This window comes from Lissotriton vulgaris, chromosome 7 (assembly GCF_964263255.1).
Source record: "Lissotriton vulgaris chromosome 7, aLisVul1.2, whole genome shotgun sequence".
Classification (NCBI taxonomy): Eukaryota; Metazoa; Chordata; class Amphibia; order Caudata; family Salamandridae; genus Lissotriton; species Lissotriton vulgaris.
The window spans coordinates 1140469712-1140758069 of record NC_141695.1 but is presented as its reverse complement, the minus strand read 5'-3'; the positions used below and the strand labels follow the sequence as shown (position 1 = coordinate 1140758069).

At 45.6% G+C, this 288358-nt stretch overlaps 1 protein-coding gene across 1 annotated transcript; it reads left to right on the top strand.

Annotated features, from left to right (window-relative positions):
• The first annotated feature begins 106946 nt into the window (after window positions 1-106946).
• On the top strand, window positions 106947-246969 carry ATP6V0E1 (ATPase H+ transporting V0 subunit e1). Its single transcript, XM_086931578.1, has 4 exons — window positions 106947-107262; window positions 119722-119769; window positions 216876-217000; window positions 246694-246969. The coding sequence occupies exons 1-3, from the start codon at window positions 106973-106975 to the stop codon at window positions 216967-216969; spliced, it is 432 nt and encodes a 143-aa protein (XP_086787704.1). The 5' UTR covers window positions 106947-106972; the 3' UTR covers window positions 216970-217000; window positions 246694-246969.
• The last annotated feature ends 41389 nt before the right edge of the window (window positions 246970-288358 follow it).

Genomic DNA, 288358 nt, shown 5'->3' with positions numbered 1-288358 from the left:
ACCTCTTCCACCAAAAAAACGTTAATGCAAGCTTTGGTACTAAGTAGACTAGATTATTGTAACGCTCTGTTATTTTCGGCAAACAAAGCCTCCCTTAAGAAGCTACAAGTGGTGCAGAACACAGCCGCCCGTCTCGTAGCTGACACTCCATCTGGAACACCCTCTGTTCCCCTCCTCAATAAACTCCATTTGCTCCCTGTGAGAAAGCGGGTAAAATTCAAAATAGGCTGCACCATCTTTAAGGCCCTTAATGAACAAGGTCCTTCCTATCTCTCTAACAAACTAATCATGTACACCCCTTCACATCCGCTTAGATCTGGCTCTAAACTTCTATTATGTACCCCTAGAATTAAAAAGGCGTGCAGCTGCGGCAAAGCTTCCTCTTACCTTGCTCCTGCCTTCTGGAATGAGCTACCCCCCCAGCTCCGTAACTGTCAGAACCTTTCCCAGTTCAGGAAGCTTCTGAAAACTCACCTTTTCTGAGCTCTTTGCTCTGGCTGAAATTTTCCATCCTAAGCGCAGAGATACCCCTTGGGGTGATTCAGCGCTATGCAAATCAATAAACTTCAAACTTCCAACCCTGTGTTTTTCAATGAGAGAGCCAGCCTTGCCACAGTGCAAAACGACTTTGAAGGTTTTTCACTGCGAGGACATGTAAAATATTAAATATACATCTCCTTCTTTTATATACTGTGCACCCTTCCCTATGGGCGTTTATGGCCTACATTAGGGGTGACATATACGTATTAAATAGAAAGGTTTAGACAAGAAAAAAAGGGTTATTATGCAAGGTTGAAACAGCAGTTTAAAATGCACATCTTCGCTGAAGGGGCAGGCCTGGGGCCATGTTTATAGTGCTACTTTACTGGATTGAACAATGCGTGCTGCAGCCCACTGGTAGCATTTACTACATATACTTACTTAAGTAAATTAAGTGTGCTAAATAGAAATATATACATTTTACCACGTTTTAAGGGAGGGCGCAAGCACTTTACTATTAGGGGCTATGGTGATAAATTAGTTACACATTGGTCTGTGTTGGATAAAACAAGGGAAATAATAGAATCACTTTGAAGAACAAAAATTGACAATGACTGCATAGGCTAATTCTGTATCCTTGTGCTGTCCGTGAATTCATAACCCAGTGCTATCTGTGTAATCCTAGCCCGCAGTGATTCATAAGTTATTAGACAAGTGCTGTTCATGAGTATACACCTCAGCGCTATTGATTAGGCTCATATCTCCATACTGTGCAGGAGTTTCTAGCTCAGACCTAGTTATGAGTTCACAGCTTTCAGCTATCCATCAGTTCATTCTCACGTGGTATTCGTGAGTGCATAGTCAAGCGCTAACCTTGAAATCCTAATGTAGAGCTGTCTCTCAAATCCTATTCTGTTGTGGCCCATGAGTTCACAACTCTGTGCTCAGAGAGGTAAAGTCTACATGCTTCAAATCAGTGCTGGATTAAACCCTGTGGAAGCCCCTATTCAGTCGAAATTTCGGGGTCCCCTTCTCAAATTATATCCTAACAGCCAATGCACTGGATATTTTTACAAACTGCCAGCTGCCAGGAGATGAGCTTTTAAGAGACAAACTGTTACGTGAATCTAATGTCTCTGGTTTATGTACTTTAAGTTGTTAATGGGTACATTGCATTAATACAGTTTTTTCTCTATAGCGTCTTTAATGTAAAGTTTTCATTTCTTTGAGTTGATTCATTTTTTTCTATCTTTTGGAAGCAATATTTAAGAAAGCTTCATTGTAATTTTCTTTCAAGATCAAATCAATATTATTTAGATTGGTTGTCGCAGGGCCCCTAATAAGAGTGGGGCCATAGGCCGATGCCTACTTTGCCTATTTGGTAATCCGGAACTGCTTCAAATGAGGCACATTTCATAAGGAACTGACATGTCCCAAGTAAACAATTTCAGAGCGTCTTTGCTGAGTATATGTGTACAGAAAATACTTTGGTTTGTGTAGCAAAAGAATATGCTGGTGCATGTGAATGTATGACACACGGCTTTGACATCTTGTGCTGTGGAAACGTTTCTGATTGGATGGTATGTCAGAATAGAATGCAGAGTGTGAATGCCTGTAGGAGGAACAGTTCAAATCTATAGCAGCTGAAATGGCAGTTGCTGTGGAAATGACAGCTAAAATTAAAGTCAGGGTTGTTGTGGGGTTGTTGGCACGTTAGAGTGGAGCTAGGAAGCATGAAAAGGGAGCAGCCGTTTGTCACTGGAATTTAGACACAGGCTACAACTGAATCAGGATAGGTGGACACACTTTCCTGCTTGTTTCCAACTGTGACCAAACAAAGGTCCCAGGATAAACTCAACATTTCAGAGTTTCCCTGTTGACTTCCTCTTATTACAGAAGAAGGTGACCCTAGGTACTACAAATGAGAGAGGGCTGTGTCACCCGACATATTCCTGGAAGGTGGATGTGAAGGAGACGTAGGTGTAGGGACAACAATCTGTTCACAGCGTAGGAAGTTGTGCTGACTGCCCGTCTTGAGTCTGCGCCCCCAAGGAGGGGACAAGGCTCTGGAGGACAGCAGGTACACACAAAGTACAACCCATCCATAGGAAGGGTGGAAACTGTATCCTTGTCTGTAATAGACAGAAGTTAGGTGGCAGCACCAATCTTTAATGTAAGAGCCCAGGCCTTTTCTCCTTTACCTTTGGGAGTTGGTCTCCAGGTGCCATCATGGCCATTCAGCTGTGTCTTTTAGAACTGGGATCATTCACGTATTACGGAGTGTAGATTGTGGTGTATAGCATGTGTGTGTTATGACTAGTCTTGTATGATACATGTTGAGGTTCAAAGTGCTGTGTGCTTCAAGGGTGATTTCAAAACTTACAATACAGGATAGCCCTGAAGTTTTACTCCAGTTTTTTAACCAAATATTTTGGATTTTTCTGCTAACAAATCTTATTGTAGCAAACTAGGGAAAAATATGTTTTTAAACAAAGAACAATCATAAATGTTTTGACATTATCAAAAAGACTGTCAATAATATATAATTTTAAAATGTACAATTGTATTTCATTTTACTACGACCATAAGAAAGGGTGGCACCAAAACAAAGCAACATAAATACACATCCCATAAATAAAATGATGAACCAAAATTGATAAAACATTGTTGGGCCCTCAAGCAGATGGTAAGGAGGGAAGTTCAGGAATTGAAAGAGAAAGGAGCTATAATGGAAGCAAAGGGTTATGTAAAGGGGTTTGTCAACAATATTTTTCTAGTAGAGAAAAGAGAAAAAGGGATGAGACTTGCGATAAACTTGAGAACGCTGAACAACTGAGTGGAGTACCACCATTTCAAAATGGAAGGAATACACTTAGTAAGGGACGTTTTGTAGACAGGGTATTGTTTGTTTGACGTGTCTAGATTTGAAGGATGAGTATCTGATGATTCCAGTTTGGAAGCCCTTTTAGAAATTTCTGCAATTCAAATGGGGTTGAAAGACGCAAGAGTGTGTTTGTCTCCCTTTCGGGTTGTCTTCAGCCCTCTGGTGTTTTATAAAGGTCCTTCGACCTGTAGCATCTTATCTGAGAAAAAAGGGAATAAGGCAAGTTTTTATTTGGACGGTATTTTGTTGATGGATCAGAGCAAGGCGAAATTGGTGCAGTACAGATATTTGGTGGTGGTTTGCGGGAGTATCTAGGATTTGTGGTGAACAGACAGAAGTCATGTCTTGTCCTGGAACAGGAAATGCAATTTCTAGGTTTTTTAGTGAATACAGTGGATGGGCAATTGAAATTGCCGAAGTGAAAGTTAAAGAGAATACGGAAAGAGATCCTCAAGGTATTGGTTTTAGAGAGGATTTCTTTAAGGATGCTAGAGCTGTAGGTATGCTATTTTCAACAATCCAAGCTATTTCCCCCAGATCTTTGAACATTCTAGCTCCCCAGAGATGAAAAGCCAAGCATTTAAGGAGTTGTCTAAAGTATTCAGAGGAGATTGTACTCACAGAGGAGGCAAAAGACAAACTGGATTAGTTGTTAAGGAATATGGAGGCGTGGAATTGAAGAGCTATTTTTTGAGAGTGTCTGAGATAGTTATAGAATCAGAGGAGAGTCTGGAAGGTTAGGGGGCACGCTGTGGTTCAGTCACAACAGGTGGAGTTTGGTCAGAAGAGGAGAGCAGGCTTAATAAAAAAAATCTGGAATTATTGGCAGTGTCCTTCACGATAAAGAGTTCCCCAAAGGACAAGGTGATTGCCTGATTTTCTTGAAGATGGACAATGTCTCAGCGGTAAGGCATGTGAACAAGTTGGGGGGTCTGCAGTCAAAGGATCTTGCGGACTTAGCAAATGTTTTCTGGGATTAGTGTCTTCATCAGAAGATGGTAGTACTAGCGGAGCACATTCACATTTCAGGGCTGAGCAGCGTGGAGGCAGAGTGGTGTTCAAGACATTACAGGGATTCCAGCAATTGGATGCTGAACAGGCAGGTAATTCATAGGTTAATGTTACACAGAGGGCCTTGCCAGGTAGATTTATTTGTGAAAAGGCTGAATGCTACCACAAATTTTCAGAAGGCATCTCAATCCGGAGTCAGCAGGGTTGGATGCATTTCATCAGTACTGGAGGGGTATCAGACCTTATGCTTTTCCTAGTTTTTCTATAACTAATCAGCTGACAGGATTGTTACACAAGCGGAAAGAGACTTTGGTGTTAGTGACACCTCTTTGGATGTCACAGGTCTGGTATCCGGTGCTACTGGATTTGTCTGTGGAGCTACTGATTTTGCTTCCAGTGTGTCAGGACATTCTTCTGAGTCCATGGGAAGAGAGACACAAGTTGGTGACTACAGGGCAGTTGACTTTAGTAGCATGGAAAAATTCAAGCATGTATGGGAGGTGCCTGGAATTTCACAGGAAGCTGTGAATCTTATTAAGGACTGCTGAGCTCCAGGAACTAGAAAAATGTATAGATTGGCATGGTAGAAATTGCATTGCTGGTGCGCGGAGAGGTAATTTGATTCAGTTTCAGTGGCTGCAGTGGAGATAGTGAATTATTTGACTATACCAGGTGACTGCGTGGTGGTTACATTTGAAGATCCACGTACCGTGCACCATTTGTGTTCCTGGAACCCACACGCATTTGATGGAAGCAATGCGATCCAAACTAGACCGCTGTCCTACTTTTACCCACCCAAAACGCACTTTAAGGGTGGTGAAGGGTGGACTGTGGTGAATCATAATGCTTCAGGCAGATTACGTGGTGGGAATCTGGTAAACCCAAGCCAATGGATGGGATTGCCAACATACAACACATTCAGCTGCTTAGAAGCAGTTGACTGACTGAATCCCTTGGCGGGATGCCCAACAAACACTAACGTTGGAGCATATAGGCTGAATCCCTCCACTAGGGAAAAACCAAGAGAAAGTAATATGGAAGTAAACTTAGTAGTCCTGAAGGGTATGGGAAACAAAAAGGACCATAGTCCATACACCAACATTAGACACCTAGATGTAGTCCATTCACCAACAGGCAATGAGGTAGTGGTGGGAGAATGTGACCAGGGAGAGAGCCAACAAGGTGTTTTGTCACCAGAACATAGGAACATAAATAATGCCATTATCCAGGGTGATAAAAGTTGGACGTGTGAAAACACGGTACTATTGGCAGAGGAACCGTCAATAGAGATGCTACCAAATACGGAAATCGCACTTCTGGAGTCATCCGATGTACCAAATATAAAGGGTGAGCCACTGAAACTAGTTTCATGGAACATAGCTGCAGTGTACAAGAATTTGAGGGACCCGGAATGGGCAAAGTTAATTGATTCCAGTGATTTCTGTCTGTTACAGGAATCTTGGGCGGTAGCCATACCACACATGGTAGGGTTCAAATCTTTTGGAATAGGTGCCATTCCATCTAAAAGGGGAAGGCCCCCAGGTGGTCTAATAACCTGGGTGAAGGTAACTTTGAGGATACAGATAGATGTAGTAGACACATATTCACTCGACATACTACCTTTAAAAATCACCACTTGTGAAGGGAAAAGATTTTATTTAATAAATGTCTACAATAGACCTGCCCCTGCATCTAAAGAATCTCCCACTTTAGCTAAACTAGACTCCCTTTTAGGTAGAATAGTTGGAAAAGAGGAATATGTAATTATAGCTGGTGACCTAAATTATAACTATGAACCGGTTCCAGGGCTCAGTGATATTTTTGAAGAAGAGGACCAAGCCAACAACATTCCAACATTGGAGAACATTAATCCTGTCAAATGCACAGTCTTGGCAGTTCAACTAATGAAATTGTCTGCGGAGCATGGCCTTAGGGCATGTAATGGGCGACTCCCGTCAGATAGCTCCAAAAAAACAACATTTTCTCGAAATAATTGTAAGAGTAATCTAGATTTTGTAATAATCTCTGTCTATTTGGCAGAGTATGATAGATTTTGAGGTAAAGGAGAGGTTAGAAAGTGATCACTACCCCCTGGGTCTATTGATAGAAGCTTCTTTGCTCCAGGGAGCTGCGTATGTGTCACCAGCTGATGTAAATAGTGGAATTAGTGATGAGAACAACATCAGCAACAATAGACGAGCACTCAAATGGTCACTTATATTGGACCATGGTGAGATTCTTGCCGAAATTCATGCACTTTTTGCAGGGACCTTTGGATCATTTGTAGGCTCCCCTACAGATGAAGAAAACCCTGTTTGGTTTATGTCACTTCACCCCAAAAAATTTTTTAGATCTGAGAATGTTAGTCACAAAAATGCCAAAGAAAAACCAACAAAAATTACAGAATCTGTCTCATAGTAAACCATGGTATGACAGAGTTTGCAGGGAATCCAAGGGGGCGCTTCTGCTTGCTATCAAATCTAAATCAGTGGAAGATGTAAAAATAGCAAGGATAAACTATAAGCAGGTACAAAATGCTTCAAGAAAAGCTTGGGAGGAAGAAAGCTGGGCAGATATGTTGACAACTGTCAAATCAAAGGATAGTGTAGGGTTCTGGAGGTTAGTCGCCAATAGTAACCACGTAGGGAGAGTGGTAAAAGATGTTTATCTTAACGAGCTAACATGGGTTAACCACTTCACAAACCTTTACAAAAAGTATGACACAATATCAAGAGTTCCCGGCGACGATGCCCTATGCCTCAAACACCCCATAGACTGCCTGGTATTTACACTAGGAGAAACTGAGGTGGCAATAAATTCAGTAAAAAATGGCAAAGCGCCAGGGCTAGATAAGATACCAGGGGACTTGTACAAGCTTGACCTAAAGGTATGGGTACCATACATAAATAACCTGTGTAATAAGCTATCCCACAGTCTAGATTTCCCAGAAAGTACGAGGGGAGCAGTAATTGTTTTAATTTTTAAAAAAGGGGATCCGCTGGACCCTTTTAATTATCGGCCAATCAGCCTGATGGACATTCTCCAGAAAATCTACTCGAGACACATCTTAACTCGTGTCAACGACTGGTTGGAGGAGAATGCAATCATAACAAAATATCAAGCCGGTTTTCGATGTAAAGTGAGCACAATCGATCAAGTATTCAGATTTTGCTGCCTATACTGGAAATATGTACATATTAAAAAGGGCCACTTATACATTGCTTTCGTTGATTTGAGAGCAGCGTTCGATCTAGTGGCACGTGACCTTCTATGGAGAACATTGAGCGAAGCAGGGCTTCCAAGCAGTCTGTTGGTACAGATGAAAGAGCTGCATGCTGGGAACTTTGCTAAAGTGCGATGGGGCCCAAACGGGGAATTGACCCAAAAAATACCTATTGAGCGTGGCGTTCGTCAAGGCTGCGTACTGGCCCCCACACTTTTCTCCCTTTTTGTGAATGACATCCCTGCACATCTAGAGGGATGCATAAATGATTCACCGAAATTGAATGGAGAAAAGGTAACATCACTACTATTCGCAGATGATACCATTCTGATCTCCCAAACCAAGAAAGGTCTCCAGGCACTACTCAATTCATTTAGCGACTACTGCAGTAAGAAAGGATTGGAAATCAATTGGAAAAAAACAATATGCATGGCCCTTAATCCATCAAAACCAGACAAAGGCTGTCTAACTCTGAATGGTGAGAAACTGGAATCGGTCCCAAATTTTTCATATCTAGGGGTCACGCTAGATTCTAATTTCTCCTGGCGGCCCCAAATTGAAAAAAGTAAGTTGATATTTACACAGAATGTAAAGCCTATTCTTAGGAAACAAAGCCTGAGTACTAGCAAAGCTGTGTCTCCAGTAGTTGAGTTATTTAAATTCAAGGTCCAACCAGCGGCCTTATATGGCGCTGAAATTTGGGGGCCCATGTCAAAGGACTCTTTCCTCATCATGGATAACAACTTTATGAGAAGTTTGGTTAGGGCTCCAAGAGGTACTCCTTTAGTACCACTCCAGCTGGACCTAAATGTTAAAAGGACAGACCACTACACAATTATTCGGCCATTAATGTTATGGGTTAGACTTTGGCGGGTACCTGAACTGTATGGTTATAGGGAAGGTTTAAAAGAGATAATGTGGCTGGACAATTCGAATACCATTCCCTGACTAAAACACGTTAAAACCTGGTTCATCAAAATAGGCCTTAATCATTTTTGGGAGAATCCAGAATGTTTACCGCCAAACTCAAAACTGGTTGTAAAAAGGGCTTTTTGGAGTTTTGTGTCTAACCTAGTAACAAATGTGAATAATGCTGGGACCCTAGTGACCAATTTTCTGAGTTTCAAGGATGAGCCTCTTTTTGAGGCTTTCCTTGACGAAATTGAGCCTACAACAACCCTCTTTATAAAACTAAGATATGGGAATCTTTTGACCAAAACAACTTTGGCACGCTGGACTAGGGTGTCTAATGGTCCAGCTCCAGTAGCAGATGAAACCTGTATTATGTGTGAATGCAACCAGAAAGAAGACAACCTTCATATCCTTTTCTTCTGCACAGCCTATGCATTGGCTAGAAGAAAATGGATTAAGCCCCTATGTTTACTACTAGGACTAAGATCCTGTAACCAGGCCTTAAGAATAATTAAAACAGACACAACTCAAACAATAGTATTCAGTGTTAGCCGATTTCTGCACTCAATTTACTTTCTGCGGAGGAAAAAAGGCCTAAAGCTGTAATGCAAAAGAAAGGAGTTTACACGATCAAATGTGCTCTAGTAATGCCATAAGGGCCTCTGGTATTTTATTGTGTCTAGAGAAAATTTTATCGGGAAAATTTACTTTTTTAAATTTTCTTTATACTTCTCTCTTTTTAACTCACACATGTTTTATTTATTCTAAATGTATTCAAAAATGTCACTCAATGTATATTATAATGAATTGTGTTGTGACTCTTTTATGGCATTTAAGCCGAAATAAAGAAAATTGAAATTGAATTATTTGACACAATTGTTTTAAAAAGGGTTTGTCATACAGAATGATTAATGTGTATAGGTAGGCTATTGCAGCAGGCCATGTTTTGCTTAATGGGTGTACGATTGGTCAGGATATGTTGGTAAGGAGATAGTTGAGAAGCATAAGGATTTCCAGACCCCAAGTGGCTAGGTACAATCAATTTGGGATGTGACAAGAGTTTTATAATATTTAGAAGGTTTAGGGGACCATGACACTTTAAGTTTGAAAGTGTTGTCGCAGAAGATCACTGTTTAATTGTGTATGGTTTCTTTTAGGAGCGCTTCAGACATAAGGGCTTTGGATGCGACAAGTAGAATTTTTTCTCCAGAGGGAGTTTGTTTTCATTTAAACAAGACGGCTAAGACTAAGCCTCATTCTATTCATTTTTTGACGTGCATGCCAATTTGGGTGTGGTGTAAAGGAGTATGAGAAGAGTATGGCTCTTTTAAGAGTTGGTTCTGAGAAGCAGCTGCTTATTTCATTTAAAAATTCATATAAAGCAGTGCCTACCCTCGCTTGCTCATTGGGTGAAAAGTGTTGAGGAGTTCTAGTGTGGATGTAAGTGTGTTTGGGGCTCATTCTGTGAGAGGTGCATCTGCTTCAAATGCCTTTATTTTACTGTGTGCAGATTGGTCGAATTACGAAGTTTTTCGAAAATGTAATTTTAAACCTGTGCTTACTGCGGCTACTTGTTTGTTGAGATAGCTGCAAACTTGCAATGATGTTAGCCCCCAGTCTTCATCAGCCCTAGTGGTCAGAAAATCTGGAATTTATTAAAGACAAGGAGGCTAACATGATCCCTCTCTGGGTCCCAGCCCAGATTTAATAGTGTTGTTTATGTTACAGCTCGATCACAGCAGTAAAGAAGAGGAGGAGCTACAGAGGATGTTGCAATTGTTAAAGAAGCACAATGTTTGTCCTGGAGGATTTCATGGTTATTCTGGAGTTTGGAGATTTTACTATGGACTTATTGCTTTGATGAAAAATGGACTAGTATTTTAGGTAGTTAAATCAGAATTCAAAAAGAAGAATGAGGATTCGGGGTTCTACTGTTTTATACAGTTGAAACTGTTTTGTGTTCCATGTTCTTGTGTTCTTAAAGGGCTGCTGTTTGTATTGGCATTAAAGGAGACTGCAATAATATTAGCCTCCATGTCATTAATAAAATCCAGATTTTCTGACCGTCCAGGGCTGATGAAAATCTAATTTTGTTTATTAGAACATTGGAATGTTGGGAGCCCCATTGAAGACAATGGAGTGCTCCGAGCTTCTATGTGCCAACATTAAGGCCCGCAGAGCAACATTCCAATGTTTTACAAAGGCCTCTCGGAGTGAGAAGCCTTTGTTTTATTTGTTAGAACATTCTTCCCTCTAGTGGCATAATGTTCTAATAGACTTATAGCCCATCGTAGCAGGGCTATAGTGGCTATTAAAGTCCTGGTCCTTTGTTAAAGTCCCTCGTCTTTGGCTCGGGCCTTTAGCTCGGGAGCGGGCCTTTAATAGCCGGTATAGCCTGCTACGGCGGGCTGTAAGGCTATATTAGATCATTGCAATGTTGGGAATTCCATTGAAGACAATGAAATGGCTCAGTGCTATTAATGGCTGGTATATGCCTTCTGCTCCAACATTCAGATGTTTGTCTTTCTGTCTCTCCCTTTTTAATTTAGAACCTTCTACCCTCAGTGAGTGGAATGTTCTAATTGCCTTAAGCCCATCTGCCTCGGGCTATACTGGTTGTTAAAGGACCTCTCCCTTGTTATATGCCCTTGTCTGCAACTCAGGTCTATAACTCGGTTTAGGCCCTTTAACCCCTCCCATGCTCATGACGAGCTGAGCTCGTCATGCCCGTTGGAACGCTCGCACACGGGCTAATTCCCTTGCTGTGCTGAGCGTTCCATGGAAACGGGTGTGGCCATGACGAGCTCAGCTCGTCGTGAGCACACAGGAACCGTGGCTCATGACGAGCTAAGCTCGTCATGAGCACCGGGGCGCGGTGCGCGCCCCCCCTCCCCCAGCATAGCGGGGGAATGTGCCCCGTAGCCAAGGGGTTATTAACTGGTATAGTCCTCGGCAGCAAACTATGACATTAACCTTTAACTTTCACATGACGTCATTCCTATATTTAGTTGATGGACTTATCATTCAAAAAACAATTCATTCTGTTGTATATCACACTGTTAACAAGGCCAATTACATATAAGACAAAACAAAAATGACTGACTCCAAGTTAATTTATTGCTGCATATTATACATATATTCATCAACGGAAGCACAAAGCAATTGTTAGTGCAATGTCAATCTGTGGAATGCCAGCTAGGATATAACAAAAAAATGGTCTTAGTTGATACAAAAGTTTTGTTTTAATAGTGAGACAAAAGAAGAGTCCTCCGAAAGAGCACATTTTACAGTTGCACTAAACAATCCAACAAAGCAATACTGTTTAGCTGTGTTAGAAACAGGCTATTTAAGGTTTCTAAAAATCAATATACCCTGTGTCTCTATGTAAGACAAGCATTGTGTGCTCCTTAAAGTACTTATATGGAGCATTTGATGTTCCCAATGCTCACTATAATATAGGTACATTTGCCAACTTTTGAGACTTCAACAATTATTTTAATTTCCACAAATCTTATCACCAAGACCGCAATCGTTTTCATACAAAAAAGTGTATGTACATGTAAGTGTTGCAGTCTATTACCACCCACTCTCCACTTAAGGCAAGGCCTGCTCTAGGGCGGTGCGATCGGTGCGACCGCAGCGGGAGTTGACTTGGGATGGGGCCGTCATTTTTGAAAATGTATATTATAATTTTAAAAGCACCTGCTGCCGCGTTCCTGGCCTCCAGCAATTTTCAGACATCAATTAAAATGTCAAGATAACTCAGGTGATTAATCGTCTTGCTGGAAAGAGACCGGAGGTTTGTCTAGTGGAAGTTTTAACTCATCCGAAGGTAGTGCAGAGGGTTAAAATGCCTGCTGCTAAGAACATGTACCATGCGGATAACGAAATGCATATAGTGTAAATAGGACAGTGGGTTACTGCTTCTGTAAGAGAACTCCTTTTGTTACTTGTCGTTTATAAGTCAAAATTGAGCTATTAACTGTCATCCTAGAAGGAGGGGCGTGGCTAACCGAGCAGCGAGATGGCCGCTCTTTGAGCGAGCTCCGCCGGCTGCACACGAATAAATCCTTGAGTATCCTTCACAGCGCTATCGAAGGGCCCGGCTTCTGGTTGTAATTGATGCGGCAGCCCTGGGGCACGATCGACTGAATCCTTGCCGCTCGCGGTGGGCTGCGCGACGAGATCTGGCGGCCGCGGGTGGCGCCGGCCCGCACACTAGAGCCCGCCTGCTGCTGTGGAGCCCGAGGCGGCGGTGACACCTGGCCGGACCCCGCGGATTGCTGGGCCAAGGAAGATCGGCGGAGAGGGGACTACTCTGGCGCCCTCGGCAAGGGGCCGGGAGCTGCCGGCGGCCGCTACGCGGAAGCACTTGTGGACGGCGAAAGGGAGCGGAGCGGCCATTGGACAGAGGTAACGGCTCGGGGGAAGGTCGGGGCTGCGGCAGAAGCGCGCCGCCGCCATTTCGCGGTGCGGCCGGGTCGATAGAGGAGAAGCTGCAGACCCGTGGCGCACTAAAGCCTACACTGCGAGTGCCCCATGCTTGGCATGCCCCTGAGCCCCTGCAGATCGCCGTTTGGCGAGAAGGTGTCGGTCTTGCCCTGATGGTAGGAGCTCCGCTCCCGGGCACAGAAACGTACTAAAAAACTCAGCCTGATCCTGCCAGAGCCATTCCGCGCTCTGTCCTCCACTCGGAGATCGTGGGGGGAACTTGGAAGGGTCACCGAAGGGCACTAGGCAGCTCACTGGGGTTGGGGGCTGCTAACCCCCCAGTTCTCTCTTGCGACGACTCGAGCTGTGCCTGTCAGTCCTACAGGGTGGCCTGCGCGGCGCACCGGTGAGTGCTTCACACCACAGCCTGCACACCACGTCCCACGCGTGTCCGAGATGGGGGGCACGAAAGATGCGAAACAGCCCAAACTGACATTTGACCAAAAGCAGAAGGCCAAGCAACAAACAGCGGGACACGGGAGCCGCGTCATCTCCTCCCAAGAGCCCTGCAGCTGAGATTGATTTCGGCGCTCTGATGCTGGAGGTCAGATCTAGCTTGAAGAGTATCGACGCTAAGCTGGATGCAATGGCCACACAGCTAGAGGCGGTCAAGTCCAAAGTGTACGTACACAAAACGAGGCTAGACTGCCTAGAAAACAGACATACCGAATGTGCCGAGTTTCAGCAGCAGGCGAAAAAACACATAACCAACATTGAGCGCGAACTGGAGTCCATGCGAGCCAAGGCGGACGACTTAGAAGCGCGCTCCAGGAGGTCCAACGTCAGAATTACGGGCATTCCGGAGACGGACAACACCGTAAAGATGGAGGTCTTTGTGACTGATCTTCTACATGAGCTGTTTGACCCGGACCTGTCCCAGGTATTCACGGTGGAGAGGGCGCACAGGACACTGGGCAAGAAACCGCCACCAGGCGCCACTCCTCGCCCTATATTGGCCAAGCTGCTCAATTTTCAGGACAGGGACCGCATCCTACAGATGGCCCGTGAAAAAGGCAAGATCATCCATAAAGGGAATCATATCTCGTTTTACCCTGATTTCACCCCCCTCGTCCAGACTGCCAGAAAAGAGTTCATACCTGCGAAGAAACTCCTGATGCAGGCCGGAGTCCAATACTCCTTGTTATACCCAGCCAAATTGAAAATCTTCCATGAACGGACTGCTCACTTCTTCACTAACGCGAAGTCAGCCTTGAAGTTTGCTAAACATATCAGTGGCCTCGGTGCCAGACGCAAATCGCCGAGGTTGGAGGAGGACGCGGCCCGCACGAGCGACAATGATTGAGGGACTGAGGGTAATGGGGTCTGTGCTGCCCCTTTCAACTAAAGCTGACATTTGCTGGATTGTTTGGTTCCCTCTAGACGTGGACTGGAGGACACTGCTGGATTTGTTGGAGCTGGCCTACTCATGCTGGGGGGGTCTTGGTTGTTGACTGTGTCACAGGTCTGAGGCGTATTGGACCGAAAACCACTCCAGTACTGCTTGGTCCATGCTGCTGGGCACCCCTCAGGTGTCGCGGATATCCTTCAGTGTGCAGCCACCCTGTGTATTCAGGGGTGTCAGCTAGGAGCACCTCGCCCCATGGGGTATCTCCCGTTGTTTTTGTTCTCAGTTGACTCAAGTGCGATTCAGAGCACGAATGGGATTCTAGCGCAACCTGATTGGGGGGTTGGCGTGGGTGGGGGTTGGGGGGGGGATGTTGAGTGTTTGGTTACCGGTGCTGATGGAGCGCGTTGCAATCTATCTTCTCACGACTGTACTGCGCGGGGGTGTGCGGCGATCTGGGCCTGTTTGTGTGATGGGGGGGGGGGGGCGGGGCGGCGGCCTGGTCACCCTGGATGCGCCACAGGCATGGGTGGAGTTAAACTGTGGACTTGGAACATTCGTGGCCTGGGGGACTATAAAAAAGCCAGATTGATGCATAATATGTTGACCAGACACAATGTGGACATTTGTTTGTTGCAAGAATCTCACATCAACTCGACCCCATCGCCCAGGCTGAAACATCACAGGTGGTCGCATGTATATTCAGCTATATACTCTAACTATGCCCGGGGGGTGGCTATCCTCATACGGAAAGGGTTGGATTGGAGAGAACATAATTGTGTACTGGATAAAGAGGGTCGTTATGTACTGGTGCATGGCTCATTGCAGGGTAGGCCGCTGGTTCTGGCCGCTATATATGGCCCAAATGTGGACGATCCTGATTTTTTTCGCAATGTTTGGGCGCAAATTGTGTTGCTTGATTGTAACCTGATAGTGGTGGGGGGGGGATTTCAATGTAGTGTTGGACGATGATTGGGACAGAAGGGGTGCTAGTAGACCTACGCATGCGAAAGCTAGGCAGGCGTTGCTAGATGTGATGGAAGAGGGGAGACTGACTGATGTGTGGAGACTTCGTCACCCTGGGGAGAGAACGGGGTCCTGTATCACGTATCATCATGACGCTTGGTCCCGCCTGGACTTTTGGCTGCTGTCTCCTGAGGTGGCTACATGGGTGGGGGAGGTGGATATTCAGGCTAGGTCGCTTTCGGACCACGCCCCTTGCATGTTAGAGCTGCGGATACCCAACGTAGCTCCTAGGGCTTTTTCATGGCGGCTGCCACCCCACGCCCTTACAGATCAGGTGTTCACTGAAGAAATCAGGGATGACATTGTCAAGTACTTTGCAGAAAACGAGGGTTCGGCCTCCTCTTTTAAAGCGGTAATACGGGGCCAGTGCATAGCTCGGCAGGCAGGGGTGCTACATACCATACGTCAGACACTGGCTCAGTTAGAGCGAGAACTTAAGGATCTGGACCTGGCCTTCTGCCGAGACCCGACGTTGGCTATTGCAGGTAGTCTTAAGGCAAAACTGTTGGACTTCAACGAGGAGGCGCAGAGGGAGGTGAAGTTCTTAGGGAAACAGGCCGAAGCCCGCAGATATGGGGAAGGTGATAGACCGAGCAGGACGCTAGCTAGATTGATTGCTCCCCAGGCTCAGGCACACTATATACACACTATCAATAATAGTGAGGGGACACGGGTCACGGGCCAAGAAGCAGTGCTGAAGGCCTTCGCCGATTTTTATGCTTCACTTTACACGTCCAAACACTCTGCTGCTCCACCTTCCCTGGACGGTTTTCTTGACTCTATAGCCCTTGTCTGGTTCAATGACAACCATAGACAATACATGGACCTGCCTGTCTCGGTCCAAGACATAGCTCAGGTTATCAAGAGCATGCCAGCTAATAAAGCTCCTGGCCCAGATGGCCTAACCACAATGTTTTACAAGACGTATGCTGAAGAACTGGCCCCGAAACTGCACTCAGTATTCGTTGAGGCGCTAGAGCTGAATTCCCTCCCAGACTCCATGCACGAGGCACTCATTGTCACCTTATTAAAACCCGACAAAGACGAATTATACCTGGACTCCTATCGTCCCCTTTCTCTCATAAATGTGGACGCTAAAATTTTTGCCAAGATCATTGCAGATAAATTACAGCCGATGCTGCCAATCATCGCTCTCCCGGACCAATCAGGGTTCATCCCTGGCCGTGCCACCTCGCACAACCTCAGAACACTTTTCTCCATCCTACATTATCTCCACCCCTCCGTCCAGGCCGCAGTCGTGTTCCTAGACGCGACTAAGGCGTTCGATTCGTTAGAGTGGCCGTACCTGTTTCGTGTCCTGGGCAGGATGGGCTTCAGTCGTAACGTTATTACTCTCCTCAAATTGCTATATGATAAACCTCGAGCTCGGGTACGAGTGAATGGCCTGGTGTCCGAGCCCTTTCCCATCTCCAGGGGGACTAGACAGGGGTGCCCACTGTCGCCCCTCCTCTTTGCTATTGCGATGGAGCCACTGGCGGCCAGGATACGCCAACACCACACGGCGAGAGGGATAGGCTTCAGCTCTCGTAGTCTGCTGATCTCTCTTTATGCAGACGACGTCACTCTGTATGTTAACAACCCCGCAGAGAATTTGAATCCACTGCTCCGGGAATTTGTACGTTTCGAGGGTCTGGCGGGCGTGTCTATAAATTGGTCCAAGTCGGTTGCATTCCCTCTAACTGACGAGACAGTTCAACCTCCTTCGGACTACCCCCTGCGTTGGGAGACTGACGCGGTCAAATACTTAGGTATCTGGATTAGTCGTGACACGCAGGGACTATGGTCTCTCAACTTCGGCAGAGCGGTCGACTGGCTGGAGCGGAGGGTGGAGGTCTGGAACAAACTTCCCCTGTCCCTGGTTGCGAGGGTTGCACTGGCGAAAATGGTAGTTCTCCCGAAATTCTTATATCTGTTCGTTAATCTTCCGTTGCCCATGACTGCATGCTTCCATGCACGAGTCCGCTCCTTACTTTTATCTCTGGTGTGGGCTGGGAGGCAGGCGAGGACCTCTTGGGCTCTGCTTACACTCCCGCTGCGACAAGGGGGCCTCGGGGCGCCTGACCTAAAGCTATACTCGCTGTGCGCTCAGGCTCAATTCTTGCATTTCTGGGTGTTCCCCACCCCCTACCAGCCACATGTGGCGGTGGAATTGGCCGCGGTTGCCCCGTTGCCACTTCGGGTGGCGTTGTATGGTAAGGTTTCTCGCCCCTCGAAGGAGGTAGACACCGTTGAGATGATCCGCTGGTCCTGGAAGGAGTTACGTCAGAGGGCGGGCCTTCCCTTGCTCTACGCGCCGGCTATTCCACTGCGGAGCAATCCGAAGCTGCCCTGCCTTTGCGCTAGGGGAGATACCATCACGCTCCAGGGGAGACGGGTGACCACTTTCGCAGACATCTACCCTGATGGGACGTTTGGAGCATTGGGTGTCCGTGAGGACGGCCAGCCTACCTCGTTCTCGGACGCGCTTCTGTATCACTCTCTCCGGGAGTCCTGCAAGAAGATGTGGCCTCAATTCCCCGAGGAACCTCCACAACTGGATGCCCTTCAGAACTTGCTGTCACGACCCTCCCCCGCGAAACTGGTCTCTAGACTGTACAACTGCATGCAAGAGCAGGCCCCGCTCACCGTGCCTGTGGCCAAACAAGCATGGGCCGCGGACCTGGACGGGACCCTGACAGATGATGTGTGGGAATACTGCTGTAAGCAACTCACGGCGCTGTCACCGAATTATAGGCTACGACTGGTCCATTTTAAATTCCTGCACCGGTACTATCGCACACCAGTGCTGCTACATCGCATGGGAATCCGCACTGACGCCTCATGCTGGAAGTGTGGTGGAGCTGACGCGTCCTTCCTCCATGTGGCGTGGAGCTGCCCAAAGCTAGCTGAGTACTGGTCGAGCATCTTTGAGGCCATCAATCACATATTACACAGGTCAGATGAACCCACTCCGCTTTTAGGGCTCCTGGGATACGTTAAAGACACCGAACCCGTTGACAGGAAACTGCACGCGATGCTGCTGCTTTACGCTAAACGCCAGGTGGCGATACACTGGGGCCGTGGTGCCTTGCCTACGTTCGCCGCATGGGTTCGAGACGTTACATATGGTCAGACACAACTCACACACTACTGGGAGACGATGCCCACCGCATCCAGGCCCAATGACATCTGGGAACCCTTCCTTCAGTGGACTAGAGAGCGGGCGGGTTCGGATGCCTCTGTGGACTCCCCTGGGACGGGTGTTTCGGATGACATGGGGTGAAACCTTTGAGCCCTGTGTGCCTTTTGCTGGGATGGATGGATACATGCTTGGTAGATGTGCCTGAGGGCTGTGGAATGAGTTGCTATTGTCGGATCCCATGCCTGCTGCGTGCCTGTCTGGTTTGACATGATGCCCCCCTTCCCGACCAGGCGCCCCGCTGTTTTGTCAGACCGCGTCCCCTCCCCCCCATCCGCCCCCGCCCCATAGCTGCTGCCTTGCGGTCCTCCTGCAGCCACCAATGCTGCTTGTAATCGTCCCTCTATGACGGACAGGTCCTTGTACGCGTGTCCCTGCGTATGTGAGATGTGATGTCTGTTGTTTTGAAATAGCTAATAGCTCTGCACCGAAGTTTGTTGTTTCCCTCCGATTGTTGCGGGGGGGTTGGGCGAAAAGGTGGTCGTGGACGATTTAACTATGCATTACCTTTTCCATGAGCTGCAGTCCTAGTACTCGCCGGAGTGACTGGACGAGACCGTGAGCCTGGGATTCGTTTACCAGTCCACGTCACCCAAAAATGTAAGACCATCCACTCTGCACTGGTTATACCTTTGTACTCCTCACCAGGGTTAAGGGTGTGTATCTCCCTGATTGGTAGCATACTGACATTGTTTTATGACTCCTAATATGGTACACCTTATTTGAAAACATTTGTTGACATCGCGGCCTGCCTCCGGGTTGTTGGCGTGACGCAGTGTAACCTTTCCTTGGCACAATAAATGTCTTACACCAAAAAAAAAAAAAAAAAAAAAACTGTCATCCTAGAGCTGCATGGAAACTGCAAACTGCAAGGTATATGTTAGAGATATATGTTTTTTGACCAGTCTTTCATCATCCTAATTTTGTGAACGGGTTCATTTGGGTAGAAAACAATACTTATTATGAAAGAGAACCCCTAACAATGATGTTACGTTTTAAATTCTGAATTTGTGCCATTCCTGAATAAGAACTTTAACTATATTGCCTATTAGTATCTCTGACATGTCACTCCTACACTACACCTTGTAGTCTTGTCAGATGTAATATTTCCTATACACTGATTTACACACATATGATTGTCTCTGTGCAATGTGTGTGTGGTGTAAAGTGCTCTGACACTTTACACTGTATGAGTGAGTGGAATCCGAGAGACAATAGTTATGGGGACTTGAGGGGCACTGTTAAAGGGTGCTAGTGAGGATTCCATGGCAGAGGTGGTCATTGGGGGGCGCCAACAGACATTGTCCCACAGGACGTCACCAGCGCTAAATCCGGCCCTGACTTAAGGTTGTTTTTCAGTACAAAAGAAACCTACCTAATTAGTAAAAAGCCCTTTTAAGCAGTGCAAAAAGGTCAATGCTAAAATGTCAAGAATTGTAACTGAAAGGGGGCGAATTAACTTCAGTAGACTACCTGATGAAGGCATCTGTTACTTTCACAAGTACAACACTGTACTCGTCAAACCAGGAAGACTGTTTAATGAAGAAGCGCAGCCAACTGCTCCCATCAACCAAAAACTATGGGCAACGCATGGCGTAAATTTTGTTCCAGTGTTACTAATTGCTCAGTAATTCAAGACATTTGGCTAATTACGACCACTCGCTGTCCACCTAAATTAGGTTAGTATAGACCTATTGAACTTCTCTATACAATGGGATGTCTGATCACAACTCCCATAATATACTATACTAGTTAATTAGATGATATGCAAACCATTGGCAAATCTCTGCTGCCATCAACACAACTGCATGTGGAAGAACATGAGTGATTACAATATGGACTGCATTACCTCATACCTAGCATTTCAGACTGTGGTGTTAGATCCATTCGTCCTGGAGATAGCCTACTACAGCTACCGAAAGACAGAGTATAAATATGGCAAGCTGTCCACCGATGAACTGATGTAAGTATGATACCAAAAAATACAAACAAGAAGTAGTATACAATGAAGCCAGGAAGCCCTGGGAGTTAAACTTAAGGAAAAATACACACAGCACCTGCTCAAATCCATGAAGCGACCACCCTCCCTTTGCTGCCGGTAGGGTAACCGTCCTTTGTTCAAGACCGACCCATCCCAGTTCGCTGTAGGCCTTTTTGAGGCATGTGCACTCTCTTACTTCCACAAAGACATGAGCAGACATGAAAAATACATTTGTATAAAGATCACTGCATAAATAAGTATATTATTATCATAACTATTTATCTACAATTGCTTCACTATTACATTTGTATTTAAGTTTTAATTTTAAAACCAAATAAATTAGATTAAAGGACAACAACACTTGAAAGTCTGAGTTTATTGAATGCAACTTAAGTCTAGTTATATCACCTTCATTATACATACATACCTTCCATGTACTTATGCATCATTATATTTATTACTCTACTCCTACTTCAGCACATCCAATGCACTACCCTACATCTCACCCTATACCCCTCTCAATATATCCTCTACCATCACTCTGACTCATCCCAAACCTCATTTTACTACTCTCTCCTCTACCGCCACTCTCTGACTCATCCCAAACCTCATTCTACTACTCTCTCCAATGCACTACTCTATTTCTCACCCCATGCCTCTCTGAATGTAGATCTACCTCCACTCTCTGACTCATCCCAAACCCCATTCTGCTTTGATGATCACCCAAACAATTATTTCTAGACTCTCCCCTCCTCTACTGCTCCTTGCATCATCTCAAACCTCTTTTACAATTCAGATTTCCCAAACATGTTGTTATAAACCCATCCCTCATGTATCCCTCCTAGACTCATCCAATACCTCATCTTACTCCCTAACCCACTTCTAGGGACTCTTTCCCCTTCATCTCCCTTTCACTCATCTCAAACCTCCTCCACTGCCATGATCTTCAAATAAACACTTTCTAGACCCTTCCCTCTTCTATCCCTCCACTATCCTTTTCAAGCCAACTAACAGACTCACATTTCCAGCGTTCAAATTAATTTCATATTTCCCTATACTAATTCACCATTAGTGCTTTTTGGGTTCCAAAGAAGCGTGCTACTCACCAAAAAGTGCTTTGACGCCTTGTTGGGGAAAATAAGTGCTATAAAAAAGGCAATTACAATTAAAATTACATAATATTAGAACACTGGAGTTTGCTCTAGGATTCTAATGTCCGATAGCAGCTTGGAGCTTCAACATTTAAATGTGGTCATTCTCAGCTGTTGTTGTTAACAGAGCCTAATGGAGCCCGAGGGGATTTGAAATCCCATTAGGCGCATGAGGTCTTTGCTTTATTTGTTAAAACATTTGGCCTTCTAGTGGTGAAATGTTCTAGTAGCCTTTATTGCCCTCCGTAATTGAGCTATACTGACATTAAATTCCTGCTCTCAATTCAATTCAATTCAAAATCTTTTATTCGATTAATCGTGTAGATAATCATAAAAAGTACATCATAAATTTAAATATATCATTATAAAGCAAGACACATTATTATTATTACGTTATACACTACAAATTTAAAAGATTGTTAAAGACCCTTGCCTTCGGCTCGAGCCTTTAACACTGGAGCAGGCCTTTAATGGCTGGAAGAGTCCGCTATGCAGGCTATAAGGCTATGTTAAAAAACATTGTTTCAAATATGTCACAAAGTAATAGGCTATTTTGAAACTATTTATACACTCATTCGTCCAAAATACTGCAACTTCCAACAAGTTAAGATGAAGGAAAAAGCGAATGCTATCCTTTCTCAACTATGTTTAGGTCTATAAGGATGCTCATTGCTAAGTATTTTCAAATAGTTAGCTTAATTAGTACAAAACAATTTTGACAAGAATATAGTTGAGTCACCAAGAATGGTGTTGGCATTTCTTCTAAACAAGTCACAATATAAAAATAAATACAATTCCATTAGGCTATAATAATTTTTACAAAGCAGAATGTACAATCATAACTTAGCAAGTATCTTCTACCAACCTACTCAATTGGAAAGTGTACAAATTATATACCCTAAGCGATCAATGTATCGTAAAAACAAGTCACCTTATGATGTTACTTGTGGCTCATATAATGTCTTATAAACCAGAACTAGTGTGGCATCAAAAGAAGATACATCCCAAGAATGAATTTTGCCAATGCCTCAAAAAACTATACTTAAAAAGGTGTCCAAAAGACAAGCCACGATAGAGCCAAATAACTAAACCGACTAATCTTATTGAATTGCATTTTATTGAAAAACCTTCATGAGAGGGAGAAGTAAAAAAATAGAATACACTTCATAGAGCAATTGCTGACATCCTAATTTTGGCAATTATTGAACACATCTTGTGACGATGTCTCGATGGCTGCCACACTTGATGCCATATATAGCCAAGGCACTAGTGGCCCACTGGTCATTTAAAGTTTTTTGTAAAAGAAGACAGGCACACAATTCTACAGCTGTATTAAGACCACAATTGACTGTATCAAGTTACCAGATCCAGTTATTTTCTTCAAATTATAACAATTTTCCAATGTTTGGCCTAGTCCAGAGAGTGCACAAAGTATCATTAACAAACCAAAAACATATCAATTTCCGCATGTTGTTTTTCTATAAAATATTCAACCATGGAAGGACTTGAAACTTTGCACCAAATGCTAGAGTGGTACTTCAAAATACATTTCCTTACTGCCTGTGTACAAATACCCCTCCCTCTCATGCCATGCTCGTTCCTATCCACACGCCATTCAGGAAGACACTGCCAGGAGGGAAAACTGCTATTGAGCATCTTGTTATCCCCGGTCTATCCCAGGTCTCTCCCAGCAGTCCGATGGAGTGAGCTTTTAACTTTTTAACCCTCTTTGGGCTCAGGGGCGTCAGTGTTAAGTCTCTCCCATGGACCTGCGACCCTTCTTGTAGTCTCAACAGTGTACGGTGTTTTGGAGTCCCTGCACGATTTTAAAAATGCTTTTTCAAAAATAGAAAATGAGCTGCCTGGCACCTTTGCTTTTGCCACTTTTTCTGCCACTGCTGCTCTTACAGCCCCCAAAACTGCGCCCGACCTGCTTGTGGAAATGTGAAGGTTCTGAAGATCTGAAGTTACGAGGGACTTGGCCCTCGTTACTTTTGGACTGGAACTCGTGCGCGCCCCACCATTTTGGGACCTCTCCTGTTGTCGCTCTTGCCCTGGGTGCATCTTGCCATGTTGAGATGGTTTCCATTGAAGCCCACGACCCGGGTCCGCCATTTTGTTGATTCCTGTCCTTTCCTTTGGTCCCTTGGATTCCATCCTGCTGACCTTCAGACATTTCACTTACGCTGGACTGCCTTATCTCTTTCTCCCCCTCAGGTCCCCCTCTCTCCTCTCACCAATCTCAGCCTGCAACTCTTCTGCCCCACATACCGCTCTCTACCCCTTTTTATTTAAAAAATGTTATTTTGTGAAGAAAAAAATTCTCTTTTCACTCTGTAAATATGTGATATATACTTGTCCAAGCCAAATCGCTGGTAAAATGGAATCCTGAGAAAATCTACTATTTGTATTTATATGTATATAGAGATAACTCTAACCACTAGTATATGTATTAGACCTTTGTACTCGCTACCATTCCTATGGGAACCTTAGACTTTATCCATTTGTATCTCTTCCTTGAGTGACTTTACAACTTGTACATTTGCAATTTTTTCTATTTGTATCTCTTCCCTGTGTGACTTTACAACGTGTACATTTGCATTTTTTTCCTGTTTGAATCTTTTATGTAACTCATGTAATCCTAAGTCCTTATGTATCGCAACTGGTTCTTTTGTAAAGCGCTATAGAAAATCGCATTAAATAAAATAAATAAATAAATAAAAAGGTTTGGATGTACGGCAGAGTGATAGGCTTGTGGTTCAGGTTGTGCAGCAGGTAGTCAGTGTTTTTGGCAAGTAGCCATGGGTTGTGCGCCAAATTGGTCAGAGGTGTGGTGCAGTACCTGTATATTAAAAAAACCAAAGATGAACCCTCTCCAAAATCTTCTGTGGCTTTAGTGGCTGTGAGGAGGGGAGCAGCAGCTACATACTGCCTGTAGTAATTGCTGGATCTGGCTATTGGTTGTCATTGGGTGACCAGATCAGACCAGACTGGGGGTCTGAGCTCATAGTTAAGGCTTCACCACTACCACAGACCAAACAAGAAACTTGGTCAATGACTGGGTGGTCTGTAGCAGTGAGGGAAGTGTCACCACAGTCCAGTTAATGTCTTCATTCCCACTCCTGCGACCATGGCCTGAGTGTGTGGGTGGAGGCAGCTGTTAGGAAGAACCATGGGAGGAGGAAAGTAAACGCCGTAAATGTTACTGCTACTCATAATGTTGGTGCTACTACACTCTACCGAAGCTTTTTGCTGCCCAAGTGCTCAAGTGACATTGCCTCTTCTGGACCTTTTCCTGCCTGTGCTTTGTTTATGCGAATAACATCTTCCTTGTACCTTGTATTGGGCTATCCGAGGCTCTCAACATTCTTTTGTGGACTTGCTGAAACCTTGGGTTGGAACTTGTCCCCCAACAAACGCCTTATAAGTGCAAAGGGGGCTCCCGCCACAGCTCATCTACACTCGCTAGAGCCCGAGGAGGAGCCTGGGCCGGGCCACCCCTCTTGGTCCCTTGATTTCCTATGCCTGAAACCTGTACATTGACCTAAATGGGACAAAGAGCGCTAAGATGGGTAAGAGGAAATTGGTAGGGGGTTTGAATATGGCACAACCTCCCCCCATACCCACATCGCTTGATAGGATGATTCAGCATGCCATGACAGTCATTAATAACTAAATAGACCACACAGAAAGAAGGCTGTCCCTCTCTGCTGTGGCTGGGTCAGGCCGTTTAGTTAATCCACCTGTCTGCCCTTGCTCTGTAGCTTCTACGCTAAATAACCATGAGCATTTCATTTAGCCCTTGTTTCACTGGTACAAGTAACAAGTGCTAGATCTTTGCCATTGAGTTCTTGCTCCCCGGACAGTCCGCATGCCCTAAGAAATTAACAAGACCCAAAGTCAATAAAAAGGTAAATCAGCGTACCCAGTCCTCAAAATACCCAGTTGCTGCTATTACTATAGCAGACGCCAACCCATCCCTGCCTTCAATCTGGAATTATGTGGTTAAGATTGGGCTTGATGGGGGGGCATGGTCTGTGGGTGAAGAGGTTTGGGCAAAGTAACGTCTCTTTTGCGGACAGAACTGTAGACAATATTTTCTAGACTGGATGCCATAGATTGTGTTTTACTTGACCTAAAAAAAAAAGATGGCAACTCATAGCGGGCATGTCCTCATCGAGATAAGGTGGTCCAAGATGAGGCTGCTACTTCAGGTACGCACATACAAAATCCCCAGGATCATCTCCCCCACCGACCATCACAAGTTCTTTGCCTGACGTTTCAATAGTGGGTGCAAATTGTTTGAATATTCTCACTAATACTCATGTTCAGAGGGGAGCTACAGCACTCAACAACAGAATCCAATCATCTCGAAAAACAGCTGGTCATTGGTCTACTCCCAGCCTCCTGCCCATGAGTAATTATCCTCACTGGTGTTCCCGGTCTAAGGAAAGGTCAAAAGGAGACTTCTGAACACTTATTTAACAAGCCTCTGCTGACTGGGCCGCTATGGAAGTTTTCCATTTAGTTTGGCTGCTAATATTTTGATGAAAAGGAGGTTAGGCTGGGTTGGTACCGGGCCAGTGGATCGCCAAGGGGACTGTATCATTATTAACTTTAACACGCCACATTTGGCCAAAAGTTCACTATTTGGAAATCTGAGCACCCAGCTGGAACCTAGCAATATTGCATTATTGCCTTTGGGTTATTTCACTAAGCCTGACCCTCAAGTCATTTAGGTCCCTGCGTCGGTTTTTAATTTACCAGGACGGGGTACGTTAGCGGTATCTACAATGCAGGATAGGGGTCATGTCAGCTGGGTTGACCCTCCCTGGAGTCCCTACACATACTCAATGTGATGCCCTTGCCAATATAGATTAATTTAACAGGGAGGAGATTGGCTCCTCTCGGGCTGACCCTGGAGAAGAGGCGAGAACGTGGGAAGTGAGCAAAAAAGAGGTGGCGAACGGGTATGGAGCAATTTTTTAACAACTCTAATAATAACTTGAGTATACTTAGTTGGAACATTGCTGGGTTAAGATCATTACTAGCAAATGAGCAGGGGCTGAAATTTTGTAAATTAAATGGAATAATGTGCTTTCAAGAGACCTGGGACATAGAGGGGATTTCCTTTATGGATGGTTCACTGACTTTAGGGCTAATGCAGTGGCTTCCCTACACGGTAGAGCTGAAGGGGGCCTGGTGACATTTATGAGCTTAAGGCTAGAGTGCGTCATGGAGCAGGTGGCTTTTGACTCTGGAATTATTCTGGGTGTTTTACTATTCTTCCCGCATAAGACCAGGGTCCTGATTATTAATATTTATAGCTTCCCGTCCTCAGAGGTACCATTGGAAGCTGAGCTAAGAAGATTCTGGGGAAAACAGCACTGCTAGAGTGATCTTTTTCACCTATAATCATGCTGGTGGGGACTTTAATCTACACCCATGCATTACATATATTAATAACAAGAGGGATCAAGGCCAGTGCGAGGTATCAGAGCAAGTTCATTTTAGCCACTCATGCCAAGGAGATATTTTTATGGTATCTGAAATTAATCTAATTAATCTTTTAACTAAAGAAGAGTATGATTCCCCTAGGACAGTAACAACTTTCAAGGGTAGAGGCTACAATTCAGCTATTGATTATATCTATGTGTCGGCATGACTGATTCCATTTGTAGTGGGGTTTAGATCAATGTGGAGCTTTTTAGTGCCCATAACCCAATTGTAGCTGAGTTTGGTTAGTATGATTTTATGGTCAAGGCTCCCAACACATATAAAGATCCTATTATAGCAAAGGAGCAAGGAAGACGCATTAGCTGGTATAAGATTATCCCGGCGGACATCTTGAGGAACTAGGCACAAGTGTGCAGCCATGATTTTGAGTTCTGTCTGAAAACTGATTCCCCTGATGAGGTCATTGTGGACTCATTCTCTAGTATCTGTAAAGATGGTCCAGTCTGGCCTTACTAGAAAAAACTTTAGACCCAACAGTCTTGGTCCCAAATGGTTCGATAAAAGCTGTACAAGGCCTTATAAAGAATTGAACGCAGCTATTAAACAAAAGCCAAGGTTGTCAGTGGTAGTTAAAGAGGCTAGAAGGAAAGATGTACAAGTGCACAGGAGTCAAAAGGGCGCCTTGAAGAGAGAAACATGGGAAGAGCTTAAGGAGGCCTGTAGCTTTAGAGATAGTTTGGTGTTTTGGAAAGTGGCAAATCCACAATTATTTAATGAGGTAGCAGAACTGGATATGAGTCAAACTATACCAGCTCAGAAATGGGTTGCTCATTTCGGACATATACATGCGAGCAGCAGTGACTCCAGCTCCATTGTAACCCCAATCTGAGATATTAACTTACAATTTGAATTGGAGGTGGTGAGGGAAGGAGTAGTGGAACTCACAGCTGGGATGGCGCCTGGTCCTGATGGGGTGCCTGGCAACTTTTTTATATCATGTATATATCTGTGGGGCCCATTAATTACCAAATATGTGAATGCTGTAGCCCAAAGACATATTCCTTTATGATGGAAACAATCAGTTATTTTCCCAATTTTCAAAAAAGGGAATCAAGCAGACCCAGCGTGCTATCATCCAAATTCTTTGATAGATGTTGAAGTAAAAGTTTTGGGTAGGGTCTTGATGAAACGATGATAGAACTGGGCAAATAATTAGGAAATGATGTCAGAAATACAATATGGTTTCAGACCAGGATGAGGAACAGTTGAACAAATCTGAATCTTTATATTTTGGTGAATAAATATGCAGTTGCTAAAAGGGAAAGCATACACCTAGCCTTCATGGACCTCAGCACAGCGGCCTCTGTAATATATGGTCCATTGGGGGAATGCACTGCGCACTTTTAGTTGGGGAGGGTGTGGGGGGGGATTGGCTGGGCTGCATATTGTCCCCCATGCTTGTTATCCTATTTACTAATGAATTAGATCAGCTTTTAGGAATTTATTCCAATGATGTTCCGAAGGTAGGAAATAGAATGGTGGTAGTTTTGTTGTATGCAGACAACTTTGTTCTCATTGAGCGTATAGCCAATGGTTTACAGTTATTATTGGAGTCATTTTATGATAATATGGAGAATTTGGGTCTGAACATTAATTACCCTAAGTCTTATACTTTGATTTTAGGAACAAAAAAGTTTAAAACAAAAACTTATAGAATCAAAGAACATTGTATTGGAAAGGTAAACAGGTTTTGTTCTTTAGGTATTTTATTGGACCACAAATTGAATTGTGACCCCTTTTTGAAATTACACATTCAATCTTTAAACAGTGTAGCCCATAGGATTGATGCTTTTTCTAGGTGCCACATAAAGTCCTTATTACATCTATATAAAGCGATAAGTGTCCCAACTGTATTTTTTGGGGCAGAAATTTGGAGATACAAATGTTGCCTTCCCATGCAAGTGGCAGAAAATACATTCTTTAGAAGAAAGTTGCAGTTTAACCAGAGTGTTGTGGCAGAGATAGTGCATGATGAGCTAGATGCAGGCTTTATTGCAAATTATTTACAATTGCGTCCCAGACTCCTTGATTTTCTATATGGTTCAAAAATAGAGTTTAACTGGGAGATCCTGAGGGATTGCCTGTATATGGAATATGGTCAGCATATACCTTGGTTGAGGTATATAAAAACTACCCTGGGTGTTCTGGGCAAGTCTCAGCTCTATAATTCCGCAGAGTTCATTTCTAAATCAGATATTGTGTGGGTTAAGAAAGCCTTTATGGCACATACACAAGAATCTAAATTTGCCTAGCTAAGTAACGGTAAGTTTCAATTCTATTAAGGACATGGAGGCGAGGATTATGCTATACTTTCTTCGCTCTTTATTCCATAACTTTTCACAGCAGCTCAGAAAAAAACTGTATAAATGCTTTATATATACCAGAAACTAGGTAAAGAAAGCATTAACCACAAAACAAATGGATCTTCAGTGTCAAACAAACTACAACTCCCATCATTCCATGAGAGCGGAGTCCCATAGTAGTCCTTCAACCATGTCCACAACATGTAGATAGGACTTCCATCTTAGATCCTCCTCCTCTTTCTTCGCGCGAGCCACGCTCCCATCTTACTGATCTTGTTTCGGACCATCATTCCCTACCGGGAAAAAACACAACAACGTAAGCGTTCGAAACGCAAATGTTGAAAGAACATAGAATAGCAGTACCATACTCTGAAGTTAACACAATAACAGATATCCAGTAATCGATTTACTTACTGCAGTACGGGTGGGAAAAAACTTCCGAAGGAGATTGGGTGGGATAATCCTCGCCTCCGCGTCCTTAATAGAATTGAAACTTACTGTTACTTAGCTAGGCAAATTTCGATTCTATGTCAGGACCGGAGGCTTCGGATTATGCTAGTTCAAAGCTTACTTACCACTAAATGTGCAATATCCACTACTGGTTTTAAGTAAAACCTCTTAAAGGTGGAGTCTGAAGACCAATCCGTCGCGCGCATCAGGTCTTCCAGACGCGCTCCCAGGGCAAATGCCTTAGACGCCATCGCTCCCCTAGCTGAATGTGCTCCAAACCGACTAGTGTCAAAGCCTGCTTCTTGCATAATCCCATCTTACCCATCGAGCAATGGTGGGTGAAGAGACAGCCTTGTGTGGCTTTCTTAATGCAATAAGTAATTGTCGCTTGCCCGGAGGGCGAATTTCCAAGGTCGCATCCTCATACGCCTTCAGGCACTGAACCACACACAGCTTAGGAGTATCTGCAAACACTGGGTAAGAGATTAACCTTGAGGCTGACTTCGTGCGGCGTCCCACTGTAAATGTGTCCCCATCCGGGGAGAAGACTCTTGCCGTAACATCCAAGGCCCGAACGTCTGACACCCAGCGGCAAGACACCAAACACAGAAGCATGGGCAACTTGGCCGACAACTCCTTCAAAGAGAGATACTTATTTGGTTGCCAGGATAGAAGTAAATTCAAAACAACATTCACGTCCCAAAGGACCGAATAGCGTGGTTCCGGGGGCAACGAGAGATGAATACCCCGCAGGAGCCAACAGACAAAGGGGTGCTCACCAACTGGAGAACCTTCCACCGGGTAATGAGCAGCCGAAATCGCTGAACGCACTGCATTAATAGTGCGATAAGCTAGTCCTTCCGAAGCCAATTCGGCCAAGAAGTTCAAGATGGGGAGCCGGTTTTGTTGCTGGGGGCTGAGTTTCAAGCAGTGTAGCAGTTTTTAAAACACTGGCTACAGTGGTCCTTGAATATTTAGTAGTTTTTAGCTAAAAATAACTCTGGTGAATAATGTACTTGCTGGAGAGAGATCCAGTTCTACCTAGTGGCAGTTTTAACTCATCTAAGGTAGCGCAGAGGGTTAATATGTCTGCTGCAAAGAACATGTACTATGCATTTTACAGACCATTGTTTTATTTGCATAGCTCAATGCCTTATTGCTTTGGTTACAGAGATCCCTTTGTTACTGTGTACTTAGTAAATTACAATCATAATAATCTAGCACAGTAAGCTATGAACTGCCATCAAAGAACTACATGCAAGCCCCATGGCACAGGTTAGAAAGTTATGTTCATCTCAAGTCTTTCATTATCCTAGTGTTGCTAAAAAGGGTGTGTTTCAGTGGAAATAAATTCTTATTAGTAAAGCCAACCCTAACCGCTGTGTTACATTCTGAATCTTGAGTTTCTGCTTCTCGAGGACCAAACACTCCCAAAAAACGCCTACCAGTATGGGTGACATGTTAATCCTACTCCTTGTAGTGCCCTTTGTTTCATGTAACATTTTCTATACACTGATTTACACTCATATGATTCATTGTCTCTGTATGTGTGATGTAAAGTTATCCCTACACAGGTATGAGAGGTGCTATAAAACAAATTAAATCCTTGTGAGAGAGGGGCTATGGAGAGATGAGAGGCACTGTTGGCAGGTGATAGTGAGAAAGTCCTTGTAGAGCCCCAAAAATGAATGTTGTATCCTGGTGCACTGTGAGGACATCATTTAATATATTTTAAAAACGAATACAATTGAATATATACTGAAATGTGTGCTGTAGAATGCACCATTTTTTCTATTTGCTCCCAATTGTTTTTGGGGGAAGAAACACCACAAATTGTATTTGTTAGCATCGCTCGCTATGCATCATACGGGGGCTGGTCTGACAAAATTTGCCAGGGCTGCTTTGGTTTCCCAGGCTGGCCTTGCTTGCCAGATACGTAATCACACATTGGATTGCAAATCTGAGTCAAATTCAACAAAAAGCCAAATGAAACCACTTACTGTGACTGCCATGCTATGATTCCTGGCAGGTTACAAAAAGGCCTTGTTCTGCAAAAGTGCAGGCAACATACCAGAAAGAAAGAAGCTTTGGTCCAGCAACAATGGTAAGTAATACTTGCCACTCTAGAAGCACACTAAAATCCACAGCCTGCAGACCAAGCCGACTCGTGCTTGGTGGAGGCTGGATGCCCCAAAAGATGTTGCTAAGCAACAACTTGGCTGTTCCCACAAGTGGAAACGTTTCAATGTTTCAATTTTGCTCTGTGCGCAGCTGCTTTCAGAAGCTGCTCCTTTCAAAAGAGAGGAATGAAAATGCTTGTTCCTCCAATTCCTGTTGCTTCCTTTGCAGCCTCTGAGGCCCAGGGGTCGCAAAGAAAGTGCTAAGGGTTGCAAGGGGCAAACGAAATGACGTCCATGTCTCCCCCCCCACACACACAATCTCCGCTGAAGTTCTTCCCTACACTGGTAATATAGATTTCAATCAAGGCATACTTTGTTATTGGCCATGGCTCCCTACCAGGGACCACCGTTTCCATAAATATTGTGCCCCAAAAGCCAGTGTTTTGGCTTTGTCTGAGCTTCAGGAGAAGTTAGGTGGGACATAGGACCAGAACCAGGACTTTGGTAACTGCATATCCCACAAGGCCAAGAGTAAGCATCTGACACTGAAAAGACTCTGCTTTTGTGTCCATGCCTGGAAGATCTGCTACTGAATGGCCATAAAGAGGTCAGGAGCTGCCCTTTCTGGAGTGCAAGCACAATGGCCCGTTGACTGAGATGTGCCTAGAGAAGGGCTCCATGAGAGAGTCGTCCTGCCCAGGAGTAAGGAGGATTTCTGTAGTAGTGGTATCTCTGTTATAGTCATAATCTAGTGAATAGTCCCGCTCATGTGCGTGGACCCCGGTGCAATAAAAAATAATCTCTTAGAGTGTCAAGAAATGCAGAAATGCATAGACACTTAAGAGAGAATTTAAAGACAGATAATGCAGCCTAAAAAGGCTACACTGTCCAGTACTTCAACTAGAAATTCCACCATAAAATCCACGAAACAGCAAAGCCTGTACAGATTTCCCTTGCTTTACCAGCAAAATCCCTCAGGAATGATAGAGAGAAGAATCTGGACAGACAAGCCCCATAGGCTGCCATTATGTGGCTCAAAACAGGATACTGTGCCTTTAAGAGAACTTTCCAGAACTTCACAGTATCCCAGAATGCCCTGCAGGTCCCAGTTACTTTCAGTTCTTTTTTCCGGCTCTTGCAAGCAGGACCCTGGAGCATTGAGCTCTCCCTTTTCAAGGGTTTTGTTGGTGTTTTTTCACTAAATTCGATTTTGTGTACTTTTAAAGTACTTTGGTGACTTCTTCTTGGTTTTTTGCACCCTTTTGTTGTCCATAATGCCTGCATTATTTGACAAATGCCCGGAGTGCTCCAGGAAGAAGGCCAAGTCAGACCCCCATGAGGTCTGTATCCTCTGCCTTCCCTCTTCCCACATCCCTGAGGAGTGTGAGATCTGCCAAGGCTTCTCTGGCAGGACCCTGAAGGACAGACTGAAGATCAGGCTTCAGGGACTCGAAGAAAGAAGACTGAAGGCGCAAGGTATGTCTGGAGGGGCTTCTTCTGCCCATGCTGAGGCCTCTGGGGGGCTCCCCAGGGGCAGGAAGTCCAGCACAAGTCCCCATTCTCCGTCGGGGTCGGTGGCACCCACCACGACGTCGAGAGGGAGGTCCAAGGCCGGCTCCCCGTCTCCCCAGGGCTCTGGGTCGAGCAAACGTCGAACGTCGATGTCCAGGGACTTTCATAGGCCGCCGTCGACCCCCGGGACGTTGTCTTCGTCGTTGTCTTCGACGTCGACGTCGAGCTTTCGGCGTCGACGGGTCCGGTGTCGGCGCTCGCCGTCGAGGCGACACCGTCGATAGCCGTCGAGAGACAAGACATCATCGTCGCCGAGGGGATCCTCATCGTCGAGACCGCCGTCGAATCGGAAGCGGTCACTGGCGAGACAGAAGCGCTCGCCGTCGCGGCGGAAGAGGTCGCCGCCGAGGCGGAAGAGATCGCCGTCGGGGCGGTCGAGGTCGACGTCGAGGCAGATGAAGTGGACGTCGAGACATTCGAAGGCGACGTTGAGGCGGTCGTGGTCGCCGTCGAGGCGCAAGAGATCGCCGTCGAGACACAGAGGATCGTCTTCAAGATGGTCCGGGTCGACGTCGAGACATGGCAGGCGTTCGGCGCCGAAGCAGAGCAGACGGTAGACGCCGAAGGGACGTTCGACGCCGAGGGACCGACGTTCGACGTCTGGTCACCGTTCGTCGGCGTCGAGGGATTGTGCTGCGCGGCCTAGGGCTGTGGGGGGCTCCCCTCAGTCCGGGAAGGATGGTGGGTCACCGGGATCGGTGCACTCGGAGGTGTATACTCCGAAGAAGTCTGTTACACCTCCACCTCCGTTACCAAGAGGTCCGCATCCGAGGGCTCCTACCCCTCCTCCGTTGCCTCCGCTGCCTGCACTTCCGACCGGGGCCACGGGCCCCTGCGCCTGAAAAGCCTCCGTCGGTTCCGCCGAGGTCGGTCTCGTTGCCCAGGCTCCCGACCCCACCCAAGAAGATTCCTAAATCTAAGGAACCGCATAAGCCCAAGTCGGCCGTCCCGGAGACTCCGGCTGACCGTCCGAGGCCCAGGAGATCGAGGTCGCGCTCCAGACGGAGAGAACGATCGAGGAGCAGACGCAGGTCCTCCACCCGTTCTAGACGGCGCCATAGGAGGCATAGGTCCAGGTCCAGTAGGACTTCTAGGACCCGCTCCTATTCACCTACTTTGTCCGATTCCCTGGAGACTAGGGTGTCTCCGATCGACGACATCGGTACATTCCAGGAGGTTCTCCTGAGGGGGGCTGCAAAGTTGGGTATCACGGTGACGGCTCCTACACCTACGACGTCCGTGTTATTCGTGACTTTGCACAAGAAGCACCTGTCTCGCCCTCTGTTGCCTTTGGTGCCAGGACTGGTTGAACCGGCACAAGAGCTGTTTCTTACACCTGCGGTGGTGAAGGCTGCATCGTCCATACTTTTGAAGAGTACCCGACTCAGTGATAGTGACGGCGGCCAGGAAACAACATTCTACCTCCCCGTCCTCCACCGTGCCTCCGGATAAGGAGAGCCGCTGGATTGATTCGGCGGGAAGGAAGGCATGTGGGACTTCCTCCACCACGATGAAGGCTTCCAGCGACTCGGCATTACTGGGATGATATGACCGTGCGCTTTGGGATTCCATGGAGCAGTTCGCGGAACTTGTGCCGCGTGACAGGAAGGAGGACTTCATGGAAATCGTCAAGGAGGGGATGCTGGTCTCGAACCAGGCCATCAGTGCCGCGGCGGATATCTCCTTGTTGGCTGCACATGGCTACTGCCACGGTATCAACCAACGCCGCCATGCCTGGCTCAGGCTTACGTCACTCAAGCCTGAGGCGCAACAGCGAGTGGCCAATTTTCCGTTTTCCGGGGACACGCTCTTCGGTAAACACGCAGATGACGAAATGGCCCGGATGAAGGCCGAGGCGGAAACCCTGACGGCTGTGGGCTTGGAGAAGCCCAAAGACAAGAAACCCTACCGCCAGTTCCAACGGCGGTTCGGCTCGCAAGGGAAAGGAAGAGGACAGTCTTCAGGACAACAGCAGCAGCAACAACAGCAGCAGTTCCGACAACCCTTCTAGAAACACCAGAGGGGTAGAGGTGGACAGCAGTCCTCTACAGCGAACAAGGGCCCGGCAGGGTCTCGACCCCGAGCGGTTACTTCCCCTTCGTCCGTTACCCGCTCCGGTGGGGGGAAGTGTTCAATTTTTTCTGGCAGAGTGGAGAAAATTTTACTCAGGACAAGTGGGTGCTGAACATTGTTTGCAATGGATACAGTCTTCGGTTCATCAGCCCACCTCCATCGATTCCGACGGTCAGCTCGCAGTACCAGCTGCGCGAGCTGCAGGCGGAGGCCGATATCCTGTTACGGAAAAGGGCGATAGAAGACGTGCCTCTTTCTCAAAGAGGAAGAGGTCTGTACTCCCGGTTCTTCTTGGTCCGCAAGAAGGACAAGAACGAGTTCAGGCCCATTCTGGACTTGCGGCAGGCAAACAAGTGGATTCGCAGAGAAAAGTTTTGTATGCTGTTGTTGCATCAGATTTATCCTCAGTTGCAACAGGGGGACTGGTTTTGTGCCATAGACCTACAGGATGCTTACTTCCACGTGCCCATCACGTACAAACACAGGAAGTTTCTGCGATTTCAAGGCGGCCCCAACCACTATCAATACACAGTACTGCCCTTCGGGCTGAAATCTGCGCCCAGGACTTTCTCGAAGTGCATGGCAGAGGTGGCGGCACACCTCAGGAAGAACAGGGTGTTTGTCTACCCGTACCTGGACGATTGGTTGATCAAGGCCTCCTCCTTCTCGGAAGCTCGAGCAGACTTCCGGAAGACATGCGTTCTCTTGAACAAGTTGGGGTTGCACATCAACATGTCCAAGTCTGTCCCGATCCCGGTCCAGTGCATTCAATACTTGGGAGCCACCATCGATACGCTGTCAGCAAGCATGTCTCCTTCGGAGGAGCGACGGCGATCGATCCTTCGGAAGGCTCAGGCTCTTATGACTGCTCCATCTACAACAGTGAGGATGGTGTCTTCTCTACTGGGGTCGATGGCCTCTTGTATCTTCCTCACGCGAGGCTGCACATGAGACCTCTACAGGAGTGCCTGGAGGACCAGTGGGACCAGAGGAACTGATCTTGGGACGACAAGATACGACTGTCTCTGCATGCTCTTCAGTCTCTGAAGTGGTGGTGTTCAGCAGAGAATCTCCTCAGAGGGGTTCCCTTCCACAAGGACATTCCGACTCAAACTTTCGTGACGGATGCTTCTCTCCTCGGCTGGGGAGCGCACTCCGGAGACCTGCAAATTCAAGGGACGTGCCCAGGACGGAGTCCACGTACCACATCAATTTCCTGGAACTCAGAGCGGTTCACTTGGCACTGAAGGCCTTTCATCCGTCTTTCCAGACCAACTCTCTGCTTGTTCAGACAGATAACACGACAACGATGTACTACCTCAACAAGCAGGGGGGCTCGAGATCACGCACTCTGTCGCAGGAGGCGCAGGCGATCTGGCACTGGCTTCTGGCTCGAGGACTACCGATATCGGCCACGCATCTGCCAGGTGTGCAGAATGCTCAGGCAGACGAACTGAGCAGACTGATTCAGGAAAACCATGAATGGGTCATAAACGACGAAGTACTAGGAGAAGTCTTCGCAAGGTGGGGAAAGCCAGACGTAGATCTGTTCGCCACCGCCGACAACAGCAAATGCCGAGACTTCGCCTCCAGGTACTACCAACAGGGAACGTTGGGGAATGCCCTATGGATCGACTGGTCGAACAGCTTTCTGTACGCTTTTCCACCCATTCCCCTGATTCCGGCGGTGCTCATCAAGCTGTCCCAGTCCAGGGCGCGGATGATTCTGATTGCCCCGGAATGGCCCAGACAGTGGTGGATCACGAACCTGCTTCACTTGTCTCTCCTTCCTCACATGAAGCTGCCGTGCAGGCCGGACCTTCTCACAAAGTCGGGGGGGGGGCGGATGGTGCACCCCAACCTCTCGTCTTTGAGTTTGGCGGCATGGCTCCTGAAATAGTGCAATATGGCCATCTGAATCTCCCTGAGGATTGTATGGACATACTGAAGGAGGCTAAGCGACCTTCCACTAGGACTTCTTATGCTTACAAGTGGAAAAGGTTTTGCATCTGGTGCAAGTCTAAGAACTATGATCCTACGACATGCAAGGAGGATGTCATCCTTCCATATCTGCTGCATCTGGCGCAGTCTGGCCTTAATGTTCATTCCATTAAGGTTCATCTGGCTGCTTTAACTGCCTACAGGAAATGCCCTTCACAGACTTCCTTCTTCCAGATCCCTGTGATCACAGATTTTTTAGAAGGCTTGAAGAAAGTGTTCCCTCCTGTCAGGCTTCCTTCGCCTTCGTGGGACTTGAATGTGGTGCTGTCCAGATTGATGAAGGAGCCTTTTGAACCTTTTCATAAGGCTTCGTTGCAGCACCTGTCCTGGAAGGCGGCGTTCCTCGTGGCCATTACATCGGCCCGCAGGGTGAGTGAAATTCAGGCCTTGTGTTGCCAAGAACCTTATACTGTATTTCATGCAGCTAAGGTTGTTATGCGTACTCACCCTAGGTTTCTTCCCAAGGTTGTTTCTGATTTTCATATCAACCAGACTATAACTCTACCTACGTTCTTTCAGAATCCTTCATCTCCAGCGGAAAGGTCTTTGCATTCCCTGGATGTTAGGAGGGTGCTGAAATTTTATCTGGATAAAACCAAAGAGATTCGTAGGTTAGACCAATTGGTCATCAATTATGGATCGGTCAGGACAGGTCTTGCTACCTCTAAACAGTCCATCTCTAGGTGGATTGTGTCCTGCATACAATTGTGTTACTGCAAAGCTAATAAGACCTTAGGGGGTGAACCTAAGGCTCATTCCACCAGGGGCAAAGCGGCCACGACAGCGTTGCTCCGTAATGTTCCCATTGCAGAGATCTGCAAGGCGGCCACTTGGAAGTCAGTTCATACCTTTGCTAACCATTACTGCCTGGACACTGATGCCAGGGCAGACGCGCAGGTTGGGCAGGCTTCGCTGCGGAATCTGTTCTCACAATAGTGGCGTAATTTTTGTTCTCCACCGCCGCTTGGTGTGGGGATGGGCTTGCCATTCTATTCACTAGATTATTACTATACACAGAGATCCCCTACTACAGAAGGAGTAGTTTCTGTCCTGTAACTCCAGTTCTGTAGTAGGGGTATCTCTGTTATAGTCATAAGCGCCCGCCCTCCTCCCTGGTGGAGAGAGGTATTCATGTAAGGAATGCTACAGGTCTGGCGTGTTCCGCCTGCAAAAAGAACTGAAAGTAACTGGGACCTGCAGGGCATTCTGGGATACTGTGAAGTTCTGGAAAGTTCTCTCAAAGGCACAGTATCCTGTTTTGAGCCACATAATGGCAGCCTATGGGGCTTGTCTGTCCAGATTCTTCTCTCTATCATTCCTGAGGGATTTTGCTGGTAAAGCAAGGGAAATCTGTACAGGCTTTGCTTTTTTGTGGATTTTATGGTGAAATTTCTAGTTGAAGTACCGGACAGTGTAGCCTTTTTAGGCTGCATTATCTGTCTTTAAATTCTCTCTTAAGTGTCTATGCATTTCTGCATTTTTTGACACTGTAAGAGATTATTTTTGATTGCTCCGGGGTCCACGCACATGGGCGGGACTATTCACTAGATTATGACTATAACAGAGATACCCCTACTACAGAACTGGAGTTACAGGAGAGAAACTACTCCTTGTTAGCCATCTTTGAACAAATGGATCGGCATCTCCAAAGAGTTGAGTGCATATGGGACAATCAAAGTACTATGCCTATTTGGGAACCTACGCACCCCCATGATGCACCTGACTCTATATGTGCCCCATCACCTTTTCCACAGCGCCACTGAGAAACATGGGCAAGACCACAAAATAAGAGTATTTTTGCTGGACTTCAAGATTTCTCGTGGTCCTCAGCGGCTACTGTGTAGACCAGGGGTCTTCAACCTTTTCTGTACTTACAACAACTTATGTTCAATTAAAATCTTCCCAAACTAATTACATTATTTGTGCTGTAACAGTTACCACATTCTACAAGAAGACGTTAGTGACCACCATAAGCAAGATGACCAGCAGTGATCACCTCTCTTCATTATCAGTAAAATAAATGATTAGTCAGTTTGAGATTTCTCTACTTGGGTGATACATAACAGCCACAACTGTAATTCCAATCACACCAAGGTAATAATGTTATTTATAAGCCCCCCATGTCACACGATTAAATATCACCTTGAAATATATTTGGAAATGTGGCCATTTCTCACCAAACAGAAGCTGGTGAGTCCTGAAAAACCAGTCCTTTTTGTCTCAAGTGCAATTTTGGTATAAATATATTATCTCAACCAAGTAAAAAGCTTAAAATTTAGTGGAAGCTTATAATTTAGTAGGATAGGCTAAACATAGGTGAGCTACCAGTGGCTCGTGAACTACTCATTGGAGAAGCCTGATGTAGACAAATTGAGGACTGCTTGAGATAAGATGGACATGGATGTGTGCCAAGGGGTTGGACAAGGTGTGTCCTCCACAGGAGCAGTTGATTCAGGTGAGAATGTGCTCAGTGATCCTTTGGAACGCCGACTCCTCACCACTTCAATGGGAGTTACTCCTGCATAATGTTAAGGGATTATGGGGTATTTTATTACACATAAGTAAAAAGAATTACAAGTGCCTGTTCACCTTTTGTAAATTCCTTGTAAATCTGGACAATCATGTTAAGCTGAAGTGTCTTTGTGAATCAGTTCCTTTGAATGTCCCCTGGTAAATCAACATTTATCAAGATTGTAAGGTAAAGGGATTATTGGATTATTGTAACTCTCTTTACCTAGATTCCACAATGAGCACCTAACACAAAATTCAAATGGTACAGAATGCGCTGCCAGTTTAACTCTTGACATTCCCAGGCGCTAGTTAGCTTCTAGGGGATTGTAGGCCTTACATTGGCTCCCCATCAGAAAGCGCATTATGTTTAAAGCACTCTGCATGGTGCATAAGGCCCTTTTTCTCCACAGTCCATCAAGAATTAAAGATATCTGACCAGACGGAGGAGACCACCGGAGGAGCGGAAGCACGGGAGTGATGGTTTTCAGTTTGACTTTCCGTTAGCTGGGTGACCGTATGGGACCTCAACTTCAGACATTGCTGCTATTGGTTTTGACTCTTTTTGTCTTTAATATGGGGGATGACGGGGGGCGATAGGATGTCTCCTTTCTCCTCTGTAGACTTCTTGTAGATTAGTTAAGGGGCGACAGGCACACTGCTAGTTGGGGTGGATTATAGTCTAATGCAGGGGTGCAAGGTGGGGGGTAGTTGGGGTGTGATGTTTCAACCTTTTTTTTCTGTCTTTTTCTTTGTTCTGGCTGAGGGTTCCTTGGATTGTTATGTCGTTGCGGTGGGCGCCATTGCGGGGGGTGGGGAGGGGGTGGAACCTCTTTGACGATGGGGGGTAAATCTCTAAACTTGCTGAGCTGGAATGTCAACGGGTTGGGGGACCGCATTAAGAGGGGTGTTGTGTTGCAGATGCTTAAACGTTATTCGCCTGATGTCATTTTCCTGCAGGAGACCCATCTAGTGGGACACACTTGTAAAGCACTGAGCAGACGCGGGTTCAAAATGGTGGCACACTCGGGGTTCTCTTCGGGATCACGAGGGGTGGGCATCATGGTGCGCATGTCCCTCCCGCTGGAGGTGGAGTCAGTGACTGCGGATGAGAGAGGCAGATACGTGGCTGTGGTGGGTAAATGGGAGGGCCGTACTTTGGTTTTGGTTTCAGTTTACATTCCCCCGGGGTTACAGGAAACTACTTTTAGGGACCTGGCTGCCGCCATTTTGGGTCTCCCCGAGGGCCTGTTGTTGGTGGGTGGGGACTTCAACTCTGTCGTGTCCGGGACCCTGGACCGCTTCCCATCCAGAGACCTGCGTCCTTCCCAGTCCTGGTTGCCTGACTTTCTGGGTTCAATGGGGATGGTCGATTGTTGGCGGTTGATGCACCCCTCCCAGCGGCAGTACACGTTTCTCTCCGGCGCCCATGGTAGCCTGTCCAGGATAGACTACGTTCTCACCCCGGCGGCCCAGGCGCAGTCCGTATCCACGGCGCGTCTTTTGGCTAGGGGTGTCTTGGATCATTCCCCAGTGTGGGTTTCCTTCGATTTCCAGATCCCCGCGTCCTCGCGAGTGGCTCCCATTAACCCGTGGTACTTCCGTGACCCGAAGTCCAGGTCGCTACTGACCAAAGCAATGGATCGGTACTTTGCCGAAAACACCGGCTCAGTTGACTCAGCAGTCTCCCTCTGGGAGGCTTTCAAGACCGTACTACGCGGCGAGGCCTTCTCCTTGATTGCGGAGGCCCGCCGCCGGCGGGATGAGGATGTTGTTCGGCTGGAATCCGACCTTGCTGAGCTAAACTCCCAATTGGAGCTAGATCCCTCTCCCGAACTGCTTCACGCGCTCTCCCTTAAACAGTCCGAGCTCCGCGCGACTGCCACGGATGCGGCGAAAGCCCTGAGTAGGGAGCAACAAGGTAGGATATACGACGCGGGGGACAAGGCTGGTAAGCTCTTGGCGTGGCTAGATAGAAGGGAACTCGCGTCCCGAGTGGTCCCGGAGTTGGTGGGAGAGGATGGTGTCACCTTGACCGACCCGGCCGCGATAGTTGGATCCTTCGCGGACTACTTCGAGGAGGTCTACGCCTCGGCGGACCCTCTTCCGGAGTCTGCGTCGGCCTCATTTTTGGACGGCATGGAGCTTCCCTGTCTCTCGGACCTTGAGCGAGACGACATGGATCGGACACTGACGGCGGACGAGGTGGCCCTGGCCATTAAATCCTTGCGTTCTGGCAAAGCGCCGGGGCCTAACGGCATCCCCGTTGAGCTCTACAAACTCAGGGCTGACTCGCTTGCCGGGCCTTTGTTGAACATGTTCCTTGAGGCCCGTGCTGTGGGGGAACTCCCCCCCGACCAGCGGTTGGCCACCATCGTGGTGATACACAAGGAGGGGAAACCACGCAATCTTTGCCGGTCTTACCGACCCATCTCCCTTTTGAACGCTGAGCCTAAGATATTGGCTAAGATACTGGCTAACCGGTTAGTGGGCGTGATCTCGGACTTGGTCCACCCTGACCAGTCCGGCTTCATTCCGCACCGGAACACGGCGCTCAACCTGAGACGGCTTCACGCAGTAATGGCACGTTCGCACCTGCTTCGTGAGCCTGCTGTCCTCGCTTCTCTCGACGCCACTATGGCCTTTGACTCGTTGGAGTGGAATTACCTGTGGGCGGTACTGGCCAAGCTGGGGTTTGGACCCGCATTCATTGGCTGGGTCCAACTACTATACTCTGCACCTCTGGCCAACGTGGCGGTTAACGGTCGGCTATCGGCCTCCTTCGCGCTACGCAGGGGCACTAGGCAGGGTTGTCCGCTTTCCCCGCTACTTTTCGCTCTGGCACTTGAGCCACTGGCGGCGTGGATCAGAGCGCACCCCGATATCTCTGGCATACCGTGGTCCCCGGGATTTGAGGACCGGGTGTCGCTCTATGCTGACGACATCCTTTTATACCTCACTTCTCCCTGTCACTCGCTCATAGTGGCTTTCGACCTCTTGGGGACTTTTGGGGCCCATTCGGGCCTGGTAATCAACTGGACTAAGTCCTCGCTGTATGTACTGTCCGGAGATACGCCGCGTCTCCCCCGGGGGTGCTCAATCCAGGTGGCCCAACAGGGCTTCCGGTATTTAGGCATCTATGTGTCGCGGGACTCCCGAGCCCGTTATTCGCACAACCTCCTTCCGCCGTTGGAGCGGCTGCGCCGGGACGTCGAGGGCTGGCGGAAGTTGCCGATATCCCTTATGGGCAGAGCGGCCCTTTTTAAAATGATGGCGTTACCTCGTTTCCTGTATGCCCTGCAGAACACCCAGGACCCTGTGCCAGCTAAATACTTTGAGCGAATCGAATCCCTCCAGCGGGCGTTACTGTGGGACGGCAGGCCGCGGATTGCGCTGGCCAAGCTGACTATACCGAGTTATGACGGGGGTATTGCGCAGCCTGACGTGCGGCGATATTACTGGGCGTCCCAACTTGTGGCAATCAATCACGGCCTCTACGGACCGGCGGTTAACCCAGGCTATGCTATGGATCGATGGCTCGTGGGAGACGGGAATTACTACAGAGCGTTATACTCCAGGTCTCTGGATCGGAAGCTTACGGGTCCCACTAAGACTATGGTTCATATCTGGCGGGCAGTTACTAAAACACTGGGCTGGCACAATAGGGTTACCATGGCCACCCCGCTGTTTGATTTGGACGTGTTGGGGAAGCTGTGGCACACGAAGGGCTTCGACAGGTGGGACACCATTGGGATATCCAAGGTTGGGGACATGGTGGCCAGGGGTAGGGTCAAGTCTTTCGAAGTGTTGCAATCAGAGTACCAATTGGCGGCAACGGAATATTTCCGACACGCCCAGCTTACCCATGCTCTTTCCCCTTATGTGTCGGGGGCGGAGGTGATCCCTGAATCATCTCCCCTGGAGGATCGGGTGTTGGACGGCCACATGCCGGACAGTGCTATCTCCCTGACCTACAGAAAACTTATTAATGTGCGAGTTGATTTGCTGGTACGATTGAGAGAGCTTTGGGTGCATGACGGAATTGAGGTGGATGACGAGGAGTGGCAATCGGCGATTTCCTCTCCCAGAGAAGTGGCAATTTCAGCGCGTCTCCGCCTGGTGCAACTGAAGATACTGCACAGGGTGTATGTCACCGGTCCCAGACTAATACACATGGGGCTGTCTACGGATGGCATGTGCCGAAGGGGATGTGGAATGCTTGGGACCTTCCTCCACATTATATGGGAATGCCCTTGTGTGACCAGTTATTGGACGCGTGTGCATGCCGTGATGGTAGAAGTGACTGGTGTGACCCTGCCGGCTGAGGCCCGGAGATGCCTCCTTAACATCTGGGGCCCGACTGACTATAGTGTTGCGCAGACCCGGTGGGTCACCCTGGGTAACATGGTGGCCAAAAGAGATATTGCCCAGAAGTGGGGTGCGTCGGCTCCCCCCTCGCTCAGCCTCTGGGAAGCGAATATGGACTGGTGCATGCTGCGTGAGAAGACGGTGTATGTGGCCAGGGGCAAGCCTAGAATGTGGATGTCTGTGTGGGGAGCCTGGAACTCCTATAGGGGAGACATCTGTGACCCCCCCGTGGAACTCGATACCGAAACCCTGCCTTCCCCGTAGTGCCCCATACCCGGGACTCCACTGTATGTCTCCTGCTGGGTTACCCCCCACGTACTTCACAGTTGCCATTCTTACTGTGCACAAGCTTGGGTGTTGAGCCTCCGACCCCCTCCCGCTATAATAGCCCGCTATATCTGTACTGTCCTCAGCCTCCCTCTCTTTCTTTTTCGCTGCCAATCGTGCTTCTTGCACACCTTTTTCTTTCGGCCCTCTCTGGGCCCTTCTATCTCATGGTTTATTTATTTTTGAGTTCACTCTTATTCAAAATTAAACCTGACTGCTTCTGCTTATGGTGTTGTGCACGACTTTTCCTGTTGATTCCATGCTGCCTGGCCTCCGGGATGTATGGCTGAATAGCGGTGTACTTTTTCTATCAATAAAGGTTTTCCAAAAAAAAAAAAAAAAAAAAAAAAGAATTAAAGATATGTTCCACTGGCACTCTCCAGGCAGAAACCTGCGACCAGCTCTTCAAAATCTGATCATAGTGTCTAGAACCAAAATGAGGAAATGGGGTGGCAAAGCATTATCAATTGTTTCAAGCACACTTTGGAACTCGCTCCCGCAAAGACTGAGGGCTATGCCTCAGTTGTTGCCCTTCAGGAAAGCAATCAAGACCTGGCTTGATACGCTATAGATAGTTCTTTCATGACTAATTTATAGGCAGGATATGGGGCTAGATGTAGGTAAATGTAAAGTACTGATTCGAAAATACCGAATTTTACCGATTCGGTATTTTCGAATCGGTAATTGCTATGTAGATAAAAAATCAGTAAAAATGACTGAATCATTAGGGTGGCAGGGTGACACTTTGACACCCTGTTGCACCCCTGAACAGTGCTTGTGTGCACATGTGGCACACATACATGCCCTAAGGGCATGTATGTCTGCCACATGGCACAGTTGAAAATGCATTGATTCGCATTTTCTAAGGTATTCCTTATTTACCACCAACTAATAGTTGATGGTAAATAACGAATCCTTAAAGCACATGAGCACTGTTTTAAGTGCTTCCTACATGTCATTTACCATTTTGGTAAATACCGAATCGGTAAATGATCATTCGGTAAATACCGATTCGGTATTTACCGAATCTGTAAAATGGCCCCCTACTTAACAAAAGCCTATTACCGGTCGGTAACAGCCGATTTCGGCCGTTACCGACCGGTAATGGCCTTCCTACATCTGGCCCTTAGTTTTCGGAACGGTCGGCTACTGCTGCGATGCCTTTGGGTATTGTGCTCTATAAATTTAAAATCAATCAATCAAGAGAGGCCCAGAGATAAAACTGGATTCCTGCCATTTGGAGGGCATGATAGATTTTTCTAGACAGGGTGGATTGCCTCATTGACTCGTGGCAGAAAAGAATGGGCAATTAGATTGCTTAAATTATCAGAAATTACTATTTTTGCAAAAACAGGCGTGATGAGAAAATACAGATCAATGTATATTATGAAGTGAACTAATTTAGCCTCGGTGGTTACTATGATGTGCCCACAAGTCATTTCTCTCATAATAAAAATGGTGAAACTAAAACCTGTGTAGGATCAACAAATATTGTAGAGTTGAATGTTCTTACTCATTGTTGCTTGTTATAAGGGGATCTCAACTGTTTTTTGGTACACTGTGGTTCACAGCTGAAAAGAAGAAGTTATGTTGCATCCTATTCCTGTTTTGTTTATCGTCTCTGAAGAATTTCCTGAGACTCATTTGTTGGAAAGAATAACAACAATTGGCAATAAACTCGTATAGCAGTCTGGAAAGACAAAGTGTTCTTTCAGCTCCCTCGTTCGCAATAAATATTTTCAAGTCTGACCGCACACTGCACAAGGCATCATTGTTCGTTACATGGGCCACATTCTAGGCAACACAAACAGAACAACACTGCAAAGCCACCACAATGTTGTTTATTTGTGATATGTTGTGAGGTAGGTAGCATTAATTAGCCAATGCAAATATTAGCATCGGTGGGCTTGATGAGATGCAAAGCCTGGGATTTGCAAAATCACTGGATTTCCACCCACAAAATACCTCTTAACACATTTTATATGAGTCAGAAAAGTATTTCTGACTTGTAAAAGTGCTTTTGCAAAACTCTCCAAATCACAAATATGTGAGTTGCAAAGGTTTATATCAGTGGTTTTTAAGACCCTCATTGAGGTTACAAATCATTGATCAGCAACCAATGCCCAGGCGGTCATGGTGAATGATTCACAATAGGGAAGCTAGGGACAACTTCCATTTTCTGAATCCATGTTGGGTGACCTTAGCTGGAGCAAACAGTGCTCAAAGGATTACTGCATGCTACCCCACCTCACCCATGATGTCTTCCCTGGATATGAACATTTTACGTTTTTTAAAGCAACACGCCCCTTTAAGTTGCACCGGCTACTTTTGAAAAACAAGTCACTTGAAGTGAACTTGAATAATGGGATGGAGGTCTCTGTCACCTGAAGCCCTCAACACCTGTGTTAATAGCCATTCACGAGGAGTCACAAATGATCCTGCCTTATTAATTTCACTTTGAATATCCATTTTGTGAAGTGACTAAGTTATACTTCAGTCGCATTGCTGTACTGCACATTCTAGAACACTTCACTCTTAGATGGGACAAAGTATAATTAACGCTAGATTTATCTATTTACGGAGAAAGTCATTGTTATCTTCCCTGTATATTCAGCATGCATGCCTATTAACATCTGAAGTCCCGGAAGAATAAGGTTTTCCAGCAGGAAGACAGAAAGTTGTATTTTCTTATCAGAAATGAATCGAGAGAGAGAAAGGAAAAAGTTGACCTATAAAAAGTGGAGTTACAATTCTCCAAGGGTTTTCTTTGATCAATGCCTTCAAAACAGGAATCAGAAAGACATCTTGGAATGTCAAATGTCCATCAATACAATATATTGCAGCCATTCTTAAATGACAACTGAAGAGTTTACAAGTGTTGCTACATTGTTCCAAATTCTTGTATTTCTATGCAAAGTGCTTAATACCAAATCATAGTAATTTCAAAGCTCTAAGCAAAGGCTCAACATGTGTGAACTGGGACAACAGTATAGGTTTCAGATGAATTGTCAGAGCATCATATTATGACAGACGTTTTAAGTCCATTTTGTGTGTAGATATATCCAAAGCCTTCAGGAAAAAGAACACTTTCTAACCTTTACGGTTTTTCAGAAACTTGTGTTCCAGTGCGAGTTGGAGGGATTCCATAAGGTGTAACCTTGATACATTTCCTGCAGAACTGCTTTTTATTGTGAGTCAGAAAATATGCACTTTCAGAGTTATTGACTACCTTTACCTAAGTGTCTTGTTCAGGATCTTGTGGACAATTTTCATGATATGAACTTCAAGCACTGTTTTACCAACAGCTAGTTAAGGGTTCCCCATGGGAAACAACACTTACAACACAACTTTTACAACGCACTACCTTTACAACGAAACTTTTACAACGCAACATCCATTACAACGCATGCCATTACAACGCAACCATTACAAAGAATGTCACTACAACGCATACCACTACAACGCATGTCATTACAACGCAGTCATTACAATACATACCATTACAACGCATACCTACACTATCCAACACTTACCCTACTGTTGCACCCCCTGGAGTTAGAATAGTAATGTTAACCCCTACACTATCCAATACTTACTCTACTGTTGCACCCCCTGGAGTTAGAATAGTAATTTTTACCCCTACACTATCCAACACTTAACCTACTGTTGCACCCCCTGGAGCTAGAATAGTAATTTTTACCCCTACACTATCCAATACTTACCATACATGCAATGTAATGGTATGCGTTGTAATGGTATGCGTTGTAAATGTAGTATGCGTTGTAGTGGAATGCGTTGTAAAGGTAGTTTCAAAGAATTCGTTGTAATGGCATGCGTTGTAATGGAATGCGTTGTAATGGATGTTGCGGTGTAAAAATGCGTAGTAAAGGTATGCATTGTAAAAGTATGCGTTGTAACGGCATACATCCGTTCCCCATGGATGGGCGATGTACAATAAAAAAGTGGGTCTGCAATAATCTCCTGAAGGTCAGGTGATCCTTCATAAGCTGAAGATGACTAGGAAGAGCATTCCATAAATTAGATACCGCTTTGGAAAATGCTCTTCTGAACCATTTATTTCTGATGATTCTCAGCAGTACAAGCATACAAGCAGTAGTTGACTGAAGATTCTGCATGGGAGTATACACCGTAAGTAGTTCCTTGATAAGCCTGAGGGTATTTACCATGAATTACTTTAATGTAAATAAAAAAAAGGAATTAAAGAGACATGTTTCTCAATCGGCAATCAATGAAGTTGGGCGAGCTGATGTGAAATCAGTACATAATGTGAATTCCCAGCATTACTCTGACAGCCACATTTGTAATAATCTGGAGTCTTTTCAATGTACCTTTTGTTAAAGCCAAATATAGGGTGTAGCAGTAAACAAGGTGAGAGTCCACTATTGCTCTGATGACTAAACCTTTACTCATCTGTTAAGAACTGTAGTATTTATGCACAGCTCATAAATACAGAAAACAGGATATGTACAATTTCACTATTTGGCTTACAGAATCCAATTTGTTGTCACAAATGAAGACCAAGTTCCTTACTTCTTTTGCTAGGTCTGGATATTTTTCCAGGGATGTTGGCCACCAACCTTGCAAGCATGTAGATCTCTCTCTTCCTAAGATAAGAACAGCTGCCTTATCAGCACTTAGCTTGAGACATTTGGTTGTCATCCAGGAGACTACTTCTTTCATGCATGTGTTAAAATGTAATCTTGCAGGGTCAGAGCCACAACTCAGATTTAAAATAGTTTCAGTGTCATCCGCATATGACATTAATCCTAGCTCATAAGATTGATTTTAAGAGTTGTCTATTTACCGGGCCCCAGCCAAATAGTACACAATCTCTGCTATTTACCCAGCAGCCAGTAAAATAGTATAAAATCTTTGCTGTTAAGCCGGCCGTAGACTAAATAGCAGAGATGATGTCGAATTTGACCGGCGGCCAGATAAATAGTGTGAATGAGGTATTTATTTAGCTGGCCATAAAGAAAAGAGGGACTCCAGGCCATGGCAGTTTTGTGGCCATCTTGTAATGGGGTTGCAACCTGTGTGACACATTTGAAAGTAAGTGCATATACAAATGTACATTTGTTTGTACAGTGGTAAGTGCATTAATTACATTAATGATATTTTAATATTCAAATAAGACATTTAGAAATCAAACAGAAGCTTCAGGATATGGCACACAGATATTTTTTTTGCCTCAGTCTGGGAGTATATGGCTGTCAGCAAAGAAAACTGAGAATGATTTTAAAGCATATTATTCACTCAGGGGATACATTGTGTTTGTAAATGTTTATGGTTCTCCTTTTGGTGGTTATTGAGAGATGGGCTCTTTTTGGGCTTTCTGTGGAAGGCCTTGTGCTAGCTTTAGGCTTCTGTTTAAGGGAGATTATGCTTGCTTAGTATTTCAAATCTGGCAACACAGCAGCAGCAAACAGAGGGAAGGACATGCACAGTAGGTAGTTGGTGTTTTGAGCACTTGTAGGAGATACATTGAGTGGAACTCCAATGGGGATTCTGTGGAATGGGGAAGTGAAAGCGGGAGACAGGTAAGTCATGCATCTGGGTAAGTCACAGGAGGGTTTCACTCTGCTGCCTGTGAATAATCACACTTTCTTCATGCTATTCACTAGGCATAATTGGTTTAGAGCATTGATGCTTATTGGTCCCATGTCATGAGTGGCCTTCAGGCACACTGACATTTTAATCACCTGCACAATGCATTTTGGGATAAATAGTTTTGATAATTTTATATGTTAAGCAGTGTTTTAGTGGGCAAGGTCCTGGCTTTACCGCACCCTCATTTCTCAGTTAGTCAGTCAAAATATAAGTTTATTTAGACCTTGGTCTTTTAAATATTTGTGCAATAACACCACCTCGTCACAGTTTTCGTATATTGTAAAAACATTTCTATTAAAAACCAATCAAATTCATAATATAAACATTAAAATACTCAATTATTGGAGACGCGCGAGCGCGTCAACCAAGATGGCCGCCGCCACCGGAGCTCCGTGAACACCACAGCCCATAACGTCTTGTTTACGACGAATTTGTGATAAAAAGTCGGCGAAAATACCGGCGCTTGCCTCCCAATGCTACTCCTTACCTGTGGAGCCTTTTCCTGACGAATTTCTTCGACGGAAGTGCATTTGCTGGCTTCATGGTTCCTGCTCCCAGCTTCACTTGCAGGTACAGCCGGCTTTGAATGCCTGGGGCGGAGTAAAATCTGTGACAGAGACTGGCTTGGGCCTAGCCACGCCTACAGCCTAGTTTAGCTGCTGCACCCATTGTTTTAGAGAGATTTTCGACGTTTTTATTCCTATTTACGTCATTTTTCCCACTTTTTGAGGTGGATTTTCCTTATTTTATTATTCCTACGTAGTAGTGAATATTTTTTCACCTCAGAATGGATTCCAAACAGTCAACTACTAATAAAAGGAAGCTGCAGGTTTCTCCTCCTCCAACTAAATCTAAGGTGGTGGAATCCTCAGAACCTTCTCTTGCGCTAATTTTGGAGGAAATTAAGGCATTACGTCTAAATACTGACACTATTGCCTCAGAAGTCAAAAATGTTCGGAAAGATATGGCTTCCATTTCAATGAAGGTTTCTGACAATGTCATTAAAATTCAAGATAATAAAAACAAGTTGGACGCTTTTACTCCTTTAATGGCCAAAATTGTTCCAATGCATACTCAGCTGTTGGACATGGAAAATCGCAATAGGCAATATAATCTTCGCATTTTTAATTTGCCTGAAGATGTTGAAGGGACCGATTGCCGACTCTATCTAGAATCTCTTCTACCAGGTCTTTTGAATATTAAATTCTCCTGAAAAATTTGAGATTGACAAAGCCCATAGAGTCCCATCTCACCGGAACCCTCGACATACTAAGCCACGGCAAATGATCTTTAAGGTGCTGCGCCATCATCATTTGGTTCTTATTCGAAAAGCTGCCAGAGAAATTCCATTGTTGTTGGTGAATGGCTGCCAGAGAAATTCCATTGTTGTTGGTGAATGGAACCAAAATCTTTATTCACCAGGATTTTTCTAAAGAAACTGTGGTTATTCGTAAAGAGTTTTCTTCCCTTCGTCCACAGCTGAGGAGCCTTGGTTTCAAATATGGACTTTTTGCTCCTTCTACAATGCGTGTGTGGAAAGACAATGTCTCCAAATCTTTTCAGCGCCCAGAAGATCTCCGGTTATTTCTTGATCAACAAGCTCCTCCATCCATGGATACTCAAGACCCTAATTCTTGAATTAATGTCGTCTGACTTCATGTGTCACATCTCTGCATAATTTTATTCATGGGCTCCAACGGTTACTGGCCATGCTTGAGGAACGTGTGTGCGTTGCTTTGTCTCTATTCATGTTTCTTGTTTGTTCCTTTCTCTCTCTTTTTTGTTTCTTCCCTTCCTATTTTCTGCATAGAGTTACTCTTTTAATAAGTCTTTTTCTCCCTTCTTCTTGTTCTGATTTCCTTCTTTCCTTCCTCTTAAATCTTAATGGCTAATATTCACAATATTAAGATTGTTTCTCTTAATGTAAAAGGTTTAAGACATCCAGTAAAACGTACAAAAAATTCTAGATTATTTAGGTAGTTGTAAAGCTGATATTTGTTTTGTTCAAGAAACGCATGTTGAAGATAAAGTTTTACAATATATGAACAAAAATGGGTTGATTATATTGTCTCCTCCCCTGCTAAAGGTAAAAAAAATGGGGTCACTATTTTCTTTGCTAAGAGATTGCATTGTCAAATTCTTAATAAGATTTCAGATTCTGAAGGCAGATATATTATAGTTAAAGTCAAAATACATGATTCTATTTTCTTTTTGTTTAATGTTTATGGCCCTACTGCAGATGATCGTGGTTTTTGGGCTACTGTTACAACTGAAGTTTTAAAGTTGGGAAAAGTTACCTTGATTTTTGGGGCAGATCTTAATGTATTTGCAGACCCCTTACTAGATAGATTATCTACCTCTAGGTTTCGACCGTCCAAGATTTTTCATGCCTTTAAGACTTTTCTTCATACCACTAGGTTAGCTGACATTTGGAGGTTACACTATCCCACTGGTAAGGAATTTTCTTTTTTCTCCAATCCTCATAATTCCCATTCCAGAATTGATTATTTTTTACTTTCCCCCCTCTCTCATTCAATTGGCAAATAATCCTACTATTGACGTATCTGACCATGCCCTGATTTCTTTTGTTCTAAATGTCTCGTCTTCTTTTGCTAAGCAATCTAGATGGCGTATGAATACTGATATTGTCCTTAATGACACTCATAAGCCCAAGTTGTTGCAAGCGATTCAAGATTATTTTACATTTAACCCGGAAAACTCTACCTCTGTTATTAATCGGTGGGATGCATTTAAAGCTTATATCAGAGGTTCTACAATTTCTATTATGGCACATGAGAATAAGAAATTTAATTCAAATATTAAATCCTTAGAGAAACAAATAGCTCATTTTTAACGTTTATTTATTACTTCTAGTGATCCTCAATATAAACTTAAACTACAAAAGCTTAGATATGAATTTAAGTATTCTTAGTACTAGGGCTGGAGTCCAGCTTTCTAAGTCTAATGCTAGATTCCGTTTTAATTCCAATAGGTCCGGTAAGCTCCTTGCTAATTAATTACGTATTAAAAGGGATAAAACGCAGATTACCTCCATTCAAGGTCCTCAAGGTAAAATTGCACTTTCCCACAATGATATTGTTCAAGAATTTTTACATTTTTACTTCACCTTGTATAATAAACCAGATTTTTGTGATGATTCTCTAATTGGTGCCTTTTTAAATTGCTCTAATTTACCTCATATTTCTTCCTCTGATAAACTTGCGTTGGATTCCCCTATTACTACTGATGAAATACTGGCTGTGATTAAATGCCTTCCAAAAAATAAGTCTCCTGGTCCTGATGGCATCCCTGCCGAATTTTAAAAAGAATTTCAAAATCATCTATTACCTTATTTGCACCAGATTTTTTCTCACTTTTGTTCCTCAGGTACCATTTTGGGCTCTTTTTCAGAAGCCTTAATTGTGGTACTCCCCAACCTGATAAAGACCCTACCCTTGTCTCTAATTACCGTTCCATTTCTCTGATTATTTTAGATTGTAAATTATATGCTAAAATCCTTGCCTCTAGATTAGCTCCTGTCCTCCATTCTATTATCCACCCTGATCAATCTGGTTTTATGAAAAATAGATATTCTGCTAACAATACTAGAACATTATTACATATCATTGAACAAAGCCCTGCTCTCCTTGTCCCTGCTGGTGTTATGGCATTAGATGCGGAAAAAGCTTTTGATAAAATCCATTGGCAATTTTTATTTAAAACTTTATTATCTTTTAATTTTGGTCCATCCTTTATTCGTATGATTTCTACTTTATACTATGCTCCCACTGCTCGATTGTTTATTAATGGTCAGATTTCTAACCAATTTTCCCTTTTTAGAGGTACACGTCAGGGTTGTCCCTTATCCCCTCTTTTATTTTTATTGGGAATTGAGCCTTTTCTTAATTTCATTCGTAAATCTGACAATATTCAGGGTATCACTATTAACAATGTTACTGTCAAAACTTTGGCATATGCTGATGATGTGTTATTATTTATTAGTAATCCTGCATCATCTGTTCCATTTTTGCTTGATATTATTTCTAAATATTCAGCTGTATCAGGGTATAAATTAAATGTTAGTAAAACTGATTTTTTTCCTTTAAATATGCTTTGTACTCCTGATATGTTACCTTCACAGGATATTGTTTGGCAAAAGAGTAAGTTGAAATATCTTGGTATATTATTTTCATCTTCGTTGCCTGCTACCTTGAAATTAAATTGTGACTTCATTTTTGATTATATTAAACAAAAAACCTCCAAGTGGTCTTCCCTTCATCTTTCCTGGTGGGGAAGAATGGAATCTATTAAAATGAATATTGCCCCGAAAATATTTTATTCTATTGCAATGATACCAACTCAATTCCCACTCAAAGTTTATAAAGATATTGATAAATTGTTATCTAAATTTCTTTGGAATAATAAACCTCCTCATATTGCTTATAAAAAATTGAAAATTCCTAAATGCCAAGTTGGTTTTGCCTTACCTGATTTCTATTTATATCATAAGGCTTTCATCTTAAAACAGAGCTCATTATGGTTCAATATTTCACCTATTGTTAATCCTCCTATTTGGTTTCATATTGAAACTTCTCTTGCAAAACCTTTTCCTTTGCCAGCCTTATTAACTATGTCTCCTACCTCTAAGATTATACATTCCTCGTCCATAATCAAATCTTCCAGATTAATTTTTAATGATTTAGACTCTAATTTTGAAATTCCTTTACTTTCTACGATACATTTGTCTTTATGACATAGTGCTTTAATAAAATTAAACAGAAATGTTTCTTTTTGGTCTTCATGGATTGCTAAGGGTATTTTCTTTCTTAAAGATGTTTTCTTAGATGGTGCATTTATTCCTTTTGCTCAACTCCAAGTAAAATTCAATCTGCCAATGTCCGATTTGTTAAAATTCCAATTTCTATGTAATTCCATTTTAGATTCATTCCAAGATGGTATCCCGTCTGTATCCTCAGCTGATTTTTTAATTTATATCAAAACTGTTTCTGTGTCTTCACAGGCAGTTTCTGTATTTTATAAAAAAACTTACTATTTCATTAGGCTCCAATGTTGATATAATTTCCACTTTTTGGAATGCTGAACTTTCCATTTCCCTTTCAACTGATTCATGGTCATTAATTTGGACTAATAGTATTTCTGGATGGTTACCTGTTTCACTTTATCAAACCAATGCTTATATTTTGTTTAATTCTTTATGGACTCCATTACGTTTATTTAAAGCTAAATTATTACCATCTAACCTATGTTGGCATTGTAATTTACATCCTGGTTCTTTACGTCACATGTTATTTGATTGTCCTATTATTATGACATTTTGGTCTGAAGTATGGAATGTGATATTGAAAATTTTGCCTATTTCTGATTTGCTTTCTTATAAATTGTTAATATGTAAATCTGTTGCCTTAATTACTCCTCTTGAAGATGCTGAAGCAAAGTTATTTAATTTTTTGGTTTCAGCTGCGTTCAAATCAATTACTTTTTGTTGGAAGGATGCTACCTCTCTTTCAGTTCATGCTTGGTGGTCTTGGATTATCTTTACAAGAAGAGGTGCTCAATTATCTTTACAAGGTGTTCGTCATAATTCCTTGCATTTTCAATCTTTTTGGTCACCTATAGATTCATATATACAGTTATGATTCCTGTTCTTTCAATGTTATTATGTTATTTATTGATTATCATACTGTTTTTGTAGCTATTTGTTGGTTACTCTATTTGGTTAATTTATTATGATATGCATTGTATATTTCCCTCTCCCCTTCCTTCCTCCCTTTCCTTCTTCCCTTCTGTTTTTAGTTATCCTTTCATTGACGTTGGTTTTATGCGATGTGATTTATTTCTGAATGCTTATTTATGATAGTTCTTATTCGCTTCCATGTAATTTAATGAATTATCTTATCAGTTTTCTGTATGTTTTTCTATGTTTTTCCTCTGTCAAAATTTCAATAAAATCATTTTGAACCAAAAACAAATACTCAATTATTCACAAAAACTTCATTTACAGACAATAAAACTTCTTGTACAGAAAGTAAAAATCATTTAAAAGCACAAGCCGCATCCAAATACCGCATATTAAAAAACAGATTAAATTCCTGCTCCATTTCTCTAAAACTATATTTTAAAAAATTGGCCTCAATAACATCTTTAGTTGAGCTAACTTGCTTATTGAGACCGCATCTACATATTCTATCCTTACCTAGGAGGGAGCATTGTCCTTAAAAAACATAAAACCAAAAATAATCCTGCAACTAATGTTTTACAGACACCTTTTTGGGAATACATTTGGAAAGTATGGGAATGTTTCCTCCTGGATCCACATATTTATCAAAGGGGTACAGATTTTTTATCCTTTAAGTATCTCAAATCATCTTCCCTAGCCATCTGTGTTGACACCTTATGAAACTCAGATTTACTAATATTTTAGCTCTGGCTGATCTTGACTCGTACTGAGCACTGTTTATAATTTCTTATTTACAGAGAGTGGATATTGTGGGGCATTCTTCACATTCTGTCCTTGCCCAGAATTTTAAGGTCTCCGCAGCTGCTAAATAGCTTCAGATTTTTTACATGTTAAGTAGTGTTTTAAGTGGGCAAGGTCCTGTCCCTCATTTCTGTACTTGACAGTGCTAACTCTTGGAAGCCTCCCAAAAAAACAATCTGTGTGACAGGCTTGGAAGCTGTACCTGACTAAAGTCACTGTGGAGGGGGTGCTAGTGAAGGAAGAAGTAGGGGGAGGAGGATGAAACGCAGGCATATAAGGGCAAGAGGTGGACCACTAGGAGGGCTAGGACGACCTGATCCTCAACCAGGACAAGAAAAACCAGGCCCAGGGAAACTTAATCTATGAAGACTAGGGTTACCAGTGCCAGAGAAGACCAGGACCAAATAGACGATGAGGAACAGGACAATGAAAAACAGCACTAGGGATATCAGGACAAGGGTGAAATGGACCTGGAGAACCAAGAGGATGTGGAACAGGGGGATCTGGACACTGTGGACAATGGCCCGAAGGAACATAAGGACCAAATATAGAAGGATCAGAAGGCCCTGGACCGTAACAACAGGAAGGGCGATGAGGGCCTGTGCGCCCTGATTAGTACCAGAAGGACAATTGGGGCCAGGAGTAGCAGACCCAAGTAGACAGATCTAAGAGAACCAGTACCAGGAGACCATTGGAGAGAAGGACTTGTGTCAGAAGGGCCAAGACCATAGAAATCAGACCAATGAGGACCAAGGAGCCAGAAGCAAAAGGACCAGGAAGACCACAACTAGAAAGGACCAGGGCTAGCGGGATCTGGAAATCCCAGATTAGAATGACCAGGGGGGTTTAAGGATGATAAGTTCTAGGCCAGTAAGAACAGGATTGGAAAGTCCAGGAGTTTCAGACTCAGGTCGATCCCAAACCAGGATGACAAGAACCACGTGAACCATGGTGACCCACACCATGGGTAGTAGGAGGTACCAGTGCCAGAGGGATGAGGACCAGTACCAGAGGGATGAGGACCAGACTCAATAGGAAGGTAAGGATGCCTTCAAGGGGATTTATTTTGAACGTATTTAGTAATTTAGAGTGATTTTGGAAGGATGAATTAATAATCCTTATCAGCAATCAATTGGGCACAGTGAAATTCCAATTCAATATAGAAACTCTGTTCAGTCAAGACATGTACACAACATATAAACAACAACACAAGGTGTATTAAAAAATATAGTTTTATCAAAAAATCATTTGGATGAATCGTTTCATATACAGATAAGTGAATAAACAAGGAAACTTAGGCCTGTAGGTACACACACAAGTAAATTAATATGTGACTCGACAGAACCTAAGAACACCTATCCCAAATCAAACTGAATAAAACAAGACAGGGATAAAATGACCTTTCATCTGAATAAAACAAGACAGGGATAAGATGACCTTTCATCTTATCCCTGTCTTGTTTTATTCAGTTTGATTTGGGATAGGTGTTCTTAGGTTCTGTCGAGTCACGTATTAATTTACTTGTGTGTGTACCTACAGGCCTAAGTTTCTTTGTTTGTTCACTTATCTGTATATGAAACGATTCATCCAAATGATTTTTTGATAAAACTATATTTTTTAATAGACCTTGTGTTGTTGTTTATATGTTGTGTACATGTCTTGACTGAACAGAGTTTCTATATTGAATTGAAATTTCACTGTGCCCAATTGATTGCTGATAAGGATTATTAATTCATCCTTCCAAAATCACTCTAAATTACTAAATACGTTCAAAATAAATCCCCTTGAAGGCATCCTTACCTTTCTATTTAACTACCCAAGCCCTTAAGGGTATTTTTGGGTCGCTCACTTTTTGTTAATCAGACTCAATAGGGCCAGTACTAGGTCTTACTAGTTATGATAGAGCGGCCCGTGGTCAGATGGGCAAGAACAAGGTAGAATAGGCAGACCAGGAGGACTGGTAGGAGTGTGATGGGGAAGAATGGGGACTAGGAGGGTTAGGAAAACCAAGGCCAGTAGAACTAGCATCAGACGACCCAATATATGAGGGCCAAACAAAGGAGTACCAGAACTGAGACCACGACTATATGGACCGAGGTGACCAGGATCCGAAGGATTTGGAACAGGCAAGCTAGCAAACTCGATACACATGGGGAGTTGGGCGTAGAGGACTGTTGGACAAATATTAGGGTGAGAAGAATGAAAAGGTCCAAGTTCGGAAGCCTAATAAATAGGAGACCGAAGATCAGAATGATTAGGGATAGAGGTACATGGGATTGATGACCAGGAAGTACAGGACCAGAAAGGTCTTAGACTAGCATGAACCAGGGGTCAAGGAACATCAGAACTAGGAAAGGCTAGGATGATCTGTGACAGGATATGTTATTTCAGAGCCATGCGGTTAAGGAGCAGGAGGACGAGGGCCAGGAGGATCAAGACAGATTGAAGAGGACAAAGGACCTGAAGGGCAATAGCCAGTATGTCCAGGATACTAGGAAACTCAAGACAGGGATTAGGAAGGCAGAGGGCGGCAGTACCAAGGGTACCGAGAAGACAATAGCAAGAAGACTAGGTAAACTAAAAGGATCATGGCCAGGAGGACCAGAAACAGGGCTGAAGATCATGAAGATCAGTAGCTAATGATCCAGGGATCGGACTACTAAGTGGGGCAGGGCAATCATTACAAGTAGCAGCACTAGGGTGAGGAGGATCTGAGGTAAAAGCCCAACAAGCATCTGTAAGACTAAGTGGGAGGAACAGTGGTGGGCAGGAGGATCAGGACCAAAATGACCAGGCTCCGGTTGACCTGGACATGGAAAACCTGGATCAAGAGGGCCTGGATCAATGGTTGCAGTACCAGTAGGACTAAATGGACAAGTAACAGTTCCAGGAGAACAAGGACATGACAACCAAACCAGGAGGACAAAGACTAAGAGTGCCAGGACACGAGACACAAGTTGGACCATGGCATGCAGTACCAGGGCTAGGAGGTTGATGGTGAGGAGAACCATGACAAGGTGACTAGGGCTAAGAGGACCACAAATGAACAGGGGCAGATGGGCCAAGACTGGGGGAACCAGGGAGGGCCATCATGGTCAAATGGCAAGGTTTATGACAATGAGCACAATTGGACAAGAAGGATCAAGGCAGCCAGGACCAAGGAGACCAAGACTAAGATAGCAGGTGGGTCAGGCCCAGGAGCACTAGGTCAAGGAGAACCCAAACTATAAGGAACAGGAACAAGAGAATCTTAAGATAGCCACAGACTATGAGAAACCGGAATAGCATGACCAGGGCCAGGAGTACCATGTAGCTGAGACCAGGGACCCACGCCGCTAGTCAGAAGGAAAAGTTCTAAGATGATAAGGAAACAACGGGCTAAGAAGACCGGGAAGATCTGGGCAAAGAGGATCAAGACCTTGAGTACCAGGACCATGAGGGCTAGGGTGATGAGGTAAAGGAGGATCAGGAAGATCAGTGCAAGGGACATCAGGACCAGAATGATCACAGCCTGGAGGTCCGGACCACGGTGCTAGGAACAGGATGCCAGAAAGAAGAGCAACAGGATTGCCAGGCCCAGGAGGACCAGATAAAGGACACTAGATAAATAATGAATTTGTGTAGCAGCATGAGGACAAGCATCAGGAAGACTTGGGCCAAGAGGAGGACTAGAGCAGCCAGAGCCACAAAGACTAAGGGGACTGGCCCAAATGTCCAGGAGGACCAGGACTAAAACTATGAGGCTTCGATGGACCCAAACAAAGAAAACCAGGACCAAGAAGAACCAGACCATTGAGTGCAATGCCAGAAGGACTATGAGGACAAGGCACAGGGTCAGGAGGATAATTGTGATCCAAAGAATGAAGACAAGAGCTAAGAGAGTAAGGTCTAAGAGGGCCAGACACAAGAGGCCAAGTGGACCGAGAGGACCACCAGGATCAAGAACTGGTGTACTGGAAATCAGCTGAGCAAGGTGAGAAGGATAAGAAAGGCCAGGTTAAATGGACGAGGGACAATAGGGTCAGGAAAGAAAAAAAAACAAGATGACCCAAAGAACTAGAACCAAGATGATTAGATCTACAGAGACCCAAACAAGGAGGGCCAGAATCAAAAAGATAAGGACTAATGGGTACAAAACAAGGAAGAGAACATGGCCTGAGAGGACCAAAAATAGGAAGACAATTGCTAGGCAAACTAGAATGAGAGTGAGGAAGACTAGGAGAACAGGACCTGGAAAATAAAGAGGAGATTGCCAGGAAACCAGAGCCAATAGAACAAGAGCTAAGAGGACCAGAGCAATGAGGAGTAGTGGCACCACAACCAAGGGGAATGGATAGACTTGTGGAGGCAGAGGCATCCAACCCAACTTGAGGCCACACACACACGACGACGGCACACCATAGCTGGTCTAGAATAGACTACTGGTTGAGCTCCCTAGAGATTTCATTATGGACGGAAGACATTGCTCATTTGCCCCGCACGCTGTTTGACCACAACCCGGTAGTACTCACCCTTAATGTACCGCAGTATGTCCCCCCACCGTTCAGTTGGAGGTTTAATGGGAAAGCGCTGCTAGACCCCTTATACACGGAAACGATAAGAAAAGCCATTATTGAATACTTTGAGCTGAATGAACCATCCACGGATGACCCAGGACTGTTGTGGGATGCCTTCAAGGCCTCCATCCGGGGATCTGCATTAGCACCACGGCGGGAATTTTGAAAGAATTGCGCCACCAGATAACACAACGGGAAAATAGAATAAGAGCCCTGGGAGTAGAATATGTGCAAGCACAGAATCCAGCTCTGTTGGGGGACATTAGAACGGCGATCTCTGAATATCAAGAGAGTCCAGACGAGGAACTCCGATACATTTCCAAACGCCATAATGACCGGTGCTATGGTGAGGTAGGCAGACCAGGAGCAGTCCTGGCAGACAAAATCTGTGCTAAAAAACCACCGCCAGTGGTGCAGGCAGTCCGGGACACTGGGGGCGCTTTGAGGCATGATACGCAGGGAATACTACAGGCCTTTATGCACACGTATGGGAAACTGTACACAAAGGAGGACACAGCGTCGGGTGAGGAAATTGCACACTATTGTGACGACATAGCACTAGCTTGGCAATCAGATGCACAGTGGTCGTACCTCTCCATGCCCGTAACAGTGGAGGAGGTCACAGAGATAGTTCGGACACTCCCAAACGGTAAAGCCCCTGGCCCAGACGGGTATACTGGAGAATTCTACAAAGTGTATGTGGATCAGTTAGCCCCCTACATAGTGAAAATGCTAGGAGATGCTCATGAAAAGATGATATTGCCGCAAACACTTCGAGAAGCAGTGATCCTAGCCCTACTTAAGCCAGACAAAGACCCAGAAGACTGTGACTCGGACAGGCCATTATCCCTTATGAACGTTGACACTAAAATTTTATCTAAATTATTAGCAAACAGACTGAAACACCTGATGACAAAACTGGTTCTTCCTGGCCAATCTGGATTTATTCCCACGCGTTCCACATCCCATAACACCAGGTCGCTATTTGCTCTATCACACTACCTGACCCCCACTACTAAAGCGGCCGCTGTCCTGTTGGATGCGGCTAAAGCATTTGACACCATAGCCTGGAACTATCTACATGCGATTCTGTATCGGATGGGATTTCCTCCGATATTCCTTCAGTGGGTGAAACTACTCTACACTGCGCCCATGGCCCAAATGCGCATCAATAAATACATTTCAGGAGAAATACATATAGAAAGGGGCACCAGGCAGGGATGCCCTCTGTCCACGCTACTGTTTGCCATTGCCCTTGAACCGTTAGCCTGCAAACTACGACAGGGACACCATTACTCGGCGCTACAATTTCCGCAGAGGCCGCTTCACATATTGTTATATGCGGACGACATGTTGCTATATGTAAGAGATCCGGACCGAACTAACCTGAACCCCTTGCTCCGAGAATACGTTAAGTTTGGGCGACAGTCAGGCCTTCGAATAAATTGTGCAAAGTCTACAATAATACCACTGACCGATACCACTCATCAGTTCCCCACAGACTATCCATTGGAGTGGCAAACAGACCCAGTAAGATACTTGGGGATTTGGTCTCACAGGGACCCCGAGGTAGTTATTCGCACAAACTATGGCAGGGTGGTCGCAGTGATTGAGGAGAAAATAGAAAGATGGATCCAATTACCTTTGTCCATGGCAGACCGGTTGGCAATAGTGAAAATGGTGATCCTCCCTAAACTACTATATTTATTTAATAACATCCCCATCAAACCTCCCACGGCAGTATTTCGTAAAATAACATCAGTGGCATTACGCCTGATTTGGGCTGGGAAGACGGCTCGAATTGACTTACACTCACTAGCCTTGCCGTTCTCGAGAGGCGGATTCAAGTCGCCTGATTTCTTCATGTACTACTTATGTGCCCAAGCCCAATATGTTCACTACTGGTTCCATAAAGTTCCATTCCTCACACATGTGGCGATTGAGGAGGGAGATGCTGCTCCAGTCACGCTGGATGCCATACTGACACACAATAGACCCCCATTACACAAATTGGACATTAATACAATAGATGCCACAAACCAAGCTTGGCGAATTATAGGTCAACAGACAAACAAGTTACCCTTATATGCCCCACGCATGCCACTGCACTATCACCCGAACATATCGGTGACGCAGGAACCAGTGGGTATGGAGTTACCAACGCAGGTGGGGATAGACACTATGGGTGACCTGTTTCAGGATGGGAGGTTTAGAACACTGGAGGATCTCACATACGTACAGAACCAAACAATGCTCTTTAAATTTACGTATTACCTTCTACAGAGAGCAGTGAAAGCCCTGTACTCCACGTACCCAGACGAACCCCAACTGTCAAACACACTCCAACTACTGCTCACATCTCCCACACCTACACATTTGGTATCCAAATTGTATGTAGAGCTGCAATCTGAAATATGGGACACGACTCACAAGGCGATACGCAAATGGAACGGCTTCCTAGATACTCCACTGACTGAGGAGGAGTGGCCACTGCGGGTACTATCACAGAGTTGTTAACGCCAAATGGGAACCTACACATGATACACATTAAATATTTACACCAGACTTACCATACCCCGGCACGTTTGCATAAATTTGGCTTACGAGAGGACTCCAAGTGTCAAAGGTGTGGTGTTGAACCAGCAGACTTTATACATGTCGCATGGTCCTGTCCGAGCGTAGCAGTTTATTGGGAAAAAGTGGTGAGTGCACTAGGAGTCATGGTGGGTGTTTCATTACACTGCAATGCCAAGACATGTCTATTGGGGTTGGTACAGGGGGTGCGGGCATTAAAACGAAAGTTTTGTGTGATAGCTCTCTTGATGGCAAAGCGAAGAATATTGATTACATGGGGAGGTAAAAGTGTACCACAGATAAGGCACTGGATACAAGACCTTGCTTATTGCAGAGACACATTGACAACGTACGAAGAAGAACTCGACCCAGGGACTATTGGATGTACCTCATTTCCTATCTCAAAGAGCACGATGCACAAGTGTAAGTTGTATCAGCTGTACTAGGGGTGAATCAAGGATGTGTTGCTTGTATAGTATCTATACATAGTGGACGTGAATTGTACTTTTGGAGGAGGAGTGTTGTAATGCAGTGGGGTAGTAAACAGTTATGTACTGTGCGTTTGATGCAAATTGTCATTGCTAAAGTTTGAAATGCCAATAAAAAAAACAAAAAAAAAACAAGGGGAATGGAAAGATAAATTCATAGAGGCCCAGAGTATCAGGACCTGGCATACCAGCACAAGTTGACCTTGATGTTGAGGAAAAGGAGGACCATGACAAAAAAGGCCAGGATGACAAGAGACACGATGACCAATCTGGGCGGCTAAGAACAGCTAAGAACAGGATGACCTGAACAAGGAGGATCAGAACTAAGTGGACAAGTTAGTCCAAAATGAAAATGAGCAGGAGTACAAGGGCCAAGAGTATCATGACATGTTGGGGAAGGGCCTGGAGAACTAGTCTGGTTAGGAGTAGATGACCCGGAGCCATTAAGACCAGCGACCAGATGGGGGAGGATTAGGTGTACCAGAATAATCTGAATAAGCAGGACCAGGAACAGAGCTAGGAGGACCAGATAGGAGGTCAGAACAAAGAGACCCAAGCCTTAAGTTCCAGTGGAATAGTAGTATAGGAACTGGAATATTAGGACCAGAATGGCGAGGATCAAGGGAACCAGGACAACCAGAGCATGAGGACCAATGGGAACAGACCAGGGTCAAAATCACTAGCCCCAGTCCTAGAGGCACGAATGAGGAGGACCAGGAAAAGTGGTGGTAGTACCAGGTGGACCACAAGAATCAGGGCAAGGAGAATCAGGATGAACCACATCAGAAAAACTTGGAGTACCAGCCCTATGAGAACCAGGACAACAGGGATAGATGGATAAAGACACAGCAGACCAGTAGGTTCAGGGTGAGGATCAGTAGTACCAAGATTGGGAAGCCCGGAAAGGCCTAATACCAGGATGAGCCAGGAGCACGAAGACCAGGGTCAGGAAGGATTACAACCAGGAACACCAGGGCCAGAAAAAACAGTACCAGGGTGGCCAAAACTAGTTAGAATAGGGCCAGGATGAGGATCAGAAGAACCAAAACAACTCAGAAAAGGAGGACTTGGAACAGGACTAGGAGGAGGACGACCAATGCCTAAACGTACAGAAAGACCTGGAAGTGACGTAAGAATATCAGGTGCAGGAGGACACTTATGTGAGTCTAGGCCGCATGTATTTGGATATCCCTTTTGTAAATGGTTCTTATTGTTGCTTCTTATTCTGCCAAACCCCAGAAACCCCACCTCTTCAGCCCACATATAGAACTGGTACTTATTTGCTTAAAAACAGGGCATGCAAAGTGACTAAAAAGCCAGGACTGTCACATACTGACCTTTGAGTGTAAAAGATGTGGTCTAATTCTCATACAGTAGTCTGACGGTGGATCTAAGGGGGTAAACAACACTTACAACGTAACTTTTACAACGCACTACCTTTACAACGAAACTTTTACACCGCAACATCCCTTACAACGCATGCCATTACCACGCAACCATTACAACGCATGTCACTACAACACATGCCACTACAACGCATACCTTTACAACGCAGTCATTACAACGCATACCATTACAACGCATACCTACACTATCCAACATTTACCCTACTGTTGCACCCTCTGGAGTTAGAATAGTAATTTGTACCCCTACACTATCCAATACTTACCCTACTGTTGCACCCCCTGGAGTTAGAATAGTAATTTTAACCCCTACACTTTCCAACACTTACCCTACTGTTGCACCCCCTGGAGTTAGAATAGTAATTTTTACCCCTACACTATCCAATACTTACCATACATGCAATGTAATGGTATGCGTTGTAATGGTATGCGTTGTAAATGTAGTATGCGTTGTAGTGGAATGCGTTGTAAAGGTAGTTTCAAAGATTTCGTTGTAATGGCATGCGTTGTTATGGAATGCGTTGTAATGGATGTTGCGGCGTAAAAAATGTGTTGTAAAGGTATGCGTTGTAAAAGTATGCGTTGTAACGACATACATCCATCTGAGGGTATAGGGACTGAAGCTTGGCAGGAGAATTTAAAGGTGGATGGCTGAACACGAGTGTGGTCTGTGAAGGATGGCAGAAAGTGTTTAAGAAACTCAGATGCTGAAGTCAGGAAAATGGTAAATGGCTAACAAATGAGTCAAAGGGTTATCGCAAATAAAGCAATAGATAACATTGTAGTACTTACCTTGTCAAGGAGCAGTGCATAAAAGAGGACTATGCTTAATGACATGGAGTTATATACTGTCCTGAAAGTTCTAAATTTGTTCATTATGTATTTTATGTTCTTTAAAGGGCTGCATGTTGGGGCAGCAATAAAAGGTTATTGCATAATGTTAGCCTGCTGTCTTAAAATGAAATCTCTATCATTTAGTGAGTAGACGGGTAAATAGTGAAGTTTCTCTGCTATTTTCAAGGCAGGCAATAATGGTAAGTAATTTCACTATTTAGCCAGTGACCAAGTAAATAGCAGAAAATCTCACTATTTACCCAGCGGACGGTTAAATGGACGCCACCAAGATCTTATTAAACAGCAAAGATGAGCAACATAAATGTCAAACAATCAATCAATCAAAAGATAAGTTTATTATGACCATTTGGCCTTTAAACTACATATTCCATCATATCACAGAATAAAAATACAATTGTTAAAATTCATAAAAATCCTAAAATCCAATTTCATTATGTTCTCATAAAAACATATTTTTGTACTTAACACACTATAGGGATAAAATACATAAAAACTTCAATACATAAAATGATTACAGACCTTCAATTTTCATCAATTTATCACACCTTAGACCACCCTATTTCATTTCAATGTTCCATAAGAAATTTTTTGGCTACTTGTATGAACTTCTCCAAGGCGATTGCACTCTCTAAGAACTGCATATCCGTAAGTAGCTCAATTGCTTGCAATCTTGTGCTTATTCCACATTTTAAAAAGAGTGGCCTTAAAATCATCCGCCGTACTGATATCAGTTTTGGGCAGTCCATTACGAAATGAACGCTAGTACATTTACCATAGTCATCCATTAGTATGTTTTTTTACTTTCTCATTTGCACGGGCGGGATTGATACCTATTCTCACTTTTAGTAATTCCAGTCTCATCCTATGATTTGGTACAGTATCTAAATATGGATACGAATTATCGTTACTCCAGGTTTTTATCATAAATTGCACAGACTTTTTTTGCTTCAAGTAATCCATGTCAATCTGTCTGGATTTTTCATTTCCCAAGGTTTTTAGGACACTCTTCCATTCTTCAATACACAATAATTCTGGGTCAATTTTTGCTTTTAAGGTTTCACAAATAGAGTACAGTTTATTTCTGTTAGATATTGCCCACTTCAATTCACTCTGTTGGATCTCCCTCCTACACCAACACAACACTTTCTCCTCTTCTCCAGATCCCAACCTTTTCCAAAATCTGCACACATTTACCTTAACTTGTATATTCCATGTTGGTCAGTCTAGTTCTAGCCTAATAGCCTGTACCATTGAGGAGCTAGGCAAGGAGAGAAGAGAGTTTAAACATGTTCCTTCCTCCTTCTCCCAGGCACATTTCCCCCCCAAGCACAGGATTTCCGCCCCATACTTCATTTGCGGGGGAATCATAGCCTTAAATGCTTTCAACACTGGTCTATGGAATATGTCTCCATAGATGCTATTACATTTTTTCAATCCACAAATGCCTGCTAAACCTTTTGTTTTTTGGGCCTGAAGGTGCATATGTCAGTTTAACGCTCTATCAAACCATACACCTAAATAACTTCCAATTTTGTATGGCCCAGAACCCAACTATATTCATCTTTTTTCTTTCCAAAACACAATATTTTTGTTTTTTCCATGTTTACTTTTAAGTGTTTGGATAAGCAATACGTCTCAAAAACATTTAGCTTCCTTTGCAACCCTATTTCCGTTTGGTCTAAGATAACTAAATCGTCTGCGTATAATAGGCAAGACATATGCTTTCCATCTACCCTTGGGCTTGCTCCTCTTTCAGTTATTAATAGTTTCAGTAAGTCAGCAAGAAAAATAGAAAATAACAATGGGGCCAAAACTCATCCCTGCCTTAGACCATTATTGATTCTTATCTCTTGGGTTAACCCTCCTGCTGTATCTTTAATAGCTTGTGCGCAATTTTCACTATGCAGACCTTGAATTACTTCTAAGATCTCTACGGGGACATTATATCTTTTTAGCGTCCCCCATAAGCATTCTCTATCTACTAAATCAAAGGCCGCCCGGAAATCGACAAAGCAGCAGTATAATCTACCCTGCTGTTCTACTGTCTTCCTTGCCACAGCCCATAGGCTGTGGCAAGGAGTGTTGAGTGTTGATTCAGTGTTGAGTGCCCCTCTTTGAAACCTCCTTGTTCTCCAGGGACAATTGCATTTAATTCGACCCATTCCTTCAGTTTACCCAGGATTATTTTGGAGAATACTTTAGCACCAATATCTAATAGTTTAATTAATCTATAATTCTTAGGGTCCTTTCTATCCCCTTTCTTGTGTAATGGCCTGATTATGGCTCACCTCCAAGATTTTGGAATTATACCTGTGGACAACACTGCTGTAAACATTTTTGAGAAAAATTGGGCCCACCATTTTAACTCTGTTTTTATTATTACTGCAGGTAAATTATCAGGCCCTGCCGCACGGGTTAAATTTAAATTCTTAATAGTATTCTTTACCTTTTCAAACGAGCATAAAGGAATTAGGTTATTTACTACTTGTCACCTCAAAGTTTTCTCCCCACTAATTTCTGCCTCGTTTTTAGATTTATATAATTGATTTAGATGCTCCTCCCAGGATGCCTCATCGACTTCACAGCTCATGGTTCCTGGGGATCGAACCGATGCATCTTGAATCAACCTCCAAAACCCTTTAGCATTTTTGGTTGCAATGATTACTAATAAGGAAATCCAGCATTTTTCTTTCAAGCGTCTTTTCTTACTTCTCACTAGCATTTTATATTCCTTCCTTAATTTCAATAGATTATTGTAGCCCTCCTGATTATATCTTAACTTCATCTTTCTTGCCTCTCTCCTTAGTAGCCTTTTTTTCTCCCTACATGCGGAGTCAAACCATGCAGTTTGCAGTCTGCCAACCCCTTGATGATTTTTACCCCCTATATTTGTTTTATTTATATTGACGGACAAACATAGAGCTGCCTGCTTGATTTTTTCTTCAAACCATGCCACCTTCTGGCTCCATGCTATCTCCGGGTCTAAATTTTGTTGGAAACTAGTCAATTTTCTAATATATTCCTCTGTCAATTTTGTAGTTAATCTTTTTGGGTAATCCATCGATTGAGGTAAAGCTTTTTCACATACTTTTGGGGGTGGTCTTACAATTTCACAGTATAAGGGATAGTGGTCACTTTCTTTACGTTGAATTACCTTGAACTTTTTTACTATCTCAAAATTCCAGGCATGTACGAACAAATAATCTATTGGGCAACGTTGATTCCCCCTTCTAAATGTTTGTTCTGCTGGTCTGTCAAGTTCCGATCTACCATTTAAACTAATAAATCCATGTGACCCTAGTAGTCTCCCTAACTCTTCATCTTGTTTATTCATTTTACCATTGCAAAAAAGGGCTGGCGCTATCTCATATGCGTCTAAGATTTCCTTCATCCAAAGATCCACCTTTTCTGGATCTAGCTTGTGGTTGAAATCTCCCATGATAATTAACAAATCCTTCCCATATTTATCATTTAAGGATTTCAAATCAGCTTTGAAGAACCCCATTTCTTTTGCATATTCTCCTGGGGTACCCCACTGCATGTATATATTAACCTCAATCACATATTAATTTAGCCTTCCCTGGTCCTGTAGACGTATCTCACTGGCTAGTACCTATTTACAAGAAGTATTTATCAAGGAGGCCTTGTTTATTGTTTTAGTAGAGACTAGAGTCATGATTCTGCCCGAACGGTGGCCGAGTCTGGCTTTTGTCGCCATTTTAGAAAACTGTGTAAAGCCGTCAACTATCAGGGTACTGTCGCATAGCCAAGTCTCTTGCAGACAGACAATGTCAGCCTTACGTGAAATATTTTTTACACATTCCATTTTTGTCAGTTCTTTTAATCCATTAATATTCCACGAAATTATTCCTAGGCTATGCGAAGACCCGCTTTCCTAATCTATTTCACTGAGATTGCCAGACTCATTTACTGCCCACCAAGAATCATTTAATTCTCTGTCCTCCATACTCCAATCTCCCCAATTCTTATTCAATTTGTAGTTTTCAACAATGATTTTAATTTCCTCTCTTTTCCCCAATCCTGCATGACAATTCAAGAAGTTACAGTCAGGATGGCATACACTTTCTATTTCTGCCTCTGTGATTAATCTTATCCCTTCTTTTAATATCTCCTTTTCAGCCTTTATTATTGCAGATTTAATAATCCCTGGTATACTTCAACTTTTGTCAATTCCTTCCCTTTACTATTAGTAAGAAATCCAACCTGTCGTAAATCTTTTGATTCGATTTTACATAAGCTTGGACATTTTGCAAAGGAAAAAAAAGTAGTTGTGAGCGATTTAAAGGTGTGATTTTCCTTAGTTTTTTTCTGCCCTTAGGTACCTCCTGGGGTTCAAAGTAGAACCACTTTTTTCCACTTACTTCTACGACTCCCCAATCACTCATTTTTTCTCCCCTTATATCTCTTTTTCTATTTGGGTCTAGTATCTTAACACCCACTTTCCCTAATCTTTCTGGGTTACTTTTCATATCTTTCAAGTTTACCCTTTTCTCAGACCATTTCTCATCCCTTATTTCCTCCCGGTAATTTCTTTGTTGGGGCCGTCTTTCCCTCGTTTCCCTCATGCTTATTTCCTGCCCACTTTTTTGGAAACTCTCTTTCCTCTGCTTCGTTTTCTCTTTCTTAGTAATTAGGGGAAGGACTCTTCTTTCAGTTTTTACCTTTGGTGCATATGGTTTGTCTTCACTACACTTTGCTTTTTTACTGTTCGTTTGCTTCCCTTTACACTTTCCTGAGTACTGGGTGTGTTTCCTTAAGGGGAGTCTAATCTTTTGCCACCTATACTAATTTCTTCTTCTAATCAACATAGGTTGTTTAGATATATACATATCCTGGACTTGATTCGATAGGTCCAATGCCTCCGAGACTCGTATGCCCCCTCCATTGGGTGTGTCTGACACCGGTCTAACCACCGATGGCATTAAACCCCTAATTCCCTGCAGCTCGCAAACCGTGAGCTTTAGGCATGTTTCTTGTGCCTTTAAAATTGTATTATTTGAGAGGGTGATTTCTAGCAGTTCCTGCAAGATCTTTTGTAACAATAAAATAATATCCAACAATGAAGCAGATGGAGTTGCCGACACGTCTAAGTTCTCAGTACTGTTACGTAACAATTCTTCCACAGACTTGGAAACACCCTTTGTCCATTGCCTCAGGCTTTTATCTGAATTAGTTCTTTCCTCCCGGGCACCACTGTCATTCTGACATAACACTCTTTTGAGGACTCCTCATCCTCTCTGTCACCAGTATCATAGTCTAGGAACATCCTGGGTGATGACGAAAGTTCAAAATTAATATTTATATTGCTTAGATCACAGTGGTTAGAAAATGAAGCTTCTATACATTCGGCACCTTTCTCACTTTTTTCCTGAGTTAGGTTTAAATCCATCTCTCCATCTTGAATTTTTGTTTGCGGTAAGTTTCTAGTAAAATGTTTTCCCCAAAAATCTTTTATTGATTTAGATTCTGGATTTCTTCCCTTCGTGCCCACATGTGGAGTATTCGGTGTATTCGGCGTTTTTTTCTTCAATAAATCTTTGGTTTGACCCCTCCTATCATTTACTTCTTCTGGGGTTTCCACTGGGGTTGACTCACTTGTCTCATTATTTGTATACTGTGGGTTTTTTCTGGTTTTGTTACTCTTCACTTTTTTGGGGGCCATTTTATAATAGGTAAAGTCCAATATATCTTTTGCTTTTTGGGCTAAATTTTCAGTTTCTATATGTGAGCCTCACATGGCTGCTAAAACTATCAGATAAGATACTTCGGTATAAAGTTATGACTTGCGGTTAAATAAAACTAAAATTTCCAAATTCGCTTAGACTAACTTCTGCTGTGCTGAAGTGGTAAGTCGGGCGTGCCGGGATAATTACCCCCTTTTTCCTGCGGGGGTGACCTTTCTTAAACTGGAGCTATCCTACTCCTGTTTCTCCTCCCCCTTTTTTCTGGATTTTTGTTTGACCTCTTTGGCCTCACCCCCCTCCTTTTGGGGTGTAAGGGTCTATAGTAACTCAGACGAAGGGGTGGAATCCAGTCACCGCTTCCCACTCATGCGCTCATGCGCTCACCTCTGCCTGTTCTTCGTTCTCTTTTTCAGGCACCGGCACTCGCTCCTCACTCCGTGCCTCGCTCTGTGCCTCTGCGGACCGTGACAACTGTTCTCGGCTTCAAGTACTACACATGGGAGCAGGCACCAATCTCCCGTACGGCCACGGGGCTCCCGGCACCCCTCGCTCTGTCCCGGCAACCGACGCCAGGCCACCGGCACCAACAAACTTCGATTTCACCACGGGACCGGAAATGACTCGTCTCCTCACGTCCTCATGTCCTCACGTCCTTGTGCGGCAGCCCAAAACCACAATCCACAGCAGAGTTCACAGCAGACAAATGTCAAACAATGTTAAAATTAAAGATGATCCTTGCAGGACTCCACACTGAATTTGAACAAACTTAGAAGGGTAGGGAGGGAGCATGACTGCCTGATAGGAACCTTGAAGGAAGGAAGCAAGTCATTCTAAGGATTATCATCTAAGATCACCCATGATAAATGTAATAATTTTTACTAGTGTTGCCGCTATCTTACTCAGGAATGGCAGCAAGAATATTGGTGGTTATATTTCGAAGGGTCAGCTGACAGTCTTTTTAACAGAGTTATTATAAAACAGGGGGTGACCCAATTATAGTCAAAGGACCTGGGTATCAAGTATTATAGTCAAAAGTTGGTCCTAGACATTGATTCAACATGCACAAAATAATTATATACTTCAATTGATTTCTTTAGTCACCGTTAGATTAAATCCACTATGGTTAATATAAAACAGAACATGAAAGATATAATAGCCCAAAATATCGATTGGTACAGGAAAACACACATACAACCAATATGTCTCACTAGAGTCCGAGAGACTTACTTATTTAATATATCCTTCGAAAAAGCAAATATAAAATACAACTATTTACAAATGGGGTTTCACTATCAATTGATGTGCACAGAAAAGAGTGAAAGTAAGTGCTTGTGTGAGTGATCAGGAAGATCTATGAAAGAAAATAGATTTATTAATATGAGAACACAGGTGAGCCTGCCTAGGTCAATAGCTGGCAAAAAAAGTAACTCTTTCTTGCTGGCACGTGGTTGGATAGTCCTCCGTATTCCTTAATTAGCACAAGAGACAAAACCCCCCAAAATGTATTTTGAGTCCATGACAGTTTTCTGTTTTGGGTTGAAACGTCGACATTTCTTCTTGGAGCCTGCACCTGCATGTTTCTGCCCCCCTCCCCCTTTCCCATTGTCTCTTGTGCCAATTAAGGAATACGGAGGACTATCCAACCACGTGCCAGCAAGAAAGAGTTACTTTTTTTGCCAGCTATTGACCTAGGGCAGGCTCACCTGTGTTCTCATATTAATAAATCTATTTTCTTTCATAGATCTTCCTGATCACTCACACGAGCACTTACTTTCACTCTTTTCTGTGCACATCAATTGATAGTGAAACCCCATTTGTAAATAGTTGTACTTTATATTTGCTTTTTTCGAAGGATATATTAAATAAGTAAGTCTCTCGGACTCTAGTGAGACATATTGGTTGTATGTGTGTTTTCCTGTACCAATTGATATTTTGGGTTATTATATCTATCATGTTCTGTTTTATATTAACCATAGGGGATTTAATCTAACGGTGACTAAAGAAATCAATCGAAGTATATCATTATTTTTGTGCATGTTGAATCAATGTCTAGGACCAACTGTTGACTATAAGTCTTTTGAACAGAGGCATGGTAATGGTCTTCTTATAATCATCTGGTACCATTCCAGAGCTAAATGAACAATTCATGATTTTAGACAGTACTGCGACCAATATTTCCATTCCCATCCTGTGAATTTTGGCTGGGCAGAGATTTAGAGGCTAATCTAATCTGATTGCTCCTGCGGTCCCATTGATATCTAATGATGTCATGGACTCAAAATACATTTTTTTGGGGGGGGGGGTTTACCTTAGCTCTTAAATAGGCAGACTGATGAGCAATTGCTGTAATAATCTTCGCAGCATTATTTTGAAACTTGCTTATGGGGTTTGCTCATTAACTTGAGTAGTTGGCATTGCTTTATTCGTTGTAGAAATTGCCACCACTACCATAAATAGGATGCAGTGTGAGAGGGTCTACAGGACACAAGTAAGTAATCTTAAATTTTTAAAACACATTAACCACATTGTTGATGTGAAAGAAGAATGACAGGTCAGAGTCCAACATAGTCAAGAGGCTACAAATATTGTCCAGTGGCAGAGGTGGCTTGCCGAGAGAGTTTTACCACAAGGAGCAACTAACTTTATCAACACAGCATGTTTTGGTTCATCCCATTTTTGTTTGTTATGACGCAAGGCCTGATCTTCTGTTGGTCACCAGCGCTTTCAAGTAGCTTTAAACTCCTCTGAGTTTAAAAAGCGCGCAAACAAAATTCAATGTTGAACAATTCTGTGATCTGCACCAAGGACGCTAAATGTGCAGGGAGAAAGGGCCAATCTCTGTGGCTTCCAACCTGTAAAACAAGCAGCGGTGTTAAGGAATGCTTCAAGCTTGACATGATCTACCAACAAGCACCAAGTGCTGCAGTGTGTTTCTCTGGACAATGTTCCAATACCAGATGATGTTTTGCTGGGTTCTTTGGAAATACGGAAACACTAAAGACCTCTAGCGGTGTCCTACCCTACTTCTCTGGCTGGCTGTCAAGCTAAATGTCAGATATCATTCCTATATTTTTAAAGCGTGTTTGCGCATTGTAGTGGGAATTAAGCTACTGGATGCTAAATAGTGCTAATACTTAGAACTTTATTTGTTTAGTATCAGCCCAGGTATATAAAAATGTATTTTAAGCAGTTCAGAATATTTTCAAAGAAAGTAGGCAGTCTTAATCCTAGACCATGTTCCACCTGCCTTACAGGCCACCCTTGAACCTGTGAGAATTTGGTTTATTTTGTCGTGTCCACCAACGTTTTGACCCACCTAGTTTCTTAACAGACTTAATTCACTCATTTTCCCCATCAATAACTTTAGGGACATTACCACTGCCCACTCTTGTTGATCCAAGGTGCAAAGGTGTTATAATCTGCCATCTTTGTTCAGACAGATTATTACCCTTCAATTTGTTGATCTAACATGTCATCAGTCAACCAATAATACCCAAAAGACTGGTAACTTAACCCTGTTTCATAATTAGGAAGTGAAGTCAATTTCCACTCTCTGTTGAGGTGTCATCGTTTTTCATCACTCGTGCGAAACAAAGTTATCCCCACATATACGACTTTGTAGGTATCACAGTAAGCGGTCTCTCCCTTACCTTGCTTGGAGGGTTTCTTAATTCTGACAAAATCACTGGGTTTCCTTTGAATTGGGCCACTTAACATCTTTCATCCTAAGGCTGCTTGTATTTCATGTGATTTTGTCTACCATGTCTTCCACAACAATCTTCCTCACACAGGTACTGCTTTGTGAATAATGCACTCATTTCAGCATTCAATTAGCTTGCATGTGTTTTCTTCTTCTCTTGATCGCATCATGCTGATTTTCCCCTTAAATACTTGGTCCATCCCCATACCTCTTCCTACACGCTCCTTTTCACTTCCTCCTCCCAACACCCCAGCTGGTCCATTCTATTCTACAGCTGAGATACTTAGCTTTTTTTCCCTTTCCCACAACCCCCTCCCACCTCAAGGTCAATTGCTCCCCTTCCCTTGGTTATTTCCCCCCCCCCCCAAGAAGACTTCTCACCTAGCACCCCTTCTCACCCCCTCCTCCACTGTCACCACCATCCCAACGTGTTTTTTTTTGTTAATTGTGTTTTTCAGGAGCTCAGCAGGTACTATTTGTTGCTGGGACTTTTTTTCTTTTTTTTAAAACAAACATTTTTACTCAAGTGAAAAGTCATGTTTTTTTAATTTTACTACTAGAAACATTTATTGTATAATTAATTAAAACCATAACAAATAGATATAAAATCATTAAAATCAAACAACATGAAACACTTCATCCCTAGAGACTTGTTAACAATATAATCAATGATAGTCCATTCTTCAAGTAACCTATGCAGTGCCCTTATTAAAATACTAAATGCCTCGTTCCAACCCAATCCGAATGGGTCATCACCATCATAAAAGTAGTACATCATCTCATTGTCACTAAAATTTATATACAATATTAAATATTCCTAAAACAAAGTCTGGAGTATATACACAGATCTAAATTATTAGAACATTAGCCAAATTAAATAATGCCTAAGTCCCTTATTTGGGGACCAGTAGGGCAATTCAATCTGCAAGGACAAAGTGCTTATTGCGTTCTAGTTTTGCCTAACTTAGGGGTCGATTAGGATGGCGGACAGAAGGACGACCGCCGGCCTGAAGTAGGTGGAAAATGCCTTTTTTCAGTCCGCCAGCCACGGCCAGTCCGTCCGCCATATTAGAATGGGAAGCACTGTCAAATTTCCGTACGCCGCGGAATTACAAGCACCGCCGCGTAAATACACCCGACCCCGCGGCAGACGTAACCAACCAGAGACACCGCCGTATGGAATGACGTCTCCGACCGTCCACGTAATCACGATGGCAGATAAGACACAGCAAATCGCAGCCGAAAAAACACCAGCCTGAATACGGCGGATTCACCACAGCGAAGAGGCAAAACATTGCAGAGCGAAACCCACCACAGGCAGATCGCCGTCATGGACCCAGCTCTGAATGCATTTCCGATCCTCTTCGTGCTCCACCACCAGCAAGTCATGGACCGTCGCCGACGACGACGCAGGTACGCAAACACACCAATCGCTGCTGGAAGGGGAGTACCTGCCGGGCTGTGACGTGGGGAGGGGGAGGTGCATGTTGGGGAAACAGCATTTACGATAGCACCAATATATCAACAATGCAAGGAGACAACCAGGAATGACACTGAGAAACCACTACACACGAATAACTTGTTTTATTGCACATATTAGTAAATGACTCCTAGAGTAGGCAGGAGTATGGGCACTGGATACAATAGAAAAGGTACATCTGAGGTAGCACATGAGAGGGCACAATGCAGTATCATAACAGCAACAGGGCAGTGTCCCTAACAGAGCAGGTACATCAGAGGCAGCACATGAGAGGGGCACAGAGCATCAACAGTCCATGACAAGGCACAGAGCATGTACATCAGAGGCAGCACATGAGAGGGGCTAATTGCATCAACAGTCCATGGCAAGGCACAGAGCAGGTACATCTGAGGCAGCACATGAGAGGGACACAGAGCATCAACAGTCCATGGCAAGGCACAGAGCAGGTACATCAGAGGAGGCACATGAGAGGGGCTAAGTGTATCAACAGTCCATGGCACAGAGCAGGTACATCTGAGGCAGCATATGAGAGGGGCACAGAGCATCAACAGTCCATGGCAAGGCACAGAGCAGGTACATATGAGGCAGCACATGAGAGGGCACAATGCAGCATCCTAACAGCAACAGGGCAGTGTTCATGACAGAGCAGGTACATCAGAGGCAGCACATGAGAGGGCACAATGCAGCATCCTAACAGCAACAGGGCAGTGTTCATGACAGAACAGGTACATCTGAGGCAGCACAAGGACGTGTGTCAAGCGCCCCGTCCCATGGACATTAATAATGCAAGGGTGGTTATAATGGACTATCTACACACCAAGTATAATGACATGTGAGTGATGGGAACTACACCTCACAGCACAGAATCTGGTGGACTGCTCGACCTATTAGCCTCGGACAGAGTGGCAGGATCTGATACCGGATTGGGGGACACAGCCATAGCTCTAGTGACTGACACATGAGCCATAGACCCAGACACACTGCCAGCACCTGAAACAGGAGTGTGAGACACAGCTCTAGTGACTGACACATGAGCCATAGACCCAGACACACTGCCAGCACCTGAAACAGGAGTGTGAGACCCAGCCACAGCTCTAGTGACTGACACATGAGCCATAGACCCAGACACCTGCCAGCACCTGAAACAGGAGTGTGAGACACAGCCACAGCTCTAGTGACTGACACATGAGCCATAGACCCAGACACTCTGCCAGCACCTGAAACAGGAGTGTGAGACACAGCCACAGCTCTAGTGACTGACACATGAGCCATAGACCCAGACACACTGCCAGTACCAGAAACAGGAGTGTGGGACCCAGCCACAGCTCTAGTGACTGACACATGAGCCATAGACCCAGACACACTGCCAGCACCAGAAACAGGAGTGTGGGACCCAGCCACAGCTTTAGTGACTGACACATGAGCCATAGACCCAGACACACTGCCAGCACCAGATACAGGAGTGTGAGACACAGCCACAACTCTAGTGACTGGCACATGAGCCATAGACCCAGACACACTGCCAGGACATGTCTGTTTACAGTGACCAACAAATACCATGCCAGCATCTGAGACATGACAGCGGCGGACACACACATTGGCAGTACCTGAAACAGGAGAGGGCTCAACTGACACAGTGCTACTACATGAGGCATGACAGCGAACAACAGACACAGTGCCACTATCTGACACATGAGAGTGAACTGCAGCTGACCCACTAGGACAACTGAAATGATGAGCCACAGGGCTGTATGGTCCAGGAGGCAGGGTGGCTCTGGGAGCTGGGGACAGCTGTACTGGAGCGACATTAGGGTGGGCAGGTGTCACTGGTGTGTGTCTCCGTTTCTTTGGGATATGGAAGGGCACTCTGGACATGACTGGACTGGTAAGTGGTGTGGCCTCATCAGAAACATCACCCATCAAAGGTGGATCATGTGCTTGTGTGGGTCTGCTCTCTGGGGACGTGCTGGATACTGCTTGACATTTTGCTGTGGCCCTGCCTTCTGCCCTCTGCATCATGTGTAATGGGGGATGCAACAACAGTGTACTCCTTCCTCTGCTTCAGCGGGGTGTGGATGGGAGTAGAGGTATGGGACTCCAGCGCTGACACATGTGTTTTACGTTCCTTCACCAACATCAGCCTCAGGGCATGCAGGGGTGATGTATGCCTGTCCTTGATTGAGCTCGTGTCCATGGGAGAACCCTTGGCCCTGGGAGGTGCCTTGGCCGTAGGAGGTGTCCTGTCTCTGGAATGTGCCTGATCCGTGGGCGGTGCTCTGTCCCTGGGAGTTGGCTTGCCCTTTGTAGTGTCCCTGTCCATTGTAGTGTCCCTTTCCTTTGTAGTGTCCCTATCCTTGGGAGTGTCCCTGGCCCTGGGAGGTGCCCTTTCCTTTGCAATGTCCTTGTCCTTGGGAGTGTCCCTGGCCTTGGGAGGTGCCCTTTCCTTTGCAGTGTCCTTGTCCTTGGGAGTGTCCCTGGCCTTGGGAGGTGCCCTTTCCTTTGCAGTGTCCTTGTCCTTGGGAGTGTCCCTGGCCTTGGGAGGTGCCCTTGCCTTGGGAGTACCTTTTGAGGGGGATGCCTGTGTTACATGTGAATTCCTGTCCCCCAACACCCCTTGAGGATCCTGTGTGTCAACTCCAGGGTAGCTGATGTTGTGTTCTGTGAAAGATTTCCCTGTCCTAGGGGATGGTGTCTGTGCCCTCCGTGCCCTGCCTTGCTGCCTGTGGCTGCTTCTAGTGCAATACCCCGAAAATGAGGCCTGGTCAGAAATGTCACTCTCCGCTGAGACATCAAGTGGTGTGGCTGGGGGAACTGAAGTAGAACATTGTCCATGCGACTTTTGAATGGCTGCAGACACTGTGTTGGATAATGACTGAACTGTTCTGTGAAGACCAGCAACATCGCCATGCATCCCCTCCATGAATGCTACCTCCTGCCCCAACTTCCTATTGTGGTCTAGGAATGCATTGATCATGTTGGTCTGCCCTACACACAGATGTCGCAGCAGATCAACTGCCTCAGCACAAAGGGCATTTTGTGTCACAGGGGCAGGGGCAGCGGTACCTGCACCGAAGGCCACTCTGCTCCCCCTACACTGGCGAGCACGAGCAGTACTTGTTGCAGTTGGTGGCAGTGTGGGCCCTGTGTGCTGTGTACCGAATGAAGGTGTAGATTGCCCACTCCCTGTGTCTACCAACAGTGCTGACTCACCAACACTGTCTGAAGATGAGGACGACGGTGTCTCCACATGCGAGTCCTCAGGGACAGTTCTGTCCCCTTCTCCGGGGCTGCTCTCTTCAGTCTCAGTCTGCGTGTGTGTGATCTCGGATCCGGATGCATTGCCACCACTGAGCTCTGTCATTTGTGGGTCAGTGCCCTCGGCCAAAGCTGAAAGGGAGAGAAAAGAGGTATACCTAAGTGCCACACTCAGGTACTGCAAATTACAAAACCAAAACTTCCTTGAGTGCTGACCAACATGTAGCACCCATCCTGCACACGAACCACCCCTACCAGATATCCTCATGTCAAAGAACCGGGGGTGCCTGTGAAACATGTACATCAAACAAACAGGGCAAGTGCATACAGACCACCACACATGTGGTGCCATGGAAACACAGACCTCAACGGCATGTCCTGGGACCCTGCACTACAATGCAACTGGTATGTCCACCTGTCTGACATGGATTCCAACGCTCACTCCGCTAATGGCACCAACATGCAATTGCAGCACAACATACACACCACGGATGTCACTACTGTGTCTGAGCAGCAATACATGCATGCACTCACAAGTCACAAACACATTCAGTGTGCTTACCGCTAGTTTGCTGCTGCTCCCCTCTCAACCGGGCGGACAGGTCAGGATGCGTCCCAGCAATGATACGGAGCATTAGAGGGGTCATGGTGCGTCGTGCAAGCCGGGATGATCGTGGAATCTGCCCCAGTGTCATCTCCACCACATTCTTGCTGAGCCTGGAGATGTCGTCCCAGCGCTTGTGGCAATGTGTGTGTCGTCTATTGCACAACCCCACTGCCCGTACATCACGTGCTATGGTCCTCCACGTGGCCTTCCGAAGGTGCAGATTGACCTACCATGATGGGAGACAAAGGGGGAAAGTCAGTGGACATTTGGCCATTCACACAGATAGGAGCAACACGTATCCTTCAGCAGCCATGCACAGTACAGCACATGTGAAGGTTTGGGTACCGCCAAGATTGCAGAAGCCAGGAGTCAGTGACCACCTCATGCACACCAACATGTCCCCCACTGCACTTACCACCTGTCCGGGGGCATCGTAGAGCCGTTCATAGTGGCGGAGCACACCGTCCACAAGGACATCCAGCTCCGCTGCGGTGAAGGGACGAGACCGGATCTCTCGCACTCTCTGCATGGCAAGGTCCAGGACTGTGGCACAACAGCAGAAGTTGGTGGATTGCTCAGCAGCAGCAGGTAAAGGTGATGGGTGCAGGCAGCAGTTGGTGGATTGCTCAGCAGCATCAGGTAGAGGTGATGGGTACAGACAGCAGTTGGTGGATTGCTTAGCAGCAGCAGGTAGAGGTGATGGGTGCAGGCAGCAGTTGGCGGATTGCTCAGCAGCAGCAGGTAGAGGTGATGGGTGCAGGCAGCAGTGGCTGGAAGCAGCGGATGTGTGCTGCAGAAATTCACACATTTATAGGGTCCTGAGCTGATATCAGTGGCACACGTCTGCAGCAATTGGTTTTCCCGGGCTGCCTCATTCAAAATGAGCCAATGACTGGCCCTGCTGTAGCGGTCCACCGCTTCCGCTATTTTTGAATTCGCTTACGCGCCCCGCGTTTCCTGTTTCCATTGGCTACATGTGCAAGGACCGTCACGGTCACACACCGGCAACCGCATGTGCGCGCTACCGCGATGGTGCATCATTTGAAATTCAACACTCACTGGCGTCGCAATGGCGGAGCACGCATTCTGCGGGGGCGGGGCAGGCTAACACATGCATTTGAATGTGCATGTGGGAATGGCAGTTGGTACCCCCCCTTTCAGTCACATTGCAGCACCCACCGCAGACCACCGGGCCTGGCCGGTCACCCACCGCCGGGCCTGGCTGGTCACTCACTGCCGGTTGCGGGCGGTGGGTGACCGCCCTGTGTATTGATGTCAGCCTGGCATGGTTGGCCCTCGCTGGTCACCCACCGCCGGGTGCGGGCGGTGGGTGACTGCCGGGTGCAGGCGGTGGGTGACCGGCCAGGCCCGGCGGTGGGTGATCGGCCAGGGCAAACCATGCCAGGTTGACATTAATACACAGGGCGGTCACCCACCGCCCGCACCTGGCGGTGGGTGACCGGCCAGGGCCTACCATGCCAGGCTGGCATCAATACACAGGCTGGTCACCCACCGCCCGCACCCGGCGGTCATCCACCGCCCGCACCCGGCGGTCACCCACCGCCCGCATCCGGCGGCGGGTGGGCGCCCGCACCCGGCGGTCTGTGGTGGGTGCTGCTATGTGACTGAAAGGGGGGATACTAACTGGCATTTAAACTTATACATTCAAATGTATGTGTTAGCCTGCCCCTCCCACGCGGAATGCGTGCTTCGCCATTGCGATGCCAGTGAGTGATGATTTTCAAAAGGTGCACCGTCGCGGTAGTGCGCACATGCGGTTTGCGGGGTGTGACCGTGATGGTCCTTGACCAGGCAGCAAATGTTATGCACTATTGCAGTATCAAGGATCATCTTATGTGTTGGGGGAAGGCGTACCCGGATGGCGTGTGTACACACACTGTATGTCTCCGCACACATGTAATGTTCATAGTTGTACATGTGTGTCAGGACATGTCTGGAATGCGTCAAGAATCATTATGTAATGTCAATGGCCCGTGTACACGTGTCTCATTTATGTCCATTGCTTACATGTGTGACCATACTATTGACCTTGTCAGTGGTGAACAAAGGCCAGTGATGTGAGCCCAAGTTAGTTCAGATGGGCATGGCTATGTGTTGCGTCTTGGTTTTGAGGTCACACGTTTCTATTGGTACACATCTACACAGTACATCAAGGCTGTGTACCCACATTCTGAAGCTGTCGTGAGTGTGTGGTTTGTGTGTGCAAGTTGCATTGATGGGGGTATACATGCATACTGTGTATGCGTATGTGTGTCGCCTGTTGTATGCCCATGCCTGTCATGTGAAGATGCAGAGCATTGTAGGTGGGGTCATGGGTGCATGATGACAAGGAGGGTGTGGTCCATGTTCGTGTTGTGTGTGCACCTCCATTTTTGTCTGTGGGGACGCTTGTCCACACTTGGGCACTCAGTCATGTGATGTTGGCTGTTCTTTCAACATGTGTGCACGTAACATTGGACATGTTTGCACACAGGATGTTGTTTGTGGGTGTACATTGTGTGTGTAGTCAGCTGTAGTGCCTTATATTTCGGTCACGTCACACATACAATCAGTGTCTGCAACATGTATTATTTGTATTGTGTTGGTCAAGATGTGATAGTGTGGCACAGCTGTGCGTTGTTGGTCATTTGACATCTGCTCCCGTCTACTCCCACACAGGAGGGCTCCAAATGTGCATCGACCATACACTGTGCTGGAAGACATGGTTGAAGAGGAGGTAATCCGCAAATTCTGGCTGGACAGACGGAGATTGCAGGACCTTGTAGCCCAATCGTCACCTCATCTGCAGCCACGCAGGCCATATTCAGGTGCAATTACACCCACAGCAAAGGTGATGGCGGCACTTCACTTCTTCGCAACAGGCACCTTCCAGTACACAGTTGGTCATGCCGGGGGGATGTCCCAATCCATGTTCAGCATGGTACTGCGGGATGTGCTGGATGCCATGATGCGTTAAAAGGGTGATTACATCCATTTCCCACGTCCGTCAGAGCTGGCTGCAGTGAAAGGTGACTTCTATGCCCTGGGCCAGATCCCACACGTAGTGGGTGCCATTGATGGGACACATATTGGTCTGATTCCACCCCAGGCACGTGAAGCCGTCTATCGCAATCGGAAGCACTACCATTCCATCTATGTGCAAGTGGTGTGCCTGGCTCACAACATCATCTCCCATGTGTGTGCAAGATTTCCTGGGTCCGCACATGACTCCCACATCATGCGGAGCAGCATTGTCCCCCAACTGATGGCTAATCTGCGTCAAGAACGTGCATGGCTTGTAGGTGAGTGTGCTGTGAGGACTACTGTGTTGTATGTGTGCCATGCTGTTCCCATCAATCCTGGTAATGATGCGTACCCAAACCGACCGTGGCTGCTGAGCCCCCTACGGAATCCGACTACCCAGGTGAAATGCGCTATAATGAGGCCCATGGGAGGACATGTCGGGTGGTGGAAAGTACATTTGGACTGCTGAAGTCTAGGTTTCGCTGCCTGGATAGAACCGGAGGGGCCCTACAATACTCACCAGGAAAAGTATGCAAAATCGTGATTGCCTGCTGCATGCTCCCCAACCTGGCCTTATGCAATAATATTGCACTGATCATGGACCCTGCAGACCAACAGGTTGCTCCGCCTCCCATACCACCCACGTCCAGTGATGAGGAGAGTGGGGAGGAAAAGGGTGTGGACCAGAGGCGTCAGCTCATTGCTCGCTACTTTCCTTGAATGTGAGTAACTACCTCTTGTGCTGGTGTTCAAAGCGTGATGTATGTTTGCTGGTGATGTGTGGATGTGGTGTGTGGATACTGCCTGTTCTGGTATGTTCTGTTCGCAAATAGGTGTGGGAGATGGTGTACATGCAATGCTCCCTGATGTGTGTCCTGTTGTCCGCTTAGTTAGTGATGAGTGTGGTTTGTGGGATGTTGCTGTACGGCAGAGTTCTTCAAACTTTTGTAAGTAGAGCCCCCCCAGCTGGATTTTTTGAAATGTCGGGCCCCCCACCACCTGACAGAAATTTCTGGAATCTGGTACACTACATAATTCCAAATTCACTCACTCATCCATCAATCCATCCATCCATGAGCCCGGTTCCTGCGCTCCCTAGGAGTCTATTTCCCATTCACTCACTCATCCATCCATGTGCCTGGTTTCTGCGCTCCCTGGTAGCCAGCTTCTCACAGTTGTTTCCAAGCCCAACCTGCCCGGAGGCTTTCCGTACCAGGGCTTGGAAGGGCTGCCGGTTGGGAGATCATTCACTCATCCACCAGTGCGCCTGGTTCTTGCGCTCCCTAGGAGCCGGTTTCCCAGTCACTCGCTCATCCACCCATCAATGCACCTGGTTCCTGCGCTCCCTAGGAGCCTGTTTCCCATTCACTCATCTATCCATGTGCCTGGTTTCTGCGCTCCCTGTGAGCCACCTTCCCAAGTTGCTTCTAAACCCTCCCTCCCCTGAGGCTCCCCCGCACCAGGCTTGGGAAGGGCTGCAGGTTGTGAGTTCATGTCGGCAACAAGTCCCTGCTCGACGGGGGAAAGCAGTTTCGATCAGGCCGCCCCCCAGGGGCGAAAGGGTGGGGAGGGGCGACGGGAAGACATGTGTTCCAGCCTGTCCCTTCTCAAGGGACATGGCCACAGATAAAGCTTCACTGAATTATGCCATCATGTGGCAGTAACAAAAAGACAAGCCTAGGAAAAAGCAACCGTTTTGTATACTGAATGGTTGAAGTGCCATGAACATCTCAGGACGATGCAGCAGAACAAGTCTCTCCCACAACAGCCGTGGCTGCAGACTTGTGGCAGACAGACAGACACACACATACACACACAGACACAGACACACCTTCCTTCCTCCTACAGGAGGGGAGATATATATGTTTTGAATTGAAGCACTCTGTTGTCGCCCCACTCAGCAGGGAATTATTCTAATATTTATGACTTCAAGATACCGAAGAAAAAGTCGGTCTCATACTGAAGAAAACCATCCTGCATTGTGAAGGCCCCAAGAGAAAGTGAACCACCAATAGCGCAAGAAACCTTAGGAGAAATATTATCCTACAGCAGAAAGCCAAGTCAGCAGAGTGGAAGGACTGCCACAGAAACAATGTCATCTTTAAGAACCCACAACCAGCCTGTGGGATAGAAGGCTCCTTTGAGAAACCCCCCTTGAGGTTAGACACAGACCAACCAAAGAGGAGGAAATGTGCATATACCCCACTAAAGAAACATGTATGTATGCTATTCACAGATCTACTATTTTTCATTGACCTTCCCATAGTTCATCAGTACTACCATTACCGTCCGTTGTATTTAGACACTCCTTTTTCCACAGTACCCACTCTAACCCAAGCGTTGCCACTTCTTCCCTCAGCACTGCCTTTTGTATTCCTTTACCTTAATTCTTCCACTTTTTGCTACACTACTATCCCCCCTTCCATCAGTGCTCTTTCAGCCGTCTGTGCTTCCATCCCTGCTCTTTGACACTGCTTAAGTTTCCTTCAGTGGCTTCGCTCAGAGTAGTCACCATCCTCCACCCTCCCCTCCTATCATCACTATCTGCACTTCCCGCAGCCACCATTATGCATTTATGTAGTCACACAGCGAAAAGGCCCGAGAGAGAAGGAGGGAGGTGGCAAAGTGGACCACCGCTCGAGATGTTAATTCCTATAGCTGAAATGCTCCAGCTGCACTGGGAGGCACGGACCGGTTGGGTTTTAGCAGAGGAGACTCCGTGCCTCCCAGTGCAGCTGGAGCATTTCAGCTGTAGGAATAAACCCTGTGAAACTCCAGAGCAGCGGCACGACCATTCCCCCTCCCTCCAAGCCTCCGTTATGGGGGCACGGACGAACATCAGCCCAACATCCACACCACCCTCTACCCCCACCCCCGGTCTTTGAAAAAGCCCTCTTACCTGTCTAGATTTGACTCACAGCGAGAAAGAAGATGCAACCAAAGTATAATGCAGGACCTTCATGCCCGCAAATTTTGCGGCACTTACTGCGATCTCAGCTGCTGCCCCCCTCATTGGTAGAACGTCACTGGTGATGTTCCTGTGCTGATTGGCTGCTGCTCCTGCTTTACCAATCAAAAATCGCCATTGGAAATGGGTGATAATTTGAAATGTAGAAGACAGGGAAAATAAAACAACAAACGTGAGCTTTTACGGTGGAGCCCTCGCGCCCCCCTGGAATGGCTCCGCGCCCCCCCTGGGGGGGCGCGCCCCACAGTTTGAAGAACTCTGCTGTACGGTGTGGTGTGATGGGTGTGATTCAGTTTCCTGACCTGTGCTTGTTGTTCTCTCATTATCCCTAGGTCACTCCCACAGAGGCATGATTCTCAAGAACATTGATCCCTGCACCTGGTAATAACAAGTACTGAGACAAACCTGTGATTGAAACATGGAGGTCACACAGCATTGAGTGTTTACGTGGTGTTTATTTACAGGGTGTGTATTACTATTTGTGCATATTTACAAATAGGTGTTGGGGGGGAAGTGAGAGTTGAAGGTCATGTCAGATGAAAACACCGTGGGGACACCACATTGTGTGATGTACACCTAGTCCAACAGACGTGTGCCAATGCTTGGCATTGTGTGGCAAGATAGTTCGCAGAGTGAATGCCAGGCTCAAGGAAGGGTGAAGTCAGTAGCGGCCCCTCTTCGAGCGGGTGGATGGTGCATTGCCACTGCTCTCAGCTAGATCCAGCCTCGGACGGCCCCTCCGTCTTGGAGCCAGAGCGGGACCAGCTGTGGGGGCAGGTTGTTCAGTGACGACATCCCTGTCAGTGGCCTCAGGTGATGGTGGCGGTGGTGTTGGTGCCCTGTCCCGCTGGCCACTTGGGGGAGGGGGAGGTGGTGTTGGTGCCCTGTCCCTCTGGCCACTTGGGGGAGGGGGAGGTGGTGTGGCTCGGGATAACCACTCCCTCCAAAGAGCTGTTTGCTGCCCCATGAGGTCAACAATTTGTCCCAATCGGGTGTTCACGGACCGCAACAGCTGGCAGGTCTGTAGCGAGTCTTGGTGTGCCCGATCCGCCTGTACCTGCGACCGCTCATAGGAGGCTTCCACTCTGGCAATGGCATCCAGGGTCTCGGTCCCAGGATGGGCTGGGTGTTGTTCCTGACCTCGCCTTGCACTTGCACTCTTGTGTGTGACCTGTGGCGTCACCTGTGTCCTCCCCCGTCCACTCTCCCTGCTAGCCTGAGATGTCGATGGCCCAACATGGGACGTGGGTCAGGCAGGGTGGCACAGGCAGGAGTGGTGGTGCTGGTGGTAGTGGTGGTGGTGGTAGCTGCACAGCTCACAATGGCAGGTGTTGGTGCTGTGACACTGGCCAAGGTGGTGGAGGCAGGGATGTCCTGGGAGTCTGATGGTCCTGGGAATGTGCTTGGGCCAGCATCGTCCTCTGCACCCAAGGTGTCCATGGATTCTTCTCCAGAGAGTCCTGGCTGTGAGGGGTGCGACTGGTGCTGGTGGTTGCTGGTTTCGCCTGTCAAGTTGCGATCACCTGAGGGACAAGAATTTAACAATCAATGCTGTGGACATGACAGGTTTGTTGTTGTTACATTACACATTACTATGGAATCAGGACATGGTTGTTGGTGTCATCATGTTGGTGTGGTAGACAGTACTGGGCATTATGGTTGTGTGGAGGTGGGGAGACAATACTTGGATATGTGTGGTCCGGTCCTGCTATTGAATGGTGCCCCTGTGAAGATGGCTATCTACCTGTAGGTTTGAAGAAGGAGATGCACTGGTCAGCAAATGGTGGGCGAACTCCATCTTGCTCTGGGATGGGACATGGGGGCCTGTTGGGGGTATTCACCTGTTACAACGCATTTTTTACTCCGCACTACCACTACAACGCAGGCATTACAACGCATACCGTTACAACGCATTGCGCTGGGGGGCACTCTAGGATAAGAGGTAAGTTTAATTTACTATCCAACACCTGCCCTAGGGTCCACGGGGACTGGAGTTAGAATAGTAAATTATACTTACCACTATCCAGCACCCCAAAGCGCTATGCGTTGTAGCGGTATGCGTTGTAAATACCGCGTTGTAGTGGTACGCGGAGTAAAAGTATGCGTTGTAACGACATACATCCCCTGTTGGGAGTTGTAGTGCTGAACCCACCCTCCCTGTAGACATGGGGGCCTGTTGGGAGTTGTAGTGCTGGACCCACCCTCCCTATAGACATGGGGGCCTGTTGGGAGTTGTAGTGCTTGACCTATCCACCCACCCACCCCCCACCCTCCCTGTAGACATGGGGGCCTGTTGGGAGTTGTAGTGCTGGACTCACCCCCCGCCCCACCCTCCCTGTAGACATGGGGGGCTGTTGGGAGTTGTAGTGCTGGTCTCTCATCCCCCCACCCTCCCTGTAGACATGAGGGCCTGTTGGGAGTTGTAGTGCTGGAATCCCTGTAGACATGGGGGTCTACCCAGGTATAGGCTCCGGGGGAGTGCCTCCGCCAGTGTGGTGTGCCCGCTGGTGGTTCTTGGCCCTGATGCCTTTCACCCTTGCCTTGAGGTCGTGCCACCGCCTCTGGATCTCGTGTTTGGTGCAAGGCACAGTCTCTGAAGCATTCACTCTGGTCACTATCCTGTTCCACATGTTGGTTTTGGTTGCCAAGGTGGTCTGCTGGACTAGGTTACCGAACTGATGTGATTCAACACAGATGATTTCATCCACCATGACCTTCAACTCAGTCTCTGTGAACTTGGGGTTTTTCTTGGGTGCCATGGTGTGTGATGTGCAAGGTGTTGGTGGGGTGGGGTAGGGTGTGCAGGTGTGTGGTATGTAGAGATGGTGTTGTGGGGGTTTGTGTGGTGGATGTGTTGGTGTGCAGGTTGTATGTGTGTTTGTGTGTGTCTGCTGTTTGTGCTATTCTGCCTCTTTCTTCCAGCTGTGCTGTGATGCAAAGAATTGTGGTAATGGGAGGGATTAATTTTATACTCTGTGTGGTTCTTGTGTCCCAATGGTTGTTGCCAGTCAGGTGTTCTGTGGGTGTGGTGACTTGGGTGCTCTTGTTTGTGCTGCGGGGGAGGTGTCATTGGGACCTGTAGTTGTTGGGGGTGGGTGTTTCAGGTGGATGTGTTTCCTGTTTTGTGTGTTTTCTATTTACTTCCGTCCGCCATTTTTTAATCGGTTTGACGGCAGGGGTGATGTTCGTTTGGTCCTCCCGCAGTCATGCTCCGTTTGTCGATGATTCCGCGTGGCGGTCGTGGGAGGTGGTGAGTTCCGTTGAGATGGGGGGGTTATCCTAATCGTGCGGCCGGACCCTCTGCAGGTCTTGCGGCGGTTGTGCCTGTTTCCGTGGTGAATGCGTCCGCGGCGGAGGGTCTTTCTGTGGTACCGTCCGCTTGCGGCGGTCTTTCATGTGATCCGTCCGCCGCGGTCGGTGTTTAATGTGATCCGTCCGCCGCGGTCGGTGTTTGCTGTCAGTAATATCCTAATCGCTACCGCGGATTATCCGCGGAGCGGTCGGGAGTATTTTTGCCGCGACCATGGCGGACGGAACCAGTTTCCGTCCGCCATCCTAAAGATCCCTTTAGAGTATCTGGAATACCAATTTAAGCTGAAAATCGACCAAGAATATACCGCCTTTTACCTCTGCACTACACTCCAGGTGGCTCCCCCACCTGCAAGGAATCCCCAAATACAAGGTATCCACCTCCGTGCGCTACCAGTTCTTCATTTGGGAGCCATAAATCCCAAGAGTTCAGTCTAAGAAGGATTCAACCTCACCACTGGGCCCATCCATCCTAGGTGTCCACTGTCCCCCAGATCGACTCTTACTTACACTCCTACAAAACAGATAGATTAATTGCAGACATTATTTCGGAGGAAAATCTATTGCCTGGGTGTTCAACAATAATTTATTTTAAATATTCACAAATTTAGCACTTCTCCCCAGCCCCCCAGGTGAGCTGCTGCTAAAGCAAAAGGCTGAAGCCTGTGCACAAGAACAAACTCCCTCAGCCAAAAAAAATGGTTTTAGCAGTAGTCTCCTTCGTTAGTTAAGGCAGGGCAGCAGCAGAGCAGATGAAACCATGATTCTTGATAATTGTTGCATAGCCTACACTTAAAGTCACTACTGCCGCCAGCCCAGCGTGGGTTGAAATCTCTTATTGGTAACGCAATCACTCTCATGTAAAGGATTTGGTCCTGAGTATTTGCGTTAATGATATCTGAGAAATATTTTTGTGGCTTCCTAACATGATAGGAATCCATTAGGGGTTGTGCCCAACATTGACTAACCCAGGAATGGGATAGCACCGTCCCCCAGAGCAGACTCCTTGATCTTGAATAACAGAATCGCCTCAGTAAGTTGACTAGACCATGGGTTCCCCAGTTTTTTGTAAATCGATTTCGAATATTTTTGAAGGAATTCTTGGGGCCCCCTACACCTGATAAAATATTTTAACAAGGAAGCCTTACAGTCAATTGATTAAATTATTAACCCTGCTTTTAATGTGTCAATATATGCAATGAACTGGTTGCTCAGTGTGATTAAATAACACTGTACAGCAAGAATAATATGTTTTGTTTAATTTTTGTTTAACTCATGGTAGCTTTATGGTTCTTTTATACATCCTTATACTGGGACCATTGTTCTAATGTACTGCTTTATACCCAGGTACCAGTGACGTTATTTGGGTTTACCCTTCTCGGTAACTGTAATCTATAAAACAGCACAGGAGAGGGTGTCTGTTTTTCTGAATGGCATAATGCCTGAGGACAGAGAGAGCGTGAATATTGTCTACAGTAGATGCTCCAGCCCTGAACCCTGTTTAGAAGAATGGCAATATTCCCTCCTCTGCCACCTAGGATTCTAAATGTTCTAGTAAAATTTGGGAATAGACGTTTCCTTCAATATCCAGAAATGCAACCAATCTATAGTTTGCGGTTGCGGTCCAATCTCCGCTCTTAAATGTACGGGATAAAATTGATCCTCTCCAACCATATGGTATGTCAGCGCTTAGAAAACAGTGGTTATAAAGAGCTGACAACATGAGAATCCTTTAACAGCTGAAAGATTGTGACGCATTCCCTATCCTTTTTTTCTTTATGAATCTCCCAAACGATTTTATTATGTGACCTTCTTGCCAGTTTTACTGCTGCAGCTGTTTTTTTAGAAGGATTGCACCGGTGTGCAAGACGTGCTTTACGCAGCATTCATCTGTAAACGATGATTGTCTTACAAAAATTGCCTGACCATACTGGGTTGTACCCCCAGTTTTGAAATTTGAGCCTGCCCCCCCTGAACCAATATATACTTTCGTAAGTTCTCCGTAAGCCTTCCCCACTCCTTTAGGGAACCTGCCAAATGATTGGTATTTATAATAGCCTCCAGATCTTTTAACCAGACATTATCGTTGAATTTGTATTCAGATACCCATTTAATTTTTCTAACCGGCATCACAGCCTCCTCTCCAGATGAGTTACCCACATCAATGGCTTTATCTGTTGATTTCAAGGCTAGACTCAGCATGCTCCTTAAAAGATTGTGGTAACTTTCTACTCTAATTGTATCTTCAAAGTGATCTAAACGTGCAGCCAGTCTTGTGGATAAAAACGTGTATCCAATGTTTGATACATTTTTATAGGTTGGCGGGAATATCAGCTCCTTATTTTTCAGCTCACATTCTGACTGAGTGGATACTAAATTGTGGTTGTCCATAAAACCATTGATTCCAAAATCTGCCTTTTCCTTAAGAACTCCATTAGTCTTCTCCCCCAACACCCTAATATTGAAATCATCAGTAGTAATAAATTCCCAATTCGAGTAATCAAGAAAGAGGTCCTCAAGGCATTCGAGAAACTGCTTTACAAGATTGACCTTGCATTCCTGGTAGCATTCAAATAACAGTTGACCATAATCATAACAATGTGTTTGGTGTTTGTTTTAAAACAGTGAATTCAAATCATTTGGCCTGCGGAACAGTTACTATCAAGCACCGTCACACGACAAGTTAGCAGTATGCTTGATGAAAATTGAAAGACACTCTGATGGACAACCAAAAGGGCTCATGGGCAAGGCAGCAGCAGAAATCTCGTAGAAGCCTGGTAGAGCAGTGGGAGCCAATGCCCAAGTTCCTTGAAGGCATAAAATGTCACCTGTACCCAAATACTGTGACCCCTCGTCGCTTCCCATAAGTTTTTTGAGCCCTGCTACATTCCATAAGATTATTGTAATCTCAGGATTTGACATCTGTGTCAACTGTTTTGGACGTCGAGAATTTATTAGAGCCTTCGACTGTGGTTTCCAGTTTATTTTACAAGTGTTCCCATCAGGAATGAGACATACGGCCAAAAGAACTGTTTGTGGCTGTTGCCCTTTGCACTGCCTCCTGCCCGGTGGATTTTTTTGGACTGAATCTCACCTCTCTCAGGTAACGCAAGCAAACTATCTTTAATGCTCTTGATCTTTTAGTTTCCTCTGGTTCCCAGTTTCTGCTTCCACCTGTTGAGCCTGTAGGAACGCTGTGGGTTAAATGACCTGTGGGCGGGCTTAATAAAACATACAGATATGTAGGGGGGTAGATTTCACAGGTTCGATCCCAAAAATCTGCAAACGTTTATTTTTCACCCGCACTCCATCTCTCAGAGATCCACTCCTCCATGCAGTTTGCAAGGCTTCTCCTGTACCGTACATCCTATCTGAGTCAAACTTTACCCATGACAAATCTTCAGAGGTAATATAGTTCAGAGCTGGAATGTGGGAAAACAGTTTCAGTAGATTTCCCTGATTAAGCCTATTCTGAGGGCCCCTTGGGCAAAACCTGGGAGTAGAAACCAGTTCCTGCTGCTTAATGGCCATCGCCCCTGTCTACCCCAAGTGATCAGGGCTTGTCACCCCCATTTTCATTGATGCAATGTATTCATACTCCGCTCTACTCTCTGCTATATTCCTTTTGTCTTTTGGCCCCTGAGTCAGGGCATTTTTGTCGGTAGCAAAAGCCTTGAATTCCACATAGGTTCCATGACTCCGGCATCCTGATCCCCGAAACTGTACTTTCCCCAGGTGCCTTTGGGGGTCTTAAGATGTTATTCTTATATGGCGGGTCCTGGTATCTGGGCCTGCCATCCTGCCCTGATGGTCCGAGTTGATTTAATCCGCCTGCTGTGCACCTATGGGGGTGTGTGCAACAGAATCATCCCCTACCTCGTTGACGCAGCACCATGTCACAAGATCTCCGACCTCAGAACCCAATCCTACAGCGTCCCTGACAACCCAGGCTCCACCCCTCTGTACTCCCTTACAAGAACGACCAATGGGGACAAGCTGAAGACCGGAAGCACCCTCCAGTGACCCCGGAAGTTCCTCCCTCCACCTGGGCCCGGAACCTGGAAAAGCCGACAGCCGAGAAGGAGGAGTGTTCGATGCGGTGGACTCGTGGCAGGAGACAGCGTGCGGAGAACCTGGGAAGGCAAACAAAGGAGACGAGAAGGAAGGAGAAGTCGAGCGGAAGATCGGAGGGGAAGAAGAGGACGTCTGGACCGAGGACTGGTGAAGTCCCCAGGAGGTGCCTGGAGAGCGGCCGCAACTCGCGGAAGAGTTGCGGCGGGGCATGTGAGTACTCTCTCTCTTTGTCCCTTGGCAGACGTGTATAATGTTATAAATAGTAAAGCACCCCACCTTGCCACCACTGTTTTTACTGTGTATATATCTTGTATAGCAATATCACTTCACACGCGCACTGTTGTATAGAGATTCCCGCACCTACCCCTCACCCCAACACCCCTCTTCCTTCCCACTCTTCGTGTCCCAGCCTATCCCCTACCATACCCTCCCCCCTCAGACTCGCTTTTACCCTCCACACCCTGGTGTTGGTAACAGGATTCAGTCAGTCCAGATCTCGAGGACTAACAGCCCTCTTTTTCTCTCTCATTCACCATACCTCCGAGGACACCAGCCGGACCGGCCTACGAGCGGGATCCTTCCCCGAGAAGACGACAAAGAGAATGAGAACAACCTCCGTTCCGGCATCCCGACAAACCAACACCCAGGACATTTACCCTTCTACTCCATCCTTTAGTTTCCTCCTTATCAGACACTATCTCTGTACCAACAATAAACAAAGCTATACCATAGCTCACTATATTCGGCCTCCACGCCTGTTATTCCGGTCTGCCCTAACCCCACGATCACAGTTGGTGTCAGAAGTGGGATTACCCGGAAGCATAGAGGCCGCGGTAAAGAAGCTGGCGGAGACCCAGGAACAGCTGGGAAAGCTGATGGAACAATTCCTTAAAACGGCTGAGGACGACCGAGGGCAGTTGCATGACGTCCTGAAGGGCCAGGGCACAGCACAAGATCAGGCAATGGGGAGGCTCATAGACATTTTGGGACAACAAAGACCAAGTGCATCCCTTCCCTCGGTTGTCCTACAGAAGTACGTCCCGGGAGAAGACCCGGACTTCTTCTTCACAAACTTTGAGAGACTGGCACAAGCCGCTTCCTGGCCCCCTGAACGCTGGAGCCACTATCTGGGTCCCCTGATGACCGGCGAACTACAGGCGGCCTATCAACAGGCCAATATACAGGGACAAACCCCTTATGAGGACATCAAAACATGCATCTTGGAGTGTCTGGGGATTGACGACGAGACCTATAGGATGAGGCTTAGACAAGCCAGAGAAGGATCACAGGAGACACCCCGGGCTCTGTCCTTCCGCATCAAGGACCTGGCTAATCGATGGCTGAAGCCTGCCACGTCCTCTAAGGATAATATCCTTTCTAAGATCCACTTGGAACAGTTTTTGGCTTCCCTACACCCCTCCAACCAAAAATGGGTTCGGCAACATGCCCGACTTACATTGGAAAGTGCAGTAGAAATCGCCAGCGCCTACAGTCGTGCCCAGGATTTCCAGAAGGTGAAAGAAGACCACCACCTTCCTCGTTCACAACACACTGGCTCAAAGACCATCCCTACCCAGGAAACCAGACCCTGTTCCTCTTCTGCCCTACCCCGTTATTCCCAGAGCACCCCCTTCCGGACCTCAATGCTACCATTGCGGAGGGTATGGTCACATTGCTCGTGTGTGCCCACAGAAGGAAGAACCAATGGAGGTAGGCCTGGGCCGGAACTTTGTTTGTGTCACCTCAGAAGCGACTCCTCCTCAGTTCCACTGTCCAGTAAAGATTGATGGACACCCAGTGCTAGCCCTCGCCGACACGGGGTGCAGACAGAGTGTCCTCCGGCTTCAGGAGTTGCCAACACCCGTAGGACCTGTGACCGGTACCGTGGCAATAAAGTGCTATCCAACCAATGCTATCCAACCGCCCGGGTGCGGGTGCAGCACCCTACAGACCAAGGAAGCCAGCTGACTGTGGGTCTGATACCCAATCTACTGGAACAAGTGATCCTCGGTAGCGACTATTGCGGTCTTTTTTTTTTTTTTGTATGTTCTTATATAGCGCTCGACTACCCGGAGGCATCTCGGCGCTTGCCTTGGGAACCCGTCCTGGCTTTTCCCTGTGAGATAGCCCCTAACGGGCATCCCCAAGGTGAAAGCCAGGCATCCCGCCGCGGGGGGCCGTTGTGGAGATTAAGCAAGCTTAATGCCCAGAGTTGCAGAGTGTGAACCCATGATTAGGTCAGGCACCGAAGCGAGAATTGTCGAGTCCGTGGACATTTGAGCTCAAGACCCTGCCGCGTCGGGAATTGAACCCTTCTCCATAAAACAACCGACTCCTTGGAGAAATGGTGGTCTGAAGCCCCGTTTCCACAAAACCATCCCTCTTCGGAGACACCAACCAAACCCCATAAAACAAAAAGCCAAAAGAAAAAGGAGAAGAGGAACTACGCGACTGTATATCCCGTGCGACTGGAAGAACATCCATGGGAAACGGATAGGGAATTCCGTGCCGCCCAACAAGAAGATTGCGTCCTGCAGGACGCCTGGGGTCGCGCCCTGGACCATGTAGATCCTCTGCAAGTAGGTCCTTACTTCTATAAACAGAGTGGGCTATTATACAGAAAGGGCGGCGCTCAGCAATCCCCTCAGTTGATAGTACCCGGGCCCTTTCATGATAAGGTGTTGTTTCTAGCCCATAGCCACTTATTTGGAGGACACTTCGGCGATGACAAAACAGGACAGGCCATCCTAGAGAAGTTCTATTGGCCGGGTGTTTATCAGCAGATAAAACAGTACTGCCGCGAATGCCCTATCTGCCAAAAAAATTGCCGATACCGACCTCCCAGAGTGCCTCTTCAACCGCTACCCCTCATACCCTTTAGCAGAGTAGGGATGGACATCATAGGCCCCATGTTGCCCTCCAGAAGTGGATGTAGGTATGCGCTAGTCCTGGTTGACTATGCCACCCGTTTCCCCGAAGCCATTTCCATGCGAAAACCCACCACCCAGAATATTGCCAAGGCCCTAATCTCGATCTTTCAAGAGTAAGATTCCCTAGGGAGATCCTAACGGATCAGGGAACCCCTTTTGTCTCCGCCCTTATGCGACAGGTTTGTTCACAACTAGGTATTAAACAAATAAGGACCTCTGCTTACCACCCCCAGACCGACGGGTTGGTCGAGCGCTACAATGCCACCTTAAAAGCCACCCTAAAGAAACTGTTAGCACTGGAGAGCAAAAGGTGGGAGGAGATGTTACCCCTGGCATTGTTTGCTATCCGATGCAAAGTACAGAGCAGCACGGGCTATTCTCCCTATGAGCTCTTATATGGGCGGGCCCCCCAAACCCTCCTAGACATGGCCCGGGAAGCCTGGGAGACCGAGCCGGACCGAACCATGCCCCTCCCCGAATACGTGGAGAACCTCAGAACCCACCTGGGACAGATATGAGAAATCGTTAGACAGAACATGTTGGCCGCACAAATCACCCAGAAACGCCAGTACGACAAAGGAACAAAACTCAGGACCTTTGTCCCCGGTGAACTGGTACTCCTTCTACTGCGATCCTCCGACCACAAACTGTTGGGTCAGTGGCAGGGTCCATATACAGTCCTACGACAGGTAACGCCCGTCACCTACGAAGTGGAAATGGACCCTGTTAGAGGAGTCACCCAAATATACCATATCAATCTCTTTAAAAAATGGGAGGGACCCCGACCTGTTCTGTCCACTGTAAAACTCCATACTCCCCTCTATTATGAGATCTGTATGGATCCAGACCTGAGAGAAAGGCAGAAACAAGACCTTCGAAATGCCCTGTTTACCCTACAACAGGTCTTCTCGTCCCAACCCGGCCATACCACTGTCATAGAACACTCCATCCAAACCGAACCCGGTAAGATAATGAGACAACGACCCTACAGGGTCCCTGAGGCTCGCAGATCCGTTATCAAGGAAGAAACGGATCAAATGCTGCGGATGGGCATCATAGAGCCGTCCATCAGCAGCTGGAACTCCCCTGTGGTCTTGGTACCTAAGCCGGACGGATCGATAAGATTTTGTATCGATTTCCGCGAGGTGAACAAAATCTCAAGCTTCGACACTTACCCTTTATCCCGCGTCGATGAGATGGTGGAGCACATAGGTAAAGCCAAGTACATCAGTACCCTTGACCTATGGAAAGGTTATTGGCAGATCCCCCTTAGAATAGAGGATAAAAAGAAAACAGCGTTCTCGACGCCAGACGGCTGTTTCAGTTTACCGTGCTGCCTTTTGTGCTTCATGGTGCCCCCGCCACTTTTCAAAGAGCGATGAACCAGGTCCTGCTACCTCACTCCCGGTATGCTGGGGCCTATTTGGATGACATTGTCATCTACAGCGATAATTGGGACCAACACTTACAACACTTGCAGGAAGTCATCTCTTCCCTTTGATCTTTTGGGTTCACCATTAATCCCTCCAAGACCACCCTGGCCGCACATACAGTGAAATACCTAGGCTACCTTTTAGGCGAGGGAGTTATACGACCCCAAAATAACAAGATCGCTGCTATTCAATCCATCCCTTTTCACCAGACTTGAAAAGAGCTCCATGCCTTCTTAGGCCTTTTGGGATATTATCGGAGGTTCATCCCCAACTTTTCCCAAGTAGCTGTTCCCCTGACTGATCTCCTAAAAAAAACCTCAAAAATAGAAGAATCACTGCAACATCCCACAAGCTTTCAACAAACTCAAAAGGTCCCTGGTATCCGAACCTGTGCTCATTAGCCCTGACTATTCACAGCCATTATCCTCCAGACCGATGCATCAGAACAGGGTTTGGGGGCAGTCCTATCCCAGAAGGACCAGAACGGGGAGGAAAAGCCTATCCTCTATCTCAGCAGGAAACTATTCCCTAGGGAAATGAACTATGCGGTTGTCGAAAAGGAGGCCCTTGCCATCAAATGGGCTGTGGATAGCCTCCGTTATTACTTGGAAGGTCGAGAGTTTGTCCTGTATACAGACCATGCCCCGTTGAAATGGATGGCCCGAAACAAGGGACACAATGATCGTGTCCTCCGCTGCTTTCTGTCTCTACAGCCCTACAGGTTCAGGACTTTACACCGAAAAGGGGTAGACCAGGGAAACGCAGATTATCTCTCCCGATACCCTCCCCCTCCATCCCCTACAAGAAGGACAGCTAGGGGAAGGGGATGTGAAACAGAATCATCCCCTACCTCGTTGACGCGGCACCATTTTGCAAGATCTCCGACCTCAGAACCCGATCCTACAGCGTCCCTGACAACCCAGGCTCCACCCCTCTGTCCTCCCTTACAGGAACCACCAATGGGGACAAGCAGAAGACCGGAAGCACCCTCCGCGACCCCGGAAGTCCTTCCCTCCACCTGGGCCCGAACCCGGAAAAGCCGACAGGTGAGAAGGAGGAGTGTTCGATGCAGTGGACTCGTGGCAGGAGACAGCGTGCGGAGAACCTGGGAAGGCGAACGAAGGAGACAAGAAGGAAGGAGAAGTCGAGCGGAAGATCGGAGGGGAAGAAGAGGACGTCTGTACGGAGGACTGGTGGAGTCCCCAGGAGGTGGCGTGAGAGCGGCCGCAACTCGCGGAAGAGTTGCGACGGGGCATGTGAGTACCCTCTCTCTTTGGCAGACGTGTATAATGTTGTAAATAGTAAAGCACCCCACCTTCCCACCACTGTTTTCACTGTGTATATATCTTGTATAGCAATATCACTTCACATGCACACTGCTGTATAGAGATTCCGCACCTACCCCTCACCCCTACACCCCTCTTCCTTCCCACTCTTCGTGTCCCAGCCTATCTCCTACCATACCCTCCCCCCTCAGACTCGCTTTTACCCTCCACACCCTGGTGTTGGTAACAGGATTCAGTCAGTCCAGATCTCGAGGACTAACAGCCCTCTTTTTCTCTCTCATTCACCATACCTCCGAGGACACCAGCCGGACCGGCCTACGAGCGGGATCCTTGCCCAAGAAGACGACAAGGAGAACGAGAACAACCTCCCTTCCGGCTTCCCGACAAACCAACACCCAGGACATTTACCCTTCTACTCCATCCTTTGGTTTCCTCCTTATCCGACACTACCTCCGTACCAACAATAAACAAAGCTATACCATAGCTCACTATATTCGGCCTCCACGCCTGTCATTCCGGTCTGCCATCACCCCATGATCACAGGGGGGTTCTCCCTTTAGAGGTTCTTGGCTATTATCCTGCCCTGACCTTAGAGCATACGTGTGAGGCCCCCCAAACTGCTTGTGTCCCTATGTCCTTGACGGTACAGACACCCTCTTGCTGCTGCACAAATTTTTTGACCTTACAGCCCATGTGGGAAACTGCATTCCCCAAAGACAAGTCAGTAGCCGGATTCACCTGTTTATGTATTCCAATATCACCTTATCCACTCAGTAGATCCAAGGCTTTTGATAACACCCACTGGTCCTTAGCCATCTTTATCTGCTAAAATATTGGGAATATTTTAGTAGGGTTCATTGACGATGATTTATAGATTCGCCTTTTTAACCCCTTCCACGCTGATGACGAGCTGGGCTCGTCATGGCGTAGCCTCCTCGCACGCTGATGACGAGCCCAGCTCGTCACGTAAAGTGCGTTTTCGCAAATCCCAGCGTGCGAGCGGAATTCCGCTAGCGCGCATGGTGTTAATACGCGTTGTTTTTTTCCATTGCTTTTTTAGCTTCTTTTTTGCTTTCCTTGAAACACCAGTCCCTACTATATTCTCTGCAGATTGCTGATTTGAGTGCCCGGAGCTAACCCAATTGTTATTCGTGGATCCCTTGGCATCTCTTTATCTTATTTGCTCTGACTGATCCAGTTGAGTAGCACAGTATGTCTCCTACTCTGCTCCCGCTATAGTAGATTGGGAAGTTAATATTTCAACCCCCTGACTCTCCATCATAACACTTTCCAGCTCCTCCGGCAATAAGCTTGTTACCTGGTGAGATAAATCCACCTTTCAATTCTTAATGCATTTCGCCAGTGCTCTCAATACTTCTGGGACAGCACTGAGCTTGTCTATAAGGGGAGAACATAAGCAAGGTTTACCCAAATCCAGAGCTCTTAGCTTCATGTCCAATTGTGTTAGTTTGATCTTTATTTCGGCCAGATGTGTTGCAAATGACTGAAGAAGGTTTATTTGAAGGTCCATTTTACTCGACTGCCAAAGAAGTGCCCTGGCCATTACATCCTGCCTGGCACGTATATCCTCCAACGGGTTCACTGACAACATCAATGTAAAAGATATTGATGTTAAAAATATCGAGTACAAAATATAGACAACAAAAATATCGATTCCTATACTTAAGCAGGTAAGTACAAAAATATTGACAAAAAAATCTTGATGTAAAAAATATAGGTATATTAAATATAAACTTTTATGAAAAAAAATATTGAATAAAATAATATATATTAAATATTGAACATAGTTTTAACAAAACTAAATAAATGTAATCTACATTTTAATAAAATATAACAAATAAACGTAATAAAAAAAGATAAACACCCACAAGTATTATTTATACATATATATTTACTTTAAAACAATTAGTAAACTTGTATTTTTATTTTATATTTAAAGTATAAAATAATTAAAAAAAATAAAAATATATATTAATGATTTCAAATATAAAAAAACAAAAATCTATAAAGTGTTAGATAGCGGAGGAGTAAAAATTACCATTGCCACTTCAGAGAGTGCAACAGTAGGGAAAGTGTTGGATAGCGGAGGGTTAAAAATTACTATTCCCACTCCAGTGAGTGCAACAGTAGGGAAAGTGCCTGATAGCGGAGGAGTAAACATTTTTATTCCCACTCCAGTGAGTGGGACAGTAGGGAAAGTGTTGGATAGCGTAGGAGTGAAACAGTCAGGGGCGGCTTCTCCACTGGGGCAGAGGGGTGACGCCCCACTGCTTCTTCGCAGTGCAAGAGAAGACACATAAAATGGTAAAACAACCATTTTATATTTCTGCTTCTTGCACTGCGTGAAAGCAGAAGTGCCTGGTTGTGGGCGGGCAGGTGGGCGGTCTTGCTCTAGGTCAGAAGGCAGTGGCTTGCCCACTGTTGTGGGCCCTGAATGGATAGCGGAGGGGTAAAACTTACTATTACCACTCCAAAGAGTGCAACACTAGGGAAAGTGTTGGATAGTGGAGGGGTAAAAATTACTATTTCAACTCCAGCAAGTGCAACAGTAGGGAAAGTGTTGGATAGCGGAGGGGTAAAAATTACTATTCCCACTCCAGTGAGTGCAACAGTTGGGAAAGTGCTTGATAGCGAAGGGGTAAAAAAATGTATTCCCACTCCAGTGAGTGCAACAGTAGGGAAAGTGTTGGATAGCGGAGGGGTAAAAATTACTATTCCCACTCCAAAGAGTTGCAACAGTAGGGAAAGTGTTGGATAGCAGAGGGGTAAAAATGTCTATTCCAGCTCCAGTGAGTGCAACAGTAGGGAAAGTGTTGGATAGTGGAGGGGTAAAATTAACTATTCCCACTCCAGTGAGTGCAACAGTAGAGAAAGTGCTTGATATCGGAGGGGTAAAAATTACTATTCCCACTCCAGTGAGTGCAACAGTAGGGAAAGTGCTGGACAGCAGAGGGGTAAAATTAACTATTCCCACTCCAGTGAGTGCAAGAGTAGGGAAAGTGTTGGATAGCGGAGGGGTAAAAATTACTATTCCCACTCCAGTGAGTGCAACAGTTGGGAAAGTGCTTGATAGCGAAGGGGTAAAAAAATGTATTCCCACTCCAGCGAGTGCAACAGTAGGGAAAGTGTTGGATAGTGGAGGGGTAAAAATTACTATTCCCACTCCAAAGAGTTGCAACAGTAGGGAAAGTGTTGGATAGCAGAGGGGTAAAAATGTCTATTCCAGCTCCAGTGAGTGCAACAGTAGGGAAAGTGTTGGATAGCGTAGGGGTAAAATTAACTATTCCCACTCCAGTGAGTGCAACAGTAGGGAAAGTGCTGGACAGCGGAGGGGTAAAATTAACAATTCCCACTCCAGTGAGTGCAACAGTAGGGAAAAAGAGTGCAATAGTAGGGAAAGTGTTGGATAGTGGAGGGGTAAAAATTACTATTCCAACTCCAGCAAGTGCAACAGTAGGGAAAGTGTTGGATAGCGGAGGGGTAAAAATTACTATTCCCACTCCAGTGAGTGCAACAGTTGGGAAAGTGCTTGATAGCGAAGGGGTAAAAAATGTATTCCCACTCCAGTGAGTGCAACAGTAGGGAAAGTGTTGGATAGCGGAGGGGTAAAAATTACTATTCCCACGCCAAAGAGTTGCAACAGTTGCAACAGTAGGGAAAGTGCTTGATAGTGGAGGGGTAAAAATTACAATTCCCACTCCAGTGAGTGCAACAGTAAGGAAAATGTTGGATAGCGGAGGGGTAAACATTATTATTCCAACTCCAGGGAGTGCAACAGTAGGGAAAGTGTTGGATAGCGGAAGGGTAAAAATTACTATTTCCACTCCAGTGATTGCGACAGTAGGGAAAGTGCTGGATAGCAGAGAGGCAAAAACTACTGTTCACACTCCAGTAAGTGCAACATTAGGGAAAGTGTTCGATAGTGGAGAGACACAAATTATTATTCACACTCAAACAGTAAAAAATATATAGATTAAAATTTAAAAAGAATATTAAAATAAATAAACAATATTTAAAAAATGAACAATAAAATATCATATATATATAAACATTATAATATTAATTACATATAACAAAAACCTACAAATATTAGATAAAATAAAATAAATAACATTTAAAAAAAAGAATTGTTTTAAACTAGAAATTATTTACAAACAAAAAAAATTAATCAATACAGAAATGTCTTTATTTTATTTCCTACCCTGTAACACCACTTAACGAATCTTGTTCCCAATTGGTCAAACCAAACAATAACAATATCATAGTAGTTACCCAAGTGCTGCAAAGCAAGGACTCAGGGAATTATTTCTTTTCATTCTTGGCCAGTGCTGCACAGTGTAAACAAAAAGCTTTTTGGACGATGGCAAAGAGTATTGGCAAAGTCAGTGTATCAAAAAGGTGAACCCTATCAGCTTTGACAGTGCTTCAAATTATTGCTACTATGTCAAACACTGGACCAGCAAGACATGTTATATGAAGGAAAGGTCCGCTTATTTTTTTAGGTCTTGCCTGAGTGAGTGCTTGCGCTGACGCACGCAAGACATTAAGTTAGCTTAAAGGGGGCTTACAGCAGGCCCATTACTTACCATTGATTGGCTTCATCATCTCTCTCGTTTCCTTGCTTCTCATTGGTCAGTCCGTGCTGGCTTCACTTTTTTTCGTGTTTGTTTTTTACCTGGAGCATGGACCAAGTACTGCTTCCTTTTGACACTCATTGTCCTTTCACTAGTCTGGTGCTTTTGGAGTTTTTTTAAATTTGGTTTCACAACTGCACAAGAGTGTGTGTGTTTGAAGGCTGACTTTCCACCACCCCATCCCACGCTGTTGCTTGTCCCATGCCTCCTATCCCATGCTGCATTCTGTTTGTCCCATCCATCACACGCCCTCCCATATTCTTATTTTCCGATCCCATCTTTCCCACCTCCTCCCACATTTCCTTGGTGTTGCTTGTTGAAGTGATGCAGTCAAACACCAAGGGGCACATTAGGATGGTGGGTGGACTTTGTACGCCCGCCATCACGACGTAAATGGGTGGTTTTATTAAAAAATCTTGGTATGTGGGCCCCACCTTTGACTCCTGGGCTTTTGTGAGAAATCTAAGTTCTAAATAGACTTGAGTAAAATGAATTGAACATGAAGAAAAAGCAATCGATTAAAATACGGTTAAATATGATGAAAAATTAGAGTAAAGTAGAAATAATTGATTCATTTGATTCAAAATTAACGTGTGGCAGTGCAGCCCGATGGAATCTGTACATGAGGTTCCCTTTGTAGAGATGTCACGTTGCAGTGCAATGGGATGAAGCGCGAAGCAGGTTTTTGCACGCCGTCAAAATCACAATGGTAAAAGAAGGATTAAAACAAGGATTAAAATAAGGAGGACGAGGAGTGCATCTCTTTCCACGTATTTCATGTCTAGCAGACACCGCCACCATATCGACCGGGCGGAAAAGCGGCGGACGGTCTTTCCGTCCGCCGGGGTCCCCCTCTTTAGTAATATGGCGAGGGGAAATGGGTAGCGAGCGGGGACGGATGTCGGGCGGATCGCCACCGCCATGCCTAATGACCCCCCAAGTATTTGAACATAGGCCTTTATTCTAAAGGCAAGGACTTACAGATGTGGTGCCCCCATCGCCAGTCAGCAGGTAACTGCCGGCGAATGGAACTCACACACACAAGCACCATCCCAGTGGTACACGGAATATAAGGAATAAGCATTCTTTGAAGAACAAGTAATAATATTACAACACTTGCTCCAGTCCCTCCTATACCTCCAGCATTCAGTTGTTTTCTTTGTCCCCTCCATTCTGCCACTCCTGCATTCTGTTGTTTTGCTAGCCCCTTACACATCCTTGTCCACCTCCTACAGTCTGGGGGAAAAAACACTTTTTCCCAACTTTTCATAGCTGAAACTTTACACGTCCATGTGTGAACGTGTGATGTGCTGTTCCAGTACAGGCGTTTTCCTTTGAATTCTGGGATGCGTAGCTCTGGTTTAAAATTGAATCAGCAAGACTGCAGAATAAAACAAAAACCTGGGCTGGAACAGCTCATGACGCATGTATCTGAGACACTTGGCAGAGGTGACATTTAGCCATGCTGCACAGCAGAGCTGCTGTACAACATGGCTAAAACAGAATTAACAACAAAGCCAATAGCTCTTGCTTATGCGAGAGTTCTTAGAATTGCCAGTGGCTGTCCTTTGAGCAGATGAGTTTTTCCTACACGTAACATGGCAGAGTATTACACTCAAGTTCCCGCTCTAGTGTTCTATGCATATCTTTTTTGTTCATCGTTCCGTCAGCTTGAGAGTCAGGTGACGGGACCTGGTCACGTGACTCCGGCTGCTCGCGCTGGTTCCGGTGTCAGTAAACCGGTGTGCGTCAGTTTCTGTGCGGTGTTCGTGAAGGCTGCAGACATGGCGTACCCGGGGCTGGCTGTGCCTATTATCGTCATGAGTGTCTTCTGGGGAGTGGTGGGGGCCGTGGTGCCCTGGTTCATCCCCAAGGGTCCTAACCGGGGGTGAGTGCGACAAAAGCGGAGTATTTTTTTTAATCAGTGTGACGTTTAAGGTGGGGAGAGCGCAGGACACGCAAGGGGATTGTGAGTATTGTGGGGAAAATCGGAGCCTTTAGGGGTTTGATGATACGAATGTTGAAGCAAGTATGGGTGCTTGAGGACGTTCAGTGAGGTTTACCTAAGCTGGGGACCCCGGATGATGGTATGCAGTCGTGTCCTCCTATAGAAGATTGAGGAACTGAGTGCTATATGTAAGCAGAAAGCTTGGGCTGCTAATGCTGAATGGGGGCACTGTGGCGGCGACTACATGCCGGCCTGGCATTGTTCAGACTGGGGCACACGGTGTGTATCGTATGTAGAGGCTGATCTATAGGAACTAATTAAGGTCTGAATGGCGACTGAAGTGATATAACCTGTAGAATCCGGAGGTTATTTACCTGGGGGGGGGGGGGGACTTTAGAGAGATAGATTATCACGCTGGATCGTGTACAGTGCTGGTGGTCGTATGATGTATTCTTGAATTGCTGGGGCGAAGTGGTCTGGAAATGCAAGCATATCTGCCTAAAATATTCCTGGGATTTAGAATAGTTTTTGAAACGCGTTCTGGGCCTTTGAGTGTCAATGACCCCGTACCAAGAGAGAGGAGGGCGGCATACTGTCAGCTGTTTTAAACATACTTTTTATTTCATTTGTATAGTTCTGGTGAAGCAATCTTAGACCATATATGGTTGAAAGCTTGTTATACAGGATGCTTAACATCTCAAGATTTACATAGTAGAGGTAAAGGTGATCGAGAAAGCTTGCATACGAAAATACATGATTGGCAAATAAGTGCATAATTGCGCGCAGATGTGCTATTATTCTATTCACAAAAAACGACTATCCTCCTTTTGCGAATGGGATCATATTTTGCGAACCGACCGAAACATTACTAGATCGGTTCGGGAAATAACTAATTGCTGGTTGCAGTTTAGATCCCTATGTGATTGATTGCAAACATACCTATAGTGGCCTGCCTCGCCTGTGGTAGGATTCCAATACGACTAACTTAAGTAGCATGTGTTCCATAAAGGAACTGGTGATGATTTTGGAATACTGCAGGAGGAGCAGACGGCGGTCTCTTGGACCACCAACTACTTCCTTTGTGTCTCGAACCCGGATTAGCGAAAGGCCTAGAGACCCTGTCTCCTTTGCAAATAAGTCACCGTCTCCTATGAGGTACATAAAAAATCCGCCTAATGCGGTCACAATTCGTGTGATATTGCGGAGTTTGTGATTCCCAAACGGCTAAGTGCATCTGTTCCCACACACATTAAAATAATAAATACAAACGTCTGAGTGTTGTCGGTCCTGCAACAAGCACATTCCCCAGCTGAGCTATCCTGCGTAGACTATAACCCCTGTGGAGTGGACTAGACGCAATGCTTTGCAGCAGGCTCATTAACCCTCTAAGTTATTGTTTGATGACCAATACTGTGACCTCACATTACATACTTTTTTGTAACCAGTAAGTTTACCTCAAAATCTTAGTTTCAGTTTTATGCTCTGACACAGGCTGGATTTACATATTTTCACAGATGGTGTAATAACTGTATTCGTCATTTGAAAATGTAATATATTTGTGACCAGAGCAGCGTTAGATAACTTTGGGGATAATAATGGCCGAATACCGGTAGGTCACCAGTAAACTGTTATTAGCTCTTCTCCAGACAACGTCCTTTCAGACCTCGTGTAGAGAACCCTGTTTTTAACTGTCTTGCATGCTTCAGTGCTGATTTCTCCTTCAGCATGCGACTCATTTCCGTGTAAAATTGGGGAAGTGACATTTTACATTCCAACAATGCTGTTATACACAGTCTCGCCTTGCCCGTAAAGTTTTAATTGTACAAAAAGGAAGAGAAAATACCCTCGAACGCCTTATGTGTTTATTACGCAATTCTGTGTTGCTGTATTGTTGGTTTAAACATGTTTACAGTTCGGAAAATAATTCAAGGTCATAGGATGTAAATAACGACCTTCAGCTTAATCCTTCTGCACTTCTTCTTTCCTTTGCTGGTTTATCGGTGATGTGATTCACGTTGTGACTGGACTTTTCCGGCAGTGCAGGTTTTTTTTCTATTTCACATGACACTTAGCTTTGCATGTTGCCTATTATCAGCATTCTTGTCTTCTTGCTAAAAACCTTTAAACGGTTTTCTCACATGGATGTTTTAATTTTTTGGCTGCTGCTGTTTAATTTTGATTGTTTTATTTAAGTGGCAGTCCGTTAAATGAAAATACACTTGACCTTCTTAATCTGCCAGGTAGAATAGTACTCGATCACACCCCGTATGCATCTGAATACGTACACGAGCCTTATGTGTAGCCGCTTCATATAGTTTCCAGAGCAATAGTAGAATCTATTATCTTTCAAGCTAATGTATAGGATGTGGAGATTCCATATGTTGCAGGCAGTCTAGATAAAAAGCATTGATTTTGAGAATGGGGAAGCTATTCACGCTTAATCAGCTTTACTGTAGTGCGTTGAATGTTAATATGCGTTCAGTACAGAGACCCATTCTGCCAATGAGATAGTGGAATACGTTTTGAGCAGCAATTTGTTTGTGGTCCCTCAGCAAAGGAAAAAAGTAGTAGTGGTCCGTATAAGGAAAGATGCCGCACAATCAATATTAATTATTATTATTATTATTATTATTATTATTATAATTACATTTGTTAAGCGCTCAGCTACCCGGAGATTTCCCGGCGCTAAAGCAAACAAAGGAGGTAAGCAAGGTGAGAGGAACACAGAGACAGAGGATTAGGTATTAAAAAGCCAGGTCTTAATTCCTTTACGGAATGACAGGTGACACATTTCAGAACGCAAGAATTGGGGTAAGGAATTCCATAAAGAAGGTGCTAACAAGGAAAACGAGCGTCCGCCCATTTTGGCTCTGTTAACACGAGGTATCCTGAACTTGTTCTGAGTGGAGGACCTTAGTGTGCGGGGGGGAACATATTGCTGCACCAAAGAGGATAGATAGTTCGGGGCTTTACTAGTCTTGATCCGGTGCATAAAGCAGAGTGCTTTGAATTTCACTCGGCTCTCAATTTGTAACCAATGCAGTTTACGGATATGAGAAGCGGCCGAGGATCTGGCAGGCAGGTTACATATAAGGCGAACTGCCATGTTCTGTACCACCTGATACTTCCTAGTTACCTCCTTACAGGCACCCAGGAGTAGAATGTTCCCATAGTCCATGCGTGAGGTGACAAGAGCCTGGACTACAGTCCTCAGGGTGTCAGCAGGCAGCATCCACGTGATTTTCCTCAGCCACCTGATGATGGTGGTACAGGTGGCGGAGACTTTTACAACGTGTTGCTTGAAAGATAGTTGATTATCAAGGAGGACCCCAAGATTGCGGGCTGTCACAGATGGAGTAGGTAAAGGGCCCATCTCCGGAGGCCAATGTTGCGGGCCCCAGAGTGAAGTATCAGGACCAAACAGGAGCAGTTCAGTTTTGTCCCCGTTTAATTTTAATTTATGTTTGAACATCCAGTCAGATATCTGTTTCAGTCCAGACTGAAGGGAGGACGTAGGAAGATGTTTATTGGTAGAAAGTGAGTAGACGACTTGAGTGTCGTCAGCATAAGAGTAAATTGTGAGACCAGCTTGTTCTGCCAAGAAAGCAAGGGGTCTCACATACAGATTAAAGAAAAGAGGGCTAAGAATAGATCCTTGGGGAACACCGTGAGGGGAGGGGAGTGTTGAAGAAACAGACGTAGAGGAGAAAACTTGAAAAGTGCGATCAGAAAGAAAATTAGCAATCCAGGCCAGGGCAGAACCATCGACACCCACAGATTTCAAGGTGGACAACAAGATGGAATGGGAGACAGTATCGAATGCGGCACTCAAATCAAGCAAGATGAGTGCCACTGTCTCCCCATTGTCCACCTGTCTTCTGATGGTTTCTGACACACCAAGAAGAGTGGTTTCAGTGGAGAAACCAGCCCTGAACCCGGATTGTGAGCCTTGAAGAAGATTAGAAGCTTCAACATAAGAGCTGAGCAAGGAATTGACATGCTTCTCAAGAATTTTAGAGAAACATGAAAGTAAAGAAATAGGGCGAAAATTGGAAGGGTTATTAGGATCAGCGTTGGCCTTTTTTAACAATGGACCACCATCGCGTGTTTCCATTCATTAGGAAAAATAGCTTCGGTTAATGAAGCATTCAAGACATCCAGAATAATATGGAGTAAGTCGGGGTCCAGGGTGCTCAGAATTTGAGGAGGCATCGGGTCAAGGGGAGAGCCAGATTTTATGTCTTGAAGATATTTTTTTAGAAGCAAAAGGGAGATAGGTTCCCAAGAATGGAGTGGGGAAGCAGCGGGCGTTGAACTGGCGACAACAACAGGAAGGGAAGTGAGTAAAACTAGATCAGGATGAGAGGATGCAGCAGGAGTAGCATTAAAAATATCATAGATCCTATCAATTTTCTCAAGAAAGAAATTTGCTAGGGCATTACTGTGCGGTGTCCAGGCAGGGGTCCAGGCAGGGGTCCTTAGGTGAAGAATTATTTTAATTATTTTAAACAAGGCCTTCGGCCTATTTTGAGCAGTGAGTATGGTGCGGTTAGCATATTTGGCTCTGGCGATATCGCAGGCAGAATGGTAAGCTTTAAGGGCAGCCTTATATTTTACTTTATGATCTATGCAGTAATTGGAACGCCAAATGCGTTCCAGTTTTTTACAGTTGGATTTTTCTTGGCGAAGAGAGTCATTGAACCAGGGTGCCGGCGGGTGATGGATCTGTGATTTATGTCTTTGAGTAGGAAGACAGGAGTCCAGGGCTGTTGTCAGCCATGATCTGACAGCGGGCAACTTTTTAGTAGTTACGCTGGAAAACGTAGGTTTCGAATTAGAAAGAAGAGTGTTTAATTTGTCTTTATCTAAACGTTTCCAGTTCCTACTGGCTTTATGAGGGTGAACAGTAGTAGAAGAGTTAACCACAGGTATCTTAATTGAAAAATAAACAATAAAATGATCAGACCAAGTAACCGGAAAGGAAGATTGATAGGAGATGCCAGTAAGGTTGGAAATAATGGGGTCTAATAGGTTGCCGGCCTTGTGCGTAGGGCCGGAGTTATGAAGGTGAAGATCTAAGGCTGCAAGATCCTGTAATAGACGAGTGGTGGTGGCACACGAAACGGAGTTAAAATGGATATTTAGGTCACCTACCACACTCGGTATCGTTGTGCTGCTTTTACCGTGATTTTTACCTAACTGCATTTACCTGCTGTGTGCCTGCCTGCTCAGCTGCTGTATTAGTTAATTAATTAATTAATCGTGCCGCTTTCACCGCACTCGGTAGCGTTGTACCGCTTTTGCCATTGTTTACTGCCTAATTGCATTAGCCTGCTGTGTGACTGCCTGCCGAGTTGTTCTCTTAACTATTTAAATAATTATAGTGCCGCTTTTCACTATATTTGCGCGCTCTGACTAGCGCGACGCTGTGCTCCCCCCCTCCGCCTCCATTTTGTTGTTGTTTGAGATCCCTGGAGCCCGCCCCGCCTCCCAGCTGAGCAGCCCTCGCCCCTCCCCCTCCACTACCCATATATGACAGTAGTTCCCGCGCCCAGCGTTCACGCGCAGCGACCGCGCCCAACCCGCGCCGAAGGTGCGCCAAAGGTAAGCCCGTCTACGCCCGTCCGCGCCTGGACCGCGCCCAGCGCCAGACCCCCTGCCCCTCCCGCTGCCCATCCCCCCCGCATTACCTACGATGCCGCCACCCTCCTAGCCCTCAACCCCGGTCGCGCCCCCAACTGCGTCCAAGCCGCTCCCGGACACACTCATGGACCTTTCTCCTGCCACTCCTGCAAATTCAGCGGCACCGACAACATCTCCGCCACGACTACACCACAGATCCCCGACCCCAACCACCTACAATGCATCCTTCTCAACACCCGATCGGTGCACAGGCACGCCATCGACCTATGGAACCTACTAGACACCCTCTCTCCAGACGTCGCCTTCCTTACAGAAACATGGATGAATGCTTCCTCCGCTCCAGACATCACCATTGCCATCCCTGAAGACTACAAGATCACTCGCAAAGACCGCACCGACCACACAGGAGGAGGAATCGCTATCGTCCACAAGAAATCAATCCGCATCTCAACCAGCTCTGACGCCAACCTCGCCAACTCCGAACACCTTCACTTCCAGATCCACACCGACCCCAAAACCACACTCAGAGGCACACTCCTCTACAGACCACCAGGACCCCGCGCTAAATTCAGTGAAGACATCACGGACTTCATCACTCCACACGCGCTCCCCTCCAAAGACTACATCCTTCTGGGAGACCTCAACTTTCACCTTGAGAAGATCAACGACCGCAACACCGCCACCCTCGTGGACAACCTCGCCAACCTCGGACTTAAACAACTAGTCACCTCCCCCACCCACATCGCAGGTCACACACTCGACCCCATCTTCACTTCCAGCAATCATGTCTCCTTCAGCCACACTACGGATCTCCTATGGACCGACCACAGCTGCGTCCACTTCACCTACAACAAGCCGAAACCCATCAACCACTCCCAACCTACCCTGCAAGGAAACTGGAACAAAATCACCACGGACCAAATCTCCGCTTCGCTCCTTCGAAACTCCCCAGCCCTCTCCTCTAACGCCAACGAAGCCGCCGCCAACCTCACCCAATGGCTATCCAACACCGCCGACACCTTAGCACCACTGAAAAAACGTCAAAGCAAACCTGGCAGCAAGAAGGCCTCATGGTTCAACGATGATCTTAAGAAATCCAAGAAACTCTGCCGCTCCCTTGAAAAAGCCTGGAAAAAAGACCCAACCACCAGCACCAAGGACGCCTTCAAAAGCGCCACCCGCACTCACCACCAACTGATCCGTAAAGCCAAGAAGACAGCATTCAAAGATCGACTTGACAACAACGCCCACAACAGCAAGGAACTTTTCAACATCGTCAAGGAATTTTCCAACCCCTCGGCCAACTCCAACGACATCACCCCCTCTCAAACCCTCTGCGACTCCCTAGCCTCTTTTTTCCACAACAAGATTGCAGACATCCACAACAGCTTTGACAACCAACCCGGAAACCAACCCACCCTACCAGCTGCTGACCATCTTCCCCCCGTAAACACCCTTAACGCCTGGAACTCAATCTCCACTGAGGACACCATCCACCTGATGAATTCCATCCACTCTGGATCCCCCACAGACCCATGCCCTCACCACATCTTCAACAAAGCAGACTCCGTCATAGCACCTCACCTCCGAGACGTCATCAACTGCTCCTTCAACTCCGCTACCTTCCCAGAAGACTGGAAACACGCTGAACTCACCGCCCTTCTGAAAAAACCAACAGCGGACCCCACCGAACTCAAAAACTACCGCCCCATCTCGCTCCTTCCATTCCCGGCAAAAGTCATCGAGAAAGCCGTCAACAACCAACTCGCTGCCTTCCTCGAAGCCAACAAATCCCTCGACCCCTCACAATCTGGCTTCCGAGCAAAACACAGCACCGAGACCGCCCTCATCGCAGCAACAGACGACATTCGAACTCTACTGGACAATGGAGACAGTCGCCCTCATCCTCCTCGACCTCTCCGCAGCATTCGACACAGTCTGCCACAGCACCCTTCTACAACGCCTCAATAACATCGGAATCCAAGGAAAAGCACTTGAATGGATCACCTCGTTCCTCACCGGAAGAACCCAAAGAGTCCGCCTTCCTCCATTCAAGTCCGAGGCCTCTGAAGTCATCTACGGCGTACCTCAAGGATCCTCACTCAGTCCCACCCTCTTCAACGTATACATGAGCCCCCTCGCGGCCATCGCCCGCCAACACAACCTCAACATCATCTCTTACGCGGATGACACTCAACTGATCCTTTCTCTCACCAAGGACCCCTGCACTGCCAAAACTAACCTACACGAAGGAATGAAAAAAGTCGCCGAATGGATGAAACAAAGCCGTCTGAAACTGAACTCAGACAAAACAGAAGTCCTCATCCTAGGTACATCCCCCTCTGCCTGGGACGACTCCTGGTGGCCGGAAGCCCTCGGAAAAGCACCCATCCCGACAGACCACGCACGGAACCTTGGCGTCATCCTGGATTCTTCACTCTCAATGAACAGACAAGTCAGCGCCGTATCCTCATCCTGCTTCAACGTTCTTCGCATGCTCAGAAAAACATTCCGCTGGATCCCCTCCGAAACAAGGAAAACAGTCACCCACGCTCTGGTCACGAGCCGACTGGACTACGGAAACACCCTCTACGCAGGTACCACCGCTAAACTCCAGAAGAAACTCCAACGAATCCAAAACGCCTCAGCCAGGCTCATATTAGACATCCCACGTAACGAACACATCTCTGGTCACCTTAAAGACCTCCACTGGCTACCCGTCAATAAGAGGATCACTTTCCGACTGCTTACCCACGCACACAAATCACTCTACGACATCGGACCAGATTGCCTCAACTCTCGACTGTCCTTCTACACCCCCTCCCGCCAACTACGTTCTTCCAGCCAAGCCCTCGCCACTGTACCTCGCATCAACAAGACCACCATGGGAGGCAGATCCTTTTCATACTTGGCTGCTAAAACATGGAACTCACTCCCCGCTTACCTTAGCCTCACCCAGAACCACCTAGCGTTCAGAAAGCAGCTTAAAACGTGGATATTTGACAAATAATCCTCCTCCCCTTCCTAAGCGCCTTGAAACCCTCTGGGTATGTAGTGCGCTATACAAATTTTTTGACTTGACTTGACTTGACTAAGTTCAGGAAAAGAGGAAGCCCATCCACCAGCCGAGCCCGGTGGGCGATAGATCAGCGTTCCAGTTAACGTAAAATGGGGGGAAAGAAGAAGTTTAAACAAACCAGCTTCGCAGTTTGGGAAATCAAGGTCTTCCCATTTACATGAAAATTCTCTCTTGAAGATTATGGCAATTCCCCCACCCTCTTTGAGAACCTGGTTTCGCCCCACATAGGTGTAATCATTGGGGAGAGCCATGGCGATGTCGGGGCCAGAATTTTCATTTAACCATGTTTCTGTAACAAACATGGCTGCTGGGCTAGCTGTATCTAGGAGGTCAAATATATCTCTCTTGTGTTTTGAGAGATCGACAGTTAATGCTAATAAAATTCAAGGAAGGACATGTTTTGTGCGAAAGAGAAGAGGTAGGGTGTATAGGAGGAGGAATAGTCCAGAAGGTAGAGGACATGCAGTCAGTGACCGAGGTGGAAGAGTCCAATGCAAGGGAGCAAGTCTAACAAATAGTGGGCGCGTCTTGACAGTTAAGGACAGTTTCCGAAGAGCAAGTCGGTCGCCGTAACCTCAGTAAGGCAGTGCGAGTGTATGTTATAGGATCACTGACAGGGGGAATGGTCCCTGGGCCCGTGCTGGCGCGGACGGACGCAGACGGGCAGGACTTTGGCACGACTTCGGCGCGAAGTCGGCGCTCCCGCTGCGCTTCCGCCATTGTGTCATTAAGTACTCAGGGGAAGAAACTCACTAGTCCGCTAACCTGCCAATTGGCCAGCAGGGCGGAAGTGATGATGTAGGGGCGGAAATGAGGTCGCGTTCGTGTGGCCACCGCCGCTGCAAACGGCACAAGCCGTGGCGGATCGGTGCCAGGAGCCAAATACAACGTAGTGCAAAATACAACGATTGTGTTGTACACCTTACCACAATTTGAGTGTAAGCAATTTTGTATTAAACTTTGTTCAAACTTTGTTCAGGTGCTAAAGTAGCCTAATACACCTACTTCCAAAAGGTGTTGTTAGCACATTAAGAATTTATATGAATCCAAATGAACCAAAAACAAAAGCTGTTACAGCACACCCATTAATACATATATCCATCCAATAAACAGTCTTAGATAAATGCTGAATAAATTCTAATTCCTGATACAGTCCTTGGCAGGATCTCACATGAACAATCTAATGAGAACACAGGTGTACTAAACATGATAGCAGCCCAAAGACGTCATCTGTTGATTTTCATGAACTCTTTATTATTTTTCTCAAAAAGTTCCCAGCACACAAGTTAGCCGACATGTGTTTCGTGTACTCTTAGATTTTTTTCAAGGCTGGAAAAGGTAAATATCATGTATTCAGTAGTGTAAAAGGATACAAAGATTAAAAGAAAGGACTTGTTACCAAAAGATAAAATCCTACTAATCATTAAATTAGTACAACTGATTACAAACTAACAATGGAAGATAAAACCTTTACAGTACATGTAATGTAACCATATACATTATCGGGATGGTTCTTCCAATATGTGAAAAACCAAGGAAAAAAATTGAAGACAAATCAGTTGTCAGATATACAAAAAGAGTAAGATCAAGAAGATCCTTAATGCCCAAATCATTTAGACACCAAAACAAGAGAAACCCAGTGATTCAGTGTGAAAAGAATGAATGTACAGAGATTTCTAGTGACAAAAGAGATATGTTATGTTATGTTAGGTGAAACTTCTTAAGCGCACTAACACCAGAGGTTTCTTGGCGCTAATATAGGGAAGCAAAGTGAATAAATCAAAGATGCACCCAAAATTGTGTATATATAAAAAAATATATATATCTATACACACACACACAACCCACCATTATGGGAATAGAAACTTGAAGTAATCCGATGTCAGTGCTTAGTAGGCCAACGTATGAGTCCTAAGCAGAAAATTAGAGTCAAGACCTAAATATGAACCGGGCAGTCAAACCAAAAGAGATAAAGACGGAGTTAATAATTGTTACGTGGTCCTGCACTTTTCAACAAGGAAGAACAGAATACACAAAATGATCCGGCCTAGTTAAATGGTGGCGTATTTTCTAAGGCATGAATACATAAGCCAAAGACTAATCCTCGGCAATCGAAGCTGGTCCAGAATTTCTGGCAAAGGCCGCACCACGTGTTTGTCCCCCCCCCCCCCCCCCCAAAAAAAACGGGACAGTTGGAAGGAAGTTAATTACTAGTTTGACGTTTATATCTACACTTGTCACTTACTGATTTCAATCAACATGGGGGGGGGGGGGAAGAAACAATATTAAAACTACTTTTATCTCAGGCTGGCACCTTGGTTCTCTAATGAAACATGATCATGGTGTGTTTAACCTAGGCACTTTGGCTTGCCTCCTTCACCAGTGTCATGAACCTCCTGTTTTCTTAGACGGGGTAAGAGCTGTGCTGCAGTATACTGTATTTGCAAACCTGGAAATGTGCACCACCCATTTCCACCGTCTCCCCACTTACATAGTCCACATCCTACTTGCCCTGCAAGGCCACACTTCCATCTTTAGGTAATCTGAGAACAAAGCCCTGACCCATTATTTAATGGCAACTGTTAGATTTTTGGTGGTATGAATGTAGTGGCATGGAAACCGAAGCCTATTAAAGGCCTCTGGAATTATCTGCCGTTCGCCTTCTCAGTGATGTTTAACCATTTTTCTAAAGGCACATTCAAAATTGGTAGGATGTTGTTTCCTTCCTCACTGGAGATACCTTTTAAAACCAAAAACGTTACTGTCTTACTACTGCGGCAGGCAATCTTCCATTTGTAACTCTGGTATTAGTTTTAATTTTTGCGCCGTGAAATTTACTAATTCATTTTTTTACCCTGGAGAAGGGAAATTCATGAGCATCAGATAGTCAAAGTAGGACCATAATAGAGCAGATGTTCGGACTCCAATTAAATATGACTTTTTATTGAGTATTTAGACATGAGGCTATCACACGGCTTCCCAATGCATTTCGTTTGTCTGCAAAACCAGAAGTTAAAGTTTTGGTGTTCTACATGTATTTGTATTTAGATGTTTAATAGTAAGCGTGTGTGTTGATTAAACAGACATTGCTTTCAGCTATATGAAAAGTAGTTTTGGTGTATAACAAACAAAAGGAACGTGCATTCACCGATCGACTGGAACAAGGCACTGTTTCGAGTTAAATCCCATAAACAGAACTGTATTTATAAAAGAAGCTGACATTTTAAACCCACAAGGGATAACCTCCTTGTTAACCTAGTAGTCGTTTTGATTGAACTTTTTTGGGGTGGGAGTTTTGTGAGTATTTTAGATGCCTGCTAGAAAATTCCCGTCCTCTCGGCTAAGCAAGCAAGGTCACATGAAGGATGTTTGCAGTAGAGCTACAGCTCATACAGTACATTGAGATGTAATGCGCCTCCTGCGTTCATTTTTCGTGGTGTGTGTTTGGAAAGTAATAGCTCTTTTTTCCCTTTACCCTAGTTTTTGGTTTGCTGTGCACCCTGATGGCAGAATTATATATTAAAACATTTTAGCATCGGGACCTATTGGCATTAAAAAGAATGTACCCACTGCTACCTTCCACATTAAAGCGTTCTTCACCTCTGTTTTGTGAACAAATCCTGGCATGCAGTACAGACACACCTGTTTATTTTGTATTTTCTTTTCCTTTGTTCCAGAGTCATCAATACAATGCTAGTGACGTGTGCCGTTTGCTGTTATCTCTTGTAAGTGCAAACTTTACTTCTACTGATTCGGACTGTACTGGTATCCTTGTCGTCCACTATTTCTGATGTCAGATGAGACTATTTGCTCACTTAAATGTCTTTTTTATTCTACCTCCTGGCAACACGTTTATACCGAGGAAACCTCATGCTGTCTCATGCCAGAAGTTAGTAGGCTCAGCAGTTCTGTTTTTCTTTGTTATGCTTCCTGCAACTAATAATCCTGGATTTATCATGTAAACAGGTAAACACAACAAGAACTGGAATGCAGAGAAACTAGAAGGACTGAATGAGTTAATGGCATTAACTTGAAGTCAGTTTTGAGATCTCAAGGCCTTGTGTTTCTTTTTATTTTTGTCGGATTACCTTCTTTGGATTGCAGTCTTCAGTGCAGTTACCTGATATAACACCAAATGAAGCGTGGCATTGCAAATCCAAGCTTTGAACTACAGTTACGGAAATAAAAAAACATTTAAAGTAATGTTTACCCACACAGTAGCTTCTCGTGCATGCAATTCTAGCTTCAAACCCTGCACACACTGCTCACACTGAATAGTGAGACCACAATGTATTCTGGTGAATGTGTCTATGCCGGGTTATTCCAAACAGAAAGATGTAAAGGCTAGATTAGGACAGAAGTCGTAACCGTATATATTTCGGTTTTATTTGGTCGCAGTACTATTAAATACGCTTCCTATGTACAAAACATTATGTTGGAGCAGGAGGGTGAAGGAGCCGTGAATATTTTCTTATAGTTTAATATGTATTTAGTGTCTTCTTGAACCACTGTTTCTCCCTCCTGTACTAGTATGATCTAAGTGGTATCATTCAGAACACCTTATTTAATGCCTAGAAAAAAATATTCTACCGAATTCATGTACAACAAGTGTGCTTTAAAAGAAATATATGTATGTGTATCTATCCCAGTGACTGTCACCACTGGGTAATTATAGTAAGGATCATGTTGCCATAGAAAACTATTTTTTTGTGTTGCTTATTAACTATCTTCACTAAATGTTCCATAAAAAAGTGCTACTGTTTCACTAGTTTGCTCATGGAAAGTTTGGAGTGATCTGTCAAACAGTGGGTGAGAAACAAGGGGATCCCAAAACGCATTTTCCAGTTGCACCAAAAACGTTGTATATCTAGGGAAGTGGAGCTTCTGCAGATCCCAACAGAGATGTGATTGGCTGTCACCACCTCAACCAGGAAGTGGTGGCAGCCTGAGCCCCATCTCCCATGGCGACTTATATGCTATGTCCCAGGGAGCCCACCTCCAGTTCATAGCTGTTTTCCTGTTGCACCCGCATTGAAAATGCTCTCACCAGCTGAGAGCAGACTTGAGATCTGTTTCCCTGCAGCTCTGATGTGGGCAGGGAAACCTATCAAAATATTGCTCCTGCCTGGGAGTGCAGCATTAGTAGCTGCTCCCTCACGACGGGAGCAATGCTGGCTCCCGCTGCATGCGGGCATCCGGCTGGGGTCGTGGGGGCCTTGGGGCTCCCCCCGGCCCCCATAGAGTATATATGTAAGTGTCCTGGGTGGGCACCCACCTTTAAAAAAGTCTGTGCCACCGGGGATTGGTTCCCCAGGGCAGATAACGGCTCAGGGAGGGAAGGTCCGCCTCCCCTTAATTTTAAGTAGTGGCCCTGAGGGATGGGTCCCCAGGGCCTAATGAGGCTCAGGCAGGGAGTTCTCCCCCTTAAAATGTATATAGCCCTGGTTGATGGTGTCCCCAGAGCCAGGCCCTGTGGCACACCCTCTGCCACGCACGGCCAAAGGCCATGTGGGGTTGGCTTCCTTTGGGGGGAGTGGGTGGGGCGGGGATTGGATTTATGTATGTCTTACTTAAATATTACTTTACGTTAAACACCCCTAGAAATTCACTGGACAAATCAAAGTTTTTAAAGTGACGTTACAGCTAGGTGAAATGATGAGTAACAACGTGACATTTGAAACTATTAAATACCACAGAAATTCACTTGTTAGTTCTCTCAAGTAACTGTAGCTCATGCCCTAAGGTAACTAGAACTCACACCCTGAAAACTGTGCATGGCTGGGCCGCGAGTTATAGTTATGTTAGGGCAAGAGCTATAGTTACTTGAAATAACTAGAACAGGTGAATTTCCATGTTTTGTAAAGATTAAAACGTTGTTACTAAACATGTCAGCTAAATTTAATGTTACTTTAATATTTTGCTTTTATTCAGGTAATATATATAATATATTACCTACTGGCTATAGCCAGTAGGTATATATAGTTAGGACCTAGCTACCATAGGAAATCCGCAACATTCTATTGGGAATAACTTTGGCGCCGGTTGAGGAATTTGCGTGTAATTGTCCAAGATTTAGGCCAGCTCCACTCCGCTCCTTCCCTGGAAATTTCGGGGGGATTTGTCATGCGGGGGCCGAGAAAAAAGGGGGGTCCCAAAACGTGTTTTCCCCATGTTAATTTCCATAGGACGAATAGACAAGGCTACAGCCCGAACCGCTGAACGGAATTACACCAAACTTTGCAAAATTGTAGGGACTGGTACGCAGAAGTGCCTTTTCTATATTTGGTGAAAATTGCTCCAGTGTATTTTACGAAAATTAGGTTCAAAAACTCATATATATCTATATGCGCGCTTCCAGCGCTTATGGGTACGCGTACCGGGGAGCGCACCCCGCGCTCCACAGAAGTGCGCGAGCGGAAAGCTGATTGGCTCTCGGGTGTCTGTCAACATTCTAAACAGTCCGGAGAGTCCACCATCTTGTGTCTCGGTAGAATCGAGACACAAGAGGTGAAAATAAAAAGGGGGAATTGATTATAAGGGGGCAGGGTAGACACCCCCTGACCCCCTAGGTTTTCTGAGAGGGGCTAGAAGGACCCTGTGGTGCAAAAAAAACGATATTTTTTTTGGGAAATTTTCACGGGGTAAGCGCTGGGTGCGTTCCCATGTACGCTTACAGGTACGCGTACCACGGGAAAAAAAAGAAAAATATATATTTTTGGGCCTGGGAGGTCCTTGTGGGACCCCCTGTGCAGGCCTAGGGGGTCAAGGGGCTTCTACCCTGCCCCCTTTGCATGTTTTGCACCTTTGTTTCACTGCTTTCTTGTGCCTTGGTTCTACCGAGGCACAAGATGGCTGCCAACACTTCCTCGTTTGGAGTGTTGACAGACAGTGGCAGCCAATCAGCATGCCTTTCACAGGAAAGCAGCAAGCTCATTGGCTGTCAATACTTCTAACCAGGAAGTGTTGGCATTCATCTTGTGCTAGGTAGACCGCGGCACAAAAGAAGCAGAAAAACAAACGTGTAGAATGCAAAAAGGGGGCAGGGTAGAAAGAACCTGACCCCCTAGGGACGCTCACGTGGTCCCACAAGGATATTAACATATTTAAACGTTATCCGCTAATAGAATTAGCATTTAAAAAAACCTTGCGAATTCACTGAAAAAACCATAGGTTTCAGGCCTTATATAGTTAGGAATTAGCATTAAAAAAAACTTGCAAATTCACTGAAAAAACCATAAGTTTCAGGCCGTGTATAGTTCGGAATTAGCATATAAAAAACCTTTGAAATTCACTGAAAAAAACCATAGGTTTCAGGCCTTATATAGTTAGGAATTAGCATTTAAAAAAAACATTGAAATTGCTCCTGTATAGTTAGTTGTACTAACTATATTTCGCGCACCCGCAATCCACTGCTGATGATGTCACATATTAGATCATTCATGACCCGGTCAGTGACAACACTGATGACATCTCAAATGACATCACTGTCACCGGTTTCGGCAGATTGCCTTTCTCAAATGCCACAGGCCAGTGGGAAACCAGACAATCCTCTCCTTACGAAAAGATGACAGCCCACACAGGTCGCTCTTCCAACCTCCTTTATTTCAGAAAATGACGAGCAGCATTATGCATTTCGGCACTCCGTGCCTTCCTCGGATGCCTTTGCTCGATTCTCATGCAATGTCCACTGTTTTAAATGAAGCGCCTCCCTCCAATTTGTAGAGACACTCCTTCCACCTCTCTGGAATGATTTACAAACTCGCTGCCCCGAGTTGCCTCGCTGTAGTCACGCATACGCATAATATATATATATATTATATACACACGTATGCGTGACTACAGCGAGGCAACTCGGGGCCTTTGTGTGAACATTATATCAGGACATTGGCAGTGTCCTTCATCCCTCGAATTCCTGGATAGCACACCGTTTTATTTTTTCCTTTCCAGTTTAGCCCAGGACTGTGATGGGGCATTCTGGGAATTGTGGTTTGCTGTGACACGGCAAACCAGTCCACTTGAGTTGCTTTTACCCCTTGGAGACACTGTGCAGGGGCGCAACCAATCAGCGGTGTGCAGGACTAATTTTATAGGGATACGGGACACGCCTCCTAAAACACTCACCTGGCACTGAAGAAGGCGACCATGCCGAAATGCATCTGCCGAGTGTACACAATAAAGCTGCCTCCAACCTGTTACCCCCGTTGTGGCTTCTCTTTTTCCGGAAAGAGTTTCTTCTGTATTGCTAATATGCGGTTGCCTGTGCCGCGTTTCAGAAGCCTCCGCATTTCAAAGACTCCATCTTCACTGGCGTGGGCGTCTGCCGCTGCTCCTGTTTCGTTTCCGAGGTATCGGATAGTTGGAGTCCACCTGCTCACCGGGAAGAAGACAACGCGATGTTGAGGAAATCTTTCTTCACTATGGGCCTGATGCATTGTCATACGGACCCTCGCGCATTTTGACTCCTGGCAGTATGGTTTATGCGGTGTGGGGACATAAGGGGGCCTTTGTGTGAACATTATATCAGGACAGTGGCAGTGTCCTTCATCCCTTGAATTCCTGGATAGCTCGCAGTTTATTTTTTCCTTTCCAGTTTAGCCCAGGACTGTGATGGGGCATTCTGGGTTTTGTGGTTTGCTGTGACACGGCAAACCAGTCCACCTGAGTTGCATTTACCCCTTGGAGAGACTGTGCAGGGGCGCAACCAATCAGCGGTGTGCAGGACTAATTTCAAAGGGATATGGGATACGCCACCTAAAACACTCACCTGGCACAGAAGAAGGCGACCATGCCGAAATTCATCTGCCGAGTGTACACAATAAAGCTGCCTCCAACCTGTTCCCCCGTTGTGGCTTCTCTCTTTTTCCAGAAAGAGTTTCTTCTGCATTTATATATATATAATATATATATATATATATATATATATATATACACACACACACTTCTACTTAGGACCTAGTTTCCATAGAAAAAGCTTTAAAACAATGATTATTTTTTTTAACTTGATTATAACTTTGGCGCCGTTTGACAAACCTTAACATTTCCCCCCAAAAATGTATTCCTGATTCTTGTTGTGCATAGAAAGTTTTGGGGTGATCCGAGTAAAAGGGGGAGGGTTTTAAAAAAAAAAAAAAAGTATTTCCCATGTTAATTCTTATAGGGATTTTGAACATGACTACAGCCTGTACTGCTGAATGGAATGACACCAAATTTTTCAGAAATCGAGATCTTGATCCAGAAAGAGGCCTTTTTAGGTAGAGACTGGGCAGTGCATGCACTGCTCTGCAAGGCATGCTATATAGGGGTATGGACTTGAAGCCCCGCCCATATTTGTAATTGGCTTGTCATTGTCCTTCGTAAATGCTGGCTTCTGATTTGTTAATAGGCTTGTTAGTCCCTCCTTAGTACTGCCTTGTATTCATTTGTAACATCCCATGAGGACTGGCCCTCTTACTTCGGTTGTTGCGCAGTACATCTTATTTAGTCTGTAAGCACTATTTTCTTTAATATTTCTCGTACTGCATGCTTTCCTGCAGCATTCAGCGAGCCAAGCGTATTTTCACTGGGTGCTTTTACAAAAAAAAGCATTTTTGTTAACTTGTACAGCGCTTTCACTTTAATAGCGGCCTCAGACCTTTGTATAGACACGGCTTGTCTAAAGAAAGGGGCGTGGCCTTATGGGGCTCTTGCAAACAAAAAGCATTTGCAATGCAATAGGTCTCGCATTTTAGAAACTTTTACCTATTGGTATTGTAAATGAGAATGCATTTTATTATTTCAGGTTTTTTTTACGCACATAAAAGACATTGTCATTTACAGTGCTAATACCTCAAAATCTCACAATTGCGAGACCTATTGCATTGCAAATGCTTGTTGTTTGCTGAAAAACTGTTCAGTAGTTTTTAATGTATTAAAGGAAAAAGAAATGTGTATATGTGGGCGGAGCCGAAGCACAGATCTCATGGTGAGATCCAATTGGCTGTCAACACTTCAACCAGGAAGTACTGGCAGCCATTTTGGGACTAATATAGATGATAGTACCCCATTGAAATGATTTGTAGTGAATGGAAGTTTTGGAGGGTTACAAAAAATAGAACGTATAAAGGGTGATAACAGATTTAAGTTGCAATATACATTATTTGTTGATGGTAACATACTAATTTCAGGGATTGTGGTGTGTTCTAAGATGATTTTACACTGTGAAAAATCCCTTCTCCTGGGATTTCGTTAATCATGTTTGAGAGGAAATTGCCTAACTAAAGGGTAATGGAAGGTGCCCCAGAAGCTAAAATTAGAGAATATTTGGACTTCCAAGAAGAGCGTCCTCTACAGTTGATTCCCTTGTGTTCTACAGCAGCCTCGCAGGGTGTTCTAAAGAACAACTAGAGTGTTAGCAGTGTTACTTATGACAAAACTATGGCACACTTGAAGCCATCTTAATAAAATCAAACTGGTAAAACTTAAAGCATTTAATTTAGAAAGGAACAAAAGGAGGGGTTTATTTTGTCATAGAAATTATGGTTAGTACTATTGAAAGAAAAATTAGTACACGTTTTAAGTGAGTTCTTAAATATCTTCCTCTTCTATTTCATTAAAACATTCTGACATGCAGACTGAAACATGCACTTTCAACACCATCAGCAGACTACCAGTTGACTTCCAGGTGAGCACAATGGGTATTTACTACAGTGCTCTGAGTAACTAGAGTGCTATTATTTTGAATTTATGCCAAAAGTGTGGCACATCTGAACACCATCTTTATGGAATCGAAGTGGAAAGATGAAAACATTTTCTACTGAGAATCCTGCAGTAAATGGGTAAATTAGGGAGCTTCATAACAAATAAGTCTCCCAAGATGTCTGCCAGAGAAAAAAGTGCCTAATGAGGCATGCCATGAGTGATGTATTCTGTGAGGTCATAAACAGTGCATTGCGGGGTAAAAGTTATAGTTTGCTCCGGTAACTAGAACTGCTGAATTTCACTGGTTTTGTACAAGTGAAATCTGAACCTAACTAGAACATTCCCGAAACCTTTGATTTTCCCAGTGGAAAAAAAAATATATAGACGTTGACGTGGGGTTTAGGTTTGGTTGTAGAGCTGGGGGGGGTAGTATATTTGGAATGATTTTTTGCTTTATTTTCAAATGTTACCTAGCTATGATTTTCAATGCTATGAAGTAGTTATCAGGCCATCAAACACCCCTTGCTCTAACATCTTACTGTAAAAGTCCTCCACATTTAACTAGGGCAAGCTCAAGAGGATTTGGCCGAACGGCTAGGGCGGTCGGCCTCAAATCTGGGGAACCGGGTTAGTCTTGGCAAGGACGCGCAACATCCTGTGATTCTGGGCATATCACTTAATCTCCTTGTGCCTAATACAAATGAATGTGTCCTCATGTAACGCAACTGGTGCTCTTGTAAAGTGCTCTGATACCAGATACCTTCAGGTCAAGTTCGCGCTATTTAAAACTCAATAGGAAAAAAAAAGCCATCTGTTTTTATCTACAGAGACTTGCACAATATTGAGCTTCCTTTCTTGCACCTACTTGTAAGACATTCTCATAAAGCCACCTGTCCTTTAGAGCAGTGTCCCTGGAACAAGGGCACTAGCCTGAGCTTGAACCTCCTCTGCTCCAAAGACAAACTCATCGAATCAGTAAGCATCTTGCTACATGGCTTTCCTTTCCTGGAAGAAGAATACTGTAAAGCAGGACCAGGTTGGCAACGGCCATGGATGGTGGCTGGTTACTCCATTCAAGGACAGCATCAAATAAATCCACTGCTAAACACAATTTCTTACAATTCCATTGCTACCTACCTACACTTCATCAAAAATAAATGATGCATTTCTGTTCTTTCTAACTTTTCTGCACCATTTATTCCTCTTATCACGCCTGCTTTGCTGCTACCCACCTCCGGATAATGCAAGTTGGCAGTTATGCCTTTTGTCTTTGTCATAACTGGATCTTACTTTCTCTTATATTTGATTGACCATACCTCTGATGCATGATCTCTTATGTGTCATTTGTATTCACAACAAATCTTTTTCGGTACCCCAGTTGGGCAAGTTTTCACCAAAAAAGGCTCCACAAAAAATTAATGAAAGTAACAAATTGACTGTGTGTAAATCTTAACTGGATAGTTCTAATGGATGGCAAGAAATGTTGGCTTACTACCGAGATTAATTAAGCAAGCTTCTGTTTAAAAAACAAAATAGAAATCAAACTCGGAAGCCCTTTGCTCCACTGCCTTGTCACAGTGGAGTAGTGTATGCCAGGAAAGCTCAATTGCGGTCTCCTGAGCATGTTAACAGCTGTTAATTGTCAACTCTGTCATAAGAGGAAAGGGCACTGGTATGACAGCCAATCGTGCTTGGTTGCTGTCGGCATAAAGGCTGCCACTTATTTTCTCTAGTTTGCAACCCCCAAACGCCCATGTCCACTTGCCTGCTCTGCTTCATGCCCATGCTCCACAAATTCAAGGAGCTTTAAATGCAAGCAGGCCAAAGGTAGTTCTCATGCTTTTAATCTTCTCAAGTTTAAGCACTGTGTACAGTGTCAATCCATCTCGAATGTTTTCCTTTGCTTTGTTATTATTTTTACTCCGTTCCAGATATAGGAACTTTTACTTTGTTCGATGCTGTGTATACATTATCACATGTACGGTTACAGAAGAAACCGTTCCGAACCACAAGATTCATACAGTCGGCAAAAGCAAAAAAAATAGGATTGCCTCATCTGAGCGTTTTCTCAGTTTGTCTGTGATAAAAGCGTTTGGCAATTCTACGTTCATAAACTGTAAGGGTCACAGATTCATTACAACACCTGGTATGATAGGCATTACAGCATAGTTGGCCTTTTATGCGGTCCACCATTACTGTTGTATGCTTGACTCCTATATATATATACACACACTCAGAGAGTCCTGTCACTCAAGGGAGGGTGGGGCCAGGAACGTTAGTTTTATTGAGATGCTGTATTTCACCAGAGACGCGTTTCAACAACTAAATGCCTTAGTCAGTCTGGTCTGGATTTTGAAGAGCGTGCAGTAAGTATTAAAATGTTCAGTTCATTTTTGTTAAAATGAGCACAGCATTCAACGCATTTCTTCCAACAAGCTGGCGTCCTGGTGGACTACATATACCAGCCTGCTCCGGGCGTGCTGTTAATGTTTGCAATCTTGTAGCACATGTTCTTTTGGTCTTTAAAACAGCAAAGTTCTCTGTTCCTGTTCAGTTCGGAATCGCCACACACCCTCTTCTTCACTGTCTCACAATGCCCTGCTCCGAAATCCTCCGCTCAGCAACACCACATAACCAGGGTCGCGGCTTCGATATGAGGAGCCTGCACATTTCGCGGTGAGCCCCTCCAGCCTTTCCCTTTGGCATGCAGCTGAGCAAGGTACGGGGGCTGAGAGTTTGCTACTCCGCTTTCCCTTCTCCAACACGGGCTGCCTCTCAGCGCCTGTACGCAGGCTGTTGACTTGATGGCGCTAGCGCGCCTATTTATACAAACAACCTCCTTCACATGGAAAGAGAGTCCGGTCACTCAAGGGATATATATTTTTTAAAGTAATCTGTAGTATTCATTTTGAGATTTTTCAGATACTAAATAGTTTCTATAGCACATAAATTGAGGTTAGTTGAATCGGGTTCTCTATCTGGTACAGGTGGAGAATGTGGTAAGATGGCTGAAATGTAGGAATTGAAGGAAATGCCTGAAACAGTAATCTATGGACTATGGTATCCGGAGCACATAGGTATGGTTGGTTACAGGCATGAGCTCAAATTGGATCTCGTTTTTTAGGTCTCGCCTCAGCGAAAGACCTATTGATGCCCGTATTTGGGAATGTGGACAGGAGAGGGGCACAGGAGCAGAGCGCAGATTTCACCTCGTGGGCGCGCACGGCGCCGTGCCCCTCTCGTGCCTCATATTCCCATGCGCAAACACAGCCACACTCACGCATGCGCACATACATAGCCATACACAGGCATACACACACTGCATACACACACGCACCCCCCCTTAAACAGACACACGCGCACACAGACAGACGCACGCACAGACATACTCAAACAAACACACAAGCGTACACCCCCACCCTCACCGGGCTCCTCTCCCCTTAGGCATGTTCGCCCCTTTCCGATGCTCTTCACGACGGGAGCTGTCGTACCTGGTAGAGCGGGGGCTGCCCGCCGATGTTGTTCACGACGGGAGCTGCCGGACCTGGTAGAGCGGGGGCTGCCTGCGCATGCGCGGCATTCCTAACCAGGGCCGGGGCTCTCAGAATGAAAGTTAGAAATGCTGCGCATGCGCGGGCCGCCCCCGCCCTCCCAGGTCTCGTCACAGAACACGTAATACACCCAGTGGATAACGCGTGTTATTCAATACAGGAACATATCGTGGGAAGGAGGCTGCGAACGGATGAACTCTTTATATGTATGGATGCTCGGTCTGTCTGCTTCAGTGACGAATGTGCAGCCACGGCTGTCTGCGACGCTTCCCAGCCAGGAAGCAGGATGACTAGCAACACGAAAGAAAGGCACTTCCGGTCATGCGCACTGCAGGGCCGCGGACCCCCTGCTCGCGCGGAGCTGCGGCGCCTCCTTTCTCTCTGCTGGGCTTATGGTCTTTGTTAGGCAGCGGGTGTGCGCCTGAAGCGGTCCGGGTGGAAACGATGGCGCGGGCAGGAAGGTTCCGCTCTGCTGCTGCTGCTGCTGCTGCTGTGCCATTCCCTCCCCCTCTCCCCGCTGCAAGCTGATGTGTAAGTTCCGTGCAATGGGGCAGACTGGCTGCCTGCTCGGGATGCCGCCCTGCTCCTGCCCTTCATTGTACAGAAGAAATTGTTCCTGTGCTGGCTGCTCGGCTATGTTTTGTCGCTGCTGGCCCTGAAAAGGTTGTGGACCGGCCAGCACCTGAGGAGCCCTGTAACCCGGTCCATGTACATAAATATGATGAACCACAGCGAAGCCACCTACTGGAAGGAGAACCAGGAGGTATTGAATTGCCAGCGACTAGAACCGGCTTATGCCCGATGTTGGTAACAAAATGTGTTTTTAACACTGCAGTCTCTTGTTTTTAAGCATAGCCTGTGCTGTCTGAGAAATGCTTTATGACCCAGACCAGACATAGCACCCCTAGCCAAATAGAGACTGGGTTTACCATGGGACCCGACCCTCTTTCTGGGTTATGTTTTTGAATAAACCACCTTCAGGAAACAAAGATGACGGGGACGTGTTAACCCGGGTTGCAGGGGTTTGGGGAGCTGGCGATGGCGGCGTACGAGCCGTGTCTTCTTGGGGGCCGCTTGCTTCCACGAGGCGTGCAAGCCCAGAGCACTGGCGTACGATTCAGAAGTACGCTCGGCACATACGGGCCAATTGCCAATCTGTACGCTTCAAGCGTATGGAGCGTACGGCGCGTACTGTGCACAGGTGTACGCTTCAGGCGTACGGGGTGTACTGCGGCACAGTGCTATTCTTCACGTTTCTAGCGTATGCGGCGTACCTTCAGAGTTTGTGCAGGGACTCAAGGCGCACTGGGGCAGTACGCGATGCCAGTCGAGTCGCACCAGTAGAGCGGGTGCTTCGTGGGAGAGGTGCGGTGCAGGGTGGTTGGTACGCTCAAAGCGTACGAGTCGCACTTGGTCCTGCGAGGCGGCAGATCTCCGGTGGCGGCTGGGACACAGCAGCTCTGGGCGGCAGAAGGGACAACGCTGTGCGGTGCGGTCTGGCTTTAGGGCAGTGCTTACTTCGGCTCAAGGATTGAGCGGAGACGCACGGTGCAGGCAGTATGGCACGGACTTATAAGCAATTTAGGGTCTCAGGGCGGCCCCAGAAGTGCGGGTCCAGCGGCGGGTCAGCGAAGCAGGCTCTATGGTTTCAGTGAAGGCAGCAGGAGAGCCCAATGGTCCTGGGGCTCAGGTCAGGGGGCCAGCTCACTTCCAGGCCCTTTGAGATCAGCGAGTAAGCACAAGAGTTTGTAGAAAGTCAATAAAGCAAAGTCTTTCAAAAAGGGGTCTTCCTCTCCTTTGGCAGCAAGGTTCCCACTGCAGCACAACCACACACACACCCCACACACACCCCACACACACATCACACACACATCACACACACAATCAATCACATCCACAATCACATCCACACACACAACCATACACACAACTATCTATCTATTTATCCATCCATCCATCCATCCATCTATCTATATATTTATCTATCTATCACCCTCACTCTATCTATATGTCTATCGATCGCCCTCCCTCTATTTATCGATCGCCCTCCCTCTATTTATCGATCACCCTCCCTCTATTTATCGATCACCCTCCCTCTATCGCACTCACTCTATCTATCGCATCACCAAGCACCACCACAGCATCACTCAGCGCCACCACAGCATCAATCTGTGCAACTATTCAACAACTGGTTCAAATATGTTGTCTCAATGTTTCAAGCTTTATTACAAATGTCACAAAAAGATGTTAATATTTCACTTCTGTTCTTGGATTTTTGTCACAATAAAATACACTGAACATAATCTTCACAAAAGTTATTTACAAAAGTTTAAGCTATTGCCATTATAAATTACAATAACTTTCATTTAAGTATTAATTATTTAAAAAAAATTAAAAGCCATTGTTGTTGTTTGTAATATCAATACATCCAAGTCAAGTAAATACAACACATATTGCATTACAAATGCAATAGGTGTCACATTTGCGAAAGTTATAACTATTGGCATTGTAAATAACAAATCTATTAATTTCGCGGTTTTCAAAACCAACACATATATACAAAAATTGTCATTTACAATACCAATAGCTCAAACTTTCCTAATGCGAGACCTATTGCATTGCAAATGCTTGTTTCATTTGACCTGTAGCAGATAGTCTTGGTTCTCAGCTTGGGTTTCCAACGTTTCTTTCTTGGGTAGAAACCACTCCAGTTCATTTTCACTTAAAATTATTTCAAACGGTCCGACTTTCTTGCCTGGTAATTGAATGCTTTTCTTTGTGACTTATGAATCTAAAAAACAATAATGAAAAGTCTACAAGTGCACAAATCTAGGTTTGTGGTGCATGCTTTGAACCAGTTTACCAACCATGTCACAATTGTAGGGTAACATCTCTACTGAATCTGATCTGGGCTCTAGTAAGGCCCTTGGTAACAGACACTTTGTGGAAAGCGTTGTTCAATGGTAACAGAATAGATAGGGAAGTAGTGCAGAGCTGGCACTGCTAAGCAAAATGAAAGTATTGGCGAGTAAACCACACTAGAAGGTCGGAGTTTACCCTTAATCTGCTTTCCTCTTGACAAAAAAGTTTGCTTTAGGATTAAGTTAGTCAAAATGTGAAGATGGTTTATAACGAAATGTATATTGTGTTAGGATTTCTGGATTCGTTTTGTACACACGAACTCAAAAATAACGTTCTATGTGCATTTCATTATTTTGCAATAATTCCCAATTTTGTGTCCTCCCTCAAACGAAGGTATTTATAGCCCCCAGTACAGCGCCTGAGTGAGCAGCATCACTTTCAGGAGATGGCCTCTTTTATGGTGCTTGCCAGACAGGACAGGAAAAGGCAAATGTATATTTTCTGGCCTCTGCAGCCAGGGAGAGAGCCATAATAGTCACATTTCAGTTTAACATCACGGGTCCTCATTTAAAGTGGAGACGGGGTAATGCAGTTAAATTGTATTTCTAGCTATACCTTTTTTTGGGAGTAGGGGGGGGGATGTATTTATTCAGGTTTTCAGAACAATACAAAAAATCAGTGCAGCACTGCATTAAGTATTTTCACAATATTAGATGGGCAGGTGTGACAGAAGTTTCCCAATAAGGCTGGAGGACCAACATCAGGCATCCTTATGCATACACCACTACATGAGGGGTTATTGCGAATTGCTGAGCTTTTTGTGGTTCTTAAGTGGACCCACCAGCCGTAGAAGGGGCCAGTTAAATAATGTTTGAGACTGCAATACAACACAATGAACGGTGGCTGTCCACGAACTTGCATAGAGCAAGGTGCATGCACTCTTCAATTGTTTGTAAATTCGGTGCATAGTTTTCAGCAGGAGGTGTGTTAAATCTGAACTTTTATCGTGTTAAGCCCATCTTGCCCCTGCCACTGCTCCTTCAGGCTTTCAATACTCTAAAGATGCAGTTGCATTGGTGCCCTTGCTTTGTTTGTGCGTTAAAAAGCCCAGTAATGTGTCCATAAATGTTTCTGGGGAGAAGCATGTGTTCCTGAATCAGACTGCATGACCCAGTGTATAGTAATTCAATCCTGTGGGCGACACAGCACCCAGGATACTGTACTGCATGTCTAAACACTTATAAGGCCCGAAAGGCTAGACCTAGTTGGCTATGCCTGTGCTTGTTTGGTATTGAAGATGCATTGAACAACATGTCGGATTGGGGGGTGGGGTAGGTTCCTTGTGTGCATTACTTGCAAACAAGTGTTTGGATTTCTCATATTTGGTGTGCATGCATAGTGCAAACCAAGCCTCCGGGTGGTTACTCGCAGCGCTTTCTACTCTTGACACCCATTGGAGAATGGACACACTTTAGATAATAGACAAATAATCCAAAGATCTTCAGTTGTTCAGTGAATGTAGTACACTCCTACACGATTTTCGAGGTAAAGTTTACAGATCCAAATTATAGATGTAAAAACACTTCCTTTATTTTTGTCAGATACAGATCCATGTAAATGGGATTGGATATAAGCAGCTGACAAACATTTCAATCTGGCTGCTATTTGCCATAGAGCTTTATCAACGCATCCCCTCTTAGCATCATGCTCTAAAAATAGTGCAATTCAGTGACTGATGTCAGTTGTCATTGAATAAATGTTAGGTGTATTTTAACTAAGTCACCGATGTTGCGTTGGCTGGTATGCTTCAGTTAAGCCAGTACACACTGTCTGCAAAGGCTGCTCTTGTCCGTTTAAACACTATAGAGCACACAGACAGATGTGATTGGAACACCTTGACTGAATCGACGTGAATTTGAAATAGGGTTCCATAGTGTCCACATGTGACTGGAAGGTATGTCCAGACCTGGCAGGACTTTGGCGTTAGGTGACACATGCTAAGCCTTAACTGACACATCGTAACATCTATTTCGAAAATCTAAACCAACAATTTGATTTCTAACTTAACTTCTTCCTCTGACTTTGGGTATTTTCACCATTTGTCGATCTCTCAACCTTACTAATAGTAAGAGAACACACCAGGAAAATGAATGCTTTGAAAGCTGGATGGCTAATAATAGCCAGATGGAAACACTTGCCGCCTGCTCATACCTGTGATCGCTTTTCGTAGCTCAGGGTGAATGATCAGACTAGCTGGCAAGAATAATTACTTTTTGCGCTATTAAAACTGAGATTGCAACCTTAACTTTGCAAACAGGGTAGGTGTGTGCTACAGGCACAAGCATCTTCAATTATTTGGGTTATAACTTGCTTTCCCAATCTGGGGCTGTTATCTACATTTCATATACCCCCCCCCCCCTGCAGTGTCACCCCTAGGCGGTACCAGCAGCGCCTGAACAACTGATTAATTGCTATATTGGCAGTTATAACAAGAGGCTGGTATAGACCGTGTTCATGACATACCCCAAAGATTACTTCTGCCTAATCGAAACATGCACAGTTTGTTACTAGCAGTTTTAAAATGCACCATGTACATCCCCCCCAAAACAAGCATTGGCAAAGCCATTAGAGCATGTCTTTATTACCCATTGACTTTGCCAATGCTTTTTAGTGATGCTGTTGGGTGGTAGTAGTTGCTGGTGTGCTTTTCCCCTACACTAATCCTATAGTTTAGAGAGACGGAGAACTGAAGACACTAGGAGAACACAAACGAGAAACGAAAGCTGCATTATGGTGGTGGTTGTGGTGTTGGAGGGGGGGATCGAAAGCCCTCCCATGTAGGAGGATAAACACAGCACCCTATTGGGGGGGGGGAGCACAAGTGAAAGGGCTAGACTGAGCACATTGAAGGGGAGAAGAAGGCTTGCACGAGGGAGACAACTGGCAAACATGTACTAACTACCATGAAGTGCTTTACCAAAAAAGTGCCTGAAGAGTAAACTGTGGAAGGACACAAGTAATGAGGGTAAACTCCAGGAGAGGGACACACGCAAGAAAAGCCCTCACAACCGGACCAATAAAAAGCAAGCATATGAATGACAAATCTTACCAATGGTAAGCAGTGGGCGAGCTATAAGCCCAGTGTAATCTGACAAAAGATCTTTTTGCAAACAGACAACTTGCACTGTCAGGTACCGAAGACCTAATAACACTTCTCACATTTATTTGAAAAAATTATGTCTAGGAGCTCTCACAAGGCGTCTTTATATATGTCCATTAAAGGATTGCACTTAAACACGCCCGTGGGTAACTGAATGGCCATGCAATTGCCTGGTTCTGCTTTTTTATGGAAAGAATGACTTTGCTCAATTTTAAACATTACAGAGACATAAACCAACGTTGTCTAATGCTCCTCGCAACTGGCTTCTCTAGGTCCATTCAAAGAACGCCTTCTATAGGTGGTGGGACATGCTCTGTTAGCACTTCACCTTTCATTGTCGCTAGTGTTTTCATCTCTTGATTGGCGGGTTCCAGTGTGCACTGTTAATGATGCAATGGCACATATATTGCACATCTTCTACAATTGAGCATTGTGCTTCGTATAACTATTTTATGCTTAATTGAAGTGTTGGAGACCCGAAGATAACTAGGTCTTATCTTGGAAGAAAACTTCCCATCAGTTCATCCTCTTTCATTTTCTATCTCATTTCCTTCATCAACTTTATAGCTGCCAAGTCTCAAAACGTCAGACTTGCTCAGTGTCCCTCTCTGGAATGTACTTGATCTGGGGAGCAGCTGTTTGTGAAGTGGTGGGCGTTTGTGACATTTGTGCATTTATCTCTACATGTCCAAACTACTAACTGGGCCAGGTGTCGTGTTTCTAACTAAAAATATATCAATTTGGTTTTAAAAGTCATCTCGTTTCTTTTAGCTCCGTTTTCCTATTTTGTGTCAAAGTTTATTGCCAGCTTTGCGCTTAGTATTACATAGAGCTGTTGCTGTGCTGCATGATCAAAACTGCATAAACCTTGCATCTGTAAACATCAACTATTTATCTGATTTTCAGCAGAATGCTTTATATGCCTGTGTATCTATAAATATTGGCAACTTATTGTTGATGCACAGCTGGCTCTGTGTCCCACAGTCTGTGTCTTACTCTAAATCGCTATATTGTCTGAATAAGCACTTTGATATGTCCTAAATGCAACTACAACACTATTCTGCTCCCTTGGCTGGGAGGTGGTTAGGACTGAAGCTGAGCACCTGGGTAAACCGACTCCGCTGGATCCAGACTCTTCTCTGCTAGAGTTGTTCTATACCAGCTTTTGCTGGTTATGGCCGTCTTTTAAGGTCAGGAACACTGCTTGCTCCTGTTCCTTTTGAGTACAGGTAAACAGTGATGTTTATGTTGCACATGACTTGTCTGAAGCTTAGGTGAACCTTTAGTCTGTCCTTCTGAAGGACATAAATAATCCAAAGAGGTGGCAAAGGACATTTTGAAAGAGTAGCAGTAACTTAACTAGGGAACACCTTTTCTTGCCTATAGTTTAACGTGTGCCATAACTGTATTCTTCACCATCGTAGCTTTAAGCGTTTCGTTTGGAGGAAATTTGTTAACCTGAAAATAAAGTTGAAATTTGAGTAATTTTTGCCAGAGAACCACTTAACTGCAGTACGATACATAGATCCTGGTGAGACGCTGTTTAATTGCCACACATTGGAATCCAGAGAATAAGATTTTTAATTGGATGCTGGCTAAAGGATGAAGATGTTCAAGGCAATATAAATTGAAGTGATATTCAGCCAAACTGGCACTACAACTGTAGTGCGCCAGAATAACATTTGCAAAAACATGTACCTCGTGCATTAGTTTGTGAATTAGAATCTGCCTCGCGCCACTTAGTAATGCTTCCCTTTACTGTTTAATCCAGCTTTCTAAATTGCTAAAAAGCTTGGGCAGATTTTACTTGTAGAATTAGTTCTATTTTTCACTACAGTTAAGGTCTTCATTCTAGTCTCATGAAATGGAGCATTACAAAGGTGCTAAATGTATAAATTTCCATTCGTGGCAGGCCTGTCGACATTGGTCTGAGAATTTAAGCTCCGCATAGGTAGATCCAGAATTTATCCACATTGTCCAAACTCCTCTTGGACAGCCGCAAACATGTTTAAAGCAATAATAATGTTCATCTCAATATCTTTGACTCCTGTTTAAACTTCTACATCTTTGTGCTCTTTCTATGCCTTTATCAGAGCAGCAATTCAGTAACTTGAGTAACGCATATGTGGATTTTGGTGAAGCATTTGAAAATTAGTTTATTTGCTGCCCTGTTTTTGAACTTTTTGAAATTATTTAGAATGATTAAAAATGTTCAAGAAAAAGAATAACAAATTAAACACTTTCATCATCAATTCTCACGAGGTCTTGTGTGTGCCCCATCGTGCTTAGCAGGCAATATCATAATGCAACCAATCGTTATTAGCATATGTTGACATTAACTTTGCAAAGCATGGCAAAAAAATAACAATAAAGACCAGTTGTGTTTTTTTTTTATTTGAATGTATTTCATAATTTTATTTGAAGTAGCAGCCATCACTCTTGCTGGAGGTTGTACTTCAAAGAATTGCTTGCATCTCCCAGACACTATCTTCTAAAGGTCTGCATGAATTCATTTCATATTGAGTTCATGATGGCAAAAAGCAAGCTACTTATCGAACGAGTTCACAATTTAGTTCATCATCGAGAGGTTGTCCAGAGCCTTTCTATAAAAATGCTGCAAGGCCACTTAGTTCCTTGTCGTTGGATCTTAGACAAGGGTCTTTGTTTTCCATCAGCTCTTTTTGATGTAGTGGCAGTTTTTAGGGTGTTTTTCATATCCACTTCATGCTCTTCTAATTTAGGATCTCGTCTTGAAGATGCTGTTGTATTACCCCTACACTGTTTAGCATCCATCTCTTTCTAGTTCCCTCCTTCACTTCTCCAGCTGGGCCTCTACCATTTAAGCTATCGTGCTAGTTTGCAGAGCATATTCACTGTGGAAAAACATGTCTTTAACTTTTAATGCAACTCCCACAAGCGCGAGGAATAATAATGAAATGTCTGAATGGCCAGCTCTCTTGTGAAGTTTTTGCAGGAGCTAGGACAGGAGCATTTTTGTATCACACTGTTCTCGAGATTGCAAGAGCTTTCAAACCTTTGATTAGTTTTCTTTGATGAAATTGTCAGTCTCCACTAATGCCATGCATGACTTGTTGGTAGAGCACTTATACTCATATGCTTCTTTAGGAAGCCACGACTTTAAAATGTTAACAGTGGTCTGCACATGGGATTGAAAGTGTTGGAAGATAATTAATTATTAAAAACTGTTTTTTTTTCAGCAGACCTCAAACAGTAGATTTGTTTCTGCCCCCAGACTCGAAAGGAGAGAATTCAATATATTGGTGCTGCTGTAGCAAAAGCATGATCTCGACTTTACGCTCAGGTCCTAGTGGTAGCAAGTACAAATTGTTTTGCTGATCTGAAAAAGGAGCATAAGGATTGGTAGAAAGAAAAATTAATGTGCAGAAAATAGGATGACCTGTGGTGTTGGGCTTTATGGGTAACTGTTAGGTCCTTAAAGGTATATGAGATCAAATAAAAAGCCAGTGTGGAAACCACAGTACTGGTGACACATACAATCTTTTGGTTGTTTTTGTAAACACTCGTTCTGCAACATACTTAGTAATTTGCAGTCGATTTAAGATTTTGTTTGGAGATTCAAGGTAAATTGAATTTGCGTACTCCAGCTGAGATTGAATGATAGTGTTCCCTACTGTTGTATACTAAGTGGGATCAATAAAGAATACACTCTTTTTTTTAAAAGGCGAAATTGTCAGAAAAATGTGCCGGACACGTTTATTGAGGCAGGTGCTGTCCAAAAGAAATTCCGAATCAAACCCCACTGTCAAAGGTAATTGGTGGTGGGGTAGGAGGAAGTGGGGGGCATCCACCAGATTTGACCAGAAGGTTGTATCCTATTCCACTACCGATGAAGGGCAGGTGATTAAGATCTTAATTAGTTTTGGTTCATTTTCAGGGCGTTGTTGGCAATCCATACATCCATTACAGGTTTTATCTTGATTGGAAGTCTCTAGTGTACTAGCTAGGTTAAAGTTAAGCTGGACCTCATCAGCATACATGTAAAAGTGTACCCCTGCTTAGTTTAATCGGGCAAAGGTCTGCATTTATATGTTAAACGGAGAGCAAAAGGATTGACTTAAGCGGGACTCAGCAAGCCACTTATGCAGCAATAATCCTTTTAAATTTCCAATTGACTATAGTAGATGCTTGGCCCATGCAGGGATATGACTGGCATGGAAAAGCCTTCCTCTTGTTAAGCAGCCTGGAACAATCTTAGTTCCAATCTTAATTCTGCTATTTCTTGGCAACGGATATGGTATTGTGGTAGTATAGTCTTTCCTGCTGTTGCACCTTACATAATCGTTTAGTGACTGGTGGAGTTATAGTTTTTGATGACTGGCTGCTTTCCCAGATACCAGCTTCATTTAAGCAGTTCGCTGTCCCAAAGTACACATGCAGTCAAGGGGATCCTTGTGTGGCTTGTAGTAAACGTCTGAGGCAGACTGTTCTGTCCAATTTTTTTAATTTAAAAAACTACAACACCATTATTTCAAATGAACCACTCCTTTGGTATTCGGTCATGCTCAAATTTAGCCATTAGACAGTGGGAGGACTCAAAATATTTGACCTGGACTCCAAGAACAGTAGTTCGTCCTAGCTAACACATGCTTCAATCTAAACGGACAGAACAGGAAATAATGAGGGAGTGCTGGACCCGTAGCCCCTGTTTGCCAAATGATGAAAAACAAAGTATTGTTCAAAAAGTGCAGTGGTGCTCTTAAAATATTTGCTTCAATTCCATCTAAATCCATTGTAAGCTATGTATAACATGCAAGCACCATAAAGTCAACTCTGTTCCTCTACTAAAATCTACACTTTCGTTTAGCAAAAAGGAACCTCTTTGTTAATTGTGATTGTTATCTATAAGGGAACATAGCTCCTTTTTGCACCAATATTTAGGTTTTAAAAGTAATGACCAACTATTTAAGTAGTTAAATGACATTACTCCTTCCATCTGTTATTCTTTCAAATGCGACTGGTGCTTGGGTTGGTGCTAGAGTTCTAGACACCTGACTGTGTGTGCTATTTGTATAGGTTGCGCTTAACCAAAGGAGTTGGAACGCTGCACAGAGTTAAAGGCAAGGATACTGTATACAACTGATTTGAGAGCTAGGTAGCTTGGGGTGTGTTACTGCAATCATGATGTTGGGTTCTCTAAAGTGGCTGGTCGTCATTGCTTTCCTGGGCAGGTTTATGGCGGTCCTCATTGATATGGGGATGTTGCTACAAATCTGGGTTTGTGGGAGGAAAACGCCATGTTGCTTTGTTTTGTTGTTGTTGTTCTTTTTGACACTTTGTCCTGGTTGAGTGTGGGCCAGTAGCCACCAGAAATGGTGAGCTTGCAGCCAGATAGCCCAGGTGCAGGTTGTGATGGCATTGCAAATGATGCATTCTCTAAGACTGTTCTCAACCTTCAACAACCAGCTCTTGGCAAGATACTTGTTTGATTGGATTGTTTTGAATATCTTCAGAATTCTTTTTATTTTTTTGGGGCAAAAATCTACTAAAGGAGGAAACTAGCAATAGATGGAGGGGTCATCAAAATTCCACCTCCCAATCGCCCCCCCCATCTTTGATTAACCTCAATCTAAACAATTTTGTCAAAAGTTTACCTGTAAATTACACAGTACTGCAGCCTTTCCACTAGTGTTTCAGGATTTGATCTTGTGTCTAATGCAAATCCAGATCAGATGTGAACCTCAACCGTCTATGAACCAGAATCTCAAAGAGATTTTCGTGTGGATCCTCAATCACGTTGTCACTACCAACGAGAAAAACAGAGTGATGTTACTTGGACAAGTGATTTGGCCCTAAATATCTAGTGATTGTGTCAACATGTTTTGGCCTTTTGTTGCCCTTGTGGGTCTGTGGCCTTGATCAAGACTGTGTGTAGTAGATCTCTTTTTTTTCTGGATATCTCTTGGAGGTGTTTAGTAAGTATAGTAACTTGAGTTTTTTCTTCTGAGGGTCGATGAGACCATATCTTTGAGACTCTGGTTTATAGACTGTTGAGGTTCACTCCCCTCTTGATTTGCATTCGATTATATTCAGAAGCTGAGTGAACCCATTCCTGCTTCTCCCTCCCCCCCCTCCTGATTAGAACTATGATGTTGTATCTTACCATTGGGGAAAATGTGCATTAGCCAGTCATAATGCCTCTTTCTCTGATCTACTTGCCAGCTCTGGTTCCTGCTGCAGCTCTACTAGCTAACAAATGACCTGATCTCGGGCCTGCTGTAGCTAGATTTCAGCCAAAGAACAGCTGTGCTTCACTTTAATTTGGCCCCACAGCCACAACCTGCATGCAGCTGTAGACTGATGCTGTGCAATGGTAAAGACATGCATAGATGAAGTGGATGCCTGAAAAGGTGTTCAGCAGCCCTATTAAAGCAGAAAGTTCTTAACACGGAAATTGGAAAGATTTGATGGTGATGGAAGTGAATGGTGTGGCAAGTCTTAGGTAGGTTGTAGTTCTCTATTTCCATGGTTCACACACTGACAGGCCTCTATCGAACTGCAGTTGCCTAAGGTTGTGGAGTACAGCAAGAAGTCACATGCTGATTCACCTTACTACCTCCTCCCAGCTTCTCTCCTCCATTTCAACAAAGGCTCCATCAACACCATTTCAGTGTATAGTAGCTGTTAACTGACCCTCGTTCCAAGGGGTAATTTTAAGAGCCATGAGACCTAGTGAATACGCCCTTCAAACACTCTCGTTGCCCCCACACAAGCCTGTGCTCTTGATGTCTAGGATATTGGGCCAGTTAGATTTTTGGATAACACAACCATTTAGGCAGATGAATTATACTCTGGATGCAGAGCCCAGGAATCCAGTAGGGGTAATGTTCGCAGGTGAAATACGCTCAGTCTTACTCTGATATTAATAGTCACTTCTCCAGAAAATTTACAGACTAGAGTGAGGGGACTACTGGATGGAGTAGGTCAGAATGCAGTGAAGAATATATAAAGTGAAGAATTATAAAACAGAAGCATGAAGTAGAATGGAACTATGGGTAGGTGATTAAAACGGAGGTGGAGCTGTCTCAATTAGACCTTGTTCTGCTATTTGTTACTGGTCAAGATGGCTCTGAACTTGGTGGAGGCATGCTTAAAAGGGTGGGGAGTTTCTTGCTCAGCAAATTGACAACAGTAAAGAAGAAATCTGTTGCACCAGCCAGTGGAATCGTGAAAATGGCTCATACCCAGAGACAGCCAGGAAACAAAGTAATTTCAGAAGGAACTTTGAAGAATGCGATGTTCCCTTTCCCTTCCATTGGTGTCGGTGCCTGGAATTTCGGATGTAGTTTTGTAAAAAAAACTGTGATGGGCCCATTCTGCTGGAGTTACAGTATTTAGAGAAGGTAATCCTTGTGACAAGGATTGCTGCATCTGTCCTTGGGAAACACAGAAACCAAATACAACTGTTAAGCCTCGGAATATCCAACTACCATCTCTTTAGCCTTTTACTTTCAGACATAGTGAAGTTACATGCTTGAGGTTTACTCCTGGAGTGTGGTCGTTTTGGATAAAATGTATTCACATGCCTGTTTAAAGTCTTGACAAGTTTAGCAGAAAAAGAAAAATAGGAATCTTTAAGGTCTTTAAATCCTAGTTGGGCAACGAAAGGTCCCCTGAACCCACTGAACATAAATGCTGATAGACATTCACAAAAAAATATATAAAGACTTTTGTTTACATGGCTCCAACGGAGAGCACTTTGCTGATATTGAAACAAAGCGGTGATTTCAAGTGCGGAAGAAAATTGTGAGACCTAGCACATTTAAGGTTCAGAATGATTACATTTTTTAACTTTGTGGTGCTTTGCAAGCTTCTTGAAATTCTCACTTAGCATGAAAGTGAGGATTTACACGTCAAGATTTAGCACAGCTTAGTACTACGGTTAACATTAGCAAGTAAGGTGGAAGTGGGAATCCTAGTAGCGCCCGCAGACCAGAAAACCCTCACAAGACGAGCACTTCCATTTGCATATATATGTGCAAACCCTAGATCAAAAAAACTGACGTGGGTGTTTCATCAAGACATTTTAAGTAAGTACCCTACTCAGAAGTTCTATCAGCACCCTCATTGCTCTCTACTAAATATAAGGGAGATGTCTTTATTAGCCACACTTCAAGTTGCAAAAGACTTATTATGTGCTTACCAAGATCATATAGTGAGTTGCAGCCCGCCCATTGCTTACCATTGTTTGGCTTTTGTGGTATTCTTATTTGTTTGCTTTCAATCGGGTGGCTTTCCTTGCTTCAGCCTGTCTATCTTGTGTTAGTCTACCTCCTGAAGCATATCCTTTTTCCCGTCTCTGTAGATGGTTGGCTCCTATGCTTTTAGGTAATTACTGATTTCTTTTTGTGTTTGTAGCCCACAAGGGGTATGAGTTTTTTTCTCCAATTGTTTTTATTGATATTTGGTGAGACTATAGAAATAGAACAATACCACAAACGAGAATCAATAATACACAATGTGTATAAACAAATTACATTAAAAAAAGGCAGAGTGCAAATAAATTTAGTGACAGTAAGTAGCAAAGGAATGGGAGGTGAGGAAGGACCTGCGATGGGGATCGTAACATGACAACAAGAAGGTCATGTAAGTTATATATTTACACATCTTGTGAAGGCAAGTGAGGCGAATCGTCAAAGTGCATCATTCACCAGACAGAACAGCCCACCAACAATAGTCATCAGAAGGAGTGCGAGAAATGTAAGGAAATCAGGAGCTGTGTGGCCGAAGGACGCGTCAGCCCAACACAATTTGTTTCAGCGAAAAGTTGCCAGGTGGTTCCGGTGTCTCGTTTAGTGAGACCACCAGTGGCGAGTGTGCCGGTCAGTGCTTACATTGTAAAAAAAAAAAATGTGCCGAGTCCCAGAGTTTTCCTCAGATGGTCATTACTAGCGCTGCTGAATGTGAAGTGGACAATTGATTCTGCCCCCAGTACCACCAAACCATACCTGCCCCTTTATCTTACTTTTGCAGTTTCTTTTCCTCCCTGCAGCTTTCTACCTTTGTGACCGTTTTCTAGTCTTTCTCTTCCTCCTTCTTTACCCCCTTATTGCCTTTCTCTATCGTTCTTCCCCAGTGCTGGACAAAGGAAGAAAGCAGCAATAGTAAGGAGCATCTGAGAAATGGGAGTCCTAGTGTGTGGGCCTTGACTGTGGCTTATTGTTGCCAGAGCTAAGCTTACGCTAGTTATAGTGAGGAAGAACGGTTTAAAACACGACTATGTAATGTTTTTGGTTATAGCCATTAGCGCTGCTATTTATTTATTTTATTTGAAACGTTTTATATAGCGCTGGCTAGACCTGGAGGTATCAGAGGGCTTTACAAGAGGATCAGCGAGTTACATAGTTACATCAATTAAATCAAAGAATCGCGGAGGGAGGAGGATGGTAAGGGAAGGAAACACAACGGGGAAACGAGGAAAACAATGTCAGATGACCGGCTGGGTAGGTGACAGCTGAGGGGGCGAAACCTGGGCCAGACGCCTCTATAGCTGCACATGATAGCCCCACAGGGCATCGGCCAAGGTTGCCCATGGAATCAATACTTTTTTTTCAATGTTGACCAAATCACTTCAAGAATTTCAGTGGCAAAAATAAGCCACAGTTTCTAGCAGCAAAGGGGAGGCATAAACGTTACCTATGGAGCTCAGATAACACCCGCCAAAGCTTACATCTCTGATTCAGCATATGTAATCACTCCATGTTTACATGGTAGTGTGGAGTAAGAAAAGGAGGGTGTGATGCTAGTTATGATTCACATGTACCGTATTTTGTTTATTTACAACTTTGCTTCAGTTGTCGTGTTGTAGTATTTGGATATGGGATGGGCCTAAAATCCCTCCATGACCAATTAAACAGGTGAAATGACTGTACCCGTGGTACGTACTTCTTGAATTGCAAGCACACTTTAATCTTATTGTGAATTCATAGAGTTTTTCAGCCGGAGCAAATGTAATTGAGATCGATTGTAGCCAATATATATATATATTTTACAATCTACTCAGCAACAACGCTGCAAAGCGCACACTCCTTCCGCAAATTACGAGGCACTATCCATTTAGTGCATGGGGTAGTTTTTTGACTGATCAAGGCATACAAACACCGAAACGCGTTGGGTTTTCGACTTGGAACTAGCAATAAACCACCCCATGCACTGAATGGATTGTGCCTCGTAATTTGCGGAATAAGTGTGCGCTTTGCAGCGTTGTTACTTAGTGGATCATAAAGTATACAGGGTATCCACGTACCCTGATGAGCACCATGGCTGATGTGTCCCGGCTTTGACGAGGCATGTGGAAGATATATTATATATATATATATATATATATATATATATATATATATATATATATATATATATATATATATATATATATATATATATATTATAACCCCCCCCTCACCACCGCACACGCACACACACACACACACACACACACACACACACCAACCCACCTCCCCCCCCCCCCCCCCCCCCTCACCGGCACACTGGCAAGGCCACACTGAATTCCATCCCAACTGTTCCATCCAAAAGCAACACCCTGCAACAGAGTGCCAAGTTAGTCCTAGGCCCGTAATTTCCATATCTGTCTTGCCGCTGCTCAGCCATGAGCTAGCCCCGGCTATTATCCAATGGGAGGTTTGGGCAGAGTGCAGGCCTAGTGACAAATGGGCGAGAATGACAGCAGCTCGGAAGATGATTTGGGAAGAATAGATCTCCTCAGCCGCATGCATTGGTTTTGAAAAATTATCTGCACATCTGCTGCCCGAATGAAAGATCGTTATAGCACCGGCCCTGTAAAATAAGTGCCAGTGCTGAGCACCGGCACATATTAAGCACTGTTTACAACACTGAAGTCTTCATTTAAGCTCAAGCCGTGCGGGAGGCACTAGAGGGTGGGACAGAAGAAGCATGGGCTCCTCCGTAATGATTTTATATGGACTGAGTTTAGCTTTCTGAGGAAGAATGGCTTGAATTGAACAGATTGCCTAGGTTAGGGTATCAGACCTGCTTCAGAATATATTTTTACTGGTTTGTTTTTCAAGGTACAATAAAGCCCTCCCCTTTCTCTGAGGACTCTGGGCAGTGTGCACAATGAGTATTGTTTAATTCGTAAAACCTTTCATTGTTCTTTCACTTCAGGATAAACCAAGGGACAACCATTGTCACTGGATTGCCAGAGGACCCGAAACCTAGGTGTGCAGTTTCTCATTAGCCGCTTACCACCTGTAAATAAAGATGTGCATCAGTCCAACCTGAAAGCATATAACTATAATCAGGCATAGATTAATCAAGTGCCAACTATTTATTCTCGCTTTCCACTGGGTGTTTATAATCGGCCAGGGAGGGGCATGGGGGCCTGACTTGTGCACAGTGTTCCTGCCAGCCTCTGAGTGCATTGCTTCTGAGGCTTAGGTGGAAGCGACTTTGTTCCTCTGGCTATTTGTTGTGGGACTTGTCACTGCTTCCGTTTTCTCTTGCAGGCTGTGGCACACTTAAGGTACTTTGCATAGCCTCTCGTTTCTTAGTAGTAGCTTGCATAATGTGTAGTAACTATATTGCAGCTGGCTTTGCTCAGCCATTTATTAAAACCGTTTTTAAACACTAAAATCATTGATGCCCTGCCTTCCCCATGACAACAATGCCACCCACTGGTAAACTAAGAGGCAAGTCTGTTGTCATGTGTACCTTATGTGGCCTATATTTTGATACATGAAGCACCACTTTAGCCTAAATCAAATGCAAGAGGCGTTTTTACAGCGCGCATCCTGAACTTGAGTATGTGTGCAAGAGGCGTTTTTACAGCACGCACCCTGAACTGGAGTATGTGTGCTCCTGTCATTAAAATTACGGTATAGTGGAGTATAAGATCTTAGCTCATGTCAAAAACTGCCTATTAATTCACTGAAAAAAGCAAAGGTTAAAGTTACGTTACAGTTCTGGAGGGTGAGGGGTGATGGGTCCCGATCCCTTACTGGCCGTTAGTATTGAGCAAATCGTGTTGCGGCACCTAGCCTTGACTGGGGAAACCCCTAACCCCCTAATACATTAAAGAGTTCCACAGTGGTTGTCACGGCAGGTCTAGTTTATCAAGCTTTTTTCAGGAAAAAATTCCTGTGGTAGCTATTTATATAGGTGTTAGCACTCTCTCCGTGAGAGTGAGTGTAGAAGTCACTAACAGCCAACACGTGTTTAACCCCTTTATATGGCCTTCCAGCCTGGGGCTTCCTCAGGGCATATGGAAATCTTGGGAGACTTGGGTCGTCGATAAGGGGAGGTCCTGTATATCTAAAAATATCGGGCATAATGTCTCGTATTGTGGCTGCCATAGTGATAAAACCTATATAAATAGCTACCACTATGAACCCTTGTCTCATTGGAATTTTTTCCTGAAAAAGCTTGATAAACCAGACCTGCTCTGACAACCACCCTGGAACTCTTTAAAGTTACGTTACAGTTGGATGTTAAAATGAGTTTGAAACTAGAATTTAGGCAGAGGGTGTTCCCTTATGGCTAGAGCGGTCGACCTCAAAGCTGGGAACCGGGTTGGATCCTGGGCAAGGACGCTCAATATCCTGTGATTCTGGGCAAATCACTTAATCTCTCTGTGCCTAACAAAAATGGTGCTCATGTAAAGCACTCTGATACCCAATATCACGGGTCTGTATGTACTGTGGGTCCTATTATGACTCCCTACATGTCCCAGTTGGTTAGGCCATGGCCACCATTTCCCTCTCAGTTTTTATTTAAAAAAAAAAACATAAGGCTCTGGGACCGACTCATCTTGTAATGGCAGCTGTAAAATTCTCTTTCTAGTTGCGGCTAGCCAATCAAATATATTGATACTGCGGTACCAGATTAGAACTGCGGTACTGAAATGGTTTTTGCGAGAAGATGCTCCCTGGGACGATCCGCAGCTTATTTTTCTAAAAGACGGTCTTGTGGGACCAAGTTATCAAACAACAGCGGTCCTTAGCTAATTTACAAATCAACATAATACAGTATAGAAACACAATGGAAAGCTATACGAATTAAGATTTCCAAACCCAGCCGGGAAAGGAGTTTATTTTCTGGAGACAATGTCCAATCTTAGAATATACACAAAATAGTTTGACACAAGCCTGTGCCATACATAACAAGAAAAAGAAGAATAGAGTTAGGGTGAAAGGGGTGTCTTTCAGGCAAAGGAAGAGAGCTAAGACAGGGTACTGTGAGCAAATCAAAAAATAGTAATGACAGTATCGCCTGGAGTGAAGTATACACAATCACATTTACCAATATTATTAGTGTAACCCCACTTATTAGTGTCGACGTTTCGATCCCTTAAGCTCGACTAGATATATGGGATCATCATCAGGACTTTTTGATAAAACATGCCTGAATGAAAAAGCCTGTTAAGGAGAAAAAGAAGAAGACAGAGATTTTTCATTGACTTTAGAGAATTCTGCACATATATACCGACTTTGTAACGATTTGCCAGTGCGTAACCAAGTGCATAGTGTTTGTGCCCTGGTGGAAAACATAATAACAACAGTAATGACACAATTCTCGAAATCGCGGTGCCATGCGTGAAAAATTGCGTCAAGGAAAGTGCTTAGTTTGCTGGAGAAGGGATTTCCAATGTGAGTGATGGTGTCAGGCTTAGTGACTACGGGTAGTGTCCCTAAAGGGTTCCTACATAAGGATCGGTTTACTCATACCTCAGTGTGGCGAGGTGGAAGACCTCACAAGAAGTAGTGGAGGAGGGATGGTCCTTCTGCTCAGGTTGCAGTGTGGGTACTACAATCCTCTTGTAGTACCCACACTGCAACCTGAGCAGAAGGACCATCCCTCCTCCACTACTTCTTGTGAGGTCTTCCACCTCGCCACACTGAGGTATGAGTAAACCGATCCTTATGTAGGAACCCTTTAGGGACACTACCCGTAGTCACTAAGCCTGACACCATCACTCACATTGGAAATCCCTTCTCCAGCAAACTAAGCACTTTCCTTGACGCAATTTTTCACGCATGGCACCGCGATTTCGAGAATTTTTTTTTTTTTTTATTTATTTCATTTCTAAAGCGCTACAGCTACCCAACAAAGGGTTTCCCGGCGCTGATGATTCCGTGCATTGAGAAAATCAGGATTTTTAGATGTTAAACAGCCAGGTTTTTAGGGCTTTCCTGAATTTCAGGTGATTCGCTTCCTGCCTAAGAATCAAAGGAAGAGTATTCCAGAGGGAAGGTCCCAGGTATGAAAAAGATTTGCCGCCCATTCTCGCCAGCCTGATTTTAGGGATCACAAATTGGTTGGCTGTAGCTGAACGAAGGGTGCGGGATGGACGGTAGGGCTGAATAAGGTTTTGAAGATATTTGGGTGCCTTGTTGGTTGAGATCTTATGCATAAGACATAAGGATTTAAATTTTACCCGATTCTCGATTTTCAGCCAGTGCAATTCGCGGATGTACTTGGTGGTAGGTGTGAAGATGGGAATTTTGCACAGCAGTCTTGCGGCGGCATTTTGCACTGTCTGTAGTCGTCGGGTTATGGCCTTGTTGGCCCCTAGATAAAGCACGTTGGCGTAATCAAGCCTGGAGGTTATCAAAGCATTGATGACCGATTTTTGGGTGTTATTGGGCAACATCCAACAGATTTTCTTCAGCCACTTTAGAATCGCAAAGCAAGTGGATGATGTCTTAGTAGCTTGCTGATTGAGACTTAATGATTCATCAATGATGACTCCGAGATTACGTGCTGATTTGACTGGGACCGGGGGTGTGCCCATCACATCAGGCCAGTGCTGGGGTCCCCAGAGTTCTTTGTTTTTGCCCAAAACAAGTAACTCTGTTTTCTCGCCATTAAGTTTGAGAAAATTTTTTCTCATCCAGTCTGCGATGTTAGTGAGGCCGGTTTTTAATGACGAGATGTTATTTGGGTCCGAAGATGATAAAGAGAAAATAAGCTGGGAATCATCAGCATACGAGAACATGAGTAGGCCAGACTCTTCTATCATTTTGGCCAATGGACTCATGTAAACATTGAAAAGCAGTGGGCTCAATATGGAGCCCTGCGGCACTCCATGTTTAAGGGTCATAGTGTCAGAGCATGCTGATTGGGAGAAAACTTGGAAGGTGCGTTGTTCTAGCAGAGATTTAATCCAGTTGCAGGCGGCGCCCCTGATACCGGTGGCGTGGAGGGTTTGCTCAAGTACAGCATGTGACACAGTATCGAATGCTGCACTGAGATCCAATAACAGCAAGGCAACCGTTTCTCCGCGGTCCAGCAGTAGGCGGATATTCTCCGTTACGCCCAACAGAGTCGTTTCCGTGGAGAATCCAGTACGGAATCCTGACTGATGGAGGGGTAGTAAATCATGGATGGTAATGAAATCAGTGAGGACTCTGTGAACATGTTTTTCCAATATCTTTGCAAAGGTAGGTAGCAAAGAAATAGGCCTAAAGTTGGATGGCAAGTTGGGGTCAGTTCCAGCTTTTTTGAGTAGGGGAAGGACCATTGCATGTTTCCATTCCTTTGGTACGATTTCTTCCTGTAGCGATTTATTAAGAAGGTTGGTAATTGTCCCTAGGGTTTTATCATTTAATTTTTTCAGGATAGAACACGGTAGTGGATCGTTTGGTGAGCCAGATTTGATGGAATTCAAAAGTTTTCGAACCAAGTCTAAGTCAAGCAACGGCCATTTATCTAAAATGGCTGGAGGTGTTACATCAAGTGGGGATATGTAGGAGGACATCTCTGTTTTCATGGGAGTGATGGGGACTGAAGTGTTGATTTCAGGGCCAATATTAATAGAAGGTGGGATTGCTCTGGACTCGGCAATTTCCGTTGTGGTTTGTTCTATACCCTGATAGATTTTGTCGACTTTTTCTACAAAAAAAGTTGCAAGGGCATCACATTGTAATTTGTTTAAATCAGGGGGAGATTGTAATGTAAGGGAACCAGCTAGTTCTCTTACAGTTTTGAAAAGTGTTTTGGACTGACATAGGGCTTCAGTGATTTTCGTGCAGGCATGTTCAGCTTTGGTTTTGGCACAGAGCCTCTGATAATTTGAGAGTTTATGTTTATAGGCCAATTTGGACTCAGGGCAATAGGATTTCCTCCAATGACGTTCTGCAGTTTTGCATATACTTTTTTCTTGTTTCAAGGTCTCAGTGAACCATGGAGCAGGGGGGCGGTGGGAATTTTGTTTTAATATAGTTTTAGGCAAAGTGGAGTCGATGGCTTCTAGGAGCCAGGTTTGGACTGATGTAGAAAACTCTTGTACTGTAGATTTTGTACAAGGGAGATGGCCCTCGAGAAAGGAGTTAAGTCTTTCTAGATCGAGTTTTTTCCATTTCCTGATTAATTGTATAGGAGTTGGTGTTCTCATCCCATTGGAATTTTTTACAAGAAGGGAAAATGTAATCAGGAAGTGGTCAGACCAAGGCACAGGAATGGCCGTGGGTTTCGATAAGTCGTCTAGGTTGGAGAGGATAGGATCCAACAAATGACCGGCTCTATGTGTAGGGCCAGAGTTCTTTAAGGTCAGGTTGAGGGATGCAAGATCCGTTTTGAAATCATTCACTATTGGGCAATCCTCTTTCTCCAAGTGTAGATTCATGTCTCCTAGAATAGTGAAGTTAGCCATTTTCATAATTAGGGGTCCAAGAAGTTCTACGAGATGAGATATCCATTTCGAGGCAGATCCCGGTGGCCTATAAATGAGTGCTCCCGAGAAAGTAAAGTTCGGTGTGAGTGAAAGTTTATAAATTGCGCCTTCACAGCCCTCACATGGGAGTTTATTAAATTCGCAGTTATAGCGTTTTTTAAAAATAATTGCTATTCCTCCTCCTGGTGGTTTTTCTCGATCAAGTCTAACAATTGCATAAGTTTCAGGGAGTGCCATAGCTAAGTCAGGTCCAGAGCTGTCTTGAAGCCATGTTTCAGTTAGAAAAACAGCATCTGGAACCTCGTCCAAGAGTAAATTGAAGACTTCAGTTCTATGCTTGGGTAGTGAACGACAGTTAATGCTAAGAAGTAGAAACTGTTCTGAAGGCATCTTGTTATTATTTATAGAGTTTCTAACCTGTAAGGCTTTAATTTGTACATGGTTGGTGGATAAATGACAGCATTGGCATGTAGTTTTCTGTAAATAAGGATCTATTGTCTTGCAAGCAGGATGTCGAGAGGGTCGAAGGGCTAGTAAACATTCCGAAGAGTAATTTAGGCGTAAGTGGCTGGTCGTGTCACTTTGTGCCTCAATTATAGGAGGGCATGTAACTAAATCCTTGATACCTGAAGGGAGAGGTGCCATGGTGCGTGGCGCGTCCGAGGCGCAGACGGGCTGACTCTGGCGTGACTCCGGCGCTGGCGAGGCGCGTCCACTGCACGCGTCCGCTAACGCGGAGGATATCCGTATCCTTTTGTAGTAAAGGCTAGAGCGCTGAACCAGCTCCGCCTCCCACTAAGATGTCTGCCGTGAGGGAGCGCTACTGCCCTTCTGCTCGGTAAAACAGAATTGTTTCATTACTGTTGTTATTATGTTTTCCACCAGGGCACAAACACTATGCACTTGGTTACGCACTGGCAAATCGTTACAAAGTCGGTATATATGTGCAGAATTCTCTAAAGTCAATGAAAAATCTCTGTCTTCTTCTTTTTCTCCTTAACAGGCTTTTTCATTCAGGCATGTTTTATCAAAAAGTCCTGATGATGATCCCATATATCTAGTCGAGCTTAAGGGATCGAAACGTCGACACTAATAAGTGGGGTTACACTAATAATATTGGTAAATGTGATTGTGTATACTTCACTCCAGGCGATACTGTCATTACTATTTTTTGATTTGCTCACAGTACCCTGTCTTAGCTCTCTTCCTTTGCCTGAAAGACACCCCTTTCACCCTAACTCTATTCTTCTTTTTCTTGTTATGTATGGCACAGGCTTGTGTCAAACTATTTTGTGTATATTCTAAGATTGGACATTGTCTCCAGAAAATAAACTCCTTTCCCGGCTGGGTTTGGAAATCTTAATTCGTATAGCTTTCCATTGTGTTTCTATACTGTATTATGTTGATTTGTAAATTAGCTAAGGACCGCTGTTGTTTGATAACTTAGTTATACCCATGGTACTTAGCTATCCGTTGGGTCCCCCTTGTATTATAAAAAGGTCTTGTGGGACCAGCCATCCAGACATCGCTATTTTTAACCTCTTCATGGCCTCCCGAGCACATCTTTATACCCAAATTTCTCAAATTGCTGAACCGATTTCCACCAAATAATCAAAATCATGTTTTCTGAGTAAACCTGTCCGGTTTTGTCAAATTTGGTTTAATGCCAATCAATTGTTTATTTTTTTGTATCTCTCTCACAATTTGCCCTTATTTTCTCAAAATGGATTGAATGGTTTTACAGTAAATTACCACAAGCACTCTTTCGGAGTAAAGATTCTAGCTTTTTGCCAAATTTCATGTAATTCGTTCAGCTATTTTGGCTTTAGCTCTAAAATTGCATTGAGGAAAACTCATTTAGCGAATATCCCTCCCACTCGTGTGTGTCTCCTACCCCCCCCCCCCCCCCCCCCCCCCTCACCCTCCTCCTTTGTTCACTCGCTTGACTAGTCACCCCAACATTTTCCAGTAAGGAAGTTGTGAATGAAACATTTTTATATTGTTTTGGCAGCTGTACATTTTTACATATATTTGAAATGTAATCAAGGCATACCAAATAGTTGCCATGTAGGATAATGTATGCCTAACATAGTAGGTTTGAGTTTCTTATGATGACAGGTCAGTGATAAAAGGTATAGATCTCATGGTTATGAATAGTTACGGTTTTAGGCAATCTGCCAGACGTATTGTGAAAAGCATACGTCCATAGGCTTTTAGACAACCATTGCTTTTACTCTGTATTAAAGCTTGCACATTGGTGCTTTATATTTTTTTACAGGAACTCTCTCAGATAACCATAGTAGGCCAGAGTTTTAGTGTTGGTTACTCCCTCTGACAAACCATGAGCATAGATCTGCAGTGTGAGAATGTAAATTTTCCTAGCCATCGTAAAGGAAAGTTTCAATTCTATTAAGGACTCTGAGGCGAGGGCTAGGATTTACTTTTTTTCTCTTTTTCTCCACAGCAGCCAGATAAAACATGTGAAAAACCTATAAAAAAAACTTAATTTCCCAAAAATTAAGCAACCGAGTTTAAATGTCATACAATTAGGATACATTAATGTCCATATCTGCATAAGTCCTCTCTCGCTTTCTCTTTCATCCTGCGACACCAGCTGCATTTGGAAGATGTTACTCCTGCTTCGCGGACTACAAACCTGCGATAAATCAACAGACAAAAATGGAGCCTGCAGGTATACCAGCTTGACGTATGTTTATCCAGTACATACATTGAACTTCCAAGGAGAGACTTCATATGCCAGTTGAACATAAACATAGATAAAAACAAGCTACATCGCAGTCTTGTACAATTTAGGAACTTAAAGCAGATTACTTACATAGCTTAAACGATCCACCATGTCGGAGTTGGTAATGATCTAGCATTGGGTGGGCTAATACTCGCCTCAGTCCTTAACCCTTTGGCTGCGTCGAACGTTCAGCTCCAGTGCTGAACGTTCGAAAAACGGGTGGGGCAGCGTTGGCAAACGGACATGTGCAGCACTACCAAGGTAGTGCACGCGGCGGCCGTTGGCCAACGGCAGCAGCCAACGGGTTAATAGAATTTAAACTTTCCTTTACGATAGCTAGGATAATTTACATTGTATGTCAGGACCCGGAGGCGAGGATTAGGCTAGCTTAAAGTTTATCTACCACAAGAGTTGCAATGGAGGAGACTGGTCTGAAATAAAACCTTTTAAAGGTAGAATCGGAAGACCAGTCAGTCGCATTCAAGATACCCATCTAACGTATTGTGCAATGGTGGGAGAAGAGACCGCCCTAAATGGTTTCCGCAGGGTGATGAGCAGTTGTCGTTTCCCATGAATTGTAGATCCACAGTCAAGACCTCAGAGACTTTGATACAACGCACTTCACAACATTTCGAGGAATCTGGTAAAGTTGGATAGGAGATCAAACAGGAGTTTCATCTGGTGCGTCTGGAAACCTGGAAAGAAACCCCTTCTGGTGTTAAGGTTTTACCTGTAATATCCAGAGCCCGGAAATCCGAGACACACCTGCATGAAATCAAACACAGAAGAGTGGCCAGTTTTGTTGACGATTGTTTCCGCCAAAGGTACTTATTGCCATGCCATGATTGAATGTGTTCTGGAGGACGAGACAAGCAGATGCATCTAAGTAATTTCAGAACCTGAGTGGGCTCAGCCACCATGGAATAACCTGCCAAAATCGCAGATCGGAAGGAATTGATGGGCTTTTCCCTCCGATGCCAAAGAAGCCATGAAATTTAGGATATGAACATTCTCTGACCCCCCAGGATCCAAATTCCGTTGCTGGCACCAGCCCAGCCATCGGCCCCATGCTGACCTGTAACATTTGACCATGTTGTCTGCCCAAGCACAGGAGAGTAGGTTTTCAGCGTTTCTTTGAAAAGCCCAGGACTTGCCTTAGAGTCCTGTAATCCTCCACTCCACGAGCTGGAGGATTACAGGACTCCAGGGCCACCAGGGATGAGGGATCCTGGAATGACAATTGAGAGATAGATCCTGGGGTAGACTGATTGCAAAATCCCAAGAAAGTTCCATCACATCTGGAAACAAGACTTCAGACTTCAATGTAGGCCTCGGCACCACCAGATCTGCCCTCTGTCGGTGACTTTGGGCAGTCATTCTCATTATCATGGCGTTGAGGCATACCCGGACTCCTTCCACCAGTCCTGCAGGAACTCTTTCGTCTCCACCTCCTCTAGGTCTGGCCTACAACTGAAGTACTTGGGGAATGGTGCCAAGACGCAAAGAGGTTGACTGTGAAAGGGCCCCATCTCTGATTGGGCCAGAAAAAATTTCAGAAGTCACTTCCACAAGCTCATGTCGAGAAGGTGGCACGATTGCCAGTCCGCCACTTGGTTGGCGGTCCCAAGGACGTGTTCTGCTGTGACTGAGATTTGGTGAGAGAGGCAATACTCTAGTAGGTGAATGCTCTCCAATCTTGAAGTGGCGGAAATCCAACCACTTGTTGAATTTCCAGAGGTTTATTACTAGGTGTTTACCCCCTTCTCTCTTGTACACCAAAAAGAAGTTGCTAAAAATAAACAGAAGGGTGAGGAGTGGACAGAAAAAGGGCGCCTTTGTCCAGAAGTTCCTGGATCTCCAGCCGAATAAGAGTTGTCTCCTGCTCCGAAAAACTAAGGGGGCGAGGAGGGACGAGAAGGGACAGGCTGGTTGGGGTTGGGGGGGGGGGCTCTGCGAAAACCCGGGGTTGAATACTCTCTTATTGGAGGATTGCGCTTTGTCCACAGAGTTGAAAGTGGACATATATTTTCCAAGTTCCTTGACTACTTGTCTCCAAAGAGCCCTCCTTGTGCCACTTGGCCGGCCTCCAATCTGGCCAGGTCCCCCAATTTTGGTTAGATTTTATAAGAAGAAATCTGCGCCTTTCCGTAGAGATGGTGCAGTTGGCATTTCCTAAGAAAATTACCGCCCGTTGGGCCCCATCAGACCAGGTTTCTGGGAAAACTAGTGTCCTCGAAGCTTTGGTGTCTCCCGCCATATCGAAGATCTTTGTTACGGGGGCCTGTGATATCTAGCAGTTTGTCCTGGCTTGAATGCCAGAACCGATCAATCTCTTTTTTAGGGTCTCTGTTATATTTACTCAGAAAGGTGGGCATCCTGGCGTCTATTTTTGAGGTGGTCGCAATCTTACCCTGTGAGGAAGGACAGGGACATTCCTCGCTAAGACAGCTTCTGACCTCCAGGTCAAGTGGTTTGTGTGGTCTGCTGCCAACGTAAGTAGCTACTTTGTTCCCCTTAGTCCACTCAGAGGAGCGGGGATGTGTGAGCTCCTTGGGGTCTAACAGGTCTGATGGCGCAGTGAGGGATACCTCCGAGGAGAGTTTTGTCCCCACTGATGAGGCTGGCGACCAGGGTCTCTTGTGGTTCGCATCGCCATTTTAAACATTGTGGGAGCCGGCCGGGGGGGAGGGGTGACGCAGGGTCTCCAAAGGCAGAAACCTCAATTCCGTTTGGGGGAGGGGGGGGGGGGGTGATATGCTCCAGGAATTCTTTTTTGAGCCTGGCAAAAACGTCAAGGTCAATGGCAAATGGTTCTCGAGGGGGAGGGAAAGTGTAGCGGTGACCAGCACTCCAGGGTAAAGGGCAGAGGGCACAGAGGTCTTCCCTCACCTGGAGGGGTATTAGGCATCCATCACGTCACAGAATTCATCAGACAGGGAAGTAGGAGATCTCCTCTTGTATATAGCTGTCATCGAAGGGAAGTAGGGGAGGACTGCGCAGGATGCACACAGGGAACTGTGGATTTAAGAGGGATGGCTACATTGTGGGTGAGGAATATATAAGTAGCAAGGCTGCAATATATAGTGTGTTGCTATGTCACACCAGGGCTGCAGGCCCATGCAGACAACTCAGGACTGAAAGGGGGGAGGGTTGGCTGCCTGGGTTGTCTGCCAAGTAGTTGGAGTTAAGACTCCCTAATATCAGGGAACCCATGAGTGATGCTGTTCTGACTTCAGGTGGTTGCGGGCTGTTACGAGGCACTGTTGCCAGCTCACCACGATTTGAGGTGGTTGGAAGGACTTGAGGAGCTTAAAATGCGCTCTGATCCTGTGGCTCAAAGAGGAGTGCAGTGTGTTAATGTAGACACTTGCCCCCTAGCGGTCGGAGGACCGCCGTGCACCTCGCAGGCGAGCACTGATCAGGAGCTGCCATGTACTGGGCAAACAAGCGTTCCGATTGCCGCTGTGAGGAGGCAAAGTATGTGCTATGAGGAGGAAAAAGCGCTGGAGACCATGGCATGCATAAACCAAAGCATACACCGGACCGGGGTCCCAAGCAGCAATTAAGTGATGTCAAAATGTAACGCGCCGCATTTAAATAAATGTGAAAATATGTATAAGGGGACAGGAGTCTTAATACTGAGCATTCCCATGGCTGCGGAGCAGCAAAGAAAGAGGGAAAACGTGAGAGGACTTGCGCAGATATGGACATTAATGGCTCTTTATAGGATGACATTTGAACTCTGTTGCTTCATTTTTCCCAAGTGTTTAAGGAAATTAAGTTTTGTTATATATTTTTTACGCTTTATCTGGCTGCTGCAGAGAATAAATGAAGAAAGTAAAACCTATTCCTCACCTCCGGGTCCTGACATAGAATCCTTGTTGGGCCCTCATGGGAGAGATAGTATTTTGCTTTGCCAACTACGGTTTTGTATACATTTTGTGAATTTAGGACTGTATGCCTGATGGTTGCCTTGTGGGAGGATTTATGTTCTGTACAATTAGGCCTGAATTGGTTATGGTGACTAGCGAATCGTAAAGACAATAGCTCTAATTGGTGCACTGGGAAAAGTTGTGCAAGATGCCATATGTCTAGTCTGTGTATTATGAAAAGTTATGACAAAGGCAGCAGACCTGGTTTATCTGTTGTGAAAAGCATTTGTTACAGCCAATAGGACTCTAACAGTGTTGTATAGCGTTTTAGGACCCTGGTGTAATTTTCCAGATTCATGCCCTTATAGGTATAAATCACCTTGTCCTTATATAGGCATAGAAATCATAACCATATTTAGACATAGCCCATGCAGTCCAAATACTGGCATGGATAATAATGGAGTATTTGTTAAGCGCTAGAGAGAAAACTTAGCCCCCAAAAGGGCATCAAGGCGCTATCAGCTGGAAACAGCATAAACATAACCACTGGCAGAACATAAGAGAGTGGAAAGACTAGGAGAATCGGGGCTAATAAGATAAGGAGAACAGCCACGTTTTTATAAGTTTATGAAAAACTGTCAAAGATGGATGTCTAGCAATTTCGGGCGGGAGTGAGTTCCATAATTTTGGAACGAGCTAGGAAAAAGCTCTACCGCCCCATCTCACCTTATTAACACATACATACATCCACTAGTTCCGAAACGGCACAACAATTTCTTGGAAAACTCTTCCCCTTGCTTTAATATTGATTTGTCCAAGAACTCGTGGAGTTTTCAAAGAACAGACTTTTTTTTTTTTTTTTGTATTTCTTTTTATTGAAAAAACAAAGCAAGGCATGTACAAAACATAGGAATGTAAGGACTCTACGAGGGCTGAGCATCATATCAGAAAACATTACACTGAAAAATGTATTGACTGGGGAAGGGGGGAGGAGGAGAAGAGAACACAGAAATCCTACGAAAATTATCAATAACAATAAGGGGTCAGGGGGAAAGCGGGACATCAAGGACCGCAGCCACAGGTGGTACGCATATGTCCCCTCTATATCGATTCCAAGGACCCCATACTTTATGCCATTTCCGGGGGTGACCCTGAGCCAAGTACACCGTTTTCTCCCGGAACATGCACCAATCCATGTTTTCTACCCACAGCTCAAGAGTAGGAGGCCTCTGGGACCCCCACAACTGTGCGATGTTCCGTTTGGCAATCATGGCCCCTAGAGTCACCCATTGAGTCTGTGCCACATTATGATCAGTGGGCTCCCAAATATTCAACAAACAGCGTCTGGCCTCCGGTAAGAGAGCCACATCCGTAACCTCCTGCATCACCTCATGGACCCTACTCCAATAGTCAAGCACTTCCCGACATTCCCAGATAATATGGAGGAACGTCCCCAGCTGACCGCAACCCCGCTGACACAGACCCTCCTCAGAAAAACCCATCCTGACCAGACGGGGACCCGTGACATAGACCCCATGTAGTATTTTGGGCTGGACTAGTCTCAGTCATGCTGGAATCGCAACCTCCTTCGGCGAGGAGATTGCAGACTGCCAGTCTTCATCGTCAAGCTCAAGGCTGTCACGGGTCCACTGATCACACAGTTGCGATAGAAGGTCCCCCCTGTTATTGATCAGTTTCTTGTACACCAGGGAAATGATACTATCAGGCATATGGCCATCCAGGATACGATCCTCTAACGGGGTAGACTCCGATATCACCTCCCCCTCCAGGAAAACAGACAATAGCGCATGCCGGACCTGAGCATAACAGAAGTATTCCGTCCCTCCCAATTCAAACTCTTTTTGCAAGGCTGCGAACAATTTCACCTGTCCCTTCCCCCATAGGTCTCCCACCTTGGAGATGCCAATGAGATCCCACTTGTCGAACCCTTTAGTGTTCCACAGTTTACCAAACTTATCAGAGCCGAAAAGCGGGGTAGCCAAAGTCAGACTGTCCTTCCACCCTAACAAATTGGTAGCGTTGCGCCAGATCCGCACAGCCGTCTTGGTTGGCCCCGTCAAAGTCTTCACCACAGATTTAGTGTACAACGCTCTATAATAATTGCCACCAGGAAGTAGCCACCTATCCATGGCGAAACCAAGGTTTAACTCTGGGCCGTACATACCGTGATTGATGGCTCCCAACTGCGAATTTAGCCAGCGCAATCCGCTGTCTTCCATCCCACAACAGCTTCCTTTGCAGACCCTCCACCACACGAAAGTAACTAGCTGGGACAATATCAAGCGTGTTCTGAAGGGCATACAGAAAACGAGGGAGCGACATCATTTTGAAAAGGGCCGTCCACCCAAGCGTCGACAACGGGAGTTTCCGCCAGCCCTCAACATCTCGATTTTGCCGAGTCAAAAGAGGGAGAAGGTTCCTTTCGTATCGAACCACGGGGTCCATCGAAACATAAATTCCAAGATACTTGAACCCCTCTTGTGTTATTTGGATAGGACAGTTGCGCGGTAGGATGGGTATCTCGCCACTAAGAACGTACAAATAGGATTCCGCCCAGTTAATGACCAAGCCAGGGTTTCTACCGAAGGAGGTCAGAACATCGGAGTACTATCAAATATTTCCTGGGAGAGGTCAAGTACAGCAAGATGTCGTCTGCATATAATGAAATCCGATCAAACTGCGGAGACCAATAAATACCCTTCATCGAGGGCTCTCAACGGATCCAAGCAGCAAGAGGCTCGAGGGCCAACGCAAATAAGAGACAGCGGGTAACCCTGGCGAGTACCACGCCCGAGACAAAATGGCTCTGAGACGCGACCATTAACCACTATCTGGGCAAGAGGGTCTGCATAAAGGAGACTCACCCAGCTAATGAAATCCGAACTGAAACCAAATTTAGCTAGCACCGCCCACAGGAACTGAGACTCTTTGATGACGTTATTATGTCCAACTTTACGTCAAATTCGATACCTTCAAGGTATAAATATGTCCACACTTGCCATAGCAAAACACAGTGGTTTGGAGCACTTCGACTGAGTCTGGATCTTTTATTATTGATGTGACTCCCCTTATTTCACTGATTGCCTCCTACCGGATTGCCACCACATCATATGCTGATCCCGCCCAACTAATTTTGTCTTTAGATAAAAACTTTTAATTCAGAAACTAACTTTCAGAACTGCTTGACTGACATTATTTTTTGGATACAATCCAATCATCTTAAGTGCAATTTCAACAGGAATGAGATACCCCTCTTTGGCAAATCCAAGTGTTTCTCATCAATAAAATGGTGGCCAAACTCTTCTCCTCCTCCTCCCCACCCAGCTACTGTAATGATTGCAAAAAAGACCTTGAGGTGAAATCAGTGCTTAATTTGTAAAAAAAAAAACAAAAAAAAAGTGCTGGGTACACCAAAGCTTTTCTCAGACGCTCATTACTAGCACTGTCAAATGTGGAGTTGACGTTTGATTCCAGTACCAGTACCACTGTACAATATCTACCCCTGTATCCTACTTTTGCAGGTTCTTTTCCTCTGTGCAGCTTCCTTCGTCACTGTTTTCCAGTCTCTATTTCTTCTCCTTTAACCCTTTAGTGCCTTTCTCTCTCGAAGACCACAAAAGCGAGTGCTGGACAAAGTAAGAAAGCAGCGCTAGAAATGAGCGTCCGAGAAATGGGAGTCCTAGTTTGTGGGCCTTGACTGTAGCTCATTGTTACTAGAGCTAAGCTGAAGTTAGTTATAGAAAGTAAGTACTGTTTAAAACATGACTAGGTAATATTTTTGGTTATAGCTATTCGCGCCACTACTATGGAATCAATGCGTTTGTTCAATGGTGAGCACATCCCTTCAAGAATTTCAGTGGCAAAAACAAGCCACAGCTACTAACAGCAAAGGGCAGGCATAAACTTTTGCCAAAAGCAGAAGTCTGATTCCGCATATGTAATGACACCATGTTTACATGTCACGTGTTGAGTAGACCGAAAAGGATGGTGTGCTGCGAGTTATGCGTCATGTGTACAGTATTTTGTTTATTTACATCTTTCCTTTAGTTTTCGTGTTCTATTATTTGAATATGGTAAGGGCCCCAAGTCCCTTTAGGGCTAATTAAACAGGTGAAATTAAACTACGCGCGCTGCCCCATTCGCCAGAACACTTTAATCTCATTTTGAATTTATAAACTTTTTCAGCTGGAGCAAAGGGCAGTGAGATTGTAGCCAAGATCTTCGCAGAGCAATTAAAGGGGGCTGGCGCGCTTGCAGTGAGTGGGAACACATCTTGCACATACCAGGCCTGCTCTCTCGCTGCATAGCAAAGTGTGTTGGACGAGGCCCGGTAGGGGGGTAATTGAGGAGGCAGAAAGAAAGTCACTCACTGGCAAGTCCACACTGAATTCCATCCCAACAGTCCGGTTCTGAAGCAGCACCCTGCAACAGAGGGCCAAATTCGTCCTAGGCCTGCACTTTCCAAGTCTGCCTCGCTGCTGCTCAGCCATGAGTCAACCCCAGCTATAATTATCCAATGGGAGGCTTGGGCATGGTGCGGGAGTAGTGACAAATTGGTAAGAATTACTGAAGCCTGGAAGATGACTTGGGAGGAATACATCTCCCCAGCTGCATACATTTGTTTCGAAACGTTATCTGCACTCCAGCTGCCTGCATGAAAGACATCTCCATATCTTGTTATAATTTTTCAAGGAACTGATTGACAAGATAATATAATTTGAGCTGGTATATCCTTTTGCTGTGATTCAATCATAAGACGGAGCAATAAGAATAGAGTATCCAAGTCAATTAGGTACGTACAATTACGTTCAATATTCCTAAATTCAGAAACCTAGGTAGCCCGCAATCTTAACTGATTTTACTCACTTCAGCCGAAATGAGTTACATATTTATTTATTACCAAAAGATTGTTATTTAAAAATGTATGTTTGCCCACCAATTCTATACACAGTACAAAAAAGAGAAATATTTATATACATATTTACGACATGTGCCCCCAGTGCAGTGACCATAACCAACACGTTGTTCAAACAAGGTGACTTTTTTTACAGAGATTATTGGAAGAGAAAGGATGTCTGATTAGATTCTGACTACATTTCCAGATCAAGGACCAGATAGTACTTCAAGACTATCCGAGTATAGTGTCGACGACTCTTCGACCCGGCGGACGGTTGTAGGGTCTCTTCAGGACAAGATATCCCTGGAGACTGTAAGGGATATTTGTATTAGAATTAAGGATTTTTTTTTATATATGATGTGCAAGGGCTACTGGGGAACCATGTTTTTTGAGCGGTGCTTACTTCAGGACTTAATATAATTATGTACCTCGTGGATCAGAGTTCAGTGTCTTGCTGTGGCCTGCATGTTGATAAGAAATGGGAAGGTGTGTTGGAGGAATCAATCTCCAATGACCACCTGTAATTTTTAATTTCCTGATTGAGCTTACACCTAAGGGTTAAGATGGAAGCAATTTAAAATTCGTCCTATTTTTAAAGGAGTGTGGTGATAATAAATATGGTTGTGCACTCACCTAATAGGTAGACAGCAATATTTTAGCAGGGATCTAAAATGCTCTGCGTACAAATAATCAGATGTGAAAGGAATATCCAGAAAGTGCGGGGTGCTTAGATAAGAACTCACCACAGTACTGACGAGAAGTCCCCATACCGTATAATTTGGGGTGGCGTAATAGAAAAAGTGAGTTGAGTAAAATTACGGCCTAATTCTCTTAAAGACCAGGTATCTACTTGCTTAGTCAGGTGGCCAAGGTGAATCCCTTCGGATATGCAACCGAGATTAATGCTCTGTGTTGATTGAGGGGCCGAGGTGAGCCGTGGAATATATGCTGGGACCTGCGGTTCAATGAACCGGAATTAGATCTCCATGACCTGGAATTGGGGTCAAGTGCGCATTACGGGGGCCATCTTGGAAGGGAGTAAGGGCAAAACTCTCCAACCATGTGTTTATTGTGTATAGCATGGCCCCGCTGTCATTCAGTGTCCAAATTATTAAAGGGACTCTTGAGGCTGAATGATTCACGAGAATACTTCTCACTGAAATTCATCATTATTTCATGCGGGTCAGACCTAATAGTAATTACTCTAGATGGAACTGCAGGGGTGTGGAATTTTTTGAATAATCTACTTGGCCAAGGGACAAATCGGTACTGAGATCTACATGTCCTGTAAAATCCACTTGTCCCACCTGCTCCATAAATCAATTATAAAGGCTGACCGAGAAACAACTGTCTAGTTTATGGGAAAATATGTACTTTTCCCACTGCTCGCCATATAAACAGGATGATATCACAGTCCGCTTTATGTGAGGGCAGAATTAATGGTGGATACATTTGCTCGAGGAATCAGCAGCCTCTCCTATAATATTTAGACCAGGAACCGGCACCCCAACCTCGAAACTGGGCTCAAGAATCAACACTCTCTCGACTTAAACTGGGCTCAGAAAACAGCACCCCTAGGCCGTTCAACTCCTAAGCTGAGCATATGCACCAGTGCCTCCCGAATTTTGTCCCACGAGCCAGAGCCCTCTAGAGCACACCCAGGAGTCTTCAGCCACCTCTATAGCATGCACAGGAGTCTCCAGTCTATTGACAAGGCCCAGGAGTCTCCAACCATGCAACAAAGTTGAGCTTTAACTCCCTAAACCAGACGCAGAAGCCAGCATCAGCACCCAATCTTCCTCTCAAACCAGGCAACAAGTCAGCACCCCATTCACACCCAAATAACTCGGGCCTACAAGCCACCATACCTACAGTCAAACAAGACCAATGAAACAGTTTTGCCAGCCCTCTAAAACAGGCTGACCTGCCGCTGTTATTACTCCTCAAACACCAGGTCAAGGAGCAAGCGTTCCCCCGAAACACGGCCCAAGAGCAAGAATTCCCTCTAAATTTGTCACAGAGGGAGTAATGTGCATAAATAATTTACAGCTGGACAGTCTGCACATTTTACAGCTGGACAGTCTGCACAGGTCCACAGATGAGGAAGCAGGCAAGCATACTGTACAGAGATCTCTCCGTTGATCACAGGAGCCGAAAAGATAACTTCTGCAGGAGGGAAAAGCAGCCAAGAGCCAAACTGCCTACTTGCACACAATCAGAAGAATATATACATTACAACCATGATGGGAATTAGTTCTCAATCTAGCAACTTTGGAAGGATTCAAAGCTTAAACCACACATCAACTCCCCCTTATTTGTGTGTGTTGTCCCTCTTGACATCACTGCAATTCAAATTTTTTTTAAATGTGGGACACCTACAAGAGTCCAACAGCATCCCACAAATGCAGAATCCGCCCTTTAGGGGGGGCCAACAACTTACTTACTTAAATTTCACAACTGAAACTACATGGGATACCACAAGCAAGGGGTGTAAATAAAGTGAATGAGCATAGAGAACTGGAGAACAGAGCCCATTCAATGGACCAAAGAGCCACTGTTGTATGTTCACAGAAAGGAAAAGTAACAGAGGAAAAGAGCACACAGCTAACTTCCATAGACCTAGAAAGGGATGCATACAAGGACTTTAGAGACTGGTAAAAGCGGACGACCAACAACCTGCGCGAAGGAAAGAAGTTTGAGAGATATGAGGTAAGGGGCAGTCCACCCCCCTGCACCCAGAAGTGGGTATATGCAGCGCGCACAGAGCAGGTTGAACCCTTCTCCTTGCAACCATCTGGATCAGAGAGGTCAATGGGACAGACACAGAGCTTGCGTCCCTGCACTAAGGTGAATGTGATGTGTACAGAGGGGCAAGGGGGAGGGGACCATTTCCCTGACCTCTAGAGAGGGGGTAGTATATGAGGTGTGTACAGAGAGTAAGGGAAGACCTACTCTCTCCACCCAAAAGACAGGCGCATTAAGGGGCCCATCCTGCCTGAATCAGGGATACACAGGTTAGAGAAAGACACACAAAGACTGTACATCACTGAGGGTATAATCATTTTAAGCAGGATTTAATTCTGTACTGGAGAGAACGGATCTATCAAGCCCTTGCATAAATTGCAGGAGAGAAGAGGCAGGCTGGGAAGCATCTTTCCAAAAGCGAGGAATTCTGCAGTGGGACATTTGAAGAAGTTAGTGCTAGGGAAGGCCCCTGTTATGGCTGGGTTTATAGCACAGTCTTAGAAACTGAGGGAGTTAGCCAGCATAGGTTTCAGGTAGGGGCTGGAGTTGGTTCTTTGGTTAGGGCCGGTAAAAGGGAGGAGTCGTTAAACAGGGGAGAGGCCAATCCCCCAAGGATATGGGGAGATCGCAAGATTGGGGTGCGAGTGGAGGGTCATGGAAGGCGTGTCGTGCCAAGTGAAGATGGTCCATGAAAGGATGTGCAGCCTATGCCCTCACTGCTACAGCCTCATGATATATTGGAGGTTTAGAGTGATCCTAGCACTGGTAATGTATCTGCTCCACAGCTGCATCCCAGAAAGTCCCTTAACTGCAGCCTCTTCTCTCTGCTCTGTGGCAGGGCCAGAGCGACTGCCTCGGTGTCTCTCTCCTGTCCCATGCTGGCGGCTCTCCTCCTCTGGTGGCTGCCCCTTTATTCCTCGCCGGCGTGTGCCCCTCCCTGAGCCCGCCCTGACAGGGAGGCACACCTATCCCCGTTGTTCACAGGCTGCTATGCCGAGCCCGTCTGGTCTGTAATTCCTGGAGCTGCCTCTCTCTCTCTGCACCCGATTCTGACACTCTGATAATTTTTTCCGGGCCTTCCCTCTGAGCAGCCTGCCCACTGCTCCGATCATAGCTACTGTGAGCCTGTCTCTGCCCCATGGCCAGCCTCTTTCTCCCGCAGATCGACCTTTTCCCCTAGAGCCACAGGCAAACAGCCTCTTCTCCCTCTCACCATCTTAAGTACACCAGACAGCTTCTGTCCTCTAGGCAGCCTCAGACCTGTTCCTCCTTTTTCCGGGGTCTGTTTCTGAGCCCCTACCCGGCCACTGTCTTCCAGTGCACGGGGAGCTTATGTCTGCTGCCTCCCTGGCCCCTCTCCCGGACCTGGTCTATGTCTCCAGCCCCGCTCCACTCTTGGGGTCCTGTGCCCGTCCATCTGCCCCTGCGCACACTGACCTCTACCTTCCAGCAGCTGCAGAGAGAGTACAGTTCTCTGTCTATCTCTGTCAACCCCGCAGCTCCACTTCTGGGGCAACGGCATCGCGCTTCCAGATCAGAGCCATGGAGCTGGAGGGCAGAGACCCGTGTTTAGTGATTTAATGTCTTCTTGTACGTCAGACAAAATAGACCTTCAATCTTCTTGTCCATTTTATTAATCTACATGGTTCTGGCGTCGGACGATATGATTCCCTCACCCCTGCGGAACTACATTGGTAGCTGGACTGTAAGTGTAATTTAATCGAATATAGGAATAAGAATGGAGCAAGATCCCTGCGATATAGCAACCAAGTATAAACTGTGTAATATTCATGATGGTGTTCATAATACACATATTGTTTTACAGATAGGCAATCACACGTAATTAAAATATGAAAACATGCAATAGATCAACGCATGTAGACCAAGTTTTTTGCATATAATTACATTGGTGATCTCTATGCTATACAATGGGCTCAGTCCTACAGGCGTAACCGGACTTAAGTGAACCACTGTACCTGATTCTTGCTAAAGTAATAGTTACTTGTATGATTAGTCAAGTATATCACAGTGGCGGATTCTCCATATGGGTGTTTGGGCGCTGCCCCACTGCTTTCTCGTCGTGCGAGAAGGCAGAAACAAATAGTAGAGAACTACCATTTGTTTCTGCCTTCTTGCACGGCGAGAAAGCAGAAGTTCCTGCTTTTCTTCAGTGGGAGGGGTTACTCGAGGGCAGGGGGGAGTGGTTTTCCCCACTGTTGTAAATACAGTCTGTTTGGCAGCCTGAGAGGCTGTCCAAACAGGCAGTATTAACTGTATTCATAACAGCGGGGAAAGCCGCTCCCCCCTGCCCTCGGGTAACCCCTCCCACTCTCCCTGTTCTCTGTATGCTGCAGCATACAGAGAAATCACGTGGTGTTGGGGCAGCCGGCCGAACCAATCATAGCGCTGTGCTGGAGCCGGAGGGGAGGGAGGCTGCCTGGCTTCCTGCATGACGAGTCTGATGACGAATACAAGAACAGGACGGCGGCGGGGGTCGGAGCTAACTTGAAGGCGGGAAGCCGGAAGGTAAGGTAAGTAGTTAAGTTTATTAACCCACTTTGCTGCTGTTAGAGCAAATATGTCTTCCTTTCTACATGAAGCAGGAGGCCCCTCTCCGTTTCCTGCCCTTTGATGCTCACTTTCCCTCCGTGTCCCTTCGAGTCAGACCAACTTTATCTGTGCCTCAGTCTTGTATGCCTTTGTGTTTGTGCTGCACTCTACAGTTCCTGTGTTTGCGGCACTCCTATCTCTTTTTCCGGCCGCGGTCCTCAGGGATGACCAGTGGGAATAGATACTGTCATCATCACGCCCGCCACTTTCAAATGTCACCAGCCGCGACTGGTATATCATAAGACTGGTGTACAGTATGGTCTAGAATGCCATATATGAATTCACAGATGGGGACATGTGTAAGTGATAGGTGGAGTCTTTATCGTCACTGGTGATTATTCTAGCAGGGAGGTAAAATTAGAAGGTCTATTAATAATGGGTACATATCTAAGACAACAGCATCATGATAGTTCATGTTGAGGGCATGTTTAATTCAAACTTATGAATTTACGCCATTCTTCAAGGCAGTTTAAACCCTGTCTGCTTGAGTTGCAATTGTTAATCCATTTACATTCCAGTTTCTGTCAAATCAAGTTGATGTCGCCACCCCTCTGAGGAATTTTGCCTTTCTCAATTACTTGCCAACTTAATTCGTCAGACGTGTGTGTTTTTTTTGTGGTAGTGCTGTACTAATGAGGCATTCTCAGTCAGACATCTTATCCTGCTTCAATGTTGTCTAATGTGGATCTTCACAGGTTGGGATGTCTGGCCTATGTAAATCAAGTTACACAGACACCAGATGCTGTAGATCACACGAGAGGTGGAACAATTGGTATGGTCTCGTAAGGTCATCTTAATGTTTCCGTGTACATGTAATTCCTTAGTGTTAGTGGTGTACTGCCACGCAATACATCCACCACATTTATAGTAATCTGTAATAGGTTGTAATCCCCATAGATTGGTGGTAATTGTTCTGTTCTGTGTGCAAATACTGGTATCTGAATGTACCAAATGGTCTCTGATGTTTCTGCCTTTTCTGTAGGAGAACATAGATTGCTCTTTAAAGATCTTTATGGTATGCAATATGGGCCAGTGCCTTTTGATGGTTTTGATAATTTTTGTGCTGTGTGGGCAGAATGTGGTGACACAAATGTTTTTTTGACAATGGGCCTTTGTTTAGGTTTCAGTATTTTCTCTTGCGGACTATACCATGCCCTCTTCATAGATGTTTTAACCAATCTTTTTGGATAGCCTATATGAGCTTACCTCTGAGAATAGTACTTTCGATAAAGAAATCTCAAGAATTGGCCAAATGGTAGACCATCCTTTAGTGCTAGAGGGTGGAAATTCTTAAATTTTAATAGTGTATTCCTTTCCGTTGATTTCCTGTATAAACCCACAATCAGTTCATTCTCTTTGTTTGATCTCCAGGTCAAGGAAGGCAATTCTTTCTTGGCAATGTTATAGGTGAAGGTTAGGGCCGATTGACCGCTATGTAGATATGTGATAAATAGCTTATGTCTGTTCCCAGTGGCTTTCCATATAAGGAAGATATCGTCAATATAACTCTTCCAACAGTTGATGTTGTCACGGAATGGTTAGGCACGATATTTATGTAAGTTTGTTCTAGGTCTCCAACATACAGATTGGATAGATTAGGAGCAAAAAATGCTCCCATGGAAGTACCTGAACATTGTTGGTAGTATGTATAGTTGCTGGACGTCAGTGCAATTTTTAGAAGATCAGTAATACATTCAGTGGGTATACGACATGGTGACTAGTGTGAATCAACAGCCTTTTTTTATTACTGCAATACTATCATTTTGGGGAATGTTGGTATACAATGATTCTATGTCCCAGGTGACTAAAATATCTTCAATTGGATTGTATTTAACTCCATCAATGAGGTTGACCATATACGTGCTGTCCCTAACATAAGTCTCCAGAATGGGTACAAATTCCTGAATGAATGCGTTCATGTATCCACCTACTGGTTCTAAAACTGAACCACACCCAGACGGCATAGGTCTTCCTGGTGGGTTTGTGATGTTTTTGTGGATCTTAGGCAGGGTACAGAGGACCAGAGTTCTGGGGAATTTTTTGTTAAGAAATTCAAATTCCGATAGGAAGCCTTGCTCCAGACCTTTTGTAGTTATTTCTTGTATCTGTTGTTTGATCTTTGTCAGTGGATTCCAACTGAGTTTCTTGCAGTGACAAGTTTTATTTAGCCATCTCATTATTTCGTCTTCACATTCAGTTCATTCCTGAGTCACAATGCCTCCACCCTTATCAGCTAATTTGATGATAATGGAATCCTAATTTTTCAGACTTAGTAGTGATTGTCTCTCAGACAGGGAGATGTTGTAGGGGGTGAAAATGTGAACCCTTTTTAAATTAATGATGTCTTCCAGTGCAGCTGTTTCAAAAGCAAGGATCTCGGAAGGCATCACATTACTTGCAGGTATAAACAACGATTTAGGACGAAGAATGGATACCTGAGATGTAGACTGTTTCTGTGTCTTGATAGAAATATTTTAATCTCCGTGTTCTGAAAAACTTGTGAAGTTCCGTCTGTATCTTGAAGAAATCAATCAATCCATCTTAACCCGTAGGTGTAAGCTCAAACAGGAAATTAAACATTTCAGGTGGTCATTGGAGATTGGTTCCTCCAAAACATGTTCCCATTTCTTATCAACATGCAGGCATCAGCAAGACACTGAATTCTGATCCACGATGGACGTAATTACATGACGTCCTGAGGTGAGCTCCTCTCTCAAAACATGAATCCCCATTAGCCCTTGCACATAATATATACAACAGTTCCTTAATTCTAATACAAATATCCCTTACAGTCCCTTGAAATCTCTTGTCTTGAAGAGACCCTACTACCCTCCACCGGGTCGAAACGTCATCAACCCTATACTTGGATAGTCTCAAAGTACTAGAAAAAGAATCTGGTCCTTGATCTGGAAATTTAATCAGAATCTAATAAGACATTCTTTCTCTTCCAATAACCTCTGTAAATAAGTCCCCTTGTTTGAACAACGAGTTGGTTATGGTCACTGCACTGGGGAAACATATGTCACAAATATATATGTATATAAATATTTCTCTTTTTTGTACTGTGTGTAGAATTGTTGTGCAAACATGCTTTTTTAAGCAACAATCTTTTGGTAATAAATAAATGTTACTCATTTCGGCTGAAGTGAGTAAAATCAGTTAACATTGACGACTACCTATGTTTCTTAATTTAGGAATATTGAATGTAATTGTACGTACCTAATTCACTTGGATACTCTATTCTTAGTCTTCCGTCTTATGACAGCAAAAGTGTATATTCTCTTTTGAATCAGTTCCTTGTGAACAATTGTAACAAGCTATAAAGCTAATACCCAGTTCACAAGGACATATGATTTTCTCTTGTGCTTTGAAATATTGAAAGAAATCTATAGCAGCAGCCCTGTAAAATAACTGCTGGTGCTGAGCACCCTAAAACACCGGCGCAAATTAAGCGCGTGGTCAAATTCAATACTGACCTATCTTTTCTTCCATAAGCTTCAGCAGTCACAGGCATGTGTGTTTTTTGTTTTTTTTATGACCTATTTTATTGAAATTTTCACAGTACCACTTGGGCTAAAGCACTCCTAATCCACTTGATAACATGTTGAAGGGGGATGAGTAAAGGAGATATCGACGGGTACAGTTTATCTACAAATTAAACTAACTGAGAACTGTACGCAGACTGCCCCACACCCCCGGCAATGGCACAGGCATGTATTTTAACCTAATAAAAACTCTGAAAAAATTATTTCACTCTCTGCCCTTGGCAGCCAGGAAAACTGTAACCGTTGCTCTTCTTTTCACGAGATTGGACTCCTTCATCTCGGATGGTACAGAATACAGCCGCCAGGCTGGTCTTACAACCTCCCAGGCAGAACTACGCATCAGCTGCACATAATAAGCTGCACTGTCTTCCAATTCATAAAAGGATCCTTTTTTAAATACTTCTCATTTATAGAGGTTTAAAACATTCTGGACCTAAATACCTCAGTGACCGGTTTTGCCATTATCCTGCTCTAACATACCCCAAGGTCATCCTCTGAGAACTTTCTGAAACCACCCTAGTTCTGCCTGAAATCTCGAGCTGGAAAGTTCACAGGTGTAGGCTCCAAAGCATGGGATCTACTTCCCAGCAGCATATAATCCATTAAAAAAAAAAACCTCAATGTGGCTGTTCCGAGCTCCAGACTCTCTCTGTAGTTAATTCTACTAGCCTATCCTAGAAAGTTGTAGTAGTTTAGCACAGCACCAGGATGCTTTCTTTTGAGTGACAGTTACTCTACAAATACATATTCATATCATATTAAGGATCATGGTTAGATTGGGGCCACAGTTTGGCCTGGGCAGCCAAAATAAAGTAGCCCACATTCGCAGAGCGCATCCTTTCACACTACACTGTTTGGTTAGGATAATTGAGCTAAATGATTGAAAACATTTTAGGTTATAAAGGCATTTTAGAGCTTATAGGGCCAGTACTCAAACAGTAAATCAACATTCCAATGGATAAAATATACGTTAGAAGCAAAGAATGATCAAAAATACTAGGATCTCGCTTTTAATTGTTTTTTTTTCATACGTTTGCCGTGGATGTTTTGATTAATGTTCGCTGGGAAAGATGGAATGGCACAGACCTAAAATGCTTATTACACTCACCCTGGGCTTTATGATATTCATTTTATGTTTTGCAGTACTTAAGAGAGGTCCTCCAATGCTCAAACTTGTGACAGCTGCATCAGTTTTGTTTTACTTGCTGCTAGTATCACATGTTCGTTCTGAGAAAGGGAATGATGCTTTTGTATAGATACAAAAATATAGTCCCTTTCCTTACATTCAGTTTTATATAGCATGAGCTAGGTCCAGAGGCATTGGAGTGCTGTACATGAGCACCAGATAACATTACAGAATGTATATATATTTTTTTAGGTTCATGTAGATTAAGTGATTTGCTCAGAATCGCAGGATGTTGAACAGACTTTGGAACTTGATTTGAGTTAAGCATTTATAAAGTGCCCAGGGGCGTCTAGGCGCTAATACCAGAGAATCCAGTAAGGTTGCCAATGAAACTGTGGTTGAAAAATGTTAGTTGGCGAAGAGCCACGTTTTTAGCGATTTCCTGAAGGATAACAGCGTTGGACTGTTCCTTATGCCAGCCAGGAGTAAGTGCCATGTTTTGACCATACCTATCAAGAAGCTTCTTCCACCCCCAATGAGCTTTCTTAAACCTGGGTGATTGTAGGAGTTTGCTATGTGCAGATCTTAGGTTTCTGGAAGGCATGTACCAGATCAGATGACTCTTCAGATAATGAGGACCGGTACTGTGCAATGCCTTAAATGCCATGCATTGGAATTTAAATTTGAGAACCTTGCACTGTCTTCCAGTGGACAAGAGGATCAAACAGTGGGAGACTGGCTGAGACCTCGGGATATCCACCAGCAGTCTGGCTGCCGCATTTTGGAGATGCTGTAGCTCTTATAGATACTGCGTTTGGATACCCATGTACTAAGCATTACCATAGTCCAATCTGAACAAGGCTAATGCCGTCCCAAGTGTTTTAAAGGTGTCAGGCGGAATGAAAGAGCAAACTTTCCTGATTATGTTTCAAATGATAAAGATAGTTGGAGTGAGGGTACTAATCTGGTTTTTGAAGGTCCGATTGTAGTCAAATATGAACCCTCAGTTGTTCACCTTCTGCACTGGAACTGGAAGGTCTCTCAAACTGGTAGGCCATTATCTGGGTGACCGAAAGGAGGTATCTGTACCCAACAGGAGACCTCCGTCTTTCCACCGTTCAATTGTAGGCAGTTCGAACTCCACCACTGGTTGACCTGGGTCATGCTGCTATTAAAAACGATCTGCTATCTCCAACGTTACTGGAAACTGGCACTACTAGCTGGGTGTCATCAGCGTATGAGACCACTGAGGGTAGGGTTTAGGGACGAGCCCTGTGGCACCCCACATGGGAGTGTGAATTGTTTGGACGAGAAAGCTCTGGACTCTACTGACTGAACCCTTTCAGAGAGAAATGATGTCCGCAACGTCAGGGCGGTGCATCTGATTCCTAATTCTGATAACCTTTTGGCGAGTATTTCATGGTTCACTATGTCAAAGGCCTCCGATGGATCTAGCAGAATCAGGGCGGCCTTACCCCCAGTGTCTAGGATTGCTCTTAATTCTTCAGCAGCCATGACCAGAGTGGTCTCAGTGCTATGCCTCTCCTGGAAACTGTATTGCGTTGGATCTAAAAGTTCCATGGAAGAGATGAATGCAGTAAGTTGTGAGTTTAGTACTTTCTCCAGCACCTTTGCCGGGAAGGGTGGCCTAGAGATAGGTCTATAGCTGCTGAGAGCGCTGGATCGAGAGTTTTTTTAAGAGTGGGATAATTGACATTGTTTTCCAAGCGTCAGGGAAAATACCGGAGCAGATGATCTCTTTGAAAACAACCCCCAGATGTTCGCTGATGATTTCTGGGACAAGGTGCAGTAGTTTGGGAGATGGCGCCCCTGATTTGGAAGTCTTTACCACCCGAGTATCTGTTCTGCGGGGGCGGGGGAAACAAACAGATTAGGTGGGGAGGGAGATGTGACTGCTGGAGAATTCCCAAATACGGGTTTGTCACAGTCCCTAAAGGATTTATACACTGTCTCCACTTTGTCCTTAAAAGACTGTGTCAATAAGTTGCAAAATTCAGCACTGCTTTCCATCCTAGGGGGCTCTGGTAGTTTATCTAGGCTTTTAACTGTGAGAAAAGCTCCTTACTAGAATTCTTTGCCTGCAAAATTTTTGCTGAGAAGTATTTGCTTTTCTCTTCTATTATCAATTATTTGTAATCGGACAATGATTGTTCATATTTAGTTTTTCTGTAAGGTCATAGTTTGCTGTCCACTGCCTCTCCTTCCTTCTACAAATTTGTTTCTGGGCTCTTAGTTTGTCAGAGAACCAGAGTTCTGTGGGATTTTTCCGCCTAGTGGAAAAGGCCTTTACCGAGGCTAGGGGGTCACTGCCACTTTAATCCAGTTGGAGAGCCTGTGAGCAGCAGTATTAGCATCTATAGTAAGGTCGAGCATTGAGCTAGATAGGGACAATTGAAAAGTAGGGGGGTCAATGTTCCACTAGTCACGGCCTTTGGATATAACATGAGGTCTCTGGGTGTACTGATCAGTACTCAGTATCTCCGCCTGTTGCATGGAATGTAGGAGGACAAAAATAAACTGGGAAGTTCCCATGCTCGCCCTTACCAACCTGGTTCTCCAGTCCTCTACCAACCCGTCCTCCTCCCTCCCTATACCCCCCCCCCCAACCCCAAACCCAAAGTACTGCAGTCCCCTCAAAGTAAATGCAAATGGCTTCCCATCAGCAGCTCCTTGCAGACCTAGAGGGCAGTCACACCTCATGCTGTGACAAGCGGAGCGGCCCATTGTCACCCTGCTTCAATCTGACATTAGCCCACTGGCCTGACTTTATGTGCATGGAGCCATGTTTATTAAGGCTATAACAGCCTTTCACACTGTGCACCATGGGTGGAGTCCTTAATAGGCCAAAAGACTGGCCCACCATTGGCCGATGGCTCGCCTTGCCAATCCAAGGCTAAGGATGGATTATTGTTACACTGTTTTAAAGTGGGCAGGCACGTATTTTGTTTCACGGAATACCATAGAAGACCGTGTTTTTGGCGTCTGTCACCCACTCGAACAAACCATGGGTATAGAAGAATTTCACTGATTAGGCTATATTAGGAGGGTTTAAATATAGTTTTGATTACGACAAAGGCAGTAGGCCGGATTCATTTACGATATAACATGCTAAAGCCAAGAGGCCTTTAAGGGTGCATTGTTTTTGCACCATGGTAAAGCCTGCAGTCAGATATTTTATTATCTGAAATCTTACTGACTATTTTTGTATAAAAGGATTTTAGTGTTTATTACTCCCTTTAACAAGCCCCAGGGATAGATTTGCTATGTAATAGTTCTAGCTACAGTCTCCTCGGAAGGGAATTCCTGACAGGCTTAGCTGCTGACAGTATCTTGTAATGAAGATCAAATAAAATACACATCCATATGTATGAATAGAGGTCCATAGAGATACCCAGAGAGGCTTGGGGTCAGCCCTCCTCTGACATTGGTGTGTCTGAGTGTCATTTATACTCTACCCCATGCTTTAATCTGTCTGAGAATAAGCTATGCGTCTGTACACATCAATCATTAGCTCTCTTGTCATGCGAATGGCGGCATTTTATGCTCACGTGTGCATCCACCTGACAATTGGTACATTTTAGTTTCAGGGCTGGTCCGGCAGTCCTTTGGTTTTTAGGCCTAGTGGTGCACTGCGCAGCAGTGCTCATGCAGCGCGAGACATTTAGTAGATGCAAAACGGGGAATGTGAGCTAACCTAGGAATCGAACACACTTGTGCGTTTCCTTTTGAGCTCCCCCATTGGGCTATGCGTGCATCTTATTCTAAAAGACAGCACGCATTTGGCCCAAAGCACGGTCATTGCTCCTCCCATGGCCTTTTGGTGTCTATTACGCGCACCAAGTGCGTAATAGACACCAATAGGCCATATAATCGCGGCACCCGCGCTTTACTTTTTTTTTTTTCAAATCTTTTTAACAAAACAACAAAGAAGGACATCAGCTGACATTAGCAGCTCTCACAATTGTCGTAGTTACATTTCCATACATTCAAAATAATAAATACAAAATATAGGTAATGGATCACGGGGACTCATGCGCCTCCACTTCTTCCAGATGTATCAGGGGCGTACAGATATCTCCACGGTATCGATTCCAATCCTCCCAGACCTTCCCCCCACTTCCCGGGACAACCCCTGGCTACGTAGTCCGACCTCTCCCTGAACATGCACCAATCCAAGTCTTCCACCCACTTCTCAAACCGGGGTGGTTGGCTGGCTCCCCACAGCTGAGCAATGTTACGCTTGGCTACCATACATGCCAACGTTACCCATTGTCTTCCATACACGATCCGATCCATGGGTTCCCAAACGTTTAAAATACACCTGCGGGCCTCCGACCGTATCTCCACCCCAGGACGTCTTGCAGCATATCATGGATCTTTACCCAATACTCCTGCACCTCTGTACAGTGCCACAATTTATGCATAAATGTTCCAAGCTCTCCGCACCCCCACCAACACTACCCACCCATACGAACCAGACGAGGCCCCGTAACATATGACCTGTGGAAAATATTTAGTTGCACTAATCTGAGCCTCATCTGTATCGCTACCACCCGTGGAGAGGAGACCGCCTCTTGCCAATCTTCGTCATCTAGCTCCACCCGATCTGCACTCCAGTGCGTCCTGATAAGTACCAGCAGGTCCTCCATATTATTTATGAGCTTTTTATATATTAATGAGATGGTCTTCTCTTGTAGGTGACCGTCTAACACTCGGTCTTCAAGAGGGGAAGCGGTGTGTCTCTGGGGATGTGTGTAAGCAGAGCATGCCTAATCTGGAGGTAACGGTAGTACTCACTTTCGTGAAGGTGGTATTGTTGCTTGAGGGAATTAAATGTGTGAACTGTGCCCTTCCCCCAAACTTCTTTGATCTGCGTGATCCCAATAAGATCCTATTTGTCAAATCCCTTGGACTTCCATAAACTTCCCAGCTTCTCCGAGCTCCATAATGGGGTGGCAAGTGTGAACTTCCCCTCCCACTTGAGATGCCTATTCGCCGCGTGCCACACCTGCACGGCGTGTATCGTTGGTCCCGCAAGGGGAAACTGGCGAGATCTGGCATATAGCGCCCTGGTGAGGTCACCTACTGGCACCTGCCAGCGTTCCATAGCATACCCCGGATCCCCGGGGGGCCCCATTTATGGCATAATTCACCTCCGCCAACTGGGCGGCCCAATAATATTTCCATACATCTGGCAATCCTATCTCCCCCTCATACCAGGGGAGAGGGAGCTTAGAAAATCGTATACGGGCTTACAGTCCCAGAGAATCGGTCTCTGGAGGGCTTCTATTTCCCTGAAATAGGATGCCGTTACTGGGTCCATTGAGTTCTGGAGTGCGTATAAGAATCTGGGAAGGACCATCATCTTGAAAAGTACCGCTCTACCCAAAAGGGAGAGCGGGGTGCCTTCCATCGCGCCACGTCCCCCTTAAATTGAGTCAGAGGGGGACCCAGATTGTTGGCATACCTTAACTTCGGGTCAAGCGTGACATAGATACCGAGGTATCTAAACCTTATCGGCTCAATTTGTATCGGGCAGGTCTGTGCGATTGCCGGCGGGCCGCCTCTATGGACGAAGAGCACTGATTTCGACCAGTTGATGGCTGGGTTCCAGCCACGCCCCCATCCCCCGGTCCACTCCTCGTTTGATCTTCCCATCCCTCCTATACTCCCCTCATTTATGTTTTGTTGAAAAGACTGCATTTATAAAGATATCAACGCAGATTCAGTTGACTGCATTTTCCTTTCTTGCACTGCCAAGTGGTGATTGATTCAACTATTCCCTTGGTTTGCTTCCCTATGCAAATCGTCTGCAGCTGCTCCTGGACTTTGGGCATCCGATACTAACCAAAAGAATCTCCACAACATACGGAGCTCGTTATTTGCATATTCAGAAGTAACGGAGTATAACTCAAACACATACTTTAAATGTTTTAAATGGTAATCATGGATTCACCTTTGATTTCTTTACAATTGACTAGCTTGTTCCATCAGTCTTGACTGATCTCATCTTCCATTATAGCATTTGCAAGGTGTTCTTTGCAGTCATGAGGGCAGATGTATCATAGAAGATTTGTTGAGGCCAGTGCTCTTCACCTATTTTTTCCTCACTTACTCGGCACAACAAGTTGCAACAGTTGACCTGCCCAATTAGGTTCATAACATTCAAATACTGTTTGGGCCGCATACACAAACGTTCAAGGGCTTTTTAGGGGAATAAGTTACCATTTATATCCCTTGATTCCCTGCAGATCTCTGTTCTACCATTGGTCCCCAGTATTCTCTTAAAGGAAACATGGCATCTACAGCATTATCGCTATCAATATCACTAGATTGAGGGGGTGTGGTGATCATTTCAGGGGTTCCCATCATGTTCTCTTGACTCTACGACTAGCTTTACATCTCAGGCTACCCAGGGTTATAGTAGGACTGTGTGTCCTTTATTTCATCATCTTGCATCAGTAAGGTACAGTGTGTGAGTGGGCTCTTTAAGATCTAAGGGCCCGATGTAGGTGCCCTAATACCGGTCGGAAACGGCCGAATTCGGCCGTTTCCGACCGGTATTACGTTTTTCAGATGTAGGGCATGCATTTACAGAATCGGTATTTTACCGATTCGGTAATTTTACCGAATCGGTAAATACAGAATCGGTAAAATACCGATTCTGTAAATGCAGATGTAGCTGGCACATGTCAGAGTGCCACAAGGCTTTAAGAATCTGTAGTTTACCACCCAATCCTATTGGGTGGTAAAATACCGAATACAGGTGTGCATGCACATCTGTGCATGCACACCTGTGCAATGTGACACACAGACATACCCTTAGGGCATGTCTGTGTGCCACATGGCACACAAGTCCGGAATTGAGGTGCTAGAGGGTGTCAAAGTGACACCCCCTGCACCCTTGCAACAATCGGAATTTACCGAATCGGTAAATACCGATTCGGTATTCCCCATTGATTCCTATGGGCTTCAAGGCCCATAGGAATCAATGGGGGATACCGATTCGGTATTTACAGAATCAGTAATTACCGAATCTTACCGATTCGGTATTTACCGATTCTGAATTACCTACATTTCCCCCAACTCTAATTTACCACTTCTTAAATACCGAATCGGTATGATTCGGTATTTAAGAAGTGGTAAATTAGAATTACCTACATCGGGCCCTAAATGTTGCCTGGAAGTCACCATTCTTCTAGCATGTGCCATCCTCTAACACTTGATTCAATTGTGCTCCCTGTTACTTGGCTTGCGGTATTTGCTGAAACCCTCCTGCCAGCTCGTTGACCAGTGAAGCTGCTGGCGTGCCCTGGCATTTGCTGGCAGGTGGAAGCTTAAGATGTCTAATCATCATCCTTTTCCTCCATAGCCTTTTCAGATGTTATTTGGAGAACAAATGCAGAGGAGGCAGAGCAATAAGGGTACTAGCTCGAACCCTGTTGCTCAGGTTAACTTGAGTCTCATGGGTCTACCTTACTTTTGGGATCTTTTAGTCTTTATTTAAGTACTGTAGATTAAAGATGCCATCATTTGGAAAGAGCATCTCTTTATCCTTGTTCGTGCATCCAATCTACTGTTTATATACACCTACATCTGCTTTTTCCATACTGGTGGTAGGTTGCATGGACAGGAGTCTGCTTTGCTGGGATTTTTTTTTTTTTGGGGGGGGGGTTACTTTTTTGCCACTGTTTCTTTCACTATTTCCTCATTCACGACTAGGAAAACATTAAGGTAGCTACCAACCTTGTTCTGCAGCTCATCCTGTGGAGTATGAAGGGTGTGGATGGAAATAACTGCTCGTTTCGCTACTCGTGGAGGGAAGTAGGAAAGGGATCCAGTCAGCACCTTTCTGGTGGAAGATACTTGGAAGAAATGAAAGCACGTTTCGCAATGCATGATCATGTACACCTGGGTACAACAGGAGTTGCAGAAAAGAGACCATCAGACTCCAGGAAGAGAGGTGTAGAAACACACTTGTAGGATAACCCAGCCACCCTGAAGCAATGGCGCCAGATTCAGACTACTCCTAAAGTGGCTAAAGACACCGGCTACTGGAATACCATCAGCAAAGCCTCCATGATGAGGCATTCTTAACACATTTGGCTACCCTGAAAACAATCTGTATATCGCATCCCACTTCCTCAACGGTCTTCAGAAATTTGACAGAATATCTCAGAGCTCCACTGGCTCCTTTGTGCGTGCAAGAATCTCCTCCGGATGTGCTGCGTCAAGCCTGCAAGGTATTCACCGACTATTCCTCACAGTACACGATAATCATAATCAAGACACCTGGAGGGCCATGCACGACTGAGAAGCAGCATCAAAAGATGATAATCCAGGATGTGCAAATTGTAAAAGACAAGATATGAGGCTTTCTTAGGCTGTACTGTGAGCTTTTGGCCCTTTACCCGAATTGACATATGGTCGGGACCTTCTTCCTTGACTTACGAAAATAATTAATGGCTCTACTTCTCGAGCAGCATCTCAGTTTCTATCCTCCCACTTACCTGCTTCATCTGAAAGCGTGGTCTGTTGCCAAATGTTACAAGTCCACTTGGAACCCTCCCGGTCCCAACTTCCACTCTCCCTGGGATTCCCAACCCACTTAACCAAACCAGGCTTCTGGAACCACCATGGCCTGCCCACCATGGAACTCCCTCTCCCTCCCTTGCAGTAACCTAATCACCCCCCTTTTCCCAAGTTTGTTAGCGCCCCTCCCACATCTTCTATTTTTGTTTTGTGTCCCCCTTTAATAATGTATAGGTTTCCATTGGTTTGTCTTTGTTTGCATTTTATAAGCTTGCAAACTTACATGAAAGTGAACTGCAAAGCAAAGTATTGAATATCCAAATACTCAATTTCTGTTTTCCTGTTACTATATTGTCTACAGGCAAAAGCTGAAAACTGATTACACTTCCCCTCTTTCGAAAACCTGGCCACCCTTACATGTTGTCCAGCACTCTTGGAGGAGTCTCTATCTAACATACCCGCTGGCCCGCTTAGGGGGAAAAATTGTATTTGAAAGATTTCCCAAAAGCCAAATATTCCACTCTATCTGCTGGGCCCTACCCTTAACATCTGAACTATTGTAATCGCTGTTTGAAATATGGTTTCTAATACTACTTGACTCCCATCAGTCACAAATGTGCTGAAAGTCTTTGTGCCAAAAAGGGACTCCATAAAAGAAATGGGAATTAATTGCCACCTGCCAAGGTAAAATTATGCCTCTATCTATTTTGATTAGATTGACCTGGCAAAAGTTTTAGATACTACTTTTGCAGTCATCACCACATAATCTACCTGTAGATGGCTGGTCCTGTAGATGCTGGTTAGCTATTTTGGCTATCGGAATTTTTACTCAACCCTTGCAGTCACAAGAATAATTCTGCAATGTGAAAGTGAGATTGCAGTGTTTCTCCCGTCACCTAGGACTGGCACTCTTATCTGTGAAGGAAGATGCCCTCCTACTGCTTCTAGACTGTGTGGTGGCATAGACAGGGAGCCGAGACTTAGCTACAGGATGGTGTGAAGGAAAATCCATGGAACAATGCAACCAATTTTCGCAGTTGCAATAAAGATTTATAAATGCATATCCGTGTCGTTAGATGTCATAAATCTGTGCAGTAAAAGCTACGGTCAAATAGCAGAAGGTACACAATGGCAATAAAAAGCTAAGCTAAGGACAGTAGAGGGAGGAACCGGAACACATGGATTGTACACACTGTATTACTAATAACAATCGCAAAATTACTGCGAACAGCAAAGTAGCCTGAAAGAGATTGAATGAAACCCAACACCTTTGCTTTATTTAAAGAAATGAGTACATCAACACAATACATCCTGTTTGCATTCGTTCTATATAGATGCAAGTATATACTATGTGACGTAAAATAGACTATCACAATCCTCCTGCCACCTCAGTTCTTTGTATCTAGGTTTACAAACTCTAACATTCCGTGCTAATGTCCACCAACTCTGAAAAGGTGCAAAAGAAAATAGCAGCAATGTGAAAGGCAGTTTCAGCAGTAGCTCAGAACTGTAGAAACAATGTGCCTTAAGAGTCCAGTGGTCCTAGAAAACACACACAGAAGATCTGCTTACCTTCCTGGTAAAGAGTTGGTTCCTTTAAATGTTTGTTTCACGACATGGGGAGGTTAGGGAGCTGGGATAGTGTCTTTGGTCCACTGTTGTGCATTTGAGTGGAGGGGGGGTTTAAGGGGACTGACAAATGCTACAGACTGTTGCCTAAATCAGATTTAGTGGAGGTAGCTTTCAGGCATTGGGCACATACTGGGACCCCTCTTGATGCAGTTAGTGCACAGCCCAACTGGGTGCTTCACCTGTGTATTAACCGCATCGCTGCTGCGGCGTTTTTTGCGCTGTGCGGCTTTTTCATTTTACCGCGTTACATGACGAGCTCAGCTCGTCATCAGCACACGCCACCCGTGGCTGATGACGAGCAGCGAAGGGGTTAAAGGGTATGCTCAGGGGACATCAAAACATAAAAGCCAGTGCTTGCCAGGCAATGTCACCGCTCAACTTGCCAAAAGAACATTTGATGGACAGAATGTTGAACAATGTCAAACATTCACACAAGTGCAGAGATCTGGGCCTAAATCCATCGTTTTTTGCTCCCCATGGCATTCCAGTTTTAACCCAGCCATATGCAAATGAGTCTTGACCCTGCTCCCCATGAGAACAGTCCAGCCCGAACAACCAGGCCTGGTCCTACCTGGACCGGAAACAAGCCAAGGCTATGCCCAGACGTGTGTCCCTTGCTCGTTGTGCCACTGGATTCAAGCTAGCCTGCCTGATGAGGAGTAATACCCCCAAACTGGTCCTAGAATGCTTGTTTCTGGTCCAAAGAGGACCTGGCATGGCAGTTCAGGCTGAACTGTTCCCATGAGGAGCAGGATCAAGACTGATTTGCATATGGCTGGGTACAACCTGGGATGACATAGTGACCAAAAGAACAATGGATTAAACCCAAATCTCTTGCCTGGGGGTGAGTAGTTGAAATGTTTCATCACTCCGTCCATCATCTTGTGGTTACCACTTAACTTGCCTGTACATTTTAATTTTTGTTTTTGATGTATCCTTAATTTTGAGTCTTGGAAAGGAAAGCGTCTGCTTCTAAGTGCTGTTCCTACATCTTTGGACTTTTTGGGCAGGCTAGGATCTGCCATACAGCCTAACACATTGGCAGCTAAAGCATAGCATGCCAGCAGATTTTTAGAAGGTCTTTTATGCTTTGGAAATGAGCATCTGTATGTTTCATGATCTGGACAGTTCCACCAGGGGTTTATTAAATTTGGTGTTCAACAAGCTGGAGTGGAACAAAGGCATGCATCCAGTTCCTTGGAGTTCGGCGGTAGACAACTGCCAGTCTGCCCCAAGCTTCCTCCAGAGTTCGTTCGTTCGTTCGTTCGTTCGTTCTTTTTTTCTCTCTCTCTCTCTCTCCCCCTGCCCTATTCCTTCAATATCTCCGTTTGTCCTTATCTTCCCCTCTCTGTGCACTTGTCTTTCCCTCCCTGTCCCTAGGTTATCTTTCCTTTAATATGAGGTCTCCAATATTTGTGTGACAATGTCTATATTCAGATTGAGTTCAGTAGCATGACGAGATGCATCTGATGTGGGTCTTTACTTTTTGACTTTAACTACTTTTAATATCTTTCACTTATTAAATGTAATAGGTGGATATGAAAATATATTTAACCTTTAAATCCTTATATAAATTAAAGTCCTTGGATAAAATAGACTGTTTTTCCACTTATTGAAGCTATGGTTTAAGGCCTTCAAAGTCTTGGTTTTGTGACTTACTGTTAACTGCTTGCATAGCAAGGTTTCATTGCACTGAGCACTGTGCATTTATTGCACATTTTGATTACTATTTCATTGTGATAAGTTACACAAACATATTGTATAAACGTATTGAATTATTTTTGTGTACTTGTCCTTGACAGCTGTAATAACTGATACATCATTCCGTATTTTAATGGGCATTTCCTGAAGGGAGGAGAGGAACCGCTTGTTGCTTTATAATTACATACACAGGTTCCTCTAAACTCTCTCTAATCCGGTTTAATATAAAAGTGATTTATATGTTGGGCATGTGTAAGCCTCTAATTGTCATAGTGAAAATGAGTCTACAATTTACAACATACAAAGTGCTGTTGTGTCATGGCTACCAGCCCCAATCAACCGTTTTAATTATTGCTTAATTTGAGCTAAGGGTTTCCAATGCGCAACATAGCACTTAATTGTTAACACCAGCACTTATGACAGTCTGCCACATGATGGCACTGTTTGTCTAATTTAGGGAGGTGCACAATCACAGTTTATTGATTCAATATACATTGAAAATAACAAGTCCCTGCCGCCCAAGCTATTCTTAAAGCATTGGAGGCCTGTAACGGTCTCAATTGTTACTCTTGTAGGAGTGTGCTGGTTAGGATTGTGTTGGTACTGACATGGTTAGAGCCGGCAGGGGCAGTAGGTGGTGCAGGTGGTAATCTGACGAGGGTCCTGGCACTTATTTTTGTTATAAATTAAGCACTGAGCCTAATATAACAGCAGATTTAAAATTAGAGCCATTATCCTCCATGACCCCCATTTATTCTTCCACATTTCCTGTACTTAACTTTGCCTGTGGTTCAGCTAATGTCGTTCAGCTAATCCTACATAAACTTGCTTCATTTGGTTCCTAGCGCCCTTCTTGTAAGTGATACAAGAGGAGATAAATTGTCGAGTATGTAGAGTATTCGGGTCCTCTTTTATTAATTTGTCCAGGATAGTGCTCTTCGATAGCAACTGCTGGAGGGTTAACTTAACTCTTAAAAATTATATGGTTTGATCTTTCCAAAAGCCTATTGCTTGCAGCCAATACAATTCTGCATATTTGCGCACAGCAAACTTCCATGAAATATACTGCATGCTTTCTGAAAGTGGACATTTTAGCACATTAAACTCCACTTCATCCAAAAGCACTTCTTAGAAATGTTACCATTACTGTATCTCTTATATATTCTTCAGTTCCCCTCTCTTAAAATTGGAGTGCATCGGTATAAACCTGCTTTGTTCATTCAGTTCTAGTGGGCCTATCCAATCAAGTGCAGATGATCATGATGATTGTATAATCATCTGCATACTGCACTTACACCACTTTTTCCTACCCACTGATGATTTGTGTGTTGTTTTTATCGCTGTGCCCTCATCAGTTGATTCCACAAAGTGCCATCTTTCTTGCATGGGCATGGGTATGCCCCCACTTTTTGCTCAATTGCTGATGTGCTTTGACTGAGTGTGCCCTGGGCTCCTGCCAACCAGGTGCCCAGGGCCTATGGTCCTTCCCTAAAACTGTGTTGAAACTAAACCCCAATTGGCATCTCTGGCCACCTGTCAGCCCCTAGTATAGGGTACCCTAGGTACCCAGGGCATGGTGACCAGAGAAGACCCCTAAGGGCTGCAGCACTTATTGTGCCACCCTTAGGAGCCCTGTACCCCAACACCCACACACTGCCTTTGCAGGCTGGGTGTCTAAGTACAGAACTAAACAGAGTCGACATGGCCCTCATCCCTGTGTGCCATGCCCACAAGCTCACTGCCCTGGCATCCATCATCCACCCCTCTAGCTGGGTGCCCTATGCCAGTGGTGTGGACACAGGTGCATGTACAGTACTCATGGCCATTCATGGGCACTGTAAGTACAGTGCTGCCATTTAAGAGTATATGGTGCTGGGAGGTAGTCATTACGAACTCCATAGCACCATGATGACTTCACTGAAGACTGAGGAGTTTGATATCAAACTTCTCAGCACTTTAAACCCTCACTGATGCCAGTGTGGGATTTAATTTAAAATGCACGACAGAGGGCATCTTAGAGATGCCCCCTGAAACCTAACCAACTCCCAATGTCCTGACTGTGTGGCTTCCGAGGCTGCCACCACCTGACATGTTTCTGGACCCCTTCCTGGGGCGAGGTGCGAAGCCTCCTCCTCCAGGATGGGCAGGGGAATCTTCAAAGGCATACCGCCCTTGTGAGCTTCTCCAGGCCACTTGCTGTACTCAGCAACTGGCCCCCACCGGTTCCGACCCTCACTCTGGCGGGAAGAACGGCAGGAAAACCTAAGTGATGAAAGCGGGTGTGTCAGCCTATTTCAACCCCACCCCTCAGGTGGGGAAGGCGAGGTGAAGCACGACTCAGGGCTCCGGCAATCTTGAAGATGGAGAGCCCTGCCCAATCACATCTAGGCTCCTGTCCCCCTCCCACAGGAGAGGAGCAGTCTAGGGGGTTTACTCTCCCCAGGACAGGGACCCATTGGTCCCTGCCCTTGCCCTACCTGTAACGCCCCTAAAGTTAGTATTTAGGGCCACCCTGAACCTTCCTTCCTAAGATCCCGATTGCAACAACAAGAAGACCAAGAACTAAGAAGACCTGCCGCGCAGCTGCTAACAAAAGGACGACGCCCACTGACTTGGCCTGAAAACTCTACAGGCTTATTGATCCTTGAACCTGCTCCTGTGAAACTCCGGCGTCTCCTGCGGACAGCAACCTCGACAACCCCGGAGGACCTGCCTGCCTTAAATCTTCCAAAAGACTGGGACTCCCATGAACAGTGGTTCTGCTCCAACAGCAATACCCATGGTGCCGGCCAGGAACCGCAAATCCAGCCCACTCTGCACCCGCCAAACCCGGCCTGTGCCTGAGTGACCCAAGACCACGAGGACGTCCCCCCGGCGACTGGGATCTGAAGTCCAGTGCCCAAAGACCCTCCTCGACGAACCAGACGATGCCTACAGCCTCAGAACCAGGGACCCCTCCAACCGAGACCAGCCGAGGGTAAGATTTCCCGACACCAAAAGACACCCCTGCACCTGGCGGTCCCCTGTGCCCTACTTGGGGTACCTTCCTCTTCTCCAAGATCCCAACTTACCTCTCGAAGTGGTGGTCGCACCTGAAGAATCTCCGTCCCCGAGTCTGCAGCTTTTGTTCACTTTTTAACTTTCCCATTGGATAACATTGAGCGCCCGACGGCTCAAAAGCACCCTGCACCCAGCGGCCCGAGTGTCGCTGGAAGTGCAACCACTACTCTACTTCCCCACTTTCCCTGAGCAAGTAACCAGGAGCTTAGCTCCCACAGCCGCTTGTCCTGTTTGCTTTTTTTTTGTGATTGTTATTCATAATATTGTGTACAATCCAGGTGTCCCGGTTCACCTCTGTACTCCTCTTATGTTAGCTGTTTATTGTGATTGTGTACCTTCTATTTAACCTTAGCTTTTTCTGCACATATTTATGCCCTATAATGAAACTGATATTCATTTATAAATATTTATTGCAACTGCGACAGTTGGTTACATTTTTCCATAGATTCTTCTTCACACCACCTTGTAGAGGTGTCTACTTCACCACAAAGTCTGGAAACATTCAGAGGTAATCTTTCCTTCACAGATAGAGTACTATGAGTCCTAGATGATGGGAGAAACTCTATAATCTCACTTTAGACATTGTTGGATCATTCTTGTGACTGCAAGGATTAGGTAAAAATTCTGACTTCCATAATTGCTAACCAACATCCACTGTACAAGCCATCCACTGGCAGCCAACGAAAGTCTTGTCATAAATACAAGAGTATGTGGTGAAGTGACTGCAAAAACAATGTCTAAAACTTTGTTCAGGACCATCAAATTAATTAGATGGTCCTGTGGTTGGCTCGAAATCCAGATTAGGAGGGGTCCATTAGGTTGTGGTGTTCTAGGTATCGAGTGAGTTGCTGGTTGATTGCTTTCTCATGGACATTTGCAGGAAAGGGGAGTAGGAATGGCCCGGTATTTCTTAGGTTCTGCTGGGTCAGCGGATGGCTTCTTAAGGAGGGGTTTCGCGATTCAGTGTGTTCCCACTTTCAACAATTTAGGCTGCGATGACTGAAGTGTGTAGGACTTTCCTGGCTTTGTCGCCGATAGTCTTGCTTCCCAAGTTGAAAATAAGGAGGGCGCAGGGGTCTTTGGGTGCTCTAGAGTGCACAGAGTTTGTGATGACTAAAGTGTCATGTGTAGTCCCAGTGGGAGAGCTGGTGTTAGGAGTTTGTTTGTTGGTACAAGCTGGTTGATGCTGTCGGCGGTGGGGGTTGGCATTCGAAGTTTTCGTTGATGCCCAAAATATTGTTGTGGTAAAAGTCAGCAAGGTTGCCACAGTTCCTGGGAGGGACTGATGTTCTCAATGGTGTCTGTGTTTAACTCCTTTACGATGGTGAAGAGGTCCTTGCTGCAGCTTGTGCTGCTTTCAATGCTGTCTGCCAGGGCATTCTTCTTGTTTTCTTTCAGGAGGCATTGTACTGGCTCAATGCTGCCTTGAAGGCAGTGGGGCCTTCAACTGTTTGCTTAGGCGCCACTTTCTTTATAGTTGTCAGCAGTTGCATTTTGTGGCTTGCAGTTCCTCGGTGAACCAGCTGGCTCTTTTAGCTGGTGTTCTGGTCTTGGCAGGGGCGATTGTCGGATCCTACTGGGTCTGGTATCGAGTCTGGGATGTGGGAGCGAAGAGTATTGTTCTTCTGATATCGTTTTCCAGTCTCTGCACGCGGATTTGGGGGTGCGGTGCCTACATTGGTGGGTCCTGTGATGGTGAAAGGGATGCAGTAGTGGTCAGTCCAGGTGTGTTGTGTAGCATGGGCGTACTTGGCTGTCGCTGGAGGTGAAGATGTAGTGGAGTGTGTGTCCTGTGATGTGGGTGGGGTTGGTGACAAGTTGCCTGAGGCCGATAATGCTCAAACTTACCAAGATGTCAGTGGTGGTAGTGTCGCTGGCATCATCGTGAAAGTTGAGGTCCCGTGGGAAGAAACAGTGCTTGGCATTGATAGGGATCTGGCCAATGAGGTTTGGAATGGCATTGCAGAAGCTGGGGCACGGTCCAGGTGGTCTAAAGGCAAGGGTGCCCCTGATGGTGCTTTTTCCATCTGTGCATAATTGGAAGCTGAGGTATTCCATCAGCAGGGTTGGGTTGGGTTGTCTGTCTCTGGATGTTGTGCAGTAGATGGTGTCCTTGTGGATGATGGCAATTCCACCTCTGTGTTTGTTGCTTCAGTCTCTGAGTAATTTTGTAGCCTTAACCCCTTCGACGCTTATGACGGAACGGTTCCGTCATCAGCGTCGGTTGGGCTGTGCTGATGACGGAACCATTCCGTCACGACCACGCCCGTTTTTCTAACCGTCAGCACAGCGCGAAAATTCGCACCGCGCTGAAGGTGTTAAGGAATGTCTGATTCGATGTCCGGTGTGGAGACCGGGTTCTGCCAGGTCTCTGTGAGAGAGAGACTATGTTTACTGTGGTTAACCTATCTGCTGAGAAACGTTCAGTCCTCATCCTGCATCACCCCACCTACCACCCCTTTAAAAAGAAAAACAAATCTCCTTAGCAGCTGTCCTTAACACCTTCAGCGCGGCACGAATTTTCGTGCTGTGCTGAAGGTTCTAATGAGCCAAAGGGCTCATGACGGAACGGTTCCGTCATGAGCACAGGCCAACCGACGCTCATGACTGAACCGTTCCGTCATGAGCATCGAAGGGGTTAACGGAGTGTGGTATGCTTCATTTGTCTCTACAACCAAACAAGAGGCTCTTGTTAGCTAGTCTCCTATTCTGGTCTGTGTAGAAGATTACCATGATAGTACCTACCATTCTGAATTGGTACGTTTTCAACCTCTGTTCATTTACCAGAACAATTGTGCCATATTTTTCTTTCCCTCTATCATTTCGTTGATCACCTCTTCACATGCTTTCCCTCTCAACAAGCATATTGGAAATACTATTTGCTCTTTCACAAATTCTTCATACCTGCATCGTTTCAGTTGTCCATTTCCCCTGCTCAAGTTCCACAACCTTATTCAGAGTAGGTTTTTTGTAAATGTGATGGGTTCTACTATACCTGAGAAGAGACCGTGAACACTATTGAATGGCAGGCACATTGAGAGAATCTTCTGAGATGGGTGGGGCACAGGGTGTCCTTACAGGCACATGGTTGATATCCACCAATGGAGTAATGGACTCTTTGCAGTAGACCACCACTTGAGTGGTGATGGATTGGCATTTGTTAGTGTTGTTTTTTTCTAAAAATAATAAATACATCTGATCTTAAGAACCAAAGATTGGAAGGCAAGTGTGGCGCAAGAAGCTCGAGAGAAGAATGTAAGGGAGATTAGTGGGAGAAACAGTTAAGTGTTGAGTCAAAGGTTATGTTTGGAAACCACTGCCAAAGTCTGTATAGGGATTGGTTATAAACGACATTTTAGGACAGCCAGGGTGAAAGAGCATTTTAAGTGGCATGCCAGTGTTTATATTGGTATAATTGAATACTCTAAGAAAATCCATAGTTGGATGCGGCCAATGTATGCTCACCAGCTCCTAAAGAAGGAGGTACATAGGTAATTAGCCAACAATCGCTCATTTTATTTTATTTTGCATTTCTTATCATAACTTCCTCTTAGAGTAGACCTCCTATAATTCAGAACATGGCAGATTTTCTTTCATGTGCAGCAAGATGAACACTCGTGAAGGACGTGTGCAGATTTTTGAACTTTTTTTTTCTCTTTGCGTCCTCGCTTCCCTCAATCCTAATTGCTTTTGCCAACTGTTTTCTCTCATGTGCCATGCAGTGGGATTTGCTGTTAAGCTGGCAAAAGATCAGTGTTGTCTGGGGCGGAATCCCTACCCCATCTCAATTTTCGTTGCGCAGTGCTATTCTAGCACGTTCTCTCCCGTTTTCACCGTGCGTCTGTATTACATGAACTTGGTCTTTCAAAATGCTCGATGCAGGGTTCCCGTCGACTGCAGTGGAAAAAGCCAGGCAGAGCCTCGCATCGCATTAGAATGCTCCTTGGCTGCACACCAGAGGGACTGCTAAAGACCGTTCAGATTGTTCTCTGATCGCTGTACAAGCCTCCTCGTATGCCCGGATGTAAAGGAACCCTTCCTGTGTTGCCAAGAGAATAGTTAACGCTTATTGTAAAAGGTTGGGAATAAATCCGCCTTTCTCCCCAATCTATTGAAAAGTGATTTTGTCAGAAGGCTGGTACTGTTTGCTAAAGAGATATTCGCGTTTCTTCTTGACTGCTGAGTCACTGTGTATCGTGTATATACTTTCTGTTTATTTCAAAGCTTTGTAATCTGTGGTTTTTCAGGACATCCAAGCTATATGCCAGAACGTTGCCTTATTCGCTGCCTTTGGAACCACGAGATGACAGGTGTTGTAGGGACGCAGTTCTTAATTTGCATATTAAATAAATAAGTAAAAGAATCGTAATTAGCAGGGCCCAAGATATTTCTCAGGAGGCCACTACAGCTTTCGCCACCCACTGTGCCTGCCAGTGCTGCCAAATCTCAGTACCAGCGATGGCAGTTGCTATCACACTCCTATAAATCTGGCAATTTGGATTTCTCCTAACCACCCACAGCTGCAAGAATGACCGGGACGAGTTGGCATTAATATTTTAATGTATCTTGAATTGTTAAAACGGCTGCTGATGTTATAAAAATAGACCGACCTTGCCAGTGTTGGGAAATAAGTGCCTGTGCCGAGCACGAATTAAGAGTTCTTCTCGTTGGGGAAACACTTGCAGTTAGGTTTTCCCGAGGTTTTCACTTTCCAAATGAACTGGCGTACCTGGGAGTGACTGAAAGCCTGTGCCATTGGCAGCAAGATTGGTTTGTTTCACTTAAGACTGGCCACTTGCATGACAGTTGCATGTTCAGTTGCATGACATGGCCGCAAACCATCTGGGTAATAGTTTGAGAAGGGTAGTCTAATACATGACAGCACATAAAAGATGCAGACCAGGTAGTTTAGTTAACAACTAACTTAAAAATGTATTACGCAGAAAGGCTAATTAACAAAATCGTTGCCACTTCAAGTAAAGGGGCTTTCCAAAGAAATTCACGAGAGAACCAAAACGAAACCATAGGTCTGTTCAATGCCTTGCTTCCTTTATGTATAAGCAGTGTTGACAGAAGTCTTTCTGCAAAACTAATTTTAGTCGAGAATAAAAAGTTATTTTAGAACAATTTTTAACCACAGACAGAACAATAATTTGATTGTGTAACCATTAATAAGTTGACAATTTTAGTCATTACGCTTTTCTTTCTAAGTACTATTTCACCTTAATCATACGGGTTCCAGCTACTGTGGAGGGTAGAAAACACATTCAGAAATGTTCAAAAAAAGTTAGCATTTATTTGTTCTACTCTGTCATTCTAAGCAAATATTGATTTGATGTGAGATGTGGCTGCAAACCTTCCACTAAAGTGCTCTCTTGTCAAGCAGACTTCCAGCAGAAAATTATCCTCAATTCCGTGGGCAAACATTCATGCTTTGGTAGCTTTTTCTATGTTTTCTTTTTTTTTTTTTTTTTAATTTGTCCAATATAAAAAAAAAGTCAAGTTGCCAGGTTCAGTTATCTCCGAGTCAAGACGCCATAGGTGACACAGGATGGGGCTTTCCTTTTCCATGTGTAGATAATGGTGTACCTAGCTGTTTCCCTAATTCAGAATTAGTAATGCGACTGCTTGCTAGAGACCATGAAGCTAGGTACTTGCTCTGCGACAGCAACTTGGGCATGCAAAACCTGCTCCTCACTGTAGATTGGACAAGCTGCAATGGAAGGAGGTGATGTAGAGGGTGATCCAGATTTAGTATGGTTTTACATATCATGCACAACTCAGGATTATAGTCCAGTAAATACGAGAGAGAACGGTGGCAGTCGCTCGGTTAAAGCACTGGCTGTCCAAGGGATTTTTTTTAGCAAACTAGATGTTTGGCCATGCTCTCTTTACCATAGACCGTTTCAGGGGTCTGCAACCTGCTTTGTTTTGGTGCAACACCTCTCATAGGGAGCAAAGGACCAATGCTTTCCTATAATAATTTAGCAGAGTGATGGCTCCCGAGCTGTCCAGAGAACCCACTAATTTCACATCAGTCACTAGAGTCGTAGAGGCACAGTAGTTAAGTTTAAACGTCTGATCGTATTCTGGAATGGTGGGTTAGGTATGGAACATCACTACTGTGCCTCTCCAAACATTGGTCTGCATACGGTTTTGAAAGAAATAAGCCTGGGTAAAATCGGGGATGGATAAGTCAGTTGACCCTTTACCTACTGGTTATGATCAGAATGTTTTAGTTCTACCATGATGGAATATTCTTCTGGCAGCTTTGCTTTTAGGGTGAATGGTCACCTTAGGTAGTTGGGACTGACATCTTAGTTCTCACTGTCCGAGCGGATAAATTCCAGTGCTATTAGGATACCGGGCTAACCTTTTGTTAAAATAAAGTGGATCTACAAGGACCAGCATCCCCTGCTGTTGGGCAAGAAATTCCAATTGATTTTTGCTGTAGAAGGATTTAGAGATGCAGGGGCTAATTTTTTCCTAGGCCTCTAGAGAGCCTAGCACTGCTGAGGATGATGTGGCACCCATGCCGAAGGCTGCTGGAGAACCTTGCTGGTGCATAACTGGTTTAAGGACATGTGATCAGATAATTAATACTTTGCATACATTTGCAGAAATGTTACTTAATTAAAAAGTAGATTAAATGTTTTTTTGTTCACAGGTGCAAACTTTTTTTTCTTGTCTCCCCCCCCCCCCCCCCCCCCCGTGTTTTATATAGCGCAAACTAGACCTGAAGATATTGGGTATCGGAGCGCTTTACATAGCACCAGTTTCGTTACACAAGGACACATTCGTTTTAGTTGGGTACGGGGAGATTAAGTGATTTGCCCAGAATCGCAGGATGTTGAGCGTCGTTGCCAAGACTCGAACCTGGTTCCCCAGCTTCGACGTTAACTGCTCTAGATGTAAGACTACATCCTATTTCAAAACGAGCTTTGGTTATTCTTTCATTTCCCAGGTTGGTATCCACTCTAATGAAGCATTGTCATAGTTTAAATGAGAGCAGCCCTTTCTCGAGTGATGCCATGCAGCTTCTGGCAGTGCTAATCAGTGCAGGGGTAGCGGGCCCAACAAGGATGAGCAGCAAATATTTCACACATATTGAAGTGTCCTGGTCATTACTCCTGTGCCATCTTGAGCATAGCATCACCGTGGGTCACATATTTTGCAGAACTGACTCATTATTTAAGACTGTTCACTCTCTTGCATCTAGCTTCTGTAGGATACCTTTCTTCGTGACATGGCTAGGCATTTGCCTTTTATGTGCCACCTGTAAAAAGTGGCACCCGGGACACTAATGCTAGTGCTGGAATCCTGAGAAACAGAAAGAAAAGATGCAGCACCTAAATAGCTCATGAGTTCTTAGAGAGTGATCGGTACCACAAAGTGTTGCAGTCTTTTTGTCCTCCTGTAACTGTTACCTTGCTGTCCCTTAGCAGCACTGGGGCCTTCATGTTGGTTACTCTCTGAACTCATGGCTGCTTATATGATTTTTTAGGTCCAGCCTGGGCAGTGCAAGCACGCTTGCAGGTTTTGTCAACACATAAATAAAAGGCATTGTCCTTTACAAAGGCAATAGCTTAAACCCTCGCAAATGCGAGACCTATTGCATTGCAGATGCTTGTTTTTTTCACTTTTGTTGCTTTTCCATGCACCACGACCCAGCCTATTTGTCTTACTTTGGTGACCATTTCTATATTGACTCTGACTTGCTCAAGGGCATGCTTTCAATTTAGTTCATTGTTACTGAACTCAGTGGAATGCCCAAGTTTCTAATAGGGCTTGACTGCCCTTTTAAGACCGTGTCATTGATCGTGTTTTTTTGGTGCAGTGGGTAATTAGTGGATTACATTCTGAAAGAGTTTAGTGCAAGTAGGTTATCCCAGTCAAATGGTTATGGCCACAAAGGACTGCTTTCTGTAGTACCTTGGTTTCGGCCAAGGGTGTAGAGGGAAGGCGGTTAGTTTAAACAAGTGTCCTTGAGAGTATAAAGCAGAGCAGTTAAATATTTCTATATATTTTATATAAGAAACCCTGAATAGACATTTTGCCTATAAAACCCCACACAAATGTAATAGGATACAATTCATGAACGCCCCCCTACCATTAGATTGTTATAAAATGACCTTTAAAAATGTTCATGCAGTATGGGACTCAAGCCCACTCAATCAAAATAAAAGTTCATGTGGAGTGTCAACAATATCAACATCACTAACCTTAAAGGTATGACACAAAAATGTCCGTATAAAATGTAGATACTTATGACAAGAAAAACAAGTGAAGCAAACCATTGTTTCAGAGTTTAAACAATCATGTCTCTCAAAAATTTTGACCTGATAATTATTCGGTATATTGCCAATCGTTTAATTGGAGAGTATGCCTTCAAACAGGATTCAGGAAGATGGTAACTGATGGACCTTACTACCTTTTAATTGCGAGAAAGAGAAAAGCAATTGTTTTCCCCGTTATAAGCAAAATTGTTCCAAAAGATTTTATGAATAGTATTTAAATCCTAAACTTATTGATAGTATATCTAAAATCATAATAGAATAGAATTGCTCTTGTTTCTGCAAAAGGGAATTTACGTGTGTTAAAAGTGTGTAAGCCCAATGTGATTTACTCTCTAGTAGATTCACTGCTTAGCAGATCCACAGAACTTTTCCGAACAGTTGTCTTTTTCTCGTTTTAGTCCGTGGATGCAGAAAATTGATCTCCAGGGTTTCTGGCTTTATTTATATATTTATTTATGTATTTATAAAGTTTTATATAGCGTGAACCCAATCTAATTTCTGAATGCAGACAAAGGAATTCCTTGTGCATTATTTGGACAACAATTTTTTTTCTGAAATAAATGCACTTCCAGATTTGCTGGAGTTGACTTAAGAGTCCATCATAAGTTATTGTTGCCATAAAAGGTACCACTTAGCACTCCTTGTGTGCTGAAATTTAAAAGGTTTGACAAGTTCTCTGTAACCTCAATTGATTTGTGGAAATGCAACCACTGCAGCTGTTTAATTGCTTGCAGGCATGGCACAGTATCTGTCTAAGAGTATGCAAGAAAAGTAGGATTAAATATAATCTTGGCCTACAGCCACGAGTTCTCCCCCCCCTCCTCCCCCCTCAGCTCCGCTATTGAAATTTGTCTTCTTCCAAAATTGACAATCTTGATCTTGAATACATTGACAACGTGTTCTCTTCACAGAAGTAGTTCAAACATCCATTTGGGGTTGGAGACGAAGTGGCATCTGATCCTGAACTGCATGCTTATGGGTTTACTATAGCAATGCCTGTACAAATCTTTCTCAACTTCTCAGTCAGTGTAGCTCTAATGCTAGTTTGCTAATTCTCCCCATCTAGTTCATTCATACTCTCTCCTCTGCCCCAACCCCTTCCTTCTAATCAGCAGAGGGTGGTACTGCTCCGGTTAGAGAAATGTATCTGGAGGGGAGAGAAGCTTGGTGATGGCACAAGGGGAATGAAATGTATTAGTATATTGTCCAGAGACAAGATGGAGTGGCGCAAATCCTCAAATGTTTGCTGCTGCAGGGAGGCAGTTGACATGGGTACTGTTTCTCGCCTCCCCGTCTCCTTCTTCCCTCGCCTTCCGATAAATAATTGAAATCTGCTGATTGCGGATCCAATGCCAACATGGCCGATTCCCAGTTGAGCTGCCTAGATAGCTGCTGAGAAGATAAGCTGGGGATCACCCCTCCGGCCGTCACCTGCCTTCTGGACTTGACCACAGTTGGCTGGGTTCCCACTACGCCTTTCCGGGATGGCGGCTAGGACACACGAAGTCTTGCTTCCCCGACAAAGCAGCAACCAGTTTGTTGACTTGTTTACTCTGACTCTGTTGATGTTCCTCTGAAGTACTATCTCCCTGGCCGGTCTGCCTGACCCAATCAACATTCTAACCCCTCACTATTCCCCCACTTCCTTCTATGCTCCATAGGACTTGTTTCTGTGTTAAGCTATGCTCTGTTAACTGATGGAACTATGTAACACTGTTTTTTTGTCTAAGTAATGCTATGCTCTAGTAACTGATGTAAATGAAGTAACAGTTTTTTCTAACGGGAATTGTCATGTAAAGCGCTCTGATACCTCCGGGTCTAGCCAGCGCTATATAAAACTCTTCAAATAAATAAGTTGACAAGGGTTTTTTTTTTGTGATTTTCTAAATCAATCGGTCATATCCACAACCCAGAGCTATGTGTCCCAAAGTGCTATTTTAAAGTTAGGAGTACATCTTTTCACTAATTCCTGGCCAAGTCTTCTTTGTCTTTGGTCAGTTGGGAACAAGAAGCAGGTTGGCCTGGAATCCATGTAAAGTATTTTGTGGACACAAAGTCTATATCAGAAGACATAATTTGTTAATGCTTGTTTTTATATGGAAAATGAATCTACTTTTTGTTCTTTGCTTCTACGGGTGGAAGCTCACATAATGCATAGATGATTGAAGTATGGATCATTTATATGCCTCTTGCAATTGAGGAGATTTACACAGGGCTTTAAGTGGGATGAAAAAACAGTGGTGGGGTCTCAATGGGGCGTGACCAATAATTAAGGGCTTGGCTTAAAAACATGTAAGCTAAAAATCTGTTCTTTGCATAGTGTGCCACCTCACTATTATTTTGCTGTTTGTCATTGCATCCAGATATAGGACACAACAAGTAACATCATACCTTCAACAAGTCAGGGCTATTGGCTTTGTCAATGGTTGCTAGTTGTATAAGATAAATAAGCAGCAACTATGGCTTGTATAAAATATTGGAAAAGCTTCCACTTTAAGCCCTGGTGACACCACGACTATGTTTCTCCTGAGTTTCAAAAAGAGAAGGGAAATCTAGAGAGAAAATTACTCTTTAAAGGATTTCCCTTCCCTTACAACACTCACCTGGCATGACGTCATGCCGTAACTTCTCCACTAGTGAGAAGTGTGAGCACGTGCACATTGATGTGCCTGCTGTCACTGCAGTCCAGGAAAAAAACAGATGGCCTGCCAGGGCACAAAACAGAGCCCGGTATAGACCCGTTTTGAGGCCCCCTTTAAAACAAGCATTGGCATAGCCAATAGGTCTCGCTTTTTGGACCTTATAAGTGTTTAGCCATGCAACAGTTGATGTTGTTGCACCAAGGATATTGTGCTGCATAACTACATACTTATAAGGTCCCAAAAGCGACACCTATTTGCTATGCCAATTCTTGTTTCTGGTGATGGGTGATAGTTCCTTTGTTTACGTTTCTTTTAGGAGGGAAAAGTTTAAAGATACAGTACACATGTTATGCGCATCGTCAATGCAAGCACTATGTGTATATTTAAATGTACAATGCAATGGCATGTGTTTGTTATATGAAAAATCTTAATAAAAAAATAAACACAAACACGGGAGACCAAAGGCTACAAAGCGAGCCAGAAAACAAAGAACGAGAGAAAAAGTGAGTCTGATGAGAATGTGGGTACTTTTGCAGTCTGTGGCAGTTAAAAACAGTACGTTGTAGGGATCCAAATTCCTTTTCCCCTTCCAACAAGTTCAATGAACAGTGCCTCCGTTTTGGAATGAAAACGAGCTTCCAAGAATGGCCGGTACAGTCCTAGGGTTTCACAAAGGCTGACACATACTGCTAAGGGACTGTGGCAGCACTTAGAGGCCACCCAATGTACATTTAAAAACACGCAATTGTCTTCTCCCAGTTTTACATCTGTAACTATAAACAACAACAGCCGACAAATAAGGAAAAGAAGGCACCCTGGTAACATCAGAGCTTTTCAGGACAAAAATGCGGGCGCTCTCGGGATTAGGGTAATTATGGAGAGCACCAGAAATGGAGCAGCTGGAATGCGGGCAACTGTTTTGGGGATAAGGTACGGTGGCACCCGAAGTGAGAGGGGAAAACTGTGCAACAGTCTGTAGCACCTGAAGTGAGAGGAGCAAAGTCTTCGTGCTGCCGGGGTACATCTGTACGTCTGATGGAGAGCAGGTGCAGCAGCCTCCCACGGTGGTGATTAGAGACGGCGCTGCTGCTCGCGTGCTCGGTTTCCACCTTCAGGTTTGCAAGACGCGCGCTCTTTGAAGCGCTCACATGTGCATCGCAGTGACCATGGTGGAGCGGTGGGAGAAGGCTGAGCAGGGAATGCTGCCGGAGGAAGCTTTGCTGTCTGATAGTGCACAGCTCAGCCTGAGCAGAGCAGAGAATGCTGGGGGGGAAGGGGGGTGGTAGCGGTGCCACCTGATAGTACACGGCTCAGCCTGATCATCACAAACAAACTTGATTCCTGTTGTGCCACGCCCCCGAAACACGTCAGCACAAACAGGCAGCAGATCGCTAGATTGCCTGAACAGTACATGCGAGAACAAATAGGGCCCTGTTTAAACAAACGCTCTTAGGAGTGCGAACAAAGCGTTCCCCTTGTGTGAACTACTCTTTAGAAAAGTTTTTTTAAAGTTCCTTTAGCCGTTGCTATAATGGAACAAGTGAAATGATCCACGTAACAGGACAAGTCCTCATGGAAGGATACAAAAGACTACAAGCATTGGCAGCGCGGCCGTAAAGTAAGGCGGCCGCGCAGCCTTGAAAGTGATCGCGTGCTCTGTGGTGGGGGAGGGGCGAAGCGAGTCGCGCTGTAAGGGTGCCGCAAGAAAAGCCAGAGGGCTGCTGCGCTTGTGCTCGCTAGCTTGAGGCCACACAGAAAGCGTGTGGTTGCATTTTAAAATGTATGTTATCAACAAGGACTAGCCAAGGGTGACCTATGTAGGATTCTAGGCTGTATTTATCAGCAGGCACCTAGTAGGTGTTCATGAAGCCCTCCCCCTCCAACCTAGTTGGTGGCATGCTTCATCGGGCCCACCCAGTGACACCTAGCGTTTCCCGGGTGTGCTACGACGCCTGATTACAGCGGAGCCGCTGTAATCAGGCTAGTCCTTGTTGATATCATATATAAACCTCGGGGATCCGGACTAGCTAGTTAGTCCTCTCTCTCTTGATATATGCATTTTAAAATGCCCACTCACTAAAAGTCTCGCCAGAGCAGCGAATGCGCTGGCTTTGGAGGGACCTAAACACTGCTGGTGCTCAGCACCGGTGAGACCCGCCCTACTTAAAGCCCTGGGTTTAAATAATTTTGTATGATCCACCCCAAATCAAGTGGTAAATGGCCCCTAAGATGTGGTTGCATTTTAATTCAAAATAGTGCAGCATGAAAGAATATAACCGCATCCGTATTTTAGATTTTCGAGCAGTTATGGTAAATTAAAATGGTACACTTTGCAATTCAATTCCCAATGTCTGATTGCACTACCCTCAAAGAGAATATATTCTTTTGAAATAAGCTGCTCCTTTGTAGCCCCAGATGCTTTGTAAGGACTCTAGCAGCAAGAGTATTTATCATTTGCACATTACGAAGTAAAGTGTTATGATTTTGTTTTCATTCTATGAAAGTATTTTGTTTCCATTGCACCGAATTACAAAGAATGTCCTTTCCCAACTATTGAAATATATATTGAAATATTTGAACAGCTCGTTTTTTAGCTATTTACAGGTGTTAAAAAAATCCTACAGCCTTTTATTTCACACTGCATGATTGTTCGATAGTTCACTTTTCAAAATCCTGTAACTTTGCTGTCAGAGAAAGAAAAGTAAACACCAAGCTAACATTTGAGATCTGTCTTTGAACACAGAGCAAATGTGACCTGAAGAAAACACGATTTAAAGCATCTTTATTGCTCATTGACCTCGGTGAACAAGACACCTGTTTGCCTGCTTGCCGGGCCAGTAGGGCCTAAAAATAGCTCGTCCTGATAAAATCTGACTTGCCATAGCGAGTGGGCGATTAGATTTCTTGAGGCCTGAAATTACCCATGGCTCCATTTAAAGCTAGACTCTAAGACGGCTCCCTGCATAATGACTGTATCAACAGGGTAGTGACCTCCCAAGCGGTAAGGCCCGATGAAGTGGCATAGCATGCTTTTGTTTCCTTTAAATAAAACTGTAACAGAATTCTTCATGCAGAATCGTTTGGTACAGAATAATAGTAAAAATCTTTTATATTAAATGTATTCCTTTAGGCAGTATTTGGAAGCGGGGAGATTTCGAACTACTATTCTATGTAAATATCGAGTTAAAAACGTCAGCTTAATAAAAGGAAAAACTGGTTTCTGCCAAAGGTTGGAAACCAGTCTGAAATCTGGTTTTGGCAGTTCTGTTGGTCTGCCTGCCAGCAGAGCTTCCCGGGAGTCGTGCCTAACAAACATCACATATCTGACACTACCCAGACTTGCAATGGCTTCCAGGTTGAAGAAAGTCATGTTTAATTCCTATGCCCCCTTGGGCGATGGTTTTGGATATCCCAAAAACAGTTTGGGATTCGCTGATGGAGTGGTTATATCTGGCAATTAAGGACCTAAATATGAGTAACTATGGGTTGAAAAACTATGGCAGTATTGGGTGCAAAGCTGCAACGCATCCTGCCAAGTCATCTTTGATTTGAGTCGAACTTGATGCACTTTGGCAAACAAATGAAAGCTGGTTGCTAGAGTCGTTAAAAGGCGAATCATTCAGCTTGGTAACAATATTCTTTTGTGCCTTGTTAACTGTCCTGGTGCTGAATGCGTCTTATAATAAGCCGTACCTTTTTTGAGTTTGCCACATGTTTGGCACTCCTTCATAGTCTTCAGTGTTAGACTTTCAGTATTCTGGACACATTATGAGCTATCCACGGTGTTGAATATAATTAGGAAAAGATTGACGAATTGTTTTCTGTGAAAGTCATTCCCCTGAAGCTACCCTTAACACATACTCAGAGTGGTCTGCAAACCTCAAATCACCCTGGAACACTTGAATATTTCATGGATGTTAAGAACGATAAACTTGTAGTTATTTCATTTGATGTGTTAACCGTGTGGGTGGGATAGGGCGGAGGTATTCTTTGGGGTGGGGGACCTCTTACACCACCATGTGACATCTGCAATTCAATAGTGCGGCCAGGCATTTTCAATTGTTGTTTCTCTTTTCACTTCCCCAATTTGCTCTTGACTACTTATTGCCATTGCGGCTGCTGCCCCTGGCGAAACTGACTGATCCACACTATGCTTTGAGCTGCAATACTTGTGTAATTGTTAACATGTATGTGATTATACTATTGAAGAGTAAAACTAATTAAAAAAATGTTAACCAAATAAACACAATGGCTGTGTGTGTGGGAAGTACTATAACTGAACAACCTTTGCACACCTACGCTAAGCTTAATAGCCCAACCAAACTATCCAGGGAAGTTTCCATCTCCAATCTAAAATCCTGAATCCGGTATGTAGGGAACACGTACAGTCTTGCCTTTTGCATTTGTAAAGATTACTTAGCAGTAGCATAAATCTGGGTTAGTGCCTGCAAGCACACTTGCCAGCTTTCATTTTTGGTACTAATTCACTTGTTTTTGTTCATCAATGTCCAAATGTAATCTTGTTCTGCTACGAACTCGATGGTAGCAGTCTCTCCCATCCTCACCCTTTAGGTCACTTCATACACTCCAGTATCCCCTCCTTTTCATCGAGCTTTGAAAGGACCTTAGTGTAACATAAGCCCAGACAAGCAACCAACATGACCTATTAAGTCACCTTTCTCTATTGTCGTTTGTTACACCCTTTCCTTATTTCTTTGCACTTAATAGATGTTCAGGGGTAGGTGATTTGCTCTACAAACCCGCTGGGACATATCATTTTACAAAGCAGTAAATTACAAGTCGGTGTATAGTCTATTCCTGCTGTTTCAGAGCCACTTGAAAGCTTTGCGGGGAACATGACCGGGACAGATCTGTTCATGGACCTTCTTTTATATGTCTAAACCCCACTTAGCCTTCTCAGCTTTTCTTTTGACGTCGAAAACGTGATGCTAATTCTAAGGTGGTCTCCTCCTTTATATTATAAATAGCACACAATTCAGTAAATTACTGAATGCTTTTTATTTACAGGTTATTTTAAAATTAGTATTAAAAAAATACTGTAACTCATTCGTTGAATGTTTTCTTTGGAGGACACAATTTGTTTTCAAAGATTTGCCCTCCACTGTTCTGATTCCGCTCTGAATCTTGGCTTGTCAGTAATTTTCCACGAGGCAGCCGTGTCTGTGCCCTACCCTTTGTGTCTGTATATCATTCCCCTGGCTGATAGTGCCGCGAAAGGGCTGCATTTGTGTTCCAATTGCGGCGGATATCTCTGCCCGCTGGTGATGCTGTCTGCTGCCCGAGGGGTGTTCACCGTGTTTTAGCACTGCTTCTAGTCCGGAGGCTGCCGCCCGCCCCATGGTCCTCGCGTGGCCGAGGCCGATGCGCAGGGAAGTCATTGAGAGGTCAGAACATGGGCGGGGGGGGGGGGGGGATGAGATATAAATAGATGGTATCTGTCTGTTACATAATGTCGGCCTTTGAAGAGCCGTGCTCCGGCCACGCAGTATCTGCAGACCGGACCAGTTGTGCACATTCAAAGGAACACGTTATCTCCCAACTTCTGTAGGCGTAGAGAGCTTTCTGGGCCTCGTAGCGCACTTCAGTTCTCACAATAGCAAGTAGAGCAAACGGTAACCTCTGCGTGCAAATGGACTCGAGTCTGTATTAAAAGACCTGTCCCTAGTGTGTGAATCACTTCAGATGAGTGAAGATGACGGAGTTTTTCTGATGGAAAAAAACCCCGTTGGTAAACGAAATTAAGCAAGACTTCGATGCGTAAAATGAAGAAAACAAAACGAGGAAATAGCAATCTTTGAGTGCACAACTTCACCCTATTATAGATGCGGTGCAACTGGGCCATCAAATCGGAGCAATCAGATAACTGCCGGTGAGGTGCAGGACAAATGCAGTTTGATAGTTTCGGAAAAAACGTGCCCGGCGTATAGACCCTCAAAACAGCCGTGAGGGAGCAGTGCACAAAGTTGTTACTGCCACGTTTTTCATGCGCAGAAAATATCCTCCGTACTGTACCAGCCTCGGAAGTGCAAAGAATATTAGATTTTGTCATTGCATTAGGAAAGTTGTTCTGTGAAATGGAGTTGTTTTTTTTGTTTGTTTTTTTAAGGCTTGTCTGATGACAGCCAACAACCTCTGCCACAAGAAATTCTTGTGGTGAACGTCTGGCTTTTCTTAGGTCGGGTCAGCGTGGAGATGGAATGTTAACATTTTTATAGACCTGCTTTAGCTCCCATTCTACTTCAACTTAATCTTGGAATGGGGATGAGAAATGCATTACTTGTTGCCTTTCACTGCTTAATTTTCAGGCACAATTTTTATCTTTTTGTTTATGCACTCCACCAAAGTGCATGTGTTTTCCTGAAGTTTCCCTAGTGTGCTTCTTCCCCTCCCTTCTTTCGTGTTTCGCTCTCTTGCCCATGTGATTTATCCCTTGACGTCTCCTGTTGCTCTCGTTTCTACTCCACCCCACCCTCCACAGTGCTCTCTTACTTAGTTTGCATCATTCCCCATTTCCTCAATGGTGCTTCCCCGCCACATCCCCCTCATCTCCGGTGTTGCTCCCTCGCTGCCCTCCTGTTGCTTCCCCAACCCCTTGCTTTCCATCCCACTCTCTATATTGCTTCTGATCCCCGCCAAACAGCTCTCTCTCCGTTACCTCGCTTCCCTCCCTGTTAACTCGCTTCCCTCCCTGTTTTTAGGTTTCGCTGGTGAGCGGAGCCGATTAGGCTCCGCCTCCAGAGAAATCTAATGAGTATAGTAAGCACTATGGAAGACGCCCCCCCGTCCGATTGGCTAGCTCCATAAACGGAGCCTAGCCATTGGACGAGGGGCCTGTCCGTCAATGCCGGACCAGACACGGGGGCGTTCCCGACATTCTTTGGCTTTTGCCGACGTCACGGGACGCCGGGAACGCCCCCGTGTCTGGTCCGGCCGGCCGTGCTTGCTGCTGTCCTCCCTCCTCCCGCCGTCCCCCCTCCCCCCTCCCCCCCTCCTCGCTGTCCTGTGCACGTTTCCCGCCGGCCGTCCGTGTCCCCTTCCCCTCCCACAGAAGCAAAACAACCCTTGTGTCCCATTGTCTTTGCAGCATTCCCTCCCCTCCCACAGCAGATCCCCGCCTCCCGAGCCGCAGCTGATCCCCGCTCTCCCTCTCCCCTCCCACAGCAGATTCCCGCCTCCCTCTCCCCTCCCACAGCAGATCCCCGCCTCCCTCTCCCCTCCCACAGCAGATCCCCGCCTCCCGAGCCGGCCGAAAGTGCCAGAATGCAACCGGAACCTTAGAAGGCCAAAAACACAGCACACATGTAGCAACAGGCAACAATAGAAAATGAGGGCACAATTCAAGCCTAGTTTTGTATTTGCGCCGAAGATGGCGCCGGGGCCCGTCGACTTCTCGTTGCTCCAAGAAGTCCAGGTGAGTGCTCTGCCTTTTGATTACCCTTTCCCGCCCCCCTCTCCCCGTGTGTCCGCTAAGAGGTGGACAAAATGCGGCAAATTAACTACAAAGAAGCCATTAAATACAGAAAATCTAATAACCCATTTGATAAGGTGTGTTGAGTTCCTTTCGAGACTCTGAGATTCGGCGCTGTAGGCGGGAAGTGTAAGCACGGCTACGGGATCCTTTTGCCGTTTGTGTTAATACGTTTGAACAACGGACAATGCTCAGAGGTATTTCATCTGTCAGACTTTGGGATTAAATTACGACCGCTGCTACTCCGTTTCTCCTCACCTTTTCACTTTCGCTGCCCGCCGTATTATATTCTCTGCAGCCTTCTACGCTCGCTGCTCCTTCGCAGTCCCCCCCGCCGCAGCCTTTGGATATTTGGCAGCGGCCGCAGCCTTTGGATATTTGGCAGCGGCCGCAGTGTGGGTAGGACTACATGTCCCAGCATACCTAGCAACAGACAGTGGAATCACGAATTACAGATCAGCTGCTGCGGCAATTGTTCATCATCACCAGAACTCCCGCTATCCCGGAGAGGGCATTTGCCGAGGGTGTGTCATTATCTGCTGTTGTGGGGTCAAGTAGAGCGCAAAGCACGGGACTCCAGTGTCCAGGAGTCCGTGCGAAGTATCATCTGCGCTGAGGCCCCCCCCGACATGCCCACCAGCCCCATAAAACGCCTACCGGTTCCCGCAGCAGGACGAGCAAAGGGCGGGCCATCCCCTAAGCATTGTTATAGATGACGTCGATGTTGTTTCCAGCACTTTAGAATGCCCTGAAACGATCAGCGATTTAGCAAAATTAGTCTCCTTACTTAGGGACGAAATTGTGGCCATGAAATCAGCAGCATCTGTCTGACTTGGCTGAGGCTCCAGTGATTCAGTTTGAAGTGCGTTTAATCATTTGCTAAACCTGTAGCAGGTGACCCCCTCGCCCCCTTCCCTGTCCTTCCATCTCCGTTTCACATCTTGCCGCCACCCCCAACAAACAGCTTGGTACCAGTGTGAAGAAAGCTGAGCTTTGGGTGATTCGTGTGAACTCGAAGAGGTGCAGGGGTGTTTGTGTTTAGAGGCTAGACACCACCGTGATCCCATCAGTTAGGAGCTAACCTGTGAATATTGCGAGGGTGACATAGGTCTTTCTGTATGGCCGGCTCTGAATAGCAGGCTAGGAAACCCCAGGTATTCCCATAACTGTGACTGCTCAAGCAAAACAGACAACCATGACCCACAGGAAACAAGAGCAAGCAGCAGGAGCTCTCTCTCTCTCACACAAACAGCGCTCACTTGGGGTTAGACGGTATCTGCCGAGTGACTCCATCTTATGTGACATCATCAGCCAAACCTATCTTTTCAGCCAGATAGCTCAGTGAGCTAAGTGCTCACGGTTCACACCCTTTGTGACGTCCAGGTAGCAGGTTTGGCTCACGGCAGGGCTGACTCAGCGTGTTATCCTTCAGAGGTAGATAAGTGGGTAATATAGTACCTGTGATACACGAAACTGCAACATGGTGGATGGAATCCAGCACTATAAAAATAAGTAATTGGTATTTGTCCATATTATTGGCATACTCTGCCTTTGTGCTCCTAAACAGATCTCATCCACCATCTCTCTCGAGACATAAAAAGGGAAATTTACAACAACACCTTCAGAAGTAAACACTTCCAGTCCAGCCGGGGGAGGAGGGGACTCCCGACCGAAGTTTGTTCGGAGCATGAACCGCGACCCTCGCGCCGCCGGCCAGGTGAGCTGCCCCGGGCACCCATGGGCGTTCAGTTCGCAAAAGGCACAAGGGGGGGGGGGGGTCCTGGGGAGCCGACGGGTTGACCTTTTTAGCTCCCAGGTCGTCCTTGCTCCGGCCCACGGGGGCCTTTACCTCAGTCCCTCCTCGCCCTGGTCGTAGCCGATGAACCCAGCGTCAGTCCGCAGTCACCCGGGACCCGCTCCGGTGAAGGATCCGAGCTGCAGCCGGGCCGTGGGGGGCGGCTGGGACGAGGGCGCTGCGCTGCACGTGTGTCTTCTCTGCAGTCCATAGATGCTAGCAGTAGCTTCAGTCCGCGGGGGGCCCTGGCTGTACTCCGCAGGGTGTTCCTGATGTCCTGACTACTCCACAATGTCCCGACATCACCCCTCAGGGTGTTACGACTGCTCACAGCAGGATGTCCCGACTTGCAATCTGTAATGTGACTGACTGCATAGCACTGAGTGGCTGCCTGGGGATTCATGCCTACTTTCTGTCTTTTGGGGGGTCCTGACTGCACTTTTCATGGGGTGCTGATTGCTGTCTGCTGGGGGCTCGCATTAACTGTACTCTACGGGGGAGGGGTCGACTGCTCTAGACGAGTCGTCCTGACTACATTATGGGAATCTCGACTGCGCCCCAAGGGGGCTGACTGAACTCCGGGAGGGGGGCTACTAGCACTGCACCGCACACAGAGAGGCTTGCCACACTCCCAGGACTGACTGCAGCTCTCAGGGGGCCCTGACCTCAGTCCATGTGAGGGGGGCGGCGGTTGCCACAATCTACAGTGGTGTAGCCGCAGTCCAGAGTAGGCAGCCCTGCATTGGTGAAGCCAGTGTGTGTCCGGGAGAGTAGGATGGAGGCAGGGGCGTAGCTTAGTCAAAGGTGTAGGGGGGTGCGAGTCTGAGATTTCTCAATTAGCAACATCCTGGATCCAACTGAAAAGAGTAGCTACCGGCTGAGGTCACTGAGCGGCAATAATGGACAAGCTCAGGGGCATTACTCAGTAGCTTTAAGATATTTAGTAAAGCAAGGACATTCTTGGTAGCAATAATATAATCTTAAACCACAACTCAATTAGCATAGAACTCAAAATGTCTATGTGTTTGCAAACTGCAGTAAAATATAAATCATTCGTTTTAGTATGTGCTTATATGGGCACAATAGAACACTTATAATAGAACACCTATAGTTGGAAACAAACGGCTTTTACCAGAAAAATTATTTTATTGATTCTTTTCCACATGTCTGCAACTATCAAAACCTTTGTACTCTGTTTATAAGCATTCAACTAGTCTGTTATCATTCTATATTAGCTTGTGTCCATTGGAACTATTCAGTGGATCAGTTTCTCTTTACAATGATAAACCTTTAGGCCAGATAAACCCCAATTTACAAAAGAGCAGAGGAACAAAATCATAAAAGGTGGACTTTTACGAAAAAGAAAGCAAAATAAAGTTGGACCTTAAACTGAAACATGTTTATCCTTTAAAATGATCCACTGTGAAGCAAATGATTTAAGCGCTCATCTATCATTGCGGATGTAAGGTCATTCTTTACCAGTTTGCACACTTGTTAATTGCAAAAGTATATAGAACGCACTTTAGCTCTGCCTCAGAGTAGTAATTCTCGCTTGGTTATTTTTGTGTGAACCACGTGTTAGCCTTCATTGACAGAGGCGTTGCTTGATTCGTAAGATTAGGGGGAGTGGGTGAGCTTCAGATTCCCCCATAATCACGCTGGCATATAATGTTAAAATATACTACATGATGGCAGGACTCAAAGAGGGGCATTAGGGGCAGTGGAAGGAGGGATGGATGCAGGTCTGTAGGGGGACTAAGTAAGGGGAAATACTATTTTGTAAAATAACCAAATCATTTTAGGGCTTTCAAAACTGAGATGAGAATTTGTGTTTTTGTCTGTGTATGCATGCAAAAATCCCAAGTGAAATCTGACAGACACCTCACCATAGCCAACTGAAAGCACCTGTACCCAACTGCTAGGGCGTGCTAGGGAGTGCAGAGTGACTGCAGATTGCTAGGGAGGGCTAGGGAGTGCAGAGTGCTAGGGAGTGCAGAGTGCTAGGGAGTGCAGAGTGCTAGGGAGTGCAGAGTTCTGGGGAGTGCAGAGTGACTAAGGAGTGCTAGGGAGTGCAGAGTGACTAGGGAGTGCAGAGTGACTAGGGAGTGCAGAGTGACTGCAGAGTGCTAGGGAGTGCAGAGTTCTGGGGAGTGCAGAGTGACTAGGGAGTGCAGAGTGACTGCAGAGTGACTAGGGAGTGCAGAGTGACGAGGGAGTGCAGAGTGCGAGGGAGTGCAGAGTGCGAGGGAGTGCAGAGTGCGAGGGAGTGGAGTGCGAGGGAGTGCAGAGTGCGAGGGAGTGCAGAGTGCGAGGGAGTGCAGAGTGCGAGGGAGTGCAGAGTGCGAGGGAGTGCAGAGTGCTAGGGAGTGCAGAGTGCAAGGGAGTGCAGAGTGACTGCAGAGTGCTAGGGAGTGCAGAGTGACTAGGGAGGGCTAGGGAGTTCTAGGAACTGCAGAGTGACTAGGGAGGGCTAGGGAGTGCTAGGGACTGCAGAGTGACTAGGGAGGGCTATGGAGTGCTAGGGACTGCAGAGTGACTGCAGAGATTATGCTAATGGCATTGTAAATGACAATGCCATTTATTTATCTGTTTTCAAAACCAACACATAAATACAAATTTTGTCATTTACAATGCCAATAGCTCTAACTTTTCCAAAGGCGAAACCATTGCATTGTAAATGCTTGTTTCATAGTGTAACTGCTCACCCACCCCTGTCCCTGTCCTCAGTGATTCTGCCCCTTTCCCTCTGTATTGCTTCCACCTGCCCCCACGGTCCATGTTGCTGGCTCTCGCCTGTGTTTGTTTCTATGTGCTTGAATCCCTAAGCAGCTGAGGGTATTTGGATCTGTTTCACCAGGGAGCAAATGGCCTACACAACTTTTGGATCTGCTACTGCAGCTCTACTTCTTAGGGGCGCGGTGGCGCCAATATCACTGCCTGGGATGTCATAGTGGAGGAGATGCAAGCCCTCTGCTTTCTTTCAGTAAAGTGCAACCCCATCCCACCCTGATGCATAACATCAGCTATGCTTCTGGCCTCCCAGAGATGCCCCCTCATGCCTCAACTTTTAGCTGTCTGTAGACAAATGCCTACAGTGAACCATAGGGCCTTAAGTAAGATGAAAAAGGTGGAGTGGGGGGCCTCTAAAAGTGGCATGGCTTCAGTAATTGAGAGCACGGCTTAAAACATGTCGACTACAGTTGCGCCTTATAAAGCATGCTATCTGACCAGGATTTAGGTACTCTTTTGAGTTTTCTCCCATTATATCCAGACATATCAAACAACAAACATATGCGTAAAACAAGCCATACCTGTTGTTTTGGGAATACTTGTTAGCAGCTTGATATAAATAAGTGATAATAGTTTTGTTGTAAATAATGGTACATATGTGCCAATCACTATTTTGGCACTAGAGCAAGACCAAGGAGTGGAGGATTGGTTGATCTTGTAATGTGAGCACTGTTCTGGCTCACTGACTAACGCTGCCTTCGGCTCCAGAGCCTTCACTTACGGTCCATTACTACCACCTTTCTAGAACCAGAACATACCCGGACACCTAAATGCATATCCGCTCACTTGTACCATACAAGCAGTGGAAAACTCAATAGCTCGGCCTTTTAGAGCAGAGACTGCTTGGCTTTACTAGTGCTTGTAAGTTTCAATAAAAAAACAAAATTGCACTAAAGCAAAGAGGCTTTACCAATGATAACACATTCAAAGTCTTTAATTGAGTAAAATATGCAAAGCATATACAGAAACCTGCTGAAGCCAATTGCTTCCAAAATTGAAATTGGTTTTCTTTGTCGATGCTCATTAAAGCTTGCGTCACTCATGGCAAACATTATATTCATTCATGGCAAACACTGTATTTTTTATAGAAAGCTTCCTACGAGCAATAGCTTATTTGGCTCTAGAACCGCCAACCTTTGGGTGGGACGTTTTTACTTCCATCTTGGATCAGCTCGCAGGCATATTTTAGCTACATTTTTCATCTGGTGGCAATTTAAGTGTATTTCTTTGCTTCCTATTGGCATGCAAGAGGGACTATTTAATACATGAAAAGTGCACTCTGTCATCATACTTAATTCATTACACATACATGCTCTGTATATACAAAACAATGGAGCAGGTATTTTTCTATAGCTGATTTTGGTGCTAAAATGCTCGTATCAAACCTGTTGGCCTTGCAAGTATTTGTTTTTTCAGTGCTCAGATTGTCTTAAATTTTGATCTTCTCTCTGGAAAAGCATGTGGCAAAAGGGTCCATTTTGAAACATGTTGCTTTAAAAAGATTGGTCAGAGATGCGCAGTACATGCCCGGAAACTTTGTTTGGGAAAATTGGTGAAAATGGCGAATACAAAAGTATCTTTGAACAGTTTTTTTCTTTGCTGAAATCTGTATAGCTTTAAAGAAGTTTGTGTGAAAAGTATTGGTGAATTGTGTATTCTATGGAATTTTAAGGTTATTTAATGGAGGGGCAGGTTTTTTTTCCAGAGAAAGTTATGCTAAGATTTGGTTTTAAAATGCATAAGGCTTGAAACATTAGTGAAAAAATGATTTTATTTGTAGTACATGGGTGATAACCCATCCACCAAATGAACTTTTGGTAAGATGTGTGTCAAAAATGGCATTTTAATGTACTTTCAGCCAAATGCTTCACAGAATGCTTGGATTCGAGGGTAATGGCAGAGCGGGGCCTGAAGCTGACACTATAACAAGGTTTATCATTTTTCACACACACAAAAACATATATTCTGACATGCATGAGCCTATTTAGTTATGTCACAAATAAAAACAGTTTTCAAGTGGCCACCACAGTATGTGCCAGTACTATGAAAAAGTATTTTGTTGTGTAGCATGGCTTAAAGCACCAGGTTTGCACATTGTTCAGAGCTACACAAGATGCAGGGCATATGGAATCCAGGTAGAACTAGATCAGTAATCTGCATCTCCAGCCAAGGATCTGTCACAAGCTGGTATATTAAAACTTCAAGTATTCTCTTGAATTAAATTGCAATAAAAAACAATCTATATAATCTTCCCTATGGTGGGAGACTTGGTAGTAGACACCATGTTAACACATAATTGCTCTATATCATTAAGAGAGTAACCACAATGAATTGCTGAGCATAATTTTCCCTTTGATAATGGTGGTAATGACACAAGACAGTGATAATGCATATAGTCACAATGTCAAATCTAATTTCTCCATTTCCGACAGAGGACTCACTCGTTTCAGGGCTACAGTAATTCATATGTTTGCTAATTTTCCATAACGCCAGAATGCTTGCTTGCCATTCCGATTTTCCACAAAACTACGGAAAATCATGGTTGTCCATCTACCAAAGTAATCATTCACATACATCCTCGTTTTTCTCAAGTGACAGTTGGCTTTTATCCAAGGGACAGAGAACATCTAATACAGTTTACAGCTTAACATCTGTAATGCCAGATAGTCACACATTCACATAGATCTAAGGGACGCACACGCACACATACATTCTCTCTCTCTCCCTCCAACATTGGGCCTCGCCTTCATGGTGAGACAAGTTTTTCACAGGAGTGATCTAGACGGCCCTGGCACACGTATCCGCAGCAAGGCTGCCAAAGCAAAGTGTATAGTGGACTCTAGATGTAGCTCGTGGGTCTACAGGACGCAGGTTCCACCAATAGTGTACATAGCAGAGCAACAGCCAGACTTCTCCCGGTCTTAGGTTTTACTCTTTGTGCCAGCTTTGCACTGTTGCCCAGTAAGCTGCGACCCAGTCTCAACACGGTGGCAGTTTAGGAAGGAGCTGTCACTTATTAATGAGCCTAGTTAATATCCCCTTCAAACCAGGCCACGCTGGTGTATTCAGCTGGTTGTAATGCAGAACCCCATGAAACCAATGGTGTGTCCAGGACTGAATTTAAATATGTCCAAACATAGTGGGGTAGATATGCTGAGTCTGAGGCATGATTTTCCAGCATACTGCTTACAAACTTGGACTCTTCGTTGTTTGGTGCTTGAATTTAGCAATTGGCTTTCACAGAAGATGAATGAACAGAGGGAAACTGGATGACACAGTTTAATCTAAAATCAGCCTTTATCCTTTTGATTACCTTGAAAGGCACTGTGGTGCTTCCCAAGCCTCATGTGCCCTTTGCTTATCAATGGCCCGGTATATTTCACAGCCCTTCTGCTGTGTATTATTAATCCTTGCATACAAGGGGCTGGAGTGTCAGTGTGTGCGTCTCCACAAAGTGACATTGAACAGTCACAAACTCTCCGATGAGATCACAAATATTCACAATGAGGGCCAGTCTTATTGCAGGTTCCTTCGGCTTGTTGCTATGTATACCACTAAACTAGACACCTGAAGTTGGCCAGTTCAATGAAGGGCCTCCAGTGCAGACTTTGAGGCTGGTGTGAACTGTATGTTGAGGGGTGATTGTCGCTTGAGCAGTAGGTTTTGGATTCTGACCGTTGTCGTGGGGCTGCCTGGCTACGAATCTGTTTGGGTGTGGCTGGTAATAAATATATGTGCCCTGCTAAAATAAAAGATTTAGGTGTTGAGATAAAAACATCATATTTCAGAACCAAGAGCTACACAATTTGAGAGGGAAGGTGTTGGCTAATACTGATGATACACACAAACACCCCTGCCCCTCCAGACTCTAACCCTATTTTTCCCCACCACCTTCATTGGTTAGGCATGCTTTTCAACTAAGGAGACGTGTGATAAATTAAGAGAGCCTCCATCCTTAAAAGCCAGACTCTTATTCAGCTCCTTGAATAAAACCTAGCCAGAACACAATGCCTGTCGCACATCACAAGCTGAGTCAGGCTCTGATCTGCGCTCGTTACCAACGAATCGCGAAAAGGAGGTGGACTACAGAAGGCTCTATACAACCATTGACGTTGTGCAACAATAGGATTCCGTTGTTACGACTCTATAAAATGTAAATATGTGACAAATGTTCACTTGTTTCTTCCTTGCTTCTGTTGAGTAATTAACTGGCTGTTGACAATTCTTTTAGTTTGTGCAGTACTTTTCCACCCTCCCCAACAGACTTCCTCACTGTTATATTTTCACATTCTCTAAAGAAAAGTTTGTTTTGTTTGTCAAAGTTCGAAATATTTTTGCGTTGCTGGTTTTAAAGATTGTGCTTTGTTTTGCAGCTGGCTCATAGCCATCTTGGCGCAGATCAACCCACTCTTTGGGCCGCAGCTGAGCAATGAAACCATCTGGTACCTGAGGTATCACTGGCAGTGACCCCGTTCTGCGGTCTTCTCCCCAGCTACAGGTAATACTGCCATGGGACTTGGGGTTGGAGTTAGATGAAGTCATTCTGTGTGTTTACCTTGTCCTATCATGTCTGAATCCTTGTCACTATTGACCTACAAAATGAGTTTTTGGGTTGAGACTTGAACCTGAGCATGTGTGCGTTTGGAAGTCTAAGGGTGGGGACCAAGACCCACTGCAAGGTCCTTGAGGGAAATGTGTTGTCATTTTCTTGCTGTGATTACTATACTAGGACCTGGCGTTTTATTTGTTGCAGGCTGTCTGTAGGTTGCTGCAAGCCACTTAAATCACGCACTGAATATTCCCTGAGTTCCAATGAAAGATGGAAGTAAACGAAGTAAATGCAGGGTGGTCCCTTTTGACTACTGTGTTGGCTACTGAATCAACAGTGTATGCATCTTTGGGGGCTGCAGGATACATGGGAGTCAATCATTGCTTATGTAAAGAAGTCCGAAAAGAATTCTGTGTTTTAAACCCATACCTTTTTTGTTTAATGACTCTATTTTTTTAATTGTAAAATGTGGTCAATCGCATGCAGGGGATAATTCTACAATGGTTATTAAAGTAGCCTGTCTTTGGATGCGTGTAAGAGTAGAACTATTGGGAAAAGTTCCTCCTGTCCATGTATGTATTTTAAACAGTAGCTCAGAAGTTGCACAGCTCCTGTACGCTTATAGGATCGGGGAAAAGATATGGCTGAAAGAAAAGGAGGCTCTGAGAAATCAGAAGGGTGGGGTGAAGGTGGCGAGACCTCTTGCAAGTTGTTCAGTTGAAGGCATACTTGGAACTAGAGTAGGTGATCAGTAAACCAAGGACCCCTATAGCCCTTCGCCTAGATGTTCTAAAGCCCATACTTTTAACATGCATGTTTGTGGCTATGGTCATTTGGTTTGTCGCTCATGAATACCTTACATTTTGGAACACTGGAGCCCTAGACATACGTTGTAATGCTGTGACCAGGGATGAAAGGTGAATGGAGAGTTGTGAAAGAGAGGGCCAATTATATGAGGGTTACAAAAGGGGGTGGTGATGGACGGAGCATCTGAACCAATCAAACACTCACACCCAGTCAACAGATTTGGGTTTAATCCTTCACCGTTCTTTGCATATGGCCATGTCTGAACTGGGGTGGCAGAGTAGGCCAAAGAACGGTGATGGATTAAACCCAGATCTGTTGACTGGGTGTGAGTGTTTGATTGGTTCAGATGCTCCGTCCATCACCACCCCCTTTTGTACCGCTTTGTTCGCCATAAGTTGGCAGGGTATGCTCAGACGTGAGTCCCTTGCTCACTTTGCCACTGGATTCAAGCAAGCCTGGCTGAAGACGGCTGGAATGCCAGAAACAGGTCCTAGGAAGGTTGTTTCCGGTCCAGGGAAGGCATGGCTTGGCAGTTCGGGCTGGACTGTTCCCATGAGGCACAGGGTCAGACTGATTTGCATATGGCCATGTCTGAACTGGGGTGGCAGAGTGGGCTAAAGAACGGTGATGGATTAAACCCAGATCTGTTGACTGGGTGTGAGTGTTTGATTCAGATGCTCTGTCCATCACCACCCCCTTTTGTACCGCAATTATATGAGGGAGCAGCATCCTGCCCCCTAGGATGTAAAGGTTTTTAGCCTGTTTCTGCTGAGTAATGCAGTGGGCGGAAGATTTGGCATTTGTTCCGGCATCTCACTTGCAAAATAGCATTTTTCTGTGGATATTATCCATCTGCTTCTTAGCCTTTGAGGAGCAACGGACTAATGTATTACAGGAGTAAGTTTAAGATATCAGACTGGCAGTCCATGAACGCTGATCGGAACAGTCAGCTGTTGTCAGAAGCACAAAGATCCATTGATAAATGATATCCGCTCCCAGCACTAGCACATACTGTTCGCTTGTCTCTTCCCAGCATCTGTGTCGTACACATCCCCGGCTGTACCCACTGCTACACTTGGATAATGTCAAACTGGTTCTTCCTAATCTATTTTGAAATGTAATTGCTGAAAAAAAACTCTTTTGTCATGAGTTTCTACCTAACTTTAGCTATTGTACGCTTGAAAGTAATCTGTCTTAAACGTTGGAGATATTGGCATTTCAGCGATGGTTTCTTTTTTCATAGCACATATTATAAAGATGCTTGATTCGAATCTTAGCACCAGAATACGACGCCATTTAAATAATAATAATTTAAAAAAGTACACCTGTTCCAGGTTTTCATTCCGACGATTACTCTAGTGTCCTAACAGAGTAAGATTGAGCCCATGGCTGCATCATTTGAGTCACTTCTGGCTCATAATTGTAACTTGATGTGAGGCACACGTCACGTGGGAAGGATTCCCTCGTACATCACCATGAATCTAAAATACTTCTGGAATTTTTATCACTGACCCAAGGTGGCCGCCCATTGCCTTCTCTCTATAGGGCATTGTGTGAGGAGCGCCCATAATCTGAACTGCTGATAAAGGCTGAGGGAAAGGGACAGCAGTATGCAAATCTTGGATGGTGATTGAAATAGAGTTCTGGACTATGCCGAAGGGGGTAGGGTGTCTGGGTGGGGGGGGGGGGGGGGGGGGGGGGAGTAATGCTGAATTTCTTCTTCCACTTTTTAAATTCTTGCACAGTTTACTTTGTGCCTTCAGTTCTACATAAGCTATAACCCACACACCAATGGAAATGCTCAAGAAATGGTGTGAATGTTGCATGTTTGATTTACATGGTTACGATTTCAAGGTTTTTGGAGTTGTTCTGGTACTAAGTGATGTCCAAATTCCAGAGAGTCTGTGGAAAATTATTACTTTGTAGCCTGTACATTGTATCTTGGTTTACTCCCAAACCCTAGAAAGAGAAGCATTTATTACCACCTAGTGCCTGGAGCTAATACTGACGAACAGAGACCTAACCATTTGTTGGGTACTAGCTAGGCGGCAAGTGTGGGATGTGTGGAATGAGGATGTAGAGGAGTGGTTAGTGCCTAAAGAAATGCATACAATTATTGGCCGGGTGAATCCTAAGGTTAATGAAGATTTTAATGAAGGTAGGGAATTGGATAGATGTTATACTGAATTGAAAAAACTGCCCTCATCGAGAGAGAATTTATTGAATACATTCTATTTGGTATTGACCCCCCCCCCCACACCGTGGCCCCTCCCTACTGTGCTGCACTGTTAATCTGAGTCCGAGTACCACACATTAGGTTGGACCTGAGATGATTTTTGGATATATTGGGGGTTCTTACAGTGCAAGGAAGCCCAGGTCTAAAAATACTATGTGAATGTCTTCATTCTAGTGTTAATCACTACGCGTTTGGAAAGCAGTTTTAGTATATTCAGCAACTGTTTCCAATAAAGTGCTAAAAGTAAATAACGTTTGGTCACTATCGGTAAGCCGTACATAGTCTAGTGTTTTGTGCCTGTTCTTCTGATTCAATATAAGGAGAAGATTGAAATACAAACACTAGACTATATGACAAGGTCAAGAGCTAAATATGGCAATTTTTAGCTGTTCAGACTTTTGTCAATTTGCGGACTCAGAAATTGACCCTTAGACCAGTGGCAACTGGTAGGGAGTGGTAGTCTGGTGGGGGCTGGTGGCAGTGGTGGTGGGGGGAGGGGGGGGGGGGGGGGGTGTTAGAAAAAAGAGTAGATGTACCTGCTGGTCGCCAGCCACGTCTCCTCCATCCTCCCTGTGTTCCTGGCTCCCGGTAGCAGCCCCCCCCCCCCACTCCCCAGGTAATCGTGACAATGCTGTCACTAGCATGCCAGTAGCGTTGTGATTGGTCTGAGCTGACTGGTTTGGCACTCAGACGTGGAGTGAGAGCCTTGCCTGTGCAATTCAGCCGGGTAGAGAACATGTGAATTTTGCATGATGGTTTGGCCGGCCAAACAATCATGTGCACTTATGCTGCACCAATCACTCCTCCTCCCTCTGACGTGAGCCCAGACCTAACCTGGCTTCATGATAAAAATAAAATGATGATCATGTTCGGTTATAATTTTATTTTTTCGCCGCTGTCATAGACTTTTCTGATCAGGATATTTGTTTCTTCTCCTTTCTAAAAAAATAAAAAATGTGCAGCGTTCATTTCCCAAAAGTTGTGAACATTTTCAGAGATGCTTCTAAAAATCTTACAATGTTGCTTTTACCCATTCGCCACCTGATATTAAGCAGTCTGATTTGTAAGAAATTGGATTATTATTTGGGGTGTGCGACTGCCACACTTCTAAAGCCCTTCGGGAGAGGCACCTAGCGATTCATAGGGTTTCATGCAGAGACCAACAGCAGTGTCCATTTGCCACTGGGCAGTTAGGTACTTCCAGGAAAAGGCCTCTAGTAGCTTGTTGTTTCTGTGTAGCTTGAACAGGAGGTCACTTTATGACTCATGGAGTCCCCTTTTTGTCCTGGGTAATAGAGGGAGCAGGTCCAGTCCTTAAGGGCTCCTCTTAGATCACAGGCAGCAGGTCCAGTCCTCTTCTGAGCTTGCACAGGTCCATGAAGTTTTCTTGAGGGGTTATACTTATACAAATACACAAAAGATGGGTAGGGAGAAGGATAATTATTGGAACTACTCAACTTCCAAATGTACATCGAACTAAATTGAGGGGAGTGGAGCCACTATGACGCCTTTCCTACCCTAGAAATCCTAAAATATTTTTTTTAAATGTCTCTCTCTCTCCCTCCGTGCATCATTAAGTCCATTTCCAATGCAACTACTGTGCCCCGGATGGGCTCAAGCTCTAGAAGGAGGGAGGGAAAACTTCTATGGGAGATTTCCTTATCTGGTTCTGTGTGAAATTAAAATTACTTTTAGTACCTAAAAGGAACGATTCTTTAACAACTGGTACTAGGATAAGGTTAAAAACGTATATGATGCCTAATGGAGTAAATTCAGGCCCCCCTGGCATCAACCAGATCATGGCAACATGTTTGTCATCTTAACCCCGACTGGGTAGTGTGGCTTTCTTATGGATCGTGAGTGAGTTGACAGATCCAGCCAAACAACTATTCTTTGTTAAAATGTGTTTGCTAATTTGCAATCTGTGCCATTTAAAATGCATGGAAGAACACACACACACATTTATGCATTTCATACTTATGCTCTCCTAGGTCACAAAGTTTTTAGTGGGTACCTTTTTTAATGGGCTCCAATAGCCCTCATAGGATATAAATGGAGGAAGATCAGCCCTGTGGTCTAACATTCATCAAGGGTCCCATCCTGCCGGCAAACCTAGCATTGCCTCCAAACCCTGCATGGTGATTTATTTATGGCTGGTACTACCCAGTGGGTGGGAATAACTTCTGGGTACACCCTAATCAATGGGGTAAATGTTCCCTATGCCAGCCCTACCTTCTTTGTGGTTTTCATGTTGGCTGAAGTCTTCAGCCACACTAAACTTGGACTTTAAGGGCTGGGGGAGGTGGGATGGTTGTAGTGTACTATTGTAATCCTAGTGTCCCACATCGAACACTAAAATCCAGTTAGCAGCAGCCACTGTATGCACAGTAAACCCAGACAGAAGTCTGGGTTTGGCAAAACAAGAGTCCATTAGTAACCAGGCAGTGGATCCACAAGAATGGTCTTAGCACCCTGAGTGTTATATGTGAACCTAGCAGACGTGTCTAGCAGGATTTGACACTCGGATTTTTTTATTGTAGAGTTGAGATGGCCACTGCCCCCACTCAGCATATGCTGAGGAGCTCAGAATAGTCCTCTCTCCCCATTCAGGTCAGCCTATTTTTTGTTTCAGTGAGGTATTTTGCACCTATTCACGGATAATTACTAGCTGGGAGAAGCCAGTTCAAATTAGCTACTGAGAATGCAAGACAGGAAAGAGGTAACTTTCGAAAAGTTATTTTTCTCTAGTATTTATTAAAAATCTGACTTAATCTTTGAATTACACTTTTAATAACAAATTAAAATAGTTGTTTAATAAGTCCCATTCCCGAGATGGTGTTCATAAGACCCTCAAAGACTCGGTGGCCTACCGTGACCCTTAGGGGTCTTACGGATGATATTAATGCAAAAAGCTATTAATACCCCATTGCAGGGCGTTGGGGCAGCTAGAAATGAGTTCCTCAGGCCATAGGGGGCCGTGAGAAGAACGCAACAGCGATCCCTTCATCCCGGAAGAGACGGTTGTTATCCTGATAGCTGGGGGTTGGCCTTATCTCGCTCTGTGGTGGCAAGGGTGCAACAACCACATGAAAGCACTGGGCCGCAGTCCCAATACGAAATATATAGCACTGGATAAATAATTAGATGGCAACGTAATGTCTTGTGGCTGGAGATTGTTTCAGGATGGCTGTCAGCGGTTAGTCCTAAACGGTGTTCCACTCTGATGATCAACCGTAAACTAACCCTACCTGTGTAATGCATAACAGAATGCGAATAAACATTGCGACAGTTTTCCCACAAGAAAAAAGGTGCTGGTCTGTTTTTGTTGATGATGCAACTGTATTTTGTCACAAATGGATGCTTATCTATATGTGAGATAACAAGGGGCTAGGGGTGGAAATGCTAAGCAAAATCCTTGCGTAGTGGAAACCAGCAACACCCTAATTATTTGTCTGGTTGGGCAGTTAGAAATGTGCCACCGAAAAGAGGCCAAGCCCCTTTCCTACTCTGTCCTCATTTCGCCTTCAGCAGTGGTTTAATATTTAGAAAAGGGTACCCTGCGCCTGGAACCCCTAGGATAATAAATATCCTATTTTGTTTTTTTAATTTATTTGTTTTTGCAGTTTTTACATAGTGCGAATTCGACCCGGAGGTATATGAGCACTTCACATGATCACCAGTTGCATTACAGAAGGGTGCATTCATGTTTACGCACGGGGAGTACAAGTAATTTGCCCAGAATCACAGGATGTTGGGCCGACGCCGAGGCCTGAACATGGTTCTTCAGTTTCAAAGTTGAAAACTCTAGCGGAAAACCCGCTTCCTCTGTACTTCTGTTCCTCATTACTCCTGCTGCCTGAGGAGTATTATGTAATGGATGTTGGCGTGTTTTGTTAAACGGAGGCCTCGGAGGAGGGCGGATGGTTAATTCGATGGCTTTTGGTTTTGCCTACGTTCTTTCTCCTATTTAGAACGAGTAATAGAATATTTGTATCACAAATGCTGCTTATTGACCCTTTGCTCCAGTTATTTAATTTAGCCTGTGAGAGCTGTAATAAACTAGCGTATTGAAATTAAATAAGACTAAACCGGACAGTGCCTTTGCCAGACTCCTGTTAATCAGTTTTGCGAAATTCTAGCAAAACTGTGTGAGGTGTGTGGTGGCCGCAATTTGTCACCTCGATCTCAAAACGAAGCAATCTTGCAGGTTTTGTTTTCCTTCTTGGAGCCGCCTTGAGACCGAGCCTGCCCTGCGTAATTAGCAGATATCTGCCAAGGAACTGGTCCCAGGTAGACCCTGCTGATCTCCAGTGTGACATCCATGAGCTGTGCTATGCGGGTAGGGACGGGGTACTTGGCCGAGGGCCTGTGCCCCTGAGAGTGACTGCTGCTAGCCCTGTCTCCATACATCTCGGCTGGTACCTGGTAGGGTAGTAAGCGGCGAGAGTAGGCAATGGAGGTGAGCGCCGAGGAGCCGGAGGTGTGATGGTAGAATTTACCGGTCAGAGATTGCTGTTCTCCCTCACTTCGAGGGCATGCTGCCAGCCAGAAAGATACAGAACGGGAGGTATTATGGCAGCGGCCGATCACCGAGCACTCTTGGCTCACTTATGTACTTTCTGTTTCCTGCTCTCAAAACCTAAAGTGGTGCTGTACCCCTTAGCTAAATGGGTTCCCTTCATAATACCCCTATTCGAGGACTCAGTTGTGTAGATATTATTACTCAGTGATTAAGGGCTGCAAGATATCATAGCATGCATTTTGGAGGCCGCAAAATGTCCTTGGCTTTATACCACAAAAGTTGAGTTATTATTGCTGCTGTATCATGAGTGGGAGGGTTGCTTTTTGACCTCTGAATGGCTGGACATGCTTTGGCCGTCACGATATCACACTTGCCTGAACCACTGAAAGTTTTGAAGTGTGCATGTTTTTTGTTTAAACTCTTGGATAGCAGATTGTCAACTCCTAAAAGTTGCTTTCATCTCCTAAGTAGCATAGGGAATCTTTTAAGTTTCTGTAACTTCCTATATAAGTTAATCATGATGAATGTTTGTGCTTTACACTGGATTCTCATGATTAGTGTTTGTGCTTTACACCGGATTGTGCCAGCCTCTTTACTTGTGTTCATGAATAGATAGCCCGGCTTCTTGAAGTTTTTTAAGGAGACCAAAAGCATGGCTGCTATTGGAATGCAATCCAGGTTCTTGCACATTCATGCAAATATGCCAATCAGTGGACACTGTGCTTCCTAAATCAGTTTATAATAACCTATGCGTCTTCCTTCCGCGTCATTTCCTATAGTTATTAATAATCCATGGCCACTATTACACATTCTAATGGTACTCTATGGCACTCTGAACCTTCCCACTGCTGCATATGGTAGAGGTTTCATTGATTTTCTTCTGGATGGTTTACTCCTTCCGGAAAGGAAGTACCCAGCCCTTTTGAAACCGCTTGTAGACCATACAACAGAGCAGATCTGTGATATTACTGGCACTGCTGTTTAAATGGGAAAACCCGAGCCGGTCAGGAAGGTCAAGCCAATGCAAGCAGTGGAATTTCCCTTCTTACTGCATTACCAGATCCTTGAAACGCCGCCCTACCCTAAAGCTTTTGTGTCTGGGTTTAGAATATTATTGGGCCATCTAGCTGCCCGTCCGTGGGCCAGTGTTTGAATGTGTATCCATAAAGAATGATTCCCTCTTGCATTTCAGAGTTGCTATTCAGATGCTTATCTAGGTTATGGGTAGCTAGAGATGCCCGGTCATTTAATAACATAAAAAGCTTGCAAGCTTGGTGATTCTGAAACTCACCTGAGGTGCTTTGTCCAACCCACAACTCTTTATTAAACGCACACTAATGCACGCCACTGTTCATTACTGTTCAGCTTGAAGGTTTTTTTTTATTACGTCTCCAAAACACCTGTAGATAACTCCGTGTTTTGTCCAGAACTGCCAATGGCAAACTGCGCTAATTCTGACAAATGAGGTCTTGGTTGTGATGTTATTTATTGATACCGACAGATGAATGATAACCTGAGTTTTGCTAGTGATCATCAGGGCGATTTTGTATAGGTTGTGTATTGTTGTAGGATCACTTGTTCACTGGAGAATCTCACACAAGGAAATTAGTTAATTGTTACGTTTGTATAGCGCACAGTCGGAATTACCGTAGTCTCGTGGGCCAGTTAAGAGTGTTGGGCGGGTGATTGTGAAAGAAGGTGTATTGAGAGCAGTCACAGCAGTTCTCAGTAGCGTTGTAACATAGTGGGAGATAGTCCTATTCTGGTCCCTACAGCTTTTCCCGAGCTCTAACTGGAATCCTGGAAGGCCACAGAGAATTACTTGTTGATGTGTGCTGACAGCAGGACATAATTTAGGGCTCACCCAAATTCATACATTCTCCGGGCAGAGTTGCAGTGGACAGAGGGTGAGGGCTCTTATTTTCCTTCCTACTCAGCCCAGCGTGGACAAAAATCCCCTTTGTCTAAGCTGTGTCTAGATGGGAGCACACTGGTAAGAACCTTGTCTCCGGGTTCAACAACAGAGGTACACTTCTGTATCACTTAACACATTTCCAAGAGACTCTACCAAACCAGGAAGCTTGTGTCAAAAACAATTTTCTTATGCGTTTTGACGGTTTGTTTTTTGGATGAAGCACTCTGTATTGGTATAGTGTTACTGATGGATACTTCTAACCACAGATTTCTCACCTTGTAAATACGCCGAGGTGCCAGACTGGAGGATTTTCATAGCAACTCCCTTCTGCCTGTGTGTGACCATGTGCAGGTCCACGTCTGGTTCAAAGTGATGTTGATGCCACTACATAACCACCACCTCTGAGCGCTGATGTCAGTTCCTTTTTTTTTCCTGCACCTTCCAATGTAGATCTGTAGTTCACTCCCTCAAATTAGGTCTAAAAATTGTATCGAGAAAAAAAAAATCGCCAGTGTGCAGGTTGTTCAAGCCATGAAGGTTTGCCCCAAATGGATGTGGGTGATGGCCCCCTGCAAGGTCTGTCTCTGGTGTCTGGCCTTCAAACGCAACTCTGTCATGCGACAAATGTGCAAAGATTAACCCAATGCCATCTGTGACCGCAAAGCCACATTTTACATTGTAAAGCACCTCCAGTCCAGGTTGAAGTTGAGAACGTGTATGTGCACCTGAGGCTGATGTTTGAACAGTACTCCTCGAGCTCAAGGTCTACAGGAAATTTAAAGAAACAAACGCTATCGAAGCACAACTCCCCTTTGTCCCACTGCTCCCACCATGAGAAGCTGTGCCACACCCGCACACCTCTTGTTCAGAAACTGTCTCTGTCCATGCAATCGATTCAACCCTTTTTCCCATGCACCCTAGTTTCCTGGGTCCAGCGGTGACGCCGCAACAGTTCACCAAATTCAAAGAGACCATGGCCAAATTTTTTTGTATCTGGCCGCATCCCTCTTGAGCACCTTCCAGCCCTAGGGATACGAAGTGGCCCCCAGTTCGTCTGTGACTGGTGGATTCGTCCCAGGCGCTGACTGTGGCCCTCAGCCTTGCCCCATGGTCAGCCCCTACTTTGGGCATGAAGTAGAACCCTACACTGCTTATGGTGTCACAACCCCATGCATTGGCTAAGAAGGGGAGCCATTAGTTCTTGCAGACTCAGAAGCCCACCCAGAATTAGTTTGTCAACCAAAGACTATCGAAGTTTACTGAAACCAACTACCTTCTCCACCCTTCCCAGTCTCTTTCGTGTGTGCCACAGCACTGAGGCTGCTCTTTTTATTTCAAGTCTATTTTATTTTCAGGTAGTGGCATATACCACAGGTCCATTTTGACACAACGTTAAGCCTACAACCCTAAGCAGGGCCGGCCGCGAGGAAATGCAACATTAGAGCCTTGAGGTTTGTTAAGATAGGCAGAGTGGTACACGGCGTTTTGCCTACAACCCCTCTGGGGCCGGCAGTGTTCCCTGTATTGGCTGTGTTGCCATATGAACAAGTAAAAGATCCGGACCCTTAAAAACTACTTCAAGAGACAAACGGGCAATTAGCCCTGTACCAAAAGGTAGTCCAACAGGACCCAACAATTATAGGAATGAAGGAGAGATGAGAAAGAAAGGGGAGGGGAGGAGAAGGTACAAGAGGGAGAAGAGCACAGCGAGAGAGAGAGCAGGATGCGATGGGGAGCGGAGCCAACCGAGGGGGGCCCGCAGCTGTCACCCCATCTCAAGGGACCTATTGTGTCAGTCTACCGGGATCAGAAGGGACAATGGCATCCTCAAAGAGATGCAATGTTCTGAGCCTGGTAGGCATGTGGCGCGCATGTTCTACAGTGCAAAGATATTGGAATAAAGGCTGCCAAACCTCCTTAAAACGCGTGTCGCGCGCCTGCAAGCGTGCTGTAAAAAGCTCGGTCGTGATGACATACCAGAGCCGTACAAACCATGCTGCTATTGGGGGGGCCTCATTTCTCTTCCAATATAGGGCTATAAGCTGCTTAGCCACTCCCAGCATCTGGAGCATCAGGATCCAATTGCTTCGGGTGAGCGCCTTTAGGCCTGCAGGTTTGATGCCTAGGAGGATAGTGCTCGTGGCTTCAGGCAGTGGAAACCCCAATACCCCTTTGATATGGCTAAGAACCTCCTTCCAAAAGACGGTCAGCAGTGGGCAAGCCCACCAGATGTGGATAAAATCCCCAGATGCAGACTGGCACCTCCAGCACAGGGGGGGAGGATGTGGGGAACATCCTGTGAAGACGTTGAGGTGTATAGTACCATTGAGTCAGAAGTTTATAAGCATTCTCCCTCTGTGGAATACTCCAGTACACCTTGGGGATGTCCCGCCAAAGTCTACCCCACTGCGAAGGCTCAATGTCTGCGCCGGACGCCAACTGCCATTGTTGCTGGTACGGGTCTGAGGGCACGGTCTGCGGGTGCTGCAGGATCTTGTAGCTCTGGGATAGCAGCCCTTTTGATCCCCCGAGAGAGCAAGCTAATCTCTCAAAGGGAGTAAAGTTGCGTGTGGCCGCCTGGTACATGCCCCCCGCGGACGTCCAATGCCTCAGCTGAACGTGCTGTATTCTCGCTTCCAGCAGTACTCAAAATTCCTCTCTGCACTGGTCAAAGGTCTTAAACGTGCCCCCCCCCCCCATACAGGTCGCTGATTACCCTGCAATCTCCCTGTGTCCACTTATCAAAGGCGCGGGTTAGATGGGCCGGCAGGAAGAGCGGGTTACCCGCTATCAGGGTGTGCGGGGAGGGAAACGTGGTAAGGCCTCTAGACACAGCTACAGTGTCCCATATTCCTAGGACAGTTCTCGTAGGTACCGCTATGTATGCGCTCCTCGAATGTGCCACCCGGTGCAGCCATGCGAGATCCCAGACGGTCTGCCCCGTCACCACTCGGTCCATATGTAGCCATCCCTTCTCGCACCCCGCCCCTCCACCACAAAGCGGAGGTGTGAGGCCCAGTAATAATCCACTAGGTTAGGGCAGGCCAGCCCCCCCTATCTCTGTCATGAGTAGCTTCTGGGAAAATCCGCCCCAGATAAAGGACGTGAGCTCACGCTGTAGGCCTCGTATACAGCGGAGCGGGATGGAGGTAGGGAGGCATTGGAACAGGTATAGGATTTTGGAGAGGATCGACCTCTTGATGGCATTGAGCCGACCCAGCCATGACCTCATCAGAGGTTTCCACTTCCGCAGATCATCAAGTACCGCACAACGACATTCGCTCCAGTTCACCAATGTCCACATGCCCAGAGATGGGGTTAGCAGGAGGCCTAAGTAGCGAATGTGCCGATCGGGCCACTGATAGGGTACCAATTATTTCAAGGGAGACAGTTCCTCTTGCGGGATTGTGAGGTTGAGGGCCCAGGATTTATCTTGGTTGATCTTGAGCCCTGAGGCCCTTTCAAAGAGGCGTGCAGTGCCGGGAGGGACTCCTAGGGGGCACGTAAGGGTGAGGATAAGATCGAGAAGTGTGACTCAATGGTTAGAGCGGCAGACCCTGATGCAGAGGTCTAGCCCAGGACCAGGGTTCAATTCCCGCCTCAGCGGGTCTTGGGCTCAATTTCCACGGACCTGATAATTCTCGCCTCGGTGCCTATTCTAATCATGGGTCCCACTCTGCAACTCTGGGCAATAGCTTGCTTAATCTCCACAACGGCCCCAACAACGCTAGGATGCCTGGCTTCACCTTGGGGGTACCCAGGAGTGGGCACTTCACAGGGAAAACCCAGGAAGGGTTCCACAGCGGTATGCGTACAAGCGCCTGAGATTCCCTTCGGGGGTCGATTCGGTGCGCTATACAAATACTACTACTACATTTACATTTACATCGTCCGCAAAGACCGGCACCTTGTTTTCCCGGCCACCGAGGGGGATCCCGTGGACAATGGGTGCCTGATGAATAATCTCCGCGAGAGGTTTCACTACCCCTGTGAAAAGCAAACGGTGCAGTGAGCTGCCCATTGACCCGAATCCTGGCTTGAGGCCCTATATATGGGGCCAGGACCCTCGTGATCATCTTAGGGCCCAGACCAAACTTCTGTAGGACTGCCCGGAGGAAGGACTAGTCCACCCGGTCAAACGCCTTCTCCGCGTCCAGCGAGAGAAGGCAGGCCGGGATCTTCCAATGATGAACTTTCCACACGAGGTGTGCAAGCTTGCACACATTGTCCGCTCCCTGCCGATCACGTATGAAGCCGACCTAATCCGGGTCCACGAGCCCCGGCATATAAGGATCTAGGCGTTTCGCGAGGAGTTTAGTATAGATTTTCAAATCCGTATTTAATAGTGCTATGGGGCAGTAGGAAGCACAGAGAGTGGGATCCCTCCCGGGCTTCGGTATCAGCGCTATCTCCGCCATACCCATGTCGAAAGATGGCCCCTCCGTATCTGTAAAGAAGTTAAACAGCCTCAGAAGATAGGGGCGAAGCTGTGATTGGAACGTGCGATAAAAAGACAAGGGCAGGCCGTCCGGCCCCGGGGTCTTCCCCAGAGGAAGATCCTAACGGCTGCCTTTACCTCCTCCTCGAGGATAGGTCCCTCCATTTTCCTCGCACAGAGTGGATGTAGAGACGTTCCCTCCATAGCCCTGTAGAACAGCCTCCACCTCCTCAGAGGACGGGGTCTCTCCCCGATACAGGGCGGCATAGCAATCCCGGAACGCCTCGCATTTGTCCCTCCCCGAGGTGACCCTGGTTCCGTCCGGCATTGGACTTTGGCTATGTGGGCTTTGGGCGCACGCGCTCTGTCGCCCCGCTAGCAACCGACCCACCTTGTCCCCTCCTTCAAAATAGCGCTGCTTCAATGCCAGCAAGGAGTGCTCTACCTTGTTAGTGCGTAGGAGCCTGAGCTGTCCTCTCAGGTTGGCGAGCTGCCCCCTGGACTCCAAAGAGGAGGACTCCCGATCTCGTAGCTCAGCTCGCTTGATATTTCTCGCCAGGCTATCTTCCAACTTGCTGGCCTCCCACCTCCGCACGATCCAAAGAGAGGTGATGTGACCTCGAATCGTAGCTTTAAAGGCGTCTCACACCACAGGAAAGGGTGTCTCCGGGAGATCGTTACTGGCAAAATAAGAGTCAATCGCAGCCCGGATGCTCTCCACATAAGCTGCATCCCGGAGAATACTCGGCGGCTAGCGCCACCGCACCTCTCGGGTAGGGCAAGTGGCCGGGTCCTGCAGGAGCAGCTCAGCGTGGGCATGATCGGACAGCGAGATGTCCGAGATGGAGACTCCAAGCGCATCGCGTACCAGGGCGTGTATGAAAAAAATAATCTATGCGAGAGTACGAGCGGTGTGCATGGGAGTAAAACTAGTAATCTTTCAACCCCGGGGAGAGGTATCGGCACACATCTACCAACCTCAAGGACATGGCCCCAGTACCACTGAATGAGGTATCGCTACGGTCCACCGTTGGGGTCCCACACTAAATTGAAGTCCCCGCCGAGGACCAAAAAGGGGTCACCACAGGGAACATGTTTCCGGAAGAGTGTCTAGAGGTACCCGTCCTGCTGCTGGTCTGGCGCATAGACATTGCATAGAGTAAGCTGCCGTCTCCCTACCTCCACTGTAACTTTAAGAAAGCGCCCGTCCCCACTCCTAAAAGGTTTAGTGTCTCCCCGCTGAAGCCAGATCTGCACAGTATCGCCACACCCGCCGTTTTAGTATCCGCCACAGCCGAATTGAAGAGGATATTTAGTGTGTGCCATGCGCTTCTTATCCGCCTGTAGCAGATGGGTTTCTTGCAGGAATATGATGTTGGGGTTCCGTTGCAGGAGGTAGCGCCAAGTTTGCTTCCGCTTATTTGGAGAGTTCAGGCCCTTCACATTAAGCGTCAGGATCTTTTAAGGGATTAGGTAAGGTCAAAGTCATGTTAAGTGCCAAGCGGGCTCCACCAACGCCCCCAAAGTCGCCACAGCAGAGACATGAACACAGGAAGAGGCCCAGCCGCCCACACGCGCTCAGGCAGCCGCAGCCGCCCTATTCCCCCCCCCATCGCACACAGATAGAAAGAGAAAAGGGGGAGGGAAGGATGGTAAAGGAGTAAAGAAGGGAGGAAAGGTCAAGAATCCCAGAGGCGGCCAACCAGACCACACAGCAGGAAGTATCAACAAAGGCCAACCAGGCCAAACTGTACTGTCCCAGTCACAGGGCATCCTACACCCGAGGGTTTAGATGCACTCAGGGATGTCACTCCCTTAGGAACAGCTCGGGGGAGTTCCGTTGCGGTCTCAAGGGCATGCTTCAGTAGAGCCTCGACAACCCAGCTACGCTGATCTGGAGCTGGGATGCATACGCAGGGTCTCTCGTCGTAGGGTCATCCGGGGTGAGGAAGACCACGTCAGCGGGGGTGCAGACTTCGAAACACTGTGGATCGTTGACCAGACGATCATGGCGTAGCAGGGCGTGAGGGCGGCCCCTCCCGATCCCCCTCCAGATCCCCCTCCAGGGTGCGAATATATGCTATGATGTCTTGTTTGGCCCGCGAGGCAGACCGCTTCAAGGGGTGGGGAACGGCGATGTCGCTGCACTGTGGTCCACGAGGGCTTGGCCGGGACCCGGTGCCGTTGTCGAGAGGGACGGGGCAACTCCGGCAGCCGAAGTAGTTGCGCCGCCTCCTGATAAGATCTGATGACTCTGAGCTTGTTCTCCCACTGGAAAATGAGGGCGAAGGGATGGCCCCATTGATATGGGATGTCTAGGACCCGCAGCTTCTCCGTCACTGGCTTGAAGGCTCGGCATCTGCGCAGGGTGTTGGGCGCCAAATCTATGAAAATTTGTATCCGGTGTCCTTCATATTTGAGGCCAGGTTTGTCTCTTGCCGCTTTCAGAATAGCCTCCTTCTCAGTGAAGAAGTGCACCCGCGTCAGGGTATCTGGGAGAAGTCCCGGTCTCCCCGCGGGCCCGGAAACCCAGTGGGCCCGGTCCGAAGCCGGCGGGGAGAAGTCCTCATCCCCCCCAGACCTCATGGAGGAGTTGCGCCACATAGGTCATGCTGTCGGTTCCTTCCACCCCTTTAGGGACTCCCCGGATGCGGAGGTTGTTCTGGCGGCTCCGGTTCTCCAAATCCTCCTGCTTGACCTGCAGCTCAATGTTTTGTTCCTCCAGCGCTGCCAGACGCTGCCACAGGTGTTCCTGGTCTTAAGTACGCATGTCCAGCGTTTTCTCTAAGCTGTCCACCCGGTCCCCCAGCTCAGTGACGTCTTTCCGAAGCTCCTTCACGCAAGAGTGCACCTCAAATTGTAGGGAACCAATCTCCATTTTGAGTTCAGACATAAAGGATGCCATTAATGCCTGGGTCACTGGCAGCGAGTCCCCAGTAGCCTGCGATGGTCCTTCAACGGACGTCGACGCTCCTGCTTTACCTCGCATCGCCACAACCGAATTGTCCTTGGAGGCCGCCGTCTGACGGCTTTGCCCCCTTTGGAGCGCGTCATCGCCAGCTCCGGTGCGGCTGGTCCGCCAGCCCCTGGGTGTGCAGAGTCCAATGAGCAAGAAGCTTGGAGTCCGCGCCTCCAGGTGCCGGGTTTGGGCCTCAAGATGGTGGCGCAGACACCCCAGGAATGCTGTGAAGCAAGAAAGGTAGGGAAAGGCACCCCAGGCCCCGCAACCCACTGCTCGCCGAATATCACCGGGACCAACAGTCCGTTCCCCAGAGAGCGTTTTCCAGCGTCAATCCGCCCTCTGGGTAAAGTAGAGTAGAGTGCAGGGGGAAGCGGGTCGCACCTCCAGGCCGCTGGTAAGCCCCACAGAACCGGTCCCCACAAAGCCCCCCAAGGGAACCACCAGAGAGCCGGCACCTCTCCCCCTGTCATGGTTAGTACACCCTGGGGCCTCGTCCTGCAACCTTAGCAATATGTGACGCCGGTCAACGCCGGAAGAAGCCACCCAGCGTCCCACAATCCACCTCCTCCAACAACCTCATAATGGCGCCATGCACTTCCGGTGAGGCGTGTCCCCGTCCCCCCCGAGGCAAAAGCAACACAGGCAGCACAAATCCCCCCCGAGGCAGCAGCGCAGGGATGCCAATGTCTGAGGGCCACACAACAGGGAATCACAGCAGGGGGGTGCACTCGCCTCGCTTCACCCCATGTTAGTCACCCCCAGTCAGTCACCCCCAGTCACAATCTCACTGCTCCCAGCTCGCAATCCCAGAGGGTAAAGTCCACTCACCCTCCTCCCAGACAGCCGGGGTGGCGTAGGGCACAGACCACTGCTGCCAATCACTTAGTACCTCAGGGTGGCGGACAATACAGGGCCTCACTTGACCACAGGCAGCACAAGTCCCCCCCGAGGCAACAGCACGGGGATGCCAATGTCTTAGGGCCACACAACAGGGAATCCCAGCAGGGGGTTGGGGGGGGTGCGCTCACCTCGCTTTACCCCTGGTCGGCCAGTCACAGTCCCGCCGCTCCCAGCTCGCAAGTCCCAGAGGGTAAAGTCCACTCACCCTCCTCTCGGCCAGCCAGGGTGGCGTAGGGTACAGACCAACGCTGCACTGCTGCTAGTCACGCAGGACCTCAGGGTGGCAGACAATACAGGGCCTCTCTTGACCAGGGTCAGCGGCACACAGGGCTTTCACTTCAAAAGACAGAGCCGCTCTCCTGCAAACCCTCCGAGGGCCCCCCACCCGCATCCGGATCGATGCCCCAACCTCGCCGCCCCTAACGAGGCTCCAGAAGCCGTAGGAGCAGGCCAACCAACTTGATATATGCAGCGGGCCTCCGCGGCATTAGGGCGGGCCGCCCAGAGCCTCCAGGCGGAACGATCGCAAAATGGCAGCACTCTCGCCCTGAGTCGGGTATCTCCCCTTGTGGACACCCTGCCGTCGCCTCGTGGTCTCTGGTAACTCAGTCACTCTGCCCCCTCCCTTCCAGGCAGTATCACGGGGTGCAAAAGTTTCATGCAGGGGCAGATCTTTTGGGTGTAGCAGCTCGCCATGCCCAGGGCCCCCTGGCCGCACAGTGCAATGATCCCTAAAGTGTCGGGGGAACGCTCGCACTGCCACACCGTTCTCCTATGGCTCCCTGGTCCCAGCCTCACCAGACCGGGAGAAGGCTCAGTGCTTCCACAGCTCGATGAGGGCAGATAAACCCACCGGGGCCCCGCGCCGTGCAGGAATCACAGGGTGGGCCCTCCCCAGGCCGCCGCACTCTAGGCCGCTCGCCTCGATCACCACCAGGCGCTTGTGGGCTCCAGGTCCGCCGCTCTCACCTCCGCTGCTCAGTGCGGGCCCCCACGAGTTAGGGTCTGGATGCTCTTCCGGGTGGGGGGGGTGTGGGGGGGCCTCCACCAGGGTATCGCACCAGGACAGACCTCTCCCGATCCCACCTTCAAACTGCTGCAGATACGATCCCCAGGTTTCCCCTGCCGATGCACAGAGCAGGGGGTCCGGGTCTCGGCGCTCTCCACCGAGGGGGCCCCGCCGGGCCGATCCGCAATCCCTCACGTCGCCGCTCACCCGCCGTTCGAGCTCCCACCACCACAATCGCTCAGTCCCCGGCCAGCCGTCTGAGAACTACAGCCAGGGCCAGTCCTGCAGGGGAGTCTGCGATCTCGTCCTCCGGAAACTTCAGGGAGTCGGCAGAGCGCTGGAGGAGCTCTTCCCGAGGGTTCACAAAATGGCAGCCTCTTCCTCCGGACCTCCGAGGTTCTGCCGTCCCCTGCCTGAAATGTCGCCGCCAAACGCCCCACAGCTTGCCCCGCAGGTGCCTTGAGTCCAGGGGGTCAGAGTCCACCCCTGAGGCTGCGATGGCGGTACCCCAGTTCCGCTATAATAGCTCAATACAGGTAGCGGATCACCGGAGCTCCCCCGAGGCACGTCTCACCACATTGCCGCCTAGACCACGCCCCAGAGGCTGCTATTTTATGAATAACTGATACCATTAAGTTGGTTCAAGGCCACAATGCTGCCTTAATGTTGTTAGATCTTTTGGCAGCTTTCAACACTGTCACAATACCTTGGTCTTAAGTCTAGCACACATAGGCCTGGGAGGAGAAGCCTTGAAGTGGTTCAGCTCCTTTCTGGTTGACCAAGAATAGTCTGTATCTATGAAACCATACTTTTCTAATGCAAAACCTCTTAAGTATGGAGTGCCCCAACGGTCAGCATTAAGTCCTATGCTGTTTGATTACATGGCCCGCTGGCCTTTCTAGTGGAGTCCTAGGGTTTCAATATTATGTCCTATAATGATGATGCCCAGTTTCTCTTCTTTTTTGAGGAGGCTATGTATGTGGCTAGGAAAACTTTCCCAGCCTGTATGAGGGTGGTCATCAATTGGCTGAAAATAAATCACTTACAATGCAACCAGGATAAGACGGAAATCCTCCTATTTGGGCCCTTACTGCCTTTTGTGAAACAGGCCTCCACTAGTCAATTAAATCCCAATGCACGTCAGACCACCCCACCCCACCAGACCGTTAACGCCTCCTTGCGTTTTGATTCGAAGTGAATTTTCTCCTATACCAGCCTTGCCCCTTGGTCAGTAAACACCAGTTGCCTTCTCGGTAGATACTCGCAGGCGTTGTAGGACATAGTGGAAGATATTTTGCCAGATGACATTCAGACCAACCTACACTGCTGTATCCAAAACAGCCAGGATGCAGCAAATTACTCCATAAGATCAGGTCTGGACACTACCGACTGCTTTCGTTAGTCAGTTGGGGCAAGTGTGGTGCTTTGGCGCCATGCTTGTATTCACTCCACCAATTTCTCAAGGGAACTCAGTCGCTCATGGACATGCTGTTTGATAGCACACACCTCTTCAGAGAAAGTTGGTCTCAGCCCTGGAGCACTTTAAATATAAGCAGGCAAAATCATGGTCTGAGGGTTTGGCACTGCCAGGATGGCACTTCACCTAGCAAGTTCGCCCCTTTCGAGACTTCGGAAGAAGATACCAGCAGAGTCAGAGTCCAACTTTGCCTCAACAACAACAGACCTCCTATGCCTTTCGAGACCAAGGGATGAGATCTGGCCCCCAGCGGCATGTACAGGCTCTCGCAGGCAATTTTATTGCCATGTGGTACTGCAACAAACCGGTCGGACTGTAGTCATGGATCCTCTACCAAGAAGTTGCTGAATCAGGGCATCTCCCTGATTGTACAACACTAGCAGGATCTTTGAATGTAAAGGAGAACGAACATTCCAGCGTTGCTTAGTGAATCACGAACGGCCGCTTCATTTAGAGGTGGCACAGAGTTTCTTCCAGCAATCGGGAGAATCCCGCCTCAATATTTTCGCCACTCCAGAGAACATTCAGTGTCCTAAATTTAGCATGTTGGAGTTCCCAAGGCAGTTTTCGCTTGCAGTTGACTTTCATCTTGATTGTGACTCTGGACTACTGTATTCCTTCCCGACTCTACAGCTCCTACCCAGAGTTGTAAAGAAAATCAGGACTGACTGGTCAATGACTTCCTCGACTCTGGACTGGGTGAGTAGAGTGTGGTATTCGGAACTTCTGGCTATGAGCATATGTCCTCCAGTCTGGAAGGCCCTTTGGGAAGACTAGTTGTTGCAGCAGCAGGACAGCATCCTTCACCAGAGCTGGCCCAAGCTGCATCTCTGTGTGGAGATTGAGCAGCAGCAGTTGATGGTTTTCCATCTTCCTCCCATAGTGGTTGGTGTCCGACTTGGAGCCAGACGTTCCTCCACCAAAACGGTTTATGTTGCCTGCTAGGAGAAGTTTATTGTACGGTGTTCCTCTTGCAACATTCCGCCTTTATGGGCATGATTAGCTTATGTACTTTTACATTGTCTTTAGTCTAGCATGGTCTTGCTGTGGCAAGTTTATTTGTCATCCTTTCGACCTTTTTACATCTACCTGATCAGCCATCTCTTTTCAAATCGCCAGTTGTGGTGCTTTTCTTGAAAGGGCTGATTCGTATGTTCCAAACAACACCATTTGTTATGCTGCAGTGGGATCTTAATCTAGTTCTCACCTTAGTCTTTTGCACTCCATTTAAATCGATACATAGTTTTTACCTAGGTCTCTTGACATTGAAAACATTTCTCATTGTGATGATCTCAGCTCATCGCGTGAATTCACTATAAGCTCTGCCTGTGCAACAGTCATCTAACAACTTCTACCTGTGCAAGTTGGTTCTTCAGACAAAAGCTTCCTTTCTTCCAAAAGAGGTCACACCATTCCATATAAGGCTATAATTCCCCCTACCTGCTTTCTCACCAGTCTAAAGAGGAAGAATGACTCGATTGCCTTGACCCTGAAAGGACTCTGAGCTTTTACATTGATCGCATCATGGAACATCGGGTGGACAATCATGTCTTTATGGGTTTCTTTGTGGCAAAAAAGGGCAAAGCGCAACATAAGAACTATTTCCAGAAGGAATGTGTTGTGCATCATGATCTGTTACGGTCTGGCCAAGAATCAGCCTCTGGCAGGCTTGTGCACCTATTCAACCAGAGCGAGGATAGCTACCACTGCACTGATGTGCCAGTCTTGGACATCTGCCAGTCTGCTACGTTTGCGTCCTTATATACATTCACAAAGCACTACTGCCTGGATAACCAGGTCTGGTGGAGGAGCATTTTGATCAGTTCCACAGACCCACAACTTGAGGAGGTACTGGTATGGTATCTACTCACAAGGTGAGGATTCTAATTTTCTCTCGTAGGGGATTTCCATGTGTAGTCTTAAGCACTGAATAGTCCCGCCCACGTTCAGGGACCCCGGAGCTCTTTAACATCATCTAAGTGTAGAGGTTCGCCTTTCTTCTGGAAGGTGTGCAGAGTCACTTAAAGAACAATATTATGCAGCCTGTAGGAGGAGGCTACAATGGCCAAATTCATTATTTTGAAGATAAAAAATGTTGCCAGGAGAGGTGTCTGCATGTAAATGCATAATGCTTTTGTAAAACAATTCAAATGTCTTTCACAAACCCTTTGTTAGAAGAGTATAGAAATGAAGAAGCACAAGACAGTGTAGTCTCAAAGGCTGCCATTAAAAGAGCTGAAAATAGACATGGTCCCTTTAAGGCCCGGAGACGTCCAGTATCCCATCATGCTTCACCAGAGGCAGTTACCCACATTCTTTTTCCAGCACGTGCTGTCAGAGCATAGGAGCATTGAACTCTGCCTTTTTAAGGCTTTTCTCTTCAAAATGTACCTGTGATTTTTTCTTAACCTATTTACTCAATGTTTTTCTACTCTCCCTTGCATTTTTGCAATTTTCTGACCAGAATTGGTACACTTTGCCTTTCAAAATGCCATCTTTATTTGATAAGTGCCCTTCCTTTAGGAGAACGAAAGCCAAAACGGATAACGGGGCTTTGTCTGTCCCGATCTAGACGATTGGCTCATAAAGGCGTACATTTTCAGGAAGTTAAACTCCATTTAAACTGGGCAAACGACTTCCTATTATGCTTGGGACTTCAGCTCAATCGCAACAAATCTCAACTAGTTCCTGTTCAGCCTTTACATTATTTGGGTGCCTCCATTTACAACGTCTAGGCAAAAGTGCGGCCTTGGGAGGAGAGAAGCTTAGCGATCCTTCAGTAATGTTGCTTTCTCACGACTGTCTCAACCCAAGGTGAGGACGGTTTCATCTCTCCTCTGTTTGATGGCCTCCTGCATATTTCTCACTCAAAATGCACATCTCCACATATGACCTCTCCATGAATGCTTAGATGACCAGTGGGATCAGCTAACGGGCAGTTGGAATGAGAGGATCCATTTGTCCCTCCATGTCAAGCATTCCCTTAAAGGTGGTGCTCCCCTACCAATCTGCTTTAAGGAATGCCTTTTCACCAACAGGTTCCTTCTCAGATCATAGTGACGGATACATCACTTTAAGGCTGGGGAGCCCACATGGATCTTTTACAAATGTGGTCCCCAAAAGAGATGTCTTACCACATCAACCTCCTCTAACTTCGAGCAGTCCGTCTAGCTCTCAAGGCCTTCCAGCCATCATACAAGTCACAGACCCTGCTTGTTCAAACAGACAATATCACCACAATATAATACTTCAGCTAGCAGGGGGGGGGGGGGCGAGGTGCAGGCCTTTGTCACTAGAATCCCAGTCCTTGTGGAATTGGTTGATCGCCCAAAACCTATGGATCATAGCGACTCATCTTCCAGGAATTTAACGCACAGGCGGAAGCTCTCAGCAGAGTTCTGCAAAAAAAACGCAAATGGATCTTGCACAACGACGTTGTTCACTACGTCTTTGAGCTCTGGGGCACATCCTCCATAAATTTGTTCGCCACAGGACAAAACAAAAAATGCCATGACTTCTCCTCGAACTTCCAGGGACACTGGGGAATGGCCTGTAGAGCGACTGTTCCAGCAAACTTCTTTACGCTTTTCCACCGATTTCCCTGTTCTAGGCGATTCTAATCTAGCTCTCCCTCTCCAATGCCTAGGTGATACTCCTAGCGCTAGAGTGGTCCCGTCAGTGGTGGTTCATGCACCTGCTTCACCGGTCACAGCATCCCATGCAGACCCGAAGTACTGACAAAATTCAGAGGCCAGATAGTACACCCCAATCTCTCCTCCTTGAATTTGGCTGCATGCCTCCTGACACTAGCACAATATGGACATTTGAACCTGCCACAAGACTGCATGGAAATCCTGAAAGAGGCCAAGCGACCATCCACCCAGTCAGCATATGCCTTAAGTGGAAGAGGATTTGCATCTGTTGTCCATCCAAAAGTTTGGATCCTACAACTTGCCAGGAAAATATTATTCTTCATACTGATTACATCCTGCAAAATCTGGCCTCAAATTCTCTTTCATAAAAGTTCACTTGGCAGCTCTTACTCCATACAGTAAATTTCATTCACAAACCCTTTTTTTTTTTTAATCCCATTCTCAAGGATTTTCTAGAGGAATTGAAGACTGTTTTTCCTTCTATTAGGCGTTCTTCCCCTCCTATGGAGCTTAATGTAGTCCTCTCCCGCCTTATGCAGCACCAATTTAAGACCATACACAAGGGATCTTTCCATCAGCACTCTTGTAAAACCGCTTTTCTTGTAGCAATTACATCAGCACGTAGGGTTAGCTAGCTCCAAGCTTAGTGTTCTCACAAACCTTGCACCGTTTTCTATTCATTCAAAGTAGTTATGAGAACTCACCCAAAATTCCTCCCTAAGTTGGTTTCAGATTTCCATGTTAATCAAACTATTTTATTACCCACATTCTTTCAGAACCCATCCACACCAGTCGAGAGAACTCTTCACGGAGAGTGTTGACATTTTATCCCGATAAAACATGCAACATCCGCAGATCAGACCAAATATTTGTTAATTATGGTCTGATCTGCACTGGTCTAGTCACTCCTAAGCAATTCATTTCAAGATGGATTGTTTCTTGCATCCTGTTATGTCATCAGAAATCGAGTAAACACTCTATGCCAGACCTAAATCACATTCCACTAGAGGTAAAGCAGCCACTGCTGCCTTAATGCGGAATATTCCCATTACTGAGATTTGCAAGGCAGCTACATGGAGGACATTACTGCCTTCATTCTGAAGCTAGGGCAGTCCTCCATGCAGGGCAGACCTACCTCAAATCAATTTGCTTAAAGTGCTTCTGCAATTCACTCTGTCTTCTCCACCGCTATAACTAGGTATGGCTTTGCTATTCTGTTCAGTGCTTATGGTTATACATGGAAATCACCTACGAGAGAAGGAATAGTTTCTTACCTGTAACTCCAGTTCTCTCGTAGGGGTATTTCCGATAAGTCATAAGCAACACTCTCTCCTCCCCTGTGGAAGGGACAGAAATACTCCTAGATCTTATACATATCATTCTTCGCCTCAAAAAGAACTGAGGTAACTGCCTCTAGCCAAGCATGATGGGATACTGGAGGTCTCTGGGGCCTTAAAGGCACTATGTCTATTTTCAGCTTTTAATGGCAGCCTATGAGACTACACTGTCTTGTGCGTCTTCTTTTCTATACGCTTCTAAAAAAGGGTTTCTGGAAGACATTTAATTTTTTTTATAAAAGCATAATACATTTACACGCATAGACACCTCTTTTGGCAACCTTTTTATCTGCAAAATAAAGAATTTGCCTACTGTAGCCTCCTCTTATAGGCTGCATAATATTTTTCTTTCTTAAGTGTCTGCAGGCCTTCCCAAAGAAAGGAAAACATCTACAACTAAGCAGATATATTAGATAAAGTGTTCTATGGTTCCGCGCGTGTGCTGGACTAGTCATTGCTTATGACTTATCATGGGAATACCCCTACGAGAGAACTGGAGTTACAGGTAAAACTATTTTGTAGAAGTATCCATCAGAATAAAAGGTTACTCTCCTCCTCTAATGCTCCTTCTTGTGGATACTCTTAACAGCAGATTCCTCACTGACCCACCCTTCTCTGTGTTCTGTGGAATGGACTCATTTATTGCATCCTAATAAGATTCCCGTTTAAAGAGCTACACACTGGCACAAATTTGATTTCTAAGAGCTCCACGTCTGACAGTGCAGACAGATCAGAACGAAACTGGCAGAGTGCAATGTGGCATCTATGTATGGGCTGTGACATCACTTCAGGGGCGAGGCGGGCCTGACGGATAGCTGCACTATATACCACCTACTAATGCACAAGGGAGTTCTTATGAAAATGTTCTGGATCCAGTCTCGCGTCTGGGGGTATTCGCAAAGTAAGGAATCTGCACTTACAGTATTATCTACCAGAAAGAGAGTTACCAAAGGTAATAGCTCTTTCATTTTGTATCACAGTGAGGTACTTCTACCCGTGTGTGCAGTTACTGTAATACCCATTATGTAGCTCACAATACAAAGCTAATATCCAACACTTAACTGTGTTTATAACAACTCTCGAGGCAATTTTATAAACTTCAAATAATTAAAGATTTTGTTTAAATCATGCATGGTTTCAAAATCAAGCTTTCTGGTTTCCCTGCAGATATTTATATTGGGTGCATAATTCACAGAGCTGTTTTAAAAGTTTGTAACTTCTGATTGGTATGCTACATAAGGATCTTTTCAATACAAAGCATCATCCGATAATACCTATTATAAAAATAGAAATCTGTGACATGCTGCATGTGATTTGTATACAGTGGACACCTCAACTGTCATTTATTTAATGTTCCAAATCTTTGACCAGATACTACCACACAGCTGTACATGGATTATACCATGGAATGTATATCTTTTTCCCACAGGTGTCTTATCTCCCTAACCTATCTTAAAATTGTGTCTTTTGTGCTCAATTACGTAAGAGCAAATACCTTTAATATTATATTTTTCCACATTTCCAGTATCTTTGGGGTTAGTCCGAAGGAAAAAAAAATACAGTCTGACTTCTACTGAACAGCACCTCGTGGATCTGCCCACTTTGACTCTACATGGTACCATTACTGTGTGACTACTTGGAGTTCATTTAATCCATTTTCAATTCTACCTGCAAGTGTTTAAATGTGTCACTGTGAAACATTTAAGTGAAATCTTTTGTGCATTGTTTCTGCTAGGTTTTGTGATTTATCATTGTGCTAAACTCTGTTAACGAACTGCTAGCTCCATCCTTTGACCTGCCTTGGAAAGAACCACCCTCAGATTCTAAGAACAACATGGTCACAGAACTCACCCTACATTGGTTAACTAATCCAATGAGGTGAGAATGAACACCAGAGCAAGGGTAGTTGATGGTGTGTGAGGTGGTGCTAAACAGAGCACAACACATATCCACACTGTGTCCATTAAAAAAAAAATGTTTTGCAGCCTGCTGTTTAGAGCAACCAGATGTAGAAACCAAAAACTGGCGTATACCTCTAGCGAAGAAGTAGACTATATTATAACTGCAACTTTGGGCCAGGGAATGAGATCATTGACGACTCACTTAAATGACGAGGTACAAGCTTGGTAATTTTGTGTCAATGGCACAGAAAATGAAATCCAGCTTTCCTGTAGTTATACATGCCAACAGACCGAATTTTGACGGGAGACTCCAGTTTTTCATGCCAAAAATGGCTTTATTTGAGATATCTTCTGCTTCAAAAGAAGTAAATTGGGGAAAATGCATTCTCCCACTTTTGGGGGGAAAATCTACCACTTTCCTGTTCTAAAATGTTGTCATGTATGCACAGTATCTGTGCTGTGTAATTGCTTCTTGGTAAGTGTTTCAAACTAATCCTGCATCGGTACACAGACTTGTCTCCATCTGTTCTTAGATGTCTGTCTTAAAAAAAAAAACAAACGTGATATACTTACAGAAACGCTCCTAGACGACGTTCAAAATCAGGAAGTGTCCGGCAAATCTGTGATGTCTGGCCACCCTAAGCCCTAGATGTTTTGTCGCACTAAGCCTTCTTTGTGTCACTTTCTGGTGTACTAATGTCCATGAACTCCCCTTTTTTTCCACAGTGTCACTATTGCATTCCTCGGGCTCAACCAGTTTTACCTTTTGACATAAATTTACCCCTGGGATCTGCTGGCTATTTTCCGTCTTTTCCCTTTCCATGGAACTTGCAACTTGATTTTTTTTTCTATCAGTTAGCGCACCCTATTGATTGCCTGGCTTTAGCTGCTAGAGTTCTCCAAGTACAACCAATGGAGTAGATTCCACCGGAGTGCAGCTACCTTGTGATGCTCTTTGTCGGATGGTGCTAGACTCCACACTCTAGGGGTTGTGCTGAGGTGGACACTGGGTCATAAGGCCCTCTTTGGACACATGAAGGTGAGATCATGGATTTCCCCTCTCACTAGAAAGAAGCAGAGTGTGGCCGCAGATTTGCAGTTGAAAGGTAACACGCCCCTATCAAAGGCTAATAAGCTTGTTATAGCTCATGTCCTCATTAATTCCTTTTGTGTTAATTAAGCACGCCTTGAAAGAACTTGTGTTTAGCTGTCTCCATCATAAACAGAGTTCTCTATCCCTGCACTCAGTGTGGCTGTTTCCCGGGTGCTTGCCTATGTGTTCCTCTCCATTGCTTTCTCCTTATGCAGCTCCTCCAGCCCTCCACTCTGTTGCTTCTGTATCCCCTCCCATATTGTTACCTCCCGTGTTGCTGTTACCCCACCACCTTACTTCATGTAACATCCGCCCCTCCACCTTCTTTATAAAACACAAAACACGTTTTCATGCTTTAGGTTTAAAAAAAAAAATTGAAAAAATCACCCATCGTTTTTTAGATGCACGCGCATGTATGGTGTGTGCTCGCCTACAGAATGACAGCGCAAAACATGTTTTTTTTCTTTTATACTTTAGCTCTGCTGCACAGTGCTAAAAGCCATTGTACATTAGACAAGGCAAGACCTATGGGCGTTGCCAATGCTTGTTCTTGTTTTAATGCCACCAGTGTAGTTGCAGGCAGTTTGTTAGTGTTTTATGTTTTAAAAACATGCTGTTGCTAATTAACCATTATGTACCATCCTACGATGTTCAGTGTGTTGAAACCTCCAGCTGGTACTTGCACTACATAAAACACCACTTCTCCTACCACCCACCCCATCACTACCCATCTGCTAGCCATTTTTGCTTTTCCACACCTGCTGGGACCATTGCTGCAATCTTTTGCATAATAAATGCAACCGTGGCTGCTTTGTTGGGCAAAGTAAGTGGAGCATTGGAACTGCAGCACTACTATTAGTGTGTGTACACAGTTTTCAACTGTCCCTTATTTCTCAATTGTACTTTTTTGAGGTATTGCTGATAAACTATTTTGCAGATGCGTTATCATCCAGGGATGTTAAGATAGGATAGTATCTTTAGGAGATATACAAGTGGTCAGTTGGGTAGCTTTATGTCCTCTTGAGCCGTTTCTGCATTAATGTAGGAAGCCTTTCATGATTTAGTAACTCCTATTTTGAAAGGTTTGAGTTTGTGGCGTACTGGTGCTCTGAAATCTAAGACCCTGTCATAGAGGTTGCATATAGTGAATAGATATGAGGCGTAGCCACTATTTAATCCTTGTTGGTGCCAAATGTTTCCTAATTTCCTTCCCCTTGCAAGAATGCAGGTGTGAATACTCCCATAGGCAGGAGGGAGCACTGATGGGCGGGTCCCACTTGTCCCAGATTCCAGCACTAATAGAACTGTTTCAGAGTCCATTCCCGATTGAAATTTGGCTTGTTTAAGACTTCGGACTAAGAAAAGTAATGCGCCATCTTAATCTTTTTGCAGGTAACACAGATACTTCCGGTTGACATTCCCATCCACAGACTGCCTTGGAAGATGCTGTTGCCACAGACTTTGAAAATGCCTTAATTGTATGGCGAAGCCTTAAAACTTTCCTTGTATTGCAGAATCTTCTGATTCATACCTCCCCTTTGGGGCAAAGTGTTCTCTGTTTCACAAATCTGTGCCTTATTTAAGTGTGGAAATTTTAAGTACATGAGACTAAACTATTTTCTTCATTAAAAAAAAGTGCTCGTTTTTTCACGAGCTCTACGAAATTAAGCTATTGTGTGTGTGTGTTCATCTATTAAATGCCTTGCGTGTGCTGGGTTCAAAAACAATTGTTTCTCTGGGTTGCTAAACGTACCTAAGCTCCACCTTCTGAATAGACCAAGAGATAATAATGTATTATTTAAGTTAATGACCAAAAAGTTCAGTTCTCACCTATCCGATGTGAGCATTGTTTAGTGTTCTATTTAAACTTTTTTTTTTTGCATGAGTCCCAAAATATGCGATAGAACAAATGCCAATTCAGTATTAAGTGCTATTTAAAACAAGTGAAATTTTGTTTGTACTGTTTTGAAGTTCCATTTTGTATTCGGATTTCTAATGCCATATGACATGCCCTTGACTATCTGTTCGTGGAACATGGCTGGATCAAGGTGCATTTGAGCGTAGGACTGGAAAGTGTCCAAATCGGAGATGCTTGTTCATGTCTACTGTGATCTTTAATGGACTTATACTGTTAGTGTTAGCAGTTGCTCAGGTGAAAAGGTTATTTGCCCTGGAAAATCACCTTTATAATTAAAGGCCACAAACTCCGCTGGGAATGAGATGTGAGCAACCGCAATCTTCTTTTCCATTAACTTAGGTTGCCTTTTTAAAAGTTGAGTGTATGGCGGTAAGAATGTGGCTTGGCTGCCTTTCCAGGGCAACCCGGAAAAACGATATTCGGGTTCCGGCTTGTTTTGCTTGCTTCCTTAATAAAAATAGCCAGAGATGTCAAACATCTGCACGCCTCATGACTGGTTCAAATCTGATTCTAGAAGGCATTAATTCATTGTTTCTTGTGATTTGTTTAATGGTGCATTGACTGAATGGTTAGTAAAGTTTCCACTAGGCCATGTTGTTGAAACTCTTTGAAACTGGCACTACTGGTCACTTCTGTGGCCGCCTACTTCCCAGCGGTCAAAGTGCATCAAATAAAAGTCTGGGTACTGCGATCCTGAATCCAATGGGGCTGTAGTCCATGATCATGGGAGCAGGATAAAAGGCGCGGCTAAAAATAACAAAATATTCTAACTTTTTGTAGGTCTTTCACCTTCACGTAACTGCATATAAAATAACTCCTACCATAAATGAAAAATAAATGCAAGTTAAACTAATCGGTGACAGGTGCGCTATATTATGCCGAGAAACATCTGTTGGTTAATGCGATCACTGCAGATTTGTGTGTAACCAGAGAGAAACAATTTCATTCTGGTTAATGCAGTGCGGAATAATGACATGTGTCGGTTTTAGTGTTAAAAGGTCCCAGCACTGTATGTACGTCATTATTTTAAACTTTCATTACCCACATTATAAGAAAGGCTCCCGCAAAGTGCACAAAAAGATAAAGGTTCAAAACACAGCTTATCAGGTCATCTTGCAATATCTCTTAAGAAGCATGATCTTGAAGTGACTCAATCCATTAAAGCCAATACCGGCTTTCTAGCAAGCAGCCCTTAGATTTTCTGGTTAACCAGATGCCCACATTTACATTTCTTTCAGACAGCAGACACCCTGGCAAGAAGTCTTGTTTCTTGTTTAGCTTTCTGTCCTTCTCACGGCTTCACAACCTCTTCAGCCGAGGCATCTCAACTGTCAGAATTTACCGTCCCAGGGCGTTGCCCTCTGCGCAGAGGTAACTATGCCTGTTTGCCGAGTTCTGAAAACAGCTGTGCAGCTACAATAAATGGTGCTGCAGAAACTTATGAATATACTGCTGTCTGATCTGCTGTTGGAATACCACCATTCATGTCGTCGTAAAAAGGGCCCAATTTAAGGACTGGGCTTTCTCAAAGGAATCATGGGTGGTGTCTTGTGAGTTGTCCACTTGTTGACTTATTAGGTTTTTAATTAGTGAAATGTTCCTTTGCAGGTAGTCAGTCTAATTGTTCAGGTTCAGCGTATTATTTTCTCATAATTTACTAATGTACGTTGTGTGTGAGAAGTCTTCATTATACACTCCTAATGTTTTAAAGTGCTCAGATTTTGCTGAGATGACTGTGTGATAAAACCATGGATAAGGAGGCAACACACGTATGGACAGTTATGTGCCTATTGTGGTCCTGTTAACGGAGAACAGACACCAAACAGGAGGCTCTAGATAGAACACACAAAAAAGCGTATCAGAACGATAGTGTGTGTAGTCACAGAAATATTAGAGTCCACATAAATTGGAAAATAAATAAATAAAAAAAGTCTTAAACGGCGAGGTGGGACTCTACCGCATCCTGCTTCTCTATCAAAATGGTCGCAAAAATACCATTAGATATCGCTTCCAACTTGGGTGTAAATTTCACAGTTGTTCATGATGCACCATGAGTTCCTGGGTCCATCGCAGACACCGCAGCAGGTCGAGGCCTTTAAGGAGGCCATGGTGCATATCTTCTGGATCCCTCTAGTAAGCTTTCGGTCACCAAAGAGCCATAGGAGCCCTTAGTTGATTTACCACTGCCGGATCCCTCCTCTGACCCATGTGTACACCTTTGACACAGGTTCAGCACAGACTCCAGTGCAGACATCCACCTTGGCTCCGAGACCCTTGTTGGCCTCTCCTTCATTTAACTCGCCAATGCTGGAGGAGATCCAATTCCTTTTCGAATATCCAGGTTGAGGTTGTTCTCTGAATCTGCTACAGTGCACCCGGACCCCACATAACCTGTGTCTTAGCTTATGCTTTAACTACATCGGATGTGCCCTCAGAGGCTCCAATGTCTTGCCACCACTCTGAGATGACGATGGTTTGGATGAGGATGACTGTCTTTACATGGACATACAGGAGGACAGTGGACTAGATTGAGCCCCCCACACCCCATCCCCATTATAGGTTTGAATTCACCTTGTGAAACCCCAGTTGAGAAGTCCTAGTTTGTTGTGGTAATTCAACAAGTGGCTGGGGTTTTGGACCTACCGCTGCCTTCCCTTGACGCCAAGACAAATGTCATTACAGAAATTTAGCAACTTGGGCCAGCCTAATCTGAGCCTTTGCTTTTGTTGAATTAAGTAAAGTCTTAACAGGCACTTGATATTAACCTGGTTCTTGCCCACTGGTGATTACGCAGACTGGCTCGTGGTGATCCTGATTTCCTTACACAGCATCCTACTTCAGACAGTCTGGTGGCCCTGACTTCCACCAGTAAGATAAACCACAATGAATTCCCTAGAACCCCCAACCCTCAGAGTCAAGAGGATTGTGGCTTTTTAAAGACAAATGTCTTCTTCTGCTAGTCTGGCTTGGAGGTTGATCAGTGCGGCTTGTTTATTGGGCATGCCTTCTAGGACATAGCCAACAAGATCTTCAAGCGGTCCCAGAGGAACTTGGGGCTTCCTTGTCCCAGTGCATTAAAAAAATGCCAAGATGCAGCCTTATTAATAGTTATTATCTGGGGTGAGTGATAGGCACTAGTGTGGTCATTATACATGGATTCGATCCACCGGTATTTCAGGAGATGCACATGCCTCCCATATGGATATACCCTGCGAACACTCGCGTCTATTCAGTAAACAGTGGATTTTACCTCAAAGTGCTCTAAAGACAATAGGACCATGGCATGCTTTCTAGTTCCTTAAGCCCCTACCTAACCATTACTTTACCAGTTGAAGAAATTCCAAGAGAACTACAGGGGATTGGTGTATGAACAGTGCCAGTCAGCACTTAAGTCACCCCAGTCCTTTTGTAACTGGGCAGTCAATGCAAACCATGGGCATCAGTCCTCCTAGCCCCCCACTCACGTGGCAACACTCTCCAAGCTGCTTTATTTTGCCATTCGTGGTGCTCAACCACCCTTTTGGTAAGCTACATCCTGCACTTTATTCCAGGGTATTGATTGATCACATCTGATGATTTTTTTCCTACCCGCTACACCCTCCCTTTGCATCAGAACTGCTCTCAGAAGCACCAGTACATTCTGATGCAAGAGCTGTGAGCGTTACTCTGCAAAGGAGCCATCAAGAGGATTCAGGACTTGGAAATAGGGGTGAGTTACTACTTTCTATTTCCTAGTGCAAAGAATGATGAAGGGCTCCGGGCAATCTCAGATCTATGCCCTCTGAATACCTGCCTACAGAAGAACAAGTACTTATGCTGGTAAGAGCTCTGTCCGACTTGGATCCAGGCAACTTGATGGTAGTCTTGGACGTGCGGGACTCCTATTTTCATATACCCATCCTGCAGTTGTGCAGATGTTATATATAGTTCAAGGTAGAGCAAGAGCATTTTTAGTTTTCCATGCTCTGCTTTGGCCTCACTATTGCCCCTCAGGTGTTCCCAAAAGTGATAGCAGTGGTGGCCTCCTATTTTGAAAGGTTGGGGATATCAGTTTTTCCCCTACCCGATGACTGGCTCTTGAAGCTGGGCTGGCCACAATCAGCCAGGGACATTCTCCAGACAGCATTAAACCCCCTGACATCATTGGACTTCTTGATCCTCAATCTGAAAGTACACCTGACTCCTTTGCAGATGCTTCCTTTTTAGGTCTCTCTTACGCAGTGTGTATTTGCTGCATAGGAGGACCTTTAGCCATCGCTCTGCTCTTTTTGGAAGCACATACTCGTGCTTGTGGCGGCATCCACCTTGCGGGAGCGAGCAGGGGTGCGCCACAAGCACAAGTATGTGCTTCCAAAAAGAGCAGACTGCGCACGCACCACTGCCGGGCTTGTTTTAAACAACCGCGCGCGCAGGGGCCTTTTTGGTCATCTGCAGCCGTCGTTCTCTCTTAACCTCCTTTCCTATACCAAACTTTTTCATCCCAGCCAGAAACCCTGTTGTACTGCCAGCCCCTCTCCCCTTCTATCCCAGAATCCATTTTCTGAACCATCATCCACTCAGAAAACCGTGCTGTATCCCCAGTAACCTCAACTTTTCTTTTTTCATCCCCAAAACTCTTCTTATATTTCGGCCTCTATTCTCCACTTCTTTCATTCCAGGATCACTTGCTGGGCCACCGTCTCTTTTCCCTTGTTTCATCTCAGAAATCCTTTTTTGTGCCGCCCTCCATTTTTCTTTCATCCCAGAAACCCTTACTGCACTGCAGGCCACTCATCCTATCTCCTTTCGTCCCAGAATTCCTTGCTGTTCTGCTGACCTCTCCTCTTTCATCGAGAAACCCTTGCTGAACTGCTATCCCCTCTACTGCCCCAAAAAATCTAACTGTACGACCACACCTTTTCTCTTCTTCTTTCACCCCGTAAACTATTGCTCGACAGCAGGGCTGGCTGTTGTTGAACTGGGCCCATGCTCAGAGCGCCAATTTTCAGAGGGGCGTTAGGAGCTGTATGCAATCAGGTCACGCAGACAGCAGAGTCCCTATCAACTAGCTCCAGTGGTCCTCCGGGTGCTGTTTTAACACCCCATTAGCCTGCTTTCTTGCCCCTCCATACCCTCTCAGCCCCTGCTGCCACACACTATTAACCCTCCTCCAACAAACATCTTGGCAGCAGCGTGAGTTACTAATCTGCCTAATCAGGAATATGGAGGTACAGGGGGCGTTCAGAGGCCAGTCACTACTCTGATGCAGGCAGCCATGGGCTGACTTCTGAGCACAAAAGCTGCTCTCTGCTGCCTTGTTTTATGCACCAGCAGCGAGGGCGCCAACTTTCTTTCCACACAGGGAGCTACCTTGGCAAAGGCCGACTGCTCTACAGCCAGCTGCTATTCTCTCCCATCCTGGTATTCACCCGTGTGGTTTTGGTATGGAACCTGGCATTCCCGTTCTGGCTGCAAATGGTCCTCACTCCAGACTGCACCAGGTCACCAGTATACCCTCCCAAGAACGTCTGTTTGCCCAGTTACCCTGCTCTGCCCAGTTCCTTGCTTTCTGTGCTCTTCCCTTTATTTAACGGTGTCCTATGGTTTCTCCTGTCTTACCTATCTCTTCCTTGTTAACCCTTTCCTTGCTGCACTACCTCCCCAGTGCTGCCGTCGGCCAGTGGCCGACACGGCCCCACGTGTTTTGTGGAAGTGCTGCACTGCGGGAAAATCGGGGTCGCAGTAAACGGGTTAATTTCTTTCCTTCATCCCTCCCTTTCATTTCACTCTCATCCGCCATCTTCTCTTCATATCTTTCTCCTACACCACCCCTCTCGCCCCAACCCTCTTGTAGCCTTCCCTGCTCTTCTGAGCTTAACCAGCCAGGCTCAAACCCCCGCCAGCGCCCCCCCCCCCACCACCACCAGTCACAGGGCTGTCTGTGCTGCTCATTACCTTGTAGGGCTGCAGCGCTGCTTTTCACACACTTCTGCTAAAATATGTCATTATTGCCACTTGGGACCACCGCTTCGTACAATCTGCAAGAAGGCCCAGGACAGCGCGGGTTATGAACACCTTCATGCCCCTCTGGCTGGCATCATGGGGCACTTGCTTACTGTTGCTGCTCATGCACTGTGTGGTTCCACTTTAGCTGTTCATGAGGTGTGCGTCCCCTTCCTACCTGTGTGTGAAATGTATGCACCTATCCCAGTTGTTCATGCACCTGTCTTAGCTGTAACGGGGAAATTATATGATGTGATCAGTATCACAGGCTGTAGACCCGGCGCCGAGACTCAAGCCTGGCTCCACAGTTCTCATTAGCTCTATAGTAATGCCTCATCTTCTCCAGTTTTGTTTCCGATATTGGTGATAATTCTGGCTTTCAGGAGCAGTGCAGTTGTGCTACCGTGTGTTTTGCCTGTGACCCGCCCTGCGGCCACCAATCTAAAAACAAAGTGCAACACCGAATCCAGGTACTGCCCGAAAAACATCTTTAACACTCATATAAGCATTAGAACATTTAGAAGCATGATTTGTAGCTCGAGAAGCATGCGTTGCTTACCAAACCGCTTAGCACTCTGGGACGTGTAGTTTTGTATGAAAACAATCATGTGAATGGTCAACTGGGAGGGGCTTAACCGCTGTAATCAGTGTAAGGGATCCTTTGGGCCCGGCCAATCAACACTGAAAGATGGAGCCCTTAAAAGCCTACGTGGGGGGCTTATAAATGCCAAATCGATGAGCAAACATGCACTCCACATCTATGATTTAATTACGGAGGGAGATTTGGACTGGCTCTTCATATCGGAGACTTGGTTAAAAACCTGGAGTAACCCAGATATTGCGAAAGCTCTCTTCCCCCCCCTCCCCCCGGTTATCTAATTTTAAGGGCTGACAGATCCGAGCAACGTGGAGGGGGGCTTGCAATAATTTACCGTGACACCCTGAAATGCCTAATATACGAACTTCCGGACCTCAAAGGAGCAGAGCGCATGGGCTTTAGTATACAGGTCAATGACTCCTTTTCCTTTGCAGGAGCTTTAATATACCGACCTCCAGGACAGCCAAATGGGTTTCTGGAGAGCATCGGTGAAGTACTGAGTAACCCAGTTCTTAGATTTGCTAATTTCACACTACTAGGTGATGTAAATCTGCACCTTGAGTCCCCCACCGATTCGGCTGCAAATGGCTTTAAGGACACAATGAGCGTCCTAGGCTTAACACAGCTTACCTTAGATACCACCACAGGGCAGGCCATATCCTCGACTGTATCTGTTCCAATTTGGATAAACTTGAGGCAAACCACCCCTTAGTGCAAATATGGACAGATCATAGACTCATTCCATTTGAAATGAAAGTCAGAGATAGCATTGTAGGCATAAGCAAAACCAGATTGAAAACACCAGCACAGGGAAAACCCTGTTGGAAAACCATTATAGGACACCCTGACTTTCAAAAGAGAGCTCTTGAAAAGAGACCCACCTTGATAGGAGACCCGATCAAGGATAATCAGCAGTTTGGGTATTTGGTGATGGAACTTAGTAAAGAGCTAGGTCCCGCGGCCCCGAGAAGGGAAGCGCGGAATAATAAAATGTCGGCACCATGGTTCTCGTTGCCTCTTAAAAAGAAACCAGGGGAAGTAAGGGCACTAGAGAGAATATGGCGGCGAGACTATGATAGCAAGAATCTCATCAACTACAAATCCGCCCGGCGGCAATACCACGGCCAAATTAAGACTGCCAAAAGGGATTTTTATACGGAAGCCATGAAAAACAATGGAAATAAATCAAAAGAGATTTTTAAGATTGTCAACATCTTTATGAATCCCAAGGCCCTGTCGCAAGATATTCCTCCTTCTCAAAATCTCTGCAATACTATAGCAGATTTCTTTGAAAACATAGTCCACGTGTTAATCAAAGACTTCCCCCTACGAACCCACTGGACCTAAACGAGAACACCAGGGCATTGTCACATAAGGCTAGCATGAATCGTTTCTCTCCCATTAATCTGGAGGAAACCCACACAGACATCTTGTCCCTTAAATCAGGATCTCCCTTTTGACCCGACCCCCCCCCCCTCTCCCCCCCTCCCCTCCATGGTCTTGCAGTCCATGGTGGACACAGTAAATCCCATCAATAGTATAATAAATTCTTCGCTGGACCAGGCACGGATACCTGCAAAATGGAAATTAGAGGCAGTTAAACCCCTTCAAAAAAAGTTGGTAGCAGACCCCACCACCCTTTCAAATCTACGGCCTATCTCGCTCCTACCCACGCTTTGTAAATTAACTGAAAAATTTGTAAACAAACCGGTTACCACCTTCCTGGAAGATAACAATGCTTGGCATCCAAACCAAGCGGGTTTCAGGGCCCAACATTCCACAGAATCAGCTCTCCTCTCAGGGCCGGCTCTAGGCTCATGGTGGCCCTGGGCAGGGAGTGTAGGTAGGGGGCCCAGATGAGGGGGTCCGGGCGGGGCGGAGCGCGCAGGCCAGTAAAGAGGGGAGGGGGTCAGGGAGTTTAGAAGTTGAACAGAGCCAGAGGCCTCCAAATCCCTGCCAGGGGCTACCACGCAAATATGTATCCATCCTCAGCGGATTAATATATTAAGGATATATATTGGCATGGTGGCCCCTGGGGTTTGGTGGCTCTGTGCAGGTGCACAGCTTGCACATGCTTAGAGCCGGCCCTGCTCCTCTTTACTTCAGAAACATTACGGGCTGCTATGGACCAGGGCAAGAAGGCCGTCCTGGTCCTATTAGACTTATCTGCGGCTTTCGATACGGTCTCACATGAAATACTCGTAGACCGCTTAGCCGCAGTGGGTATAGCAGGAAACGTGCTGGGCTGGATTAAGGTTTTTTTTAGAAAATAGAAGGCAAGTGGTCACGTTGGGTCAGTTTAGCTCAGAGGAGAAAAAGCTTACCTCAGGGATCCCTCCGGGATCCTGCCCGAGTCCTACTCTTTTCAACTTATATATGACCCCTCTGATTGAACTGATATCTTCCTTTAGGATAAACACCATTTCCTATGCGGATGATGCGCAGCTCATCTTGGTGCTGGATGGAGATTCAACAGAGACGGAAGAAAACCTAAAAAACTGTCTCTCAGCTACTTTTAGATGGATGAGTGAGAATCACCTCAGATGTAACTCGGGGACAACCGAGATCCTGCCTTTTGGCCTCCACAATTCTTTCAGCCCCAAGCAGTGGTGGCCTAAAGATGCCACCGTACCCCCTAATACAATTAATGTAGTGAGGAATCTAGGAGTCAAGTTCGATGCTGCCCTATCTTTTAAGCAACAGGCTCTAGCCGTAGCGGGTTCGTGTTTTAGTATCATCAAAGGCCTGAGGATTTTTTGATTTCCTACCACTTACAACCAGGCACACAGTAGCAGTGGCCCTTATAACATCTCGACTAGATTACTGCAACAGTCTATATGCAGGCACAACCAAATCGGTCACCCACAAGTTGCTGATGGTCCAGCACGCAGCAGCCAGATTGGTGCTGAGATGGCCTAGAAAATCATCAGCCACTGCGGCAATGGACGCCCTCCATTGGCTACCGATCCGAAAAAGAGTACTGTTTAAAGTTCTACTAATTACCTTTAGAGCCTTCCACTTAAAAGGGCCCACATATCTCCTAAAGAGTTTCAAGCGGTACATTCCAACTCGAACTCTGAGATCTTCCAATGCAAACCTGCTGACCATTCCGTCCTTTAGACTGACCACCAGGGGGAAAGCTCTGGCAGTCCTAGGATCAAAGGCCTGGAACAAACTTCCCCTGCCCATCTTCGAAATTAGCTCGGAACAGTGTTTAGGAAGGTATTAAAAACCTGGATCTACAGCCTGCCTGATATGCAGTGCAAAAGCCTAATCTGATTTGTGCGGTGGACCACAATGAGCAGTTGAAACCAGTCTTTTCGAGCTGTCTAGTCTTTCTCCTAGCGCCAAGATGCTCCTTGGCGTGGTAGTTGCGCTATATAAATAAATCCTTACATTACATTACAAATCCTTACAATGCGAAGATAGGTCTCGCCTTTTAGACTTTATAAGTGCTTAGCCATGCAACAGTTAATGTTGTTGCACCAAGGAAATTGTGCTGGATAACTAAACACTTATAAGGTCCCAAAGGCGAGACCTATTGGCTATGCCAATGCTTGTTATGAGCTGTCTTGGACAGACTGCAGTTCAGGGCCTTCCTTCATTGCAATGAAATGAAGACATATGAGCTATGATCCTGATGTATCTGATAGACTTCTAGAAGCAGATTCCCTACCTTACAATTATCTCCAGGAGTCAGACTCGATCCAGAAATTCTTTAGCAGTACCCCTGCAAGCCGGTAGGTGACCTCTATCAGCTCTTTGGTCTCTACGCCGGAAGCGGCGTGTGCGGTGCCCATGTAGGCGCCACCCCAGTCCATGTCAGTCGCTCAGATCTGGAAGGGCACCCCCTGTCGTTTTTTGACTGAGTTTTTGATTTTTTTTGTCGAAGATATTTTTGAGGGATACTTTCTCCTGTTGTGCAGAGGGATGGCACCCAAAAAAAACGAACTTCATGCGAAAGGTTCCAGGAAAGCTTGCCACAATAGTCGTCCCAATCTAAATTGTGGGTTAAGTTGCACAAGAAGTCCAATCACTTTTCGAATTTTTAGTGCAGGTCCAAGTTCTCCGATGAGGTGAAGGAACCACTGCTCTGCTCATGTCCTCACTCCTGCATGGAGCCTGTACGAGCTTCTTCTCGGCTGCTCCCATAGTTTCCCGGAGCCAAAGCGACCCAGCTTAAGGAGTTCCATGAGGCCGTATGCCTCAAATTTGGGTGCCCTTGCCCCTCTGCAGCGCCTTTGCGCCATACGGGTTCAGATGGGCCCTACTGAATTCTCATCAGTGGGTTCACCCTAGGCGTTTGTTGGGCCCCACTGATTTGATGTTGGATCTGGAGCGACTCCCTGTGAGACTGCATCCTTCTTCTGGGCCCACTCCAGTGGCAATATTCCCAGCGCTACTGACCCCATCCTCCTTCCCAACTCCGATACATAGCTGAATTGGCTTCGCCCGACTCTGGCACCAGACAATACCATGTCTTCTGAGTTGTAACCTGCACATTTTTCTTTGCATAGGCCTGTAGAGGGAGATAAATGGGAAGGGTCTGAGGACGCTGCCATCTTCCCCTAGGTGACCCAGAGGACAACTGGAATGAGGTTCTGGCAGGTGCCAGTGGGCTAGACACCTTACCAGACACTTACTTGGTCTCTCCTCCCACTATAGCTATGGAGGAGTGAGCCTCTTTTTCTATGGTGGTGCGGAGGGTGGCTGGGGTCCCGGACCTTCAGATGCCCCTGGTGGCATTCAAGATAAAAATCTTGACAGAGGTGCTTCAGCAGTGAGTTATCCCCTCCAAACCTTTACTCCCTTTTAATAAAGCCCTTACACTCCCTCTCTCTTACCCCCCCACCTTACCTGCATCTCGAGTATCAGAGTTGCTCCAGCCACACGCAGTAAGAATTATTCTTCCCCACTCTGGAATGAGGGCAGTCTCCTTGCTCCGGCGAGGCTCCGACTACATCTCCTCAGGTAGTCTTGGTTGTAACAGCAATTTGGGTCACAGGCAAGGAACCTGTCCTGTGGCCTCAGAGCTTCGAGTGACAACTCCTGGAAAACAGGGTCAAACCTTCTTTGTTCAAGTTCTGTTGTCACTAGATTTCTTAAGGGACTCCAACATCTGTTTCCACCAAGACCATTCATCATGTCCCAATGGGACCTCAATCTGATCTTAACCTTCCTCCTGTGCACTTCCTTTGACACATAACACAATAGCGTTCTTCGATTATTAACCATCAAAACAGCTTTTTTTGGTGGTCATAACGTCGGCTTATCGGACATGAGCTATCTGCAGCCCCTCTCACCACACGACGTTCTACCCTGACAGACTGGTTCTGAGAACCTCGGCTTCTTTCTTCCGAAGGTGGTGACACCCTTCCATGTAGATTAAACATCACCCTGCCTGCTTTCTTTGCTCCGCCTCATCCTCTAAAGATGTCAAGGTCCGATGCGTTTCTCCTCGGAGCTGTGCTGAAAGTACCAAACCTACGATCACGCAACCCACCCGTGACCCAGCATAAATCTCAGACCAGTAGGAGGGTTCCGCAATCGCGGGAAAGGAAGGGGACAGCGGGGAGGGAGATCTGGAACGACAAAGAACACAGGATTTAGTTTCACGCCCCTCCCTATCTACTCTGTCACACCAATACACTCTATAGCAAATCAACAAGATTCTTTTCTTCCCCCACTGCTACTCAGGCCTACCTGTAAAGGAAAATTCTAACTCTTTATCTGCAGGAGATCGAGGGAAGGTCCTATGAGTGGCAATCATCTAGTAGGGAAAGAACACACAGGCACGTGTAATATTCCACAAATGTACCAAAAAGCATAAGCTGCTGTTTCCACCTCACATACCCATACTTGACCAGGAATTGTCTTGATCCACTCTTTAGTTACAAGGTACCCCCCTGTTTCTTCTCCTGCAGTTTTGAAAAGAAAGCACAAACAAGTTGTGGAACATAAAAGAAACAAGGAATAATACGCCCAGTTGAAGGTTAACTGCACCTTTCAACTAAATCAGTTCAGCACACCAGAATATATCGTGTTTTGACATAAGAGAGAAATGCCACGTAATAGTTCGTGTCCAAAGTTTTGAATCTCACACCAAGATTCCTTGAAGTTCAAACAGATCAATAAATTCCAATTTCAACGAGTAGTTGCGTCCTGAATCCAAGGATTATTCCCAAAATAGAAGCGCAGCCGCGCTTCCCAAACTCTCGGTACACAACCCTCAGCCTCCGGGAAAAAAGATAACGAGAGGTGAAATTGACAGACACAGCCGTGTCCGCCACTCCCCGTATCTTTGCAAGTATCCAGCAAGAATACCCAAACAGAGTCTCTGGCGACGAGAGTTCCCAGCCGGGAACACACGGTATCCTTTACTCACGGTTGACTTTAGCAGACCTGCACAGCAATATTCCTTGGCGTCTAACCTGAATTATCGGCTCCGTTTGTGCCGTGTGTGGGGTTTATGTTTCCGGATTAGCGCGCTGACATCTCGCGCTACTACCCCCATGGCCCTCTGGGGATTGTAGTTTGTTCCTACAAGGCCTCCGTTCCCCACGCATTGCGCGGACAGCGGCCCACAAACGGACCGATTCTGACAGTACACCCCCCTTTTACAAGGGGCGCTGTCCAGGAGCAGGCTTCTCTGGATGACGGCGATGAAAACAGGACACCAACCGAGGAGCATGCACAGACCCCGCAGGCTCCCAGGAATTCTCTTCAGGCCCGTACCCCTTCCATGAAAGCAGATACTGCAGCTTCCCTCTCACCCACCGGGAGTCCAACACCCTCAACACCTCATACTCAGATTCATTCTGCACCCACACAGGTACGGGAGGACGATGAACAGGGCTTCTGGAAGGCTTCAGTAGAGACACATGGAACACAGGGTGAATGTGCAAATGAGCAGGCAAACGTAACTTCACAGCCACAGGATTCACCATTCGCACCACCCTATAAGGCCCGATGAACTTAGGGTTGAACACACTATATCTACGGAATTTGATGTGTTTAGTGGCTAACCACACCAGATCCCCACGTTTGTATACAGGACTCGGCCTACGGTGTTTATCCGCCTGAATTTTGTATCTCCCCTTGGCTTGGACCAGATTCTTGCGTGTCGCTAGAAGTATCTTGCGAATGCGCAACAATCGTGTCTTGACATCAGGAAATCGAACCGAGGGTCTGGGGAGAATCAGAGGAGTAACCCTAGGGTGATGACCATAATTGCTAAAGAAAGGGGAATGACCAGTGGAAGAGTGTAAAGTGCTATTGTAGGCCAGCTCCGCCACCCACAACCAATCCACCCAAGAATCTGTGTCAGCTTGAACATAACAGCGGAGGTACTGTTTCAATGACTGGTTCAGCCTCTCAGTTTGTCCATCCGACTGCGGATGGAAACTGGTGGATAATGAAGATGAGATTCGTAACTCTTCACACCATACTCTCCAGAACCCTGCAGTGAACTGGGCCCCCCTGTCTGACACTATCACTTTCGGTAGCCCATGCAACCTAACTATGTGTGTTAAAAGGAGATGAGCTAAGTGACCTGCAGTAGGCACCCTATCACAAGCGATAAAATGGCCCATCTTAGTAAGGAAGTCTACAACTACTATGATGGCCGTCTTTCCCTGGTCTTTAGGCAAACCCACTATGAAGTCTACAGAAATGCTTTCCCAGGGCATTTCAGGGGTTGGCAAAGGTAGCAGAAGGCCTTGAGGTTGTTTTCGATCTGATTTCATCCTGGCACATTGTGAGCACTGATTTCCCCATCTTTTCAAGTCTAGCCGAATGGAGGGCCACCAAAACTGTCTTAAAGCCTTTTCCAAAGTTTTTACGTATCCCATGTGTCCGGCGCTAGGTATTTCATGGCACCACTGAAATACTAGACGTTGTAAGGTCTTTGTGGGCACTAGCGCTTGTTTCCCTTTCATTGCCACACCTTGTCTCAATCGCCATTCCGGATGATGTCTAAGCCAGGTTCTCCAGACACATGATTGGATCCCTGAACGCAAAGATTGCACAAAATCGGTGGATTGAGTCACACATACCACCTTTGAAGGGTCGATTATTGATCTTTCGGGGGTCTGCGTGTGTAATACTGGGTGTTCCTGCCGGGTTAAGGCGTCTGCTTTTTTGTTCAATGTTCCGGGTCTGAAAGTGACAATAAAACGATATTCTTCGAAGAAGAGCATCCAGCGTAACTGCCGGGGCGTCAGATGATGTGCTGCTCTAATGAATTGCAAGTTGCGATGGTCAGTGTAAACCGTTACCTGATGAACTGCTCCTAGAAGCCAATGCCTCCACTCAACGAAAGCGTCTTTTATAGCCAAGAGCTCTTTTTCGGCTATTGTATAATTGATTTCTGCAGGGTTGAGCTTTCTGGACATGTATGCAATTGGGTGTAACATGCCGGTGTCTTCCTGTCGCTGTGATAGCACCGCCCCCAAGGCGACTTCAGATGCATCTGCTTCAACTATAAACGGCAAAGAGGGGTTGGCATGTCTCAGAACAGGAGCCTTGATGAATGCATTTTTCAATCCATCAAACGCTAATTGTGCCTCGATGTTCCAGTGAAACGGCACATTCTTCCTCGTTAGACGGGTCAATGGGGTTACCAAGGCAGAGAATCCACATATGAACCTCCTATAGAAGTTCGCAAACCCCAATAAACACTGTATGTCTTTCACATTACTGGGACAAGGCCAGTCCTTTATGGCTTGTACTTTTCGTTCAACCATGACCTGGCCTGAAGGGGTAAGCATTACTCCCAGAAACTCGACGGTGGTAACGTGAAATTCACATTTTGTGATTTTACAATAGAGATGGTGTTTCATCAGGGCACCCAACACCTTTTTCACATGAAATGGATGTTCACTCGTCTCGGTGGAATATACGAGGATATCGTCAATGTAGACAACTACGAAGAGGTCTAGATAATCTCTCAATACTTCATTAAGAAAGTATTGAAACGCGGCGGGGGCGTTGCACAATCCAAAGGGCATCACAAGGTATTCGAAGAGCCCATACCGTGTCTTGAATGCGGTCTTCCATTCATCGCCTTTTCTTATGCGGACCAGATGGTAGGCTCCTCGCAGATCTAACTTGGTGTAAATATTGGCAGTTCGGACTTGTTCTAGTAGGACCGGAATCAGCGGTAAAGGGTATTGGTTTTTTACCGTGATGGTGTTCAAGGCGCGATAATCGATGCAACACCTCTTGTCCCCATTGGCTTTTGGAATGAAGAACAAGGGCGACGATGCCGGCGACCGAGAGGGGCGTATATACCCCAAAGCCAAATATTTGTCCAGATACTTCCTCAAGTATTCATTTTCTGGGACAGTAAGCGCGTAAAGCCTACCGTTCGGAATTACCGCTCCAGGAACAAGGTCAATGCGACAATCAAAGGATCTGTGGGGGGGAAGTGCCTCCGCCTGTTCCTCACTAAACACTGTGGCGTATTCAGCATAACACGACGGGAGTTGCACCTCCTTCTCGGCGGCAGTAGCGATGTTGAAAACCCTGGCCAGGGTCTGAGAAGGGCTAACAGCGGAAACCATACAATGTTCTTTGCAATATTCAGAGGCAAAATTGATCGTCTTCGACGTCCAATGTATGGATGGTTCATGTTTTTGAAGCCATGGAAGACCCAAGATGATACCATATTGTGGTGCTTGGATGATATTAAATGACAAGGTTTCTTGATGCAAGTCCTTGCTAATGCACCGATATTCGGGAGTGTGGTATCTGATGGGTCCGGCAATCAGTTCGCTACCATCCACTGCATATACAGGTTCCGGGTGTTTCTTTTCAAGGAGCGGAATGCCCAACCTCTCTGCCTCCGCATAATCCATGAAAACACCAGTGGCTCCAGAATCCACCATAGCTTTTACTCCTTGCTCTCCAGTATCCATTATCAATATCATAGATAGAAAGACGTGGTTCTTGTCTTGATCACAACAGGCGGTAATTGAAGGGATGATGGTTTGGCTTGAGGGTTCCCCTCCATTCACACTCAAGCTTTGGAGTTTCCCGACTTCTCCTCCACGGAGCCCACTGCGGTCTGGCCAGTCCTGAACCTTCCGGGTTTTGGTTTCACCGGACACTCCCGCAGATAGTGCCCCTTTTTTCCACAATATAGACAGAGTCCATTTTTTCTGCGGTATTCTTTCTCGCTAAAGGACAGTGCTGCTCGAACCGCTCCTATCTCCATCGCTTCTTGAGCGGAGGTAGATTTTTCACTGTTCCCCCCTGTTCTCTCATGTCCCATCACCACCGGTTCCTTCTTACGTAACTCCCCTCTGCGTTCTCTTATGCGGTGGTCCAGGCGCAGAGCGAGTTCTATGAGTGCGGTACATGTACGGGGTTGAGGGTCAATATGTGCCAACACGTCTTTCATGTCGTCGTTTAATCCTTGATAGAATAAGGCAGATTGCTTGGCCTCGGGCCAATCGGTTTCAGCCACCAAGCGGCGAAAATTGTTCAGATAGGAAACCAGATCGGAGGTGCCCTGCTTTAAAACCAACAGCTCCCGGTCTGCAGAAAATGTTTCTGCTCTGCGATCGAAGGTTTTCTCGAATTCCAACCGGAATTCATCCCAGTCGTGTAACAGGGGATCATCTCTCCTGACTATGGGAACTGCCCACTGCGCTGCTTCCCCCCCCAAATATGAAATCAAAAAGGCCACTCTGGCTTGGTTAGTCGTAAACATTTTAGGTTTACACATAAAGTGTAGGCGTACTTGCGTCATAAATACCTGAACTTTTTTATTATCACCAAAAAATCTCTCAGGGGGGGCTAGTGGAATTTGGGTGGGCATTTCTACCACTACAGAGGAAGGTGTGGATGTACTAGCTCCTGCACTAAATGGATTTGCATGTAGGCTATCTAAACGGGCCTTAATCTGAGCGTTCTCTGCTCTGGAAGCAGCAACCTCTCGATTGGAGGCGGCTAATTCCGTCTGTACCAATGCAAGGGCAGCCAAAACGTCATCCATAATGGCCATTTTCTTTCAACACAGCTAAGAGGAGGACCGTCTCCTTGGGCCGATAATTCTGTCAAGGTCCGATGCGTTTCTCCTCGGAGCTGTGCTGAAAGTACCAAACCTACGATCACGCAACCCACCCGTGACCCAGCATAAATCTCAGACCAGTAGGAGGGTTCCGCAATCGCGGGAAAGGAAGGGGACAGCGGGGAGGGAGATCTGGAACGACAAAGAACACAGGATTTAGTTTCACGCCCCTCCCTATCTACTCTGTCACACCAATACACTCTATAGCAAATCAACAAGATTCTTTTCTTCCCCCACTGCTACTCAGGCCTACCTGTAAAGGAAAATTCTAACTCTTTATCTGCAGGAGATCGAGGGAAGGTCCTATGAGTGGCAATCATCTAGTAGGGAAAGAACACACAGGCACGTGTAATATTCCACAAATGTACCAAAAAGCATAAGCTGCTGTTTCCACCTCACATACCCATACTTGACCAGGAATTGTCTTGATCCACTCTTTAGTTACAAGGTACCCCCCTGTTTCTTCTCCTGCAGTTTTGAAAAGAAAGCACAAACAAGTTGTGGAACATAAAAGAAACAAGGAATAATACGCCCAGTTGAAGGTTAACTGCACCTTTCAACTAAATCAGTTCAGCACACCAGAATATATCGTGTTTTGACATAAGAGAGAAATGCCACGTAATAGTTCGTGTCCAAAGTTTTGAATCTCACACCAAGATTCCTTGAAGTTCAAACAGATCAATAAATTCCAATTTCAACGAGTAGTTGCGTCCTGAATCCAAGGATTATTCCCAAAATAGAAGCGCAGCCGCGCTTCCCAAACCCTCGGTACACAACCCTCAGCCTCCGGGAAAAAAGATAACGAGAGGTGAAATTGACAGACACAGCCGTGTCCGCCACTCCCCGTATCTTTGCAAGTATCCAGCAAGAATACCCAAACAGAGTCTCTGGCGACGAGAGTTCCCAGCCGGGAACACACGGTATCCTTTACTCACGGTTGACTTTAGCAGACCTGCACAGCAATATTCCTTGGCGTCTAACCTGAATTATCGGCTCCGTTTGTGCCGTGTGTGGGGTTTATGTTTCCGGATTAGCGCGCTGACATCTCGCGCTACTACCCCCATGGCCCTCTGGGGATTGTAGTTTGTTCCTACAAGGCCTCCGTTCCCCACGCATTGCGCGGACAGCGGCCCACAAACGGACCGATTCTGACAAAAGAGGAGGCGGGACTATGCTGGCTGGACCCAAAAAGATGTTGTTCTACATTGATCCCACAAGAAAGTTTCCAGGTGGAGGATCACCTCTTCGTTGGGTATGTAGGGGCAAAGAGTCAATTCTGTACAGAAACTGACCATCTCACAATGGAGTGTGCCCTGCATAAAATCTGATATGCATGTACAAAGCAGCAAGCCCCTGAGTTCTTTCAAGCGCATTCCACCAGAGTCGAGCCGAGGCCAGATATTTGTTAGGCAGCAATATGGGCGTCTTTACACACATTTACTAAGCACTTCCTGGAGGCCTTTTTGCCCTATCGGTCCTGCAGGTCATTTTGGTCTAATCTGTTTGCAGACCCACCTCTGGGGAGTATTGCTTTGGGTATCTATTCTAAGGTAAGTAATCTGCAGCTAAACGTCGCTATCAGATGAACAAGTTACTTATCATTGGTAACGCCTTATCTGGTAGAGAATAGAATATATCCATAATAAAAAAACGAAAAGAGGCGCACTCAATTAAATGATATCTACAATATCAGTTCAAATCTCAACAAGTAAACCTATGGGGTGCTACACTTCGGTCATGTGTTGGCAACACAATCAGTGAATAACTCGGAAGAATACAGGACACAACCTGCATGAAGTGTGCACTATTCCTAACTGAAGGCTATTCACACTCTATTAAACAAATAATTACTCCAAGTTTGTTAATAAATCTGTGTGTAATTTTTAAACAAGAAGATAATAGTTCATGAAACAAAAAATTGACATTGTTGTTGATACATTACATAATTTCATTGATTAATGTCCATCTTGATTATTACAATCATTGTTGGTACGAAAAATTCCTACATGACTGTCTATACAATTAAATATCATGATCCATGAACTTCACAAATTTCACGTGATCCAGAGCCCAATGTATTTCGGGAATAACAACTCCCTTCATCAGGGGAAATATCCTGTAACAAAAACATTATTTCAAAAAAGATTCTCATATATCTATCATGATTTACGATTTAGCAAATCACGCATGGGGTGAGTCCCGTGACCAGCATGTTTGAATACTGTAGTGATATTAAAAGACTCGGAGAATGCCAAAGTTCATAAAATTGCCATTAGATTTGAGAGACAATGTTATCAGTATTAAATGGTCAAAAAACGGAAAAAGAAAACCAGAGGAAATGTAAATAAAGAAACTGACAAAGAACCATGAGGTGTGCTGGGTTTGCCCATGTTGGAATCACCATGTTGGAATCACGTGTCAACACCCTCATGCAGTAGTGATGTAACGCTGCTGAGTGTAATGTATCCCAAGAGGTGAAAACCTGAATAACACCGGTTCCAAATAGTCTACCTGAATTTGTTGTTCCAGTAAAAGTTTCCCGACAAAATGTAAAGGGGTGTGCCGAGATCCCACGATCCTGAAACTGCTAATAAAAGACAATGGTGTTCCAATGTAACCATAATTTCACGATCCACAGATTAACTACCTACTCGCTACACTCATATGTGTTTATGATAATATATGCTAGTACCAGTGTGACGCGCTTACCATATAATAGTATCGATAAAACATGTAAATACTCGTCATCACAAAACAGTAAAATCAAGTGCCTCAATGTGTCTTATCAAAATAGGACATTAATAACGCATTGTCCTCCCTATCACTAATTACCAAGAACATAGTGACTGACCTTGATAGCCAACTAAAGTTGACCAAAGAAACACAACTGTCGACACCTTCAGATAAATGAATGGGGATGTAGAATTCAGAATCTGTCCTTGCATAATCTGAAAAAATTGTTATAAAGACCTTTTCTCAAACCCTCTGTCAAGAACGCGTTCTTACTTGATATTAAACTGCCATGTGGTGCTGCACATACCTCACAACGACTGACCCGAGGATACTCTGGACTTTGCTTATGGCTAATTTCACCTTGTTATGTTTAGCCTTTGAACTGTGGGACAATCAGGTGTAATTGATTGGTTGGGGGATAGTTAATAAGGGCGGGAACGCACGGGAGTAAGTTTTTAATATTCCACTTGGCAATGAATACGGGTCATAGACGGTAATAAAATAATATGCCACATGAGATTTACCACGCACTGCGATAATGGATGTGGAATTTTGACACTACGTTTTAAGAGATTAGAGGGATGAGCATGCCAAGATAAGTGGAGAGAAGTTCGTCAGTATTGGTGTTTGACGTGGTGTAACTATCCTCATTACACACTAGAAATCAGGGATGGGAGAATGCAGTTTGTAATTGATGCGCCATAATGAATGTGTGAAACTCGCGGCTGGGGTATGAATAGAATGCAGCATGTTGGAGGTAACTTTTTAGGTATAATTAGCTGCGTCTTAGCTTTGTTTACTTGTAATACAAAATTTGGTGTATAACTGATCAGCAATGGGTTTAATGAGATACAAAATATACAATGTTTTATGATGTTAGCCAAGACAATTAAAATTAATATGTATGCTTATAATTATAGATACCCCTGACAAAGGGATTTCATTCCCGAAATGCATTGGGCTGGTGGAATAAAAGTATGGCATGTGGAACCTATTGAGGACTCCTGCGCTTTTTTGAAGAACGACGATACATAAGGATTGAATATAATGCATTGAAACTAAAAAGTTAAGAGTGGATGAATAAGAATGGTGACAAAAATAGGAGAAAAATAAAGAATACAGATGAATTTGATTCATTGGATTCAAAACGAGGTTGGGCTGTGCAGCTTGATGGGATCTAATGTTTGGTTCCATTTCTTCTGAGTTATGTTGCAGCACAACGAGACGAAGTGTGGGGCAAGCTTGCACGCCTTCAAGATATGAATGGACTAAAAAGACGGTCTATATTGGAGTAAGATTGGTGTGCATCTCTTTCTATAACTTTCATAATTTCACCTTGAGGCCATATATCAGTGTTGTCTGTAAACACACGTAAGATACCTGTAAGTACCATTAACAGATCTTGCCCCACTGAATGGCTAAATGCGCGTAATGCCTCATACCTTGTTTAAATGTGCTTATTAGGCTTGGAACTCCTACTCATCCAACACTGTGCACGAACAACCAGCAAGTGTGTACACCGCGAGGAAACCCGCGGACGGATACCAAGAAAACCAGAGAAAAACACCAGAACTTAAACGCACGGATCAAAGTGCTGAGCATGATGGGAAATGTAGGACTATGCTAGTGTAGTGGTACCACTTGACAAACACTCCGGTATTCTATTGGACATGACGTAACCATCTACTTACATGCTAGCCGACAAGGCAAAAAAAGGCGAGGTACAACTTTATTATCCCACGAACTCCTACAGTGTTGTCTTCTTAACAACCAGATAAGGTTATTCCCGAAATGCATTGGGCTCTGGATCACGTGAAATCAACCAATTTGTGAAGTTCATGTATCATGATATTTAATTGTATAGACATTCATGTAGGAATTTTTCGTACCAATAATGATTGGAATATTCAAGATGGACATCTAATCAATGAAATTATGTAATGTATCGACAACAATGTCAATTTTTTGTTTCCTGAACTATTATCATCTTGTTTAAAATTACACACACATTTATGAACAAACTTGGAGTAATTATTTGTTTAATAGAGTGTGAATATCCTTCACTTAGGAATAGTGCACACTTCATGCAGGTTGTATCCTGTATTCTTCCAAGAGAATATATCCAACCACAAATTTCTTACTGACCCTCCCATTCTCCCCGCTCTGCTAACAGATTTCTGTGGAGCGTATCAACGCCACCTACTGGCGCGCAGGAGTACTACTGAAAAATGTATGAATATGGTCTGATGCCCGGGGATAATTCTGTGGTAAGGAATCTGCAGCTAGATGGACTTTACCAGATAAGTTGTTACCTATGGTAAGTAACTTGTTCTTCATCCTCGGTTCTGGGTCTCAATAAGGGCAGCTCAAACTTCTTAGTTCACTGTTCTTCTGCATCCTGCTTGTCGACTAGGCCAGGGGGCATATTTGGGCCCTACAATTGAATCTGAAATCCCAATAAGTTCAGTACCAAGCAACCAGTCAGATGCAATCCGGGTTTCTGAGGTGATTGGATGCAATCAGCAGTGTTGGCTGCTCAATCACAATTGGATCTGTGGCAAACCCCTCTACCTTTCCCAACCAGGGCTTACGGTGGGGAGTCTGTATCAATGCTGGGTTGGGGAGATCATCTGTGGGAGTAGGAGATCAGGGGACCTTGGTCTCCTGCGGAAACACAGCTCCATATCAATATTTTGGAGTTAAGGGCTATTCGTCTGACTCTGCTAGCCTTCCTGCTATCCACCAAGAGGAGGCTGGTACAGATTCTCATGACCAACGCTACCGGCATGTGGTACTTCCATAAGCAGAGTGGGTAAGGATCTGGCTCCTCTGTCAAGAGGCTCTGTACCTTTGGAGTTGGCCTAAGCATATAGGCATCGTCCTAATTGTGAAACACCTGACTGAATTCTTGAACGCCAGGGCAGACAAATTCATCCAGCAGTGCCTGCCAGATCACGAATGGAGTGTACATACAGAGGTGGCAGAGGGCACTTTTCAAAAGTTGGCGGAAGAACTCAAACTAGATCTCTTTGCCACTGTTTAATGCATAGTGTCAGACTTTTTTGTGTATTGGATTTTCCATTAAAACTAGCACTGGGATATGCATTCCAGCTGGGGTGGAGCACAGGACTCTGCACACCCTTCTGCCTCTCCCGCTCAGAGTTCTGAAGATGATCCGGAACGAATATGGCCAAGTCATCCTAGTGGATTTGGATTGGCAGTCATATGTGTTACCTGTAACTTCTGGGCATCAGCATCTGTCCCTTTACCTGAGCTGTGGCAGTTGACTGAGTTTGTTCTACAACCTTAGGTTGTGAGCGTCATCTTTGTTGAAGGGAGTCCATCTACAAAGTCCATTTAAAACTAGGTGCTGGGACAAATTTGTGGTCTGGTTTTTAGTCCTCAACACATACCCTGTACAAGCCAAACTATTGGTTGTTGTACTGTTTGTTTTGCCTTTGGTCCAGCAAGGCCGTGCAGTGGGCACTATTAAAGGTTATTTATTGACCTTTTTGTTTTGCTAGACCAACCATCCTGGGCTAAAAGGGCTGTCAAGGTGGATATTCCTCTGCATTAACCTATTTTGTGACTGGCTAAAAAGCAGCATACAGAAGGTCTGAGAGCCCATTCCACCAGGGCCAAAGCTGCCACCACTGCTTTGGTACCCTGGTGCCTTTCCTCAACATTTCAGGCTACGACTTTCTCGAAGCACTACTGCCTTGAGAGCCAGGTCCAATGGGAAGACCATTGATCCTACAATATTCTCTGATCGTAGCCCATTCCACTTACCCCCCACCTTCAGGAGGGTACGGCTTTGGTATTTATTCTAAAGGTGTGTTATCTGCAATTCGATGTATCCATCAGAAGAACAAGTTACTTGTCCTTGGTAACACCCTTTCTGATGGATCTAATCTCTGGGTTCTCACAATACTACCACCTCCCCATTGTGTGGAGTGGTCTCTTTTTATCATCTAAAAAGGTCCCTAATTAGATATAGACTCAGTGATCCCACCAATTGTTTTGTGCTTCGTGTCAATGGATGCAGAAAGTCTCACACAAGAAACTGACATCGGTACACAGGAGTGGCGCGTTTAAGCTCTGCTCGATAACTTCCTGGATGAAATAAAGCCTATGCAGATTCTCATGCTGCCACCCAAACGGCGAGGAGGAGCACTGCTATGAAAAATTCCTGATCCAGTCTAGCACCTGGGGAATATTCAAAAAGTGAGAAATCTGAAGTTTGAAAGAGTATCCATCAGAAAGCGTTACCAAAGGTTAGTAACTTGTTCTTCTTGAGCACTTGTGCATAAATCCTCTCCTGAATACTTTCATTCTCTCCCCGCAGCTTGGGGTTGCGTGCCTTTAGATACAGTGAAACTCCACATCCTGATATCTGAGCCTAACCGTGAACTTAATTTGAACAGTGTCCAAGAACAAGCAATAAAGTGTTCTTAAGAAGCTCCCTGGAGCATGGAAATGAAGGACCTTGCTTTCACCTTTACAATAAGAGCGTTTTTTGTTGTGCTGTCTTCATTGGTTTGCCCCTACGGGCATGAATCCATTTGGATTATGTGTTTCAGGACTATGCAAAGTGGATTATTCAAAGCACCAGGGCATTTAAGTCCTCGACAGAAGTTTTGCCATCTTCAACGGCCTACCCGTGAATGAACAAATATATAATTCCACAGTGCTGTGAATTTCCTCTTTGCCTCAATAGTTGAAAGTGGGAGTTAATGCTGTGTCTCAATGTGAGGTGGTGTCAGAACTCAAACGCATGCTCACGTGTTGTCTCATTTAGCACAAAACAGAACTAAAATCTCTTGAGTATTCATTTTGCAGACCAAAACGCCATTATAATTATTTACATGTAATATGAATTAATGCGATTCATGCCACAAAAGATCTAATAGCTATGAAAGTAGCCTTAAAAACCTACTGATTGAATTTACACGTGCACCTCCACCACAGTCACCCCAGCCTTTTTGTGGCCGTGGATTATTACACAGGTGCCCTGCTCCACTCAGTTTTCTGCTGCTGCATCATCACCCTCCAAGCTGCTTAAGCTTGTCCTTAGCTGTACACAGGCACTGTGTCGAAGGTAGGGTCATACATTTTCTTCGGGTTTTTGTACTGTCACAAACTAAAGATGGGTCCTTCAGATCATGTTTATGTTTGAGATTTATAAAGCGCTCAACTACCTGTGGGTGTCTCGGCGCTGAGGACAGCTGACTTGTACCTTATACCGGAGGGACTTATTGATTAAACAGCCAAGTTTTTGTCATTTTCCTGAACGTAAGAAGAGACTGGCCGGATCTGATCTTTATTGGAAGGGAGTTCCAGAGTTTTGCAGTGGCTTATCGGCCCATGAAGCCGTTTTGGTGCGTGGAACCCTAAGCAGAAATGCAGTGGATGAGCGAAGGGCCCGAGTGGGAATATAGGGTGCTAGCTCCTTGATTAGAAACTGAGGTCCAGATTGCCGGGAAACCTTGTAAGCAATGCACAAGGCCTTAAATTGTATGCGGTTCATCACAGGGAGCCAGTGATACTTCCGAATGACATGAGAGATAGGCTTGTATTTGGGGGTTCCTGATAGCATTCTGGCTGCTGCGTTCTGGACTAATTGGAGTTTATGAATGACCTTATTTTGGGCATTCACAAAGAGCCCATTTCAGTAGTCAATAGTAGACATGACTAGTGTGTTGACCAAAGTTTTTCCCGCAGTCAAAGGAAGAAATGGTAGAATCATTTTATCATCGCAGTTTATGGAATGAAGCTGAGACCACCGAGTTGGCATGAGGAACAAAGGTCAGCCTGTCATCATATATGACGCCCAAATTCCTAACCCTGGTGACTGGAAGTGGGGGGGACCCGGTGAGGAAGGCCACCAAGAGGGGGACCAGGTGGGCGTTAGCTTGCCAAATGTCATCACCTCGGTTTTGTCAGAGTTCAGCTTAAGGCAATTGCTGGTCATCCAGCTACTGATGGCCAGCATGCCCTTTTGAAAGTTGGCTGCTACCTTTTCACCATCATTGTGTATAGTCAACACCAATTGCGTATCGTCGGCATACGATGTAAGGCCCATCCCGTGCGCCTTGATGACTGGCTAAGTCCAACACATAGATGTTAAAGAGTGTCGGACTTGGGGATGAACCTTTCGGAACACCACACAGGAGGGTCAGCTGGTCAGAATGGAAAGTGCCAACATTTACCGACTGAGTGCGATTGGTGAGGAAAGAGGTCAACCGTGCTCTTGCTTTATGTTGGATGCCCATTTTAGTGACACAGTCTATCAAGATGGTATGATCGACCGTGTCGAAAGCTGCTGAGAGATCCAGCAGTATATGAACAGCCGTGCCTCCCTGATACAGAATGATTCTGATATCTTCAGACGCTTTGGTAAGCGCGGTCTCTGTTCCGTGGCCCCTAAGGAAGCCAAATTGAGTCATCTAACAGATGATGATCTTCAATATACTTGGAAAGTTGAGTATTCATCACCTCTTCAAAGATTTTGGCCGGGAAAGGCAAGCTGGCTATTGGCCTATAATTCTTATGGTCAGTCAGGTCCAGGTTTGCTTTTTTTAGCAATGGTTTTATGATAGTTTTTTTCCAGGTTGTGGGGTATATGCCTGAAGCAAACATAGCATTGCAGATGCTGGATAGAACCGGTGCCACCTGTTCTGTGACCGGTATAAGTACAGCCGGAGGACAAGGGTCAATAGCGGAGCCTGATTTCACAGAAGAAATTAGTGGCAATCTGATCGGGTGTGGTGTTATCAAATTGTAATAAGGAGTATTCAGTGGTACCACTTATTTAAGACTGGTCGGCTCTGTTGGTCTGGGATGCAAATTTCGAATAGATGTCATTTACTTTTTCAAAAAAGTAGTTTGCTAGAGAGTCACACAGTAACTGTGAAGGGGCTGGATTGCAGGAAGATGTTTGACCTGACAGTTTGGCGACTACTTGATAGAGCTGCTTATTAAAATCTTGCTCAGATTCAATCTGTGCAATATAATATTTGCTTTTTTCCTGCGCAATCAATAGTTTGTATTTAGTGAGCGCTTCTTTATAAAGTAGTTTCTCCTGACTATTGTAAGATTTACGCCATTGTCTTTCACGGTTTCTACACAGTTTCTTTTGTTCTCTGGGGGATTCAGAGAACCAAGGGGCTGAAGGAGAGCACCGTTTTTTTTAGAAAGTTTTGTTTGGCACCAGCAAATTGAGTGCATTGTGCAGCCAGTTGGCTTAGTTTGCTGAGGCAAGGTTTGGGTCTGAAGAGACATCTGGTTGGGTTAAAGATAGGTGTGTCTTCAGAAACTGATGATCTATTCTCTTCCAGGCTTTGATTACAACCAGCGTATTTGTTAGGGTGCTAGAAGAGGACTTATTGTCAATACGAATGTTAAATATAATCGCATGATGGTCAGTCCAGACTAAAGGGAGAATGCTCTTTGTGTGAATAGCTTGAGAATTAGAGAATAGGCCATCTAAAGTGTGGCCTGCTATCTGTGTAGAGTTTGGAACTGACTGTGATAGACCCACCGCTTCTAGGTCTGAAAGTAGTGTGTTAGTGTCCTTATCAAGATGATTTTCTAGGTGAAAGTTAAAATCACCTAAAATCGTGAGGGTGGGTTCAGCTGCCATTGGTTCTACCAGGTTACTTAGTGTAGAGAGAAACACTGTCCTAGGTCCTGGTGGGCGGTAAAGTAAAATGCCCTTAACCGCATCGCTGCTGCGGTCATTTTTGCGCTGTGCGGCTTTTTTCGCAAAACCGCGTTACATGACGAGCTCAGCTCGTCATCAGCACACGCCACCCGTGGCTAGCTCGTCATCAGCATCGAAGGGGTTAAAGGTTTGGAAGGGGGTGAGCTGAATAGAGAAATGTATAGCTCCACAAGTCAGGTAGGGTATATAATCTATTTTTGTAGTAAGATTACTGCGATAAATTATCGCCAGCCCATCGCCTATTTTGTTAGATCTATCTTGTCTTAAGGCTGTGTAGCCCTCTAGGGTGGCAGCAGTAAGATCAGGTTGTGATGAGGAATCTGTGCAAGTTTCCGTTATAAAAAGAACATCAAGATTGTGATCAATTAGCAGGTTCGCTATCTCATATTTGTGTTTAACTAGTGAGCGAGTTTTTGAGTGATGCGGTGAAATTTTCACTGGCAAGATAGAGGGAATGCAGTTCAGTTCCAATTTTCTTTAATAAAAGGTTTAAAATTACGAGGACAGGCTTTGCAGAGTCCACCGGGGGTGGCATCTAAAATCATGCAGGAACAAACATTATTGGGTGCTGGGCGTAGGTTTGAAAGTTCCATGCCTGAATAGTTTATTTTCTTATGATCTAGAGGCAAAGGACAGGGGGGCCTGGGCCCGGTTCAGGTGCGGACGGGCGCAGATGGGCTTGCCTTTGGCGCGAGCGCATGAGCGAGGACCTAAGTACTGGTGGGGGCACCAAAGACTAGTGCACTGACCCCAGCAGGAAGCTGTTGTCGCTCCCAGAAGCCCTCCGTGCAACGGCACTTGCCGCGTCGGACCGGGGCCAGGGAGAAAAGACGGATGAGATCTTTTGAATGTGCTAACAATTACAAAACCAGTTTAAAAGAGTTCAGAGCAAACGTGTAGCATTCGACAGGGCTATCCCCTACCATTCCTTTCCAGCCCACCTCTTGCTCCCTTCAACAGCACAGCACCTTTTGGTGGACTACTGTTCTATCCTGCTGTACAAGGTGCTGACTTTCTTGCCATAGTGGCCATCAAGAGGGTCCCGGCCTTGGAAGAAGGGACGGATTGGTACTCTCGCCAATTCCTTATGCCAAAGAATGATGGAAGCCTTCATCCTGTTTTACATCTGTACCCTCTGAATGCCCTTCTCTAGAAGGGCAAATTCAAAATGCTCACTTTGTCCAAAGTTCTGTAAGCCCTGGATCTGGGAGACTTGATTGTTGCCTTGGACCTGCAGGATGCATATTTTGATGTGCCCGTCCTGCAGTCAGTACTCAGGAGTTCAAGGTCAGGAGCATTTTCAGGCCTTGCCAGCACCCCTTGGGTGTTAATGCAAGTCATGTCGGTGGTTGTGGTGCACCTTTTCAGGTTGGAGATAATAGTTTTACCTTATCTCGACAACTAGCTGCTGAATCCTCATGTATGATCAGCTCTGAGAATGGTGGGCCTGTTGGTCTCATGCATCCCTCCTGTCCCATTCACCAAGTGACTTATGGGGGCTGTGCAGTGGGAACTGAAGTCTCAGTGGACCTAGTACAAAGGAAACCTGTTGGATGACATTCAGGTTTCGTAAGAGACTGCTCAAGATCCGCATTAGTGGCTGCTTGAATGAAATCCCATGAGGCAGACCCCCTCTCCCTTCCCCAGGCAGAGCTGACTGTGGTGACAGATGCGTCCCTTCTGGGTTGGGGAGTCACCTGGAAAATGGAGATCAGAGGTTTCTGATCTTCGGCTGAAAACTGTCTCTACTTCAATCTTGTTGGAACTTTGGACTATTCCCTTGTCGTTGAAAGCCTCCCTGCTGTTTATCAGTGGAAGGCTAATACAGGTTTCATGGACACCAACAACCAGGAGGAGTAAAATTCTGGGTACTATAATGGAGAAGTTGGTCTGGTATATGATGTCCACTATTCTAGTGGGCACCTTGCACCAGTCCAAACAACCCTTATTGATGGTTGGTTATAAAGTCAACCTTGTAGAAAGCTATCCTAGTGGTAGCTGTGGAGAGCAGCCTTCAGGCTAAGACTTAGAGGCATGTTAAGCTAGTTGTTTTACCAAATATAATCTCTTGAATGATCAAATGAAAGCACACCACACAAGGTATATATCAAATATATATGTATTTATTCTAAACACATCCCCTCTGGACGCTTTGAGGTCAGAGGTAAAAGTACAATACAAGGAACTTAATTAGCATGCGATATGTTGCACAGTATACGTTATGCCCTAGGGGCCTCACAAACCATATACTAAAATAGTGGTATAAGAACCACGTGAGAGTCAGAAAGCAGGCGTAGGGCCTGTAGAACCGCTGGGGCTACCTAGAATCACTGAAGGTTAGGATACAGGAGGCCCACGGGGGACGTGTGCAGTGTCTAAACACAGCCACGGATCACCATTGACTTTCTATGGGAAACAAACACGTTACAATTTTAAAGATTAAGGGCACTTCTAGGTGAACTACGATGGAACCCTTTTAGTCCAGGACACTTTGGAAGTCAAGACCCACAGGAGCACCGGAGTACTCTTGTTACCTCACCCAGGGAAGCCGGGTGCATAGGTGTCTTTTGGTGTCTGGTTTTGTTGTCGATTCCAATGGAGAGCTGCGAAGAAATGCTGCAGGTGACCAGAGGAAAAGTGTCCGTGGGGATCGGAGATGTGAAGAACCTGAAAGCAGAGGAGACAGTCTGGGTCACTAGCCAGTGGCCAGGATGGCGATGGGAAGATGCCAGCCGATGTCTGGTGATTTCAGGTGAAAAGGTGAAGCTTGTCTCTTCAGCCCCAAGGACCAGGAGGCATTGACGATGACCAGGAGCTGGATTTGAGCTGTCCCACGAAGGATCTAGTAGACTGCGGTGTCAGAATCCGGATTGGACCCAACAAGCCTTGGCAAACGCAATACACACAGGATGTCGAGATGGGCTTCGGTGCAGACCAGCAAGGTCTGAGGAACTCCTCCTTTAAAGAGGAGTGGGAGCAAGTCTGGAGCAACCAGGAAAGCTCAAGAGTTCAAAGATGGCCCTTCGTGGGGGCTCGCTAGCCAACGGACTAGGATCCACGAAGTGACCTCGAGTGGAAATGCACAAAGCGGGTCCACGGGACACTCGTGGAGTGTAGGCCGCTGAGCTTCGGTGCAAAAGGTGCTCGGGGCAGGGGCTTCAAATACCCCAATGCACAACTTCGGGATACCTCTGGAAGTAGGTGCAGTAGAAAAAATGCAGGATGTCCAGGAGTTCCGATCCCACGTCTCTCGTGTCCGCTACAGGTCTCAGCTTTGCCGGGAGTGCAGGTCAGCATCAGATGTCTGGAAGTCTGTGTCCTGTGTCGCAGATTCTGCGGGAGCCTCAAAAATGCTGACCGGCAAAGATGCTGTTGGTGCCTGTTTGGACAGGGTGGGCACTCCTTGGCCACAAGGGAGATTTTTTCCGTCTTCCAGTCGAAATGGAATGTTGAAGGTCCAGGAATTATGTATCAGAGTTTCATCCAGGGTAATCTAAAGTCTTAGGGACTGGGGTTCTATACTTATAGCAAGTTTAGGGGTTGGACTAACTCTAAGGTCCCTACTATGGGTTTACCTGGGGAGGGGGTGGTTACACCCCTGCCCCTTTGTCCAGGTTCGCTCTAGGCCTGAGTGCCCCAGCAACCGTTTTGAACTGGGAAATGCATGGAGCACCTTGTGTGCCCCAGGCAGTGTCTGAAAACCATTCACTGAGTGCAACCCACCCTGCCCCAATACACTAAAGCCTGTCTGAGAAGGTGCTGGCCCCTCCCTGGACAGGAAACCTGTTGTCCAGACCTCCCCTGCCAGAGTTTCCTCCAGCAGCAGGAGGGCAGACTCTTGTCTGTAGCAGCAGCATCCATTTTGTGATGCTGGGGCCACGTTTAACTTTAACCGGGTTTACCAGTAACTACATGTCTTCTCCCTCAAGAAGGGTGGAATGCTACCCCCGCCGCCAGAGCTAACGGGAGGTAGTATTCCAAAGTGTTTGACACCTTACACAACATGTTTTGATAAAGCCAAGCGAGGATTATAATGCATTTAAGACTATATGGTATGGCTATATCATAGAACAGCTATAAGGAGATGGTTTCGAAAGAGGGGCTCAGCTCATGCTAGGGCACCCTCTCACTCAAAACCAAGCACTCTGCCTCCAGGATTGTCAAGCCTGCCATAGGAGTGACTAATAGGTTAATATGTGTCTATATATAAGGTAGATATAGGTATACTATATCTAAGTAAGGGGTGCTTAAACCACCTCACCCAGGCTGGAAGTGCAGACCAGTGGTGTCCGTTTGGAAGGCTAACCAGGGTGGCACAATACATGCTGCAGCCCCTGGTAGGCCTAGGGTACACCTATGCCCTGGGTACCTAATGTACCATATACAGGGGCTCACAAGGGTGACCAAGTAACCAATCTGGTATGTACCTAAAGTACATGGTATCAATTTAGAGAGAGTACAGCTAGGCTGTGGGCCTGATTAGCAGGGCTACAGCCATACTGAAGTCGAAAAACTAGTGAAACACAGCAAAAAGTGGGGGAGACCATTGGAAGCAGACCCTACTCTCCTACACTATACCAGAAGTTGACAGAAGCATTGGCGGGGGAAGAGCTCAGTCAATGCATCTAACAATCACAAAATTACCCTGGTGTGGCGCAGAGCATTTTCCCAACATTGGGGAGAACCATGGCTACATAGGTTCGCCATTGTCTAAAGCAGTGTCACAACTTTTGTGTATTGGTGTTCCCAAGAATGCTCCTGTTGGACTCTCAGGCTAGAATTGAGTATTGGGATTCCCTTCTGCCACAGCCTCTCCTGCGCAGAGTTCCAAGGAAAATTAGGACCGGCTGAGCCCAAGCCATCCTAGTGGGGTAGGATTTGGCCAGAAGAGTGTGGCACCTGGAACTTCTAAGTATGCGCATTTGTCTTCCAATCTGGCTACTACTGTGGTAGGATTTGTTGTTGCAATAGCATGGCAGGGTTCTGCACCTGAAACTGCGCAATCTACACCTCGAGGATTGAAATTGAGCAGCAACAATTGACTGCATTCGATCTACGACTAAAGATTTTGCATGTCATCCTCACGTCCAGATGTCCTTCTACACCGTGCACTGGACAAGTATGCAGCTTTACGAGCCAAACTGTCAGGTGTATTTCTGTTTGTTTTGTCTCTAGGTCAGCAAGGCCTTACATTGAGTACTATTGAAGGTTATTTAAATGCCCTTTCAGCCTTTTTTCGTTTACCGGACTAACAGTCCTTGTTTAAATCCCTTGATGTGATGCATTTTATTAATGGTTTGACATGTCTCCTCCAAAACAGTTTGTGATGCTGCAGTAGGACCTTAATTTGGTCCTAACCTCATTTGCATTCCATTTGAGCCCATGCACATGTGTTTGCCGAACCTTTTGACTCTCAAAACTGCCTTTCTGGTAAAGATTACTTCAGCTTGTCACGAGTGAACTCCAGGTTATCTGGGTTCAACCTACCTGCATCACCTTTATCCCAGACAAATTGGGGTTTAGGAACAGGCTTGCCTTTTTTTTGTTTGTTTTTTTGAAAGCTGTGATGCTTCTTAACATTGGGCAGTCCATCACTCTCCCAGTGTCTCTGCCTCACCCTGAAAGACAATAGACTCCATCAGTTTGACCCCGAAAGAGCCCTAAGCTACTACATAGAACACACCAAAGACCTTCAGGTGGACGATTTGCGCTTTGGGGTTCCCTAGGGGAAAGAAAGCGAAGGGGACTCCGAAAAGGACTCTGTCCTTGTGTATAGTCCTCCTCATTGGGACCTGGTAAACACATTAACCAAAAAGCAGCCTCCAGAACGTCAAAGTCAATTCCACGAGGGTCAAGACGGTTACCAGTATGCTGGCATGCAGAGTGCTTGCCGAGATCTGTTAGGCCGCCACGTGGGCGTCAGTGCACACGCTGATGAAGCACTACTGCCTTGACATTCAGGTCTGATGGGATGGTCCTTTTATCCGTTTAGTCCTGCAGGAATCTTTGGTCTGCTTGGTGTCCACTCCACCTTGGGCAGGTACTGCTTTGGTATCTAGTCTAACGGCTAGGAATCTGTGGTTAGACGTAGCCATCAGAAGAATATGTTCGTTACCTTTGCAGATTCTCCACTTTCCTCTCTTCTCCCTGTTCTGTGAAGTAGGCTCTTTTTTAATACAAAAAAGTCCCAATTTAGAGATCTGCAAACCAGTAACTCTGATTCTGTTGTGCTCCGCGTCCAAGGGCGCAGAAAGAGTCTAGTAAGCAGCTGAGATCTGCATGCCGGGGTGGTGCTTATATGTAGCTCTGCTCCATCACTTCTGGGGTGAAACAAAGTCATTGAGGATTGCACGGCGCCACCCAGCTTCATGGGGAGCACTACTATGAAAATGTCAGGGTCCAATCTGATTTTAGGAGAATATTCTTAAGGGAAGGAATCTGCAATAAGAGTGTCCTCTAGAAGAGCGTTAATGAAGGTTCATTACTGTACAAGAGGGAAGATCAAAAGCTCTCTTGAGTAAATTCTTCCTTACATGTGTCAAAATTGTAACCTGAAGGGAGAACCCTCTGGGAGTGACTGGAAGAGATACGTGCAATTATTTGACCTCTGTGCTGTTTAGAATGGAGTCACAGACAACACTTCATACTATACAATACATAGCTCGCCAAAACCACCTTTGCTTTACTAAGTGGGATTTCACTATGTGACTTCAATGCAGGAAATCTTGAAAAGTAACTTTGAAGTATTTCTAATCCAGCCCCGTTAGCAGGTATATCCAGTCCTTAACATGAGCAGGGTCAAAGCCAAGCTTTTCCTCGTTGTTTCAAACTTGCCTCTGGTATGTTCTTCACTGCTGACGCCGTTTATAGTTCTCCAGTGGCCAGAATAAGTCTGTAGACCGTGAATCTCGGGTGCGCCTTTGCTTTTGAAAAGAGTGATACCGTGGTGGTGGAAGCTATCCAGAGCAATACATTTTTAAAGAATCACAATGCATTTTTTGTCACATTAACAAGGTAGTTAAATCTGTAACCTACGAATGCATCATCTTTGACAGATGGCTAAGTATATTAAAAACAGGCATGTTTCCTAACGAGCAGATTGTACGTAAAAATGTGCTCTGAATTGCTCAAATTTAAATCGTTGTAATCCTCAAGTGTGTTAAGAACACGTCACGCGTAAATTGTTTTGCAACCGCCACCGCGCGCCCACTTGCAAACACGTGCCGGGGCAGCAGGTGGAGGCTAGTCCGAGGAAACCTATGGTAAAATTTGAGACACTTTTGGGCCTAATCCAGCTGGAAGACAGAATGACTGGATGTGGTGGTCATCGAGTGAATTCTATTTCTTTAGTTTGTGCTCACCCAAAAAGTTTCCACCATTTTACAATCGCCAACTGTCTATTTTGTCTTAAAGTAGAGAGCAAGTCGTTGACTCTGCATCACGTGACGCGACGGAAAGTTCCTGCCATGGACACGGGACAATGACGCACACCTTTCCAAATCTGCCTGCGGAACACGACGTTCCCTTTCATGCTCTGGAAACGTTGCATCAGTCACATGTCTAAATGAGGCTACAAAAGTTAGTTTTTGCAATTTTAATTCAGAGACGCCTGCCCGCGTTCGGTGTCTCTTTGTGAATTAGTACAAAGTGCTTAATGTCGCTGAAGAATGTTTTTGTTTTTTTTCACAAAGCGTTTTAGATTTTCTTTCATTGTGGCTGTGGCTGAACCAAATTAAAACTTACCCGGTTTCCAGAGTCTCTCGTCCTTATTACAGCAAACCTGTGGTTCTAGATGTTTTAAATTAAACGGACTCTCAAAGATCCACTTCGCTGGACGACCTCGGTTTTCTATTTATTTTTGCGTTTTTTTTAACACTTGAGCTTTAATGCATACAAATGCTATTCCTATTTAAAGTTGGTGTCTTGAAGGTGTTCTCTTGTGACGCAATAGTTAATTGAGGAGGAGCTTTGTTCGGAGGTGTTTACAGAAGATGGTCGGGTTTAGGCACATTGAGTGGGCCTTCGGGTCCTGATGGGAAGGAAGGCCTGAGGCTTAACCGGTGTTTGATTTGTCAGAGCATGGTGTTCCTGAGTGAGCAGTGACTGTAGCAGGATTTTTATACCAGTGGTTAGGGCTGAGTTCCTGCCGATCTGGCGAGGTGATGCAGTTTTAAAGTGGAATACAGTGTAAGAAAAGAAGTTTGAATTGGATGTTTGATTTATCATCATTCAAGAAACCCCTGGAAGTGCTTTCTGCTGCTTTTGCTGCTTGTTACTGAATTATTGCTGCATTACCACAAGTTTTGCAGCAGCACCATTTCCTGCTCGTTGAGAACTTTTTGATATTGATAAAAGGTAACCATAGTTCAAGCATGCCTTGAGAGCTGCCATCGCTGTCTTCTGTCACGTGGCGAGTCTTGTTTGGATGGTGTCGACTTTCTTTCAACATCTACAAATGAGAGCATATGCCTTTTAACATGCTAGGTTGCCGCATTTAACCCTGTGCTTCCAAGGAACAGGAATTGTGCCTCGTTTCTTGGGAAAGAGTGTTTAATCAGGATCAAATGAACCTCTGCAAGGGCCAACTGCAACTCAATCGTCCTGTTATGCACTCTATATTGTAAACAACATCCCTGTTTGTAAATTTTTTATTGCTTTACATGAGAAACGCTGTGTTTTATCTCCGTCCAAGTGCCTTTATTTGTTAGTTTTTTTAGTCTTTGGATAAGTGCATGTCCTCAGTTTTACGTATGTATGGGGTTCACTTTTTGTTTTCTTGGTCTAGCGATTCTCTTCAGTTTTTATAAAAATATCTAAGCATGTGTGTGGTATCCCTCTACCTTAATCGCTGATTAAAATCAGTTGTTTTCATGAGCCTCTTTAAAATGTTAAATGTGAGATTGTTTGCTCAAAGGCTGTGGCTTCCGCACACAGTAATTCGTGACGCACAAGCATGTTTCAATAAATAATAACAATATTAAGGTTGAATGCGATGTTAGGTAAAATGGTGCATTTTTTGTGTGTGTGGAGGGGTGAAGAGTTTTATCTCTTGCTTACGGCATATTCAGTGTACAAAAGAGTTGCAAGACTTGTTCTGGTAGGTTTAATTTGGTCTCACCAATAGACTACTTTTAGGTGTCTTTTGTTGGAAACCTATTGTGGACCATAACAACACTTGCAATGGATTTTGGACCAACCCACTACTTACTGCTGCTCGACTTTCTTGTCACTCATTTGCTTGCTTCTTATTTGATGACTTGCTGTCCACTATAAATGGTTTTTCATTGCGTTGGCACACAATCATCCCAGAGGACTGCCTCGGAAAATTCATCAGAGAAGCGAGGGAAGACTTTGAGATATGACTGGATGATAGTGCACAACCAACAGATATCACTAACTCTTTCCTAGCCAGAAGCAAGACGGTGAAAGAGAACCTGAGTCGACAAAAAATTAAGGAAGAATCAAAATGGTTGGTTCGACACACATTGTACAAAGGCAAATAAAAATCTTAGAGGCACTTCACAGAAACCCTAGGAATGCAAACTAGGTTAAACAGTGTAGATCAGCCTACAGACAGCCTTTGAAAAATCAAAAAATAAGGCTAAGATGAGGCCTGGGACGCACTGTGTGTAGGTTAAACGATATTAATACATTCTGGAGGGGGGCGTGGCCGAGTCAGTCAAGATGGCGGCCGCACTTCCCTAGTGCTCCGGTCAGCTGCCCTCAACACTGATGACCAACACCGCAAAAACGGCTGCAAAATACCTCATGTTCCAGTGAGGGACTCCCGCGGACACCTCCGGTGCCTCTGAAAGTTTCTGCGCTATTGTCACGAGCCCGGGATGACACGCGACGGCTGACGCCGGGACCCACCTAAAATGGCAGCGCCCAGCAATTGAAACCGGAGGACCTGAGCTGCTGGAACCTGCCTCCCGGTGACACTGTCCGAGAATCCTGCTGAGCCCCGGGAGACACCCTGAGCGCCTTGTGAGCGCTGCCGCCCCGACTGCAGGAACTGCGTTGCTGTGGGGGGCGAGCTCTGGATGGTGGCCAGCCATCCCTGTTCCCGACCCGCCCGGACAAGCTAACTGGCTCGAGGGGCTGACGGCGACGGGAGGGCTGGCCCCGTGAGAGAGACCCCTGAGTGCACCCCTGAGTGTGCCCCTGAATGCACCCCTGCTGCCCCCGAAGTCACGGCACCACTGATGAGGACCTGAGACGGCGAGCGGTAACGGGCGTGTAAGTACACCTAAAATGGCGCCATCCAGCTTGCCCTGCAGGGGAGCCTGACGACGAGGCTTCTGGTGCCTGAGGACATGAGGTGACGATCCCGGTGATCCCCGGAGACACCCTGGGCGGTACACCTCGAGAGCACCACAGCTGCAGCAAGTACACTGGCGCGGGGGCACGCACGCTTCCAGTGCTGGCGGTCCTTGATTGCCCGCAGTCCACCCGAACAGCCCCGCGCACCACTACCAGCACCGAGGCCCCCAGCAGCCCCATCGGAGATCGGTGAGGGGCCAGAGGACCATTGCAGTCACCCCCCTGGAGGGTAGTGGAGCTGCAGAGCATGCGTTACTGTGGGGGAGCATGTTAGACGGTGGCGAGCCCTCCCTGCCCCCGACCCGCCCGGACAATCCGGAGAACACCAGGCACCACATGCAGCGAGAACACTGACCCAGTGCTGGGCCACTGAGAACCCCTCCCCGCGGCCCACAGCGTTGTCGCACCACTGACACGGGCCCACGACGGTGAGCGGCAACGGGCGCCCCAGCTCACCTGAATTGGCGACATCCAGCTTGCTGTACAAGGGAGTCTAACGAGGAGGATACCGCTGAGCAGTGACACACGACCGGAGCCGGGTGATTCTCCTGGCGACACCGCCACGAAGGGCGCGACCCACAGGGGAAGCGAAGACAGGTCGCAACGTCTCTGGAAGACCCCACCGGGCCAGCAGGCCACCTTCGCCAACAATGGGGAGACCTCAGAGAACATTGACCACGACGCCGGCCCAGAGGCGCTCACCCTCCCCGGGCCCCTCGAGTAAGCCAAAAACCGGATGGCTGCCGCAGGAGGTAGATATGTCAACCAAGCTGGACAGAGTGTTAGCAGCCATCGAGCACTCCTGGATGTCCATGGAGAGCAAATTCGGAGAACTCTCCTCTGACATTACCCTCCTACGGGATGACCACAGGAAACTGGCAGATAAAGTGAACCAAGAGGGACAAACGCTACAAGAACTGAAACCACAGGTCCAACTAAACCAGAAATCTATCAAAGAACTGCCGGACAAAGTCAACTTCCTGGAACGCAAGGCTGCCGATTTGGAGGCCCGCTCCCGCCGGAGTAACATACGCCTGCTCAACCTACCGGAAGGAGGGGAAGGAACCGACCCCATTCAATATATTGAAACATGGATAAAAACGTTCACCCGAACCCAAGACCTCACACCATTCTTCTCAGTTGAGAGAGCGCATAGGGTTCTGGCCCGACGGCCGCCTGCGGGCTCCCCACCCAGACCGTTTCTGCTAAAGCTGCTACACTACCAGGATAGGGACACAATCCTGCGGGCGGCCAGAGAAGCGAAAACACTCAGGGTGGAAGACAAACACGTGATGGTGTTCCCGGACTACTCCCAAGCAGTACAACGCCAGCGCGCCACATTCCAGGCGGTAAAACAAATCCTGCGACAACACAAGATACAGTATGCCCTCCTCTTCGCGGCCCGCCTCAAAATCATTTATGAAGGCTCAACACACTTCTTCACGGATCCAGCTGAGGCGAGGCGCTGGTTAGACCACCACAACCAGAACCTGCTGGAGCGAGGGGCTACGCCATCGCACTCCTCATCCAACAGGCGGAGGCTGCGATCCAAGAAGGTCAACCTCAAGCAGATGAACCGCATATCGACTCCCAACACCAGACCTGGAACAGATCGTAGCGGATCGACGGAAGGCCCTGCAAGTGGCGACGGAGGTCCGGCAGGCAGAAGTCTAACTGGAAGAGGATCGAGGCCCCCACTTTTTCACGTCTGACGACGAAGATCAGAGCAACACCCGCACCTCCAGAGAGGGCTCAGCCTCCCCGCCACTGGTAACTCCGCAGATGGTGGACACGCTCATCTGGAAGGCGACTAGCACAGAATGCGGTAAGACCAGGGCACTCTGGTAGGTTAGCCAACGGAGGACATCGCGAATCACCAACAAAGGTAATGGCAGTTGCGAATACACTCACAGAGACACAACGCTGTGGGCAGCCCGACCCTGGGCCCACAACAGCGACGCCGTCCCACCCCCCATCCAAAACGAACCAGAGACCGTATGAGATATACGGTTTGGACTTATTGTGCCAAGCAATAGGCCCCTTTAGTTGGGACTGTTTCCCAGACATTGTTCTTAATTTTCCCCCTCTCCCATCTATCCCTAATACCCTTGCGGGAGCGGACAGCTGGTCTCCAAATGAACATGTGTGGAAGGATTATGCGGGCGGGAGTAGCTCTGGTCATGGGCCGCGAGATGAGGGAGTACCGACCTACACGACTAGGTGTCACACATGACGAAAATCCCCAATACAGACATCACATTCGTCACGCTAAATGTCAGAGGTCTACACACGGCGAGTAAGCGCTACACAGTCTATGCTTATCTAAAAAGACAGCAGGCACATATAGCCCTCTTGCAAGAGACCCACTTGACGACAGAGGTTGGACGACTACAGAAAAAATGGAGGGGCATTGTATGCGCTACAGGGTACTCTGCATTTGCCAGGGGGACATTGATATGGGTCAGGCCAGGTGTCCCGTTCAGAAAGCAGACCAGGGTGGTGGATAAGGAGGGGCGCTATGCGTTACTGGAGGGTCTATTAGATGGGCAGTCAGTTCTGATAGGTAGCATTTACGCCCCTAACATAGAACAGAATGTATTTTGGAATCGCCTCACGAAAACGTTGGCACACCACACCCATGCCCCCTGGATATTAGGAGGGGATTACAACAGTGTCCTAGATACGACCCTCGATCGCTCCCGCCCC

Bases quoted from the DNA above. Each gene is read 5' to 3' on its own strand.
- ATP6V0E1 (XM_086931578.1), top strand. From the start codon at position 106,973: ATGGCAGAGTATTACACTCAAGTTCCCGCTCTAGTGTTCTATGCATAT. The intron at 107,263-119,721 runs GTGAGTGCGACA...CCTTTGTTCCAG, and splicing joins CCCAAGGGTCCTAACCGGGG to AGTCATCAATACAATGCTAG. The intron at 119,770-216,875 runs GTAAGTGCAAAC...TTTGTTTTGCAG, and splicing joins GCCGTTTGCTGTTATCTCTT to CTGGCTCATAGCCATCTTGG.